We start from the raw sequence: 250,605 nt of genomic DNA on the forward strand, positions 1-250,605 counted from the left end.
GAGTACTTATTACGGCTGCGTAGAACCATCGGTGCAGTCTTTGCTAATTGCAGAGCCATTTGTGGGGCAAAAACTTCCCGTCTATCTATAACGTACGCTGTAATGATCATTATAATGATTTTACTGACATGTATCTAAACCTTACTTTGCGAGTCAGGTTGTTTCGTGCATGTTGCCTTCATGATTTGAAGTGTACATATGGACAGAGCTGTGACGATAGAACAACAACTACACAAGACATAGAAAACCACCCAGGTGGGCAGAGTTTCATCATCGGAGGAAGAGGTTGAGGCGGATATTGTTTGACTCGGGGAGCAAGAAACGAGACATTTTGGAGAAGCTACTGAGACAGCCAAACCTTGATGCTCTTTTGATCTTTCCTGAGTTATACTAATACATATAACAACTGTTTCTTGTTTTCACCCACCACATAATCATAGTAAAGTGAGTAGTTATTGTCTTTCAGTTTGATTATATTCTAACAGCGGATAATTGTCTTATTATAATGATGGTTATAAAACATCATTTAACCATTTCATTCCATGACGATTTGTATTGTTCAACCTTTGATCTGTTTATGTTTGATTACCTTTGTGACTCTGCAAGCACTTAATAATTTATTCATTTATTTGTGTCAGCAGTTACCGTTGTATTAAAGAGAGCAGTGAAGAACCTCCTGTGCCTTTGCCTGTTCATGATAATCTTTGTACGACGTGTTGATACTTTCTAGTGGAATCAATGCTACGTGTTAAGTGAATGCTACGCATTAACTGATGCCAGTACATGCACGCTATGTCAGATCTATGAAAGAAAGGACATAAACGAAGCAGATTTGAAAGATAAGTTATTTATTGACAAACACAAGCAGGCAATCATCAACCACCCTTGAGAACCCTTTAGAATCACCTTTTAGAAACCTTCAGCATCACCCTTTACAACCCCTTAGAAATACCCTTTAGAACCCTTTTGAATTACCCTTTACAACACTCCAGAATTATCCTTCAGAATTATTGTCCTTTAGAATCACCCTTTAGAATTATCCTTTGGAATTACCCTTTGGAATTGCCCTTCAGAATTATCCTTTAGCATTACCCTTTAGAATTTATTATCCTTCAGAATTACTCTTTAAATTTACCCTTTAGACTTATCCTTTGGAATTACCCTTTAGAATTATCCTTTAGAATTACCCTTCAGAAGTACCCTATAGATTTAATTATCCTTTATAACTACCCTTTAAAACTACCCTTTAGAACGACCCTTCAGAATTATCCTTTGGAATTCCCCTTTAGTACAACCCTTTAGAATTATCCTTTGGAATTACCCTTTAGAATTACCCTTTAGAATTATACTTTAGAATTATCCTTTGGAATTACCCTTTAGAATTACCCTATAGAAATAATTATCCTTTAGAATTACCCTTTGGAATCACCCTTTAGAATTACCCTTTAGAACCACCCTTTTGAATTATCTTTTAGAATTATCCTTCAGAATTACCCTTTGGAATTACACTTTAGAATTATCCTTTGGAATTACCCTATAGAATTACCCTTTAGAACCACCCTTTAGAATTTATTGTCCTTCAGAATTACTCTTTAAAATTACCCTTTAGAATTATCATTTCGGATTATCCTTCGAATTATCTTTTAGAATTATCCTTTGGAATTACCCTTTCGAATTACCCTTTAGAATTACCCTTTAGAATTTATTATCCTTCAGAATTACTCTTTAAAATTACCCTTTAGACTTATCCTTTGGAATTACCCTTTAGAATTATCCTCTAGAATTACCCTTCAGAAGTACCCTATAGATTTAATTATCCTTTATAACTACCCTTTATAACTACCCTTTAAAACTACCCTTTAGAATGACCCTTTAGAATTATCCTTTGGAATTCCCCTTTAGTACAACCCTTTAGAATTATCCTTTGGAATTACCCTTTAGAGTTACCCTTTCGAATTATCCTTTAGAATCATCCTTTGGAATTACCCTTTAGAATTACCCTATAGAAATAATTATCCTTTGGAATTACCCTTTGGAATCACCCTTTAGAATTACCCTTTAGAATTATCCTTCAGAATTACCCTTTGGAATTACCCTATAGAATTACCCTTTAGAACCACCCTTTAGAATTTATTGTCCTTCAGAATTACTCTTTATAATTACCCTTTAGAATTATCATTTAGGATTATCCTTCGAATTATCTTTTGGAATTATCCTTTGGAATTACCCTTTCAAATTACCCTTTAGAATTTCCCTTTAAAATCGCTCTTTAGAATTATCCTTTAGAATCGCTCTTTAGAATTATCCTTTAGAATCGCTCTTTAGAATTATCCTTTAGAATCGCTCTTTAGAATTATCCTTTAGAATTTCCCTTTGGAATTACCATTTAGAATTACCTTATAGAATTAATTACTCTTTAGAATTATCCTTTGGAATTACCCTTAAGAATTACCCTATAGAAATAATTATCCTTTGGAATTACCCTTTGGAATCACCCTTTGGAATTACTCTTTGGAATTACCCTTTCAAATCACCCTTTGGAATTATCCTTTAGAATTATCCTTTAGAATCATCCTTCAGAATTACTCTTTGGAATTACCCTTTTGAATCACCCTTTAGAATTATCCTTTAGAATTACCCTTTGGAATCACCCTATGGAATTATCCTTTAGAATTATCCTTTGGAATTACCCTTTAGAATTACCCCATAGAAATAACTATCCTTTAGAATTACCCTTTGGAATCACCCTTTAGAATTACCCTTTAGAACCACCCTTTTGAATTATCTTAGAATTATCCTTCAGAATTACCCTTTGGAATTACACTTTAGAATTATCCTTTGGAATTACCCTATAGAATTACCCTTGAGAACCACCCTTTAGAATTTATTGTCCTTCAGAATTACTCTTTAAAATTACCCTTTGGAATTATCATTTAGGATTATCCTTCGAATTATCTTTTAGAATTATCCTTTGGAATTACCCTTTAGAATTTCCCTTTAGAGTTATCCTTTGGAATCGCTCTTTATAATTATCCTTTAGAATCGCTCTTTAGAATTATCCTTTAGAATTTCCCTTTGGAATTACCATTTAGAATTACCTTATAGAATTAATTACTCTTTGGAATTATCCTTTGGAATTACCCTTAAGAATTACCCTGTAGAAATAATTACCCTTTGGAATCACCCTTTGGAATTACTCTTTGGAATTACTCTTTGGAATTACCCTTTCAAATCACCCTTTAGAATTACTCTTTGGAATTACCCTTTCGAATCACCCTTTAGAATTATCCTTTAGAATTATCCTTAAGAATTGCCCTATGGAATTATCCTTTAAAATAATCCTTGACAATTACCCTTCACAATTACGCCTTAGAATTACCCTTTGGAATTACTCTCTTGAATTACCTTCTGGAATTACCCATTGGAATTAACTTTAGAATTACCCTTTAGAATTACCCTTTGGAATTAACTTTCAAATTACCCTTTGAGAATCAATGACCCATTTGAATTGTCCTTCAGAATTACCCTTTAGAATAAGCCTGGTGTTGGCTTAACGGCTAAGGTGGCTGGCTTCAGAGCCAAGGATCTTGAGTTTGAAGCCGTTGAATTAATATCAGGTGGGGTTAATTCAGCCTGTCATCTTGAGGTTGGTGAAATGAGTACCAGTGTACTTGTAACAGAGGGCATTCATTGCATCAACGGCACAGCTGTGCTCCCAGAAAAAAAATGATGCACCAGCAGTCACAGGCTGCATATGGAACAACAACAACCCTTTAGAATTAAACACGGTGGGTTTGAAAGGTGGTTATTCTTCATTTTTTGCAGATGGATGGATACAAGGAAGGATATTGTCAAACATTGAAGCAACTTCACCAGGTCATGAACCTCTGGCCGAGTAGATTCAGAGTGGACGATCTAACCATGACACCATCTAAACAGGGTTATATTACCGATATATTGATATTATATCACAATATACGAACACATTTCCCCTCAAAGTGCTGGATACCAATTAACTGGGTGTTTCTATAATCCAATTAAATATAATCATTTTGTCTCAAAGTTTAAAAAAAAACACCTCATAAATAATATTAGGGAATTCCCAAATAATACTTGGGAATTCTTATTGGTGCACAAAGGTGGAGAATGACAAAAGGTCAGGAGGGGAAAAAAGGGAATTACGAAAAGTGGAATATCACTAAAAGTTTGGATTTCCTAAAAGTGGGGGATTAACAGTAATATTGCGTGATTTTTCATCCTAGGGATCTTGATTCAAGGTAGTTGTGGGTGTGAGTTGCTGTGTTGATTGTCCAAGTTGTTGGGGGGTTGTTCAGAGTTAAGATGTAGTTCTGATTGTTGATATATCCTCCATGTGATGAAGTTCTAATCCGTGACATTCTCTGCTGTTTTCCCTCTCCTTTAACCCCTTGAGTGTGATCAGGTTTGTGGTGTGGGCGGGGTTGTTGTCCTGCAAGGGTGGTGGTGGGTTGGGTTCAGTGGGATGATTTGGTCATTGGACTTCTGTGTGGATAATTTCCTGTATTCCTTGTTCATTCATCTCTGTGTGTATCGTGTAAGCTGAAGTTGTCCATTCTCCCTTTATCTCCTTTCCCATCAGATGGATTCTGTTCAAGTTAAAATGAAAATCTGAAGAAAAAAACAAACAAGAATCGTGGGTCTGATGTTTATCCGAGAGATTCCCCTTAAATTACAGGAACGTTAAACTTGTTTTGTACTTCCGGAGGTCAACGCACGTGGTTCTTCGACTGGAGAGAGAGAGTATCGGTGAGACCGGGAGGTGGAACCGAACGTGGTGCTTCCTCGAGCTGAGGGTCATGGACCGAGACACCTGGAGCTGCGCCCACGATCCGAGCTCGTCACACTCCGGGTCGGGTTCTGATGGAGGGAAAAGAGGGGGTTCAGGACGGACTGCTGGGATCTCCGGGTTCAGGATCCTGGACGTTCAGAACTTTCGTGCTGGACTTTATGGGACTTACCAGGGACCAGGTACGGGGTTCTCTCGTGCGGGGGATATCTATTTATTACGTACTCACGGAGGTTGATTTAAAATAATAACCACTTGACGGGAGATTAATTTACCTCAGAACATTTTCTCCACAGAAACTGCAAATTCTTAAACCAATTAAATATTTCACTTTGATTTGTCGACGATCCATGAATATAACATTTTAAATGTATATAATCCATTGGACACGAACACGTTATCGTGCACAGTGTATCTATGTACTACGTACAAACACTATTTTAATATCCCAATTAATCCCACCTTGTGGAGTCAGCACGACGAGTTCTCCTCTCCACAATCCTCGATCTCGAACATTCCCTCTTGTCCCTCTCGAGCTCCACCTTCTTCAATTCTGGTCTGAGCCTTCTGCGGGTGCAGGCAGTGGTGGAGGTGCAGCGGGTGTAGGCCGTGTAGGAGGTGCGGTGGGTGTAGGCCGTGTAGGAGGTGCGGTGGGTGCAGGTAGTGGTGGAGGTGCAGCAGGTGAAGGCCGTGTAGGAGGTGCAGCGGGTGTAGGCAGTGTAGGATGTGCAGCGGGTGTAGGAGGTGCGGTGGGTGCAGGTAGTGGTGGAGGTGCAGCAGGTGAAGGCCGTGTAGGAGGTGCAGCGGGTGTAGGAGGTGCGGTGGGTGCAGGTAGTGGTGGAGGTGCAGCAGGTGAAGACCGTGTAGGAGGTGCGGTGGGTGCAGGTAGTGGTGGAAGTGGAGGAGGTGCAGCGGGTGCAGGCAGTGGAGGAGGTGCAGCGGGTGCAGGTAGTGGTGGAGGTGCAGGCAGTGGAGGATGTGCAGCGGGTGCAGGCAGTGAAGGAGGTGCGGTGTGTGCAGGCAGTGGTGGATGTGCAGCAGGTGAAGGCCGTGTAGGAGGTGCGGCGGGTGTAGGCAGTGTAGGAGGTGCGGTGGGTGCAGGCAGTGGTGGAGGTGCAGCAGGTGATGGCCGTGTAGGAGGTGCGGCGGGTGTAGGCAGTGTAGGAGGTGCGGTGGGTGGAGGTGCAGCGGGTGCAGGCAGTGGAGGATGTGCAGGCAATGGAGGAGGTGCAGTGGTGGATGTCTCTTTTTTTTTTTTTTCTTCAACTTTGACACAAGAACAGTCAGGAGAATTAACAAATAGCTGAGAGTATCGATTGAGGAGGTGAGGAAGGGCTTTTACCATCAGAATTTTACCATACCAGAAGAAAAGATCCAGGTTGGAGTGAAGGAAGTAAATGAACAGCGAGGTAGTCTTAGAGTAGATAAGGCCTGGGTCCAGATGTAGCTGGGGGCTGAGAGGTGGCTGAACAGTTAAGCGAGATGTTAACAGATATTTTCAATAGCTCACTGGAATCAGGACAAGTACCGGAGGATTGGAGAGTAGCAAATGTAACACCATCATTTAAGAAAGGAAACTACAGACCTGTTAGTTTGACTTCAGTTGTGTGGAAGGTGTTGGAGACATTAATTAAGGACCAGATGAGGAACCATTTAAACAAACACAAACTAATTAAAGGGAGTCAGCATGGGTTTACCAAAGGTAGTTCTTGTTTTACAAATCTTTTAGAGTTCTATTAAGCAGTGTCTGATTGGGTGGATGAGGGAAAGGCAGTGGACATAGTATATCTGGACTTTAAGAAGGCATTTGATAAGGTACCACGTCGGAGGTTGTTAGCCAAAGTGAGGGCTTGTGGAGTGGCTGGTCAGGTAGATAATTGGATTGCAAACTGGCTTGGTGAAAGGAAGCAAAGAGTGGCTGTGAGTGGGAGGATGTAAGTAGCGGGGTACCTCAGGTATCAGTACTCGGACCATTACTGTTCAATATTTACATCAATTATTTGGATAATGGGGGTAAAGAGTAAGCTTTCCAAATTTGCAGATGACACAAAGCTTGGAGGTGAGGTGAACAGCAGAGGGGGTGGTGATCAGATACAGGAAGGTATTGATACTTGTATGGATTGGGCAAAAGATTGGCAGACAGAATTTAACCTGAGCAAGTGTAAGGTGTTGGGGATGGGCAAGAACAATGAAAATAGAGATTACAGGATGCAAGGGGTAATGTTGGAGCGTGTCACACAGGAGAAGGATCTGGGGGTGGTAATAGATACGGGAGGTAAGCAGGCAGCACAGTGCCAGGCAGCTACAGGTAAAGCAAACAGGGTTTTAGGTTGTATTTGGAGGGGGATCAATTATAAATTAAAAGAGGTGGTGTTAACATTGTACAGGAATTTAGTGAGGGCCACATGTAGAATATTGTGTGTAGTTTTGGTCACCACAGTTCCAGAAGGACAGAGATGCCATGGAGAGGGTTCAGCGTAGGGCTACTAGATTTATTCCGGGCCAAGCTCGACTCGGCTATGAGGAGAGGCTGAAGGAGACGGGGCTTTATACACTCGAAAAAAGACGGTTACGAGGAGATACAGTATGATAGAGATGTTTAAAGTAATTAAAGGTACAGATATAATCAGTGCAGATGAATTATTTAACAGAGTAGACAGTGATAGGACCAGGGGCCATAGCCTGAGAGTAGAGAGGAGGAGAGTTAAGACAGTAGCAAAGCAGGGGACTTTCACTCAGAGAGTAGTTAATGTATGGAATGGTCTCCCTGCAAAGGTCGTGGCAGCAGAAATATTAGATAAGTTTAAATTGGAAGTTATGGAGCCGGAGGGGTATGGGGATGTTGGTCGGATTTTTCAGTAGTTTTGAGCATTGATGGGTGATTGTGTGCATTTGTACGGAGTGCTGTTGGTGGGGGTCTTATCAAGGGGTGTTGTGTGGTTGATGTATGTTTATTTCATTAAGCTCATGCCCCCTTTCCTGAGGGGAAGAAGAAAAATAATAAAAAAAAAATACAAAAACTTAAGAATTAAAAAAAATAATAATAATTATATATTTTTTGCATTTTCTTCTTTGGATCTTATGTTGATAAATTAGTATGGTGTTTGTGCAGGCATGATGGGCTGAATGGCCTTCACCTGTGTTAGATGTCCTTGTATGTATTTCCTTGAACTGTATCAATATCAAAGGCTGATTTGACCAGCTCTCCGAACTAATACAATCGTGTTCACGATGGATAGTCACAAATAAAACTTCTTCTTCACCACCTCCTGCTATATCATTCCTATTTCTTTCCTTCAGAGAGATCATTGACTCTCTCTCTCTCAGAATCCGCATCTCCATTATTTGCAGGAATCACTCTTCTTCTTATTTTGTCAACACTCGAGCCGCCTCTCCCTCGAAGAGAACCCTTTTTATTACCATTTCTTAATCAGCGGAACCGTGGGTTAGTTTGACAATCCTTTCAAAGCAACAGCCTGAAACAGGTACATTTTTCCAGGATCAAAGGTATAATTTCTCAGACCTGCATCTAATTCATTTGAGGTGAGCTGAGAATGATGCAGTTATAGTGTGTCCAGCAGTGGGTTCGGGTATTGTATGATGCAATGTGGAGTCATCTGCAAAAGGAAGAGAGGGTTTTCCAGAGCATCAGAGAGGTCGTTTATGAAGATGAGGAACGAGACTCGGCCGAAGACAGTAGCTTGGGGAACTCCTGTCCCGGTGGGAGAGTGGAGGAGAGGGCTCCATTTCTAGCAACATGTTGACTGCGTGAGTGAAGGAAATAATAAATCACGGAATGGAAGGTGTCCTTGTATGTCACAGGCAGAGAGCTTGGCAAGCAAAGCACAATCCCAGACTCTGGTGAATCCCTCAGATATGTCCAGGAAGACTGCCCTGACCTCTTGCTTGAGATTTAGCACCTCCGACCATTGCAGAGTTGGTTGGGACATAATCCAAACTGATAATCAAAATAGGGTTATGGTTCTCTTGGACAGTGGAACTGTCCGTGGGATGTCGGGATCCTTGTCCAAGGAAAGAGAGTCAAGTTTCAATTCTCATTCACACTTTGTACCGACGTCAGATTAAGCTTTCTTTGGAATAACTCGTGTCCGTGGTTCTTGTCCTGATGCCCAACACTGCCCATCAGCTCAGTGGATATACAGTATGTGTTGATATTATCTGATGCCGATCGTTCTTAGTGAAACTATTCCAAAACATTCTCCAACAAACAGTTTTTATTTCCGTGAAATTGGATTTTTTTTTAAATAAAAAAATCCGAATCGGAAACGTGTTTTTGTTTCTGGTTTAGAAGTGTTAAAGTTGTGGTTATTTTGATTGATTGTCCATTCTAGATATTATTTGTCCTTTGTTTAAAGCAGATTTTTTTTTTTCTCTCTGCAGATTCTCTCATGGTGGTGAAGGTGGAACCAGAATCTCCAGATGATTCTCTCTCACAAGGTAAGGATCCAAAATAAAATTGTGCATTGAGTTTCGTTTCAGACGTATTTTCCCCTATATCTCCAAAATTGTTGTTACAACACATATTAACTTGAAAGCTCTCGTGCATGTGCAGGTTTTGCTCACAATATAAAACAACATGTTCTCTATTAGGTTGTGCATCAGTTATTGAAACTCTGTCTGGGAATAGACTCAATATGACACAGGGTAAACAGGTGATGGATCGCCATATACTGTTTCTCAACACGCTTGTTTCCATTTTATGCTCCTTATACATTATTACTCGAACTCCCTTATCTGCTCACTTGCTTCAGACATACACCAATGTGTTCCACACCGGTGTTTCACAACAACCAGTCCGGACATTCTTCAGTTCATGATGCTTCCTTGACAGTCTGTAAGAGCTTTAATTGTACTGTATTTCACTTTTAAAGGAAAAAAAAATAATCACACAGTTTTATATTAAATAAATTTAATGTGAGCGAGTCCCTATTTCACAAAATCCAACTCACCACCCAGCACTACAATTCACCTAAATTTACATCCCACTCTATTAGCTCTGCCTCCACTCCAGGTATTCCATTTAACCTGGATGTTTGCACGTACAGTGTAGTACAGTAGGTCCTGCATAAACCCTGAAAAAGAAGGTGCCTTTGAATCGTTTTTTTTTTAACTTTAACAAATAAGTATTCAGGTAAACATAACAGAGATAAGGAAGGTGATAAAGAAAGTAATGAAAGTGATATGAAGGTTCACAAACTAAACCGTTCTAGTCTACACCATGTGGGGACTCATGTGACACTACTTGCTGTTCTTCCTGCCAAACTTGTTCGAAACACGTCCAGTCAGTTTGCGTACATTTTGCTCAACGAGTTGGCATCAATTTTTTTTATTAGCATTTCATTTGTGCCAAAAAGTTTGAAATGTCGCAGCCCAAGAAAATTAAACGAAGCATTTCCCTTCAAATGAAATTGGACATTTTAAAACGTTTTGAGAATGGGCAAGGCCATGCTGCTATTGGCCGTGCTCTTTCCCTGGCTTCCTCGACCATGAGAATGATTTGCCAAGATGCAGAAAAAAAAAATCAAGAAGCGTCCGACTCCTTTTACTGCGACTGTGTTGTGCAAGCAAAACTGAAGTGTATTGGTGATTGAAATTGAGCATTTGTTTAACATCTGGATAGAAGAACTAAGTCAATGACGGTGCCAAGTGAGCCAGATGTTAATTCAAGAGAAAGCCAAATGTTTGTTTGAAGATTTAAGACATTAAGGGGTGAATGGTCACAATCTGAAACTTTAAATGCAAGTCGAGAATGGTTGGAAAAGTTTAAAAGGAGATCAAACTTGCACAACATTAAAGTGACTGGCGAGGCTGCGAGCATGGACAATGAAGCAGTGAAGCTTTTTCCTCATCAATTGGCCGCAGTAATTGAAGAAGGTGAATATTCTTCTCATCAAATTTTCAACGTTGACGAAACAGGATTATTTTGGAAACGAATGCCCGCAAGGACTCTCATTTCCAAAGAGGAAGAAAGCATGCCTGGATTCAAGCCAACGAAAGATACACTTACATTTACTTGAAGCGAATGCGGCGGGAAATTTCAAGTTGAAGCCACTCGTCGTGAATCGTTCAGAGACACTCAGGGCTCTTAAAGGCTCCAACAAGTCAGCTTTGCCAGTCATTTGGAGAGCAAATCAGAAAGCTTGGATGACCGTGACGCTTTTCGAGAACTGGTTCATGAATCATTTTGTTCTTGCTGTGGCTGAATGCTGCAGGAAAAATAATTCGCAAAACAAAACATTATTGATTCTTGATAATGCTCCTGGCCACCCTTCAAGTATAGATGAGATCCACAGCAACATCAGAGTTGTTTTCATGCCTCCAAACACAACCTCGTTGATCCAGCTGATGGATAAGGGCATTATTTCCACTTTCAAAGCTTATTACCTGAGACACACTTTTCCCCAAGGTAGTCAAGGAAATGGAAGGTGAAAATTCTCTCACCTTTGAATAGTTCTGGAAGAGGCCCAACATATTTAATGCAATCAAAACCATCGACGAATCTTGGAAGGAAGTTACGTCTGCAAACTTCAGCAGTGTGTGGAGGAAACTCTGGCCTGATTGTGTTGAAGAGGATGCGATTCAAAATGTTATTGAAAATGTTGTCAAAATTGGCAGACAGCTGGGATTCGAGGAACTTGAGAAGGAGGATATTGAGGGATTGCTCAAATCCCATGGAGAGGAATTCTCCAATGAAGACTTAATGTACCTACGAGAGTAAATAGCTGCTGAAGATGCATCTGGGACCGTCAAAAACGTGCCCTCTAAAGCTTTGTCGAACAAAAGGCTTTTGAAAATCTTCCAACACATCAATGCGGCGAGAGACATCATGCAAGAAGATGACCCAAATGTGGAAAGGAGCATTAATGTTGCAAGGGTCTTAAGTCAGGGAATGCAGTGCTACAGGGACCTTTTATGAAGAAGAAAAAAGGCTGCGAGGCAACTCTCCCGTGATCAATTCTTCAAGAAGACTTGTCAGCCGAAGGCTGAGAAGAGTCCTGATCAAGATCAGCAATCATAAGATCGACCGTACAACTCTGTTCCTTGCCAGGATTCAGATTCAGATTTTGATTGTTAATAATATTTGTTCCAGTTGTAATGTGATTTGTGAATGTTTTTTTTTTTTATTGTGAGGCCAACCCCCGAATAAATTGCACTTGTTCATTTTCATTTTACTGCACAGTACTCCACTGTATATACTTTTATAAATCATTACAACTGCTATTTATTCATTAATAAGCACAACTTTATCTTGAGAACTCTTATTTTGGCAAAAATGCTGGTTTTTGACGTCTTTCAGGAACCTATCTCCTATTTCTAACATTATTCTTATGGGAAAACTTGTTTTGCAACAAGCTGATTCGCAATACACTCGGTTTTTCAGGAACACATCCCGAGCGTAGTTTCTTTATCGTTCCTGTAACTCCAACTATCACTGGTACAATTTCAGCTTTCTTCAGTTTCTAAGTCCTCTTCACCTCATTTTTCAGATCCTGGTATTTGGTCATTTTCCTGATTTATGTGACATTTTACTCCAAAGTCATTGGGAATTGAAACTTCGATCAACAATGCTGACCTCTCCTTTGTTGTGTTTGACCACTATGTCTGGACACAATGCTTTGTTTGCAATGTCCATACTTGATGGGATCATCTTGTCATGTGTGAGCATTACTTGTTCATTTTCAAGGATTGGATTTGCTTTGTGTTTCCATGATTGTTTTGGGACTGGGATGTTGAAATATTGACAGATGTGCTCGTAGATTACTCTACAGACCCTGTCATGTCTTTCTGTGTACATCTGTTCTGACATGAGTTTTTTTTACATCCAAAAAGGAGGTGACTGGTAGTTTGTTATTTCTGCTCAAAACCTGAATTTAGCCGATTGGCTCAATCCTGCCATTTTCTTAAAGGCATCAGTATAATATGATTGGTGTTGGGCATTGATGATGACTCATTCTCCATCCCAACTAATTTGACCTCTTCTTAGCCATTCCAAAGAGCCTTCATTGTCGATCCCTATAGTCCGGGAGCCAACCTGTGTACGAGGCTGTTTTAGGGTTGGACCTTACAGCCTCTGCTATAAAATTTTACACCCCCAGGATGTTTAGATATATGTTTGCAGTTCATGAAAACCAATGTTGGCAATTCATAAGCTCTTGCGAAAAATTTTGGCGGCCGTTTTTGTTTGAGGAAGATTTGAAAAATTTGATAAAACAGCAATTGTCAATAAAATTTCTAAAAAAATTAAAAAATCACATTCATGAAAAATAAATGTGAACTAAATGTAAGAATTCAATCAGTGCATTGTAAAATGACAAAAAAAAATTGCCTTTGTGAAAGTAAACCTCGTAAAAGTACATAATTTTGTGAAAAATGCCTTAAAAATAACGTTTTTTGAAGATGGCCTTTAGAACTTTTCTTATCATAGGCAGATGCTGCATTAGAATACTAATTTCTCTTAATGTGATATGAACATGGTATCCATGGCTAATTAAAACAGCAAATTTGATTGAGTTCTATCAATTTTTAAAGAGAAAATTAACATTTTTGTCAACCAAAGTTACCCCTACCCCAAAATCCTCTTACTCTATTGAACACAGTTCGGTTAAGGTTTGCTGGATCCAGGTTGGGTACTTCACAGTTCACTCTTCCAAAGGAAAATTCAATGGTGTTTGGAGTGACATGGCCCTGGAGCAGACATACAACAATGAAGGGAAGACATCTCTGTTCAAACGCATATCTCAGGCACCAGCTGCTCGAGATAAATATGTGAAAACAGCACCATTTCTCACAGCTGTATCAGAGAACATAAAGTCTATGGCTAATCTAGGCCAACAGGAATCTACTCATCATGGAGAAACACAGAAGCAGGCAACAGAAGAACATATGCATGTTGAGGAGATCAAGAAAGTGATATGCCAGCAGATGATAAACCCATTCCAGTGTAACAACCAAGTGGTTCTGCTCAATAGAGCAACTAGTGAGAAGGCTGCTTCAAAAGACTTGGTCCATGCTCAAGCTAAGGGCATGGAAGCCATTATGAAAGCAGAAGAGGTGGTCTCTATTAAGATTGAACCACTGAAGCTGGTAACTTTCTCCTCACAGAAGAAATCAAAACCATCAAGGAAACAGAGTTTAATCAGGATCTATCAAGATGAGACTGCAACTACACGTGTGCTGTGTTTCTATCGAGATGCCGACCCAGTCACAAGACAGATTGCATTTTCCCATGAGTGGACAGACTATCCATCATCCCTGTTTGAGGTTGATCCACGCTTAGCACAGGGGGTTGTAATGCGCAAAGGCAACGAGTCTGATTTCGTGGCAGTGCTAATTGCTGAAGCTGAGCAGGATGTTGTTTTACAGCTGCCATCATTACCACAGAGTGACCTATACACAGTTTATCTGGTAGACACAATGGCATTTGTAAATAAATACCAAAAAATGGGTGCGAAAACATTTGGTGAACTTCCCCAGCTGTATCTTCGCAAGCAGGTGTATCCTGCAGTTGAAACCTGAAATGTGCAACTGTGTCAACATCATTGGTGATCAGTATGATTTTGATGATAGCCATACTTTGAAGGGTGATGAGCAGCAGAGGAGAAACCAGACAGACCAGGCAAGACAATTCTCACCATCCAAGAGTCTAGAAATTCCGGACTGGAATTTATTCATGAAGAATCCAAGAAATAAAGGAAATCTTCAGAACTTCATTGGCACTTCACTTTGTGAGAGTCCTGAAGCTATTCCGGATGGAGTGACCATCATTCTTGGTAGTATGATGGAAAACAAAGCTCACACTCTTTCCATCACATCAGCATCAAGTTCAGTTCTGGACTTACCTTGTGAAGAACATGAAGAGGCAGACACAAGGATTATTGCTCATCTTGCGTATTGTGTGGAATATCTTGATCACCATCGAGCTGTTGTGCATGCAACAGATACAGACATAATTATGCTGTGTATATATCACTTCTGCTGCTTGAACACATTGCAAGAACTCTGGATACAACGGCAGAATCAATACCTACCTATTCATGAGCTGGTAGAAGTGTTGAGCAAGAAGTACCAGAAAATCCTCTTGATGTCACAGCTACACTTCTGTGCACATATGTGTTGTGTGGATGTGACACAGTGAGCTACCCATTCAGAAGGGGAAAAGAAGAGGTCAGGTCAGGTATGGGAGCATGTGCCAGAACAGCGCGTCGCTGCGTCCACTTTCCGCCGGTACTCCAGGGGCCTCCGTCTGGCCATCCCCCAGGCAGATGCCAGGCCCATCCCCATCTCCTTGAGATGATGGTCAACCTGCTGCAACCATGAGGCACGTGGTCGGCCCACTGGCCTCCCACTCATGAGACTCCCTCGCTGAGAGAATCTGGTGAGTAGGATCAGCGTCAGGAAAACGAGCCACATGTCCATACAGCCGCAGCTGACGCTCACGGACTATGCAGGTAACAAATCTCATCCGAGTCTCTCTCAGCAACCGCTCGTTGGACACAAAATCCGACCAGCGATAGCCAAGGATTCTCCGAAGAGACCTGGTACCAAAGGAATTAAGTCTCCGTCTCAGATCCTTGGTCAAAGTCCAAGTCTCGCACCCATAGAGCAAGACTGGAAGTACCAAGGACCTGAAGACTCAGACTTTCGTCCTCCCGCACAGGTACCGGCAGCGCCACACCCCATGATCCAGTGAATCCATGACTCCCCAGGCCCGACCCAGACGTCTATTGACCTCCGGCTCACAACCTGCGGAGACATGAATATCACTGCCAAGGTAAGTGAATCTCTCCACGACCTCAACATCCTCACCACAAACAGACACAGACAGGACAGCAGCATCCAAGATGTCACCGAAAGCCTGGATCTTAGTTTTGACCCAAGAAATCCGTAATCCCAACGGCTCCGACTCCTCATTCAGCACCTCGAGGGCCCCCAAGAGGATGTCTAAAGTCTCCGCAAAGATGACTGCATCATCTGCAAAATCAAGGTCTGAGATCTTGACATTGCCAAACGATGCACCGCAACTTGATCTCTCCGACATCCTCCCTAGAATCCAGTCCATACAAGTGCTGAAAAGTGTGGGGGCAAGTACACATCCCTGACGAACTCCAGTAACAACTGGAAATAAGTCAGAGATGGTACCACCACACTTCACAGCACTCTCAGTACCAGAGTAGAGTTCAGACATCAGATCGATCAGTTTCGGTGGCACCCCACGAAGACCAAGAATCCTCCAGAGGACATCCCGATTCACTGAATCGAACGCTTTACAGAGATCAACATAGGCTGCAAGCAGCCCCTGCCGAAACTCTCGTCTGTGTTCGGTGAGGACACGAAGTGCAAGGATACGGTCAATCGTTGACCTCTTTGGTGTAAAGCCTGACTGCTCTGGACGCTGGTGCTCAAGCAGATGGTGGCAAACCCTATCAAGAATTATCCGAGCAAAGACCTTGCCCGGCACTGAGAGCAGCGTCACCCCTCGGTAGTTTTTGCAGTCTTGGCGATCACCCTTCCCTTTCCAGAGAGGGACAACAAGGCCCCTCTTCCAGTCAGTTGGGATGATGCCTGTGTTCCTGTGAAAAGAAGAGCAGCACAGGTTTCTCTGGGACTGATAGGAAACCTTCCCCACCTTGTTGATTTTGGAAGAGATAGTGAAATGGCAGCAACAGAATGTGTCATTGATGAGGCCAGAGTATACTGGACTGCTCTGCATGGCCAAAAAGGGTTCAGCTGTTTGGATACCCTCAGGCAGCATATGTTTGTCTCTTCAAAATTAGACCTTAGGTCACTGCCAGCAACAGAAGATGCGTTTTACTTCCTTGTTTTAAGAGCATTGTATCAATTGCTTCTGTATAGACGTGCACATCTCAGTGACCGAGCACTTCCCCCAGCCACAACATTTGGCAGAACCCTTATCAATGGAAAACTGGTCCCAATTCTCATGTCTAAGCCAGCCAAGCCAAACATAGACAAAACGGTGTCTTGCATGTGCAAATTATCCAAATGTCTGAAACGATGTTCATGCAAAAAGGCTGCTGTGCCTTGCTGAGTGACATGCATATGCCTTGGTCAGAGAGGTTCATGTGGTGGAGTTGTTTCAGAGAGTGACTCTTCCTCTGAAGAGGATGTTTCATGTCACAATATTGTGTTAATCCATTTCTAATTTTATCTTCCTTAAAACCATGGCATGTAAAAGTATGTTCTTGTTCCTGACCCCATTGATAGTCAAGCATTTCTGAGTTACATAAATCTTTTGTTGTTTGACATATAACCTTGTCAATTGAAGGTAGGTTAAATCTACACCAATTGTGATATAGGAAATGAACTCCTCTTTAATATGAGGGGTCATTTGTGTATATAGGTTTAGTGGTTATGATTTTAGGACAATATGAATTACCCCTACCCCCATCCTACATCTTCGCTTTTGCCAACATTTTGTTATCAGAGGGGGCTCGCAAAAGTGTTGACTGTGTTGTTGCGCAAGAGTTTCACCATTGCCAACATTGGTTTTCATATACTCAAAGGGTGTCTCTTTATGAAAATCAACACAAAAATTTTATAGCAGACCGGGCAATTTTTTTTTAATTTTGATCGGTTGGCTCCCGGACTACTATCCTGTCAAGCTCTTTTTAAAAAAAAACAATCTTCCTGCTCTTTTGTCATTCTCCCATTTGCTAGAGTATAATCTGCTGACATTTATTTTTGTAGTTTTCCTTTTTGATTTTGCAATCATTACCTCTGCCACCAAAGGTGGAAGGAGGTTATGTTTTCACCCCTTTCTGTCTGTTCGTCTGTCTCTTTGTATACAGGATATCTCAAAAAGTTGTGGACGGATTCAGATTAAATTTTGTGGACAGGTTGGGTGTGTGACAAGGACGAACTGATTAGATTTTGGTGAAGAACCGGAACCGGATCCGGATCTGATAATTTTTTAAGTGATTCTTCACCATTGAGAGATAGGGCTAAACTGAAATATAGCAAAATATCTCCAAAAGTTGTGGACGGATTCAGACGAAACTTGGTGGACAGGTTGGGTGTGTCGCAAGGACGAATCGATTCGATTTTGGTGAAGATTGAATCCGGATCTGGATACGAGAATTATTTAATTTTTTAAAGTGATTCTTCACCATTGAGAGATGTCGTCCTGTATAGCATGACATTTCAAAAATGTATTGGGCCCAATATGTTCTCGTGGATCAGGCATTATGTGGCGGAGGTATGCACTCGACCAAGTGCCCTTCTAGTTGCAACTAGGGTTTGTGTCAGCTCTAGGCATAGTTTGAACATAATATATATTGTGTGTGTGTGTGTGTGTGTGTGTGTGTGTGTGTGTGTGTGTGTGTGTGTGTGTGTGTGTCATCATAGAAAGAGGGGTTTGCATTTGCTGTACTTTATTTATCATCTATATTTATTTCTTCTGGTGAATTTATCGTGAACTGCTTTGTGTCCCCTTCGCCCCAGAGAAAGTCCCAACATTCGTCCCCCACGGTCCCCTCCTCTTGCCGGGTGTGCTTTTTTGTTGTCAATAAAAGTTATTGATTAATTGATAAATGAATACATGTCACCTTCCTTGTCCTGTTTGCCTTCGAGTAATTTGGACCACCGGGATTAGCCTCGTAATTAACGTCTTCAAAGGAGATTATAACCGTTTGGCCTCTGCGGGCAAGACCTGACGTTTACAGGAACCCGTGAGTGGCCTCCGTGAACGCCACAGTATATAATTGAAACGTGTCTTCGGATTTGAGGATCGGAGCTGGTGGATTAAATAAGTGGCAAAATGTGGAGTGAAACCTAAAAAAAATTAAAGAAATTAGCGATTATTACAACGAAGCGTATTTGATTTAAGCAAGGCTCCATCCTTTTCCATATTTACACAATAATATGTGAAATTGCCAAATCATTAAACTAACTTTTTCTACTGTTCGGGGAGTTACATTGAGTGAACAAAAGATTACGGAATGTGCCGAAAGTGTAACTTCATTGAGTTACACGTGGCAGCGACTGGGTTGGCAAAATAAATTAAATCAAAGATCAATTTAAAAGAACGATTAACATCACTAGGGGATTAGAATGAGTAGAGCAACAGGGCAAGTGAACTATGAGTTCAAGAGAGAAATTGAAAATATTGTCGTAATATTTTAATGAATTTACTCTTTGAAAAATCTCCATTCAATTTTTGAGGCATTGCTCTTCCTCCCCTTCCTCGCTCCCCTCCTAGCACTCACTTCCTTTCTCTCCTTTTTTCTCTCTCCCATCTTTTGCAAATCAGCTTATTCTGATTTGTTATATCAGAAAGAGCTTATTCGTCACACGGTCATGAATTATTTAACTACAATATGAGGCCGTTCAAAAATTATGTAACTTTTTTTCGTAATTTATGTAACGTAATGTAATGTTTGTTTACGTAACATAACATAACGCTTGATTACTGTGCGTTCTGACTGGCTTGATTAAACCTTACTATTATTTGACATACGATTACATTTTTCAGGGTCCCTCATCGGGATTAACACTCGACCCAAACAAAGCCAATAGAAATCTGACACAGCAAACCCGGACAGTGTATAATCAGCAGAGACCTCGAGGCCTAATGTGCTCGGCCCACCAGAAAACCAAGATGGTGGCCATATCATTTTGTGCCATGGTGGGTGGAGTCAAGTGACCAATGTGGGTGTGCTCCAGCAGCTGACTGACCAATGGGTGTACATTTCAAAAATCGACTCCCAAAAAGAACCGCAACAGCAGCAGCAACAGCAACACGATGCTCTTGTAGATACGTATTGTGACAACTGCTTGTAGGTCCTTAGTCACACAACAAATGCAAAGTTGTTTATGTTGAAGATGCTCAAAAAGATTAACTTAGACATGGAAGATTTGCTTACCATTTATAAAGGCGACATTAGATCACTTTTAGAGTATACTGTTCCAGCATGGAATGCTGGTCTCACAATCACAATTGGAACTGGTTCAGAAAATGGCTCTTCAAATCATTCTAGGACAATTATACAATGATTATGATCAGGCCCTTCAGTTTTGTTATATTCCAACCTTGAAACAATGTAGGTTTTAAATTTGTCTGAGATTCGTAGGCCAATTATGAAAATCTAATGAGTTTAGACATTGGCTTCCAGACCTCAGGCTGGATAAGTCACAATCCTCTTTCAGAAATTCATCTCAACTTTCACAAATCATGTGTAAAACCCAAAGGTATAAAAAATAGTGCCAAACCATACATTGTTAAGATTCTTTATGAATTTTGTACATTGAGTAATAACATGTATATCTTTTTAATAACATACTGCTGATTTTGATTATCTTATGATGTACAATGTGGCTGCTGTCCTCTTTTTGTTTCATGTTAACTTTGCATCACCTGACCCTGCCTTTTGGTCTTCAGGTAGCTCACACCTTTTAGCTCTATTTTTCTTTGAACCTTTCATTGCATGGCTCCTGGACTGAGTTTTCATTCTTCCCTTCTTTAATCCCACTCACTCTTTTTTTTTTTTGCCTTTTCACATGTTTACCTAATCTCTGTTTCAACCTTGTGATGTGCTATCCATCACATCTATTCTCTAACCCTTCCCTTGCTTTCTGCTACATTCACCCTCCTTCAGTGTCTATCCTGCCTTATGGTCACGTTACTTTGCAATGCAAATTGCTCCCATTCCTTGTCATTTAGCTTTCTCAGTATGTGTAGGTGACGGGTTGTTTCTCAGTATGCGTAGGTGATGGGTTGTTGAAGTGCACACTCATTTTTAATTGTTTATGTTCACATGTTTAATGTGGATGGTTTAGTCTTTTTGACTTGTAGTGACAGACAGTTAGAAAATTTGTCTGTTCATTTTTAGAATGCCTCTTTCTTTCTGCATGTTAATTGGAATACAATTTAAATATATTGCAATGTACTATTTTACAGCCATTACATTTCTGTTTTCCCTGTGTTTGGTTGAATATAACCATGACTACTACTAGTACTACTACTACTACTACACTTAAGCCTGGTGTTGGTTTAGTGGTTAGGGTGGTGGCTTGGGATCCTTGGGTCCTGAGTGGTCCTGAGTTCAAGCCCCGTTGGCCGCTGAATAAAAATACACCAGGAGGTTGACTCAGCCTGTCATCCTTCCGAGGTCGGCAAAATGATTACCAGTGTACTGGTAAGAGGGACACTGCATCAGCGGCATAGCCACGTCCCAACCAATGATGCAACCAGCAGCCACAGGCTGCACTCGATGGAGAGAGAGAGAGAGAGAGAGAGAGAGAGAGAGAGAGAGAGAGAGAGAGAGAGAGAGAGAGAGAGAGAGACTATTACACTTCAACTCTGCTTTTGGTGTTTCCCCTGTCCATTTTGCTTCCTTCCATTCTGCTCGAGTTCTTCCACAAGCCTCACCTCAATCATTTGTACAAAAACAAATCAAAAAACCCGATATCAGCAACTTGATTAACATTACGCAACTCGCAATTTGAAATACAGGATGAAGGAAAGACTGATAACATCCGGTCGAGCCTTTCATTCAAAAACTTCTTCTTAAATACGTGTCTGTGCCGGATGAGTCGTGACATGTTGCTTACAAAGAAAAGTATTTCTGCATTCATATTGTTACGGCTGTGGAAATTCGCAAACCACCATTCAGGGCCTGCAGGTGAGATATCTCTAAGTACATGTGTAGTTAGCCCAAACCCGTTGTATAGAGGGATTTTATGTGATTCATCCGGGCTGCGACGCTTTGAGTTAGCCATTTTTTCTGTTTTATCTTTATTTTGAACCAACCACGTCTCAACCGCCATCACACAACAACCACGCCACCACCACCATCTACGCTCCCACATCATCGCATCACCGCCATTCCCAAACGGTACCATAACCATCAAACCACCACTGAAAACCCTCCACCACCTTCACCTCTCTCCTTCTACGGCCATTCCCGCACCACCTGTGAACACTGAACGTCGGGCTGTCTCGGGCCCGTTTGGCGTTTGGTGCCGAGCGAACCGAGCCGCGAGTGCAAATAGCGGCCTTTCCGAGGGAAAATTCAGATCAAAAACGCTACACGCCCACTTTTCCTCCGTCCAATTAGCGAGCGCGGGGCGGCTTGGCCCCGCCTCCAGGCGCGTGTGTGTGAAGTCGATATATGCAAATTATAGGATCAGGGGAGGTTCACGCCCCCGTTTCCTCCGACCAATGGGCGAGCGTGGCTCCGCCCCCGAGGTCATTCTGATCCGAATATTTACATACTGGCTTCTCCTGCCCGCCTATAAAAAAGCGAGTGCAAGGCGAATTGTGAGTCAAGTCGGGTGAGGAGAGTGCGGAACTGAAGAGAGTGGCAAAGTCGAGTCAGTCGGGTGAAGAGAGTGGCAGAGTCGAGTCGGTCGAGTGAGGAGAGTGCGGAACTGAGGAGAGTGGCAAAGTCGGGTCAGTCGGGTGAGGAGAGTGCAGAACTGAGAAGGGTTGCAGGAAGAGGAAAAGGAGCTCGGGTCCGAGGCGAGAAGGACGGCGGTCGGTTACGGTGTGGGGAATCGCTCATCTCATCGCGGGACCCAAGCCAGCCAGCCATTCTCCTCCCCCAGGGCATCAACAATTCCCCTTTTCCCCCCGCGCTGAGATAGTGCAAAAGGGGGCCCCGTTCCCACCCCACTCCAACACGTTGACCTCGTGCCAACGTCGTGCCAACGAAACCCGCCAAGGAGCACGGAGTCGGGGCACAGCCGCGTGGCCACATTTGCGGCTCGCCCGCCAACGCGTCACAAGGACGCGGGTCGGACCCCCCAGTCTCGTGGACCTGGCCGCTCCTCCAAGTCACGTGCACATTTGGCCTACAGGCCTGTCTGTCTCCTTGTCTATGAGGGTGGCTTCTTTCCTTTGCTTTTGTGTAAATGTGTGTTGGCGCCGTCTGCAAAGTAAAGCTGTATAAGTGTTGCCGTGTGTGCGCGTAGTCGGTATTAACTCTGAGTCGTTGTTGCTTTTATTGTTTTGGTTGCTTTATGTGCATTTTGACTGTATGGCTGTATATACGTGCTTTCCGTGTGCCGGGAAATAAATGTGCATTGTGTGAACTTTTTTCCCGTTTAGCTTCGTCTTTTTTCCTCATTGAATCTCCATCCTGCTTCACATAAAGGGTTCGTAGTGGGTGCAAAACGCTCGGTAAATAATCTGAACCGTCGAGGTCGACTATAACACCGCTCGGTTATCCCGATGGTACGGAACGGGTCGCCCAAGCGGCTTGTGTCCGGAGTCGACCTGTGGCGAGGTACGATCGCCCGGTTTACCATCCGCGTGGGTACTGAGGTAGGTCGAGTTTGGCGAACAACCCTATCCTACGCGGGTGGCCGATTGGCACGATTGTGGTGAGGTTGAAAGGCCCACCCGTGACTGGCTCCGGGTGATAGTTCCCGGGGGGGGGGCACGACTGAATTGTCCGTCCGGTGGGCGACGTGCCGCAATCCGAGTTACGTGGTCGTCCGCACGCCGGCGGGCGCGAATTCGCAACAATATCATTTATTCTTTTTATATTTTTACATAATCGAGACTGGTGGGAGAGCTGCACAACAAATGGAGGAGGGTCAACAAACTGACGGCAAGGACTTGGCAGACATGACAGATAGTCTTTGCCTTGGAAGTTGTACACAAACCAAGAGATGTACTCTCTAGATTACAATGGGCAGTGTATGTCCACTATACTAATATCCATAATCTTAATGAGGTGGACACACATAACTTGTATTCAATCATGAAGATCCTGCTCTTGGCTAATATTGGATCTTTTGCAGGTGAAACGGATCCAGTGGAGGCTGGATGTCTTCCTTATAACGATCTTCAGCCTTCAAATGGCATTCAAGTGAAAGAAGAGCTGAATGAAGATTCTCTCTCTGCAGATGGTGAGTACATTGAGGCTTTTGTTGGCCAGAATGGTTATTTATGATGGTTTCCTGCATCTTATTCGAACACTTGCATATCTCAAGTGTCAGGAACAGTCAGATCATTTCTGTTTTAATCAAGATTGACCGCACTAGGCCCACCAGAAAACCAACATGGTGGCCATATCATTGAAAATCATATCATGAAAATCATATCATGAATGATTACATCATGAAATCATATCATGAAAACCAACATGGCAGCCTATTTTGTCTGGGTGCTATAGTGGGTGGAGTAAAGCGACAGATGTGGGTGTGGTCCGATCAATGGGTACATATTTCAAAAACCAACTCCCACCAAGAAACACCAACAACAGCAATGCATAGCTCTTGTAGACCTGCGACATGTCGCAGGTAAAAAGAGCCCAATTTATTCCCCCGAATAGTTAAGCGTCACCCTATAGTATCGGGGGAGGTTCATTGCTGTTGTAGGATTTGTTTCTGCAATTAGCAGCCCCAATTTTTAATGGTACCACGGAGCTTCTTAGACCCTGAGGAGTACTATAAAGCACCATATCGGAAAAAATATTTTTAGGTTGAGTTGAATACTTTTTGATGCAAGACATTTCAGCTTTTAATTTTTAATTAAGCTCTAAAATTTTCTGAAAACATGTTTTCACTTTGTCATTGTGGGGTATTTTGTGTAGATTGGTAGCAAAAAAACTCAAATTTAATCCATTTTAAATTCAGGCTGTAACGCAACAAAATGTGACAAAGTCTGAGGGTGTGAATACTTTCTGAAGGCCCCGTTTATATACACACACTTTCTTTTTTAAGATCCATACCATTGTGTTAATGCTGTTTTTATATCTCCCCCTGATCCAAATACTGACTTTTCTATGAACAATTTTCAGAGAAATCAAGGAGGATCATCGGGATGTTTCCCCGTACCAACAATATTCATACTTTCACTGAGAGATCTTTGCAGCAACACCAGAAGATTCACTGTGTGAAGTACAGGGATTACGAACAGAAATGTAGTCAAGAACAGGTACACCTGAATATCGACATTTGTGAAAAACACACAAGGGCACTGAAAGCACTTCATCGCTGAGTTTCTCCTCAGTCCCTCGGGTACACACAAATACCTATACCGTGACAAGTCCGTACATGTGTAGTTTGTGCATTCAAGCATTTGGGCAAAAGTCAGCCTACCAAGTACACTTGAGGATTTATACAAGAGAAACACCATTGATATGCAGTTTATTTAATACATTTTATCAGAAAACCTCCCTTTGGTAGATTCAGTGGTGTAATGGATAAAGCGTTTGCTCTGAGTCTGGTACGTCGGCGGTTCACTCCCGACCACGGCTCGGTCGTTCCAAAGATTTTACAAGTGATATGTGCTGTCTTCTTGCTTGTTACTTAGCATTTTGGATAATGCACAGACAAACAACCATTGCATGTGCTTGCTGGGACCATTGGTCTCCTCCAATGAAGTTCCTTGTTACTAGCCCATCCCCCACACAGTGGAAAATGGGGTTTTGCAATCACGTCTGTCTGTCGGTGTGTTTGTCAGGGCCGTAACGTTTTTACCATTTGAGCTTTTGTCATCAAATTTTCAACCAAGCTTTATTATGACAATATGGAGAAGTCAAATTAATAATTTTGCTGAAATAATTTTCATTATTAATTATTATTGATGTTATTCTTCAACCCTTTTTTGGCCTTTTTGCTCTTATTGTTTAACATTTTCTTTTTTTCCCAGAACCCACTTGTGTGAGTGACACCAAATTTTCAGGGTAGCAGCGCCCCTCCCCCCACGGAGAATATTTTGATGATAATTTTGACATCATGTGTCATGTGGTATGGCAGCCATCTTGGATTAAATGCAAATAATGAAAACATTATATATCTGAAACCGCTGATCGGAAAAATTTGAAACTTGGCACATCTCGTTCCACTCTCAATGGGAAATAACATTTTGTAAGGATGACGTCATTGGTAAGGTGGTAGACCAGCCAAAAATGTTTAATTCAAAATCTTCGTTTACCATTGACATTCAGTGTGTATGTCCAGGCTGTTACAGCTTTTGTCATCAAATCTTCAACAAACCTTTATTATGAGATAGTGGAGAACACAATGACTAAAATGTCCAATTTTTTTTTAACCTGTCACTTTCGTGAGGTTTAGTTTGAGTACAAAGCGGACAGGCTTTGCATTTTGAGATGCTTTCTCCTTTTTTTTTTTACCAGAATCACAAAAGGACCCCTACTGGTGAAAAGCTGCACAAGTGCACGATGTGCAATAAATCATTCACTCAGATGTCAACATGCTTGACACATATGCGTGCACACACTGGTGAGAAGCCATATAAGTGCAGTGTGTGCAATACAGCATTCTCTCACTTCTCGAGCTGCCAGTTACACATGAGGATCCACACCGGGGAGAAGCTGCATAAGTGCACTGTGTGCAACAAATCTTTTGTTCGGCATTCCAAATGCCGGACACACATGATGACTCATTCTGGAGAAAAGCCTTACAAATGCAAATTGTGCAATAAATCATTCACTGAAAACTCAAATGTAGAACGACATATGAGGATCCACACTGGAGAAAAGCCATATGAATGCAGTATTTGCAGGAAATCGTTTTCTCAGAGGTCATCCTGCCAGGTACACATGCGGACACACACTGGTGAGAAGCCATATAAGTGCAATGTGTGCAATAAAGCATTCAGGGATATCTCAGGCCGCCAGGTACACATGAGGACCCACACTAGGGAGATGCTGTTTAAATGTAGAGTGTGCAATAAATCATTTATTCAGAGGTCAACGTGCAAGATCCACATGCAGGTGCACACCGGTGAGAAGCCATACAAGTGCAATGTGTGCAGTAGACCATTCAGTGACAGCTCAAGTCTGCGGACACACTTTAGGACTCACACAGGCGAGAAACCGTATAAATGCAGTATGTGCACAAGATCATTCAGTCAAACTTCAGGCCGTCAGATACACATGCGGACACACACTGGTGAGCGGCCATACAAGTGCAATTTGTGCTATAGAACATTCATCGACACCTCAGGGCGCCATGTACACATGAGGACCCACACCAGGGAGAAGCTGTACAAATGCCATGTGTGCAATAAAACATTTGTTGACACCCTATCCCGTCATGTACACATGAGGACTCACACTGGGGAGAAGCCGTTTAAGTGCAGCATTTGCAATAAATCATTTACTCATAAGTCGTACTCTACACACTTGAGGACTCACTCTGGGGAGAAACCGTTTAAGTGCAGTCTCTGCACTCGATCATTCACTCAGAAGTCAAGCTGCAATATACACATGAGGACACATACTGGAGAAAGGCCTTACAAGTGCAGTGTGTGCGATAGAACATTAAGTAACAGCTCAAGCCTCAGGGCTCACATTAGGACTCACACTGGGGAGAAACCATTTAATTGCAGTTTGTGCAATAAATCATTCAGTCAGAATGCAGGTTGCAAGGCACACATGAGGACACATACGGGAGAAAAGCCTTTCAAGTGCACTATTTGCAAAAGATTATTTCGTCAAATTTCACACTGCAACACACACATGATGACCCATGCTGGTTATGATAACAGACAAACACTGCAAAAAAAGTATGCTGCTCCCCAAGAAGAGATATCAAACACTACCATGGAAACAAAGACTTGAGAGTTAGGACACAACTGAGAAAATAAACGGGACAAATGCTCTCTCCACCATAAAAAACAAAACAACCAAATACGTGATTGTTGTTCAGGCGATTTAGTTACATTTCATCATGGGAAATAGATGTGGTGCAAACCTGCAAACCTCTGATAGAGATAAATGCTGAAAAATTACATGTCCTTTTTTATTGTGACCTAATCAATATTGCATTGTGGTGAATGTTTTCGATTAGGGATCCAAGGTGGAACCCAGTAATGACATTGTGACTATGTGCATCTCCGGAAGCAATCACTGCATTTCACCATCGTCACTTTGACCATATGAGCAGACTAAACTGAGTCTCGGGAATGGCATTCAATGTCAAAATCAGCTCCTGTTCCAGCTCATTGAAGGTCCGTGGCTGACTAGAGAAGGTTCGAACGTGACGATCAATGATATCCCAGAGATGTTCAATTGGATTTAAGTCTGGAGAGAGGGCAGGCCAGGGTGTCATGACATTAACTTTGGCATTTACAAAAACATTCCTTGTGTGAATGGCTCTGTGAGCAGAACATTATCTTGCATAAAGATGAGTCCTGGACCCAAGTTGAAGGTTAGGCAACATAAGTTTCTGTAAGAGCTTGTTAATGTATCGATCTGCCATCATATTACCATCGATACAGATCAGGTTGATTCAAAAAGTTTCGGCAACACCAACCCACATCATGACACCTATACATCCAAAATTTGTGGCTTCCTGGACACAGACTGGGTTAAATTGCTCAATGTGTCTTCTGTAGACTAGTGCATGGCCATCATGTCTTTCAAGGAGACACTTGGGCTTGTCACCGAACATAACACTTGCCCATTTCCCCCATGTCAAGTCGGACATGCTGAGTTGATCAGTGCAAGCGTGCTTGGATGTGTCGCAGTGCAAGTCTTGGACACTGAACAGGACGTTGAGCACGGGTCTATGCATTACGGAGACATTTCAAAACGGTGCTGACATTTATCCTGCGAGGTCCATGGAGTGTGTTTGCAGTACCCTCGGCAGTTTAAAACCAATTTCTTCGAGGGGTTGTGCAAATGTATTGGCCCCGAGTCAGTATCCTGGAACTTCCACTTCTTGGCATATCTCTTGTTGTTGATACATTGGCTTGAAAATGTAGACTGAGGTCACAAAACAGTTATTCTCCTCACGTTAAAAAAGTTGCAACATGACCAATGGAAAACCTTGCTTGATGGTGTCCAATGATTGGAGTCCCCTCATTTCTAACATGTGGCATTGCACTGGATTGTGAAGGAATGTAATTAGTGGGTTTTTTTTGGATGATTCACACATTAGCATCTCATAAAGACTTTCGAATTTGCTCAGAATGCTTTGTGTCACCTCTAAAATAACCTAAGGGTGCATGAGTTGCACGTGCTTAACTTTTATTGCAGGAAGCAAGAACGTGATGTGAAAACTTGCAATCAGGTGTTCTACACATCCTGTGTGCCATGAAGGAACTTGTAATGAATGCTGGAACAATCCTTCAACAATTACGTTATCAATTCAGTTTTTTTTTTTTTGAGCAGAGAACAACTTGATGGGAAAACAAAACCCAAAACTAAACATGAGAATTCCCCCCCCCAAAAACGACAGAGAAATACCAAGAGTCAATGGGGGCTGAAAATAAACACCATATAAAAAATAGTAGGAAAATACAGAACACAAGAAACTACGTTGAAACCATCAAGAAAAGAAAAGAAAACCAGCTGTTTGAAAATAACCCCAAAAGATTATACTGAGAATGAGGAAAACAGAAGCAGAATTTGTCAATTATATAGCTCACTCTCAGAAAAAGAATGGAAGCATGAAACAAAAGCCACCATTGAAAACAAGGACAATGTGGTGACATACAACCTGACCATGCCATCAAGCATGAATATCAAAAATAATGCAAGGTGAAAGGCAGGGTACTCGTATACAAAAAGGAAAGCACAGCATTGCAAATCGAGGTGTCAGTACCCAGCGACGTTGGCCTCAATCACGCAGCAATTAGGAAAATGACCAAGTACCATGATCTGAAAAATGAAGTCGAAATAACTTGGAAGCTTAAGTGTGCCAACATTGTGCCATTGAGAGTTGGAGCAACGTGAGGATTAAAAGAGAACAAGAACATTGTTTATATTATTGTTACGAATCTCCGCCTGCCAGCGTGCGGACAGCCCCTTTTAGCCGAATCGCGGCCGTACGCCCACCGGACAAACAATTCAGTCGCGACTTTCCGGAACAACGCCAAAAACCAGTCATGGGTATGCTCCAAGCACACACCACTGCCTAGTCAATATTCTACCCGCGCGCGACAGGGTCAATCGCCGAATTGTCGATATACCTAATTATTCGCGTGGGCAGCCTACTGAGAGACCGTACCTCAGTGAGGTCTGCTTAGACACGAACCGCTTAAGCGGTTCGTTCCGTTCTGGCATAACCGAGCGGGGTATTATCGCGAGACCTCGCTGGACTCGATTCTTTTATCGGCTATCAAAAAGCCCGCTACCATTCCGAAATGCAATACGGCAGTTCAATGGGGAAAATGACACGACGAACAGGTTCACATTCAAATAAGCACATTTATTATTTTACACGTATACAACAAGCAATAAATGGGTGAAACACGCATGCAGTTATACAGCCAAACACAATGGAAAGGGAAGAGCTAATACCGTCTATTTATTATGTACATTCACTTATACAGTTCTACTTGCGGACATGGCGCCACAACATTCATTCGAAAGCAAAGAAAATAAAGAAAGGAAGGAAAAATGTGACCGGGTGGTGGATCCTCGAGCTCGAGTCCTCCTCGATCCGACCCAGAGAGGCGACTCGCACACGATCCTGAGTGACTCCGCCACAACCACCGACCCCCTCAAAGTGCCTTCGATCCAGAGAGGAGCCCAGAGCGATCCAGCGAGCGAGCCTCGAGCCTTAGTGTCTGCACACAGACACGCCTCAGACCTTCTCTTCAGCGCTCGCGTTTCCGCCTCTCCAGAGAATCTCCTACAACGGCGCCAAGAGCGACCACTGCCGCGACTCTCCTCAGCACAAGCTCACAACCCCCAGCAGCCGACGACCCGTCAGAGCGAGACCTTGCGTTCAGCGCGCCCCTTTTATTTCCACGGCACTTCGCCCCTTCCTTTCGCCCCCTCCCTTCCAGCACGCGCGCGAAGCTTCCAGAAGCAGGGCGTTTTCCTCGCCGAATCGGGGCCTTTCCTTTATGTCTTCATTGCTTTCGTATTTTCCGCACGTGTTTGTTGTTGGGGGGGAGGGGTGAGGCCATCGTCCGTTCTCCCCCGATGAATGCCAGGCTTCTCACAACCGTGCTGGTGTGGTTGGCATTATGGTGGCGGGGCTGGCGTTTTGTGGTGGTCTTGATGGTGGTGTGGCTGGCATTTGTGGTGGTCGTGAGGGTGGTGTGGTTGGACGGTGGGGGTTAAGGTGGTTGTTGTGAAGGCGGCTGTTCGTTGTCTGTGGGGATGTTGGCGGTTGATGAGAAGGTGGTTGTGGTGATCGTGGTTGTTGTGGTTGGTGGCGCTTTGTGGTGGTAGTAACGGCGGTTGGTCCAAAATAATGATAGTAAAAGAAAAACGGCTAACTCAAGATTCACAGCCCTGTTACACGAATAAAAATCCATTAGACAACGATGGGGAAATGTATCTGAACACAAACTTATCGGCATAACTGGTCTAAGGACCTATATGGTGCTCTGCGAATTTCTACAGCCGTAACATTATTGTTAATGTGCTTCTTTCGCAATTCATCTGTTTATAAACATCGAGAATAATTTATTTTATCCAAAATAAAATACGGTGAATTTGTACTCGGTGAACAAAATAATAAAATTCATTTTTTCTTTAATCGTCACTGTGTTTATTATTTGATACTATCTGAAACCCCGTCACAGACAGATTCCGTTCATTCAACCACCCTCACCAGCTCACACACACTCGAGGGACATGGACTGGACAGGGTGTGCTTGCCCCCGCCTACTCATCCCCCGCCCCTGCCCCATTCAATCTGCTTACACCCGCCCAAAAATGTAATTACCCCAACCCCTTCTCTTCACTCTCCACCCCCCGTCTTTTGATTCCCCGCCCCACTTGCTCCCGGGCCCTCACCCCCCTGTCCACCCCTCACACTCAACTCCACCTCATTCAACCCAGCCCCCGCCCCATTTCCCCCTGTCTCCCGCTTTCAATTTGCTTTCCTCCGCCCAAAAATTTGCTTACCTTGCTCCCCTCCTCTTCACTCCCTGCCCCCACCTCTTCACTCCTCGCCCCCATCTCAACGAAAAGTGTTTATTCTGCTTCAGAGTTGAAAGTTGACTATTGCCACTATGTGCGATGCACTCTTACAGGTACGAAGTTTCTTTCAGTCCAGGTCACAGTACCGAGAAAAACGTGACGCGACCGCTAGGAGGAGCACAAAATTGGTCCTTCAGTATTAATATATAGATAGAAGATAGAAGATACAGTAGACACCACTTTATAAATCCACGGTTATAAAATCCAGCCGCTGATTGTGACCAAAATGAATTGGAACGGAATTTTACATCGAGAAATCTGCCGTTTAATAAATCCACCTGCTTGGCACGTGCGTGGTCTCAACCTGAGCTTGATGTAGTATGCGCTGCCGCAGAGTGAAAAAAAAACAAAACAACAACAGCAACTGGTGACGGACTTCGAATCCTGCCACCGCTCGAAAACTGTGTTTTCTTATGCTTCTTCAGAATTGTGTTGAACAAATACATTTATCTTGAGAGTAATTCCAAGTAAGTAATGAGAGCACCTGTGGAATGGGCAGATTTATAAGTTATAGTTGAAATTTTTAAGAACAAGGTTAGGTCAGATATGGGAGCATGCGCCGGAGAAGTGCATGGCTGCGTCTATTTTCTGCCAGTACTCCAGGAGCCTCTGACTGGCCATACCCCAGCAGATGCCTGGCCCATCCCCATCTGCTTGAGATGCCGATCAACCTGCTGCAACCACGAGGCAAGTGGTCGGCCCATTGGCCTCCTCCACTCACAAGGCTCCCTCACTGAGAGAATCTGGTAAGCAGGATCAGTGTCAGAAAAATGAGCTACATATCCATACAGCCACAGATGACACTCAAGGACAATACAGGTAACAAATCTGATACGAGTCTCACTCAGCAACTGTTCGTTGGACACATAGTCTGACCAGTGACAGCCAAGGATTCACCAAAGAGATCAGGTACCAAAGAAGTTAAGTCTCTGTCTCAGATCTCTGATCAGAGTTGAATTGTCACGTCAGTAGAGCAAGACGAAGCACCAAGGACTTTAAGACTCGGACTTTCATCCTCCTGCAGAGGTACCGTACTGACAGCGCCACACCCCATGATCGAGTGAATCCATAACTCCCCAGGCCCGACCCAGACATCTATTGACCACTGGCTCACAACATGCAGAGTCATGAAAATCACTGCCCAGGTAAGTCAATCTCACCTTGATCTCAACATCCTCACCACAAACAGGCACAGACAAAATAACATCATCCAATATGTCATTAAAAGCGTGGATCTTAGTTTTGACCCAGTTAACCCATAATCCCAGAGGCACAGACTCCTCATTCAGTGCCTCGAGGGCCGCCATAAGAATATCTCCCTAAAGATGACTGAATCATCTGCAAAATCAAGGTCAGTGATCTTGACACTCCCAAACGATACACCGCAACTTTATCTCTCTGACATCCTCCACAGAATCCAGTCCATACAAGCCCTGAAAAGCATGGGGGCCAGTATATACCCCTGACAAACTCTAGTAACAATCAAAACTAATAAAAGGCATTGTTTGTGTGTCTCCTCCATAACTCCAAAACCATAAAACCTCGCAGCCTGAAAAACTTTGCATGCATACCAAGAAAACTCCAAGAAAGTGCAAGAGTGAAAATTGGGTGTTTGGGTTAATTAAAACACCCCTTTTGAAGATAATTAATGGCATTATTTAATTACATCCTTCATCAGACGATCCTCGGCCAACTAACTCTCTGGGTCTTCAGGCATTTCCCAGGAAACCTCACTGGGGTCTTAAGCCGCCATGTTTTTTTGGCCTGCTGAACTATGCCTTGACCTGGAACAGGCCGGAACGATTTCTTAATGATAATTTTTTTTCTTCAGTTTCCTCACTCATATCGAATGCCTGTTCATCATAGCTATACAATTCGGACATATTTGACATTTCAGGCGTCTCCGGGAGGTGTATGTTTAATATGACGGTTCTGTGATTGCCACTGACTTGCTGAAAATGTGAAATTTTATTTTCCACGGTTTCCCTTTTCTGTTCGTTCTTCCATTAAATGACCCATCACCTCGACATCGATATATATATATATATATATATATATATATATATATATATATATATATATATATATATATATATATAAAAACGTACATGTCACATCGACCGAGCTGTGCGATGGCGGGCGGTCTCTCGGGTGGTCGCCGGCTGAAAATGTGCGTTTTCATTTTGGGACGATATCGCTTGATGTAACTTTTTCTCTCAGCAACTGCTTGTTGGACACAATGGCCGACCAGCGATAGCCAAGGATTCTCTGAAGAGACCTGGTACCAAATGAATTAAGTCTCCGTCTCAGATCCTTGATCAGAGTCCAAGTCTCACATCCACAGAGCAAGACTGGAAGAAGCACCAAGGAAATGAAGACTCGGATTTTCGTCCTCCCGCACAGGTAGCGGCAGTGTCACACCCCATGATCCAGTGAATCCATGACTCCTCAGGCCCGACCCAGACGTCTGTTGACCTCTGGCTCACAGCCAGCAGAGACATGAATATCACTGCCAAGGTAAGTAAATCTCTCCTTGACCTCAACATCCTCACCACAAACAGGTACAGACAGGATAGCAGCATCCAATATGTCATTGAAAGCCTGTGTTGTGGAAAATAACTCAATTTCCACACGATCGATCGGTCAGCATACCAAAGGAGAATCTATAATTTTGTATATACGGAGAAAGAACATTCAATGATTCACTGAAACATTCGAATAACCTTCACTGAAACAAAAGCCTGAAGTAATCCCTCTTGTACACAATTTGACATCCAAAAAATGGGAGGGTGAGACATTTGGCAATTCAACTACGGGATGAGCTGATACGTACGAGGCAAAAGAACTCAGAACAGGGAAGGAGAAATTCAAAACACTCATGGCTAAAGTTTGCAGTGTTAACAACCAGGTCACTTTGTTTTTATGCAGCACGCAAGACCGTTTTTCATAGTAAGATATTCCTTTTATCAATATGTAGGTCAAAAGACTGTCAGAAAAAGGGAAACATTACTGACAGCCAATTCGACTACAGTACCAAAATTAAATTTATAAAGTATCAGCAACAATTCAACAAGTGAATATAATTGAGAATACATGAATATAATTATTTTTCTTCCACACCTGAATCTTAGCTTTGACCAAGGAAACCCGTAACCCCAGCGGCTCCAACTCCTCATTCAGAACCTCGAGGGCCTCCTAAAGATACACCGCAACTTGATGTGACATCCTCCCCATAATTCAGTCCATACAAGCACTGAAAAGAGTGGGGGCCAGTACATACCCCTGTCAAACTCCAGTAACAACTGGAAATAAGTCAGAGATGGTATCACCACATCTCAGAGCACTCTCAGTACCAGAGTATAATTCAGACATCAGATTGATCAGTTTTGGTGGCACCCCACGAATATCAAGAATCTTCCAGAAGGCATCTCAATTCACTGAATCAAACGCTTCACAGAGATCAACATAGACTGCAAGCAGCCCATGCCGAAACTCTCATCTGCGTTCGGTGAGGATCCAAAGAGCAAGGATACGGTCAATCGTTGATCTCTTTGGTGTAAAGCCTGACTGCTGTGGATGCTGGTGCTCAAGCAGACAGTGTCGAATCCTATCAAGAATTATCCGAGCAAAGACCTTGCCTGACACCGAGAGCAACGTCACCACTCGGTAGTTGTTGCAGTCTTGGCGATCACCCTTCCCTTTCCAGAGGGGGACAACAACGCCCCTCTTACAGTCAGTTGGGACGATGCCTGTGTTCCAGGCAGAGCAGAGAACTACATGCAACGACATGAGTACAGCATTTCCACCAGCCTTGAGAGGTTCAGCATGGATGCCACAGATCCCAGGAGCTTTACCCCATTTCAACAGGTTCACTGCAGTCTGTGTTTCCTCAAACGAAGATGGACCGCAGTTGATTGGAGGGTCAGCAATAGGGATAGTAACACCACTGACATCCATCTCGACAGCTGGTGGATCAGTCTGGTACAACCGCTCAAAGCAACAGGCCCAGCGTGCCTCCACTTCGGACTCCTCTGTCAAGAGCCCACCACCCTCTGCTCTAACTGCAATACACCGATGGGCTTGGATGAACGCAATGCGCAAATTCCCCTGGAAGCAAGAAAAGAATCACTTGACCACAGGTGATGCTCTACCCTCTCACAAATTCCTTGCACATAGGTTTCCTTGTCCACCCTTAGTACATGTATAGTTTTTTGCCTCAGCTCCTTGAACAGCTCAGCTCTGCCATTCAGCCTGGCTCTGCAACTGTGGTCAATGGTATCTAGTGTCCCTTGAGAGACAAAGTTCTTCTTCGCCCGATGGTGAGTTCCAAAACATCCACCGGCAACATCAAGGTGATGTACAGGTGATGCTCTATCAAATATATTCCGGTTTTTGTGATATATGGAATACTTTACCCGCAGCACCCCCTACAATTAGGGTATGCGCGAAAATTGGCGAAAATTGAAGGCCCCCTCGCGACCAGGTGAGTGCATCGATATGAATGAAACTTTGCAGGTTCATGGTACTCAATGAGTACTCCAACTTTGCCTCAGGACATATTGACCGATTTAGCTTAGGTCAGGGGTCAAAGGTCAATTAGTGCAAAAATCAATAATATGCGAGAGCTGGAGGTGCCTTCGTGCCAAATGCTTCTCCTCCTTGTTTTATGGTCGGATGGTCATGAAAGTTCACACAAATCGTCTGGAATACATTGTGCACAAACGATCGAGCCGGATTTTCGATTTAGATCTTTGTCACCCACAGCACCCCCTCGAACTTTGGGGATTTCCGATTTCAAACCGCATTTTTGGTACTTTTCATTCAAATGGATACAGAGTAGTTATCAGTAGATGGAACTGGAGGAGATTTGATATGCATAATCTTAAGGTGATTCCCTATCCGCGATATGACATCCATTTTGCTCTATATCTTATAGTTTCCATGCTCGGCGACCCATCACCGCCTACTGGCTTGTTTTACTTTTTTCTTCCCCTCAGGGGAGGGGGCATGGGCTTGGTTAAAACCACTCCACAATCCCCCTTGACAAGACCCTCTCCAACAGCACTCCATACACAATCATCCATAAATGCTCAAACTACCTAAAAGTCCTACCAACATCCCTATACCCCTCTGTCTGCATAACTTCCAGGTACCTATCTAATTTAAACTTATCTACTTTTTCTGCTGCCACTACCTTTCCAGGGAGGCCAAGCCATGTATTAACTACTCTCTGAGTGAAAGTCCCCTGGCTGACTACCGTCTTAACTCTCCTCTTCTTTACTCTCAGGCTATGACCCCTGGTCCTTTCACTGTCCACTCTGTTGAATAATTCATCTGCACTTATTTTATCTCTACTTTTCATTATATTATATTTAACATCTCTATCATATGTCCTTGTAACCGCCTCCTTTCTAGTGTATATAGCCCTGTCTCCTTCAGCCGCTCCACATATCTGAGTCTCGCTAGGCCTGGAATCAATCTCGTAGCCCAAAGCTGAACCCTCTCCATGGCATCTCTGTCCTTGTGGTGACCAGAACTACACACAATATTCTGGATGTGGCCCTCACTAAATTCCTGTACAATGTTAACACCACCTCTTTTGATTTATCAATGATCCCCCTCCGAATACAATCTAAAACCCTGTTTGCTTTAACTGTGCTGCCTGCTTACCTCCCATATCTAGTACCACCCCCAGATCCTTCTCCTGTGTGACACACTCCAAAATTACCCCTTGCATCCTGTAATCTCTATTTTCATTGTTCTTTCCCATCCCAAACACCTTATATTACACTTGCTCAGGTTAAATTACATCTGCCAATCTTTTGCCCAATCTCTGCAAGTATCAACACTTTCCTGAATCTGATTACCACCCCCTCTGCTGTCCACCTCACCTCCAAGCTTTGTGTATCGTGTAAGCTGAAGTTGTCCATTCTCCCTTTAACCTTCTCGCTATGAGACCGATTATAATATTCCTCAAGTTAACATGAAGATCTAAACCAAAAATCGTGGGTTTCATCTTCATTCGAGTGACTTCGGTCAATCACAGGAACGTTAAACTCGGTTTGAATTTCCGTGAAATCCAATCACGTGGTTCAGACACTCAAAGATATCCGGACGAAGTTCTTGTCCGAGAGAGTGTCTGTGAGACCGGTACGTGGAACCGAACGTGGTGCTTCCTCGAGCTGAGGGTCATGGACAGAGACCTGTCGAGCTGCGCCCTCGATTCGAGCTCCTCGGACACCAAGTCGGGAAGTGATGGAGGGAACAGAGGGAGTCCGGGAGCGGTTGCTGGGATCTCCGGGTTCAGGATCCTGGACGTTCACAACCTTCGTGTTGGAGAGGACGGGACGGACCAGGGACCAGGTACGGGGTTCTCTCGTGGAGGAGATATCTATTTATTACGTACTCATCGAGGTTGATTAATTTAAAATAATAACCACTTGACGGGAGATTAATTTACCTCAGAACATTTTCTCCACAGAATCTGCAGATTCTTAAACCAATTAAATATTTCACTTTGATTTGTCGACGATCCATGAATATAACATTTTAAATGTATATAATCCATTGGACACGAACACATTATCGTGCACAGTGTATCTATGTACTACGTACAAACACTATTTTAATATCCCAATTAATCCCACCATGTGGAGTCAGCACGACGAGTTCTCCTCTCCACAATCCTCGATCCCAAACATTCCATCTTGTCCATCCATCTCCACCTTCTTCTTCTTCTTCAATTCTGGTCTGACTTTTCTGTGATCTGTATCAACATCAAAGGCTGATCTGATCAGACACCCCAACTAATACAGACGTGTCCACGATAGATATTCACGGATAAAACAACTTCTTCACCGCATCCTGACATCTTGATTCCTATTCCTTATACGATCATGATCCCTATTCCTTCTCATCATTCTTATTAACCTCCGCCATCGAAGATCGGAGGTTACTGTTTTCACCCCTTTCTGTTTGTTTGTTACTTACGAAATCTAAAGATTTGCACCACGTGATTCAGGATGGGTGATGGCTAGCGCTGATTAGATTTTGGTCAAAATCTAAAGATTTCGTAAGTATATTGATGACTTCCGTTTCTGTTTGTTTGTTTGTTATCTTGCCAAAACGAAGTTTTTGCAAGATATGTGAGTCAGCTTGTATGTTTTGTTTTTTTTTTGTCTGTAATTACGGATAAAAAATTCTGCAGAGCACAGTTATCATTGGAAATTTTTGTAACTTCGCATATCAGAGGCCTATAGAGGTCCCTTTCAGTGCACAAAATTTTGAAGGTCAAGGTCAAAGGTCAAGGTCACTTTGTCACAAATCAGGGGAGTCGACGAAACCCTTATTTTTTGAGTAATTTTGATCGGATCGTCTTCAAACTTCATGGGAATATAGTTCATGGTCTGGCGCTCAGCTGATTAATTTTTGGTGGCGATTGGCCTTGACCTTCATGGTTAGCGCCTCAGGTCAAACATATTTGACCCCAAGGTCAAATTTTCAAGTTTTAGGAACCATATCGTGTCGTACCTCAAATTGAACACCTCGATGAGTGCTTTCTAGATATGTCAAGCTTGAGACATTATGACGTCATTTGCTGACGTTATGAGGCAAAAGCATATTTTCATGGTTACTCTGTAGAACGATTCTCATCGGAATCTCTCGTACTCAGATATTCCTCAAGGAGTCGCTCCTGGTGGATAGCAGCTCTGTTCACCTCAGTGTGACCTTAAAGAAGTCACACGTGGTCACCTTTTGGCAAGATACGGGTCACCCTGAGGGTGACATTGGTTTATTTGTTTGTTTGTAGGCACGATAACTCAAGAACAGAAGATGCTACCAATGTCAAATTACACCATGTGATTCAGGAGGGTGATGGCTAGTGCTGATTAGATTTTGGTCAAAATCGGTCAAAGGTCAAGGTCACAGTGAGGTCAAACATCCAAAAAATAACTCGAGAACGGAAGAAGCTACCAATGTCAAATTACACCACGTGATTCAGGAGGGTGATGGCTAGCGCTGATTAGATTTTGGTCAAAATCGGTCAAAGGTCAAGGTCACAGTGAGGTCAAACATCCAAAACATTCGATTTTTGATGGTTTGGTACGGAATCATCGTAGAAACTTCTGGTTTGCGTCGCTACCTTCTCTCGAGACAGCTTTTATTAGACAAGGTCAGAGGTCAAGTTGACGATTTCGTAAGTACCAGTCTATGACTGCTTGTTTGTTTGTTAGTTTGTTTGTTTGTTTGTTACTTACGAAATCTAAAGATTTCGTAAGTATATTGATGACTTCCGTTTCTGTTTGTTTATTTGTTAGTTTGTTAGTTTGTTTGTTTGTTTGTTTGTTTGTTTGTTTGTAGGCACGATAACTTGAGAACGGAAGAAGCTACCAATGTCAAATTACACCACGTGATTCAGGAGAGTGATGGCTGGTGCTGATTAGATTTTGGTCAAAATCGGTCAAAGGTCAAGGTCACAGTGAGGTCAAATATTCGATTTTTGATGGTTTGGTACAGAATCATTGTAGAAACTTCTGGTTTGCGTCGCTACCTTCTCTAGAGGCAGCTTTTATTAGACAAGGTCAGAGGTCAAGTTGACGATTTCGTAAGTACCAGTCTATGACTGCTTGTTTGTTTGTTTGTAGGCACGATAACTCGAGAACGGAAGAAGCTACCAATATAAAATTGCACCACGTGATTCAGCAGGGTGATGGCTAGCGCTGATTAGATTTTGGTCAAAATCGGTCAAAGGTCACAGTGAGTTCAAACATAATTCCGTAAATTCATGTGGAGAAGTGGAGTATTTTTGCTTCGCTCAACGTTACGAGTTCGTTTTAACTTCAATTTTAATTGTGTCTTCGTTTTTTGCGATCGCTTAGGACGCTTAAAACTCGGTTGTCGAAATTCTGGTAAAAATCGGATGTTTTGGAAACGTTTTAAGATTGTATAAAAAATATTTCACTCGACGCGTCACGGGTCGTCACGTGATGCAGTGTGCTCGAGCAGACGCGTCATTGACCCACGTAAAGGTTTTCCGTGTGCGCGCTGACGGTGTTTTCGATAAAGATGGTGTTTAAAAGTAATTTTTTTATCCCAATAAAGGTTATCGTCGCATGCCTGACTCGCTGAGCCATCGGATTATGTAAAGATTGTTGGTGGATGGCCGAATATTACGGTTTTGTGACTTTGATAAAATAATATTAAATAATTGCGTGGAGAAGTGGAGATTTTTTGCTTCGCTCGATGTTACGAGTTCGTTTCAACTTCGATTTTAATTTTGTCTTCGGTTTTTGCGATCGCTTAGGACGCTTAAAACTCGGTTGTTGAAATTCTGGTAAAAATTGGTTGTTTTGGAGACGTTTTAAGATTGTATAAAAAATATTTCACCCGACGCATCACGGGTCGTCACGTGATGCAGTGCGCTCGAGCAGACACGTCATTGACCCACGTAAAGGTTTTCCGTGTGCGCGCTGACGGTGTTTTCGATAAAGATGGTGTTTAAAAGTCATTTTTTATCCCAATAAAGGTTATTGTCGCATGCCTGACTCGCTGAGCCGTCGGATTATGTAAAGATTGTTGGTGGATGGCCGAATATTACGGTTTTGTGACTTTGATAAAATAATATAAAATAATTGCGTGGAGAAATGGAGCTTCGGTCGACGTTACGATTTTTGATGGTTTGGTACAGAATCATCGTAGAAACTTCTGGTTTGCATCGCTACCTTCTCCAGAGACAGCTTTTATTAGACAAGGTCAGAGGTCAAGTTGACGATTTCGTAAGTACCAGTCTATGACTGCTTGTTTGTTTGTTTGTTTGTTTGTGAACAGGATTACGGAAAAACTCCTTGACGGATTTCGACGAAACTTGGTGGGGGGGTTAGGTCTGGTCCAAGGATCATGCCATTGGATTTTGGACTTGATCCAAAATCCAATATGGCCGCGATGGCGGCCAATTTGAAAAAATATTTCAATTTTTTTTTTTTTTGCATTTCTACATGTTTTAAGTGATTTCCAACCCTCCCCCTCAAAAGAAATTGTTAGAGAAAAAAAATTTTGCACATTTTTTTTCAACAAAATTTCGATTTTTTTTTTTTTGCATTTCTACATGTTATAAGTGATTTCCAACAAAAAAACATGCCAAAATTATAATTGCAGCTGATTTTGGAACTTCTGGTGGATATACCCACGTAAAATCAATTTCTGTCTCAAGGAATCTAGTTATGACAAATGAATTGAGTCTGTAAAAGTTAAAAGTAAAAGGGAAAGTTGCAAACTATAACTCTGTAGGCACTGTTGACGTCAAATTGAATGAAGAGGATATCAGGTTCACTTGAGTGACCTAGCAGTATTGGCGGCAGAGGTTTTGCACTCTACCGAGTGCTCCCCCTCTAGTTCTTCCTGATATCATCATTTTTATTCATTTCCCTCAGAGAGATCGTCGATTCTCTTAGAATGTGCATCTGCATTCGTCCAAGTAAACTAAATTATTACTTTCTTGTCCAGGAGTTTTTATATTTTTTAAGGAGAGTTGGGGTGCCAAATTAATATTTGATATTTTACAGATTTTTGCTATTTTTTTTTTTCAGAGACAGCCACTACATGGTGAAGGCCACCACCAACACATCCCATTTCGAACATATAAAGCTCATTCTAACCACTCACTCACTGACCGATAGATATTAATTTTCGGGACCTTCTGGGTGACGTAGAAAGTTGAAATTTCACGTGCCAACGGACATCGAAGTCGACAAACAGGGAAAAAAATCACAGAACCGTCGGAAAGCATCCATAAATGAAAAAATAAATAAATGAAAAAATTAATGCAGGCGAGTGACCCGAGACAATGGGGAAGCACGATAATTTCATGGGCCGACGGACATCGGAGCCAATACACCAGAGAGAAAAATCACAGAATCATGGGAAAGCACCCATAAATGCAAAAAAATGAAAAAAATAAAATAAATGCAGGTGAGCAACCCGAGACAACGGATAAGTACGGTTCGTTATTGCTTACAATGTGCAAGCATACGCCGCTAGTACCATTAAAAACGACGTTGGTCATATACCCGATACATCAACGTCTACTGCAGCAGTGACGTGTCTGCTGCACTGTGCGCTTGTAGGTGCCGAACCGGTACAAGATATATGTGGACTTGGAACTACTGACCTGAGCTGTCTGGTAGTTGTCATTGATCCCTGGTTGAAATGCCTGGTGTTGGCTCAGTGGTTAGGGCAGCGGCTTGGGATCCAAGGGTCCTGAGTTCAAGCCCCGTCGGCCGCTGAATTAATACACCAGGGGGTTGACTCAGCCTGTCATCCTTCCGAGGTCGGTGAAATGAGTAACAGTTCCAGTGTGTGTACTGGTAGAGGGGCACTGCATCAGCGACACAGTCGGCTTCAAGAAATGACAGCTACCCTGGCAGCTAAGCTGCCATACGACCACCTGGTTGAACTCCCCATTTGCAAATTCGTTGAAAATATCTCCCAGAGTCTGGGTTCTGTAAAATACTGTGCGAGCATACCATAGCTTCAAAAACTTTCTGCCAGCCTTCCGGATGCATACGCAAATGAAGACCATTTTAAGACCTACGTCCATTGTACTTGGTCAGTAGCTCAATTAAAGGTACTGAGAAAGTTTGTTCTTGAGATCGATATTACGTGCGCACTGTCACTCGAGCTAGCTTACTTAACTGTGCAAGGTACGTACGTACATGTACATGTCTCAAAAATCGCATTCTCTGAGCGTGCGGTGCTGCGTGAGCAAGTGTACTTGCAGACGAGATTGATTTCATTTGAATGAGCGCTTGGCCGATAGGGACCGCAACATAATTATTGGTCTGGGTTTCAGAATTACTTGCTCATATACACCACAAGTGTTAGAATAATTACATTTTAACGTAATTTTTGAATGGCCCCGAACCAGTAAATTGATCTTCAATATCACTATTACAAAGACGTGTAATAAAACGCCACTGGCCACTGCAAGAAAAAAAAACCTCAAAACATCTGGAAAATATAATCCCCACCCAACCCTCCCTCCTCCCCCCAGGATTTAAACCCATCCTAAAAGATAACCCTTTCTATTACCACTTTGTAAATAGTTCTCTCAGCCTAATCAAGCGGTTTTTTTTTTATCATCGACCAACTCAGATTTTTCATACAAACCCTCACTGTAACCACCACCTCCTCCAAAGTGCTTCAATTATCCAACACACTTTAAATCCCCATCCCTTAGTAATATCTATATCCTCACTTCCTTCTCTCTTGCTTGCCATGACCTCTGTTTCCCCATATGTATCCTTCATCTCCACTTTTCAAACTTTCCTGCCACACAAACAATACATCCTGGAATTCCTCCTCTGTCTGCCATCACCACCCAATCATCCACAAACCCTATATTCCAAAGGGTTTCCCAAACCCTATATTTCTCTCTCGATCTCCATCTCTCTCTCGCAACACAAAAACGATAAATGCAAACTGAACCTTATCTCAAACACCTCTGAGCTCCCAATACGACTTCTGCCTGTTGTGTTAACCCTCGTGTCAATCACCTCAACTATCCTTAGCACTTTTTCAGGCACCTCCTTCTTCCTCAAACAACAGCACACCACCTACCTCGGAACCTTCGCATATGTTTTGTCCATATTGAAAAAACGTGCAATGATGGAGTTAAAAAAAACACAAAACATGTCAAGGCTCGTATAAGAGCTAACACACACAATGTATAACAAAGGAAGCAGGAGACAAGAGGGGTGTGAGAGGGAAGCACAAAACGGTGAGGAACAGAGACATTCGGAGATCTGTGGAAGGGAAACTGATGGGGTGGGGTACATGGGGTAAACAAGATGGACACTACAGGGACTTTCAGGAAGGAAAGCAGGGAATTTGAAGGAGGTGGGTTTGGGGTGGATTAACGGGGGTAGAAAAGATCGAGGATTTGGATGGGGGAATATAAGAGTTGGTGGTGAAGAGCTGTTTCAAAGACCTGGAGGGAAGAGTGGGATTGAAGAGAGTGTGGGAGTTTGTTCCAAAGGCGGGGAAAAAGAGGAATGAAAGAATGAAGGGAGGCAGTGATTCTTGATTTTGGTAGTTTCTCTAGAAGGGGGTTGCTGGTGGACCTTGAGCATCTTGCGGAAATATGGGCGGGGCAGATAGCAGACAGAGCAGGGCAGGCGAGGCCGGAGAGGAGACAGTAGAAGACAGAAAGACCACCGACCTGCCTGCAGTGAGAGAGTGAGAGACCCAAAGATTCATCCTCATCGCGGGAGATACCAATGATCTTAAATGCCTTGGTTTCCACAGCGTGAAGCTGAGAAAGGTGAGAGGTGGGAACACCGGCCCAGAGGGAAGAGCAGCACTCCATCAGGCTGTGGATAAAAGCTTTGTATGTGGTCAGGGGCTCGGGTGTGCCAAGGACGGACTGCACGACAGACATGCCCATTTGGCGGCTGGTTTTGGAGACCAGGTTGGAAATGTGGCTTTCCCAGGAAAGATCATGGCAGATCATGAGGCCTAAAAGTTTGAATGAAAGGACTTCTTCAAGAGGATTGTTGAGACAGTAGATGGGAGGGGGGGTGGATTCCAGACGGTCCTTTCGGAGAGACAGTGAGAGTGTGAGATTTATCAGGATTGAAAGACATGTTCCAAGTGTTGGACTCACTTGTGATTTTATCCAGATCTGTGGAGAATGAAGAAGCTGCTGCTTGCTGATCTGAGGAATGACAGATGGTGCTCTTGCTGATCTAATTGCTTGGCATAAGGTTGAGTCATCAGTAAAGAGACAAAGAGGATTTCTCAGAGAGTTGGAGAGATCATTGATGAAATCCAGAAAAAGAACAGGGCCCAGAATGCTGCCTTGAGGAACTCCAGCCTGGACAGGAAGATGGGATGAGACAACTCCATTAAGGGCCACACGTTGACTGCGATAGGAGAGGAAGTTTGCCAGCCACGAGTGTAGGGAGATTGCCTTGGATGCCATAGCATAAAACATAAGATAATGCTTCGGTTTAATTCCAAAATATACAGAATAAGTAGTCTCAGGATAAAAAAAAATGTTCAGTTCCATTGAGATAAATAAAATGAAATAATCTAACAATATAAAACACAGTGTGTATCTCGGAATCTGTATATTTGTGTATTTGTCTGTCCCCATTCATAAGGACGATTTAAGTAGGGTTTTAAAGGGCAATCTTTTAACACGACTGTGTGTTAACTACGGTCTACCTTTTTTAGAATAAAAAAAGTTGAAAAACAATTTCCATAAAAGAGTAATTACATCTCTTCCATTGGACGTGTAGATGGTGACTTGCAAACCGAGCCTCAACGGTGGTGTACATAAACATTAAAAATAAAAATAAATAAATAAATAAATAAATAAAAGGTGCAGGGAGGTGAAATTCGCTGCACGTGAAGTGAACCACGCAGAGTAAAACGAGTGTTCATTTACATCCGTAGGATGCCGAATAAATAAGCCTACTTTAATAAATATATTGAAAAAAAAATCTATTAATGAGCCGATGAGCATTCCTTGTCTGACTCAGGTGTTTCAAACATAAATATGTTGATAACCATATAAACGGTATTTTTGTAACAACAGCATGTTTGTAGAATTTCGTTCAACAAAGGTCAACATGTTAATGCTTGAAAAAACATTTTAAGGCTTTAGGCTTTACACTATTTTCTACCGATATAAAACATCGTGTTTACTTCTGTGTCTGTCGGTGACACTATATTTTACACAATAGCAGAAGTACTAAAAGTCTAAAAAATATTTATTTCAAACAGGGGGTGAAAGTGCTGCTGATATAAGAAAGTGATTAGTGCAAGAGAAGAAGCAAAGACAGAGAACCAGTCAGGATCAAAACCAAGTAGCTGCGAGACGAGCCTCACAGATAATATATAGGAGAGAATGCCGCAAGAACAAAAGCCAAGAAGATATGGACAGGTGGAGAAGAGATGTTAAACAAAGGAGAGTGGAAATAGTGGAGAACAAGATCCAAGAGGGGTCTTCAATTTTGTATCTATAAAAATGTCCCTGAATAAGCCATTTTGTTGAATAAAATTACTCCAACCCATCATTTTGACTGGGTTTTATACTGATTTTGATTTTTTAAAGTATATTTTGACAGCACTGAAAATAATAAAAACTAGAACGGGTACTCAGTAGAGCGCATACCTTCGCCAACGCTACATTTTGTCCCCCTCCCCCCCCCAGAAACCGTTGATTGTGAGGGTATTTAATCCCATACCACATCTACCATCTCAAATGTGTTATGATGGCTTAAAAACATTAAATTTCCTGCTGTTTGACACTGATTCACGTACATTGTATAATTTCTGTATGAACTCCCTGACCTTTTTGGGTGTCGGTGTCAAGTCAATCTGATGACAACTGGTCACATTATAAGAAATTATTTTCTGGCATTTTAGGGGCATTTAGCACACACGAGTTTCTGTTTTTCTAAATATGTTATTTATTGTGAACAAACAAACATTCATTTTCAGAAAGTATGACATCTGAAAGTACTAATTCAGCTGTGTGTACTATATGTAGAGCGTATGACATTAGCTAGTTGCACGATAGGGGGTTGAAGTACTATCGATAAATAGAACTATAAGTTGTGAAATACGCCTCTCCTGGTGCCAAAGTCCCATTGGTTTGCATGGAGAGAACTATGTTTTTGCCTGCTAATCCATTTTTATTACCTGCATCCTTACAACTGTAAAATATGCATATCTTTTATTTTTTAATATCTTCAAATTGCACCAGCAGCCGAAAGCATCATGGCACATAAGAATGACACATTTGAAGCACACATCAGGTGATCGTGTTTTTTTTAGAATAGTTGACATCAGCTGGTTGTGGTTGCGCAATCCAAAAGTAATACGTCAGCTGGCTCCTAATTTATAAAAAGGAACATTTTTTGTTTAGTGTGAGTAGGTGCTACTAAGGTATGCACATTTTGTAAGCTCAGTGACACCCCCCCCCAATACTTTAAACTCACCAATAAAGTCACTGTCAAATATTACACATCACAGGATCTTCTTCTTCTTCTTCTTTCGGCTGCTCCCTTTCGGGGTCGCCACAGCGGATCATCCGTATGATCCGCATAGTGATTTGGCACATGTTTTACGCCGGATGCCCTTCCTGACGCAACCCTGGTCGCCTCTTACAACACAGGGATATGGTACACCTATTTTAACCGGGGTATACACCGGCCCAGTATACTGGTACTCATTTCGCCGACCTCGGAAGGATGACAGGCTATTACACATCACAGGATAGGGAATTGAATTCTAAACATTTTGAATCTACTTACATGCAAATTGTATAAGAATTGACCACGTTATGATAATAAAGGTCGTTGACCCCCCCCTGACCTTTGACCCAAACGGCTAACAAAGGTAATGACGTCATTGTGTCATATCATATATCACAAGATTGGGCATTGAATTCACAACATTTTGGCATTGGTTGCATGCAAATTGGATAAAAATCGACCACACTATGGCAAAATGACGATTTTGACCTTTTCATGACCTCGACCTTGATCTTTGTACTCTTAATTTTGTAATCGGTATTAGAGTGTGGGGAACAGCACAGTCAACATTTTGGTGTTGGTTTCATGCAAATCGGATAAGAATTGACCGTGTTATGGCTAAAACCGCACATTTTGCAATGTCGTGACCCACCCTGACCTTTGACTCCCAACCGCTAATAAGGGTTATTACGTGATTGTGTCATGTCACATATCACAAGATGGGGCATTGAATTCTGAACATTTTGGCATTAGTTGCATGCAAATTGGATACAAATTGACCGCGCTATGGTAAAAAGACAATTTTGACCTTTTCATGACCTTGACCTTTGACCCGATCGCTCCCAAAATCTAATCAAATGGTCCTCGGATAATAACCAATCATCCCACCAAATTTGCTGCGATTCAGTTCAATACTTTTGGAGTTATGCGAATAACAAACAAACAAACACACATATTCACAAATGAATAAATAAATACACAGCGATCAAAACATAATCTTCGCAACAAAGTTTGCGAAGGTAACAAGTCTGAAGACGACAATGGTTCACGAGCGGTATTTGACAATGTAGATTGTTTCAGAAGTCAAGGATGAGACAATGTGAAAATGTTTGAACAAGTTATAAAAATGATCAACATGATGTGGTACGAGTGACAGGTTATTCGCTGCAAAATGTCGAAAACCCGGTTTCGTTCAACAACTTTAAAAATTTGACCTTTGCATAACCTTTAAAGGTCCCAAAACAATGTTGTGGACATTAAAATAAGCAAACAGGATACGTGCTATAGCTTAATGCAGTTAGTTCGTCGAAGAAGGTCGAAAACCCGGTCCGATTCCCACAACTTTGAAAATTTGACCTTTGTGAACTTTAATGTCAAAGGTCAAGGATTATGACCTTTGGTGCAAAACTTCCTCTGGAACATTCCAGGAATAATATAACGTCATATAGGCTATATGGCATTTCGCACTCCTCAGATTATTCATACTTTGATGAAATCAGCGTAAAAACAAACTTTAAGGGGGCGCCACGGGCAAGGTGTTCAAGATAGAGAAAAATGGTTTCAAGACTTTAGGTGGGGAATGACCTCAAGATTATGGATAAACAATATTGTCATCCTTGCTCTCAAAGTTTGGGCGGTCGTCTGATTTTTATGTCAAAATTCGAAATTTTCTAAGTTCATGACCTTGTGACCTTGACCTTGGGATGAAAATGAAAAATCGAGCTCCGTGGGGCTATGCAGGTGCCATTGGGCTAACCAAATACCGAAACCTCTGCCAGATTCGACAAACCCCTCGAAGAAGATGGATTTTTATGTCAAAATCGCAATTTTATAAGTTTGTGACCTTGTGACCTTGACCTTGGGAAGAAAATGAAAAATCGAGCTCCGTGGGGCTATGCAGGTGCCATTGGGCTAACCAAATACCGAAACCCCTGTCAGATTCGACAAAACCCCTAGGAGAACATGCAAATTGAAATCGGCTACCCCCTAAAAACACGTGTTTTTTGGGCGTGGCTCCGGCCATTATGGGCGGACCACGCCCATTTTCTGGAAAACACAACTTGATCATGATATAAACCTCCCACCAAAATTTCATCAGGATCTGATCAAAACTAACGGAGCTATGCTCGGGACAGTCAGACAGACAGACAGACAGACAGACAGACAGACAGACAGACAGACAGACACACAACAATAACGAATATAGTGGTCACTTATATTTTTCGTGAAAATATTTTCTCGTGAACCAATAATCATCTACTTAAATCAAACAGGGGACAGATGATACGAAAAATAAATAATTTTATTAGAGTAATCTATACTCACAAGTGCATGCCCGTAGGTACGTGGCCGAACGTGCAAACCAAAAAAAAAAAAAAAAACTTTCAAACCGCGTGCCGGAAACAACAACCACACAGGCCGTTCCTTCGCTCTCACGTGCCCGTACGTGCGTGCTCGTACGTGCGTGGCCGTACGTGCAAAAAAATATATATATATACTTTAAAACTGCTTGCCAGAAACAACCACACAGGCCGTTCCTTCGCTCTCGCGTGCCCGTACGTGCGTGGCCGTACGTGCAAACCAAAAAGAAACGATCAAACAACCACACAGGCGGTTCCTTCACTGTCGAAAACGACGACTGGATTGGGGCATTGTGTTTTAGAAAATCGAGAAAGTACAGAAATCGAGAAAGAAAGAATACAGTAAGTCGTCACTGTCTGGAAGTTCGCATATCGCAGTTACGATTATTCGCAATTTAGTTTTAATGGCCAATTATTCAATTCGCGCCAACGTATTTTGCTTTTCGCAATGTCATCGCAAGGAAAAACACGGAGAGAAGAGAAGAGAAGAGAAGAGAAGAGAAGAGAAGAGAAGAGAAGAGAAGAGAAGAGAAGAGAAGAGAAGAGAAGAGAAGAGAAAAAAAAAGTTCGTGCAAAAAACATATATATATATATATATATATATATATATATATATATATATATATATATATATATATATATATATATATATATATATATATATATATATATATATACTTTCAAACTGCGAGCCAGAAACGTCAACCACACAGGCCGTTCCTTCGCTCTCACATTCTCGCAACAACCACACTTCCACACACAGAGTTAATTAAAATCAAGTTTACCTCCCTGTCCTTGCTTGCCATGACATTCACTGCCATGTAACCGGCACAGCCCATGACGTCATCGTTGGCCAGCCGAGCACCAGCCTATGCAGCCACGTCTACGCAGCAACGTGTCATGTCATTGGTTGGTAAATAAATGGCCGCAGCAACGTGTCATGTCATTGGTTGGTAAATAAATGGCCATAACTTGAGAAGCACTTGTCCGATTAATAACAAACCTTGAAAAGGCACATCCACAGGGCCCCAGAAATATACCTGGCAAGTTTCAATTGGATCGGACCAGTGGTTGTCGAGAAACAGCGGTCACAGACACACACACACAGACACACACACACATTGCCTCTTATCTATCTCTCTATCTATAATTCCAGCAATGTGTGTGTGTGTGTGTGTCTGTGTGTGTCTGTGTGTGTGTGTGTGTGTGTGTGTGTGTTTGTGTGTGTGTGTCTCCTCCATAACTCCAAAACCATAAAACCTAGCAGCTTGAAACTTTGTATGCATACTATGAAAACTCCAAGGAAGAGCAAGAGTGAAAATTGGGTGTTTGGGTTAATTAAAACACCCCTTTTGAAGATAATTAATGGCCTTATTTAATTATGTCCTTTATCAGGTGCTCCTCGACCACCTTGCTGTCTGGGGTCTCAAGGCGTTTCCTGGGTAACCTCACTGCGGTCTGAAGTCGCCATGTTTTTTGACTTGCTCAACCACACTTTGATTTGGAAGAGACCGCAACGATTTATTTACGATAAAGTTTTTTGTCCCCACTTTCTTCACTCATAATATCGAATGCCTGTTCATCATAGGTACGAATCGCTGGGTATATTGCAATGCTTATAAACACTTGGAGAAACCAGCATTTGTGGCTTTATTTCATTTGCGCACATGAATAACCGAGAGAAGCTCCAGAGTTGAAAGTATCAGCAGTTCCGACTCCTTCAAAAAGTGTTGATTTGTCCAATTCGTACATTGCACGGGCATTTCCAGGTGCATAGTTGTATCGACGGCAATTAGTAATCACTTGCCAAGGCAAGCATTCCTTTGGAGTGCTTCAGTGCTTAAGCCACTTACCGAGCTGTACAGTACAGTTCGTGTCCTGATCGCGATGTACAGTCGACAGTTACTACAAGGTAGAGGTACGTTTACAGCACACATGGACGTGGTACATATTGGTAGATTTGGATCTGTACGGACTCTCCGTGGGTGTGTGGACATGACATGCCATGCCATGCCATGCCTGTTACGGGTGCCATGGTGGCAAAGTTTCATCCCCTCTCTTATGGAAGTTATTTCAGGGTTTTCCTTTGTCCTCGCGCCTGTTTTTAAAGCATTTGGTTATCGGATTTGCTTTACAAAGGTTAAATGGTTTCTCTTTGTGAGTTTCAAAGCAAAATTTATTTGACAACACCCGATTTCTGAGCCATTTGCCGAATGAAATTATCTTCTAAATTACCGAGCCAATTTTTTTTCCACCCATCACACAGCTGTTCATAAAGATTATTGTTTGTGAACATATCCCTGAAACGTCTACATAATTAATGTAACGTTGCTTTTTGGTGAAAGCCACGAGTGTTGTATACAACACTTCTTCTCAAGGTTTCTGTATTTTATACAATACGTACTGTAGTCCGTAATCGCACTGACTCCAACCTGCTGATTCCCGAAAAATTACCAACAGTGTGTGTGTGTGTGTGTGTGTGTGTGTGTGTGTGTGTGTGTGTGTATGTGTGTGTGTGTGTGTGTGTGTGTGTGTGTGTGTGTGTTGTTGATTGGTATCAACATATGCAGGTTTCAGAATGTGGAATGGAGTCCTCCCAGGGCAGGCTCAAAGTATCCACCTCTCGCCGATCACGCAAGCTGTTGACTCTCAGAAACTTGTCTTCTGATTGCGTTGTGGCTTTGGGTCTGCCAGACCTCTTCCTGTCAGAGTTTCCTCCAGTTTCCAAGTGCCTTTTGATGGTGTAGGAAACTGTACTCACTGACACCTTGGCTTTCTTTGCAATTCCTCAAAAGGAAAGACCTACACTTTTAAGGGTTATAATGGTCTGTCTGTCTTCCTTTGTTATTTGTCTTTTTCTTGCCATTATGATAGCAATATACTCCTTCCTGCAGTGCAATATTGTCCAAATAATGCTTCAGAGGGTGCAGCAACACAGTCTGTTCCAACACTGCTTTTATACAGACAGAGGGTTTGTAACTAATCAACAAAAGTTGGGACACCTGTAGAAATTGTTTGCTTCAACTTTCAAGGCTTAATTTACTTCCATTGCTGCAGAACACCTGCAGTTGCTAACCCATTACTTGTTCCCTGAAAAGGGCCTTTTTTAACAACTCTGAAATTTACATTATATTTCAGTTGTTGGTAACCTAAACTTTTTTTAACCTCTGGCAGTTTACCGCTTCGCTTTGTACCATTTGAGGTTATTCACTGAACTTGAACTGCTTAAATTTCAGTAAAAACTGGAAAAATGGGGGTGTTCTAAAACTTTTGACCAGTAGTGTATACACACACACACACACACACACACACACACACACACACACACACACACACACACACACACACACACACACACACACACACACACACACACACAGTTATCATATTTATTCTCCTCGTGAAGAATCTCTCCTGTGCTCAACCATCACCTTAATATCCCTAAGATCCCTGCAAGTCTTTTCCCTGCTCTTCGCCAACTTGTAAATAATATTGTTACGGTTGTGGAAATTCACAGAACACCATTCAAGCTTCCCAGAGATCAGTTATGTCGATAAGTGTGTGTTCAGATTAGATTTCCCCACCGATGTCTAAAGGGATTTATTTGTGTAACCGGGCTGTGTTTTTTGAGTCAGCCATTATTCTTTTGCTATCTTTATTTTGGAACAACCACTACTTCAACAACCACAACCGCATCTCAACAACCACGCCATCCCCACCACAGAGCAAACACAACATTGCCTCACCTTCATCTCCACAAACTCCTCCATCTTTTCGCCAGCCACGGCGAATCCCACGGACGAGCGGAATCTCCGCTGACAGACGCGGGAGCTGATGATTTCTACAATGTCCACTTTCCACGGCTGATTATTTCTACAACGTCCGCTTTCCACGGCTGATTATTTCTACAACGTCCGCTTTCTCCGCATTTCGCGACGAAAGTGGATCAAAATACCAAAAGGGGCGGAGCCAGCGGGGGGGTGAAAGGTCGAAGGTGGGGGATCAAACTCACCTCCCACAGACCCCATAAAAAGGCGTGCTGGAACGCACAGCGAGTGAGTTCTTCTTGCCTGGAGAGTTTGCCTGGAGTCGGTCTGGGTTCGCCAAGCAGTGAGTCGAGTTGAGTCGGTCTGGGTGCGCCGTGGAGTTCGTCTGAAGTCTGGGAGCGGAGTCGAGCTGCAGTCTCTTTTGGAGTCGCGGTGCAGTCGGGAGAACACCACAAGGTTCGAGTCCATTGGGGGGGCAGTTGGAGCACAGCAAAGCCTGGAGTGCAGCCAAGCCTGCAGGGCCATGCAGAACTGCGGGAAGGTGGAGAAAGCTGGAGAGAGGTTGCCAGCCAGCGAGTCACCACGAGGGTGGCAGGTAACCAGCACGGTCTCGAGGAGCTCTTGCGGTCTTCACAGTTCCACGAACATCAAGGCTTACAGGTCCAGTCTGCCCTTTCCTTTCCTGGGGTTTTTCTTTGCATGAAAGTTGTGGTGCCGTGTCCTTAAGTAGAATTGTTATAAGTGTACGTAATAAATAGACAAACGGCTGTAGGCTTTGTCACTCGAGTCCTGTCCCTTACCCCCATTGCATTAATTGCCTTGACTGCATACGTGTGTAAATAAATGTCCTTGTTTAAATGTTTACCTGTTCGTTGCATCCTTTCCTGTCATTGACTGCCATTATTACGTACGGAATATTAGCTGGCTGTTAATAGCCAATAAAGTAATCAGATCCGGTGGGGCTTGGCAATATACAACCGCTCGGCAAATCGCAAACGGCGCGAGCTGCGTACAACAGCTCGTATCCGTACAGGTCTCGTCGAGGTGTAAATCCCCGGCATTGCTGTCTACGCGCATACTTAGGTAAATCGACAATTCGGCGATCAGACCCTGTCGCGCGTGGACAGAATAGATGGCTGATTTACGGTGTGATTAAAAACACACTCGAAGCTGGATTTCGGCGTTGATCCGAAAGCTGCGACTCGGTTTGCCACGTCCAGTGGACACGCGGCTGCGATTAGTTAAAAGCGGTCGCTCGCACGCCGGAGTGGTGAGGAACCATAACAATATATTCACCTTCCGAGTCAATTCCTCACATTACCCTATCCATGCTTCCTGACTTGCATTTACCACTACTTTGTCTTTTTTTTCTTTTTCCTGCATCTTTCAAGGCCTTTTATTTCTTACTAATTGCTTCATGAACCTCTGAATTCTACCACTACTTTGTACCAACATCCGATATAGCTTTCTTTGGAAGAACTCAATTTACATGGTTCTTGTCCTGATAACCGACTGAGCTTGCCCAATCAAGGCCTTGGGTCACATGAACGTACATGTGTTGATGCAATATGGTGTCGATTGTTTTTTGTGAAACTTTTCAAAAAACATTTCTCAACAAACTGCGTTTTCTACCCTGATACTTAATTCTTTTTTTCTGAATTGGAGTCCTGTTTTTGTTTCTGGTTCAGAAGTGTTGAATTCATGGTTATTTTGATTGATTGTCTTTTGTCAGTGTTATTGTGTACTTTGTTTAAAGCAGATTTTGTTTCTCTGCAGATTCTATTGTGGTGGTGAAGGTGGAACCAGAATGTCCAGATGATTCTCTCTCACAAGGTAAGAATGCAAAATAAACTTGTGCATTGCCTTTAGTTTCAGATGTATTTTCACCTTTTTAGTCTCGCCCCGAAGGAGATGTAAGACTGTTGCAGAGAGAGTGTGCATGCGTGCGTGTGTGCCTGAGTGCGTGCATGTGTGCACGTGTGTCTGTCCACATCCACATGTTTTTGCTTTAAAAAAAATTTTTGCTTACAACTGCTTGTCTAATCAATGTGAAACTTTAAACATAGGAGGGACTCCACCCACATGGAGAAAATTTTGTTGCTAACTCTGTCACATGATATGGTAGCCATATTGGATGAAAGGAAAAATATTTGGACATCATTTTCTCTGGAACTGCTCAATGAAAATTATTGAACATTGGCATATGTCTTCATCTCCCCATGGGATACGTAGGGTGATAATGATGATATCATCGGTGAAGTGGTATTCCACCTATAATTGGTTGAATTGAAATCCTTATTCAAAAATCTGAAACTTCATATGTCTGATCTATGACCGGATGTGAGTGAAGAATTAAATTGATGATGTCATAGGTCACAAAGTCGTTCCTGCGGTAATTTTGCGAAGCATCATCTGATTTCCATCGGCTTTGTTACTCACGATGCCATCGCATGTGTCTTTTGTTGCCTCTTCCACAACTGAGTAAAATGTGCTTCACTCGTGATTAAAACTGTACCACCACTTGGCGAAAGTTGTCTGCTCAATTTACGTGTTCTTTTTGAAAGTTTTCCCCATCAACGTTTGTGTCCAATTTATTTATTTTACCTTAAATCATGTCCAGTAAACCAAAAGCGTGGACGAGAGGTCTAAAATATAAACTAAAAGCAAAATGTCCGCCCATAATTTGTGCAGACATGGGGCCGTTCCGAGATTACGTAACGCTAAGGTGCGTGGGAGGTTTCATCAACTCCTCAATACATTTATGATTTTGAGTTTTGATCCGAACAAAACTGCTCCCTATCCGGATGTAACGTCAGCACGGCATTTATCTTATTTTACCTCACGAGTGTTTGTGACGTTGTATTTTGTTATACAGGGTGGTGCAGAGTCGACTGACACATTTGGATATGCGATAATTTTTTCAACAGCAAGAGAGGGATGAAATGAAAGACATGAGGTTTATGTTCAAAGCTTGAAATTTTATTCTTTATTGTAGATAACATGAGGAAGGTGACCTCCACCAGTTGCAGTGCATTGTCTTAGACGCTCCACAAAATTATCAAAAACTCAGCGCAACAGATTTTGATCTTGATTGATGACGGCAATTTCAGCTTGAATTGCACATTTCAGCTCCTGTGTTACGTGTGGATGATTCCTGTACACACGTTCTTTGAGATATCCCCATAAGAAGAAGTCTGGGACTGTGAGGTCAGGGAAATGCACTGGCCAGCGGATGGCTCCAAAACGTGACATAACCTGATGGTAGAGATTGCGGACCACATCCATACTGCGTCTAGTAGTGTGTGCTGTGGCTCCATCTTGTTGCAAGTAGAGGTTGTTGGGATCAACACCAAGTGGTTAAAATGGCATCAAATCCTCTCTGCAGCCACACCCACTGAACCCAACCCCTTGGACAGGAGAGCGGTCTGAAATAAGTCATTCAGCTCTGCACCACCTTGTATTAAAGGTATGGTATTAATTTGTGATTGGAATGATGCTGTTTGGAATGAAAATATAGAGAGATTGAGTTTAAAGGCGTATGAGGAAATTATGTGAGGGTTTCCACCCATGACATTCGTGGATTTGGCATTTGCAGTTTCGCCATTGACATCGACATATTAACCACCTTACTTCTGTTGTGATCAGCGACAGTAAGTTTTCTGCCCAAGTCCTTCACGAACCGGTTGTCGACGCCTGACATCTGACTGAAGGTGTCACAGGAATGTGGAATTTATTGGTTCATGGTTTAGCATTTGCCATTTCCGCATTGTCTGTTTGCTTTTGGACTCCCACACGTGCATAGCACGGGTACCTTGCCAGTATGTATACATAATTAAAAGCCCAATCACATCTCTCACCCATAATTGGAGGAACATCCATCGCTCGACTGTGGTAAGTGTAACATGGTCCGTGGGTTTTGAGTTGATTACATTGCCATGTAACAGGGACCTATCAGAGGCAGGCCTATCAGAGGAGTAAGTCATTAGGAGGCAGGCAAAGATGGAGTCAATAGGAGGATGCTGGATAGGATTTGGGTTTTGGCTGTTACTCCTCTTCACTCATCCTCTCAAACCCTCTACCCTAGTTGAGAGTGGTGGGAGAGCTGCCCAACAACAAAGGGAGGAAGGCCAACAGACTGACAGACAAAGATGCTGCAGAACATCCATCCATATGTTGTGTGCCTTGGGCGTTGTACACAATCCCAAGAGATGTACTCTGTTTATTACATTTGTCAGTGTATGTCCACCTTGGTAATCACGATTTATCTCGACACAGCATCGATACATTAATTAGGCTACCTCAGTGGACGGAGGAGGTCATGTTTTCACCCATGTCTGTCTGTTTGTCTGTCTGTGCGCAGAATATCTCAAAACGTTATGGACAGATTTGGATGAAATTTGGTGGACAGGTTGGGTGTTTGATGTCAACAAATTGATTTAACTTTGGAGAAGATCCAGATTCTATAATTGTTTGAAATGATTCTTCACCATCGAGAGACAGGGCCAAAAACACTATATATGGCACGGTATTTCAAAAGGTTGTGGATTGATTTGGACAAAATTTGGTGGACATGTTTGGTATGTGAAAATAACAAATTAATTAGATTTTGGTGAAGAGGCTGAATCACAATCTGGATATCAGTGGGATACAAAGTATACAATGTTCAGTCTGGTGGACGTATGCTCTCTTGTGAGTGCCGCTCCATGAGTTCTCCACTGTTCCAATGTAACAACAATTGAATTTAAATGCCGAACACAACCTGTATTCAATGATCATGTTCCTGCTCAGGACACAAATTGGATTTTGTGCAGGTGAAATGGGTCGAGAAGAAGCAGGATACCTCTATGGCAATGCTCTTCGGACTTCAAACGGCATCCACGTGAAGGATGAGTTGAATGAAGATTCTTTCTCTGCAGATGGTGAGTACATTGAGGCTTTTGTTGTCAAGAATAGTTCTTTGTGATGCTTTCCTGCATCTCATTTCATTATTTAGATTTCTGAGGTCTGAAGAACAAGAAGACCGTTCTTGTTTTGGGAAAAAGCACGGTTTATTTTCAAAAACAGTTTAACTATCATAACAATCTGCTTTAATAAACCTTATAAAAGCTGATGAGCACTGTTTAGATTGTTGAGAGATCAATTTGCTTTTCAGTGTATTATTGGTGGTTCAGGAAGTAACTGGAGGGGGAGCACTCGGTAGAGTGCAAAACCTCCGCCGCCAATACTGCTGGGTCACTTAAGTGGACCTGATATCCTATTCATTGTAGGTCAAAACGGATCAGACAATATCTGCTGCTCTTCCTTCGCTCCAATCGGTTCTTCTGACCACGTCCTTGTCAAGGTGGACATCTCTCTGGCTGTTATCAGAGAATCACCTCACCGCCGTCGAGTCTGGCATTTCACTCAAGCCGACTGGCAGGGTCTCCGAGCAGCCATCAAACTTACAGACTGGTCTCCTATCACTACTTTCTCAAACATCAACTCATCCTGGGAATTCTTTCAAAGAAACTTGCTCTCCCTCATGCACAGATTTATCCCCTCTCGTGTTCGGTTGTCCTTCCCTTCCTCCCGCCCTTGGTTTACTGAAGCTTGTGGCGAGGCAGTTGTCCTGAAACAACTTGCCTTTGCCTCATGGAAAGCAAACCCAACTGAGGGCAATCTCAGTTCTTTCCACAAAGCTCGGAACAAGTGTGTATCTACCCTCAGGAGAACCAGAAAACAACATCTTTCTCATCTCAAGTCTGAACTCTCAAACCTCTCTCCCTCCTCAAAATCCCGGTGGCGTTTAATCAAATCTGTTTCTGGTGTATGTTCCCCCTCCATCCCCTCCCTTACCTCAAATGGCCACACTGCTGATACCACACGTGATAAAGCTGAATGTCTAAACTCGGTGTTTGCAGCTAAATCTTGTGTCCAAAACCCATCACTTTCTCTACCCACCTTACCCAGTCGCACCCAACTGTCCCTGGACTCTGTATCCTTTTCTCCTGACAAGGTGGAGAGCTTGCTTTCAAACCTCGAGTCAGATTCTGCAACCGGTCCAGACGGCATCAGCCCACGTGTCCTCAAAGCCTGCTCTTCTGCTCTTGCTCACCCTCTCTCTGTTCTATTCACCCTCTCATTTGCCCAAGGTCATCTGCCATCTGCTTTGAAATCTGCTAACATCACTGCCCTGCATAAAAAAGGTGCAAAAACAGATCCCTATAACTACAGACCAATCAGCCTTCTCCCAATCATCAGCAAGGTTATGGAATCCATCATCGCTTCAGACATGAAATCCTTCCTCTTCTCCAATGGCTTGATTTCCAATCATCAATTTGGTTTCAGACCAGGTCACTCTACCCTGGATATGCTGCTTCTGCTCTCCCATCAATGGATGGAGGTCCTCAATGCCAGACAGGAAATCCGAGCCATATCCCTGGACATATCATGTGCTTTTGACACAGTCTGGCACCCTGCCCTACTCACCAAACTCTCTTCCCATGGTATTCAAGGCCATCTCCACTCATGGCTCGCAGACTTCCTCTCCTGTCGCAGTCAACGTGTGGCCCTAAATGGAGTTCTTTCATCCCCTCTTCCTGTGCAGGCTGGAGTTCCTCAAGGTAGCGTTCTGGGCCCTGTTCTTTTTCTGGTTTTCATCAATGATCTCTCCGACTCTCTGGACAATCCTCTATTTCTCTTTGCCGACGACTCCACCCTCTGCCGTACCATCTGTCATCCCTCAGACCGGCAAGCAGCAGCTTCTTCGCTCACTGCAGATCTGGATAAAATCACAAACTGGTCCAACACGTGGAACATGCATTTCAATCCAGACAAATCTCACACTTTCACAATGTCTCTTCGAAAGGACCGTTTATAAAAAACCCCCCATCCACTTTCTCAACAATCCTCTGGAAGAAGTCCTTTCTTTCAAGCTTCTGGGTCACACTATCTGCCATGACCTTTCCTGGGAAAGTCACATTTCCAACCTCGCCTCAAAAGCCAGTCGCCGACTGGGAATCCTCCGTCGTGCAAAGTCCTTCTTCGGCCCTCTTGAGCTCCTGACCACTTACAAAGCTTTTGTCCGTAGCCTGATGGAGTACTGCTCTCCCCTCTGGGCTGGTGCTCCTGCCTCCCACCTTTCTCGGCTTCACGCTGTCGAAACCAGGGCATTTAAGATCATCGGCATCTCCCGCAATGAAGCTGAGTCTTTGGGCCTCTCACTCAATCACCGCAGGTTGGTCGGTGGTCTTTCTGTCTTCTACCGACTCCTCTCCAGCCTTGCCTCCCCTGCTCTCTCTGCGATTTGTCCCCACCACATTTCCACAGGGCGCTCAAGGTCCGCCAACAACCCCCTTCTGGTAAAACTACCAAAATCACGAATCGCTGCTCATCTTCACTCTTTTATTCCTCTTTTTTCCTGCCTTTGGAATAAACTTCCTCACTCTATTCTTTCCCATTCTTCCCTCCAGGCTTTCAAAACAGCTGTTCACCACCACCTCTTATCTTCCCTCATCCAAATCCCTGATCTTTTCTACCCCCGATAATCCACCCAAGCCCACTTCCTTCAATTCCCCTGCTTTCCTTCCTGAAAGTCCCTGAAATGTCCATCTTCTCTTCGCCATGTTCCCCGTCCCATCCCCATCCCTCTCCCTTCCACAGTTCACGTAATGTGTCTGTTCCCCACTGTTTTGTCCCTTCCACTCCTACCCCTCTTGTCTCATGCCCCCTTGCTGTGAGTTGTGTGTTAGCTCTCATACGAGCCTCGACAAGGTATATAAAATAAAATAAAAAGACTACTGAACCACTATTGAATAAACTAAACTCGATCGATGTGCATGTAGAAATGCCAAAAAAAAAATCGAAATTTTTTTGAAAAAGAAGTTGCAAAATTTTTTTTTTCCTCAAACAAATTTTTTTGGGGGTTAGAAATCACTTAAAACATGTAGAAATGCAAAAAAAAAAAAATTCAAATATTTTTCAAATAAAGTCGAAATTTTTTTGAAAAAAAGTTGCAAAATGTTTTTTTTTTTTCTCTAACAAATTTTTTTTTTTGGTTGGAAATCACTTAAAACATGTAGAAATGAAAAAACAAAAATTCAAATATTTTTTCAAAATGGCCGCCATAGCGGCCATATTGGACTTTGGCCCAAGTCCAAAATCTAATGGCATGATCCTTGGACCATACCTAATCCTCCCACCAAGTTTCGTCGAAATCTGTCCAGGACTTTTTCCGTAATACTGTTGGGCAATTCCACGCGAAGGGGGAAAATAGTCAGATTTTTAAAGTGAGGTATTTTCAGCTAAATGTTACTTTTTCTGACTTCATAAGTTGAATTAAAGGGAATGACAAAGTTTTCAAATCTCAGCTACCATTTGACAAAAAAATCATCATTCAAACATAATCCATAAAATTTGATTCAATTTTTACTTTGAGCTATAATCTTCAATTGACCTCCTTCTATACATTTTCAGACATAACCAGTTTTTGAATCATGTCAGTACTTCATTAGGCATGTTTCTCAAACATATTATAGAAAAGATTGCAGGATGTTGAAGGTTTTCAGAAAACAGCCCCTGAAATCAGCTGGTCTGAAGGTGATGTAACATGAGTCACAAAAATTAATAACATTTTCTACTAGACAAAAACCCCTGCTGTATTGGAAGTGCCAATTAGAATGCTCCTACTAGTCCCTGTGCTGAACTGAATGGCAGCAGCAACAGACCTCTAATTGTCTTCTGTGCTGTAATCTGGACATGTGAACATCGGTAACGCGAGTCACGTGTAGCGCGAGTCACGAATTTTGTAACACGAATCACGATAATCAGGTGAGTTTAGTTTCAAGAAATAGTAATAGATTGCGCGACGGAGGAATTTTTATATCCCAGAATCCTTTGCGTGAAGTCACGGCATGTTCAAGCTTGTTTGCAAGCGCGAATTTTTGAAGTGACAATTGTCTATCATCCATCATCAGTCAAGGTAAGGATGACCATATGCAGTTTACAATAGATAAATGTGATAATATAGAAGTATATTTTACAATTTATTCAGACATTCACCTCGCAATTTATCCATGATCATTAAGTTTCTCCACCAAGTGTCCAGCACGGAAGTGACGGGATTACGATAGATCATGCTTTACAATACCCTTGTATTTCTATCCTCGGGGTGAGCACATTCCTCTCAATGTGTGTTTATTTAACGGTAGCCATAGTCCAGTGAGTCCAGCACACAAATTCTAGATCCGCTTTTTTTGGTTACCGTCATTACAGATTTTGTTATAGCGCTTACTGCGGCTGAAAGGCAGCAGAAGAGGTGACAGAAACTTCGCACCGATGGAAAATACGATGATTATAGAAAACGGCAAAGGGAATACAATATGAATTACCGCAACATGAAGAAAACAAAAGAAATGAAACTGCCGACGAGTGAACAAACATAGTTGATGCGAATGAACCGTGAAAAGGTGAGGCAACGCGGGTGGTGAAGTGCAGAGCTCTGAAGAAGGCGCGAGCGACTTTGTCCCCTACCGCGCATTCTTCACCCTTCAACAGTGGTAGCGCTTTGGGGGAAAGCTATGCGCAAGGCAAAACGGGCATTGACTTCCTCACTGCCGAGGACCCCGAAGCGAAGAAAAGCCATGATCAGAAAGCTGTACACTTCAATCCAAGAAGATCAAGAGAATGATCCTGAACAACAAAAGCCGAAAGGGGGCCAAAACTCCATTCCAAGTGAAACCATTGAGGCGGTGAAAATATTTTACGCCAGGGATGATATTAGTCGGCATGCTCCAGGCAGAAAAGATGTTGTCACCGTGAGGGCAGATGATGGTACTAAAGTCCAGTACCAAACCAGGCACCTCACTTGCTCCGTAAACGAAGTTTACGCGCTGTTCCAGAAGGAATTCCCAGATACGGAAATTGGTAAAAGCAAGTTCGCTGAACTTCGTCCTCCGCATATTCTACTGAGCAGCAAATTACCACATAATGTTTGCTTGTGCCGGTATCATGAAAATTTCGTGACCGCTGTAAATGCTTTGCATAAGGTCCAGCCGTCTGTACCAATGTATTCACATGACCTCCCTCAAATGTTTATATGTAACCAAACGTGCCGCAAATGTTGATTTAACGAATGTGAAACCTGCTCTGATGCAAAAGGATTCCGAAAGGTGTGTGTTGTTGACGAAAACAGACAAGTTACATGGACAACTTGGAAAAATGACTGTGATGGAAAACTTGCCAAAGTCATTGAGGAGGGTACAACAAATGATTTGGTGGACCACATTTGTAATCTGATCCCAAAGTTCATGGAGCATTGCTTCGTCAAAAGGGAGCAGGCCTGTTCGTATAACAAGGAACGGGATGCTGCCTCTGCCAGTGAACATTCTGATACAGCTCTTGTTCAGGTGGATTTCTCGGAAAATTACACTTGTGTCTACCAGGATGAGATTCATAGTGCTCACTGGCAGCAGGCTCAGGTCAGTCTGTTCACAGCTGCATTATGGTTTGAAGGTACAATCCATCCGATTGTATTAGCGTTAGACAACCTTACACATTCGAAGGAAACCATTGTCGCATATATAGATCGTTTGTTAGACACAATTCCAGACAGTGTCACACATGTATCCATATGGTCCGATGGGCCTGCTTCCCAGTTCAAGAATAGGTATATTCTTGCTGCGTTGAAGCCTCTGCAGGAGAAACACAATAAAGAAATCATCTGGAATTTCTTTGCAACGTCTCACGGAAAGGGCCTGGTGGACGGAATCGGTGGAGCCTTCAAGCGTGTTGTATGGAATACGGTTAGGAATAGAAAGGCCATTGTTACCAATGCGTCAAGCTTCAGGGAAGCGGCAATGACAAGCAATGTGCTTGTAGCTGAAATAAAGGGCACGGAGATTGAAAGAAGAAATGAAGTCCTGGGAATCAGTCAGGTTTTTAAGGATGCCAGTCCTGTACCTGGCACAGGTGGTGCGCATTGTATGAAGTTGATGAATGACGAGATAGAACTCTGTACAATCACCTCAAACGCTAGGCCTGCAGATGCTAGGCCTGCAGTTGCGTTGCCTGCCTCAGATGCTGATGTGAACACTAAGATCTGCGTTGGGGATTGGGTTCTCGTGCAATCTGAGAAGACAAATTACCCAGGGGAGGTGAAACGTGTGGAACATGAAGAATGTCAGGTGAGCGTCATGGTGCCAGCTGGAAAAAATTGGAAGTGGCCTGTTCGGCCTGATGAGATTTTCTACACACATGACAATATTGTTCGAAGACTGGAGCCCCCATTCATTGTGAACCACCGCGACCATTTTGCCTTTGTAGATTTCTAGTTGGCACTCGAGACAGTTTCACTGCACAAAAGTGCATATTGTTTCTGTTATGAATGGCCCATTTGAAAGCTAAAATTCCTAGTTATGGCCTGTTTGAAAGTTAATTAATTCCTAGTTATTTAATGTTATCTCTGTTTTTAAGTTACATCAAATTCACTACCTGTAAATACTAGTCAGTAAGTTCAGCCTTTGTGAAGACAGCCGTGTGGATTATCAGTGTGGGATGGATTATTATCAGTGTGGGAAAATTTGTAACAGGAGTCACGGTAACACGAGTCACGATCATAACTTCATTTATTGCCCATATTTAGAAAGGAAAATCAATTATTTGTATCTTGTACGGAAGCCTGTTTAACTGTAACCCTTTGAACGCACAAACGATATTCTTTCGTTTTATCAGTTTAGGACAAATTTGGCATGTACATGAGGTGATTCTTTGGCTTTCCCTTTTCTGTACCACGAGTCACGCTATAAATAAATTCAAATAAAAACTATATTGGACAATTGAATAATTATTATTTGTTTTCTTTTCATACCTTACCCGCAAAGGTTATTACAAACTGAAGTACAACTTCTGACCGGTATCACTGCATTGTATACTCTGAGATATAGATTGTCAATTGAGCTAAAATGTAACGCGAGTCACGATGGAATTTCCCTGTTCACAAACAAACAAACAAACAAACAGACAGGGGTGAAAACAGTAACCTCCTTCCATCTTCGATGGCGGAGGTTAATTACCACACAGACATCTTTATGAAAGGCAGCCATGTGTATCTGAAGTTTGGTTTTGGGGAAGGTTGTGCCAATATAACAAAAACAGTACAATGGGTTCATGACCCACACGATGAGAGTGATTCTTGGGGTTGGATTCAAAAGTGGTGTGAAGAAGAAAATCAGAAAAAGGAAACCTACACACTTGCTTGATGTTTATGGATATGCTTGTCATCAGTTTCAGAATGCTTTAAAGAAATCTGTGACCGCAGATGCAGAGGGTTTAACATCTAATACTTATTCAGACTCTAAGTTGTCAGTGCATCAGAGATGTTTTGCAAACCATCCATTGCAATACTCAGGGATATCAACTGCATAGTTGTAGGTCAATGTTTCTTGAAGATTGCTGGAGGGAAGAATCAGATTGAAGAGAATGTGGTCGTTGGTTCCACAGGTGGGAAAGAAGAGGAACGAATGAGTGGAGGCGAGCAGTGATTCAAGATTTTGGGGGTGTCACAAGAAGGCTTACTGGTGGACTGTGTGCCTGACAGAAACCTGGAGGGGGAGGACAAAGCATGAAAGAACAGGGTGCAAGACCAGAAAGGAGGGGATATAAGACAGAAAGACTACTGACCTGTCTGCGGTGGTCAAATGATAGTGTTATGGATCTGGCAGCCATATTGCACACAGACAGACAGCAGTCCCTAAGTTTAGTTATTTCGATAAGTATGTGTTTACAGTTAGAATCCCTCCTTCTGACTAATGGAAATTTCGTGTGTACGCTATGAAATATTGTATAGTCAGGTTTATTACATGTTTTACAACAACTACTACTACATCCTCAGCTACAACTACAACAACGACAACAACAGCACGCCGTCCTGCACTCGACCCGGTCGCCATTACGTACATGTTTTTGGCTGAGGACATGGGTGGAGCCTTCGTCGCCTCAGGTTGAAGCTCCGCTCCGAGGAGGAGCAGAGAGTGTTTACTAAAGCCAATGAGCGGAGGGCGAGCACCACACGCGCACCCCAGCCAATCGGGAGGCCGCCACGAGTCGCCTGACAACCCACCGTCCAATCAGGAGGCGAGTGGTGGGGAGAAGAAGCTCCTCCCACCAAAAGAGGAGTGTGGTGGTCGGGATGAGCGTTCGGCAGACAGTGTGCTCGTAGCAGGAGGTTCTGCAGACGGTGTGCTCGTGGCAGGAGCGTTCTGCAGTGTGGTGCTCGTGGCTGGAGAATTCTGCAGTGTGGTGCTCGTGGCAGGAGCGTTCTGTAGATGGTGTGCTCGTGGCTGGAGCGTTCTGCAGACGGTGTGGTCGTGGCTGGAGCGATCTGAGACTGGTGATCGTGGTTGAGCGGCATCGTGTTGCGGGTTCGAGTCCCGCCGGGCCAGATCGTCGGGAACCGCACAAGGTGGGAAGGTCCAAGCCAGTCTCTTACCTCCAGCTTACCTTCCCTCCGAGCTGGGGGTATCAATGAAGGCCGCGGCCACCATTTCTTTGGGTGTGTGTCTGTGTGTGGGCCCATCTTTTAAGTAGAAACTGTTAAGTGCCTGTGTTCCTTGAACATTACATTTTCATAATCGTGAAAACTCTTCTTCTTGTGTGTTCCCCTGCCCCATTATAAATAAATACCCCTTTTATTAAATGTTCCAGGTCGTTTCTGTGTTTCTTTCATTGGCTTAGCACGGTGTGTATTGAGAAATAGCGAGGCAGTAAATTGTTCATTTGGACCAACAGGCCTTGGTAACCTCCGCTCGGGTTACACACGGTTCGGGCACGGTAACGGCTCATCCCGCTCGAGGGCTGTCGAGGGTGTGAAATCCCTGGTAGCTTCGCCGCCTGGGTAATTAGGTATATTGAAGTTTGGCAATTAACCCTACTCCACGCGGTCAAATTATTGGCGATTCATGGTCCTGTAAGGGTCCCATGCCTTTCGGACTTATCCGAGGGTCACGACCTAAATTCTGGTGTGTTCGGTGGAGCTGACTCTACTGCTCCCTCTAGCGGTCGTGCTCGCCACCGAAAGCCAGCCCCGCAACAATAGGACTGTAAGACTCAGCTTCCTCGCATGAGATTTCAATGATCATGAAGACCTTGTTTTCCATGGCATCAAGCTTAGCAAGGTGTGAGGCACAGGTGCCAGCCCAGAGAGAAGAGCAAACAGCACTCCATGAATCTGCGGAAGAAGGCCTTGTAGGTGGATAAGGGTTCAGGTGTGTCAAGGAAGGACTGAATGATGAGGATGCCCAGTCGGGAACTGGCTTTCGAGGCCAAATTAGAAATCTGGTTTGCCCAAGAAAAATCATAACTAATAGGAAGACCCAAGAGTTTGAGTGACTGAACTTCTTCAAGAGAATTATTAATAAAGTAAGTCAGCGGGTTTGCCAGACGGTCCTTTCGGAGAAAGTGTGAGAAGAGAATACGAGATACTTTTCTCCCTCTTTCCCCACTGACATGTCATTGTCTTATTCGAAAATATAAATCGATAACCAAGCGAAGTTTTATTTTCCTCATTCCTTTATTTTTAAGATCCATACCATTGTGTTGATGCCTTTTTTTTACATCGTTTTGGTACATTTACTCACTTTTTTTTGTGAACAATCTTCAGATAAATCAACGACGATGTTCAGGATGTTTTCCTGCACCAAGAATGTTCAAACCATCACCGAGAGATCTTTGCTGCAATACCAGAAGAGTCACTGTGCGATGTGCAAGGAGTACAAACAGAAATGTAGTCTTGACCAGATACACGTGAATATTGACACTTGTGAAAAGACAGACAAGGACACTGATTGCAATAAACTATTTATTTCCTCCTCATCCACTCAACTAAACACGGATACCCAAGCCATCACTAGTGACTCTGAATGCAATAAACTATTTATTTCCTCCTCAGCCACTCAGGTACACACGGATACCCAAGCCATGACTAGTCCATCTAAATGTAGAATGTGCATTAATGCATTTGAGCAGAAATCAGCACAACAGGTACATTTAAGTATCCCAACAGTAGAGGGAGAGATGGATACTTTGAGACCTGCGAGGTCTCCTTTCCATCCTCGAGAAACTGCATATGGGGATAACAACCAACCGGCGAAGCCATATCAGTGCTTTGTGTGCAATAAATCGTTCAGTACCATTGAAGACCACATGAGGGTCCATATTGGGAAGCCGTATAAGTGCACGTTGTGCAATAAATCATTCACAGAGAAGGCAACATGCAATAAACATTTGCGGACACACACCGGTGAGAAGCCATATGAATGCAACGTGTGCAGTAAATCATTTGCATCAAATCATACTCGCCAGACACACATGAGGATACACACGGGTGAAAAGCCGTATAAGTGCATTATTTGCAGTAAATCGTTCACTCAGAGGTCAACACACAGGGCACATTTCAGGATTCACACTGGAGAGAAACCGTACAATTGCAGTTTGTGCGATAAGTCATTCAGTCAGATTGCAGGTCGCCAAATACACATGCGGACACACAAAAGTGAGAACATATGAGTGCAATGTGGGCAATGCAACATTCGGTGACAGCTCAAGACGCCCGGCACACATTGGGACTCCATCCATCTATCCATTGGGACCATATTCTGTGCAGAGCATTGGTGCTGCCTAAGCAGTCTTCTTGGCTATTGAGCACAATACTGAATGGGTCACCACTCCAACACAGACATTAGGACTCATACTGGGGAAAGCCTGTTTAACTGCAGCTTGTGCAGTAAATCATTCAAGCATTACTCAAGTTGCCAGGTACACATTCGGAGACACACTGGTGAGAAGCCATATACGTACTATGTGTGAAATAGAACATTCAGAGGCATCTCACATCGCCGAATACACGAGGACACACACAGGAGAGAAACCATATAAATGCATTTTGTGCACGAGGTCATTCAGTCAGTACACCGGTCTCAAGATACACATGCGGAAACACACTGGTGACAAACCATACAGATGCAATGTGTGCAGTGGAACGTTCAGTGACAGCTCATCTCTCCGGAAACACACGAGGATACATACGGGTGAAAAGCCGTATAAGTGCATTATTTGCAGTAAATCGTTCTGTCAAACGTCAACACACAAGATACATTTGAGGACTCGCATTGGAGAGAAACCATACAATTGCAGTTTGTGCACTAAATCATTCGGGCAGAATTCAGGTCGCCGGATACACATGCGGACACACACAAGTGAGAAGCCATAGAAGTGCAATGTGTGCAATAGAACATTCAGTGACAGCTCGTCACCAGGTACACATGATGACCCACACTAATTTTTACAAAAAGACATGATAGCATCTGTAGAGTAATCCACTGGCACATCTGTAAACATTTCAAGATTCCGGATCCAGAACAATCATGTAAACACAGACCAAACCGATCCTTAAAAATGAACATATTGTTGTGGGCCGAGGGTCGGTGGAGAGAACGACCACTAGGTGGGGAAAGCTTGCGTTGTCTCCCACCAAACTCCCCGGAATTGTAGGCCATCACTCGGATAACTCCGCGAGCCGGCGGGTCGTTTAACCGACCTTGGTCACCAATATCTCAACTGCGTAGCGTAGGGTCTATTTATCTATAACCAATTTACCCAATTAACTTTGTGATTTCTACTACCAGGGAAACCACGCCCTTGGCATGTCTTGCTCGAACCGGGTCACTCTACTGATTGCGGTAGAGTTCCAACTACCGACTACCAACTCCGGTTCGGGTGCAGCCGAGCGGAAACTGCCAAAGCCGTGCCGGCTGGAATGAACGGATTATCAGGGATAAAACCCCGCCTAAACTCAGATCCGAACCATGCTGGACCAATTCAAGAAGGGACAGAAACGGACTGGGAATATTTCTACAAATGTTTATTTACAATAAAAAGACAAAGGTAAGACTTAATGCGAATATGCAAGAAGTAATATTTACAATGAGCAAAAACACTTATTCAGTTCCACTTACAAGACGGGCCCACACGCAGACACACACACACACACACACACACACACACACACACACACACACACACACACACACACACACACACACAAATGAAAAGAAATCCAGAGTCTTTATTGGACCCTTGCAGCCGTGGAGAGAGACAAGTTGGGGGTCAGAGTTCGGTGGTGTACCTGACCGTCGGAGGAAGGGCATGCTCTGTGATGCGGCACCTGATAAAGGTCGTTGGTCCGGTCCCCAGTCGCACGTAGGGACTCGTGGTTCATGGCGGAGCTCAGGTGGTGAACAATCGGGGTCCACGGAGGGAGGTCAGGGTCGCTCTGTCCTTCCTTAAAACTCCTCGTAGCAGCCACCGTGAAACTCCAGAACCCCGTACAGCGACCGTGAAACTCCAGAACCCCGTACAGCCACCGTGAAACAAAACTGACTGCTTACAGCCACAGTGAAAGCAAACTCGACCGGACCCTTTTTACAGAGTCTCGGATATTTTATTGGCCTCTCTCCACCGGGAAGGGCCCTTGGTGAAAACGCACCTCGCTGTCCGCCTCTGATTGGACAGGGTCCTCCGGCCCACCTTTCCAGGGCGGGGCCTCGGCCCCTGCCAGGAGACCCCAGTTACTCCTCCACGTGGCTTCGCTCTCGACGAGTAAGTGTCAGCGCCACGAAGTTCATCGTACAAGAGTTACAACGTTCGTGGGAGTCGAGAATTGGAACCGCGAGACCCCCTCTTGGCAAGTCAAGGTACGAGCAGCCAGTGGGTGGTGATGGGCTGAAGGGGTCATGCAGATGGGATGGTTTATTAGATGTAATAACCTAACTAAAAGAAATCGCAACACACGCCTTTGATTCTCCCACTAGACAAAAGGAAGGGGATCTGACATACATACTTAATGACATAACTGACTTTTCGGACATCTGTATGTTGAATGCAAATGGTTTCCAGATCCGCGACAATATTGTGCTCACGCATTACAAGATGATCCCATTAAGTGTGGACATTGCGCCCGGACATAGTGCTCAAAGATAAAAAAAAAGAAGAATAATCGGCATTGTTGATTGAGGTTTCAGTTCTCAATGACTGAAATAAATGTGACAGAAATCAGGAAAATAACCAAATACCAGGATCTGAAAAATGAGGTCAAGAGGACTTGGAGATTGAAGAAAGCTGAAATTGTGCCAGTGATGGTCAGAGCAACAGGAATGATAAAAAAAATTTCAACTTGATCGGATGCATGGTCTGGAATCTAGAATGATTTAATATTTTGAATCTGAGTTCAGGGATTTAATTTAAACTTGGTACAAGTATGTATAATGATGTAATAATGTGGGTAGAGGCATATCTGTTATAATAAGGGGGGAGAAGAGGGGAGGGCAGGGGTGGAGAAGAAAATAAATGTTGTCCATAATCCACAATTCCGTTCACACTAAATGGACTGTTTGATCACAAATTTTGCTTCGATGTTCGAGAACATGACGAATAGACGAGTTTCTGGCATGCAAGAGGGGTGCAGGTGCGAAATGCTTTGTGTCATCTAATGAAGATGCAATTACATCGTGTGTTTTTTAATCGCACCATTGACGGCTGAAATGGACTTTATGCCACGCGCTCATTCCAGGTACATAAGAATGATATGCAGGGTGTCCACATTGAAATTAAACAACTTTGAATCATTACACCTGTTTGTGTATAAATTTTATATGCGATGTGCAAAGTCTACGACACAAATCGTGCAGGACATTGTTCAGCTGAAAGAGCACATCACAGCAGCAGTGGCTTGCATAACCCCTGAGATGTTGGAAAATGTGTGGAGGGAAAAATAAGTACCGTTGTGATTTAGACACCCAGTTTATCATTCTCATGTCCACGGAATGATGTCCGATCGTCTGTTTGTGGTTTATGCTGATTGGCTGTTTGAGGCGAGGTGCAATGTGATTGGCTCCTGGCAAGATTGAATCATGTATCGTATAAGCTTATTAAAAGCTGATATTCAAAATCTGATTACATATTTGACGATCGAAATCTGGAGTGAAATCGAAAAAAAAATTTGGAAAGAGTTTTTTTTTTTTCTAACTTGATATTAAACAACTAGCAAATACAACCTGTCGCTTTGCTGACAGTGGTATGAAGGGGAGGGGTGTGGAGAAAGAAGGGGAGAGAGAGGGGAGGCAGAGAGGATGGAGGGTGGGGTGGGGAGAGGAGGGAGGGGAAGCGAGTAGTGGGTAAAGAAGGGGAGACTGGTGCCAAATGCCATTATAGTAATACAGTTTATGTACATAAACACACACGCATGAAGTAAATAAAAACAACAAACACAAAGATTTACCTTGAAACAGCGTTCTTTGAAAGAGGATTTTATTATAAGTAATTGGTAATCACCAATCCGTCATATTTAACATACACCTCCCGGAGATGCCCAAGATTTCACATATGTCTGAATTGGACAAATGAACACTTTTCTCAGAGTAGGAAGTGCTTGTAAGTTTGATTTTGGAGCTTAAATTTTGTAATTCGTTTTAATTTAAGAGATAGTCGTGGCGAACGCATATGCGGAAATTAAATAAAACAACGAATGCTGACGTCTCTGGGCGTTTATAAGCATTGCAATGTACCCAGCAATTCGTAGCTTTGATGAGCAGCTTGTTCCAAGTCAGGTTGAGGTTTAGCAGGTCAAAAAACATGGCAGCTTCAGCCAAATGTTGCTATTCACTGCGGGAGGGAGGGGTGCATGAGAGAGAGAAAGAAAGACAGAGACAGGTAGAGAGCGAGTCAGAGAGAGAGAGAGAGTCAGAGAGAGGGAGAGAGAGAGAGTCAGAAAGAGAGAGAGAGACACACACACACACACACACACACATACACAGTGACAGAGGTGTGGGAGGAGAGTGCTGCATTTTATAAGGGGGGAGCGAGGAGGGGACACAGTGAGAGAAAAGGGTGGGGGAGAGCAAGAAAAAACAAAACAAAAGAAAGACAGGTGAGGGGTGGAAGTGGGGTTAGCAAAGAGAGTGATATGTGACGCTTAATGATCGAACACAAAAAAAAATTGTCAGAACAGCTGTACACACAACAACACAACAGAGTTTGCAAAGTAATTCGGTGGCACATCTGCAAAAACTTTGATATTCCAGTTCCAGAAAATGTGTGAGAAAATGAACCAGAAGCAATCCTGAAAACATTGAAGTACCTACCGCTCACGTATGACCTGATCCCATCGGGTGTGGACATCGAAAACAAAGCATTGCGACCAGATATCATACTTCGGTGCAAAAAAGAGAAGAAGGAATTGCTAATTGAGGTGTTAATACCGATGATTTTGTACTAACGGTGTAGAAATCAACAAAATGACCGAATACTAAGACCTCAAGCACGAAGTGAAAAGATCCTGGAAGCTGAAGAATGCCAAAGTTGTCCCAGTGATGACGAAGAACTTCATGGGAATGATGAAGACGAACCTCACAGAGATATTAAATACCACCCCTAGGAATATCACTACAAACGAATTACAGTTGGAAGGTGTCCAGGGCTCAGTAATGATCCTGAAGATAGCCCTCGGCACAAAACTTTGAAAACAGAAAACTTCACAACTTGATCCGTGAATCGTGACCCCTTAACGAAATGATGGTAGATACTTTGAGCCCACCTTGCGAGGACTCCATTCCACATTCTGAAACCCCATATGGAGATACCAATCAACGACACACACACACACACACACACACACACACACACACACACACACACACACACACACACACACACACACACACACCCTTTTATTAGTATAAGATAGGCTCCATGGGATGCGAGGTAAAATGGCTCTAAAATTAATTTTTCACTCTTATAAAGGTAATTATTGTATGCGTGATTTTATTTTACACTACCTAAGGACACCAGTAGCGATCTTTTTGGATTTGGATTCTACTTTTCGTGTCAACTTCTGCTGCTCCCGACTCCCTTGAACGTCATTGTGTGTTGTGTGTTCTTGCTCTTCCACGAGCCTGGATGATGTGTAAAACAATAAAACATCCAATATTCTTTTATTCTGCTTATTTATCATTGTTGACGTCTCTCAAGTAGGAACTTCAAAAGCTTTCACTCCTTTGGCTCCAAACAGGAGAACACGAAATATTGTTTACCCTGATATCTTGCATTAATACTTTCAAAAGCTGCAAATTGACTCACTACCGTACTCTACGACTTATCCAACATTGCAGCCAAGAGAAGTGAGCATGAAAATCCGGAAACCCAAGAACTTGAACAATTATTAGATACAGCACCGAGGCAAAAGAGATGGTCAGAACAAGTCTTTGTATCTCATGAGCAGGTCCAGGACAAGCCTTGAATGGAAGTGGGAATGACGGCTGTTGGCAGTGCTGGATTAACCATCAGGCAGACAAGGCATGTGCCTTCGGGCCAGCCAAAAATTATTTTCACAATAAATATTTGTCTTTTTTTGTATTAAATATTTTGTTCTTGAATCAGTTCATCTTTTGTCTGGGGTCCATTTCCATGAGCCCGAGATCTAATTTAAATTTTTCAGGTCATTCTCTAAAATTTCAAAATGTGCTTCAGGGCCAGCCGAGGCTTAATCCGGCACTGGGTGTTGGTGGTGATGGGACTTAAAATGCCTATTTATGTTCCCGTCAATGGTGGAGGGTAGGGTAGGAAGAGGTGGGAGGAGAAGGGGTGAAGTGGGAGTCCAGAGGGATGGTGTAGGAGCAGGTGGGACGAGGTTAGAGTGGTGGGGGTCCAGAGGCAGGGCGAGTGGGATTCTGGAGGGAGGGGGTATGTGGGAGGATGCAGAGTGAGGGGTTGGAGTCCAGAGGGAGGCAGTGGTTGATGGGAGGAAGGAGTGGGAGTCCAGAGGGAGGGTGTAGATGGGATGAGAGAGGGGAAGGGATGGGAGGAGGGACCCGGCAAAACAGGGTACCTTTGCTCATCATAGATAAGTGTGAATCGCCTTATGTATACAGACATCTCCTTCACGCTCCTGATTTGAACATTGACAACATGCTGTGAATCTCAGGCTATGGAAGTATCTGAGACTCATACCACATAAATGGAAGAAATGTACCTCAATAACCCCAACATGGAGGCTGTTTACGTGCTTAACAAGATTCATTCTTGGCAAACTTCGCATGAGCCGCCTGTGTGCAAACAATGCAATACAAAATCTGGTGACATCACGAGAAGTTTCAGCACATTTGAATGTTAAGTTACGGCTGTGGAGTCGGGTGTTTCATATTGCAACTTTTTTGCGCTAGTCAAGTTGACTACCCGTCGTAGCTTTCCAATATGTATAAAAACCCCACTCGCCGATTTTTAGAATTTTCCTCCCAAAAATGGCCGCCGGCGGCCATTTTTATCCAAAATGGCGGCCTTTTTTCGCGTTTTGACACAAATCGACTCCTACACCTGCTAAAATACGTTAATGTTACTTGATATGTGTATGTTTGTAGATGATTATGATTGCTATGTCTGCTCGCAGTCGGGGACGAGACATTAGGCATCCAATATGGTGGAAAAATCTAAAATGGCGTCCAAGATGGCCGATTTTTGGCCACTGGAAAGTTGTTCCCTCCAATGTTGGTTCTAATATGTCTAATTATAGGTTTTTGGGTGTGCTGAATTCGTTTTTATGCTCTAAAATGCAGTATATCTGTCACAGAGACGTCTGCGGGGGTCATGCTCTCGCGTTAAGAAGTAGTTCTTGCAAGTCCGAAAAAGAATTTTGAATATTCTCGCCCTCATTGATATCAGAAAATAACAATTAAATATTCGAAGGTCAAACATGTATTTATTTAACATGTACAGTATATATACATGAATTACTAGTTTACTAATGCCATAATGAATGTTCTAATATGAATTCATGTATGCGTGCCTATCAGCCTCGATAATCAATAATATTGGCCATGGCATGGCATACATGGCTGTAGCGACATTTCAAATTAAAATTTCCATAGTTCAAAAACATCAATGTTCACACTTCACTTCATATAGTTATCTACATTTTCTGAAGAGTGGATTTCGTATATCCAGAATAGTTCTGCCTGTGCCACTCAACCACTTGAAGCAAAGCTTGCCTTTGCTGTTCATCCCTAGTTTTGTCTATAAAATCCGAAATCAACTTGATTCCACGCACTGCAAGGTCGTTAACTACGTGAACATTGTGCACATAGTTTGTGAATTTTTGCTAACCATCACTTTCTGGCCATGTGCTTGCAGGTCACACATCCATTCTACATCTAGTACATCATATCGTTCAAGAAGATTGAATAACCGCCACGAGTCGTCATCTATGAAAATGCTGAGACACAGGTCACTACTCTCATTCTCATCCACGGCCAGAAATTTTGGCTTTCCTGAGCTGAGTTGATCATGAGGTAGTCTAGGTGTCTGATACAACAGTTTTGCCATCGTTTCTCACTCATCTGTGGGCACGTTGGAATCAGCAAGAGGGAAAATTACCAATTGCGGTGTCAAATACCATAGGTGTCGATCATTCCTTCATATATACGCGAAAATGAAGATAACAGCCATGGAATTGCCATGTTTTTATCCATATTGGAAAGCTACGACGGGTAGCCAACTTGACTAGCATAAAAAAGTTGCAATATGAAACACCCTACTGTGGAGCCATAAGTCACACGTACGGTGATGACCACTGCCCAGCAAATGGGAAATCGTACAATTCCTGTCACAAATGTAACCATAACAGCTGAGATTGCACGGAAAGAAATGGGCAAAGCTGGGTCCCTCCCATACCTTCTCCTCCCTCCTCCCATCGCATCCTTTCCCCAACCCTTCCCCTCCCATCACATCCTTTCCCCACCTCTTCCCCTGCCTCCTCCTACCCCACTCCCCTCACTCCAGACTCCCACCACATTCCTTCTGCTCCCTCGAGACTCCCACCACACCCATTCCCCTCCCTCCTCTCACACCACCCCTCCCTCCCCACTTCCTCCTCTCCCACTAATTATTTTCCCTTTAACCTTTGAAACAAAAATGATAGCACATAATTAATCTGTTCTATACAACCAATTTACCCATGCGCTGGTGCTCAACTAAATTTGGCCCGTGCCTCTGTACCATTTTGTGGCTACGCAGTGCGTGCAGTCTCCCTCCTTCCAGGTCTCTGCCTCCTTTTATCTCTCGTGGGTATTTCCTCATTACTCGGTCACCAAATGTAATCCTCAGGAGTAAAACCCTTATCCTCTCCAGCAGGAGTTAAATTTGCATTCCATTCACACCATGCCCTAATTCTCACACACGCTGCCACACATTCCCTAAGACTTTCACCCGTATGGGAGAAACTACGGCACTAGCTCTGCCTTGCTGTACCCAAAATTCTAACTTGTGCCATCCTGCCATCTCTTTACACTAAGTAACATCCCATTTAAACTTTGTCACTCTCTAATCTACGTCCTCACTATTCGTTTCTCCATCCTGTCATGTCAATCAGAGCCTATACCCATCAAGGTGCCAGGCTTCTCCACTAGATCTCGTATGGCCTGAGTGATCCAGGGCAGCACCTTCTCACCGTAAAACGGACTCTATCGGTCTCCATGGACGATGTGAGGGAGGGTACATGGTCTCTTCTTGATTTGAAATACCACATCACAGACATGCGACAGGATAACTCCCAGGCCCTGCCAAGGGGATGTGAGTTTGGGGCATCTGCCCTTTTGCCTTTGGGAATTGAAGAACCAAATTTTGCCTCTGGCGCAAACTCAATCACCTGGCTCCAGTTGTCAGACTTGCGCTTCATCCACACACCCGCTTGCTGGAGTTGGTGGTGTACAAATGCATGGACCCGCTCAATACCTTTCTCCAGCTGTCATGCGTATCCCTCCATCGGCAGCCTGTCGGGATGCTCAGGGAGCTGATCGCAGAGTATGTCGATGGGAGATCTCAACTCCTGCCCATACCTAAGGAGCGTGGGGCTGCACATGGTGGCCCCATGCTGAAAGGTCCTACAGGACATCAGCAGAGACGAGAGAGGTTCGTCACAATGACCCAATTGTCTTGATAGGTGATAAACAATGCCAGGTGTTGCAACAAGGTTCTGTTGAACTTTTCCACCATCCCATCAAACTGGGGTATCAGGAGTGTCAAATTGTGTATAAGAATAATTGCTTTGGGCTTTTGTTTCAGTGAAGTCCATTCGAATGTTTCAGTGAATCATTCAATGTTTTGCGTGAATAAAGTGCGTCCTCCAGTCAGGATTTAAAACCAGCCGATATGATGTTGCTCTCAACCAATCAACGTTGAGGACATTACATTGTAACTTTATCAGTGAGAGTTTGCTGCTTCTTCATCTCATTATGGTTTTATCCTGAGGAGTGCAAATTGAAAAGCTTTGATAATATCTATTTTATTGAAATGCATATTTAAATTTTGTTGTACTAATCAAATGTTTGTTTACATGCATTTACCAATGTTGTTCAAACTTGGCACACAGACAATGAATGACTGCTTACATATTATGCACATAATTTATTTTTCGAGATCAGATCCAACATGGCAGACTGGTGGCCATTTTGTTACTTAAATGTGTCCCCAACCATTTCTCAGACATGTATGGTCCGATTTTATTCAAACTTGGCACAAGCACAGTACATGATGGCATGCACGTGCCCCTCACTTTATTTTGTGATCTGATCAAAGATGGCCGACTGGTAGACTGGCCGCCATTTTAATTGTACATAAATATGGGCTCGCCCTTTAACTCCATCCAGTAAAATTACTAAATCAACGGGGGTTTTGAGATTTTTTTGTCTTTTTAAAAACTTATTCTTCTGGTGCCCAATGCTTCCTGAATGTGTTGTTTCAGTTCATCAACAGATGTCATGTGATGTTCTGCAACCTTCGTTTTGATGTACCCCCACAGAGCATTGTCACAAATGGTCAGGTCAGGACTGCGCAGTGGCCACAAAAGTGTTGGTGAAGACATGCCAATCCAAGGGTTGGGAAAATTTGATGGAGGAAATTTTGTACCTTGTGCAGGTGTTCCATCTTGTCTTAGCAGCGAAAACCATGTCTTGGGACTTATGACTCACCCTATCGAGTAAGGTTGAATGCAATATGTAATAGCTCTTATAAAAGCCTGTCAAAAATGACAGGTTGGAGTTATTTTATGAAACCAAGTGGCTTTTACAGGTACACTATTATAGATTATAACAAGAGCGCAAGAGAGCACAATATACGCCCGAAAAAGTTTCTGTGACACATGCGCGCACGCACACACAATTATATATTCAAACACGTCAATTTATGAAGAACAAGAAGGTATATACAGAATTGTGCTACGACATGGAAAACAGCATCCTGGTTGCCATGGCAACCACTTTAGATGACGAACGTATGTCGCGACACACCGTCTCCACAGTCTGTACCTATGTACCAAATATGAAACGTGAAAGTTGAAAACTTTGGGAGTTAGAGTGCGGACAGGAACGGAGGAACAGACGACCGGTATCACATAATACGCCCCGATATATATATCGGGCATATAAAAAAAATGAAAACCCCTCTTGTGTCTCATTCTCCACCATTTCCACTTTCCTTTGTCAAACATCTCTTCTCAGCCTGTCAGTATCTTCTTGGCTTTTGTTCTCATGCCATTCTCTCTTGCATATCACCTGTGAGGCTCATCTCACAGTTACTTGGTTTTGATCCTGGTTGGTTATTTGTCTTTGCTTCTTCTCTCACACTAATCACTTTCTTATCTCAACAGCACATTCACCCATTGTCTGAAATAAATATTTTTTAGACTTTTAGTGTGTCTGCTATTGTTTAAAATATAGTGTGACCGACAGACACAGAGATAAACACTCTGTTTTATACATTTTTTTTTGTTTAAAAAAAAACATTCCATAAACGTGCTGTTACAAAAATACCGTCTATATGGTTATCAACATATTTGTGTTTAAACATCTTAATTTTTATACTATATGCATTTGCAATTGGCCAAATGGCACATTTACAGGTACTTGTGTGAAATGACAACAAAATATTCAAGGAGACTAGAAGAAAGCGTTATTTTAAAATGCGACAAGTAAAAATGTGATCCTATTTTCTATATCTTCTGGGACGTTTTGTTTCGACGCTACATGCTCATGAGCGTCTCATCAAGTAAGCATGCTGTTACAAAAATACCGTTTATATGGTTATCCACATATTTGTGTTTGAAACATCTTAGTAAACCAATGATTACTCATAACCTAAGTGATGGACTTTTTTCAATATATTTATTGAGGTAGGCCTATTTCATCAAGAAATTCGTTAGAAATATTTTGCCAGTTACAGACTATATTTATATGGTTAACAAGATATTTGTGCTTGAAAAAAAAACCATCTATAAAATGCTATTGTTACCATTGTACACACGGTGGCCCTAACTGTAATACCATATGTATTTGCAATAGGCCTATATGACACATTTACAGGTACTTGTGTGAAATGGCCACAAAATATTCAAGGAGACTGGAAGATATGATGTTTTGAAGCAAGAAGCGTTATTTTAAAACACTACATGTATAAATGTGACCCTATTTTCTTTATCTTCTGTGACTTTTTATTTCGAGGGTACAGCCTCATGAGCGTGCCAAAGTCTGAAGCCTCGGTTAAGCATCAGGTGTGCTTATATCTTCTTTATTTATTAGACATGCTACGGATGTCGAACACTAGTTTTACTCTGCATGCGTGGCACATCATGCGCAGCAAATTTCACCGCCCAACACCTTCTATGTATTGTTATTTAAAAATAAACGTTTCTGTACACCACCATTGAAGCTCGGTTTGCAAGTCACCATCTACAATTCCAAGAGGAGACACAATTACTCTTTTATGGAAAATGTTTTTCAAGTTTTTTTTATCCTTAAAAATAAACCGCAGTGAACACACAGTCATGCTAAAAGATTGGCCTTTAAAATCTGAGTCAAATTGTCCTGATGAAGTGGGACAGGAAAATACACAAATACACATTGTGTTTTATATTGCAAGAAGATAAACAAAGTGACTGTGAAAAGAAAATCAACAATGTAAAAAGTTTTTTATTTTGTTTGCACAGGTGAAGTTCACAGCATTTTGTTTTCCAAAAAGGAAATTTATTCTTGAAGACCAGAATTTATAAATGCATTGGTAAATAAGCATAATAATAATAATAATAATAATAAAAATGAGAAGTGAGCTTTATAACTGCGCGTTAAGAAGTGACGCTGTCATGTCTTTCTGTGGACACCAGTGTGTGGGTCCTCATGTGTACCTGACGACTTGAGCTGTCAATGAATGTTCTATTGCACACGTTGCATTTATATGGCTTCTCACCAGTGTGTGTCCGCATGTGTATCTGGCAACTTGAGTACTGACTGAATGACCTCGTGCAAAAAATGCATTTATACGGTTTCTCTCCTGTGTGAGTTCTCGTGTGTTTCCGGAGGGTTGAGCTGTCACTGAATGTTCCACTGCACACACTACATCTATATGGTTTGTCACCAGTGTGTTTCCGCATGTGTCTCTGGAGACCTGCGTACTGACTGAATGACCTCGTGCACAAAGTGCATTTGTATGGTTTCTCTCCTGTGTGTGTCCTCATGTGTACTCGGCGGTGCGAGAAGCCTCTGAATGTTCTATTGCACACAAAACACGTATATGGCTTCTCACCAGTATGTGTCCGAATGTGTACCTGGCAACTTGAGTGCTGCTTGAATGATTTACTGCAGAAGCTGCAGTTAAACGGTCTTTCCCCAGTATGAGTCCTAAGGTGTGCCCGACGACTTGAGCCGTCACCGAATGTTGCATTGCACACATTGCACTTGTATGGCTTCTCACTTGTGTGTGTCCGCATGTGTATTTGGCGACCTGAATTCTGACTGAATGATTTATTGCACAAACTGCAATTGTATGGTTTCTCTCCAGTGTGAGTCCTCAAATGTGCCCTGTGTGTTGACTTCTGAGTGAACGATTTACTGCAAATAATGCACTTATACGGCTTTTCACCCGTGTGTATCCTCATGTGTGTCCGACAATTATGACTTGATATAAATGATTTACTGCACACGGTGCACTCATATGGCTTCTCACCGGTGTGTGTCCGCAAGTGTTTCTTGCATGTTGACTTCTGTCTAAATGATTTATTGCACAACGTGCATTTATACAGCTTCACCCCAATGTGGGTGCTCATCTGGTCTTCAATGTTACTGACTGATTTATTGCAGCCAAAGCACTGATATGGCTTCTCACATTGGTTGTTATTGGACAGCGCACAGTGACTCTTCTGGTATTGCAGCAAAGATCTCTCGGTGATGGTATGAGCATTCTTGGTGCAGGAAAACATCCTGAACATCGTCGTTGATTTATCTGAAGATCGTTCACAAAAAAAAAGTCAGTAAATGTATCGAAAGGATGTAAAAATGTCATCAACACAATGGTATGGATCTTAAAAACTAAAGGAATAACGAAAATAAAACTTCACTTGGTTATCAATTTATATTTTCAAAGAAGACAATTACATGCCAGTGGGAAACAGGGAGAAAAGTATCTCATATTCTCTTCTCACACTTTCTCCAAAAGGACCGTCTGGCAAACCCGCCTACCAAATTTCTTAATAATTCTCTTCAAGAAGTTCAGTCACTCAAACTCTTGGGTCTTACAATTAGTTATGATTTTTCTTGGGCAAACCAGATTTCTAATTTGGCCTCCAAAGCCAGTTCCCAACTGGGCATCCTCCATCATTCAGTCCTTCCTTGGCACACCTGAACTCTTATCCACCTACAAGGCATTCTTCCGCAGATTCATAGAGTGTTGTTTGCTCTTCTCTCTGGGCTGGAACCTTTGCCTCACACCTTGGAATCTCCTGCGAGGAAGCTGAGTCTTACAGTCCTATCACTTGACCACCGCAGACAGGTCAGTGGTCTCTCTGTCTTATATCCCTTCCTTTCTGGTCTTGTACCCTGTTCTTTCATGCTTTGTCCTCCCCCCTCCCCCCCAGGTTTTTGTCAGGCACATGCAGTCCACCAGTAAGCCTTATTGTGACACCCCCAAAATCTTGAATCACTGCTTGCCTCCACTCATTCGTTCCAATCCTTTCCCACCTGTGGAACCAACTTTCACATTCTCTTCAATCTGATTTTTCCCTCCAGCAATATTCAAGAAACAAAATGATCTCCAAGTATGCAGTTGATATCCCTGAGTATTGAAATAGATTGTTTGCAAAACATCTCTGATGCAATGACAACTTAAATTCTGAATAAGTATCAGCTGTTAAACCCTGTACATGGCAGTCAAAGGGATCACATATTTCTCAAAAGCATTCTGAAACTGATGACAAGCATATCCATAAACATCAAGCAAGTGTGTCAGTTTCCTTTTTCTGATTTTCTTCTTCACACCACTTTTGAATCCAACCTCACATTTCAAATAATATCTGTACAAAAGTTGCAAGAATCACTTTCATTGTGTGGGCCATGAACCCATTGTATTTCTTTTGTTATGTTGGCACAGGTCAGGTCAGGAATGGGAGCATGCATCACAGCAGCATGTCGCTGCGTCCACTTTCCACCGGTATTACAGGGGCCTCGGTCTGGTCATCCCAATCTCCTTGAGAGGCTGATCGACCTGCTGCAAACATGAGGAACATGGTCGGCCCATTGGCCTCCTCCACTCACGAGGCTCCCTCGCTGAGAGAATCTGGTGAGCAGGATCAGCATCAGGAAAACAGCCACATGTCCATATAGCCACAGTTGATGTTCACGGACGACAAATCTCATTTGAGTCTCTCTCAGCAACTGCTCGTTGGACACAAAGTCCGACCAGCAATACCTAAGGATTATCGGAAGAGACCTGGTACCAAAGGAATTAAGTCTCCATCTCAGATCCCTGGTCAGAGTCCAAGTCTCACATCCATAGAGCAAGAATGGAAGCACCAAGGACCGGAAGACTTGGACTTTCGTCCTCCTGCACAGGTACCGGCAATGCCACACTCCGTGGTCCAGTGAATCCATGACTCCCCAGGCCCGACCCAGACGTCTGTTGACCTCTGGCTCACAGCCAGCAAAGACATGAATATCACTGCCAAGGCAAGTGAATCTCTCCGTGACCTCAACATCCTCGCCACAAACAAGTACAGACAGGATAGCAGCATCCAAGATCTCACTGAAAGCCTGGATCTTAGTTTTGACCCAAGAAACCTGTAATTCCAGTGGCTCCGACTCCTCGTTCAGCACCTCGAGGGCCACAAAAGGATATCTTGAGTCTCCGCAAAGATGATTGCATCATCTGTGATATCAAGGTCAGATATCTTGACATTCCCAAACAATGCACTGCATCTTGATCTCTCTGACATCCTTCTCAGAATCCAGTCCATACAAGTGCTGAAAAGTGTGGGGGGCAGAACATACCCCTGATGAACTCCAGCAACAACTGGAAATAAGTCAGAGATGGTATCACCGCATCTCACAGCACTCTCAGTACCAGAGTACAGTTCAGACATCAGTTTGATAAGTTTTGGTGGCACCCCACGAAGACCAAGAATCCTCCAGAGGGCTTCCTGATTCACTGAATCAAACGCTTCACAGAGATCAACATAGGCTGCGAGCACCCCCTGCCGAAACGCTCGCCTGCATTTGGTGAGGACCCGAAGAGCAAGGATACGGTCAAGCGGTGACGTCTTTGGAGTAAAGCCTGACTGCTCTGGACGCTGGTGCTCAAGCAGATGGTGGCGAACCCTATCAAGAATTATCCGAGTAAAGACCTTGCCCTGCACTGAGAGCAGCATCACCCCTCGGTAATTGTTGCAGTCTTGGCGATCACCCTTCCCTTTCCATAGAGGGACAACAAGGCCCACTTCCAGTCAGTTGGGATGATGCCTGTATTCAAGGCAGAGCACAAAACTGCATGCAATGAATTGAGTACAGCATTTCCACCAGCCTTGAGAAGTTCATCACAAATGCCACAGGTCCCAGGAGCTTAAGCCCATTTCAACCGGTTCACTGCAGCCTGTGTATCCACAAACGAAGGTGGACGACAGTTGATTGGAGGGTCAGCAATTGGGATTGTAACACCCCTCACATCCAACTCGACAGCTGGTGGATCAGCCTGGTGCAGCTGCTCAAAGTTACTGGCCCAGCGGGCCTTCACTTCGGACTCCTATCTCAAGAGCCCACCACCCTCTACTCAAACTGCAGTACACCGAGGGACAGACTTGGAGGAGCACAATGCGCGAATTCCCCTGTAAGCAGGTTGAGAACAACTTGACCACAGGTGATGCTATACACCATTACAGATTCCTTGCACATAGGCCTCCTTGTCCGCCCTTAGTGCCCGAACAGTTTTATGCCTCAGCTCCTTGAACAGCTCAGCTCTGCTATTCAGCCTGGCCCTGCAACTCTGGTCAATGGTATCCAGTGTCCCTTGAGAGACAAAATTCCTCTTCGACCTCGGGTGAGCTACAAGACATCTCCTGGCAAAATCAAGGATTATGGTCTTGAAGGCACTCCACAACTATTCAGGAACTCCCAAAGCACCCAGAACCCCATATCTCCACTCAGCCTGTTCGCAAACTCCTCAGCTACCTTCTAATCCTTGAGCTTGCCAGCATCCATCCCAGGCTGGGATGGTACCATTCTCCTGGATTTAAGCTACAACTTCAAAGTTGCTACAACAAGCCTGTGGTCAGTATTGAGGAACTGAGCACTCCGCTAGACCCTGCAGTTCTAGATCATCCTCCAGCGACCATCAACAAGCATTTAGTCAATCTCCTTTGCCACACTGTCAGAATTGGAATACCAAGTCCAGCGATGCGCTTGTGGGCACTGAAACCATGAACCGGCCAACCTAAGTCCATGACTTCTTGCAAAGTCAAGGAATTGAGTGCTATTCTGATTCACAGTTCCAGACCCATGGGGACCAACACATGTCTCATAAACATCCCTATCAGTTCCAGTCGATGCATTGAAATCCCCCAAGACAAGAAGAGTATCTCGCCTGGGGCACTGATCAACCACTGACTCGAGCGTGGCAAAGAATACCTCCTTCACGGTGAGGTCACTCGCCTGAGTTGGAGCATATATGGAGACCAGGGAAATGACACCCAAGGAGTGATGCATCCTTATTCTCATAATACGCTCATTGACTGGTGTTACCTCAATTATCATTGGAGTCAGCTTATTAGACACAGCTGCAGCAACTCCTTGGGCATGGTAACCATCAGAGCTATCAGACCAATAGTTGGTGCAACCACCCACCATGATCTCACCGCAATCCGGTCTCAGAGAGTGCTACAATACCAATGTCCAAATGCCTGAGCTCAGATGATATCAGAGACAGGTGATCATCCTCTCTTCGGGATAGGACATTCCTGGCAACCAACCGAAGGGAGCGCCTCAGGTTAACCCAAGGAGACCGCTGTCTGGCGGACAACACCTCAGCACCACCCCGACACACACTATCACAATCTGGCCCGGGAAGGTTACCCCGTGGTTTCCCTCCTGTCAAAGATTGGGGGTCCTGAAAGCTTTGCCCCTATCCCAGTATCCGGTGAGCTGCCCTTCAGAGGGCAGCTGCTCGGGAGGTACTCCCGCGGAATGGGTTTTCAGATTTTGTAATGATTTTAGAATATTTTGCGGAATGAAGGGTTTTACAGTGGCCGGAGTGCAAATCCTGCCACCAACCTCCTCATAAAAAGTAACCCAACTGCAGGAGGACGTCCGCAAACACAGTTGGGCACAAGATATGGATGGCCGTTGGTTCACAAGGAGCTTCTCTGCCCTTTGACAGGTTTTGTTCTTCATCCTGCGGGGTGTCCATATCATACACCCTCCTCACCAAAAACTTGGTGGGGGAGACGGTTTAGTCACCGACAACCCGACCATGCAACAGATTAGTACAAGTTTACATGGTAACTGCAGCAAGTCACTGATCTAATCTGACCTGACCTGACGCAGGCTTCCCCAAAACCTTGGCACAGTCTTCCCAAACACCAAACACCACACTCCAGATACACATGGCTGCCATTCAGAAAAAATGTCTGTGTGGTAATTGCTTCCTGAACCATCAATAATACACTGCATTGCAAATCGATCTCAGAACAATCCAAACAGTGCTCATCAATTTTTGTAAGGTTTATTGGTTCACGAGCGCCAGCCAGAGTGACCACTATATTCGTTGTCTGTGTGTGTGTCTGTCTGTCTGTGTGTCTGTCTGTCCAGAGCATAAGTCCGTGGACTTTGATCCGATCTTGATGAAACTTGGTTATGTGTTCGATATCAATGTCGAGTTGTGTTTTCCTGGATGAGGGCGTGCTACGCCCACTGTGGGCGGAGCCACGCGCAAAAAATAGCCCTTTTTAGGGGGTAGTCGGATTAAAAAAACTATCTTCTCCTCGGGAATTGACTGAATGGAATGGGTTCTTCGATATTTGAATAGCAAAATGAATTATCTAAAACTTGTCGTTGTCCGATTTTTCATTTTCGTCCCAAGGTCAAAAACTTAGAAAATTGCGAATTTTGACATAAAAATCAGACGACCGCCCAAACTTTGAGAGCTAGAATGACAATATTTTTTATGCATAATATTGAGGTCATTCCCCACTTAAAGTCTTGAAACCATTTTTCTCTATCTCGAACACCTTGCTCGTGGCGCCCCCTTCAAGTTTGTTTTTACGCTGATTTCATCAAAGTATGGATAATCCAAGGAGTGTGAAATGCCATAAAGCCGATATGATGTTATATTGTTCCTGGAATATTCCAGAGGAAGTTTTGCACCAAAGGTCATAATCCTTGACCTTTGACCTTTAAAGGCCACAAAGGTCAAATTGTCAAACTTGTGGGAATCGAACCGTGTTTTTGAACTTCTTCGACGAACTAACTCCAATAAGCTATAGCACGTATCCTTTTTCCTTATTTTAATGTCCACAACATTTTTTGTGACATTTAAAGGTTATGCAAAGGTCAAATTTCGAAAGTTGTTGAACGAAACCGAGTTTTCGACATTTTGCAGCTAATAACCTGTCACCCGTACCACATCATGTTGATCATTTTTATAACTTGGTCAAACATTATCACATTGTCTCATCCTTGACTTCTGAAACAATCTACATCGTCAAATACCGCTCGTGAATCATTGTCATCTTCAGAGTTGTAAAGCAAATTTTTGTGAAAGTTCAACTGTTTATGAACATAAGCCGTGCTTTTTCCTACAACAGGAATGGTTCTCTTGTTCCTGAGACTTCAGAGATCTAAATAGTGTAATAAGATGCAGGAAAGCATCACAAAGAACCATTATTGACAACACAAGCCTCAATGCACTCACCATCTGCAGAGGAAAAATCTTCATTCAGCTCTTCCTTCACGTGGATGCCATTTGAAGTCCGAAGAGCATTACCATGGAGGCATCCTGCTTCTTCTCCACCCGTTTCACCTGCACAAAATCCAATGTTTCCTATTACTCAGGTACTAATATAATTAAAATACCAGCATAACCCGCGCTCTGCGCGACATGTTGGGGTGGGTGTGTTTGAGAAAGGAACTGATGCAGAATATCAGTAGTAATTTTACTTTAATGCAGTAAGTGGAATACGATTTCACTGTTTCAGAACCATTTTATTTACTTTTTTTTTGTACCATGTACCTCATATGGTCTTTGTGATAATGTAAGCCGAATATCACGTTACTCGAGCGCAGAACAAAGTCGAAGATAGCGCGACACGAAACCACAAACTCGGAAATAATATATAAGACATCACGAAGGTCTATATTACTGAGGTATAAATATAATCCAAATCGCTATTACTAAGGTGGACATACACTGCCCAATATAATAATCGGAGTACAACGTCCAAGGTAATGTAATAGGCAAGGCAGACACATGGCCTGTCTGTAGCATCTTTGCCTGTCGGTCTGTTGGCCTTCCTCCCTTTGTTGTTGGGCAGCTCTCCCACCAGTCTCAACTGGGGAAGAGGGTTTGAGAGGATGAATGAAGAGGAGTAGCAGCCAAAATCCAAATCCTATCCAGGTTCCTCCTGATGACCCCATCTTTGCCTGCCTCCTTAGTGACACATGCAACAAAATGACTTACTCTTATCAGTCCCTGCTACATGGCAATCGATTCAACTCGAAACCCACGGACCATGTTACAATTACCACAGCCGAGCGATGGATCCCCCCCCCACACCTTCCATGTAACAGCATTGTACGGAAGTCACAAGGTCAACGCTGTCAGAGGTCTCAGATGACGTTATGAACGAAGACGAAGGGAACGTTCTGAGATGCAAAATCTAAGCCACTAATTCACTGCATGCTCACATGAATCAATTAAGAAATGAAATTCTTTATGAAACACGAAGAGTCAAATTGCCGACAAGATTGCGAGCCCAAATAGATAAATCAACCTTCAACTCAAACCACCCTGACAGAGGGACGCGACATGCCTGGCAGCCCCCGGTGATTGGTCGTTCCTCCAATTATGCGTGAGAGATGTTATTGGGCTTTTAATTATATATACCTACTCGCGAGGTACCCGTGCTAGGCACGGGAGGGAGCCTAACAGCAAACAGACAATGTGGAAATGGCAAATGCGAAACCATCTATTTATCTATACATTACGAAAACTCTCATCTTGTATGAATGTATGTATATGCTGTTCCTGAAATACAGCCAAAACGGTACACGATTGCGCAAAAATTTTCGGCCCACATTACTCACCATTCTCCTGCGGTACAGTATCAAGTTTCGTTCAAATTGGGCAATGAAAAAATTATTAAAAAATCAATTCCCAATTCAGTCAAGTACTTTTCGGGAGAATTTGATCGATGCAATCAACCTCAGCCGTATAGTTTGCTGGAGCTATCTGTTTTTATCTTGCCAAAACGAAGTTTTTGCAAGATATGTTAGTCAGCTTGTATGTTTTTTTTTTGTTGTTTTTTTTTTTGTTTTTTTTTTTTTGTTTGTTTGTTTGTTTGTTTTTGTCTGTAATCACATATAAAAAATTCTGCAGAGCACAGTTATCATTGTAAATTTTTGTAACTTCGCATATCAGAGGCCTATAGAGGTCCCTTTCAGTGCACAAAATTTTGAAGGTCAAGGTCAAAGGTCAAGGTCACTTTGTCGCAAATCAGGGGAGTCGACGAAACCCTTATTTTTTGAGTAATTTTGATCGGATAATCTTCAAACTTCATGGGAATATATTTCATGGTCTGGTGCTCAGCTGATTAATTTTTGGTGGCGATTGGCCTTGACCTTCATGGTTAGCGCCTGAGGTCAAACATATTTGACCCCAAGGTTAAATTTTCAAGTTTTAGGAACCATATCGTGTAGTACCTCAAATTGAACGCCTCGATGAGTGCTTTCTAGATATGTCAAGCTTGAGGCTTTATGACGTCATTTGGTGACGTTATGAGGCAAACGCATATTTCATGGTTACTCTGTAGAACGATTCTCATCGGAATCTCTCGTAGGCAGATATTCCTCAAGGAGTCACTCCTGGTGGATAGCAGCTCTGTTCACCTCAGTGTGACCTTAAAGAAGTCACACGTGGTCACCTTTTGGCAAGATACAAGTCACCCTGCGAGTGACATTGTTTTTATTTTTTTCTTGAAATGATTTATTTTAAAATCTCAAACATTTAGTGTCGACAAAGAACGATTTATTTTTAAACATAAAATAAACATTGCCATTTTGATCTAATACGTCTGTGTTCATTAATAAATAAAATTGTGCTTGGAAGATTACGCACAAGAATTTCTTCGACTTTCTTTTTTAGTTCATCTCTACCAAGATGACCTAATAAAGCCGGACCAAATGTCCGTCCGTCCGACCGTACGTCCGTCAACAATTTTTCTTTCCGATCTTAATGAAACTTAGTATGTGGGTAGAAGTCGATGAGTGTTGCACAACGATATAACTTTTGTCCGGGACGAGGTCACGTAAGTTATAAAAATCGCCATTTTCAAAACCTATCTAGTCTGCCATTCTACAAGATATTCGGCAACTGTTTATTGATTACGATCGTAAAAAATATTATCTTGTATCTAACCGGACAGATTTTTGAATTTCCTTCCCGTTTGATCATCACGTGATCTGGAAGATGGCCAAAAACGCCGATGCGATTCGCAAAGAAGGAAGGAAGGAGAAATGAAATATAAATATAAAACACATTTTTAGCCTTTTATATTTATACATTTTCCGCCGAGGGTGCAAAAGTTTCAAAACCCGAAATGTAAACGTCGGCATTTATTTTCAAAATATAATTTCGTGCGCGGGCGCCAAAATGCCGAGTCACCTTTAACCGAACTGCGCAGTTCGAGCTGCTCAGTAGAACTGCGCAGTAGTCTTCGGTCATAACTGAACATTGAGAACTTGTGGTATTATAGAGATGACCGTCACCCCCACACGGGGGTAATATTTCCGGTTTTATTTTCACATTGACGTGCAATATCAAGTTTCGTTCAAATCGGGCAACGAAAAAAAAATTATTTAAAAATCAATTCCCGATTCAGTCAAATACTCTTCAGGATTATTAATTTGATAAATGCAAACAACGTCAGCAGTATTAGTTCGCTGGAGCTATCTTTTTTCTTTTTTTTTTTGAAATGATTTTTTGTCAACCGCTGTCACAACGGGAACTCAACGGGTTCACGGGTCATCTCGTATCTATCTATAATTCCAGCAATCTCTGTGTGCTGTGTGTGTGTCTGTGACCGCTGTTTCTCGACAAGCACTGGTCCGATCTAATTGAAACTTGCCAGGTATATTGCTGGGGACCTGCGTATGTGCCTTTTCAAGGTTTGATATTAATCGGACAAGTGGTTCCCAAGTTATGGCCATTTATTTACCAAACCAATGACAGGACACGTTGCTGCGTAGGCGTGGCCGATGGGGAAGAGATCCTCAGCTGCGTTCCCCATTACGGGTTACAACATACGGACTTTCTGGATAGCGATGACTTACTGTATTCTAATAATTTCTCGATTTCTTATGCGCATTTATAGATAAACACAATGCTCCAATCCAGTCGTCATTTATGAGAGCGAAGGAACGGCCTGTGTGGTTGCTTGAAAGTTATTTTATTTTATTTTTTTTGCACGTACGGTCACGCACGTACGGGCACGCGAGAGCGAAGGAACGGCCTGTGTGGTTGTTTCTGGCACGCGGTTTGAAAGTTTTTTTTTTTTCACGTATGGCCACGCATATACGGCCACGCACATATGGGCACGCACTAGTATGACTAAAACTCTCATCTTGTATATATGTATGTATGTATGTATGCATGTATGTACCCAAAATACAGCCAAATCAGTACACAATAGTACAAAAAATTTTGGCCCACCTTACTCATCATTCTCCTGTGGTGTGCAGTAACAAGTTTCGTTCAAATCTGGCAACTAAACAATTATTAAAAAATCAATTCCCGATTCAGTCAAGTACTCTTCGGGAGAATTTGATCAATGCAAACAACCTCAGCGGTATAGTTCGTTAGAGCTGTCTTTTTATTTTTTTGAAATGATTTTTTATCAACCGCTGTGTCAACGGAAACCGAACGGGTTCACGGGTCGTCTCGTGAACCAATAAATTCCACATTCCTGTGACACCTTCAGTCAGACGTCAGGCATGGACAACCGGTTCATGAAGGACTTGGGCAGAAAACTTACTGTAGCTGATCCCAACAGAAGTAAGGTGGTTAATATTTCTATGATGTCAATGGTGAAACTGCAAAAGCCAAATTCGTAAATGTCACAGGTAGAAACCCTCACATAATTCCTCCATACATCTTTAAACTCAATCTCTATATTTTCAATCCAAACAGCATCACTCCAATCACAAATTAATACTATGCCATTAATATACAATGTCAAACACTCATGAGGTAAACAAAGATAAACGCCGTTCTTACGTCACAACCAGATAGTGAGCAGTTTCGTAGGGATCAAAACTCAAAATCACAATTGTATTGAGGAATTGATGAAACTTCCCACCCACCTGAGAACAACTGAGAACCTGAGTGAATGCATTTCCACCATACATGTAAGCAGATAAGGTCCCAAGGACGTGGGTTTATATGAGAACAATAGGAATTTGCATCATCTCGTATTGCCACCGGTTGCTGCGTGTTATTCTTCTTTCCCACCCAAATTCCTGTCATGAATCTCACTTATTAAAGAGAACTTGTGTGTGGTCATCAAGAACCAGGAACTCCATATGAATATGGAGAATTGGTGGATAACCCGTTAGTTGGGTAGTTTGAGGTCTGCACAATTAAAGTGCTCTGAAAGTGAATTGCTGACAAAGCTCCGCTCTGCTTTTACTGTTGGTAAATTCTATGTCGGATGCAGTCATGTGGTTTTAACCACAGAATCGTGCTAAAATTATCTGGGGATATGTGAAGTTTCTGCCCTACCCGCCCACCCGCGGAATGGCACGACCGTAAAAATATTATATATATATATATATATATATATATATATATATATATATATATATATATATATATATATATATATATATATATATATATATATATATATACATATATATCTTTCAAAGGTCTTCTGATTAAACATTTGCAGAGGCTTCACATATTAGGTGTAAGCTTAGCAGAGCAAGATCCACCTACTTCCCAATGGCATTGTACTGCAGCCAATACCAGAGAGAGAATCTCAAAATTCTCAATTTTACAGACCAGTCCACCTAGAAGAGGGAACATTCACGGACACTGATAGGTGGAGCCTATGCAAATGTTTCGCCAGAAGGGGCTTTTTAAAATCTAAATTGTTCCTAGCTACTCTCAGAACTGTTTCGGTACCACAATCAGGACAATGTATGGCAGGCATTTCCTGTTGGACAGGATTAATGCATCAATAGCAGGTGTCAAGTCAGGTCAGGTATGTGAGCATGCGCCGGAGCAGTGCATCGCTGGGTTCACTTTCCACCGGTACTCCAGGGTTCTCCGTCTGGCCATCCGGCAGGCTGATGCGTGGCCCATTCCCATCTCCTTGAGATGTCGATCAACCTGCCGCAACCACGAGGCAGGTGGTTGGCCAATTGGCCTCCTCCAATCACGAGACTTCCTCGTTCAGAGAATCTGGTGAGCAGGATCAGTGTCAGGAAAACAAGTTACATGTCCATACAGCCACAGCTGACGCTCACAGATAATGCAGGTAACAAATCTCATTTGAGTCTCTCGCAGCAACTGCTGGTGAGACACAAAGTCTGAACAGCGATAGCCAAGGATTCTCCGAAGAGACCTGGTGCCAAAGGAATTAAGTCTGTCTCAGCTCCCTGGTCAGAGTCCAAGTCCCACATCTGCAGAGCAAGACTGGAAGCACCAAGGACCTGAAGACTCGGACTTTCGTCCTCCTGCACCGGTACCAACAGTGCCACACCCCATGATCCAGTGAATCCATGACTCTCCAGGCCTGACCCAGACATCTGTTGACCTCTGACTCACAGCCAGCAGAGACATGAATATCACGACCAAGGTAAGTGAATCCCTCCGTGACCTCAACATCCTCACAACAAACAGGAACAGACAAGACAGCAGCATCCAATATGTCATCGAAAAGCCTGAAGCTTAGTCTTGACCATGGAAACCCGTAATCCCAGCATCTCCGACTCCTCATTCAGCACTTCGAGGGACCTCAAAAGGATATCCAGTCTCTGCAAAGATGACTCCATCATCTGGAAAATCAAGGTCAGAGATCTTGACATTCCCAAACGATGCACCACAGCTTGATCTCTCCGACATCCTCCCCAGAATCCAGTCCATACAAGCCCTGAAAAGTGTGCGGGCCAGTAATAACTGGAAATAAGTCGGAGATGGTATCACCACATCTCGCAGCACTCTCAGTACCAGAATACAGTTCAGACATCAGTTTGCTCAGTTTTGGTGGCACCCCACAAAGACCAAGAATCCTCCAGAGGGCATCCTGATTCACTGCATCGAACGCTTTACAGATATCAACATACTCCGAAAGAAGCCCGTGCTGAAACTCTCGTCTGCATATGGTAAGGACCCGAAAGGCAAGGATAAGGTCAATCGTTGACATCTTTTGTGTGAAGCCTGACGGCTCTGGGCACTGGTGCTCAAGCAGATGGTGGCGAACCCTGTCAAGAATTATTTGAGCAAAGACCTTGCCTGGCACTGAGAGCAGTGTCACCCCTCGGTTGTTGTTGCAGTCCTGGTGATCACCCTTCCCTTTCCAGAGCCTGTGTACCAGGCAGAGCACAGAACTGCATGCAACGACACGAGTACAGCATTTCCACCAGCCTTGAGAAGTTCAGCATGGATTCCACAGATCCCAGGAGCTTTACCCCATATCAACCGGTTCACCGCAACCTGTGTTTCCACAAACGAAGGTGGGTCACATTTGATTGGAGGGTCAGCAATATGGATAGCAACACCCTTAATAACCACCTCAACAGCTGGTGGATCAGCCTGGTATAGCCACTCAAAGCAACCGGCCCAGAGGGCCTTCACTTCGGACTCCTCCATCGAGAGCCCACCACCTTCCGCTCTAACTGCAGAACACCGAGGGACGGGCTTGGAGGCAATGCACGAATTCCCCTGTAAGCAGGACGAGAATCACATGACCACAGGTGATGCTCTACCCCCTCAAAGATTCCTTCCACAAAGGCCTCCTTGTCCCCCCTCAGTACATATACAGTTTTACGCCTCAGCTCCTTGAACAGCTCAGCTCTGTCATTAAGCCTGGACCTGTGACTCTTGCCAATGATATCCAGTGTCCCTTGAGAGACAAAATTCCTCTTCGCCCTACGGTGAGTTCCAAGACATCTAGCGGCAACATCAAGGATTGTGGTCTTGAAGGCACTCCACAACTCTTCAGGATTCCCCAAAGCACCCAGACCCCCCAAATCCCCACTCAGCCTGTTCACAAACTCCTCAGCTACCCTCTCATCCTTGAGCTTGCCAGCATCCAGCCGAGGCTGGGAAGGTGCCATTCTCCCGGATTTAAGCTGCAACTTCAGAGTTGCTACCGCAAGCCTGTGGTCGGTATTGAGGAACTGAGCACTCCGGTAAATCCTACAGTTCTGGATCATCCTCCAGCGACCATCAACGGGCACATAGTCAATCTCCTTTGCCACACCACCAGTGTTGGAATACCAAGTCCAGCGATGAGCCTGTGGGAAATGAAACCATCAACGAGCCAACCTAAGTCCATGACTTCTTGCAAAGTGAAGGAATTCTGGTTCACAGTTCCAGACACTTGGGGACCAACACATGTCTCATAACCTTCGCTATCAGTTCCTGCTGATGCATTGAAATCCCCCAAGACGAGAAGAGTTTCTTGACCGATCAACCACAGACTCGATCGTGGCATGAAATGCGTCCTTCACGGTGAGATCACTCACCTCAGTCAGAGCATATGCAGAGACCAGGGAAAACGACACCCAAGGAGTGACGAATTTCATAGTCTCATGCACTCGTTGACCGGTGTTACCTTAATTATCATTGTAGTCAGATTATTGGACACAGCTACAGCAACTCCTTGGGCATGGTAACCATCAGAGCGACCAGACTAATAGTAAGTGTAACTACCCGCCATGATCTTGCCACTATCCCGTCTCTGAACCTCAGAGAGTGCTGAAGTACCGCTGTTCAAACGCTTGAGCTCAGATGATAACAGACAGGTGACCATCCTCTCTTCAGGATAGGGCATTCCAGGCACCCACCTGAAGGGACTGCCTCAGGTTACCCAAGGAGACCGCGGTCTGGAGAACTCCTCAGTGCCACCCCGACACACACTACCGAAAATTTACTCAGGAAGGTTACCACATGGTTTTCCTCCTCTCATCAAAGATGGGGTTCCCGAAGGCTTTGCCCCGATCCCGTCATCCGGTGAACTGCCCTGCGGAGGGCAGCTGCACAGGAGATACTGCCGCAAGACGAGAAGAGTTAGGATGTGTGTGTATGATTGACCATGTACTTCAGCCTTTACGATAGTCTTGTTGGACTGTGCACCTTGGCCATGGAGTTAAAGTATAGTCACATGTTCTGTTTAAATGTTTGATTTTTTTTTTCTTTTTTACCTTTCTGTTTGATAAAACTGTGTGAAAAATGTTTGGAAAACAAGAGTGACCGCACTTTGGTCACAAGCTGTGACATAAATGCAATAAAGTGCCACACGCTACACTTTATTTAACATCGTTTTTATGATGCAAGACGTGAATGCAAAAACAGTGACTCTATCATAGTGGTAAACAAAATAGTCCTTGGTTAATATCTTTATGTAACACAACTGTTAACACCCAACCCCCCAGTTAACACTCCGTAATGTTTGGACATACACCCCTCTCCCATTGAGCATTACGTAATCTCTGAACGGCCCCGATGTGTCCACAAATTATGGGCGGACATTTTGCTTTTAGTTTATATTTTAGACCTCTCGTCCACGCTTTTAGTTTACTGGACATTATTTTACGAAGAAGAAATTATTGTACACAAAAGTTGATGGTGAAAACTTTCAAAAAGAACATGTAAATTGAGCAGAAGACTTTCGCCAAGTGGTGGTACAGTTTTAATCATGAGTGAAGCACATTTTACTCAGTTGTGGAAGAGGTAACAAAAGATGCATGCGGACCTCATCGTGAGTAACAAAGCCAATGGAAATCAGATGACGCTTCGCAAAATTACCACAGGAATGACTGTGACCGATGACATCATAAATTTAATTCTTCACTCACATCCAGTCATAAATCAGATATATGAAGTTTCAGCTTTTGGATAAATATTTCAATTAAATCAGTTATGGCTAGAATACCACTTCACCGATGACATAATCGTTATCACCCCACATACCCCATGAGACATATGCCAATGTTCAATTTTATTTTAATTGAGCAGTTCTGGAGAAAATGATGTCCAAATCTTTTTCTTTTTTTTTGTATACATTGTCGAGGCTCGTAAGAGAGCTAACACAATGCACAGCAAGGGGGGGGGGGCATGAGACAAGAGGGGTGGGAGTGGGAAGGACAAAACAGTGGGGAATATCGATACAAGGAGATCTGTGGAAGGGAGAGGGATGGGGTGGGGAACATGGGGAATACAAGATGGACATTACAGGGACTTTCAGGAAGAAAAGCAGGGAATTTGAAGGAGGTGGGTTTGGGGTGGATTAACGGGGGTAGAAAAGATCGAGGTTTTGGATGGGGGAAAACAGGAGGTGGTGGTGAACAGCTGTTTTGAAGGCCTGGAGGGAATAATGGGATTGAAAAGTGTGGGAGTTTATTCCAAAGGCGGGAAAAAGGAGAAATGGAAGAGTGAAGGTGAGCAGCGATTCGTGATTTTGGTAGTTTTACCAGAAGTGGGTAGTTGGCAGACCTTGTGCACCCTGCGGAAATATGGTGGGGCCAAATCGCAGACAGAGCAGAGGGGGAGGGGCGAGACCGGAGAGGAGACGGGAGAAGACAGAAAGACCACCGACCTGCCTGCGGTGAGAGAGTGAGAGGCCCAAAGACTCAGCCTCATTGCGGGGGATAACAATAATCTTAAATGCCTTGGTTTCCACAGCGTGAAGCCGAGAAAGGTGAGAGGCAGGAGCACCCGCCCAGAGGGGGGAGCAGTACTCCATCAGGCTGCAGATGAAAGCTTTGAAAGTGGTCAGCAGCTCAGGTGGGCCGAGGAAGGACTTTTCACGACGGAGGATTCCCAGTCAGCAACTGGCTTTGGGGGCTAGGTTGAAAATGTGGTTTTCCCAGGAAAGATGGCCTGTCATCCTTCCGAGGTTGGCAAAATGAGTGCCAGCATGCTGGTATACTGTGCCAGAGTGGTGACGCGTCCTTGCCCAATAGCCAAGGAGATTGCTTCGGCAGCACCAACACTCTGCACAGAGTATGGTCCCAATCTCCTCTCCTCCCAGGAAAGATCATGGCAGATAGTGAGACCCAGAAGCTTGAATGGGAGGACTTCTTCCAGGACTTTTTCCGTTCATCCAATATGGCTGCCATACCATATGACATTTGACATCAGAGTTAGCAACAAAATATTCTCCATGGGGAGTCCCTCCAATGTTTACAGTTTTGCATCAATCAGCCAAGCGGTTGTAGACAAAAACATTTTTAAAGCAAAAATAGTATATGGATATGGACAGACACGCACGCACGCACGCACTGCAATAGTCTCACATCTCCTTCGGGGCGAGACTAAAAAGGTGAAAATACATCTGAAACTAAAGGCAATGCACAAATTTATTTTGCATTCTTACCTTGTGAGAAAGAATCATCTGGACATTCTGGTTCCACCTTCACCACCACAATAGAATCTGCAGAGAAACAAAATCTTCTTTAAACAAAGTACACAATAACACTGACAAAAGACAATCAATCAAAATAACCATGACTTCAACACTTCTGAAGCAGAAACAAAAACAGGACTCCAATTCAGAAAAAAGGAATTAAATTTCAGGGTAGAAAACGCAGTTTGTTGAGAAATGTTATTTGAAAAGTTTCACAAAAAACAATCGACACCATATTGCATCAACACATGTGCGTCCATGTGACCCAAGGCCTTGATTGGGCAAGCTCAGTCGGTTATCAGGACAAGAACCATGTAAATTGAGTTCTTCCAAAGAAAGCTATATTGGATGCTGGTACAAAGTAGTGGTGGAATTCAGAGGTTCAGGAAGCAATTGGTAAGAAATAAAAGGCCTTGAAAGATGCAGGAAAAAGAAAAAAAAGATAAAGTAGTGGTAAATGCAAGTCAGGAAGCATGGATAGGGTAATGTGAGGAGTTAAGACTCTGATGGTGAAAATATTATTTACGAGCAAATACCACCCGTCGCTTCGCTGATGGTAATACTGAAGGGGGGAGGGAGAAAAAGTGGGACGAAGAGGAAGGGTAGGGTGGTGGAGGGAGGGGGAGCGAGGAGGGGTGGAGGAAGGGAAGACAGACGTGCATTGGAGCGTTAATTACGATTCATACCATCTCATCAAAATGATTCTACATAGAATAACAGTGGAGATTGAAACATGAGGTCTTGCAGTGAATGCATTAAATCATACAGCTCAATGAAGCTGGTTAATTTTGTTACGTTCCTAAAAATTTTTGTTCATTCATATCATTCTCCAAACAGATGAAAAAGATAAGTTTAATGCTTTGGAAATTTCATGATTTCTTGTGTATGTATGGAGGAGGGAACATAGCCTTGCTTGCTTAAAGTAAATAAGTATGTCAGCTTCGTTATCCATTCAATCATTGGGACCATACTCTGTGCAGATTATTGGTGCTGCCTAAGTATTCTCCTTGGCTATTGGACACAATCCTGGACAGGTCGCCTCTCCGACACAGGATAGCAGCAAGCTGGCACTCATTTTGCCGACCTCGGAAGGATGACAGGCAGAGTCAACCCCACCTGATATTAAGTCAACAGCCGAGTGAGATTTTAACTCAGGATCTTGGGATCCCTAAGCCCACCACCCTAACCATTAAGCCAACACCAGGCATGCTTAATTATGAGACTCGTTATTTCTTCAAATTATCAGATTTCACAACAGATTTGGACACTTATTTAATCCAGATGATATCCGATCCTCAAAACCAAAATAATATTTCGATGATATTGTTATGGATTTCAGAATCTGATCTGAAGAATGCAAGTAACCATTTCGGTCCTCAGTTATTTCTCTCAATGTATGTCCAGGATAGACCCATACCCATATCTGGTGGGATTCTAACTTTGATGCATTGAGAAGGTTAAAGAATAGATTCCCTTTCTTATGGAATGGCCTTTTTCTCTTTTCGGCAGACACATTCATGCATGTGAGATAGCCGTTGGCCCAACGGAGACTCATCCACCACCTTTCCACCAGGACACATTGGCTTGGAGGTGCAAGATTTATTTACACCTTGGACTGACAGCACATTTGATTAAGCACACCGTGGGCTTTTCCTGAGCAGTTATTCTGACGGTCAAATAAGGCTATGGATCATTTACCTCACCCACCTCTTTCAATCGACGTTTGGCAGCTCTGTGGATGGTTGTTGACGTTTTATGAGCGCTTCACGTTTTCGCTCGGTAATTCTGGAAAATGGCTGCTTTCTGCCGTTCGTCCAGTCGCCGTTACAGTCGCCGTTGCAATGATTACAAGATTGGCACTTGGAGACGTGCAACGATGCACCAATAGGCAAGGTGGATTTGGCTGAAGTCTGCTTGAGGTTCCGCCCAGACGGGCTGCCTATAAAAAAGACGAGAGGACTGTTTTTTGGGGGTCAGTTGGTGACAGCTGGGCGACAGCTATTTTCAGCTCCAGTCAGCTCCAGCCAGACGGTTGGTGAACTGGCGACAGTTGAGCTTGTGACAGTTGGTGACGGCCTTGCAGCTCTGATCATTGGTGACAGCTTCTCACAGTGCTTCAGCGCCTCACAGTGCCTGCGCCTTACAGCTCCTTACAGCTGTCCATTGATTGTGGCTCCTGGTGGCTCCTGATGGTGGGTGACACATGGACCGTTAATGCTGGTTCTGCTCGAGACCTGCTCTTGGCGTACCTGATTCTTGGTGTCCCTGGTTCCTGGGGGTGACGATGTGATGTCGATTGGTTTTCAAGCCTGTTTTTGAGTGGGTGCATGGCAAGGCAGGGCGCTGGCAACGGACCAAGGCACGCTCACACATTATGGGATGTTTTAATTGACGCACGACGACTTCTACTTGGTAAGCAAGACCAGATTCCTCTCCTCCCTGAATGATCTGCTGGGTACCCTTGTCTCATGTTTAATTGTTAAGTAAGGCATTATGATAAGCATCTGCTCTTTTTCTGTTTTTCTATCAATGCTTGTTTAATTCATTATTTGCTTGAGATTATTTTGATTGACTTGAATTTACCTATTTTCACTAAAAGGAAATAAAAAGTTCTTCTTTTTATTCATTTTTTACACATTAATAAATTCCTTGTTGACATTTCAACCTGTCCGTGCTTGGCCTTTCCTTCCATTGATCCAGAATTGTCCGAACCTAGATAGACTGGGAGATAATTACCAAACTAATTGATCTGTCATAGTCGGCACACACCAGCGGTTAAACGCTCGGCCGCCCTAATTAAGTTCTAATCAAGATAAGATTGGCGCTTTGCCGAGGGCGCGCTCCCCGTTCAGGAAACCACGTGACCTCTAGTTAAACGGCAAAATTAGACGGTGGACACTGGAACTCGTGTTTAACAGATTGGCGTTCGTGGTTCGAAAAAAAAACCCACCGTACCACAAAATTAATTGTGTGCAGTGGCCCCAGGTCCGGCTCTTCCGGGGAGATACGGGGATTAATCCCCTCATAATACACTCGGTACCCGTGGCCGTAACAATATATGATAATTAGTCCGTGAGAGTAGATCGTGTTAAATTGTATCATATAATGCATGAATTTGCTCCAAGCTCCGAACTTGAAAACTATTGTACTTACAAAAGTGATGTATAAAGCGCTTCATTGCTATGATGAACAGGCATTCCATATAAGTGAGGAAAGTGAGAAAAAAACCTTTATCGGAAAGAAATCGTAGGGGCCTGTTCCAAGTCAAGGCATGGTTGAGCAGGCCAAACAACATGGCGGCTTCAGACCCCAGCGAGGTCGAGAGAGCGAGGTGGCCAAGGATCACCTCATGAAGGATATAATTAAATAATGACGTTAATTATCTTCAAAAGGGGTGTTTTAATTAACCCAAACACCCAATTTTCATTCTTGCATTTCCTTGGAGTTATCTTTGTATGCATGCAAAGTTTCAGGCTGCTCGGTTTTATGGTTTTGGAGTTATGGAGGAGAAACATTGACACACACTGACACACACACACACACACACACACACACACACACACACACACACACACACACACACACACACACACACACACACACACACACACACACACACACACACACACACACACACATTTATTTGAATAGATGTGATATGTGTTGGTGGTGGCCTTCACCATGTTGTGGCCATTTTGGGGGAAAAAATTAAAAATCTATAAAATATCAACTAGTAATTTGGCACCCGAACTCTCCTTTTTCTAACAAGGACAAATGTGTCCAAGAGCAGCGTCATAAAGGTTTTGTCTTCACCAGAACAACAAGAACAACAACAACAACAACAACAACACGGAGCTCTCTTCAAGCCAGCGTCTGCAATGCGGCTAAAAATGCTGGAAAATAAAGTAATAATTTAGTTTACTTGGGCGAATGGAGATGCACATTCTGAGAGAATCGATGATCTCTCTGAGGGAAATGAATAAAAATGATGATAATTATCAGGAACAATAAGAATGATGAGAAGGAATCGGATTCATGATCGTATAAGGAATAGGAATCAAGATGTCAGGATGCGGTGAAGAAGTTGTTTTATTCGTGAATATCTATCGTGGACACGTCTGTATTAGTTGGGGTGTCTGATCAGATCAGTCTTTGATGTTGATACAGATCACAGAAAACTCGGTCTCGAATTGAAGAAGAAGAAGATGGAGAAAGACAAGAGGGAATGTTCGGGATCGAGGATTGTGGAGAGGAGAACTCGTCGTGCTGACTCCACATGGTGGGATCAATTGGGAACATTAAAATCGTGTTTGTACGTAGTACATAGATACACTGTGCACGATAATGTGTTCGTGTCCAATGGATTATATACATTTAAAATGTTATATTCATGGATCGTCGACAAATCAAAGTGAAATATTTAATTGATTTAAGAATCTGCAGTTTCTGTGGAGAAAATGTTCTGAGGTAAATTAATCTCCCCCCACGTGGTTATTATTTAACATCAACCTCCGTGAGTACGTAATAAATAGATATCTCCTGCACGAGAGAACCCCGTACCTGGTCCCTGGTCCGTCCCGTCCTCTCCAACACGAAGGTTGTGAACGTCCAGGATCCTGAACCCGGAGATCTCAGCAACCGCTCCCGGACTCCCTCTGTTCCCTCCATCACTTCCCGACTTGGTGTCCGAGGAGCTCGCATCGTGGGCGCAGCTCGACAGGTCTCTGTCCATGACCCTCAGCTCAAAAAAACACCACGTTCGGTTCCACGTCCAACTCTCACAGACACTCTCTCGGACACGAGGTTAATCAAGATATGTTTGAGTCTCCGAACCACGTGATTGGATTTCACGGAATTTCAAACCGAGTTTAACCTTCTTATGTTTGACCGGAAACACTCGAATTAACATGAAACCCACGATTCTTGGTTTAGATTTTCACGTGAACTTGAACGTAATCGGTCTGATGAGAAGGTTAAAGGGAGAATGGACAACTCCTGCTTAAAATATCCACATAGACACTGAACAAGGATGTCAAGAAATCTCAACATCAACACCCAACAGGCCCATCCCATTCAATCCAATGACCCAATCCATGAACACACTGCAGGACACCAACCCTGCCATCCACATACACTCCAGGTTAAGGGGGGAGAAAAAGAGTGTAGAAAGAGTGCACGCCACGGATTAGAAATCCCTCACAAGGAGGATATCAGCCATTAAATGTTAGTTTGTGTGTTAGGGTTGCGTTCTGACCTCATCCACCATGTTTGTTGCTGCTTCTTAAATAAACTTGGTTTGTGCTATCAGAAACCTCGTGGTGTTCCTGGTTGATCCACTTTCCTGTTGGTATGGTGGCAGCGTCATTTGAACCTGCGATTGGTAGGGTGGACTATTTCTGCTTTCTCTCTGAACTGATGAATAACTCAGCACTCCCAAGATGGCAGCAAATTGGGCTCCCAAACAGTGGAGTCCCACAAAGCATGAAACAGTCATATCGTTGAGAGCTGGTACCAAAATCTTCTGAACACTCTTTCCCTCAGTTCAAACTTTTCACATTCCTCATCGACAGTTTTACATGGGAAAACAAGACCCACCAGTCACTCCTCCTAGGCCTTGCAAATGATTGCAAACGATGGAGATGACGTTCATGCGGCTGTGCGAAGCACTGCACCACAGAAGGTGGCCCACTTGGACCTCCTGCTGGATCAAATAGCCGACTACTGTCCCATCATTTCCAGGAACTAACATGTGAAGACCTCTTCATCTATGGCCTCGATTTGGCAATATATTCGAACCCATTTCAGATTTCAATCATATGGGGCTCATTTAATAGATCTGGCTTCATCAAGCCTTCTTCTGACCGTCCAGAGGATGTTTTCCAAAACCAATGCTATCTCATATCATCTCTCATCCTTGACTTGTTTTTAAATCCCTCTTGTGTAAGCCTTGATGAAATACTGCGGAGTCGTCACACCGTATTGGGGGCACTTGAGCTTTGCCCGCTGTGCGATGGGAATGCCCGGCTTGGAATCTACTCTCAAAGAGTTGATGTGCCTTGTCTTGGACGATCAGCTCCAGACTAGAAGCATGGAAAAACCTTCTGACGATCTTTTCTGGATACTATTGAAGAATTACTTGGCCAATGGCGCAATGTCTTTCATTCTCTCCACAAATGTGATTTGAGGTTATTTTCCGCAAAGACTGCCTTGTGTCAAAGGTCTACTACCATCCTTGGGTGGATCTGATCCTCTGGGGCAGCTCAATTATGGTCTTCCACCACCTATTGAAGTAATGAAATTCTTACAGAATGGTGTTTATCAGACATGTCAAGTCCAAGAATTAAACTCCAAGTGTTATGGTCAATTATGTCTATATGTATTATTTCAACTAAACAATAAAAAAATGTTTATGACGTTATTTTCACTCTAATATAAATGACATGTTGTAAAAGTGGTTCTACCTTTGGTGTATCCCAAAATACACCATGACAGAAATATGACAGAATAACAGAAATATAGTATAACCAAAAATATTAAGATGAAAAATGTTTATGAATGAATAAATTATCTAAGCCCTATAGATGTGAATGACTTGGTGAGATTAAGTGATTTATCATAATAATAATAATAATAATATATATATATATATATATATATATATATATATATTCTTAAATAAAATGGCCGTGGATACCAAAGATACAGAAATGTTGATTTTATCTCCAGGTCATACAGAATTCACAGTTCCAAATGAAATGAAATTTTATAATGAAGGACGTAGAGTTTTTATGAAAATAGAACCTTGGGGATTTGATATGAATGATTTAGGGTATAATTGGTCATTTAAAATAAACCTAGAAGACCAGAAATAATTAAATCAGTCTCTTAAGGAAGAATATTATCCACTTGCTGCCGATAATGAGATTTGTGGAAGCACTTTTAGCAAACAACAAAGAAAAGAATCTTAAGGAAGAATATTATCCACTTGGTGCGATAATGAGATTTGTGGAAGCACTTTTAGCAAACAACAAAGAAAAGAATTTAATAAGGCTAAAATCAATAACATCTTTGCCCTAGTTTATAAGATGAAAACAAACAACAGGAATTTAGATAACTAGTACATGCCCGTACGTGCCTGGCCGTACATGCAAAAAAAAAACTTTCAAACCATGTGCCAGAAACAACAACCACACAGGCCGTTTCTTCACTCTCGCATGCCCGTACGTGCGTGGCCGTACGTGCAAAAAAACAAAAAAAAACTTTCAAACCGCGTGCCAGACATAAAAATTACCCCCGTGTGGGGGTGACGGTCATCTCTATAATGTTTTTTACTATCATAATCGATGAACCGTTGCCAGATATCTCCTAAAATGACAGACAAGATAGGTTTTGAAAATGGCAACTTTCACAACTTTCGTGACCTCGTGACCTTGACCCTGACCTCGAATCCAGGAAAAAAATATGTCATTGGGTATCACTCATCGACCTCTACCCACATACCAAATTTCATCAAGATCGGAAGTAAAAAAGTTTTCTTTGTACAGGGAGGTGTTTTTGACCATCTTTCAGGTTACGTGGCGGCTAAACGGGAGGGAAATTCAAAAATCTGTCCAGTTCGATACAAGATAATATTTTTTACTATCATAATCAATAAACAGTTGCCGAATATCTTGTAGAATGGCAGACTAGATAGGTTTTGAAAATGGCGATTTTTATAACTTACGTGACCTTGTGACCTTGACCCTGACCTTGAACCCGGACAAAAGTTTTATCGTTGTGCAACACTCATCGACCTCTACCCACATACTAAGTTTCATCAAGATCGGAAAGAAAAATTGTTGACGGATGGACGGACGGACGGACATTTGGTCCGGCTTTATTAGGTCATCTCGGTAGAGATGACCTAATAACTACACAGGCCGTTCCTTCGCTCTTGCGTGCCCGTACGTGTGTGGCCGTGCGTGCGTGGCCGTACGTGCAAAAAAAAAAACTTTCAAACCGCGTGCCAGAAACAACAACCACACAGGCCGTTCCTTCGCTCTCGCATGCCCGTACATGCATGTCCATACGTGCAAAAAAAAACTTTCAAACAACCACATAGTCCATTGCTTCGCTCTCGTAAACGACGACTGGATTGGGGCATTGTGTTTATCTATAAATGCGCATAAGAAATCGAGAAATTATTATAATACAGTAAGTCATCACTATCCGGAAGTCTGTACGCTGTAACCCGTAATGGGGAACGCGCTCTAACTTCGCCATAACTTGGGAACCACTTGTCCGATTAATTTCAAACCTTTTGAAAGGCAAACAAACAGAGATTGCTGGAATTATAGTCAGATAGAAGATAGATACTGTGGGTGCAAAACGCCAAGCAACGTGTCCTGTCATTGGTAACTAAGGCGCCCTTTCCCCATTGGCCACGCCTACGCAGCAACATGTCCTGTCATTGGTTTGGAAAATAAATGGCCATAACTTGGGAACCACTTGTCCGATTAATATCAAACCTTGAAAAGGCACATCCTCAGGTCCCCAGCAATATACCTGGCAAGTTTCAATTAGATCAGACCAGTGGTTGTCGAGAAACCGGTCACAGACAGACAGACACACACACACACACACACACAGATTGCTGGAATTATAGATAGATAGATAGAAGATAAGTCGGGGAATACAAACTGATTTAACCAAAGGAAGATGGGAAGGTATTACCTGTCATCATATTAATCTACCATATATTTCTGATCCATAAATAAAGAAGGCTTCAATAAAATTATCATTTCTGTGTTCAAGTGTACTTACAAGAAAAGGGTATTCGGTATTTTAATAAATATGTTCCACAACATAAGAATGGGGGGTTTTCAATAAAAGATTGGCTTTATACTGATGTTGATAAACCAACATGTTTGGATTCAACTAAAATGTTAAATAATTAAAAGGTTTTTAAGTTGTTAAAATATAAAGCTCTTTTAGAAATCCGGAAGAAATTTTATTGGTTTCCTGTCGTAAAAAAAAATATTTTGGACACAGGAATATCAAGAAATCCAGATGAATATATGTATGATATATGGGGTGAAAGTGGTTCAAGGGCAGTAAGGGATGAGGAAGGACTTGAGAAAAATGAAGCAAGGGAGAAGGAGGAAATGGAGAAGAGAGAGAAGGAGGAGAGAGAGAAGAGAGAGAAGGAGGCAAGGGAGAAGAGAGAGAGATGGAGGCAAGGGAGTAGAGAGAGAGAGAGAGGCAAGGGAGAAGAGAGAGAGGGAGGAGAGAGAGAAGAAAGAGAATGAATAAATATAAAAATATGGAAACTAGTGAGATTAGAAAAAGATTGGAGGTATTATAGAAAATAAATCAATCTCGATGCACTGAGGAGGAAAACAAAGAAATAAGAAGTCTATCAAAAATATATGGGTCAAGAATATTAGCATCAATTTCAGGAAGTAAATTTAAATGAGAAAGTGGAGATAAAGAAGAGAAAGAAGGAAAAGATTCTATTATTGATGATGCTGGTGTTATTGACTTTGGTTAAAATTTTCTTTTTTTTTTCTTAAATGAATGGATGAGAGAGTGAAGGCATTTCTAAGAATTCTTTATGTTTTAAAAATCAAGATTAAAATGTATATGTTGGAAACTAAAAAGGTTTTCGCACTCTGTTGGAATTTTTCTCAAAATAGAGTTATTGTCTCAAATGTAAAAACAAAACCAAAACTAAAAATATCTTGTATGTTAAAAGTTAAAATAATAGGGTTATACAAAAATGGATATGTTTGGTGCGTGGCTCTAAAAAGGATAAATTCATCTCCAAACAAAAACATGGGGGAGATATACAAAAGTGTTTATCAGGGGTGGGTTATTGGTGAGGGCACACTCCCCTTTCTTTTCCCTTTATTCTCTTCATGTAATTTAAAATTAAACAATAATTAGCCAAACAGATATAATTAATACTTAAATCATACCATATATTTCACATTAAAATATCTACAACAGATTTTATTATGTGTTTGTTTGAGTGAGAGAGTGAGGGGTCTTGAATTATCTGAGTGCTTCTTTCCTGTTGAAACACACACACGTATTAATATTATATGACACATGTGTGAATATCTAATGAGGTGCCAGAGTATGTTGTATCGTCAATAAATAAAGAATTCCTAACTCTCATATATTTGTTTCAGTCAGAGAGATGAATAATGAATTACTTGCGGTAGTCTATGGTGACTGTTTGGAACAAGAGGCAACATTTCTGCGCATTCTTCATGACTGACAATGTAAAAGCAGCAAACACAGAGTTCAAGAGAATAAACAGTATTTGACAAAACAGGCACTCATTTAACATCATTGTATTTTATTATGTACGAGATGACCCGTGAACCCGTTGTGTTCTTGTTGTCACAGCGATTGATAAAATCATTTCAAAAAAAAAAAGAAGATAGCTCCAGCGAACTATACCGCTGAGGTTGTTTGCATTGATCAAATAATCCGGAAGAGTACTTGACTGAATCGGGAATTGATTTCTTAATAATTTTTTTCTTTGCCCGATTTGAATGAAACTTGATATTGCACGTCAATGTGAAAAAAGAACGGAGAAAAGAAAGTCGAATAAATTATTGTGCGTAATCTTCAAAGCACAATTTTATTTATTAATGAACACGGAAGTATTAGATCAAAATGGCGGTTTATTTTATGCTTAAAAATAAATCGTTCTTTGTCTAAAACTAAATGTTTGAGATTTTGAAATAAATCATTTCAAGAAAAAAAAAAAGATAGCTCCAGCAAACTATACCACTGACGTTGTTTGCATTGATCAAATTCTCCCGAAGCGTACTTGACTGAATGGGGAATTGATTTTTAAATAATTTTTTCATTGCCCAATTTGAATGAAACTTGATACTGCACACCGCAGGAGAATGTTGAGTAAGTTGGCCCTAAAATTTTTGCGCTATCTTGTAACGTTTTGGCTGTATTTCAGGAACATATATACATACATACATACATACATACATATATACAAGGTGAAAGTTTTAGTAATATATAGATAATACCTTTCACGTAAATCTTCAAAAAACATTGAAAAATTGGGTAAATTCTGTGATATCCATCTTGGAGGTAGGTTATTAATACATACAGGGTGTTTCAAAAAGAGTGATGCAACTTTAAATGTTTATTTACAAAGAAACAGAAACCTCAGGAATGTGAACCAAACATTTCTTGAAAGCTTATGACATGGTATTTTCTGTCACTGATTGATATTGCAGTAAGTCACTGCTTGAGTTAGTGAGAGCCCAAGGTCTGAAATTGGCATTTACGCCAAGTCCTTTTAATTGACATTCTCGTTGTGTGCCCCTCCGCGGTTCAGGCAGGCATTGATCCTGACTCCAAAGTTCTGTCCAACTTTCCTGTAGGTCTCATGTGGCACTGCCAAGAGGTAGTCTAACACCTCCTGCTTCAGATCATCCAGTGTGGCAGGGCAGTTGGCATAGACAGAGCCCTTGGCAGCCCCCCAGAACCAGTAGTCTTGAGGGTTCAAATCTGGGCTATTGGGTGTCGTCATGAGTGGTACCCAGGGCAATGAGGCGGTTTCTGAAGAGATGCCATAGGAAAGTGATAGTGTCACCAGCTGTATGCGGGGGTGCACCATCCTGCATAAACCAGGTCATGCTGAGCTGGTTTGGAGTGACCTTTTGAGCTACATCATTATGGAACTTCTGGAGCATGGCCTGGTAGTGCTCACCGTTGATCGTCACCATCCTGCTGTTGTCATTCTCAAACCAGTAAGGACCTAGCGATCCCCATCTGGCATTGAAGGCGCAGAAGCATGTGACCTTGGGTACCACTCAGTGATCTCCTCAAGTGGTTCTGCGCCCCCCCCCCCCCCCCCAGAAAATGTTGTGGTTGTTGATGGCACCATTAAAATGGAAATAGGCTTCATCACTGAACCAGATCAGGTTGATCCAGTTTGGGTATCACTCCATCCTGTCATTGAGCCAATTGCACATATCAAGTCTCTTTCTCATGTCATTATGACTCAGTTTATGCATACTAGAGATAATGTGTGGGAAAAGCTTCAGTTCCTTAGTGAGGATACACCAGACTGATGTTGGTTTGATGCCTCTGGGAGCACCAGCAGTGGGACTTCTTGGGACTGTACATTGCAGAATCCCGCATGGTGTCGATGTTGGCTTGACTCCTGGTTATTGATGCTGGCCTACTACTGTTGCCCTTGCTCCGGTTGTGCATTGTACCCTTGCTCTCAAAATGTTTTACAATACGTTGAATGGCACAATTTGTGGGTGGTGTGTGTGTGTGTGTGTGTGTGTGTGTGTGTGTGTGTTTTTTGAGGAATTAATCATATACAAAGCCATCACGTGTTCTGAGGTTGTATTCCAGGCAGAACCTCCGGCGGTTGTCTACATCTGATTTAGTTTCATTCCACAGTCACCACTTTTGTCTTCTGCTTCACTGTCATTAGCATAGTTGAGCTACGGAGCTAGAAATCTCAGGGAACAAATACCACAATAACACCACCAAAGCCTGAAAAGGAAAACGGTATTGGTCAAAAAACAAAGAAATGGCAGGAAGTCAAAGTTGTGTCAATATTTTTGAAACACGCTGTATATTTAGGTCATTGTGAAATTCTTGATGAATGAACTGAATTTGTCAGGACCTCATTCAGAACTTTCCATTCCTCGTGGAGATCATCAGTATCACAATCCACCTCATCTATGAGTGAGCTGTAATAAAAAGGAAAATAAATAATCAGTTATATAATATAATTAATCATATACAATCAAAATGAAGAATTACTGCACCATTGTTCCAAGAAGGAAGCCAGACTTAACAACACACACACACACACACACACACACACACACACACACACACACACACACACACACACACACACACACACACACACACACACACACTTTTGAGGAATTAATTTGTTGAGGAATTAATCATATACAAAGCTTTCATGAACAGTTGAATCATGTGTGAAACTTACCAATGTTGTGATGGGTCATTATATTCTTCATCAGAGGAAAGATGGTCATGAAGCAAATTCTCGTTCATCTCCGTTGGGTCAAAATGTTTTCGAGTTAGAGAAACGAGGCTTTAGAAAGCAAAAGGTATTTTGAGGAAGTGAAACACAGTCTGACAGTATTTCAGGGAAATACTGGGTGTGGTTGAAAAACAGGACAAAGAAGAATGGGGTAAGTCTGTATGGGAAAATTTCCAAGTTTGATTCAGGCTCTCATTAGTCCGAAATGATGTGCTCAGCCAAGAGCTTTAAGAGAGCTATGTCATTTTTCATCTCTGCTCAACAAAGATACTTATTAAACCCATAAATAAGTTCAGGTAATACTCGATGGTAATGAGTGTTATAAGAAAATTAAGTTATTCCCGAAAATAAAACAAACAAAAAAATGGGGTAGGGGGGTCTTAACGGGCTGCCGCTGCATTATTTTAAATTGATGAATAAATTAAGTTATTTCTGAAAATAAAACAAATATTTATAGGATCTCCATTTGACGACTCAATTTGGTTGAAGAAATTATCATATGAAAGGAAGGCGAAGGCCCACCCCCCCCCACCCCCGGCAGAGGGGTATAGTGTCAAAAGGGAGGTGTTTGATGAAGTAATCTGTTCCAGTTTGAAAATGAGAAATATGAGTTAGCGTAAGCAAGCGAACATTGTGACTTTGAGAAATGGGACACATTACTGTGTCAAACCCTCCATTTTGACACTACTCATGTTAAGATATATTGTTACGGATTTGGAAACCTTGTGCACACAAACAGCCAGAGTCCCTAAGCTTAGTTATTTTGATAAGTATGTGTACAGTTAGAATCCATCCCCTTCTGTCTAATGGGAATTTCGTGTGTGCGCTAAGAGTTATTTTTTAGTTAGGTTTTTACAACAACAACTACTACTACATCCACTACAACAACGCCACCATCCCGCACTCGACCGGTCACCATTGCCCACGTGTTTTTGGCTGAAAGTGTGGGCGGAGCCTCCATCACCTCAGATCGAGGCTCCGTCCCAAGGAAGGGCAGGGACCGTTTCCTCCAGCCAATGAGTGAAGGGCGAGCATGACACGCACACCCCAGCCAATCGGGAGGTAACCACGAGTCATCCGAAAACCCCTCGTCCAATCAGGAGGCGAGTGGGAGGAGAAGAGACCCCTCCCACCTCAGAAGGGTAGAGTGGTTGTCTGGACCAGTGTTGGGCAGACAAGAGTGCGTTGTGCAGGATCGTGGCAATTGCGGTCTGCGGTCTTGGTGGTGAGTGCGGCTTGGTCTGGGTCGTGGGTTCGAGTCCCACCGTGGTGGTTTGCATTGGAGCGCTCGAGCTGGGATCCCCATTTCCGTCACAGACTCCGAGCTCCACAAGTGCGGGTCCGGTGAAACTGCACGAGGCGGGGAGGTACTCGAATAGGCCCCTGCCCTCAGCTCGCCTTCCCTCCGAGCTGAAAGGCTGAATAGACCCACGGGGTCCGGTTCCGTGTGTGTGTGTGTGTGTGTGTGTGTGTGTGTGTGTGTGTGTGTGTGTGTGTGTGTGTGTGTGTGTGTGTGTGTGTGTGTGTGTGTGTCTGTGGGCCCCGTCTTTAAGTAGGATTGTCAAGTGCTTTTGCTCATTGTACATTGCCTGCCTTTTACTCGTGATAACTCTGCTCTGTGTACCCCTCCCCGATTATTATTTGTAAAATAAACCCGCTAAATGTACCAGCTCGTTCTCTGTGCCGTCCTTCATTGGACTAGCAAGGTGCGTTTTGAGAATTAGTAAGGCCGTTCATGCCGTAGGTTGTTAATTTGGTCCGGCGTGGCTTTGGTAACTTCCGCTCGGTTACGCCGGTTCCGAGTCAGTGATAGCGACTCGATTCGGCCAAAGTCGGTCGAGGGTGTAGTTTTCTCCGGTAGTTGGACGACGTGGGTATTTAGGTATATTAAAATTAGGCAATTAACCCTACCCCACGCCGTCAAAATATTGGCGACCACGGTCCGCTAAGGGACCCGTGAACTTTCGGACTTATCCGAGAGTCGCGACCTAAATTCCAGGTGTTTGGTGGGAGACGACTCCACTGCTCCACCTAGTGGTCGTTTATCGCCACCAAACCCCGCTCCACAACAATATAAGGCAGCTCAATACATCCGTCTACCACGGCATGGCATTCTAATCTAACAAATAAGATTCATCAGATGTCTGTCTGTCTGTTCTCGTTTTTGGCAAAGACCGATGGGCCGACAACCACCAAATTTGGTACACAGACCAAGTCTGACCCAGGGGTTGGCCTAAATGTATTTTCATCCCCAACCTCAGCCTTTAAAGACCCCGAAGAACCATAAGAGCTTTTTAACATGCTTGAGAGATTAGAATACATGCTTGAGAGGTTTTTCACATGCTTGAGAGAAGACTTTCTACACGCTTGGGAGATAAGACGCTGAAGACCTATAAGACCCTTAAGACCATTGAATTCCCCAAACACAATTAAAACACTTTAAACCCCCGAATACCCTAAAGACGGTTAAGATTCCAAAGACTCTTGAAGATCCTTAAATATTTTGAAGACCCGTAAGGCCCCTTTGAGCCGGAAGACCTCGAAGACCCTTAAGACCCCAAAAATCCTTTCGATTTCAAAGACCCTTAATAACTGTAAGACCCTTTAAGACCTCAAAGACCCTTAACACCCCCAATGACTTGTAAGAACCTTAAGACATTAAAGACCCTTAAGATCTGAAAAACACTGAATACCCCTTTGTCCACTGGTGTTCTCTCAAGACCCCTTTACCCACTGGTGTTATCGCTCTCCTGCCTTCTACACAGTTACCCAATCCCCCCCACCCTCACCCTGTCGTTTCTCCTGCCCCCAATCAAGTCAGGTCAGGTATGAGAGCATGTGCCGGAGCAGTGTGTCACTGCCTCCACTTCCGCTAATATTCCAGGGGCCTCCGTCTTGCCATTCCCCAGGCAGATACCTGGCCCATCCCCATCTCCTTTAGATGCCGATTAACCTGCTGCAACCACGAGGCACGTGGTCGGCCCATTGGCCTCCTCCACCCACGAGGCTCCCTCGCTGAGAGAATCTGGTGATCAGGATCAGCGTCAGGAAAACGAGCCCCAATCCACCTGCCCCATTCTCAGCCCTGCCGGCTCTCCTTCTCCCACTTCACAGTACCCCCCCCCCCCTCACACCTACCCGGGAAACCCTGCTAGTTTTTAATAAACAAAACTGAAAGACAGTTGCTAAAATGGAAGGGACGACTTAGTCAAGTCTCATATCGTGGTCGAACCCCTGTTATAAATCACCTCTCGGCATCAACGCTTTGGCATATTTTTACGGCACGATAGCCCCCAGATTTTATTCTTCAAAAAGCTACAAACTATTTTTATTTACTTATTTTAGGGGGGAAAGCACTGGCTCCAGCCCGGTGTGCACTGGCTCCGGCCTGCCTGTTTCCAAAGGACAGGGGCTGATCGCTGTTACCAGCAAGGTGATGGCTTTTCGCCTCCTTTCACTGCGTAGGCTGCTTATACACAAACGTTTCTTGGAAACCCTTCCCTCACTACCTGCTTCGACAGGCAGGGAAACTCGGCTATGATCAATAACTTTTTCTGATTGACAACAAGAAAGTTTCTATAACATCAGTCCCCCTTAAAATGTTTTTAAACGAGCCAATTTTTTAAACCTTATTTTTGAAGGGGTCTGTGGTGACCGCAATTTTATGCAAAGTTTTATTGATGCCGGATACACCAAAGTTAAACATTTCAGAACTCCTTTTCCTTCTACTGCAAGTGGAAGCCAGCTGCTGAGATTGCTGTGGCCACTGGAGTTAGGTCCATTCGGGTCATAGGGAGGATCTTTTCTGTAATTCTCTGCTTTTTTAAACGGACCGGTCAAAAATGGACTTCACAGGTGGAAGCCACTCCTTCACCCCAACACCCTTTTCCAGTACTTTTATTTCACTTTCAAGGTTTCACCTCTTTTAACTCGATAGAAAAATCTTCTATTTTTTTTTTTTGTGGGTTAAAACCCTTGTTCCTGATGGACCTGCAGAACCACAAGGGCACTGGAGGAGAATGCTCTGGATTACTCCTTCCACTACGATCCAATAGCTTGTTATGGATAAGGCGCCCATTGCTAAGCGCTCTGGAGACTTACAGTGGCGGCTGGCGCACTACATTTTACCCTCTAATGTTTTGTCTCGTCATATATGTTCAAGTAACATGGAATTATGTCCTTTCTGCGGTGCTACTGAAAACATTTTTCACATTTTTATTGAGTGCCCAAGGTTGGTCCCCCTTTTTATAGTTTCATCGCATGTGCTCCGAGGGCTAGGCTTTGTTTTTACACATTGTGTTTTTATCTTTGGTTTTAGTATTTCCTACCGATGCAAAGTGAGTGCCTTTTTAGCCAACTATTTGTCTTCTGAAGCAAAACTCGCTATATACCTGTCAAGGAAACACAAAATGCAAAATGTTGGTAATTCTGTTGATGTTGTTCACCTTTTTGAAGCCTTGTCACAACAAGTCGACACCTTGAATTTCAATTCAGTGATTTTACACCATTTTTACAGAAGTTTTTTTACACCTTCTCTACAAAGAGTGGCAATAAGGCTGTGATTGCAGGCAATTCATTTGGTTGAGGCTGACGTGATGCATGATATGCAGCCCATGACAATGATTGTTCACACACTAAGTCCTTTTGCAGTCGTTCAGATGCATGTTGAATCCACCGTTCCTTTTGGGCATTGGCTTTCTCTATGTAATCAGCAAAACCTGACGTTGTGGTGTGTTCTATTGTGGGTACTTCTGTTGTGGGTTTCATGTAAACAGCAGGTACAATCGAATACGAATCCGGAAGAACCAGACTTTGTGATGAATTTGAAGTTGTGTTGGACAAGCTAACAGGTTGACTGCGTATAATCCCAGGATGGTCTTTTGTTGGCTGCTGAATGATGCTAATCCCTGTTCCATGAAAGTATCCCTCTGCTGCCGCTGAAGACGGATTATGGTCAAAATTGTCTAACACACTTACTGTGAACAAACCTTTTCTCAACTGGCTTGGACACACCACTCCATCGCTTCTATATTGTGCACACTGTGCGGCAGCAAGTTCGTTTTCAAATTGCATGACATGTTTGTATGACACACTTATCCCTAAGCTGGCCATTTGATCAACTAGTGTCTTGCTCCTAGTTTGAGTATGTAAGTTTAAACCAACATATAAAGGTACTGGTGGTTCACGGTCTGGAGAGTAACGCTGATGTTTTGTCTCAACATTTCCTTTCTTCTTGCAGTTGTGAACCAAGAGCTGTGTGAGTGTCAGGCATGCTTGGGAGTCATTTACTGAACCTGCTAAATTTGGGCCATTGATGAGCATGGACATTAACAATCTTGTACTTGACGTAATCTTCTGCTGACATCCAGGGTTGAATTCGCCACTGAATGTTATAATTTCTTTCAGGATTTCCTCCCTACATATCTTGGCAACTCTGGCAAACAACCTAGCTTCTTTGTCATAATCATGGAACAAGAAAGCGTCTTTGAGTAGTTGCTGAATGCCTGCTGGGAATGCCAGGATTATGTTTTTTTTCCATCAGATTGCTCACCTAGTCCTAGCTGGGAGAAGTGATTGAGGAGTTTTTCTTTTAACCGGGTTTTATTGATGGTGGTATCAATGCCAAAGTCCCCAAGTCTTTTCTCAAACACGTTGTGTATGTTTGACAGTTTGAATTGGTAAGTCCCCTCCTCGGCAGATTCCTCCATGTACGTTACAAGTTCAACAAATACTCTTGAATTGATCATTTTGGCTCGTTGATTCAACTCACGTTGGTCGGCCCTTGTTGGACTATTCTATCGCCTGTAACCACGATAGTCATTTCGGTACTTTGTCAGACATTCTATTTGGTACTTGAGTTCATTTGAGACCAGATCCCCACATAGTATTTTTGCAAGTACTTTGCCGTCTTGCATTTCGGTGGCCATTAACTTTAAATTGTACTCTGCACATTGAGTTGCATATTCATGCAGTTTTCTGGGGCCACTCTCATCACAGAATAAACAAGTGTCCTTGCTTGATCCCGTTGATTGTCGCTTTGATGCGCTGGTACCTGGAGCTTTTTCATCGTCTTGCTGTTTACGTTTTTTATTCAGCTCTCGTTCAAGTTTACTTTTATTAAACTTTTGGTGGCATGCCCAATGCCAAGAAGCGTTGTTTTCTGCAAAAACATTCTGGGGTGCCATGTTCGCCAAAATCAACATCGACCGGCAATGCACCTATCTCTTCGAACTCTCTGACATTGTCAAGAAAGTCCTTATAGACGTCGTCAGCATTGCGGTTCTGTCTGTTCTTTGGACATGAAAGAGGTGAAGTGTATCTACTGTTCTGGCAAATCTTAACAAAAAAACATTTTATAAGCATGCTGTTACAAAAATACCGTTTATATGGTTATCAACATATTTCTGTTTGAAATATCTTAATTGTTATACCATATGTATTTGCAATCGGCCTATCTGGCACATTTTCAGGAACTTGTGTAGAATGGCAACAAAATATTCAAGGAGACTGGAAGAAAGCGTTATTTTAAAATGCGACAAGTAAAAATGTGATCCTATTTTCTATATCTTCTGGGACGTTTTGTTTCCACGCTACATGCTCATGAGCGTCCCATCAAGTAAGCATGCTGTTACAAAAATTCCGTTTACATGGTTTTCCACATATTTGTGTTTGAAACATCTTCGTAGACCAATGATTACTCATAACCTAAGTGATGGACTTTTTTCAATATATTTATTGAGGTCGGCCTATTTCATCAAAAAATTCGTTAGAATTATTTTGCCAGTTACAGACTATATTTATATGGTTAACAAGATATTTGTGCTTGAAAAAAAAAACCATCTATAAAATGCTATTGTTATCATCGTACACACGGTGGCCCTAACTGTAATACCATATGTATTTGCAATAGGCCTATATGACACATTTACAGGTACTTGTGTGAAATGGCAACAAAATATTCAAGGAGACTGGAAGATATGATGTTTTGAAGCAAGAAGCGTTATTTCAAAACACTACATGTATAAATGTGACCCTATTTTCTTTATCTTCTGTGACTTTTTATTTTGACGGTACAGCCTTGTGTGCATGCCAAAGTCTGAAGCCTCGGTTAAGCATCAGGTGTGCTTATATCTTCTTTAATTCTTAGTCATTCTACAGACGTAAATGGACACTAGTTTTACTCTGCTTGCGTTGCACATCATGTGCAGCAAATTTCACCTCCCTACACGTTGTGTTTATTTTTACTTGAAAAAGAAACATTTCTGCACACTGCCATTGAAGCTCAATTTGCAAGTCACCATCTACAATTCCAAGAGGAGACACAATTACTCTTTTATGGAAAATGTTTTTCAAGTTTTTTTATCCTCAAAATAGACCGCAGTGAACACACAGTCACGTTAAACGATTGGTCTTTAAAACCCTACTCAAATTGTCCTGATGAAATGGGACAGGCAAATACACAAATACACATTGTGTTTTATATTGCAAGAAGATAAACAAAGCGACGGTTAAAAGAAAGTCAACACTGTAAAAAAGTTTATTTTGTTTGCACAGGTGAAGTTCACAGCATTTTGTTTTCCAAACAGGAAATTTATTCTTGAAAACCAAAATTTATAAATGCATTGGTAAATAAGCGTAGTAATAAAGAATTATAAAAAGAACTAGAAGCGAGCTTTATAACTGGGGGCAGTTATGCCTGGGTACCAAGCTGCCCTGCTTTGATACAACCATGCTCGTGAATGGACTTGTGACCGCTGATGTCAGCTTTATTAAATTGAATTCAGAATAGGTCGATGATAACATATTTAAAGTTTCACAATTATCTATCAGGTGTGTTTTTTTTAATCCAATGCGGCTGTGATACCATTTGACCAATGATGTTCAAATTTTCAAACAATGTTCCCCATGTCTAGTCAATCACATTGAAAACTAGAACAACACTCTTCAACGTCGCATCGTTGACAGATATGCGTCCACCCACATTATTACATCATTATACATACTTGTACCAAGTTTAAATTAAATCCCTGAACCCAGATTCAAAATATTAAATAATTCTACCTGCCAGAGCATGCATCCGATCAGGTTGAAATTTTCTTTATCATTCCTGTTGCTCCGACCATCATTGGCACAATTTCAGCTTTCTTCAATCTCCATGTCCTCTTGACCTCATTTTTCAGATCCTGGTATTTGGTTATTTTCCTGATTTCTGTCGTATTTATTTCAAAGTTATTGGGAACTGAAACCTCAATCAACAATGCCGATTTTTCCTTTTTGTCTTTGAGCACTATGTCCGGACGCAATGTCCACACTTGATGGGATCATCTTGTAATGCGTGAGCACAATATGTTCATTTTGAAGGATCGGATTTGGTCTGTGTTTACATGAATGTTCTGAATCCGGAATCTTGAAATGTTTACAGATGTGCCAGTGGATTACTCCACAGATGCTGTCATTAATTTCTGTAAAAATTAGTGTGGGTCATCATATGTACCTGGTGATGAGCTGTCACTGAATGTTCTATTGCACACATTGCACTTCTATGGCTTCTCACTTGTGTGTGTCCGCATGTGTATCCGGCGACCTGAATGCTGCCTGAATGATTTAGTGCACAAACTGCAATTGTATGGTTTCTCTCCAGTGTGAGTCCTCAAATGTATCTTGTGTGTTGATGTTTGAGAGAACGATTTACTGCAAATAATGCACTTATACGGCTTTTCGCCCGTGTGTATCCTCGTGTGTTTCCGAAGAGATGAGCTGTCACTGAACGTTCCACTGCACACATTGCATCTATATGGTTTGTCACCAGTGTGTTTCCGCATGTGTATCTGGAGACCGGTGTACTGACTGAATGACCTCGTGCACAAAATGCATTTATATGGTTTCTCTCCTGTGTGTGTCCTCATGTGTATTCGGCGATGTGAGATACCAATGAATGTTCTATTGCACACATAGCACGTATATGGCTTCTCACCAGTGTGTGTCCGAATGTGTACCTGGCAACTTGAGTAATGCTTGAATGATTTACTGCAGATGCTGCAGTTAAACAGACTTTCCCCAGTATGAGTCCTAATGTGTACTGGGCGACTTGAGCTGTCACCGAATGTTGCATTGTCCACATTGCACTTATATGGCTTCTCACTTTTGTGTGTCCGCATGTGTATTTGGCGACCTGCAATCTGACTGAATGATTTATTGCACAAACTGCAATTATATGGTTTCTCTCCAGTGTGAGTCCTGAAATGTGCCCTGTGTGTTGACCTCTGAGTGAACGATTTACTGCAAATAATGCACTTATACGGCTTTTCACCCGTGTGTATCCTTATGTGTGCCTGGCGAGTATGATTTGATGCAAATGATTTACTGCACACGTTGCACTCATATGGCTTCTCACCGGTGTGTGTCCGCAAATGTTTCTTGCATGTTGACTTCTGTGTAAATGATTTATTGCACAACGTGCACTTATACGGCTTCACCCCAATGTGGACCCTCATATGGTCTTCAATGGTACTGAACGATTTATTGCACACAAAGCACTGATATGGCTTCTCCTGTTGGTTGTTATCTTCCTCTGCAGTTTCCACAGGCTGGAAAGGAGACCTTGCAGGTCTCAAGGTATCCACCTCCCCCTCAACTGTTGGGATATTAAAGTGTACCTGTTGTGCTGATTTCTGCTCTCGGGTATCCGAGTCACTAGTGATGGCTTGGGTATCCGTGTTTAGTTGAGTGGATGAGGAGGAAATAAATAGTTTATTGCAATCAGTGTCCTTGTCTGTCTTTTCACAAGTGTCAATATTCACGTGTATCTGGTCAAGACTACATTTCTGTTTGTACTCCTTGCACATCGCACAGTGACTCTTCTGGTATTGCAGCAAAGATCTCTCGGTGATGGTTTGAACATTCTTGGTGCAGGAAAACATCCTGAACATCGTTGTTGATTTATCTGAAGATCGTTCACAAAAAAAAAGTCAGCAAATGTATTGAACGGATGTAAAAAAAGGCATCAACACAATGGTATGGATCTTAAAAATAAAGGAATGAGGAAAATAAAACTTCACTTGGTTATCAATTTATATTTTCGAATTAGACAATTACATGCCAGTGGGGAAAGGGGGAGAAAAGTATCTTACATTCTCTTCTCACACTTTCTCCGAAAGGACCGTCTGGCAAACCCGCCTAATAATTCTCTTGAAGTTGTCACTTTCTTAATAATTCTCTTGAAGTTGTCACTCAAACTCTTGGGTCATACGATTGGTAATGATTTTTCTTGGGCAAACCAGATTTCTAATTTGGCCTCCAAAGCCAGTTACCAACTGGGCATCTTCCTTCATTCAGTCCTTCCTTGGCACACCTGAACTTGTATCCACCTACAAGGCATTCTTCCACAGATTCATGGAGTGCTATTTGCTCTTCTCTCTGGGCTGGAACCTTTGCCTCACACCTTGGAATCTCCTGCGAGGAAGCTGAGTCTTACAGTCCTATCACTTGACCACCGCAGACAGGTCAGTGGTCTCTCTGTCTTGTATCCCTTCCTTTCTGGTCTTGTACCCTGTTCTTTCATGCTTTGTCCTCCCCCCTCCCCCCCCAGGTTTCTGTCAGGCACATGCAGTCCACCAGTAAGCCTTATCATGACACCCGCAAAATCTTGAATCACTGCTCACCTCCACTCATTCGTTCCTCTCCTTTCCCACCTGTGGAACCAACTTTCACATTCTCTTCAATCTGATTCTTCCCTCCAGCAATCTTCAAGAAACAAAATGATCTTCAAGTATGCAGTTGATATACCTGAGTATTGCAATAGATCGTTTGCAAAACATCTCTGATGCACTGACAACTTAGAGTCTGAATATCAAATGTTAAACCCTCTGCATCTGTGGTCACAGATTTCTCAAAAGCATTCTGAAACTATTGATAAGCATATACATAACCCTCAAGCAAGTGTGTATGTGTCCTTTTTCTGATTTTCTTCTTCACACCACTTTTGAATCCAACCTCACATTTCAAATAATATCTGAACAGTAGCAAGAATCACTCTCATCGTTTGGGTCATGAACCCATTGTGCTGTTTTTGTGATATTGGCACAGCCTTCCCCAAAACGAAACACCAAACTCCAGATACACATGGCTGCCATTCAGAAAGATGTCTGTGTGGTAATTGCTTCCCGAACCACCAATAATACACTGAAAAGCAAATTGACTCACAACAATCCAAACAGTGCTCATCAGCTTTTGTAAGCTTTATTAAAGCAGACTGTTATGCTAGTTAAACTGTTTATGAAAATAAACCGTGCTTTTTCCCAAAGCAGGAACGGGCTTCTTGTTCCTGAGACTTCATAAATCTAAATAATGGAATAAGATGCAGGAAAGCATCACAAAGAACCATTCTTGACAACACAAGCCTCAATGTACTCACCATATGCAGAGGAAGAATCTTCATTCAGCTCTTCCTTCACGTGGATGCCATTTGAAGTCCGAAGAGATTTGCCATGGTGGCATCCTGCTTCTTCTAAACCTGTTTCACCTGCATAAAATCCAATGTTTGGTTTTACGAAGGTACTAATATAATTATAATATATTACTGAGGTATAAATATATTCCAAATCACTATTACGAAGATGGATGTACACTGCCCAATATAATAAACGGAGGACATCTCTTGGGGTTGTGTACAACGTCCAAGGCACAAAACATATGGCCCATCTGCAGCATCTTTGCCTGTCAGTCTGTTGGCCTTCCTTCCTTTGTTGTTGGGCAGCTCTCCCACCACTCTCAACTCGGGTAGAGGGTTTAAGAGGATGAGTGTAGAGGAGTAGCAGTCAAAACCTGAATCCTATCCAGGTTCCTCCTGATGACTAAATATTTGCCTGCCTCCTCAGTGATACATGCAACAAAATGACTTACTCTGATAGATCCCATGGTAATCAAATCAATTCAAAACCCATGGACCATGTTACACCTACCACCGTCTAGCGATGGACCTCCCCTCACAACCCCCACCTTCCATGTAACAGCATTGTACGGAAACCATGAGGACAATGCTTTCAGAGGTCTCAGATGACGTTATGAATGAAGGAAAGAACACTCTGAGATTCAAAGTCTGAGCCAATAAGCCATCTGCATGTTCATATGAAACAAGTAAGAAATTAAATTCTTTATGAAACATGAAAGAGTCAAACTGCCGACAAAATTGTGAGCCCAAATAGATAAACTAACATTCTACTCAAACCACCATGAAGGAGGGACGCTACATGCCTGGCAGCCCCCGGTGATTGTTTGTTCCTTCAATTATGCGTGAGAGATATGATTGGGCTTTTAATTATATATACATACTCGTGAGGTACCTGCGCTTGGCACGGGAGGGAGCCCAATAGCAAACAGATAATGTGGAAATGGCAAATGCTAAACCATGAACCAATAAATTCCACATTCCTCTGACACCTTCAGTCAATTGTCAGGCATGGACAACTGGTTCGTGAAGGATTTGGGCAGAAAACTTACCGCAGCTGATCCCAACAGAAGTAAAGTGGTTAATATTTCTATGATGTTAATGGTGAAACTGCAAAAGTCAAATTCGTAAGTGTCACAGGTAGAAACCCTCACATAATTTCCTTATTTCCTCATTTTCCTCATACATACTCCTTTAAACACAATCTCTATATTTTCATTGCAAACAGCATTACTCCAATCATAAATGAATACTATACCTTTAATATAACAAAATACAATGTAACAAACACTCGTGAGGTAAACAAAGATAAATGCCGTTCTGACGTTACATTCGGATAGGGAGCAATTTCGTTCGGATCAAAACTCAAAATCATAATTGTATTGAGGAATTGATGAAACCTCCCACGCACCTTAGAACACAGGCTGGGACCCCAAAACGTTCAACAGAAAGCTTGGTCAGGCTGTCTCAACAACCCTCTCTCAATTTATCTTGTTACCCTGAGTGAATACATTTCCACCAAACATGTAAGCAGTTGAGGTCCCCAGGAGTAGTAGATTAATGGGGTTTCTGAGGCACCCATGCAAATGAATGGGGAAAACTATGAATTGATCCTCGAAAACCCCTAAACAGGAGGCTAATTCCTCCCATACAAATGTATAGGGAGAACTCTCTGACTCGAGACCCCATCAGGACAAAAAAAGAGAAGTATGATTTTCTCCCATACAAATGTATAGGGAGAACTCTCTGACCCGAGACCCATCAGGACAAAAAGAGAAGTACGATTTTCTGCCATACAAGCTCATGTTAAATTGAGACTGTATCAGGGCCCAAAAAAACCTCATACAAATTAATAGGGGAAGTTTTCTTGATCAAGGCTTATTTGGTCAAAAGAGGAGAATGATTTCTTACTCCACTCAAAGAGTGAGCCAACGAATATTTGATCATGTTCTATTTGAGGTAATAAATTAATTTTCCTATTACATTCATCACCATCAAGAGTATGTTCACAAATATTATTTTAGAACTTAGTTCTTGGTCTAAATATCTTTGTTGAGCAGAGATAAAATGATAAACTTCTCTTAATGCTCTTGTTTGATCACCTCCTGAGAACGATTATTTTTTGCAGAAGCCACGCCCGCTTTTCATAAGCCCCGCCCACTTCTCATGAGGTAGTTTCATAAGCCACACCCACTTTTCATAAACCCTGCCCACCTTTTCATGATGTGTTTTGCCTAAGCCCCGCCCACTTTTACTAAGCCCCGCCTACTCTTACATCATTTCCAGTTCATCTCTGACCCACAAAGAAATCACTAGAAAATTCTAGAATGTTATGGTTTTGAAAAATTTCCCAACGAAGGCTTGCCTGGGCTTGCCCAGGAAATTTTCAAAGAATCCTCCATTTTGAAAAAAAATATTTTCTCCATTCTAACAACATTACAACATCTGCCTCACAAGGCTTGCCTGGGGTTGCCCAGGGAAACCAGTCTTTCTGTATAAAAAACTGGTTGCCCAGGGAAACCTGTCTATCTGTATAAAAATACTGGTTGCCCAGGGAAACCTGTCTTTCTGTATCAAAGCTTCAACCCAGACTCCATTTTAAACATTTTTTTACTGACAATGGAGTGCTGTACTGAGCTTGGAGTTCCTTGGAGTTCCTTGGAGTTCTACTAATTGTATGGAACGAAACTTTCAAGTTGATGAACTGGATTCAAATCTCTTATCTGTTGAGGTAAGATTTTATTTTCCTATTTGTAGTTTGATTTAAGCATAGATTCATTTAATAATTAAATCACTTAATTAATACATTATTATTTTCTCTCACAGGAAATTGTATTTGAAACACAAAATGAAAATACTGCTTTTGCCACAACTTGGGACGAAATTGTTGGTTTGGTTGAAGACCTTGTGAGCGACCAAGACCCACAGAACGAGCTCGACCTTGAGTGGGATGATTTTGGAGTTCTACTACTTGTATGGAACTAAACCTTCAAGTTCATGAACTGGATTCAAATCTCTTATCTGTTTAGGTAAGATTTTATTTTCCTATTTTCAGAGTTTGATTTAAGCATAGACTCATTTAATAATTAAATAACTTAATTAATACATTATTATTTTCTCTCACTGGAAATTGTATCTGAAAATACCGATTTTGCCACAACTTGGGGCGAAATTGTCGGTTTGGTTGAACACCTTATTAGCGACCAAGACCCACAGAACGAGCTTGTCCTTGATGACCCAACCAAAGAGTTATACCTTGGAGACCAGCAATATACTGAAAAAGAGTTTTACAGCAATAGTACTCATTGCGAGTTATCAAGACAATACTCACTGAACAGGTTATACCTTGATGAGCCAGAATACAAGTTTTACCTTGAAGACACAAATTTTGAAAAAAAAAATCAGTAAATGAGTTCTGCCTTGATGGTTTAAATAACTACCTTGGAGACTCGGGAAAAGGGTTCTGCCAAGATGGTTCTAAATATGGAACCTACCTTGGAGACTCACAAATTTCAGACATTTTGAAAAATGGAGTTTTCCTTGATGATCCACAGTTATACTATGTGAGATCTATGACTGAAACCCATAAAAATTGGAATAATGGGGTTTTCCTTGATGATCAACAGTTATACTATGTGAGATCTATCACTGAAACCCACAATATTGTTGCGGATTCGCGCCCGCCGGCGTGCGATGGCCACGTAACTCGAATCGCGGCGCGTCGCCCACCGGACGGACAATCCAGTCGTGACCCTCTCGGACTAACGCCGGGAACCAGTCACGGGTGGACCTTTCGGTCTCACCGCGATCGAGCCAATCAGCCCCCGCGTGGGATAGGGTTGCTCGCCAAATTCGAACTACCTAAGTACCCACGCGGAGGGTAGACCGGGCGATCGCACCTCGCCGCAGGTCGACTTCGGACACGGGCCACTTAAGCGACCCGTTCCGACTATCAGAATAACCGAGCGGTGTTATCGTCGACCTCGACGGTTCGATTAATTATCGGGCGTATTCAGCCCACTACCAACCCTTTACGTGAAGCAAGATGGGGATTCAATGGAGGAAAAGACGAAGCGAAGCGGGAGAACAGTTCAACAATAAAGCACGTTTATTCTCGGCACACGGGAAGCACACAAATACAATTCCACCAAATGCACACAAAAAAAGAAAACACAATTCCATTTACACAAAAAGCAAACACAAAAGTGAAAACACAGTGCAGAGCTAATTCCGACTACCGAGCACACGGCAACACTTATACAATTCTACTTCACAGACGGCGCCGACAACACATACCCAAAACCAAGGAAAAGAAATACCCTCAAGAATGAGGTAGGCCTGGGGCCGAGACCAGGTCGGGCCTACCCGTCTGGTGATGAGACGCGGAGCGGCGATGGCCCCGCAACCCGCGGGCCTCGTGGACAGTGCCTGGCAGGGGGGTGGGAACGGGGCCCCCTTGGTCGCACTATCTCAGCGCGGGGGGAACAGGAGGGGGTTGCTGATGCTCGGGGTATAGAGGATCTTTATTATCTGCGACGAGCGTCTCCACCTCGGCCAGGTCGCGCTGCCGGCCTCCCTCGGGCGCGCAGCTCCTTGCACGACGCGAGCACCCTTCGTCCGACTCGCCGCCTCTCCACAGCTCGTCCCCTCCGTTCCGACTCTCCTTCGCCTCGTTCCGACCTTTACGACTCCCTTCTTCCTCGTTCCGACTTCTTACTACTCCTTTCTTCCTCGTTCCGACTTCTTACTCCCCTTTTACTGACGAACACCGTCCTTTTATCCCCCCGTAACTTCGCCTTTGACCCCCTCCCTTTGACCTTTCAACTCGCTCCCCATTGGCCCGACAAAAAGTGGGCGTGAAGGCTTTTTGATCCACAAATTTGCATATATCGATCGCCCTGGGGGCGGGGCCAATTCGCCCCTCGCTCACCGATTGGACGGCAAAAAGTGGGCGTGTGTCGTTTTGGATCCGTTTTTGAAGCAGAAAATCCGTGATTTTGTACACGCTGTTCAACGCGCGCCCTACACGAGTCCAGCATCGGTGCCCATGAGTGGCGCGAGATGACGGTGATGCGATGGTGGCGAGTTGCGACGGTAAAGGTCATGGCGGTTGTGGTGAAGCGGCGTTGTGGTTGGTGGTTGTTGTTGTGGTTGCGATGGTGGCGATTGGTCCAAAATAAAGATAGTAAAAGAAAAACGGCTATCCTGAAGAGTCGCAGCTCGCATAAATGACATGTATTCCCACTAGACAACGGGTTTGGGCCTAACTACACATGCACTTACCGAGATACCTCACCTAAGGGACCTGAATGGTGGTTTGCGAATCTGGTAACCACAACACTACCCCCTTCCCTTTTTACAGACTCGTCCCGAGTCGTCAAATTTTCGTGTGCCATCATGTGTAGTTTTCCCCTAGTACATTTTACCTACGGATCCCTGAGTGCGACATTCATGGTATTCGTGTCCCCAAAATAAATAACCTAAGGGCTGCGTAACTATCTAAACAAACTCACTCACACGGACGACTTAAATAAAATTGCCGGCGCTAGGACAAACATGCCGGGGGCGCACTCATATGTACAGTACATCTTACCTTAACTTACAAATTTTACACTAAACCATGGCCCAGGATCATTGAACTCTGCAAAAGAAAGCAGTTAGCAGGGAGCCAGGCTGCCCACATGCAGTCTCTGACTCAAACAATGCAGGTGACAGGGAACGTGGCTGGCTGCTCACACGCAGTCCAAGGCCTTCCCTTTTGAACTGAACTCAGTGAACCACAACGGTGCATGGGCCGCACAAACGTAGTCTCCGTGCCAGCTCAAGTGGCACACGCAATGAGCACAACGAATGGATGCATGAACGGTTTGAACTGAATGCAGTGAACGCAAACACGGTGCATGGGCTGCACAACGCAGTCTCCGTGCCAGCTCAAGTGGCACACGCAATGAGCACAACGAATGGATGCATGGATGGATGGACGCAAACATGGTGCACGGGCCGCCACTGCAGGCCCGTGTTGTAGCTGCCAACAGGGCAGTTCTCGCAGCTTGCAAACTGTTGCCTTGATCCTGGCGCACATGGAAATGAACAGGGGGGGGCAAAGCAAAATTGAACGGGGCTGGTGAACAGGGGCAGTGGGCATGGCATGGCAAAGGCAGCAGGCAAACGCAGCCCGCAGAAGAAGGCCGCTGCAGGCAAACACAGCCGGCAGATGAACTGGCCGGCACAGGCCTTGAAGAAAAACAGCCAGCAGATGAACTGGCCGGCACAGGCCCTGCAGCAAAACAACAGCTGCCGATGAAGTTGGCCGGCCTCCGCCTTGAAGCAAAACACGGCCAGCCGATGAAGTTGGCCAGCCTTTGCCGTCAGTGGAAGTTGGTGGAGGGAGTGCGGTGGTGCTGGCCACTTGGAAGGCGGGCTCGGACCTACCTACCCGTCTCCCTCCCAACCTATCGCCTTTGCCTGTCACTGTACATACCCACTCCCTTAATTTGTCAAACCCCAATTTAGCCCCAACTTATTTTTTGTTGTTTTTATTTTTACTTCCCCCACTATAAATCGTCCCCTAACCCCCTTTATCGTCCTTGTTCGGCTAACCTATCCTGTCACCTAGCCTACTCCCAACCCCTACGTTCCCTTCCCGGAGGGGAATAAGGGAGAGCTAGCGTCCTGTGTCGAGGCCCAACTCAAGCCTCAGAATGGCCTCCCCAGAGTTCGGCGATCTTAACACCAAGTGGGTCCAGCGGCCCACAACGACAGCGAGGGGATGGATGGTGCGGAGGGTACATCTCCTAATCTACCCTAACCATTTAACTGTTAAACTACCCCGGGGCTTTCAACAAGCGCCTCTCGCTTAAACTATTGGTTCTAACAACCCAGATTCCCGTCGCCTGTGTTGGTGTCCTCACAATTTCGGGCCTCGCCCCCCCAATTTTCTCTCCGTGCCCTCACACGGTCTCCTGGCTGGGACACGTGGCTCCCTTTGGCAGGCACGACCCTCTGCCGAATCTCCCGCTATGGCACCCCCGGGCACTACACTGCCTCCGAGCCTACCAGCTCCCTAACACCGGGGAGTGCCCCCCCTGGCACCTCCCCTGAAACGCACACGTGGCAGGCCGGCCTCCCGGGCCCCTTTCCGAGGGTCACCCGTGCCCACAACACTGCCCACGCGGCTAATGGCGCCCCGGGCCCCCGCACCAAGCAGGCGCACCCGTGCCCACTACTCTATCCCGGCCCCCCCATGGGCCCATGGCCTACCGCGGCCGACTAGCCTGGTGCCCGGGGTACCCACTCAGCGATACTCACCTTTCGCAGCCACGCTCCCAAGCCCGTCAACAGGGCTCCTGCACCCCTCCAAATGGGTCTCGAGCCTACATTCCCACCAACAGCAAAACGACCTCCATTTTTCAATTTGACTAACCCAGCTGACTCACTTTACTCTGACCCCGGGGTCCCTTGGGCGGGAGTCACTCCTCCCCCCAATCACTCATCGCACCATGCATTCCCCATTCACTCCATACACACAGACCCGCTGGCCTCACTCACTCACCAAGCACATGCTTCCACTTCACTCACCAACTCTTCAACACACACACCACTGAACTCTGCCATCCTTCTAACTACCTCCCCTAACTAACTCGTGCTCCCACGTCGTCCCTTAAACTACAGCACGTTCCTTTTAACCTACGTAGCTAAGCTACGTCCCCTCTACACATTCACCAGTCTGTCTCTGTCTCCAAATCAATCATTTTATTTCCCAACCTAAATCTGGCTACAATCCCTCTACCTAATCCATTCCACGGACTCCATGAGGACTTACCCCTGCCCCATGAAGTCGGTCTAGCTAAGCTAACCCTTCCCCCTAACTAGTTTCCATCCTGTGCCCAGGCCAAGGGGGTCTTCCACCCCTTTGCCCAGGAATCCTGTGCACCCGAAAGTGAGGCTTGCTTTTTTTTTTTTTTCATGCGCAGCACCTGCGCGGCAACTCGCGCACTTTGCACCTGCCCGTGACGTCATGCAGCTGCACGTGTTCCTCGTCCCTCCTTGGACGGTACCATCCGGCAGAGATACCCCTCCTGCCGGATTCCAACCCCACGTGCAGCCATGACGTCACCGTGCGCATAAAAAAAAAACACAAGCCCCACGTCTCGAGGGGTTCCCCACGCGAACACATGTGCTTTGCCCGTTGGAGCTTAACACACACGATCGCGTGGAGAACCCGTCCGGTCCAAATCCGTTATCCTGCCTAAACTTTGTCCGTCCGCGGGATCGGCAAATCCACCGCGTGCGTTTCCGGACCGGGACTTCACTCTCGCAAGCGAGCACGTGGCGGTCTCGTGCGTTGCACAGCACGAACCGCGTGCTCACTGCTGGGTGAACCCGGCACGGTCCTCGAAACAACTACAGCCGCTACTCGGCTTTCTTTCTTCTCATGTCGCTGTCTCCGTCTCCATTTCACACACGCACACCTGCGTGTCACGACGCACACAGTCCACACCATCACATTCACACGTGGAGACGCGGCTGCGTGCTCCCGCATGCCAACCGACATCTCCCTCACATACCGCTCTCTCACACACACGGTCTCCCTTGCACACAGCGACCTTGCACACGGCCGTTCACTCACGCGTGCCTCACTACTCTCACACCGTGCCTCATCCACACACGCGGGGGCACTCACCCGCGGTACCTCACTCATACACACGGCGACACTCACACACGCGGTCTCTTCCACACACGGTGCCTCACCCACACACGCGGGGGCACTAACCCGCGGTGCCTCACTCACACTCCGTGCCTCATCCACACACGGCGTGCTGGGAAGCACGTACTCCGGCACCATCGCCACCACACCACTCACACGTGGTGCCTCACTCATACTGGCCGTTTCACTCACACACACGGCCTCACTCACCTACGGTGCCCCATCCACACCCGGCGTGCTGGGAAGCACGCACTCTGGCACCATCGCCACCACACCACTCACACGTGGTGCCTCACTCATACTGGCCGTTTCACTCACACACACGGCCTCACTCACCACACGGTGCCCCATCCACACCCGGCGTGCTGGGAAGCACGCACTCTGGCACCATCGCCACCACACCACTCACACACGGGGTCGCTTCCACACACGGGGACGCACTCACACCTTGCACCACACACACACCGACAACCACACTGTGGATTTGTGTCCCCACAAGGGTCTCCCGGGGCCTCTATACCCCCCAAGCTCTCCGTGCACCCGTCCACAGCACTCGTCCCCTCAACCTCGCAAAGCACGACCGAACTCACCTGGTCGTGACTCGCCTCAGGGGCATACTCCCTCCCCTCGTTCCTGGAGGAGGCCATCCAGGTGCTCGCACCGGGTCCCAGCACGCTCCGCGAGCTCAACCCCATTGTCCTCCACTACCTCCGTGTGTGCGTGCGCGTCACTTACCCCGTCTTCATCGTGTAGTCTTCCCTCTATCGTTCCCATCTCCCGTGTCTCTGCCAACTCTTCACCCTTTACCTCCCTTGTCTCAACTATTATTTCTGTTGTCGTCACCTCGTGTCTCGTCTCACACGTTTTGGTCTCCCCATTTAATTTTTCCCTTTCGGTCATCGTCACGACCCCTCGCCCAACACGTTCCACGAATTATTTTTCACCCGCCTCCACCGCGGGCCTGTCAGCCGTTGCACCCCCACCCAGCTCGTTTGCTCCCACACGTGGAGTCGCCATTTTTATCTCCCCGGTCACGGCCTTCATGCCCGCCTGCAGGCTTCGGCCCATGTTCTGCGTCTCACCCCGTAGCTCTTTCATTTCTTTTTTCATTTGCTGTGTATTCGCATCCATCGTCGTTTTCACTTCATTTGTATTTGTATCCATCTTTTCGTTCATTTGTTTGTTCATGCCTTTCATTTCGTTTTTCATTTCATTTGTATTTGTATCCATCGTCGTTTTCACTTCATTCATTTGTTTGTTCATTGCCGCCAGCATGGCTGTAAGCTGGGCCATGTTGGATGCACTCAGCTGAGCCGTTTCGGCAAGGGTTGGGGAAGGGTCTTGGTGGAGAGGGGGAGGTGTCATACACCGCGGCCGCTGCCGCACCCACCTCGGGCCCTGGGTTCAGTTGGGCGAGTCCGTGTTCCTGCACAATCAACATTTCCTGCTCGGGGATTCCATCCTGGACCATGGATCCTACACATTCTACATCCATTTCTAATACCCCCGGCTCCCGCTCGCCTTGAGACGCCATCTTGCTTCTCGTGAAGGGTTAATTTGAATCGCTCGTAATTTGGAGGGAATCGGGGGTCGCTTCTCTCACCCCTGGACCGATTCCCGTGAATTTAGCCGGAGACAGGAGAGCCCGTTTTCCTGTTCTCCGATACCAGTGCCGCGAGGAGGGCGATGAATTTGTATCGCACGACCTGACACCAGTGTTGCGGTCTTCGCGCCCGCCGGCGTGCGATGGCCACGTAACTCGAATCGCGGCGCGTCGCCCACCGGACGGACAATCCAGTCGTGACCCTCTCGGACTAACGCCGGGAACCAGTCACGGGTGGACCTTTCGGTCTCACCGCGATCGAGCCAATCAGCCCCCGCGTGGGATAGGGTTGCTCGCCAAATTCGAACTACCTAAGTACCCACGCGGAGGGTAGACCGGGCGATCGCACCTCGCCGCAGGTCGACTTCGGACACGGGCCACTTAAGCGACCCGTTCCGACTATCAGAATAACCGAGCGGTGTTATCGTCGACCTCGACGGTTCGATTAATTATCGGGCGTATTCAGCCCACTACCAACCCCTTTACGTGAAGCAAGATGGGGATTCAATGGAGGAAAAGACGAGCGAGCGGGAGAACAGTTCAACAATAAAGCACGTTTATTCTCGGCACACGGGAAGCACACAAATACAATTCCACCAAATGCACACAAAAAAGAAAACACAATTCCATTTACACAAAAGCAAACACAAAAGTGAAAACACAGTGCAGAGCTAATTCCGACTACCGAGCACACGGCAACACTTATACAATTCTACTTCACAGACGGCGCCGACAACACATACCCAAAACCAAGGAAAAGAAATACCCTCAAGAATGAGGTAGGCCTGGGGCCGAGACCAGGTCGGGCCTACCCGTCTGGTGATGAGACGCGGAGCGGCGATGGCCCCGCAACCCGCGGGCCTCGTGGACAGTGCCTGGCAGGGGGGTGGGAACGGGGCCCCCTTGGTCGCACTATCTCAGCGCGGGGGGAACAGGAGGGGGTTGCTGATGCTCGGGGTATAGAGGATCTTTATTATCTGCGACGAGCGTCTCCACCTCGGCCAGGTCGCGCTGCCGGCCTCCCTCGGGCGCGCAGCTCCTTGCACGCCGCGAGCACCCTTCGTCCGACTCGCCGCCTCTCCACAGCTCGTCCCCTCCGTTCCGACTCTCCTTCGCCTCGTTCCGACCTTTACGACTCCCTTCTTCCTCGTTCCGACTTCTTACTACTCCTTTCTTCCTCGTTCCGACTTCTTACTCCCCCTTTTACTGACGAACACCGTCCTTTTATCCCCCCGTAACTTCGCCTTTGACCCCCTCCCTTTGACCTTTCAACTCGCTCCCCATTGGCCCGACAAAAAGTGGGCGTGAAGGCTTTTTGATCCACAAATTTGCATATATCGATCGCCCTGGGGGCGGGGCCAGTCGCCCCTCGCTCACCGATTGGACGGCAAAAAGTGGGCGTGTGTCGTTTTGGATCCGTTTTTGAAGCAGAAAATCCGTGATTTTGTACACGCTGTTCAACGCGCGCCCTACACGAGTCCAGCATCGGTGCCCATGAGTGGCGCGAGATGACGGTGATGCGATGGTGGCGAGTTGCGACGGTAAAGGTCATGGCGGTTGTGGTGAAGCGGCGTTGTGGTTGGTGGTTGTTGTTGTGGTTGTGATGGTGGCGATTGGTCCAAAATAAAGATAGTAAAAGAAAAACGGCTATCCTGAAGAGTCGCAGCTCGCATAAATGACATGTATTCCCACTAGACAACGGGTTTGGGCCTAACTACACATGCACTTACCGAGATACCTCACCTAAGGGACCTGAATGGTGGTTTGCGAATCTGGTAACCACAACAATATTTCTGGAAATTGTGGTTCTACCTTGGAGTCTTGGATAGATGGTTATATTTTTGGAGACTTGAAATGTGGGTTCTGGCTTGATAACTCACAATGTTATACATATCTTGGAAACTCAACAGGAATGTGGTTATACCTTGAAGACTTGGAAAGTTGGATTTATTTTGGAGACTTGAAATGTGGTTTCTACCACTCTTTGGGATCTAAACCTATCGATGTGATTCTTTGTTGGATGGTGCTTGATGAGAGCAATATCAAGAAAGTTCTTCCTTCCCCTTTCTACTTCATCAAACCTGAAAGCCTTAAAAGACACAATTGGAAGAAGAGAAAAAAAACATAAAAAATATATTTTGTTGAAATACGTATTTAAAAAAAGACATTGTGTTGGGTGAGGGTTGGGATTTTGAATGTGAGGGTTGGGGTTGAGATTTTGAATGTGAGGATTGGGGTGGGGGTTTAGATTTTGAATGTGGGGGGGGCTACATACACACACACACACAAACACCAACAAACAAAAGTTAAGCCTTGACTACTCAGTTGAGGATTCTGTGTTTTGGGTTCACAGATCTAAGAACATATATACATATATATATATATATATATATATATATATATATATATATATATATATATATATATATATATATATAGTCATGCGCCACTTAACGACGGGGTTACGTTCTGAGAAACGCGTCGTTAAGCGACGTCGTCGTTGTGCGAACATCATTTTTTTTTTTTCATTTTCGTTTTCGAACATCGTTTTCGAACATCTTACTTACACAAACATAGGCACCTAAGCTATATGGTGTAGCCTATTGCTCCTTGGATACAAACCTATACAGCATGTTGCTGTACTGAATACTGTTGGCAATTGTAACACACATCCAAGAGACAGAAGGCACGTTAGATTTACCTTTGTGCTGTTCATGACGGCCATCGGTGTTGTTAGCAGCAGCTTACAACCTCCTCTCACATCGATTATAGAAAGGTGAATAAATAGCGTTTGGATTTTATAAATATGTAATCATTGCATCGATGTTATAATTTACAAATGAATAAACGAGCTCCTGTCAATTGTGATATCAATTTTCGGAACAGTGCGATTGTTTTAACAACATAAAAAAACTTCACTAAAAATAAATTCGTTTTAATTGACGAACAACGATTTATTCGTGGAATTCTTCAATTCAAAGTGAATTTACTTGCTCGAAGGTAAACGTGGAAACATTGGTTCAGTTTGAAAGCCGATTTCCTTGAATCCCGATTTAGCACGACCCTGATTTTTTCGCGATGACATTTTATGGACCTCAACGATCGCATTATAACAGGGCCACACTGTCGTTTATTATCATTCTGAGGTATTATGTTCTGTAGAGTGTACATAATTGTATGTGCTATTTTTATACGAGGCTCCATCACTCGGCGATAGGAATTTTTCAGCTACATATTTTTTCATTTTTTTTTTTTTTCAGAGCTGGCATATCCGTCGTATATGCGATCCGTCGTTGCCCGGAACGTCGTTAAGCGGCGCATGACTGTATATATTGTTGCGAATTCGCGCCCACCGGCGTGCGAGCGGCCACGTAACTCGAATTGCGGCACGTCACCAACCGGACGGACAATTCCGTCGTGACCCTCTCGGACTAACGCCGGGAACTAGTCACGGGTGGGCCTTTCGGCCTCACCACGATCGTGCCAATCGGCCCCCCGCGTGGGATAGGGTTGCTCGCCAAATTCGACCTACCTAAGTACCCACACGGAGGGTAGACCGGGCGATCGCACCTCGCCGCAGGTCGACTTCGGACACGGGCCACTTTAAGCGACCCGTTCCGTACTATCGGGATAACCGAGCGGTGTTATCGTCAACCTCGACGGTTCCAATTACTTATTGGGCATATTTAGCCCACGACCAACCCTTTACGTGAAGTAAGATGGAGATTCAATTAAAGAAAAGACGAAGCAAAACGGGAAAAACAGTTCAACATAATTCACATTTATTCCGCGGCAAACGGAAAGCACACATATACAATTACAACAATTATGCACCAAAAGCAAATGTAAAAGAAACACAACAATTATGCACCAAAAGCAATTGCATCAAAAGAAACACAATGCAGATCTACTACCGACTACGCGAGCACACGGCAACACTTACACAGTTTTACTTTACAGACGGCGCCGACAACACATATACTCAAAAGAAAAAGAAAAAGGGGCCACCCTCTACGACAAGGGGGCAGACGTGGTCTGTGGGCACGAGACCGCGTGGAGCCTACCCCTCTTGTGATGAGCCACAAAATGGCGGTGGCGCCCCGACTCCGCGCTCCTCCACGGGCCTCGCTGGCACTGCCTGGAATGGGATGGGAACGGGGCCCCCTTTTCGCACTATCTCAGCGCGGGGGGGGGGGGGGAAACAGGAGGGGTTGTTGATGCTCTGGGGAAAGAGGATAGCTGGCTTGCTTGGGTCCCGCGACAAGCGACTCCACTGCGCCCTCGACCGCGTTCCCGGCTTCTCCTCTCTGCAGCTCCCCGACAGACTCCGAACCCTGACAGACCGACTCTCCTCCAGACCCGTCTTGACTGCTGCTGCCACACTTCGCCGCCGCCACAACTCGCCCGAGCCCGAAACAGAAACTCTCTCTCTCTCTCTCTCTGTGTGCCGCTGCCGCTGCCGCTGCCGCTGCCACACCTCTCCAACTCGCCCGAGCCCGAAACAGAAAAACCTCCAACTCGAGCCCGAAACAGAAACTCTTCTCTCCCTCGATTCGCCCCGCGCTCGGCGCTTTATAGTCAGCAGGAGAAACCATATGCAGATTTTCGGATCAGGATTAGCTCGGGGGCGGAGCCACGCTCGCCCATTGGACGGAGGAAAAGTGGGCATGAATCATTCCTGATCCTCGAATTTGCATATATCGATTCTACTCCGACGCGCCTGGAGGCGGGGCCAAATCACCCTGCGCTCGCTGATAGGACGGAACAGAAGTGGGCGTGAATCATTCCTGATCCGACTTCCCCGGAAAGGCCGCTTTTTGCACCCGCTGCTCGGCGCGCGCCCTGTACGAGTCCAGGATCGGTGCCCACAAGCGGTGCGGGAATGGCGGCAGAAGGAGGAGAGGTGAAGGTGGTGGAGGGTTTATTGTGGTGGTCCCTGGCCACGGTGACACTTGGAATGGCGGTGATGCGATGGTTGCGAGAGCGAGTTGTGACGGTAAAGGTCATGGCTGTTGGCGTTGTTGTTGTTGTGAAGCGGCGTTGCGGTTGGTGGTTGTTGTGTGATGGCGGTTGAGACGTGGTTGGTTCAAAATAAAGATAGAACAGAAAAACGGCTATCTTAAAGGGTCGCAGCCCGAATGAATGACATTTATTCCCTCTAAACAACGGGTTTGGGCTAACTACACATGTACTTACAGAGATACCTCACCTACGGGACCTGAATGGTGGTTTGCGAATTTCCTCAACCACAACAATATATATATATATATATATATATATATATATATATATATATATATATATATATATATATATATATATATATATATATATATATGGAGAGATAAACATTTTTTTCAAGGTCTTCTGATTAAACATTTCCAGAGGCTTCACATATTAGGTGTGAGCTTTTCAGAGCTATAGCCGCCGACTTCCCAATGGCATTGCACTGCAGCCAATACCAGGAAGAGAATTTAACTCTCAATTTTATAGACCAATCCACCCTGAAGAGGGAACATCCACAGACACTAAGAGGTGGAGCCTCTGCAAATATTTAGCCAGAAGAGTCTTTTTTAAATCCAAATTGTTCTTGGCTACTCCCAGAATAGTTTTGGCACCACAGGCAGGATAATGTGTGGCAGGCATTTCCTGTTGGTCAGGATGCATGCAGCAATAGCTGGTGGGGCTTAATGGTTAGGGTGGTGGGCTTGCGATCCGAAGATCATGAGTTCAAATCCCACTTGGCTGTTGAATTAACACCAGGCGGGGTTGACTCTGCCTGTCATCCTTCCGAGGTCGGCAAAATGAGTGGCAGCTTGCTGGTATCCTGTGTCAGAGTGTTGACCCGTCCAGGGTTGTGCCCAATAGGCAAGGAGACTGCTTAGGCAGCACCAACGCTCTGCACAGAGTATGGTCCCATTGGATGGATGGATAGCTGGTGTGAAAGGTCACGTATGGGAGCATGCGCTGGAGCAGCGTGTCGCTGCGTCCATTTTCCACCGATACTCCAGGGGCCTCCATTTGGCCATGCCCCAGGCTCATGCCTGGCCCATCACCATCTCCTTGAGAGGTCAATCAACCTGCTGCAACCACAAGGCACGTGGTCGGCCCATTGGCCTCCTCCACTCGTGAGGCTCCCTTGCTGAGGGAATCTGGTGAGCAGGATCAGCATCAGGAAAATGAGACACATGTCCATACAGCCACAGCTGACGCTCACAGACTATGCAGGTAACAAATCTCATTTGAGTCTCTCAGCAACCGCTCATTGGACATAAAGTCTGACCAGCGATAGCGAAGGATTCTCTGAAGAGACCTGGTACCAAAGAAATTAAGTCTCCGTCTCAGATCCCTGGTCAGAGTCGAAGTCTCTCATGCGTAGAGCAAGACTGGAAGCACCAAAGACCTGAAGACTCAGACTTTCGTCCTCCTGCACAGGAACCGACAGCGCCACACCCCATCATCCAGTGAATCCATGACTCCTCAAGCACGACCAATAAGTCTATTAAGCTCTGGCTCACAGCCAGCAGAGACATGAATATGTCTGCCAAAGTAAGTGAATCTTTCCGTGACCTCAACATCCTCACCACAAACAGGTACAGACAAAATAGCAGTATCCAGGATGTCATTGAAAGCCTAGATCTTCATTCGACCCAGGAAACCCATAATCCCAGCTGCTCTGACATAAGCAATTCCCCAAAGCACCCAGGCCCCCCAAATCCGCACTTGGCCTGTTTGCAAACTCCTCAACTACCGTCATCCTTGAGCTTGCCAACATCCAGCCTAGGCTGGGATGGTACCATTCTCCCGGATTTAAGCTGCAACTTCAGAGTTGCTACCGCAAGCCTGCGGTCAGTATTGAGGAACTGAGCACTATGGTAGACCCCACAGTTCGCATCATTCTCCAGCGACTATCAATTAGCACACAGTCAATCTTCTTTGCCACACCACCAGCGTTGGAATCCCAAGTTCAGCGATGAGCCTGTGGGCACTGGAACCATGAATGAGCCACCCAAAGTCCATGACTTCTGGCAAAGTCAAGAAACTTGGTGCTATTCTGGTTCACAGTTCCAAATACATGGGGACCAACACATGTCTCATAACCATCCCTCTCAGTTCCAGTCGATGTATTGAAATCCCCCAAGACGAGAAGAGTATCTCACCCGGGGCACTGATCAACCAAAGATTCGAGCGTGGCATAGAAGGCGTCCTTCATGGTGAGATCACTCGCCTCAGTCGGAGCATATACAGAGACCAGGGAAACGACACCCAAGAAGTGACGAATCCTTAGTCTCATAATACGCTCATTGACCGGTGTTACCTCAATTATCATTGTAGTCAGATTATTGGAGACAGGTACAGCAACTCCTTGGGCATGGTAACCGTCAGAGCGACCAGACCAAGAGTAAGTGTTAGCACCCGCCATGATCTCGCCACGATCTGGTCTCCGAACCTTAGAGAGTGCTGCAAGACTGATGTTCAAATGTTTAAGCTCAGATGATAACAGACAGGTGATCATCCTCTCTTAATGATAGGACATTCCAGGCACCAACCTGAAGGGACCGCCTCAGGTTAACCCAAGGAGACCACTGTCCGGTGGACGACACCTCAGCACCACCCTGACTCACACTACCACAATCTGACCCGGGAAGGTTACCTCATGGTTTTCCTCCTATCATCAAAGAGTAGGGATCCCAAAAGCTTTGCCCCAATCCCGTTATCTGGTGAGCTGCCCTGTGGAGGGCAGCTGCATAAGAGGTACTCCCAGGGAGTGGGTTTTGTATTAACATGGTGTGTAGTGTGTCACTTGCTTCCTCGTCCCGAATATAGTCATGGGACCTGATCTCGGCTTAATGTTCTGTCGGGTTTGACCAGTTCACTCCAGGAAGCGTCTGCTAATTGCTCGGGTCATGGAGACCCACTCCTGTTGAGGAGTGGTCGAGCTGTATTACCATGCATTCAGGCCATACTAGGTTAGGATAGGAGGAGGAGATTGGGACCATACTCTGTGCAGAGCGTTGGTGCTGCTTAAGCAGTCTCGTTGGCTATTGGGCACAATCCTGGATGGGTTGCCACTCCGACACAGGATAGCAGCATGCTGGCACTCATTTTGCTGACCTCGGAAGGATGACAAGCTGAGTTAACCCCACCTGGTATTAATTCAACGGATGAATGGGATTTGAACTCAGGACCCGAGGATCCAAAGCCCACCACCCTAACCATTAAGCCAACACGAGGCATAACCAGGTTAGCCGACACCAGGTTAGGATGTGTGTGTTTGATTGGCCATGTACTTCAGCGTTTGGGGCTGAGGTGCATGTGTATGCTCATGGGATAGTCTTGTTGGACTGTGCACCTTGGCCATGGGGTTAAAGTACACATCCAAAGTTCTGTTCAAATGTTTGGGGTTTTTTTGACCTTTTTGATGTTAAAAAGGTATCCTTCATAAGGAAGGGTGTGATGGGTATCTACTCCTTTTGAGGAGTAAACCATGCATGCTGACCCTTTGGGATTAGGAAGTGTGTGTTTGACCATGTACGACAGCCTCCAGGCTGAGGTTCATGTGTATGCTCATGGGACCATTGTGTTGGAATGTGTACATTGGCCATGAGGCCAAGGTGTGCGTCCCAAGCTGTTTCAATGTTTCAATTTTTTAATACCTTTTTTCTCTAAAATACAATAAAATTGCACCCATGTCTGAAGGAAGTGGTTCAGTTTGGCATTTTTAATATGAAATAAGCAAAGCCTCGAAACGAATGAAACCCATGAGAACTTCCCTTTGGAATTCCCTTTAGAATTACTTGTGGGCCCATTGGTCCATTGGATGAGATTTTCATTGGTCTTCAAGGCGTTATTGAATACCTGCCTGCTGTGCTGCTTGAGCATTGGTTTGCCTTTCACCAAGCCCAGATGTGCTTGGGCCAGGGTGGAGATTATACATGCGTTCGTATTCTTGCCAAATGATACTACTATTATTATTGTTGTAAATATTATTAGTTTTAACTAATATATGGTTTGTTACAGTATTATCATTATTTTTGTTATTTATTTTGCAATTAGAATGCAATGCTCCAGAAGGACCTATTAAGCTACCCTATACATCTTAACATGGCATGCATTTAAAACATGGGAATTCTTCGAGGTTATTTGCAGTTAATTAGCCTAATCAACTCAAGAGATCATGACAATCATGATGGTGCATCACATTTCAGATCAGAATGCTCCAGTAGAACTCTACACAAAGCATGCCTAACACACACACACACACACACACACACACACACACACACACACACACACACACACACACACACACACACACACACACACACCTCATCTATTTATGGTGGAGTCCTAAAGGGTCTACAGGATTAGTGGTCTTTTGGGTCCTCTGGGTCTGAAGGGTCTTTTGGGTCCTCGGGAACTTTTTGGTAAACGGGGAATTTTAGGTCATCTGGGTCCTCAGGGTCTTGAGGAGTCTTTGGGGTCTTTAAGTGTCTTCAAAGTTCGAAAGGGTCTCGGTGTACTAAAGGGTTTCAGAGTCCATTTTTCGTAGAAACACCGTGTTCAAAAGGTTCTTCTTCTTCATTTTTGACGGATGGACGGATGGAAATAGTCAAACATTGAAGCGGCTTCACTGCTTAAAAAAGGCAAGGCTGTAAGGAATGCGGATATATTCTGATCGAGGAGTGGTCCAATTGTATGACTGACCGTGCATTCTGACTCTTCGGGGTTAGGATGTGTGTGTGTGTGTGTTTGACCATGTACTTCTTCCTTTGGGCTGAGGTGCATGTGCATACTCATGGGACAGTCTTGTTGGATTGTAGACTTTGACCATGAGGTTAAAGTACAGTCCCAAGTTCTGCTTAAATGTTTGAGTTTTTTTCTTTTTTCACCTTTTTGTTTGATAAAACTGTTTGGTGAACAAGAATGACCACACTTTGGTCACAACCTGTGACATAAATGCAATAAAGTGCCACACGCTACACTTTATTTTACGTCGTTTTTAGGATGCAAGATGTGAATGCAAAAACAGTGACTCTGTCAGAGAGGTAAACAAAATAGTCATTCCTTAATAGCTTTATGTAACACAACAGCTGACACCCAACCCCCCAGTAACACTCCGTAATGCTAGGACATACACCCCTCTCCCATTGAGCGTTACATAATCTCGGAACGGCCCCATGTCTACACAAATTATGGGCGGACATTTTGCTTTCAGTTTATATTTTAGACCTCTCATCCACGCTGTTAGTTTACTGGACATTATTTTAGGTAAAAGAAATAAATTAGACACAAAAGTTGATGGGGAAAACTTTCAAAAAGAACATGTAAATTGAGCAGACAACTTTCGCCAAGTGGTGGTACAGTTTTAATCAAGAGTGAAGCACATTTTACTCAGTTGTGGGAGAGGTAATAAAAGACGCATGTGACGGCTTCGTAAGTAACAAAACCGATGGAAATCAGATGATGCTTCACAAAATTACCACAGGAACGACTTTGTGACCTATGACATCATCAATTTAATTCTTCACTCACATCCTGTCATCGATCAGACATATGAAGTTTCAAATTTTTGGATGAAGATTTCAATTCAAGCAATTATAGCTGGAATACCACTTCACCGATGACATAATTGTCAACACCTTACATACCCCATGGTGAGATGAAGACATATGCCAATGTTCAATAATTTTCATTGAGCAGTTCCGGAGAAAATGATGTCCAAATCTTTATCCTTTCATCCAATATGGCTGCCAAACCATGTGACATCAGTTAACAACAAAATATTTTCCATGGGGAGTCCCTCCTATGTTTAAAGTTTTGCATTGATCAGCCATGCAGTTGTAGACAAAAACATTTTAAAAGTGAAAATAGTATATAGATGTGGAGACACACACACACACACACACACACACACACACACACACACACACACACACACACACACACACACACACACACACACACACACACACACACACACACACACACACACACACCTCCTTCGGGGTGAGACGAAAAAGGTGAAAATACATCTGAAACTAAAGGCAATGCACAAATTTATTTTGCATTCTTACCTTGTGAGAGAGAATCATCTGGACATTCTGGTTCCACCTTCACCACCACAATAGAATCTGCAGAGAAACAAAATCTGCTTTAAACAAAGTACACAATAACACTGACAAAAGACAATCAATCAAAATAACCATGACTTCAGCACTTCTGAACCAGAAAGAAAAACAGGACTCCAATTCAGAAAAAAAAAGAATTAAGTATCAGGGTAGAAAACGCAGTTCATTGAGAAATGTTTTTGGAAAAGTTTTACAAAAAACAATCGACACCATATTGCATCAACACATGTACGTTCATGTGACCCAAGGCCTTGATTTGGCAAGCTCAGTCAGTTAAGGCCCGGTCACACCTTGACGTTTTAGCCAGCGATGGCAACGTATTAAAATGTATCTAAAACGCTGGCTTACGTTGAACTTTTGATGTTTTTTTTTAAAGATTCAGACGTATTCATAGCGACTTGGTCTTATGTATAACGCATTGGTAACGGACACAGAACGTTTCGTTGTGTTATAGATAACTTATACCAACGAATGCTGAACCTGTTGTCGGCCTACACAACCGATGCCCAACGATAGTCTAACTTAGGCATAGCGCGTTGCACGCATCGCCGACGATGTCGTGACGTAGCCTATTAAAAGGCTGACGCACAACGATTCGAATCATAACTGCCGTAGAAATGGAAGTGTCAACATCGCGGTCACACCTTGGCGATCTTGCCAGCGTATGCCGACCTAAGAAAAATGTGTCTAAAACGTTGGGGCACGTCAAATACGGGATGAGTAAGTTTGGTGTACGTGAGTACAACGCTAAAGTACGCTATCATACGTCGTAGTAAGTAGAGTACGTCAAGAAATTTTAAACATGTTCAAAATTTTACGACGTACTCGGCGTATGACACACGTTCCGCATGCGATGGGGATAAGTTTTACACACGATATGTGGATGCTTACACACGTCCACAAAGGCTACTTATAAGCTACTCATAAGTCGAAACACGTCGCGGTAATGTCTTTTTTACGCGAAACTTATTTCTAACTTATGTTTGACGTGCTTTGAACCAATTCTTTACGTAGTCCCAACACACATCGACGTATGTAGACGTATTCCAATGACGTCTTCCGGTCGACAAAAAAAAAAAAAATTAACGTGTTTCTAGCTTACAACTGCCATATAAAGACGTGTTCCCAGCGGTTTTGGGAATTGGTATATAAAAATACTGCTCATAAAAGGAAACCCAACAGTGTTTTCGAGTCCTTTTTGAGTCGATGTCCATGTCAGCAGTAACAGTATTAGTATTAGTATTAGTATTAGTAGTAGTTTGTTCATGTTGGCAGTAGTAGGTGAGTGTGAGGGGGAGGGTGTGGGTTATGATGGATCGTCCTTGCGTTTAACGATTTAAATGATAAACTCAACGATTTAAATGGCTGCATCTCCACTATTGAAAGTAGACGCTTGCGCTCAACAATTGGATTTTTTTTACACTCAACGACTTTTAAACAGTACCACTCAGCTAGTTTCATTGTTTACAATGAACGATTTAAATTGCTGTCACTCGCCTTTGTTTTTTGACGCTGGCGCTCGGAAATTTTAATCGTTTCTATTGAACGTGCTAAATCGCTCAAACTCCACTATTGAAAGTAGACGCTTGTGCTCAATAATTGGATTTTTTTTACACTCAACGACTTTTAAACGGTACCACTCACCTATTTTAATTGTTTACAATGAACGATTTAAATTGCTGTCACTCACCTTTGTTTTTTGACGCTGGGGTTTGGAAATTTGAAGCGTTTCTTCTGAACGTGTTAAAACGCTCAAACTCGACTATTTTAAATAGACTCGACTGCCGATGGACAATTGGAATCATAGCCAAGCTCGACATCGAAGTCTGAACATCCTCGTCATGCCGAAGAAAAGTTTGAAGAATGCTGCAAATAAGTGTCCTGGCCGTGGCCGTGGACGCTGACGCAAGGACGATCCATTATACCGACGTCTTTCAGCCTATGAGTAACTTAAAAGTAACGTCTGTCGATGTGTGGCAACGATCGCGGAACGTGCCAACAACACGTTAATCATAGGTTAGAAATAAGTTTCGGGTACGCTAAACATTACCTCGGCGTGTGTCAACTTATGATTAACTTACAAGTAGCATGTGTTGACGTCTGTCAACGATCGCAGACCGTGCATACAACCTGTGGCCAGCGTAGCGGAACGTGTGAGTCATACGCCGGCATACGTCGTGAAATTTCAAGCATGAAAAAATTTGAGGACAACCAAAAAGTACAACGTTTAAAGCCAACGTACAACGACGTATGGCAGTGTTTTTCAGCGTGCTCTCAATTTTATCAAAACTTACCCATAACGTATTCAACGTGTGCCAGCGTTTTAGAAAAAAAAAATCAAAAATCGGCATACGTTGGCTAAAACGTCAAGGTGTGACCGGGCCTTTATCAGGACAAGAACCATGTTATGTACAACATGAGTTCTTCCAAAGAAAGCGATATCGGATGTTGGTACAAAGTAGTGGTGGAATTCAGAGGTTCAGGAAGCAATTAGTAAGAAATAAAAGGCCTTGAAAGATGCAGGAAAAAGAAAAAAAAAGACAAAGTAGTGGTAAATGCAAGTCAGGAAGCATGGATAGGGTAATGTGAAGAGTTAAGACTCGGAAGGTGAATATAGTATTTACCAGCAAATACTGTTGTGGGCCGGGGTTCGGTGGCGATAAATGACCACGAGGTGGAGCAGTAGAGTCGTCTCCCACCGAACACCTAGAATTTACCTCGTAACCCTTGGATAACTCCAAAGATCGCGGGTCCCTTAGCGGACCGTGGACGCCAATATTTTGACCGCGTGGCGTAGGGTTAATTGTCTCGATCTTCAATATACCTAAATAACCATGCAGTCCAGCTACCATCGAAACCACACCCTCGACGGGCTCCGTCGAACCGGGTCGCTCTAGCGACCTCGGTCCAGTGTAACCGAGCGGAATTACCAGAGTCCGTTGGACCCAATGACAACTTACCGGCCCAAACGGCCTCACTAATTCTCAATATGCACCATGCTGGGTCAATGGGCGAAAGCACAGAAAAACGAGCTGGAACATTTAACACGGGGGGGTTATTTATAAACAATAATCGGGGAGGGGAGCACACAAAGAACAGAGTTATCCGAATAAAAGAAATGCAAACAATGTACAGTTAGCGAAAAGCACTTAACAGTTCTACTTAAAGACTGGCGCCACACACACACACACACACACACCCAAAGAAATGGTGGCGCAGCCTTTATTTGGCCCTTCAGCTCGAGAGGGAAAGCGAGCTGAGGGCAGGGGCCTATTCTTGCACCTGTAAGCCTTGTGCGGTCTGGTCGAGCTTGTCCGGTGGCGGGACTCGAACCCACCGCCAACAACGCAGCACCAAGCACCAGGGACCAGGAACAACGCAACGGACGCCAGCCAGCACGGGAACAGACCAGACGAGACGAGCACCCGCGGGTAGACAAGAACGCCAGCAGGCAAGACGAGGCTTCTTCTCCTTCTCCTTCTTTTTCCCCTCTTCACGACGGCTCGCCACCTCCTCTTATCCTTCCCCTCCCCCGTGGGTCGAGGGAACCGCTCTGAGGGACCCGCCTCCGGATTGGACGAGGCGTCTCGGGGGGTGTGTCGAGGCGTTTCCGAGGCCCCCCCCCCCCGAAGAGTCTCCGTAGTAGCTTTCGGCACGCTGGCCTCCCATTGGCTGGGGCACGCGTGCGATGCTCGCCCTTCGCTCATTGGCTGGAGGAAACGTTCCATGCCCTTCCTTGGGGTGGAGCCTCGATCTGAGGCGATGGAGGCTCCGCCCACGCCTTCAGCCAAAAACAAGTGGGCAATGGCGACCGGGTTGAGTGAGGGATGATGCCGTTGTTGTTGTTGTTGTTGTAGTAGATGTATAAAACCTGATTATAAAATAACTCACAGCGCACACACGAAATTCCCATTAGACATAGGGGATGGATTCTAACTATAAACACATACTTATCAAAATAACTGAACTGCGGGGGCTGCTGTCTGTGTGCAAATGGCTTCCAGATTCGTAACAATACCACCCGTCACTTCGCTGATGGTAATATTGAAGGGGGGAGGGAGAAAAAGAGGGAGAGAGGGGTGGGGGAGAAAGAGCAGGGAGAGTGAAGAGGTGGAGAGGAAAGGAGAGAGGAGAGGGGAGAGAGGAGGGTGGGGGAGGGAGAGAAAGGAGAGTGGGGGAGGGGAAAGAGGAGGGTGGGGGCAGGGGGAGAGAGGAGGGTTGGGGGAGGGGGAGAGAGGAGGGTAGGGGAAGGGAAGACAGAGTGAGGTGAGAGGAAAGGAAGGCAGACGTGCGGGAGAACATCAATTACGATTCATACCTCCCATCAAAATGAGTCTGTATGGTATAACAGTGAAGATTGAAACAAAATAATGTCTGAAATCTATTTTTTACCGCTCATACTATAAACGCAGTGCGGAGACAAATTCCCGTCCGATGCAAGCTGGCCGGAGACAAACACCGCTCGGACATGTCCGGAGACAAACACCGTCCAGACATGTCCAAAGGCAGAGACACACAGAGAGAGAGAGAGAGAGAGAGAGAGAGAGAGAGAGAGAGAGAGAGAGAGAGAGAGAGAGAGAGAGAGAGAGAGAGAGAGAGAGAGAGAGAGAGAGAGAGTGTGAGAGAGAGTGAGAGGAGATGCAGGAGGGTACTGCATTGTATTGGTTGGGGGTAGAGCAATGATGGTCGAGGGAGAGAGAGAGAGAGAGAGAGAGAGAGAGAGAGAGAGAGAGAGAGAGAGAGAGAGAGAGAGAGAGAGAGAGAGAGAGAGAGAGAGAGAGAGAGAGAGAGAGAGAGAGAGAGAGAGAGAGAGAGAGAGAGAGAGAGAGAGAGAGAGAGAGAGAGAGAGAGAGAGAGAGAGAGAGAGAGAGAGAGAGAGAAAGAGAAAAGATGGGGTAGGGGAGTTAGCAGCGATAATATTGTTGTGGGCTGGGTGTCAGCGGCGAGCACGAGCGCTAGGTGAAGTAGTAGAGTCGGCTCCACCGAACACCCGGAATTTAGATTGTGCTCCTGGGATAACAAAAGGCACGGATCCCTTACAGGACTGTGAATCGCCAATAATTTGGCCGCGTGGAATAGGGTTAATTGCCAACTTCAATATACCTAAGTATCCACGCGGCAAAGCTACAGGGGAATTCACACCCTCGGCAGGCCTCGAGCGGAACGAGCCGTTACCGTGCTCGAACCGTGCGTAACCCGAGCGGATGGTTACCCAGACCCGTTGGACCAAATGCACAATTTGCCGTTCCCCAATTTCCCAACACGCACCGTGCTAAGCCAATGAAAGAAGCACAGAAACGAGCTGATACATTCAACAATAGGGGATTTATTTTTCAATGGGGGGAAGGGAACACACAGAGAGCAGAGTTATCATGACTAAGCAAGGCAAATAATGCACAACAAAAAGCACTTAACAATTCTACTTAGGCAAGACAGGCCCGCACACAGACACGCATGCCCAAAAAAGAAAATGGACCCGCCGGGTCTTTATTCAAGATTTCCAGCTCGAGGAAAGGTGAGCTGGAGACCAGAGCTAGCTTGGATCTTCCCGCCTCGTGCGGCCCTTGACGATCCGGCTCGGCGGGACTTGATACTGCAACTAGATGCCGCTGCAAGCACCAGGTACGGAGGGCAGCGTCGGGCTCCAGCACACTCCTCCGGCACGCGACGAGACCAGAGCCAGTGACAAGACGAGACGAGACCAGCGCCAGCGACAAGATGAGACCAGAAGCCAGCGACAAGACGAGACCAGCTCCAGCGACAAGACGAGACCAGAAGCCAGCGACAAGACGAGACCAGAAGCCAGCGACAAGACGAGACCAGAAGCCAGCGACAAGACGAGACCAGAAGCCAGCGACAAGACGAGACCAGAAGCCAGCGACAAGACGAGACCAGAAGCGAGATAACTGCGCCGTCCGGTCTATTTTCTTCTCTCTCTGGCGTCGGGGGCGGGGGGAACGTGTCTCACCTCTCCGCACCCCTCATTCGCCGGGGGAAATCGGTGGTCTCTCCATGATTGGTCAGGTGGCGTCTCGATCCCCTGCCCCCCAAAGAGGCTCTGCTTCTCTTAGAGCTCGCTCTGCGCCCATTGGCTGAAAGGCGGCAAACGCGCTCGCACCCTTCCGATTGGCCGAAGCATGGAGTCAGAACCTCGGTGACCGAGGGAACTCCGCCCACATGCGTGTTCGACATGCCATTGTGTGTGGAATGGTCCATAGTGTTGTTGTTGTAAAAGCAAAGATGGGCGTTGTTGTCATTGTTGTTGGTGATGTAAAAATGCTATCTATAAAATAACTTCACAGCGCATGTACAATTAATCACCCATTAAACATATAATAGGACGGGACTCTACCTAGAAACATACTTACGATATAACTGATCTGTAGGACCTGGCTGTTGTGTGCAGTAAACTTTCAAATTCGTAACAGTTATGCTTTATGAACGAACACACACACACACACACACACACACACACACACACACACACACACACACACACACACACACACACACACACACACACACACACACACCGTTTCTTGCCTGATTTGCTTTGATTCCCTGCAGAGCACTTCGCGAAACCTCTGAAAATATAGACAAAGATTTGGCAGATGCTTTGGATAAGCAGTCTCTCTGGGGGACAGGCTATGAGGTCTTGCAGTGAATGCATAAAATCATACAGCTCAATGAAGCTGGTTAATTTTGTAACATTCGTAAATTTTTTTGTTCACTCATAATTCTCCAAACAGTAGAAAATGATAAGTTTAATGCTTTGGAAATTTCACTATTTCTTGTGTTTGTATGGAAGAGGGAACATAGCCTTGCTTGCTTAAAGTAAATAGGTATATCGGCTGAGTTTTGAGACTCGTTATTTCTTTAAATTATCAGATTTCACAACAGATTTTCACACTTGTTTAATCCGGACGATATCCGATCCTCAAAACCGAAATAATATTTTGATGATACACTTTAATTAATCCGTGAGAGTTGATCGTGTTAAATTGTATCATATAATGCATGAAAATCGCTCTGACTCTGAGGTCCTAATTTGAAAACCATAGTACTTACAAAAGCGATGTACACAATGATTCATAGCTATGATGAACAGGCATTCTATATTGAGGAAGGAGAGTGAAAAAATAACTTTATCGTGAATAAATCACTGCGGCCTGTTCTAAGTTAAGCCATGGTTGAGCAGGCCAAACAACATGGCGGCTTCAGACCTCACCGATGTCGGAGAGAGCGAGGTGGCCAAGGATCACCTCATGAAGGATATAATTAAATAATGCCGTTAATTATCTTCAAAAGGGGTTTTTAATTAACCCAAACACCCAATTTTCACTCTTGCACTTCCTTGGAGTTTTCTTCGTATGCATGCAAAGTTTCAGGCTGCTCGGTTTTATGGTTTTGGAGTTATGGAGGAGACACACTGACAAACAGAAAAAGACACACAGACAAGCCAGTAGGCTGACATGGGTAGTCGACTACCCAATAGAACCTGACGCGATGGGCCCGTTCCATGGGGAACCTCAGGATTAAGCACAAGAAAATTCATGATTCCAGCTTCAAAGGTTAACGCTGCAGATTGTTTTTTCGTTAAAATACCCCCACATTTAGAGGTTTTTTCGGCCGTTGCTAGGCAACGGAGGGGTCCATAGCAACGGTTCTTTCTCACACATAACTCGGACATACCATGAACCTACCATACCAGTTTCATGTATATCTGACTCATAGTCTCTGAGATATAACGAACTTCATTTTTTTATTGTTTTTGACCAGGGTTCATTCAAAGTCTATCTTCTCCAACAGTTTTTATTGGATCCAGCTGGAAATTTTTGACAAAGAGGTTGATTATAGTGCACATAAAAGCCTGGAAGCCGATTTTTTATTTTCGAAAAAATAATTTTTTTATGATTTTTCAAAAATTTCAAAGTCCCATTGCTCGGCAATGGGTAGTTGCTTAGCAACGAAACTCAAACGCACATACTCCCATCCCATATGGCACCTGTTCGCCAAGTTTCATCGAAATCAGTTTGCTGGTTTGTGCTGTGGAGCCTTGCGTTGCAGAGACACACACACGCACAAACTTAATCTCAAAAAAAAAATTTTTGACATTTTTTTTTTTCGACTTCATCGACTACCCAACACACACACACACACACACACACACACACACACACACACACACACACACACACACACACACACACACACACACACACACACACACACACACACACACACACACACACACACACACACTTATTTGAATAAATGTGATGTGTGTTGGCGGTGGCCTTCACCATGTCGTGGCCATTTTTGAAAGAAAAAAAATCAAAAATCTGTAAAATATCAAATCGTAATTTGGCACCTGAACTCTCCTTTTTCTAAAAATCTTGGAAAAGAAAGTAATAATTTAGTTTACTTGGGCGAATGGAAATGCACATTCTGAGAGAATTGAATAAAAATGATGATAATTATCAGGAATAATAAGAATGATGAGAAGGAATCAGATTCATGATCGTATAAGGAATAGGAATCAAGATGTCAGGATGCGGTGAAGAAGTTGTTTTATTCGTGAATATCTATCGTGGACACGTCTGTATTAGTTGGGGTATCTGATCAGATCAGCCTTTGATGTTGATACAGATCACAGAAAACTCGGTCTGGAATTGAAGAAGAAGAAGAGGAAGGAGATGGAGATGAACAAGAGGGAATGTTCGGGATCGAGGATTGTGGAGAGGAGAACTCGTCGTGCTGACTCCACATGGTGGGATTAATTGGGATATTAAAATAGTGTTTGTACGTAGTACATAGATACACTGTGCACGATAATGTGTTCGTGTCCAATGGATTATATACATTTAAAATGTTATATTCATGGATCGTCGACAAATCAAAGTGAAATATTTAATTGATTTAAGAATCTGCAGTTTCTGTGGAGAAAATGTTCTGAGGTAAATTAATCTCCCCCCACGTGGTACTTATTTAAAAATCAACCTCCGTGAGTACGTCATAAATAGATATCTCCTGCACGAGAGAACCCCGTACCTGGTCCCTGGTCCGTTCCGTCCTCTCCAACACGAAGGTTGTGAACGTCCAGGATCCTGAACCCGGAGATCCCAGCAACCGCTCCCGGACTCCCTCTGTTCCCTCCATCACTTCCCGACTTGGTGTCCGAGGAGCTCGAATCGAGGGCGCAGCTCGACAGGTCTCTGTCCATGACCCTCAGCTCGAGGAAGCACCACGTTCTGTTCCACGTCCAACTCTCACAGACACTCTCTCGGACACGAGGTTAATCAAGATATGTTTGAGTCTCCGAACCACGTGATTGGATTTCACGGAAATTCAAACCGAGTTTAACCTTCTTGTGATTGAACGGAAATACTCGAATTAACATGAAACCCACGATTCTTGTTTTTTCAGGTTAACTTGAGGAACGTAATCGGTCTGATGATGAGAAGGTTAAAGGGAGAATGGACAACTCTTGCTTACAATATCCACACAGACACTGAACAAGGATGTCAAGAAATCTCAACATGGACACACAACAGGCCCATCCCATTCAATCCAATGACCCAATCCATGAACACACTTCAGGATACCAACCCTGCCATCCACATACACTCCAGGTGAAGGGGGGGGGGGGAAGAGTGCAGAATGTCACGGATAAGAACTCCCTCACATGGAGGATATCAGCCATTACATGTTAGTTTGTGTGTTTTCTGCTTAATGTCGGTATGGGCATGGTTTCGCTCGCTTCCTCGTGTCCCGGCCTCTTCTCGCCATGTTTGTTGCGGCTTATTTTAAAACTTGGTTTGTGCTATCAGAAACCTCGTGGTGTTCCTGGTTGATCCACTTTCCTGTTGGTATGGTGGTAGCGTCATCTGAACCTTGTGATTGGTGGGGTGGACTATTTATGCTTTCTCTCTGAACTGATGAACAACTCAGCATTCCCAAGATGGCGGCAAATTGGGGATCACAAACAGTGGAGTCCCACAAAGCATGAAACGGTCACATCTTTGAGAGCTTGTACCAAAATCTTCTGTACACTCTTTCCCTCAGTTCAAACTTTTCGCATTTCCTCATCGACAGTCTCACATGGGAAAAGGAGACCCACCAGTCACTCCTTCTGAGCCTTGCATATGACGGAGATGACATTCCTGCAGCTGTGCGAAGCACTGCACCACAGAAGGTGGCCCACTTGGACCTCCTGCTGGGTCAAATAACCGACTATTGTCCCATCATCTCCATGAACTAACTTATGAAGACCTCTCCATCGCTGGCCTCTATTTGGCAATATATTCGAATCCATTTCGAATTTCAATCATCTGGGGCTGCTTTAATAGATCTGGATTAATCAAGCCTTCTTCTGATGATCGCCCAGAGGATGTTTTCTAAAACCAATGCCATCTCATATTATCTCTCATCTCTGACTTGTTTTTAAATCGCTCTTGTGCAAGCCTCGATTAAATACTGCGGAGTCGTCACACCGTATTGCGGCACTTGAGCTTATGCCCGCTGTGCGATGGGAATGCCCGGCTTGGAATCTACTCTCAAAGAGTTGATGTGCCTTGTCTTGTGCGATCAGCTCCAGACTGGAAGCATGAAAAAACTTTCTGACGATCTTTTCTGGATACTCTTGAAGCATTACTTGTCCCACGGCGCAATGTCTTTCAGTCACTCCACAAATGTGATTTGAGGTTATCTTCCGCAAAGACTGCCTTGTGTCAAAGGTCCACCACCATCCTTGGGTGGATCTGATCCTCTGGCAGCTCAATGCCAGTCCTCATCGGGTGGCTGTTGTTCTTCAGTGTGCCTGCCCTACCAATGTGAATGGGTTACATTCCTTCATTGGTGCCTACTCTTGCATATCCACCTCGAGGCATCAAAGCGAGTGCACCGCTTACCAGGAGGGTGCCACGGTAGAAAGATTTAAGCACACGAATGTCCGCTGTTTGTTATTTTACCAATGAAACCAACATATGACAGGAGGTAGAAGGATATTTAATCAGTAACTTATTAATCCCTCCTGTCTACCTTTCAAACACTAACACTGATTGAAAGCAACCCATAATGACTTTCCTAAGAATCTCTAAAAAAAAATAAAAAATAGAATAGAAATGTCACAGGTATCAATGCAGCTATGAATCAACTCATGACTTTTGAGGTGGTAACAAGCTTGTAAAATAAACCTCATCAGGTTACAAATGGATGAAGAGTCAGCTATGAACACGTTCAAAAGGAAATTGGCCAGTTGGTGCACACAGGATGAATCCGACAGGCCAGTCACGGTGTAGAAGTCATCAGAGGGTGAAGCCTTGCATCATCGAAGTACGTATGCAGATGAACCTGAGCCCAAAGATCAAATTATGTGAGACGTTGAAATTGGGATTGCACGCTGTTTAGGACAATGCGTACAGGCAGCAGGTAAGGAGAGAGGGAAGGAATTGCCGTGTTGCCGTCATGATGCAGCCAGTGAGGAGATGCCTGCTTTGAAGTCGTTTTTGAGACACCAGCAGGGCAGCAGATTTGATGAGTGGACTGATCAGTAGTTTAGAGCAACCATTATGCAGCGGGATGAATTAGTTATTTTAAATCAGGGCTTTGGAGTTGCTGAACCAGTCCCGGTTCACATACAGAAGGCTCCAGATTCCCTCTTTACCAGATGATCTGGTTTTTAAAAAATGAATTCTGCCACAATAAATATCGTACACAGCTGTTCCTTCTCTCGGTTGCCTTTCTCCTGTCTGAAGCAAACTGTGGGCTCGTTTTATATCTTTTGCCACCTGTCAGCTTTGAACCACAATGGTTTATTGCTGGCAATGTCAGGATGGCAGTCTGGTGCCTCTCATCTCAAGAGCTGTGATTCAAAGCTGAGCCACGGCAGCCTTTGGTGCACTTCTTATCTTGTTTTGTTGTCATTCCAGAGGCTCGGATTAAAGCCTTCTCATGTGGTGTTGCTAATTCGACCTTGGCAAGGTTCATCATGACATTCCAAAAGTAAATAATAATATAACAACTTGGACATAATACAGTAATACAACTTTCTTGAAAGTACATTAAAATTCCTTCACTGAAAACATTTTCACCAAAGTACAGTGGAATGAACAATTAACTTTCACCCACAGCCCAATTAACTGAACTTTTTCCGTGCAGTAAACCCACCTTCACCACATTACAATTATACTCATCTGTAACACTACAAATTTCTTGGGAGGGTACTTCACGGGGTTGCCACCCTACTCCATTTGAGGATACGTGTGCAGACCAAGAATCACAAGACGCCATTGCATGGACCGATGAGACAGAATCTGTCTTCCTTAGGGCCCAGACGTCAATGCAGTCCACACGGACTGTCACCCTCCCACGGCCTTCTGATCAGTTATAGATCATGACTGATGAATCAGGAAAGCGTGCAGGCATAGGGGCAATCCTGTACATCTCATGCAATGGCAACCCTGCATTGGCTGGCTTTTACATCGCAAAGCTCAGAAAACATCAAATTACATGGCTCTCATGCAAAATTGAAGCTCTGGGTAGAGCAACCGCAGCCAAGCACTTTTATCATACAGTCTATTCTTCGGGCCTGTGTCCTTATGGACAACAAACCATGCCTTTGAAAAGTTATGCTGTCGTGAGTTATTGTCCAGTTTGAGGGTGACGACGTCCTCTCCACCGTCAGTAGGAAGCACCACATGTCAGTGCACCACCTATCCGGCTTCGCCAATGTCCTGTCAGATTTTGCAAGCCGCAAAACGTCCCCGTGCGATGCACCTCATTGTTAGATTTTATTTCGGGACTCGAGGATGCTACTGTCCACGTGGTCACCGTCCATGACGTCCTTACTGGCAGTGCCTGCTTACCCTTCACCAACCAATTTAGGCAAACAAGCGCTGTTAAAGTCATAGCAAATGGAATGCAGTGGTCTTTTCCGGGTCAATGCTCATCTATGGTCAGACATGTATGTATCCCTTGAAGAATCTCACCAGCATCATGGATGTGAAAAGGTATTTGACCATCGCATGAGTTGCATGCGATGGGCTCTTGTTTGTGCATCACGATGGACCACTCATGAACGTATCAATATGTGCCGGCCAGCGATTGCTGGGCTGTGACCTGCGCTTCACATTACTTTTAGACACTCCAGCAAATATCAACTGAAGCAAATGTTCCAGCGACATTTCTGGTTTTTTTTGTTTTTTGTTTTTGTATACAATGTTGGGGCACGTATAAGAGCTAACACAGAGAATGTACAACAAAGGGAGCAGGATACAAGTGGGGCGGGAGGGGGAAGCACAAAACAACGGGGAACAGAGACATTAGGAGATCTGTGGAAGGGAGAAGGATGGGGCCTTTCAGTGCAGTGGTTGAGAAGGATACTCCAGGGATTGTACCACTTGAGAAGGAGTTTCAAGTTGAGGAATGTATGATGGGAAATTAACCATTGGATGATGATTGTTGGATTTGAGAAAAGAAAGAAATGGATGAGGAAGATGAGCTTTCTAAAAATTTCTGTCTGAAATGAACACTTGCCAAGATGCAAATCAGGTGAAAATTTGGCAGAACCCTTGTCTCTTTTTCTGGCTGATGGATATGCCCATAATGGAATGGCACAACACCCTGACTGCCAGCGGTTCCCACGCAGAGAGTGACTTGGCACCATTTTGTGAGTTTCCTGCACGGTGGTTTTCGAGGATCGCCAGACTCCTAAAAGATCATCTCTGGACACATAGCTAAGTGCTGGAACAAAGGGAGGACTTTCTTTTATATTATCTGTTCCCTTGTCTGTTTTTGTGACTGAGTGGAGATGTCTCAAGTTAGGTTTTAGTTCACCTCACTTTTCATTACCTCACACTTTGATTTATTTCCATTATTGCAAGTTGATTTCTGTTCATTAAACCCTCATTTGTTGAATTTACTGTTTGTCTACTCGTTGTAGGTTCGAGGATAAACTCGTGTGCTTCTGTCATGGTACATGCTCTGCCGCTGTTTTCCGTCCCACGCGTGCCATAATCTCCAAGGATCTCGGCACTTCGCTTCCAAGTAAGACCGTTCGGCTATCCGTCCAGGTCGGTGTTAACCACCGTTGATACGACTATATTAACGGGGGACACTCTTCCATACGTAAAGCTGAAGTTAAGCAATTTGTTGGGGAAAATCACATTGATGTTTTACTTTTGCAAAAACAATATGTAGTTCTTCTTGTTTGCGTGAATAGCAAAGAATAATGAAAGGAAAATGGTTTTTTAGGAGTTTGGAAAACCCTCGGGCTGGAGTAGCTGTTCATTTACAACCTTCCTTCTGTACTCCTAGTATTGTTACCTCTGCCATCGAAGGTGAAGGAGGTTATGTTTTCACCAATCTGTCTGTTTGTTACTTACAAAATCAAAGATTTTTCAAGTATATTGGTCAGTCGATTTTGTTATTCTGTCTGTCTGTCTGTCTGTTTGTCTGTCTGTCTGTTTGTCTGTCTGTCTGTCTGTTTGTCTGTCTGTCTGTCTGTTTGTCTGTCTGTCTGTCTGTTTGTCTTTATTGTCTACAGGTCACAATTTTAAACTGATCTTCATGAAACTTCACCACATGGTAGACTTTGTCAAAAAGAAGAGGCCGATTGGTTTTCCGGTCAAAAGGTCAAAATAGGCCAAAGGTCAACATCTTAGTTGAGATTTCTAAAATCCTCAATTTTCATCCGATTGACTTAAAATTTGAAGAGGATTTATATTTCAGGTCATTGAATTTAACCAGTGAATTATTTTTGATGTCAATATCGACCAAAAGGTCAACATAGGCCAAAGGTCAACAACTAAGGTGGTGTTTCTAAAATCCTCAATTTTCATTCAATTGATTTGAAATTTTAAGAGGATTTATAGTTCCAGTCATGGAATTCAACTCGCCAATTATGTTTTAAGGTCAACATTCACCAAAAGGTCAACATAGGTCAAAGGTCAACACCTTAGGTGAGATTTCTAAAATCCTCAATTTTCATCCCAGTGACTTGAAATTTGAAGAGGATTTGCATATCAGGTCACTGAATTCAACCACCAATTATTTTTGAGGTCAGCATCGGCCGAATTTCTACAAATTTCAGTTTTCGTTCGATTGACTTGAAATTTGAAGAGGAGTTGCAAATTTGGTCATTGAATTCAACCACCAATTATTTTTGAGGACAAATTTGTTTTATGGATTTTGCAAGTATCGTGCTCTGCACGACGTCTTCTTCTTGTCCGTTTGTCTGTCTGTTTATTGCCTACAGGTCACAATTTCAAACCGATCTTCACAAAACTTCACCACATGGTAGAGTTTGTCATAAGGAAGAAGCCTATTGTTTTTGAGGTCAAAAGGTCATCATCAGCCAAACGTCAACAACTTAGGTAGGATTTCTAAAATCCTCAATTTTCATCTGATTCACTTTAAATTTGAAGAGGATTTATACTTCAGGTCACTAAATTCAAATAGCCAATTATTTTTGAGGTCAACTTTGACTAAAAGGTTAACATAGGCCAAAGTTTAACAACTTAGGTGAGGTTTCTAAAATCCTCAATTTTCATCTGATTGACTTGAAATTTGAAGAGGATTTATATTTCTTCTTCTTCTTTCAGCTGCTCCCTTTAGGGGTCACCACAGCGGATCATCCGTATGATCCGCATAGTGATTTGGCACATGTTTTACGCCGGATGCCCTTCCTGACACAACCCTGGTCGCCTCTTACAACACAGGGATATGGTACACCTATTTTAACCGGGGTATACACCGGCCCAGTACACTGGTACTCATTTCGCCGACCTCGGAAGGATGACAGGCTGAGTCAACCCCCTGGTGTATTAATTCAGTGGCCCAACGGGGCTTGAACTCAGGACCTCTTGGATTCCAAGCCGCTGCCCTAACCACTGCGCCAACACCAGGCTCAAGAGGATTTATATTTGAGGACTATTAATTACCTCAATTACTTCTTAACTCCTTGTTATGGGCGACTAATTTGTGACTCTACGCTGTTTTTCTCCACTCCTTAACTCTGGACTGTATGTCAGGTAGGATCAGGTTTGTGGTGTTGGTAGCCTGCAGCGTGTCATGGATTGGTTCATTGGGTTGAGTCAGTGCTTATATATAAAGTCTGGCCATCTTTTGTTGTCTCCATGGAGCACTGTGATTGGCTGATATCAGTCACATAGTTTCAAGGCACCATGTTAACCCCCTTTTGAACAGGTCTGAATGTGCTCAAGGAAGGCTGTCTCACCCATTGCTCAGACAAAGGAATGAAACTCTTCATCACTGGAGAGCGTTACTTTAGAGAGGTCAAAGGCCAGTTGAAAGGGAAGAAGTTATTCGTGAAACGAGTTGAGCAAGCTGATGACCTCACTCGCGATGTTCTCTTCCATCCTGCCATGATATGAAGGAACAAGGACAAATGTGTCCAAGAGCAGCGTCCTAAAGGTTTCGTCGGCTAAAAAAAAATACAACAAAAAAAAAACAATCACAACTGCCGATATTTCGTCACGTGCCTTGATTAAGCCAATAGCGAGACCTGTCATAATGTATTTACGACATATAGTGTATTTACGAAATAAATAGTGTATTTACGAAATTACAATACGATAAATGGAATAATCTTTAAATAGTAAGGTGAACTTTTCGAAACTTTAAAGCAAATGTCCGAATATATTTAAAAGTTCATGATAGACACTCTCAAAAGGCACCGTCAATGCGAGGATGTTTACATGTGCTTAGTATTTAAGGAGATCCAGATCTTGTATATACAAGAGCCGAGTCCTAGAGGTTAAGGTTTTGTCTTCACAATTAGAAGAAGAACAAGAAGAACAAGAAGAAGAGGAAGAGGAAGAACAACGCCGAGCTCTCTATGAGCAGCGCTCTGATCTGCTAAAAACTGATCAGAAAGTTCAACACCGTTGGGCTACACATGTTTGTGTGGAAGCAACAAAGCCATGAGAAAGCGGACAATGCAGGACTCAAAATCTGGAAGCAAATTCATCAGTAAGAGTGTGGATGCATGTCGTCGTAAAAAACACAAAACAAAAACTGAAATGATCTGTTTCTATTGCTGAGTTTAACTGTGTTCATGTCGAGCGTAAGGATTCCGGACCACCATCCTATAACCATGGTCAGTGCTCGAATGCTAGATATCCATCCATAGCATCATTAGCCATGTCTGCCCGGTCATCACATGACACCGTTCATCCAATCGACGATGCCCCACAAACGTGTACTTCTCATTGACGATGTCGGTTTGTAAATTACGGTTTTCATTCTCCGTGTTTTGTAACAAGTGTTGTATTTTTTTTCGTTCTTTCATAAGCTTTATTGGTTTACGAGTCAGTAAGTGACCACTATATTCGTTATGGGTGTGTGTCTGTCTGTCTGTCTGTATGTCTGTCTGTCTGTCTGTCCCGAGCATAGCTCCGTGGGTTTTGATCCGATCTTGATAAAAATTTGGGTGGGAGGTTTATATCATGATCTCGTTGTGTTTTCCTGAGAATGGGCGTGCTGCGCCCATTATGGGCGGAGCCACGCCCAAAAAATATGTGTTTTTAGGGGGTAGCTGGTTTCAAGTTACATCTTCTCCGAGGAGGTTTGTCGAATCTGGCAGGGATTTCGGTATTTGGTTAGCCCAATGGCACCTGCATAGCCCCATGGAGCTCGATTTTTCATTTTCATCCCAAGGTCGAAGTCACAAGGTCACGAACTTAGAAAATGCCAAAAAAATCAATAAATTGGACATCGAGCTCCAAGGGTTTTCAACTGTTTCAAATGAAAGTTGGTATGCAAGTAGTGCTCTTCGAGTACCACAACTTTTATCATTTACGTTTTTTCCTGATTCCCGCCAATTTGCCCGTGGCGTCCCCTCGAAGGTGAAAAAATAAAAAAAGGCGAACCGTGTACATTGCTCGTGAACCATCGCCGTCTACAGACTTGTTTAAATTGCGGTGTCATGATTTGTTCCGATAAAATTCTGTCATTTTCTTGACGCTATCTCGTACAAATCCCAAAATCATAACTGGAGCCGAAAGGCAGCAGCAGGCGTGCACCGAATTTAATTGGTGAATACGGGAAAAGTACTGAAAATATCATCTTTGGATGGAGTTCAAAGGGTAGAAAACGTCTCTATTCACGATATCACCAAGTTTCATACTCGTACATTGCACGGAGCTTCACCGATAAACATATTCGTGCGGGTATGCACATCGTGGGCTCCCATGTCTGTCTGTCTGTCTGTCTCTCTCTGTCTCTGTCTCTGTCTCTGTCTCTGTCTCTGTCTCTCTCTCTCTCTCTCTGTCTCTGTCTCTGTCTCTGTCTCTGTCTCTGTCTCTCTCTCTCTCTCTCTCTCTCTCTCTCGCTCGTTGGGGACAAACATGGAACCTTTTAGTTCAGTTGGCCAGACTCACTTTATACACCGCACGAGGTTGAGGGGGGATGGGCCTGTTGAGTGTCGATGTTCAGATTTCTTTACATTGTTGTTCACAGCCATCTCTGTGTGTATCGTGTAAGTTGAAGTTGTCCATTCTCCCTTTAACCTTCTCGCTATCAGACCGATTATAATATTCCTCAAGTTAACATGAAAATCTAAACCAAGAATCGCGGGTTTCATGTTAATTCGAGTGACTCCGTTTCATTCACAGGAACGTTAAACTCGGTTTGAATTTCAGTGAAATCCAATCACGTGGTTCAGACACTCAAAGATATCTGGACTAAGTTCTTGTCCGAGAGAGTGTCTGTGAGACCGGGACGTGGAACCGAACGTGGTGCTTCCTCGAGCTGAGGGTCATGGACAGAGACCTGTCGAGCTGCGCCCTCGATTCGAGCTCCTCGGACACCAAGTCGGGAAGTGATGGAGGGAACAGAGGGAGTCCGGGAGCGGTTGCTGAGATCTCCGGGTTCAGGATCCTGGACGTTCACAACCTTCGTATTGGAGAGGACGGGACGGACCAGGGACCAGGTACAGGGTTCTCTCGTGCAGGAGATATCTATTTATTACGTACTCACGGAGGTTGATGTTAAATAATAACCACGTGGGGGGAGATTAATTTACCTCAGAACATTTTCTCCACAGAATCTGCAGATTCTTAAACCAATTAAATATTTCACTTTGATTTGTCGACGATCCATGAATATAACATTTTAAATGTATATAATCCATTGGACACGAACACATTATCGTGCACAGTGTATCTATGTACTACGTACAAACACTATTTTAATATCCCAACTCATCCCACCATGTGAAGTCAGCACGACGAGTTCTCCTCTCCACAATCCTCGATCCCGAACATTCCCTCTTGTCCATCTCCATCTTCTTCTTCTTCAATTCTATCCCAGCAGGCACACAACGTTGTTGCAACTTGAAAACAACTGTAATTCATAATCATTTATTATCACGTATCACGCAGAGCATGATTGCGGCAAAAATATGCAAGCAGTATTAACAATAATAATATCTTTATTTCTACCAAAAAAGCACACTCAAATACAAACGTCCAATAAATAAAAGTAGATACCATTGGAATTGAGAAACGTATACTAAAAATTTGGAATAAAAAGAAATACCACATGGGTAAAAGTCGTAAATACCTTTTTGACAAATTCACTTTGTGCAAAGCGCAGTTAACAATTCAAATTCAGAAAGTTCTGCTCCAGAGAGGAACTGTGGAGCTTCTCTCTCAAATATAATTGACTGCACAAAGGCACCTTTAAGAACAACAACATCATCATGCAGTGTTAGTATCACTGCTGATAATTCTATGCTTGCATACATGAAATGGGCATTAGGAGCATAAAAGGTATTGACCCATAACTTACATTTATATAAAATGTAATTAAAAGTTTTAGCTACTGATGGCATACTACCCATTGTTACAAGATTCATAATTAAGCAACCTCAGGTAAGAATTATGAGAAGACGAAGAACCACATATAAATTTTGCTATATGACATAATAGTTGACATTGAATTGGTAGAAATTCAGCAATGACTGGTAAAAGAGTACAATATGGGTCCTACTTGGGAAGTCAAACACCTTTCTGATAGAATTTCTCCATGATATATATAATTTAGAAATATTTTTACTTGTTATGTCCCACAGCGGGCATCAATAGAAGGAGGTGCAAAAAGACTTAAACAGATGATACTTGACATGATATGAACAATGCATAAAATTATATATGTGTGTGTATTCTTTAAACTAACTGATATACACACATAAAACTTTATGTGTGTATTCATACAAAGAAAATATATAAATCTCACATCATTAAGTATGAAAACACAATTTTGAATGCCTCACATAAATAATTCCAAAGCACGAAAAATTAATTTGTTGGGTGTTTTCAATCTTAATTTCACAAGAAAATAAAATAACTTCATGATGCATAAAAGTACATGTAAATATTTTCACAATGTAAACTTAGGCTGGGTTTCTAACATACAACATTACAATTAACTATGCTGCAAATTCTTAATAATCAAGGAAGTGGACGGCTGGCACAGTGTGTTGCTTTTACTCGTTATTATTACACTAGTGCGTGCCTGTACGTGCAAAAAAAATAAAAATAATAACAATTTTCAAACAACCACACAGGCCGTTCATTCACTCTCGTAAACGACGACTGGATTGGGGCATTGTGTTTATCTATAAATGCGCATGAGAAATCGAGAAATTATGAGAATACAGTAAGTCATCACTATACCGGGCGTAGTGGCGTGCGCCTGTAATCGGGCTACTCAGAGGCTTGGGTTGGAGGATCGCTTGAGGACGGGCGCTCTGTGCTGGGCCGCGCTATGGGAGGGTGTAGGGCAGCCCGGAATCATGGCGAAACCCAATCCTTGTCCCTGTGTCATAAGAGGTGACCAGGGTTGCGTCAGGAAGGGCATCCGGTGTAAAACCTGTGCCAAATCAGTATGCGGATCATAACGGAAGGTCCGCTGTGGCGACCCCTAATGGGAGCAGCTGAAAGAAGAACAACAACAGTAAGTCATCACTATTCGGAAGTCCGTACGTTGTAACCCGTAATGGGAAACGTGGCTGTGGATCTCTTCCCCATCGGCCATGCCTACGCAGTTGGTTTGGTAAATAAATGGCCATAACTTGGGAAGCACTTGTCCGATTAATATCAAACCTTGAAAAGGCACACACTCAGGTCCCCAGCAATATAGCTAATAAGTTTCAATTAGATCGGACCAGTGGTCACAGACACTCAGACACAGAGATTGCTGGAATTATAGATGGATGAGGGCTTGTTCCTGCCCGCACCTCCACGCCGATCAGGGGCATATTTCAAATGTTGTGATATGGCAGTGTCCACAGCCGCCTCCGTTGCTGTTGGCTGACTGGCCATGGTACTGTCTGAAAAATAATAAGAATTTCCACTTCATATATATTGGGCTTTATGATCATCAAACAAGACTTGCAATGTGAATTACGCTCAAGTCATGCACGTTATAAACTGTCATTTAGCAGAATTCATTACCTCTGACAACTTTATAAAAATTCAGGTTCCAGAAAGGTCTCTTCCCATTCTTTCCACACAAATTGTATGTGGATATCACAGCATTGGACATCACCCTTATTTTAGAAAATAAAAACAATTTAGTACACCAGTGTTCGAAGCAGCTTGTAGCAAATTTTAAGTTCCACTGCCCTTAAAAAGCCTCAATTAATCTTGTTATTTCTAATATAAAGTTATTTTCATGTCTTTTGATAACCATTTTACCAAAGGAAAACAATTGTGCACCAACAAACTTGAACAACTCCCCAAGTGACAAACTACCGCAATGAAGGCTTCATTGTTATGAGCGGCAGTTTGTCGGCGGCCAAAGGGTTAATTTTTTTTAATGACAAAACCACATTTTTCGGCGAACAATAACTGACAATTGTTTTCCTTTTGCCTTTGGTTAGGCCTAACTCGTTAAAAGAGGACATAAAAAATAATATGTTTTTAAAAATAATATTAATTGAGGCTTTTTTAAGGGCAGTGGAACTTTAAATTTGTTACATTGCGGTACAATGCGGTAATTTGTCGGACCCGAACGGCCGAAGCATTATCCACACCAGAAAAATATTTTAAAAGGTTCTGAACCAATTAAACTTGTCCAAAGTAATTTTTGCAGAGTTCCCTTTTTGCCACAGACGTGTTTTTTTTCACCAGGCACGTGGAAAATGACTTCATTATTTACCGTCGATTTGGACACACGATCAGGGCCATATCAGCGACAGCTAAACGTGATAAACGATTGATGAAATCGGGTGCCAGAGGATTCGATCGTCAGATGCACGTTCGAGTCCAACGCTCAAACCAGTCGAGTTCCCCGAAGGGCTCAGGCCCGGGAGAGTTTTGATTGAATGTAACTATATAGATTCCAGCACACCAGTAACAGTAACACATCATGGATTCTGTGATCTTAAAAACATCCAAAAACAAAAGCTAAGACGCATAAAATCGATTTATAATATTATACTTACCAAAAATGATCACGGCGGAAGATAATTTTAACTAACAAAGCTAAAGTCTTCTGCAGATTTAAAGCGGATTGTGTGCCACACTCAGAAACAGCTTAAAGTTCACAAGTTTAACCAAACCTTGCAAATGGCGGCTCATGATGCGGAAATAGGAATTAGCCAATCAGATCTCTTCTCCAGTGAAAGGCAGACACAACCACACACGTCACGAGGTGGCAAAGCGCTCACCCTAGAAACACATGAGGCAGAAAAACTAGCAGTTTTAGATCATCGAGCTGCGCGCTGCGGCTGTACCGCGTCGTGATATGGTTGTACAACCAAGCGGTCTATTCCCGATGTCGTGAATCTTTCATACTGACGTCGTGTGTCTGCTGGGAGACTGAGTTTTCTGTGATCTGTATCAATATCAAAGGCTGATCTGATCAGACACCCCAACTAATACAGACGTGTCCACGATGGATATTCACGAATAAAATCAATCCTGACATTCCTATTCCCAGGGACTCGAGAACAGTTTCTGAGCAAGGAGGGCAGAATTTCGAATGCAAAATAATAATAACTAGAACTGCCACTTTATAACTGCTGGCATTGATGACCGGGTACCCAGACGTCCGCCTTTGATACAACATGAGACTTGTATGATAGTTGCAAAGTTTCCCTTTGATAGGATAAGTGGTTGCAGAGAAAACATTCTTCAATAGTGAGACAAATACAGCCTTGTTTCGACACATCGCGGTTACTGATGAGTTACGAACTGGGTAGCACAAAGTGTTCAATCTATTTATTCCGTATGCAGTTAGCCCTTTTTCCTGGGGACATTGTCGGTATCAATTGAATTGATATTCCTGTACCCTCAAATGCATTCAGGTGCAGCCAAATGAGCCTTCTGGGAAAAAAAAAAATTTCTCAAAGTTCTGAGATTCAAATAATTAAATAATTCTGGCTGCCAAACCGTGTGGCCGATCGGGTTGAAATTTTAAACCCATGTTTCGCATGTCAGCTCGATGATAATTTTCAAATTTCGCATATATTGATGCAGCGGTTCAAGAGTAAATATTACTTAATATTTTTCCTTCAATTTCATATCTATAGAGCAAGACTGGAAGCACCAAGGACCTGGAGACTCAGAGTTTCATCCTCCTGCACAGGTACCGACAGCGCCACGCCCCATGACCAAGTGAATCCATGACTCCTCAGGCCTGACCCAGACGTCTATTGACCTCTGGCTCACAGCCAGCGGAGACGTGAATATTGTTGTGGTGCCAGGTTCCGGGGCGGGGAACGACCGCTAGATGGAGCAGTTGGGCCGTCTACCCCCCGAACACCTGGAATTGAAGGTCGTCACTCCGGATAACTCCAAAGTCGACGGGTCGCTTAATGGACCGTGGACGCCAATATTTTGACCGCGCGGTTAGGGTCTTTTTGTCTGATTCCAATTTACCTAATTAACCGTGCGGTTGAGCTACCGTGGAAGCCACACCCTTGGCCGGCTTTGTCCGAAACCGAGTCGCTGTTACCAACTCGGATCTGGCCTAACCGAGTGGGAATTACCAAAGCCGCACCAGTCCAAATAACAATCTACAGCACAATCGGCCTCACTATAACTCAAACCCGAACCATGCTCGGCCAATGAGAGAAAGCACAGAAAACTAGCTGGTACATTTAACACGGGGTTTATAATTCATAATAATCAGGAAGGGAGACACAGAGCAGTATTAATCTGACTAAATTGAAATGTACAATAAGCAAGGCACTAATGCAATTCTACTTATAAGACTGGCCACAGACAGACACACACACCCAAAAATAAATGGAGCCAACTGGCCTTTATTCGGACCCTCCAGCCGCGGAGGATAGGCAAGCTGGGGGTTAGAGTTTGATCGGGTACCTGGCCGCCTCGTGCAGTCTGGCTGACCCGCACTTGTGAGCTCGGAGTCCGTTAAAGGGAGCGGGGTCCCCAGCTCGAGGACTCCACACGAACCACAATCCAACAAACCACCACCCTGGGACTCGAACCCACAGCCAGAATCCAGCGAGCAACCAGGTTCCTATGGAAGATCAGCCACCAACAAACGACGACGACGACCAGGGAACGAAGACCGGAACCAAGATGACCAAGGCACCACCGAAAATGGACCCCCACTCGTCATTTTATAGAATCGTCCCGAGTCGCCAATTTTCGTGTGCCATGCAGGTGTAGGTTTTTCCCCGAGTACATTTTACTTACGGATCCCTGAGTGCGACATTTGTATACATGTCCCAAAAATAAATAACCTAGCGCGCTGGGTAACTAAACTAACAGACTCAGTCAGACAACTTAAATAATATTGCCGGCGCTAACACAAACAAACAGGTGGGTTTTAAAAATTATGTTCATTTCCTACTATTTACACTAACCATGGCCCAGGACCTGTGATCTGTGGGAAAAAGGCACAGCAAAGTCAATCATTTTGTGTGGTTGAGTGCACAGCAGCTTGAAGGTCAGGCGTCTTCAAGGCCGACTCAAAGGTCCCTTTTTGTTGGTCACTGAACCCCCCTTTTTATTTTTTAGTCTTCAGCTGCTGGAGGCAACCCACCCTAACACGGCAGGCCATGCGCCGTCTGACAGGCCATTTGAAGTGGCCTTTATGCAAGAACCAGGTCGCCGGGCTGCACATACAGTCCCTGGCACAGTGAATGGAGATAGACTGGAATGGATGCAAAACACAAGATGATGGTGCACGGGCTGCGCGATCACAGTCCCGTGGTGAGGCTGCCTGCAGGGCAGTCTTTACAAACACTTGCTGGGATGGTCCTGGCGCACATGGATGGTTGGTGACATGGGGGTCATGCAAAACAAGGGCAAGGCAGGCATGGGGGTCAAGGCAAAGGCAGGCAAGGCAAAGTATGGCGAGGCAAATGCGGACCAGCAGATGCAGCTCAAACACAGGAGGTCGGCATGTGAAGCTGGCCGGCCTCAGTCTGGTCCCGTGAGGTTGTAGAGGGAGTGTGGTGGTGCCAGCCGATCCAGAAACGGGCTCGGACCTACCCTACTGTCTCCCCCCAACCTATCGCCTCTGCCTTTGTCCACACCCACTCCCTTAGTTTGCAACAACAAAATTTAGACTTCCTCCCCCCTTCCTTTTTTCCTTTTTCTTTTTTTTTCTTTTATAATTCCAAGTGTCCCTAACCCTCCTACTGTCGTTGGAACATCCGATGTTCATCCTCCGATGTAGCGGACATCCTTGTGCCCGTGCAAAGGAGCACTAGTTTAGGGGAAGGGTTTAGTGTTAGCTAGACCGGCCTCATGGGGCAGGAACAGTTCCTCATGGGGCCCTCCCGTGGAACAAGTAGTGGGAACCTAAATTAGAATTTGGGAATGGATTGGGAGACATGGACAGACATGAACGCGTAGTGGGGACGTAGCTTAGCAGTAGAGTTAAATGGTACGTGCAGTAGAATAAGGGATGACGAGGGGCACGAGATAGTTATGGGGACGTAGTTAGGAGAATGTTGATGTGAGGAATAAAAGAGAAACGAAAGAAACATGATGAGTGAATGTGGGACAGCGGGCCCAAGTGTGAATGGATTGAATGTGGAATGCATGGTGCGAATGAATGATTGGGGGGAGGAGTGAATCCCACTCAAGGGAACCCAGGGTCAGTGTAATGTTAGTTCGTGGGTTAGTTAAATTTACCAAAAGGAGGTCGCTTTGTTGTTGGTGTTGGAAGAAGGCACGATACCTCTTGGAAGGGTGCAGGAGTCCATTGACCAGCTCGGAGCATGGCTGTGGAAACGTGAGTACTCAGTAGAGGGCACCTCGGGCACGGAGAAGCCGGTCGAGGGTGTGGCTTCCCCGGTAGCTAGACCACGCGGTGAATAAGGTAAATTGGAATCAGACAAAAAGACCCTAACCGCGCGGTCAAAATATTGGCGTCCATGGTCCATTAAGCGACCCGTCGACTTCGGAGTTATCCGGAGTGACGACCTTCAATTTTGGGTGTTCGGGGGGGATACGGCCCAACTGCTCCATCTCGTGGTCATTCCCCGCCCCCGAACCCGGCACCACAACAATATCACTGCTAAGGAAAGTGAATCTCTCCATGACCTCAACATCCTCGAGTCCAGCTGCTAAGACAAAAAATATGGCAGTATATTTCACTTTGTGGAGAAATTATGAAACTTTGCACACAGATTGGGGACTCCAGTAGGAACATTTTTCGATTAGAACCCAACTCTGAAATGCCCCCTGGTGGCCGCCATCTTGAGTTTCAATATGGCCGCTTAAGACATGGCCGCCTAAACTGAATCGGATAGGAATGCAATTTCATTGGCTAACCCCCAATTTTCAGCCTCGAGGAATCCAGTGAAATCAAAGACAATGCATATCTGGTGTCCGCCATCTTGGATTCCAAGATGGCCGCCATGTTCGACATATTTTCTTATAACCCTTAATCCAAATTACATAGGACTGCAACTTCAGCGGCCAACGTCATTTTTCAGAGCACTATCCGTCACAGGCTCATAGGGATGTGCATTGGAGATTTGCTTTGTAGCATTTGCAGTTTCCTTTACAAATTTTCTTGCACTTGCAGCTCAGGAGCTCATAGCACGCCTGAGATGCCTTGGGTAGTATGGTCCATATCACTGTCCATATCTCGCCATCCTTCTCCCAACCCCAATCAGCTGGAGGGGGAACAACTGGATTGGAGACAAATGACTGACTCCAGATGTGACCTGCTTGAAATGTAGCTCTCCTTGTGTGTTCCAAGAGAGCCGATGCTGTTGGAGGTATATTCTCAATCTCCCTTGACCTCTTAGTGAACAGGTAGCGCCGTGCAGCATCCACACCCTGAAGTTCACATGTACGGTCATACAGCAACACAACAAATCGTTACAGGATGTCCATGACAGTACTCGGCACCTCATCTGGCTGTGAACACAATGTCCCAAATGCTTCTTTAGCATCTGGATATGCCTGCCATGCCTGCCATGCCTGCCATGCAGACTTCTTTCCACGGTTTGTGAAGAAGGACACCGTATCGCAGCCAGTAAACGCATGGAAAAATGTCAGAGCCTTGGACTTCTCTGGTCCTATGTTAGCGACGATTTGGTGTACTGCGATGTGCCTGTAATTCTTAACAGTTCCAAAGGCAACCCAAAGTTCCTTGAAGCCATTGTTCAATAAGTGAGCAATTGCAATCACCACTACATCAGTGTCCACAGTGCGGATCATCACTTTTGTATGTCCATGCTGAACCATGTCAATGACATGAACAAAGATCCTCGAGTCTGCTTTCTCGTGTGAGCAAGGGGCAAGAGCTGCATTGATGGCATCTTTGGAAGAGCACACAACTTTGTCATCCACAGTGCTGTAGATGAGCTTGTCACCTGCCATTTGGTAGTTCTGGGCAAGAAACAGGAATATCTCATGTTTGTTGTCGCTGTTTCGGAGAAAGCTTGGCCAGTTACTTGGAATTCGTGTTGAGGAAGTCACTCGGCGTCTTTCTAGTGCGGTTATAATATAATATAATTAATATGCTGCCGCTCAACGATTTAAATCATAACCGCACTCGAAATCGAAGTGTCAACATCACAGTCATACCGAAGAATAAATTTTTTTTTTAAAAACCAGGGAGTCTGGAACACTGACGCTAACCATTACCTCGACGTGTTTCGACTTATGAGTAACGTACAAGTAACGTGTGTCGACGTGTGTCAATGATCGCGTAACTTGCCTACAACTTATGGCCAGCCTATGCGGAACGTGTGTCATACGCCGAGTACGTCGATAAATTTTCAACATGCTGAAAATTTCTCAGTGTACGACGACATCTGCCAGCGTACTACGACGTATGCCAGCGTACTACGACGTATGCTAGTGTACTCTTAACGTATATAAAAGTTACCCATAACGTATTCGACGTGTGCCAGCTTGGTTCGGCAAATTTTTCATACGTCGGCATACGCTGGCTAAAATGTCAAGGTGTGACAGCGGCTTCACACTTCGATGTCGAGTGCGGTTATGATTTGAATCGTCGAGCCGCTGCCTATGAATAGCCTACTCCACGTGATCGTCGGCGATATGCTGCCGCGCTATGCATAAGTTAGACTATCGTTGGGCATAGGTTCTGAACGCCGACAACACGCTCAGCATTCGTTGGTATAAGTTATCTATATGTGATAGAAACGTTCTGTGTACGTTACTAATACGTTATGCATACGTCCAACACGTTATTATGCGCCCAAAACTTAAAAAAAAACATCAATAGTTCAGCGTACGCCAGCATTTTACATACATTTTAAGACCTTGCCATACGCTGGCTAAAACGTTAAGGTGTGACAGCCCCTTAAGATGTCATTGAAAGCTTGGATTTTGGTTTTGACCCAGGAAACCCGAAATCCCAGTGGCTCCGACTCCCCATTCAGCATGTCGGGGCCCACAAAAGGATATCCAGAATCTCTGCAAAGATGACTGTATCATCTACGAAATCAAGGTCAGAGATCTTGACATTCCCAAACGATGCACCGCAGCTTGATCTCTCCGACATCCTCCCCAGAATACAGTCCTTACAAATGCTGAAAAGTGTAGGGGTTAGTACACTCCCCTTACAAACTTCAGTAACAACTGGAAATAAGTCAGATGGTATCAACACATCTCACAGCCCTCTCAGTACCAGAGTATCGTTCAGACATCAGATTGATCAGTTTTGGCGGCACCCAACAAAGACCAAGAATCCTCCAGAGAACATCCCGATTCACTGAATTGAACACTTTGCAGAGATCAACATAGGCTGCAAGCAGCCCCTGCTGAAACACTCATCTGCGTGCAGTGAGGCCCCAAATTGCAAGGATACGATCAATCGTTGACCTCTTTGGTGTAAAGCCTGACTGCTCTAGGTGCTGGTGCTCAAGCAGATGGTGGCAAACCCTTTCAATAAGTATTCGAGCAAAGACCTTGCTCGACACTGAGAGCAGCATTGCCCCTCAATAGTTGTTGCAGTCCTGACGATCACCCTTCCCTTTCCAGAGAAGGACAACAAGGCACCTCTTCCAGTCAGTTGGGATGATGCCTGTGTTCCAGGCAGAGCACAGAACTGCATGTAATGACACAAGTACAGCATTTCCACCAACTTTAAGAAGTTCAGCATGGATGCCACAGGTCCCAGGAGCTTTACGCCATTTTAACCGGTTCACTGCAGCTGGCCCATTTCCACAAACAAAGGTGGATCACAGTTGATTGGAGGGTCAGCAATAGGGATCGTAACAGTCATGACATCCAACTCAACAGCTGGTGGGTCAGCCTGGTACAGCCGCTCAAAGTAACCGAACCAGCGGGCATTCACTTCGGAGTCCTCTGTCAAGAGCCCACCACCCTCTGCTCTAACTGCAGTACACTGAGGGACAGGCTTGGAGGAACACAATGCACGAATTCTCCTGTTAGCATGATGAGAATCACCTGACCACAAGTGATGCTCTACCCTCTTACTGATTTCTTGCACATCGGCCTTCTTGTGCGCCCTCAGCACATGTGCAGTTTTACACCTCAACTCCCTGAAGAACTCAGTGCTGCAATTAAGCCCGGCCCTATAACTCTGGTCAATGGTATCTCGTGTCCCTTAAGAGACAAAATTCCTCTTCGCCCCACGGTGAGTTCCAAGACGTCCACTGGCAACATCAAGGATGGTGGATTTAAAGGCACTCCACAAATGTTCAGGATTTCCCAAAGCACCCAGACCCCCCAAATCTCAACTCAGCCTGTTTGCAAACTCTTCAGCTACCATCTCATCCATGAGCTTGTCAACATCCAGCCAATGCTGGGATGGTGCCATTCTCCCAGATTTGAGCTGCAGCTTCAGAGTTGCTACAACAAGCCTGTGCTTGGTATTGAGGAACTCAGCACTCCTGTTGACCTTGCAGTTCTGGATCATCCTCCAGTGACTGTCAATGAGCGCATGGTCAATCTCCTTTGCCACACAACCAGCGTTGGAATACCCTAATTCCACGACCTCTTGCAAAGTCAAGGACCTTAGTGATATTCTGGTTTACAGTTCCAGACCCATGGGGACCAACACATGTCTCGTAATAATCCCTATCAGTGCCAGTCGATCAATTTAAATACCCCAAGACGAGAAGAGTATCTCTCCTGGGGCACTGATCAACCACAGACTCAAGCGTGGCATAGAATGCGTTCTTCAGGGTGAGATCAGTCGCCTCAGTTGGAGCATATACAGAGACCAGGGAAACACCCAAGGAGTGTCGAATCATTTGTCTCAAAATATGCTCGTTGACTGGTGATACCTCAATTATAATTGGCGTCAGCTTATTGGACACAGCTGCATCAACTCCTTGGGCATGGTCACCATCAGAGCGACTAGACCAATAGTCAGTTTAACCACCCACCATGATCTCGCCACTATCCAGTTTTCAAACCTGAGAGAGTGCTGCAATACCGATGTTCAAACGCCTGAGCTCAGATGATAACAGAGACGGGTGATCATTCTCTCTTTGGGATAGGACATTCCAGGCACCCACTTCAAGGGACTGCCTCAGGTTAACCTCAGGAGACTGCCGTCTGGTGGACGATGCCTCAGCACCACTCTGCCACACACACCACCACAATCTGACCCACGAAGTTTACTTTGTGCTTTTCTTCCTATCATCAAGGAATGGGGGTCCCGAAGGCTTTGCCCCAATCCCGTCATCCGCTGAGCTGCCCTGCGAAGGGCAGCAGCACAGGAGGTACTCCTACGGAGTGGGTTTTCAGTTTTCCTTGCATTTGTGGGTTTTGTGTAATGAAGTGTTTTACGGTGGCTGGAGTGCAAATCCTACCAACAACATCCTCAAAAAATATGTAACTCAACTGCAGGATGACGTCTGCAGACACAGTTGGACACTTTACATGGTACCTGTAGTAAGTCACAGATCAAATCTTGCCTACTTGACAATAAACTGACGTGAAACTTCACAATTATGATATTGTAGTGATGGGGAATAGACATTTTAAATTTCAATCTAATCCAACGCAGGGTCTGGTAGCCAGAATAGTTTAATTTTTTGAATAAGGGTCACACCCAATCCTATCCAGGTTCCTCCTGATGACTTCATCTTTGTTTTTTACTTGCTTGGGTTCCTTTTGATGACTCCAATGCAGGACGATACCTATTTGGTCTTCCATTTGATTTGAATTGAATTAATTTTAATCCCATTCTAAATTCAGGTGAATAATAATTAAAAAACGTCACGGGTCAGGGTCAGGTGTCCAATCAAAGTGGGACATCTTGGTACACGGTCATCACTGCCAGCAGTTAAAAACGTGTCAGTTCTAGTTATGTCAATTATTAATGACTAGCCGAAACCCCGTCACAGACGGATTCCGAAGGTTGACAATTGCCACTATGTGCGATGCACTCTTACAGGTACGAAGTTTCTTTCAGTCCAGGTCACAGTACCGAGAAAAACGTGACGCGACCGCTAGGAGGAGCACAAAATTTGTCCTTCAGTATTAATATATAGATAGAAGATACAATGTTTCTTGTTACATTTTTTGTGTCAAATTCACCTTCTGAGGGAGTCAGCATGTGCAGAAGAGGGTTTTACATTGCATACGCTATTTTCGAGGAGTGGAATTACACCGCCCCACGGTGACGGTCAGTCGACGACAGACGTAATGACGTCAGCGAATGACCGTTGATGTCATGACGTCCTTACGCCTCTCAGCGGTGACGTCACACGTCGCCATGTCAACGAATGTAAAACAAAAAGTGTTTATTCTGCTTCAGAGTTGAAGTTTGACTATTGCCACTATGTGCGATGCACTCTTACAGGTACGAAGTTTCTTTCAGTCCAGGTCACAGTACCGAGAAAAACGTGATGCGACCGCTAGGAGGAGCACAAAATTGGTCCTTCAGTATTAATATATAGATAGATGTAACACATCAGGACACAAATGCCACACAAAACACTACACAAAATTCCACAAATACCACACAAAATAAGTAAATGTGAGGGTCTGCAATCTCTGATTGCTCTTTCTTATTAAAAAATGTTTTTATTACTTGTTTCTTTAATTTTTTTTGGAAATATGCAGTGCCAATAGAAAGTCTACACCCCCTTCAAAATGTTCACCTTTTGTTGCTTTTACGTCTGGAATTAAATAGCATGAAATCAGACTTTTTTTCAAAATTTCAGGAAATTAAAAATACAAAACTAGAATATCATGGTTGGAGAAGTGTCCACACTCCTTATAATAGCAATTGTAAATAGGAACTGTGCCATAGGTCTGGAACTGTGAACCAGAATAGCACTAAGTTCCTTGACTTTGCATGAGGTCATGGACTTGGGTTGGCTCGTTCATGGTTCCAGCTCCCATAGGTCAATGGAGGATGATTCAGAACTGCAGGGTCTACCGGAGTGCTCAGTTCCTCAATACCAATCACAGGCTTGTTGTAGCAACTCTGAAGTTGCAGTTTAGATCAGGGACAATGGTACCCTCCCAGCCGAGGCTAGATGTTGGCAAGCTCAAGGATGAGAATGTGGCTGAGGAGTTTGCGAACAGGCTGAGTGGGGAGTTGTGGGGTCTGTGTGCCTTGGGGAATCCTGAATAGTTGTAGAGTGCCTTCAAGACCACCCTCCTTGATGTTGCCGGTAGATGTCTTGGAACTCACTGAAGGGCGAAGAATAATTTTGTCTCAAGGGACACTGGATACCATTGACCAAAGTCACAGGGCCAGGCTTATTGGCTGAGCTGAGCTGTTCAGGGCGCTAAGGTGTAAAACTGTACGTGCGCTAAGGGTGGACAAGGAGGCCTATGTGCGAGGAATCTGTGAGGGGGAAGAGCATCACCTGTGGTCAAGAAATTCTTGGCCTGCTTACAGGGGAATTCGTGCATTGCGTTCCCCCAAGCCCGTCCCTCGGTGTACTGCAGTTAGAACAGAGGGTGGTGGACTCTTGACAGAGGAGTCCGAAATGAAGGCTCGCTGGGCCGGTTACTTTAAGCGGCTTTACCAGGCTGATCCACCAGCTGTCACTTTGGATGTCAGTGGTGTTACTATCCCTATTGCTGACCCTCCAGTCAACTGTAATCCACCTTCGTTTGTGGAATCACAGGCTGCGGTGAACCAGTTGAAATGGGGTAAACCTTCGGAGATCTGTGGCATCCATGTTGAACTTCTCAAGGCTGGTGGAAATGCTGCAGTCGTGTCATTGCATGCAGTTCTGTACTCTGTCTGGAACATAGGCATCATCCCAACTGACTAGAAGAGGGGCCTTGTTGTCCCTCTCTGGAAAGGGAAGGGTGATCTCCAAGACTGCAGTAACTACCGAGAGGTGATGCTGCTCTCAGTGCCGGGCAAGGTTTTGCTCGGATAATTCTTGACAGGGGTTGCCACTAACTGCTTGAGCACCAGTGCCCAGAGCAGTCAGGCTTTACACCAAAGAGGTCAACGATTGACTGTATCCTTGCTCTTCGGGTCATCATCGAACGCAGATGAGAATTTCAGCAGGGGCTGCTTGCAGCCTATGTTGATCTCTGCAAAGCATTTGATTCAGTGAATTGGGATGCCCTCTAGAGGATTCTTGGTCTTCGTTGGGTGTCACCAAAACTGATGAATCTGATGTCTGAACTATACTCTGGTACTGAGAATATTGTGAGATGTGGTGATACCATGTCTGACTTCTTTGCAGTTGTTACTTGAGTTCGTCAGGGGTGTGTCCTGGCCCCCACACTTTTCAGTGCTAGTATGGACTGGATTCTGGGGAGGATTTCAGATAGATGAAGCTGCGGTACATTGTTTTTGGAATGTCAATATCTTTGATCTTGATTTCACAGATGATGCAGTCATCTTTGCGGAGACTCTGGATATCATTTTGGAGGCCCTCGCAGTGCTGAATGAGGTGTCGGAGCCATTGTGATTACAGGTTTCCTGGGTAAAAACTAAGATCCAGGCTTTCAGTGACATCTTGGATGCTGTTATTATTATATGTCTGTACCTGTTTGTGGTGAGGATGTTGAGGCCACGGAGAGATTCACTTACCTTGGCAGTGATATTCATGTCTTTGCTGGCTGTAGGCCAGAGGTCAATAGACGTCTGCGTCGGGCCTGGGGAGTCATGGATTCACTGGATCATGGTTTGTAGTGCTGCTGCGATCTGTGCAGGAGGACAAAAATCTGAGTCTTTAGGTTCTTGGTGCTTCCAGTCTTGCTCTATGGATGTGAGACTTGGAACTCTGACCAGGGATCTGAGATGGAGACTTAATTCCTTTGGTATCAGGTCTCATTGGAGAATCCTTGACTATCGCTGGTTGGACTTTCTGTCCAATGAGTGGTTGCTGAGAGAGACTCAAATGAGATTTGTTATCTGCATAGTCTGTGAGCTTCAGCTGCAACTGTATGGAGAGCTGACTCATTTTTCTGATGCTGATCCTGCTCACCAGATTCTCTCAGCAAGGGAGCCTCATGAGTGGAAGTGGCCAATGGGCCAACTACGTGCCTCGTGGTTGCAGCAGTTTTATCAGCATTTCAAGGAGATGGGGATGGGCCAGGAATCTGTCTGGGGGATGACTAGACGGAGGCCCCTGGAGTCCTGGCAGAAAGTGGATGCAGCGACATGCTACTCTGGCGCAGGCTCCCATACCTGACCTGACCTGACTCAACCATGAGCACCAAGGAGCTTTCAAAAGACTCTTGGATAATGTTGTGGAAAGTCACAGATCAGAGGATGGGTATGAAAATATTTTGAAGGCCTTGAATATCCCTTGGAGCTTGGTCAAGACAATCATTAGGAAATGGAAGGCATGTGGTACGACCAAAACCCTGCCTAGATCAGCCATCCCTCAAAAATGGATGACCAAGCAAGGAGAAGACTGATCACAGAGACCACCACGAGGCCAATGACAACTTTGAAAGAGCTTCAGGCCTTTATGGCAAAGACTGGTTGGTCACTGTGTGCATGTGACAACAATATTCCAAGCACTCCACAAGTCTGGCCTCCTCACGCATCTTGATCTTGAACAGTTTTGTACAGAAGAATGGGCAAATCAGGTTTCTAAATTGCCCAATCAAGGTGTGTAAATTTGATAGAGACTTATCCCAACAGTCTCATAGCTGTAATTTCTGTCAAAGGTGCTTCCACAAAGTATTAATTCTGGTGGTGAGAGGTGGGGTGGGGGGAGGGGGTCAATACTTATCCAACCAAGATATTCTAGTTTTGTGTTGTTAATTCATTTTCTGGAATTTGTCGAATTTGTTTTTCACTTGGAAGTTGTGGGTTACGATGTGTAAATATAGGTGGAAAAGTCTGATTCAATGCAATTCAATTCCAGGCTACAAGGCAACAAAAGGTGAAAAATTTGAAAGGGGGTGTTAGGCTTTCTCGACACTTTCTTGATGTTGTAGTCCTGATTGCAGTTTTGTGTATCTGGTGGAATCCTTTGAAGCTATTAAAATTACAATAGCAAAGGATGCTGTACCAAGTATTGTTACGAATCTGGCAGCCATGAGCACACAACAGCCAGAGTCCCCGTAGCTCAGTTATTTCGTTAAGTATATGTGTATAGTTAGAATCCATCCCCTGTGTCTAATGGGAATTAAATGTTTGTGCGCTGCGGAGTTATTTTGATAGTCAGGGTTTTCTTTTACATTTTCAACTACAACAACAACAACACCTTCGGCTCGCTCCATCCTGATGCCATAACGCTCGCGGTGGGTGGAGTTCAATGAAGGAGTTGATGTCTCGACCAATCAGAGAGATGCGAGCGAGCTTGCCGTCGTTCAGCCAACCAACGCAGGTCAATATTACTCATCTTCCTGTTTGAGGGGCGGTCTGCCGTGACGCCCGCCACGCCCCCCCCCCCCGGTCCAATCAGCGGACTTGGCGCCCCTTTTGGCCAATCCCAGGGGCAACGAGTGGATCGCGTGCCAAAACCGTCCAGCAAGGGGGGGGAGCGGGTTACGAGAGGGAGTCCCCTACCCCCTGGACGGGGAGTGAATAATTGATCGGCGCAATCCGACTGGAAGCAGTTGGAGTTGGGGTTTGCCTGCCGGATCGTCTCAGATCGTCTCGCCTTGCCTGCTGGCGCTTGCTGCCTTGTCCGCCCTCATGCTGGTTGGCGTCTGTCCTTCACCCTCTGACCCTGGTGCTTGGAGTGGGATTGTTGTTGCGGGTTCGAGTCCCGCCGAGCCAGAACATCGAAGGCCGCACGAGGCAGATAGGTCCAAGCTAGTTGTGGTTTCCAGCTCACCTTTCTTCGAGCTGGAGGCCTTCAATAAAGACCCGACGGGGTCCATTTCTAGGTATTTGTGATGGTGTGTCTGTGTCCGTGGGCCCCGTCTGATAAGTAGAAACTGTTAAGTGCCTGTGTTCCTTGTACGTTATTTGCCTTGCTATATTCGGATAACTCTGCCCTTACGTGCTCCCCTCGTTTCCCAATTATTGTTGTAAATAAATTCCCCTTTTGTTGAATGTACCAGCTTGTCCTTGTCCTTTCTACCATTGTTTTGCCACAGTGCGTATTGGGGATTAGGAAGGTCATTGTTGCCGTAATCATGCAATCGGCCCGGCAGGATTCTGGTACTCTCCGCTCGGGTTATGACTCGGATCCGGCTCGGTAACGGCCCGGATCGTGCAGATCCTGCCGAGGGTGAATTTCCCCAGTAGTATGGACGATGTGGGTATTTAGGTATATTGAAATTGGCAATTGACCCTATCCCATGTGGTCGACCTATTGGCGATCTTCGGTCCGATAAGGGACCCATGACCTTTCGGATTTATCTGAAAGGTACGACCTAAATTCCGGGTGTTCGTTGGAGCCGACTCTACTGCTCCCCCTAGCGGTCGTGCTCGCCACCGATACCCGGCCCCACAACAGTATAACTCTGTTGGATAGTGATGTAGGACTCGAGTCCACTTTAGGGGGACTCGGACTCAAACTCGTCTCTTCAGGACTCGGACTTGGACTCTAAATGCCAAGAACTCGGTCTCGGCCTGATTCCAGCTCGAGTTGGTAAAATTTAGTGTCCAGTAAAACTTTTAGGGGACAGTAGAATTAATAAATGCACAGTAAAACTTTAAGTGTGCAGTAGCAAGAACCTGCACATCCAGCAACACACGCCTAATTGGTTTCCCATGAAAATGCATGTACCGTGCAACTTTGAAGAATGTGATTATAAAGGATTTATGGACAAATTTAAACAATCCTGCACAGAGGAAAATGCAAATAACTCCGAATGATCCAGATTTTCAGAGATATTAAACATGATTGTTGTACGTTTGTGTAAGTGTGCACGATCCAAAACACATTCTGTTCTTTCAAAGAGCACTTTTCATGATCTGTTGAATCACTTTAAACCTAAACACTAAATGGTTTAACTTTAAACGCTACCAATGCTTTAGTTTTAAGTGCTACACAAAAATAAGGAACATTTTCCGTCTCGTAATAAGAATGAGGTTTTGGAGTGTAAAAAGAAACTGTGAACGAGTCATCTATCTATGTACTGCCTTAAGCAATCTTTCTTCAAGTAAACTATGTTGAAAAAATAATGTTTAAACATAGCAACATACTTAACATTGTTGCACTTGTAAACATGAAAAAAGATGATTATTTGGATAGTCATATCAGCAAGTTAGGTGTTAATTTATGTGTTTTGAAAAACCAATTAAAAATTAGCAATTATATCCCACTTCTGATTGGCTAAGATGATGCCTTCCATATCTCTGTTATTATTTGAGATTGAACCTCAAAATTTGGTATGCTTAACTGCAAATACTACCCTGAGGATATGTTAAAATCTGAGCACCATAGCATCTCTGGAATCAAACTACAGCGGTTTCCGAGCTGTTAGGATTACGATTAGGGTTTATCATGTTTGATTTTTTTTTTGTTGTTTCGAAAAAAAAAATCATCACAGTGTGAAGGGGATAGCTGTGATTACAGAAACTGGTTGGAATATCAAATCTAACCAAACCTGAAGAAATTAGGGCAAAAATAAGGGTCAGGATTATGAATTTGTTGTTTTAAAAAAAACAAACAAATCATACCATGGTGTGCAGGGGATTGCTGTGATGACAGAAACTGGTAGGATGTCAAATCTGACAAAAAAGAAGAATGAATTAGGGTGAAAATAAGAAGCAGAAAAGGTAGGTTCAGGCAAACACAATTTCAGACTAAAATAAGCTAATGAATCATCTAAATCAGGTCAGAATCAGTTTTCTCAACAAAAAGTAACCTTAAAATGTTTGTTGCAATATTAGTTTATATTTTAAAAACATATTTTTCAAACTTGGATCTGGAAAACGAGTTAGATTTGCAGTGTTTACTGCATTTTTTTGCCACATTTATGTCAAACTTTAACATCTTTATTGGAACTCACATGTGAGATCATTTTTATTTCCTCATTTTTTTTAAATACATCGAATGTTCACATATATAATATATATATTTGCAATGCGTGTGTAATTTGTGTGGTTTATTAAAGCGGTGTGTAGTAATGGAGCACTCGTTTCTAAGTTGTTTTTAAGTCCTTTGCAGTTATTTGTTATTTTATGGTACTAATGGTTCATGCATAAGTGTGACATTTGTCATATTTCCCAAAATGTTACTTTTGTTGACTATAAATCACTTTAAAAGATGTGTACTCTTTAGATGAAATGCAAAGTAATTTCGTCTTTAATCATGTATTAAACATGAATATTTAATGTTGAATTTGACGTGGGTTTAATTACTATATGTTTAATTTCTATATTAACTGTTTTAAAGACAAGGCCTCACAAGGCCTTGATGAGTCAATAACGTTCTTAAATATGTTAACATATCAGTTTTTCCTTTAGTTATATTATTAAAAGGGAAACTACAGAGTACAGACCAACGTCAATGTGTAAGACTTAAGATGTGATTGGCGATGTGATAAAAATTTGGAATTATATGTTTTAGCATTTGCTTTGGGCTTGTGTTTCATGTTGTGAATGATTGGGGAAAAATTTCCCGATGTTAAAATTAAGTTTTAATGTCACCACAGTGTCAAGGTGACATTGCTGAGAAGAACAATTGGTCACATTAAGTTATATGATGTAAAATATATGAAATGCAGTCACTGGGACGTTTGGACCAACATTTGCACAGCACAATTATCTTTATCTGCACGACTGCATGGTAGGGGGGCTCAGAGGTTGTTACTTTTAAAAGCTCAATTTCCATTATGTTTTACTGCGTTCATTACTGTTAGCCTGTTACAAATATATGAGACAAGGATGGCTGTCATTCATCTGTTAGTTGTTGCACTAATTCGCTGTGTGAGGAGTCTCGGTGCAATGTGATTGGCTCCTGGTAATATTGAATCCATCCATCAATCCATCGGGACTATACTCTGTGCAGAGCGTTGGTGCTGCTTAAGGAGTCTCTTTGGCTATTGGGCACAATCCTGGATGGGTTGCCACTCCGACACAGGCTACCAGTAAGCAGGCACTCATTTTGCCGACCTCGGAAGGATGACATGCAGAGTCAACCCCATGTGGTATTAATTCAATAGCCTAGCAGGATTTGAACTCGGGATCCCAGGATCCCAAGCCCACCATCCTAACCATTATGCCAACACCAGGCATAACATTGAATAATGTATTGTATCGGCTTATTAAAAGCTGATCTTCAAAATCTTATTTCATATTTGATGATTGGAACTCATTGCCTAAATAATTATGTCGAAATCTGGAGTGGAATCAGAAAAAATGGTTCAGATCGACTTTCTTCTCACCCGACATGATATAATCAAATAATAGGGTCCGCAGAAATGAGGTAAAATTACTCCAAAATTAAGTTTTTTTTCACTCTTTCAAAGGTATAGTAATTATTGTATGTTTCATTTTATTTTAGACCACCCAGAAACACCAATGGATAATATTTTTGGATTCAGATTCGACTTTCATTATATGTACATTTTTAACTTGTGCATATACTTGCGGATTCGCGATTCTCGGACCCCGCATATTCGCGGTTTATAAAATGCAACCTACTTTGACATTCACGGCCCTGTGCTTCGCGTATTCACGGTTTCTTTTTTTCTCCCGTCTTCGCAGTTTTTTGCAGGCATAATTGCGTTTTATTTGTTGTTTTTTTCTTCGTGTTTCCGCGGCTTTTTGCGCGCATATTCATGGGCGTATTCACAGTTTTTAATGAGATTTTTGATTTTCCCTCATGAATCATAAACCGCTGGCAACCTATCCCTTTCCAGGAACGTACCCCTCCCCCCCCCACCTCCCCTGTGAATAGCAGGTTCTGACAGTATACAACATAAGTAGGGTAAGAATACTGATTCTGGCTCACTTTTCCCCATGTAAATGAATGGGGGATTTTCAGCGATTTATATTTTTTTTCCCTAAAAATAAATCCCCTTTTTATCCCAAGGTATATTTATTTGTCTCCCCTTTTAACTTGGAGGTTGAACCTCATTGAATTGAACACCTGGGGGTTGAACAGCTCACTCATTGAACCTATAAAGATTTGTTCATTCTCAAATTCCTGCAATAGTTTAATTTTCTTTGCACAATAATCCCCATCTAAAATATTGACAAACAAAACATTTGAATCTTTATATTTTTTAAGATACCCCTTTTGTGCCATTACGAAATGATAAACTTCTCTTAATGCTCTTGTTTGACCACCTCCTGAGCCACAGGTTATTTTTTGTTAAGCCCCGCCCACTTTTCTTTAAGCCCCGCCCACTTTTGCTAAGCTCCGCCCACTTTTCATAAGGTATTTTTTCTAAGCCACGCCCACTTTTCCTAAGCTCCGCCCACTTTTGCTAAGCTCCGCCCACTTTTCATAAGGTATTTTTTCTAAGCCACGCCCACTTTTCCTAAGCCCCGCCCACTTTTGCTAAGCTCCGCCCACTTTTCATGATGTATTTTTTCTAAGCCCCGCCCACTTTTCCTAAGCCCCGCCCACTTTTGCTAAGCTCCGCCCACTTTTCATAAGGTATTTTTTCTAAGCCACGCCCACTTTTCCTAAGCTCCGCCTACTTTTGCTAAGCCCCGCCCACTCTTACATCATTTCCAGTTCATCTCTGACTCACAAAGAAATCACTAGAAAATTACAGGATGTTATGGTTTTGAAAAATTTCCCAATGAAGGCTTGCCTAGGCTTGCCCAGGGAATTTCCAAAGGAAACCACACCCACCAGTCTTTCTCTATAAAAGCTTCAAACCCAGGCTCCATTTTAAACATTTGTTCTTGCTGACAATGGTGTTCTGTGTGCTTGTCTCAAACTCTCTGTCTTCTATGGAACTAAACCTTCAAGTTGATGAACTGGATTCAAACCTCTTATCTATTGAGGTAAGATTTTTTATTTTCCTATTTTCAAACTTTGATTGAAGCATACTCATTTAATAATTAAATAACTTAATTAATACATTATTATTTTCTCTCACAGGAAATTGTATCTGAAAATACTGCTTTTGCTACAACTTGGGGGAAATTGTTGGCTTGGTTGAAGACCTTGAGTGGGATGACTTTGGTGTTCCTTGGAACTCTCTGTCTTCTATGGAACTAAACCTTCAAGTTGATGAACTGGATTCAAACCTCTTATCTATTGAGGTAAGATTTTTTATTTTCCTATTTTCAAACTTTGATTGAAGCATACTCATTTAATAATTAAATAACTTAATTAATACATTATTATTTTCTCTCACAGGAAATTGTGTCTGAAATACGAAATGAAAATACTGCTTTTGCTACAACTTGGGGGAAATTGTTGGCTTGGTTGAAGACCTTATGAGCGACCAAGACCCACAGAACGAGTTCGTCCTTGATGACCCAACCAAAGAGTTATACCTTGGAGACCAGCAAAATCCTGAAAAAGAGTTTTACAGCAATAGTACTCATTGTGAGTTATCAAGACAATACCCACTGAACAAGTTATACCTTGATGAGCCAGAATACAAGTTTTACCTTGGAGACTCACAAATTTTGAAAAAATCAGTAAATGAGTTCTGCCTTGATGGTTTAAATAACTACCTTGGAGACTCAGGAAAAGGGTTCTGCCAAGATGGTTCTAAATATGGGGCCTACCTTGGAGACTCACAAATTTTGAAAAAATCAGTAAATGAGTTCTGCCTTGATGGTTTAAATAACTACCTTGGAGACTCAGGAAAAGGGTTCTGCCAAGATGGTTCTAAATATGGGGCCTACCTTGGAGACTCACAAATTTTGAAAAAATCAGTAAATGAGTTATCCTTAAGAGACTTTGTAAGTTGGTTTTACTTTGAATACTTGAAATGTGGGTTCTGGATTGATAACTCACAATGTGATACATATCTTGGAAACTCAACGGGAATGTGGTTATACCTTGAAGACTTGGAAAGTTGGGTTTATGTTGGACACTTGAAACTTTTTTGGGGGCTTTTATTTATTTATTTATTTATTTATTATTATTATTATTATTTTGTTTATTTATATTTTGGAGACTTTTGGAGTTGCTATCACTCTTTGGGATCTAAACCTATCGATGTAGTTCTTTGTCGGATGGTGCTTGATGGGAGCAAGATCAAGAAAGTTCTGGGAAGAAAGTGCAGGCTTACTCCCCCTTTCTACGTCATCAAACCTGAAAGCCTTAAAAGACAGAATTGGAAGAAGAAAAAAAAAAAAACATAAAAATATATATATAGGTGGAAATCTCATTTTGAAAAAGACATTGTGTTGGGCGAGGATTGAGTTGGGGTTGAGATTTTGAATGTGAGGGTTGGGGTTGAGATTTTGAATGTGAGGGTTGGGACACACACACATACACACCAACAAACAAAGTTAAGCCTTGACTATTCAGTTGAGGATTCTGTGTTTGGGGTTCACAGATCTAAGAACGTCCCCCTTGACACACATTATATACTGTTATACACCTCGGACTTGGCCCTCGAGTGTCCACAACGGTGTATAGTAGGAGGGAGTGAAGCGCCAACCTATTGCTCCCATTGCACACACACACAAACAAAAGTTAAGCCTTGACTATTCAGTTGAGGATTCTGTGTTTGGGGTTCACAGATCTAAGAACGTCCCCCTTGACACACATTATATACTGTTATACACCTCGGACTTGACCCTCGAGTGTCCACAAAGGTGTATTATCTGCTTAGTTTTGTCTTTTGTAATTCCTGTGAATAAAATGAACCTAAAATCTCTTCCCCTTCCAAATCATATATTTTATAAGTCCAAGGAACTGTATCTATTACATCAACAATTTTAAAAAGTTCTTTCGTCCATCGTTCAGTAAAACCCTTTTCAAAATGAGATTTCCACCTATATATTCTTACGATATCATCAACTTTGAACTTAGGTTTTCTGACATTAATCTCTTTTTCATATTTTAATTTTGTAAATGTTTCTGATGGCTTCATATTCGTTGACGTGTGAATCGTGTCATTATACTTATCCACAATATCCTGAATAAAAGATGACCATTGTTGTGAACCGAGTTGTGTGAATTTTTTATATAGTCTCTCTTTTAAGGTACGATTAAAACGTTCAACAACAACTGCCTTCCCTTCATTAAAGGTACTGTATAATGTAATACTGTTATTTTTTAGAAAATTTATAAATGTCTTGTTATAAAACTCTCTACCCTCATCAGTCCACAATTTCTTAGGTTTTCTCTTACTTTTATTAAATATCTGTTGAAAAGCTAACATAAGAGTATTACCTGTTTTGTTTTTTAAAGGGACAACCCACGCATATCTACTCCTCAAATCAATAACGGTTAAAGCATACTTGTACCCCTTATCATTATTGAGTTCAATCAAATCAGCAGACCAGATATAATCAACTTCCTTGGAATAAACTTTCCTTCTCTGAAACTTTGTGAATATTGGTTTATGTAATTCATCAGCTAATTGCTCTTCAGTCTTAATAGCATCATTAGAGCCTATAAGTTTTTGAATTTCCAAGTCCAAGTTTCAATTTAGCACTAATCATCTTCTTCACGATGAACCTATCAACTTTTTCTCTCAAGGTTGGATTTTGTATCAGAGACAAATTATATAACATTTCTCTATCGGCTTCATGCTTTTCTTCCAACGTTGTGGTATTCCCATAATCAATATCATGTCTCATGCACACTTCATCAACTCTATTGATTGGTTTACTCCAGGATTTAGGATTGTCTGCCTCATCTAATCTTTTATCCAAGTTTGTGCCTGGACCACAGAAAGAATACCCTGGAAGATGTAATTCCCCTGGTATTCCAGTAGTTGTAAATTTACTTCCTGATAAAAACTTTTGTATATCTCCTCCGAGTTTGTGTTTGGAGATAAATTGATTTTTTTGAACCACACACCGAACATATACCTTTTTGTATAACCCTGTTATTTTTACTTTTAATATATGAAATATTTTTAGTATTAGTTTTCTTTTTACATTTGAGACAATAACTCATTTATTTATGAGAAAAATTTCTGCAGAGTGCAAAAACCTTTTTAGTTTCCAACATGCACATTTGAATCTTAATTTTTAAAACATAAAGAATCCTTAGAAATGCCTTCACTCTCTCCTCCATTTATTTAAGAAAAAACTTGAATTAAAATGAATAGCTTGACGATGCTAATAGTTTTGTTGAAAGTATTGCAAATAGACTTGTTAATTCTTTGTATTCCTTCCTGGTGGGTTGAGTTATTTTCTGTAATACCTCTATTCTTTTTGAATCTCACTGGTTTCCATACTATAATATTTATTTATTCTCTCTCTTTCCTCCCTCTCTCACCTTTCTCTTCTTGCTCTCTCTCTTCTCTCTTTCCTCCTTCTCTCTCTCCTCCTCCTCCTTTTCCTCCTCTTCCCTCTCTTCTTCAACTCCTTCCTCATCCCTTACTATACTTGAATCGTTTACACCCCATAGAATATTATACATATATTCATCAGGATTTCTTGTTATTCCTGTATCCAAAATAATTTTTTTACAACAGGATACCAATAAAATTTCTTTTGAATTTCTAAAAGAGCCTTACCTTTTCTTAACCTTATAATTTTTTCATTATTTAACATTCTAATTAAATCTAAAGTTGTCGGTTTATCAACATCAGCATAATGCCAATCTTTTATTGAAAATACCTCATTCTTATGTTGTAGAACATATTTATTAAAATACCGAATACCCTTTTCTTGAAGGTATGCTTGAACACAGAAATGATAATTTTCTTGAAGCCTTCTTGCTGTCATTTATGTATTAGAAATATATGTTAGAATAATATTATGGCACGAAACACCTCCCCATCTTCCCATAGTTAAATCATTTTGTATTTCCTTACTTATTATATATAATCCTGTTTTTTCTGTTTTCATGAGATAAACAAGGGCAAAACCATTATTATATTTACCCTTATTAAATTCTTTTATTTGTTGTTTACTAATCGTGGCTCCACAAAACTCATTCTCGATACCAAGTGGATAATATTCTTCCTTACGAGACTGATTTAATTGTTCCAGGTCTTCGAGGTTAATTTTAAATGACCAATTATACCCTAAATCATTCATATCATACCCCCATTGTTCTATTCTCATACAAACGATACGCCCTTCTTTATAAAAATTTATTTTAATTCGAACTGTGAATTCTGTATGACCTGGAGATAATATCAACACTTCTGTATCTTTAGAATACACAGCCGTTTTATTTAAGTATATATATTGTGATAAATCGCTTAATCTCACCAAGTCATTCGCGTCAGTCGGGCTTGGATAATTTTTAATTTATAAACATTTTTCATGTTAATATTTTTGTTTATATTATATTTATGTCGTTCAGCCTGTGCCTTTGTGTAATAATTTGATAAATCAATATCCAGTTCTTGAGATACACCAAAGATAGAACCATCTTTACCAACATAAGTCATTTATATTAGATTAAAAATAATATCATAAAATTTTTTATTTTTGTTGAGTTGAAATAACACATATAGACATAATTGACCACAACACTTGGAATTTAATTCTTGGACTTGAAATGTTTGATAAACACCATTCTGTAAGAATTTTATGACTTCAACAGGTGGTGGAAGACCAAAACTATCAAAATAATATTTGTCTTGACTATTAAAAATACAAACCCAATGAGAACCGTTCCCATCATTATCTTCTAAGTTCATAATAATATTCTTTGTATGTTTCGACACATTTGTTAATTCATCTCTCATACAAATAACCACATTATGAATTTTTAATTTCTTACAATATTTGGTAAGTTGTAAATTTGATGTTGTATTCTTTCCAAATTCTTTCAACCACTCATCAATGCTCATTTATTTATTAGAAAGATATAATCCATTACCTCTTTTCGTTAATTTTACACCTGCTTGTGCTATAGAAGAAAGCATATCTCCAACTAACAATCTCGCTTTATCAGGCAGACCTTCAAGTTTTTCAGCAAAATCTACAATTACACCACTTCCACTAATTTGTTTCTCCAACTCTTTGTTATGTCTTTCCAATTCTTTTTGAGCCTGGAGTTGAGCCTTCCTTTCGTTGGCAGTTTTGACCGCTGTTGAAATACCACCCGTCAATGCTCCAACCGCACTTAAACCAGCAAATAAAGGAATTAGAAATGGGAGAAATCCTCCACTCGTCTCTCTTATTGAATATTTTTTCAACATTGGTTTTGTCATTTTAATTTTAAGTGAGCCAGTGTCATTCAAGATTTTAACCTGTTCTCTTGTGAGCAAAACATCAATTCTTACTGCTCCTTTTCTCTGAATTGTATTAACATTAATCGTACAAGGCTTTTGATTTTGAACACAAGATGATAGTTTATGAAGATTGATTTGATTAACATATACCCCAGTTGGTACTTTGCCACTCATTTATTTAACAAAAAAATTATGTGAGACTAATCATCACACCATTATCTGTATTAATCTGCAATTCTGTTTCTTCCAAAAGCAAACAATATGTATCAACTTCTTCACTCTCTCCTCTTTCAATGTATAGGGAAGTATCCACTCGATTAGACTTTATAGTTTCTTTTTGAGCGCTCAGGTCAAACGTATAGATTGTATACAAACTTTTAAATGCTGTCATATCCAAAATAGGTTCTTTATTTCCATTACTTTCACACACCTTTTGGTAAGACTTGTATGCTTCAGCAAAATCATTTTTTCCCAATTAATTTCCAATCTATCTCGTGGATAAAATGTTCCATCTAGAGAAACGCGAAGTTGTTTCACCTTAGCATTATCACTCAATGCATTATTCTTATCAGTCGCAGTATCACCATCTGGCTTTTTAAAAATCATCCACAGATATCGTGGCTTTCCTTCCAGAACACCCAAATTCCACGTGTAAGTAGTTTGATTGAGTTTAACGTGTTGACATCTTCTTTTGAGGTATGATACACTGAGTGGTTTTTTTGAGTTAAGTCTTCGATTCAACATCTCTTCTGTTTTAAGATTAGGAGTATATTCACTGATATACCAACTCATCTCCTCAATTACAAATTTATTCTGATCACCAAAAGCATTACCAACACCAAAAAGCAATCTATTTTCATTATCATTCCTTTGTAGTTGAAATCTAATTTTAAGACCATACAGAACTTTATCATAATCACAAAATCCAAATATACCTTTAAGAGGAACTGCCACAGTAAAACTATTTTCTGCTTTTGTATCATCATTATACATTCCTTTCCTTTGAATATATCCAGGGTCTGTGTTTGTTCCCGTTGACATATCAGGAATAAAACCTTCGACAGACCCCTTTCCCATTCTATCACTGAATGTATAGAGTGTAAATTTCATCATTTCAGATACAGCAGAGACATAATCAACCGCTTCAACTTCTTGTGTTCCAATATACAATCGCACACTATCAAACATTTTCCAGAAGAAATCATTTACAAGTGTAGCGTTTGTGTTATTCCCAGCCTTAGTGAATTTAAATTTACACAACAAGAAACTTTCGGAGAGATTCAAATAGGTTTGTTGATTATTTATTTCAAAACTTTTTGTACCATTTGTATTCCAGTCTGTTCCAGTTATTGCATTTACCTTGAAGTAATCTTCTTTTTTAGTGGAGTTTGAGATAATAATAGTATCATCCAAATCATAGATACTATCAATTGCTTCCATACTTGTATTTATTTAGGAAAAAGATGTTAAAACTTTTGAAACCCTGATCCAAGTATTTGAATTATTTTCTGTCGTTCTTGGGGGGACAACTGAGTTTTACCTTTCTTAATTTCTTTTATTGCTTGTAATTTATGAGATTCTTTCTGAGCATCTTTTATACTCTTTACAGCACCTGCTACATTTCCCACAGCAGAAGCAGTTGAACCAATTAGGTCTTTATGTTTAAGAATAGTTGAACCAATACCCATGAGAGTATCAATTATCCCATCTCCTCTAAATTGATGTCCGACACCCCTTTGTCTCTTAGGTTTATAGTATCCTCTACCAAGATACATACCTTCACCCTTGTAGTACGGGGAAAGGAACATCCCATCCCCTGTAATTATTTTATATTTTCCCAACTCGTGCTTCCTCACAATAACCATCGTATTTATTTATTGAAAAACTTCACGTAGGTGAATTCTGATGGATATAACTTCTCCATTAAAAGAAATCACACGATTATCTTGGTCGGTTATCCTAAAATTTACTCTGTGTATGGTTTTTCCTGACACAGGTAGATAAACCAAATTTTTAGGCTCCATATTGAATTTATAACCAATTGGGGTTGAGTATGCGCTGAATGAAAATATTGTATTTGTTTTTAATCCATCATTATAAGCACCATCAATCAAATCACAGTGAATTAACACCGAATTTATTCCTGAGGATATTTGAATGACATTATCACTGTAAAACGTCCCATTAGTTTCAATCTTTTTTGAGGAGAAACCTAATAACTCTCTAAATGAATTATCAATTGTGAAATCAACCTTGTAGTTATTTTTAACTTTAATCGTTGATTTTGAAGTATGTTTTTGAATGTTTATAACAATATTTTTTGGTTCATCACCCTGTTCTTTCATAAGACGAGCAATTTCGGAAGATATTTGAGAAATCTCGTATGCTCCGGGTGAGACTGTTATCGTTTTGTATCCACTTCCCGGATTATAACTAAACTTGTCATTTTTCTCGGTTATATTAAATAAGGTATTATAAGTCTCCATGGACAATAAAGATGCCTCATATTCTTTTGTTGTGTCAAGTTGTAGTGGGTATGGGAATGAAGATGTGTGGTCGCTTGTTGTGAAATTAAAACTCAGGATTGTGCTTCTCATCTTATTTAATATGAGATAAAATGTCTTTATATTGAGATTTATTAATTATTTTCATGTTCATCAACTGGTCTAAAATGGCTGATGCTTCATTAAAACAATTGTTATTTCCAGCCTTCTTACTGCCGAACAACAATAACAGTCTATTAACTAATTGCGATGGGTCATTTGGAAGAAAACTAATACCTGAACCAAGGATACTTAAAGCCTGAATAATGTGTTTCTCCTTCTCATTCTTCCTACTTTTACCAGAAAGAATAACCTTATAATTTAGAGTGTTCAGCAAATCAATATATACTCTATCATCATTATTTTCCATATCCAATGGTTTATCAATATACTTTGATTCATCCCTCACAGTTGAACCTTGTCTTCCATCTTTTGTGAGAAGAAACATTAATCTCGGAGTTAGTTTAACAGGGGTTGAGCAGAACTTAAGAACCTTAATTCATCATTAAATATCAATACCTTTTCTTTAACAAGATGAAATATTGCTGGTTGTTCTGTTGGAATGAGTCCTGCTTTGGTTTTTGAATCCGCTGAATATTCATTGTTTTGAACAGCATTCACAATATAATCAGGGGGTTGATTAATCTCTTCCAGTTGTTGAAATAAACCTTCATCATCATATTCTAATTCTCCTAAATGCTCTAATTCTTCCTCCGTCATTTGACTGAAATCTTTTAACATTTGAAGCTTTCTAGGAGTATATTCTACTGTGGGAACTGTGGAAACATCTTTCATTTTTTCTTGGGAAGTTTTTAAAAGTGGTTTAAAAAATTTCTCTTGTTTTTTTCAAATGCTTCTTCGCCCGTTAGTTTCTGTCTGCGTTTCTTCTTTATGTCTTCCTGTTGTTTTACAACTTTTGAAACCAACTCTTGATGTTCCTTAAATCTTCTTGCTCTTTCTTTTGTATCCATTTATTTATTGTAAAATATCATTTAATGAATTGTAAAGATCAACAGGGAAATTTTCCTTTTCTTCATCATTCAAGTAGATGTGTTCAAATAAATCCTTTTCTTTAAATATTTCATCAAATTCTTTATTAACATTAATGCGAGTTGTAATTTCTTCTTCACTAATCCTTGCATCTCTGCTTTTCATACGTTTGTGTTGAGTTTCTTCATCAACATCAAAACCGAATGATAAAATCTTCACTCCGCTCAGATATTTAATAATTTGTCTCGTTCCTTCTGGATTAGTTTCTAATATCCCAACACCACCAGATTTTAGTTTCTTTAACTCACTCTTACAATGTGAATATTTTGTTGTACCAAGAGAAACCTCCTCAAATATTTGTCCTTCATTCCTCAATCGCATATGTTCCTCCACTGAAATATAGTGATAATCTTCACCTTTTACTTCTCCAGGTCTTATTGCTCTAGTTGTTGTTGATACAATGCGTATCACGGGGTGTTTTTTAAGTAAATTTACAATATTCTCATTTGTACTACACAAGAACCTTGATTTATGAAAGTTTTTTCCAGAAGCAGATTTACCCACAAGATTTATAATAATAGTTGTCATTTATATATGTAATTGTTTATAAAACAAAAAATATATCCCTTAATATCTCATCTTGTTTCACAACAATATATTTATATTTTTCAGTCGTGTGCTTCATATAATCCTCAAATTTCTTTTTACTACATAATGTAGAACAATTATCTCTCCAAAAATTATTGATATCTATTGAATTTAACTTGAATAAAATAAAAGTATTAGCATTGTTTCTGATGGAACGACGAGGAAGTTGAAAGTACGATTGACTAAGATAAATACAATTACAAGAAGAATGTCTCCCTCTTGTGTAGTAGCTGTCCATTACCGTTTGGTTTCTCTCATTAACACAATCATCAAAGATAACGAGGTTCTTTTTGATTTATCCAAATCTTGGGGAGACGGTATATCATCCGTATTATCACTAAGAATACAAGTTATAAGATTTGATTTCTTTTTACATCTCTGTGTATCACAAAATAGTTGAATTATATCTTCAATGTTATAATCATTTAGGTTTTTTTGACGTTTAAATAAACCTATTATATCTTCTTTTTGAAGACCAGCATTAAAACCTTGTGAGAGTAGTTGATACTCTGGTTGAAAACTTCGACTTTGTGAAAATTATTAAATTATCATAATCTAAAAAGTTGGGAGTGAGGAGCATTTTTAAAAGTAAGCAGGTTTTTCCACATCCACTTGAACCAACTATGAGACATCTTAATGAATTTGGGAGATTTTTATGGTTGTTAAATTTTATCTTATTTTCCCAAATAGGTAAAAAATCATTCATTTATATATTTGAAAAACAGGTTATTTAATTTATTATTGGCTTTTTTAGAAACTCTATATTTTATCCTAAGTTCAGGTTTAATTTCAAGATAATCCATTATTTTATTTATACAATATCTTGTGTTGATATTTCCCTGAAAATTACATCCATGAATAATATACAACAATAATCCTTTGAACATTTCTCTTATACGTTCAGTTTCTTCCCTTGTAAGGAAAGGTGTGTTATCATCCTCATACTTTACATTCATTTCTCTAATCAATCTTGTAAAGTAATTCATTTTTGGTGTAAATCTAAAAGAATTATTTTCCTTTTTATATTTTTTATTATCATTAATTAGAAGATAATCACAGAATATACATTGTTTATAGGCTTTTGACTCTGTGTTTAATCCCTGTCTTTCACACGCAGGACAATTCTCAAATTTGTCATATGGAGAATCAGGAAAGTCTAGCATATTTATAAAGTAAAACTTTACTTAAACTGAAATTCATCTATACTTTTAGTTGTATATTACCATCGATATCGATATACTTTTTTCATTATCAGATTCAACGACAACATTTTTTATATTAAAGGTAATTTTAAAATTATCGTTAACTACTATTGAACGAAATGTCATTTCACCTGATATATTAACATCCTTTATTTCATCAAGATTTACATCTTTAGGGTTGTTGAAAAAAATACAAATTTCTCCTTGCATATTACAGATGGTCTTATCTTTTCTTTCTAAAGCTTCATCCATAAGGTTTTTGTTCTTTGATACTTTTTCTTGTTTCATTGCTTTTTCTAGTTTTGAATATATTACTAGAAGGAGAGGAGAAACTTTTGTTAGAGATACTTTAATTGATGTTCTACCAGGTATACTAAAAGCCCTTCCACTGAAGGAAATTGAAGAACTCATATTATTTACCATAATAGTTTTTATCCAATAGTTGTTATATTTATCTTTGTTCAATTTTACATCCTTGACATATTTCTCAGTATCTTTAACAGATGAAGAGATTGATTGAAACTTGTCTTTTGTGTCTTGAAACATTGTATTTATTAAGTGAAAAAGTTGGAGGATAAAATGTTTTTAAGCACAGATTCACCTATAAATTAAACGAAATTTTCATCAAGAAAATTTTAGTTTAAGCAAAGTTTTATTCTATAAATATGGTGAATACAACGTACTGCGATGTTTGTAATCACGAATATAAACATTATAGAAAACACCTCCGAACCAACAAACACACATTTAATCTATTTCATCAAATATCTCCTCTTGAGTTGGAAAGAAAACATTGTGATATCTGTTCAAAGGATGTTTTGAAGAGTAGTTATAATCAACATCTTCAATCACAAAAACACAAGAAAAATGAGTTTAAAGTAAAGGGAGACTATTATATTAAAAACACTGATGAGGCATTTAAAGGGCATATAAAAATAAGGATTTTTCAATTTGGAGAACCCAGTCCATCATCAATAGCTGAATCAATTGAAATAGTGAAACCCGATGTTGAAAAATTTATTAAAAAGACATTAAAAGAAATAAAAACTTTAAAGTTTTATATGGGAGTGAAAATGAATATGAAAAGACAAGATGAAGAACAAACTCCTTATATGAGAACAGATCTTCATTTTATAACATCATTTCAAGATTTTTTGAATAGTGGGGTTTATGAAGAACTATCAAGACAAGAGGAGGATGTTGATAATACAGTGGTAGGAAGTGGATTCAATATTAAAAAAATCATCTTTTTAGATATACACATTCTAAAATCAAACCCTCTTAAAGCTTCTTCTTATATTGAATTACCAAAAGAAATAAAACTAAAGAAGGCAGTTGTTAATATTAAGAACAATGATAATAAATGTTTTCTCTGGTCTGTTCTTGCTCACTTACATCCACCAAAATGTAATTCAGAAAGAGTAAAACAATATATGAAATATGAGAATACCTTGGACATTAAAGATTTTAAATTCCCAATGCCATTAACAGATATTCCTAAATTTGAGAAAAAGAATAATCTTTCTATTAATGTATATGGATTAACGGATACAAACAAAGTTCAAATATTAAAAATTTCAAACAACTATAAAAATGAAGAAACACACATTGACCTTTTATATTTTAGTGTTGGAAAGAATTCACATTACACATACATCAATAATTTATCAAGATTAATCTCTTCTCAGGTATTCAGAACAGCAAACAAAATATATCCTTGTAAGCGATGTCTTAATTCATTTCATACAAAAGAACGATTAGAACAACATTCAAAATATTGTAGTAATCATAAATCAGCTGTAATTACAATGCCTAAACCTGGTGAAAAGATTTATTTTGAAGATTATAATAAATCTATCATGCACCCATTTGTGATATACGCTGATTTTGAATGTATCCTTAAAAAGATAAATACTGCTTCTCCTAATCCAAAAGAACCATATACAAATAAATATCAAAAACATATTCCTTGTGGTTTTTGTTATTATATCAAATCATCTGTTGGAGAAAAGTATAACAAACTTGAACATTATCGTGGAAAAAATGCTTCACAAGAGTTTGTAAAACGATTAGAAAAGGATTGTATAAGACTCACTAAATTAATGAAAGAAACAAATGAACCGATGAAATTAACCAAAGAAGAAAAATTAGAATGTAGAATGAACAATATCTGTCATATTTGTGAGGGGGAAATTAAGGAGTTTAAAGTTAGAGACCATTGTCATCTTACTGGTAAATATAGAGGTCCCGCTCATTCCTGTTGTAATCTTAATTATAAATTACCTTCTTTTATTCCAGTCTTTCTTCACAACAGCGCCAACTATGATACACATCTATTTATAAATGAACTTTCAAAAACACCAGGGAATATTTCTGCTATAACAAACACAAGTCAAAAGTATATTTCATTTTCAAAAATGATATTCACAAAACCTATAACTCGTATTAGGTTTTTAGATTCTTACAAGTTTATGGGAACACCACTAGCCTACCTCGCATCAAATCTAAGCTCCACAGACTCTTTTCCAAATCTTAATTCATTCTTTCCAAAAGAGGAAATTCTCACTAAAGAGGAAATTCAGATTAAAGATGAAATTCTGATTAAAGAAGGAATTCTTACGAGAGAGGAAATTCAAACAAGGAATGAAATTCAAAGTAAAGAGAAAATTCTTACAAGTAAGGGAATTTATCCTTATGATTATATGGATTCATTTATGAGATTTAAAGAAACACAACTTCCTTCAAAAGAAAGTTTCTATAATAACCTTTATGAAGAAGAGATAAGTGATAAGGAATATAAACACGCACAAGAAATATGGAAAATATTTAAGATAAAGAACCTTGGAGAATATCACGATTTATATCTAAAAACAGATGTTTTATTGTTAGCTGATGTGTTTGAAGCTTTTAGATCACTCTGTCATAATAAAAATTGTTATGGATTAGATCCTGCCCACTATTTCACAGCTCCTGGTTTAGCTTGGAGTGCAATGTTGAAAATGACAAAACAAGATATAGATTTAATCAGTGATGTGGATATGCTTTTGATGATTGAGAAGTCCAAGAGAGGTGGAATATCACAAGTATGTTCAAAAAGATATGCTAAAGCAAATAATAAATATCTCCCAAATTATGATAGTGAAAAAGATAGTAATTATTTGATGTATTTTGATGCTAATAATTTGTATGGATGGGCAATGTCTCAATCTCTACCTTATGGTAAATTAGAGTGGGTGGAAGAAAAGAATTATGAAAAGGCTTTGATGAATATTGTTATTTCTTCTCAAGAGGAATTGAATGACGAAGAAGAAGGTTATTATTTTGAAGTTGATTTGAGGTACCCGAGTGATCTTCATAATAAGCATAAAGATCTTCCTTTTGCATGTGAGAAAGAAACTCCAAAGAAAGAATGGTTAAGTGATTATCATAAAAGTTTTAATATTAAAGGTAAATCAACAGAAAAGTTATTAACAACATTCTATGATAAAGAGGGATATGTTTTGCATCAGAGAAGCTTAAAACAGTTTTTGAGAGAAGGATTGAGAGTAGCTAAAATTCATAGAGTTTTAAAATTTAAACAAAGTCCTTGGGTGAAAAAGTATATTCAATTCAATACAGATATGAGAGCAAATACAAAAGTAAAATTTGAAGGGGACTTTTATAAATTAATGAATAATGCTGTATTTGGAAAGACTATGGAAAATGTTAGAAACAGGCAAAACATTAGATTCGCAACATCTTGGAAAGAAGCTTCGAGATTGATAAATAAACCAAGTTTTGAGAGAGAAGAGGTTTTTTCAGAGAACTTTTCTGCAATTCATATGAAAAAGGAAAGTATTGTAATGGATAAACCAATTTATATTGGAACAGCAGTTCTTGATTTATCAAAGATATTGATGTATGATTATTTGTATAATGACTTAAAGAAAGAGTATGGTGAAAATGTTTCATTGTTGTATATGGATACTGATAGTTTTATCCTAGATATAAAAACTGATGATGTTTATGAAGATATGAAGAAAAATATTGGAGTATATGATACAAGTAATTTCAGCAAGAAGAGTGAGTTATTTTCCAAAAAGAATGAAAAGGTTATTGGTAAGTTTAAGGATGAGTTGGGTGGAAAAGTAATGAGTGAGTTTATTGGATTGAGAGCAAAGGCATATGCTTATAAGTATGGTGAACAGATTGATAAGAGGTTAAAGGGAATAAAGAAATATGTAATAAAGAAATCAATAACTTTTAGAAATTATTATAATTGTTTGATGAATAAGAAAGAAGAATATAGGAAAATGAATACAATAAGAAGTTATAAACATAACATATATAGTGAAGAAGTAAATAAAAAGGCATTAGGAGCCTTTGATGATAAGAGATTTATTTTAGATAATGGAATAGATTGTGTTCCATATGGATATTGTATGATAGAGTGTATAAAATAGATTATGTTTTAACGATGGGAAGATGGGTTAGGGTTTTTTAAGGGCTACCTTGTGCGTTTTTTCACAATATATAAATGGATAAACCAAGTATTAATCAAACTAAAGAGTGGAGAAAATCTCAGTCTTGGTATATAAATGGAAAACATAATGAATGTGAAAAATATCAAATAAGTCTTATTGAAAAAATAACTAAAACAAAGGTAAATAAAACAAATAAGCGAATTAATTTAAAAACTAGTAAGTTAGAGGATGTAAAGAAAAAATGAATATCCTTGAATGGACTGAAAACTTTGATGGTTATCAATTGAACAATGAAAAAACAATTTACTATAATCTCAAAATGATATGTGGCTCAGGAGGTGGTCAGATGAGAGCATTAAGAGAAGTTTATCATTTCGTAATGGCACAAATGGGGTATCTTAAAAAATATAAAGATTCAAATGTTTTGTTTGTCAATATTTTAGATGGGGATTATTGTGCAAAGAAAATTAAACTATTGAAGGAATTTGAGAATGAACAAATCTTTATAGGTTCAATGAGTGAGCTGTTCAACCCCCAGGTGTTCAATTCAATGAGGTTCAACCTCCAAGTTAAAAGGGGAGACAAATAAATATACCTTGGGATAAAAAGGGGATTTATTTTTAGGGAAAAAAAATATAAATCGCTGAAAATCCCCCATTCATTTACATGGGGAAAAGTGAGCCAGAATCAGTATTCTTACCCTACTAACATAGATTAGCAGTTTGTTTATTAACAGTGCGTTAAGATACAACCTCAGCCAACAGGATGACTTTGCAGAGGTATGCACACTCTCCTTCCTCTAAGCCATTTCGCCAGGTTCGAATCTCGGCCCAGCTAAAAAATGTCATCCTTGTGTTTTGCAGATTGGGTGAATCATCAATGTGTGTGTAGTTTCTCCGATGGATGTTAAACTGGGCGTCCTGTCTTCCGACATTAGTTGATGGACGTTAAAGATGCCCACGTTGTCCTTCATGAAGAGTGGGCAAGCTATCGCTGGCACTGGCCAAATTACAAATTCCTTCCTGAACTACTGCTGGGAAGGCAATGGCAAACTATCAAGTATAACCCTTGCTCAGGAAGCTGCTTCATGCCACAGATGCTCAGTAGAAGAAGTAATGGTACATCAAATATCAAATTAAAGTAACAACTGAACAGGGAAAGCAAAAAAAAATTGAATGGAAATGAAAGCTGTTTAAAAAGGAGAGAGCATGGACATATGAAGGCAATAGGGAGAGAGGGGAAGGGTAGAGGGGAGTGAGGGAGGTAGGGGAGGGAGAGGTAGAGAAGGGAAAGAGATGGGGATAGGGGAGTAAGGGAAGGAGGAAGGCAAATAGGTAGGATTGGAGTGGGGGGGGGCGAGGAAAATGTTTTCTTCTGTATCCATCATGTCCACCCCATTTCTCCCGACTCCATTGTTTGTCCAATTCTCCTATTTTTCCCTTCAACTTCGCTGTTGCCCCACCCTCTCACTGCGGTTCCTTTTGTCCTGTTGTGTCATGATCCATTTTGTGTTCCCGCTCTTCCACAAGCCTTGACTCTGCATAAAAAAGTCATAGGTTGGCAACCATTGTACAGGTTTCGTGGGCCGAATGGTCTCTTTCTGTGTTGAAGTACCCTAATCAATAAAATCTTGATGCAAATAACAAGTTACATTGATGGTCAGTTTTGATATTTAATTGTTTTCATTTACATGCGACATAAACACAAATAAATTCGTTTTTTTCCACTTTTCAATTCATGTTCAGGGCAGGACTCGGACTCAGTCTTGTACTCGGACTCAGACTCGGACCAGGTGGACTTGACTACAACATTGCTGTCAGATGGTACCTGAGTCATTGCATTGAGAGAGGCAGCTTGGAAAGATACCGAAGATTATTTTTCTTCTTCTTATTATTATTATTCAAAAAGAAGATTTGCCGGTTTTGAACGATCTCGGTTTTTTGCTATTTTTTGTTTCTGCCATGGTCTGGAGTACTGAAAAGTGATCCCTGCCTAGACAATCAGCTGAACAGACCAGGTAGGCTCTCATATGTAGCCTAAATGACTTTTTAGAGAAGATACTCCAACTTTAGTTTTCTTTATAGCGGGTGAGACCGGCATCTCTCGTCAGATGTTATCAGACCCTTGCTGCCCCGCTTTGACATCTCTGCCAAGTCCTCCTGATATTTAGCAGGGAAGAAAAGATGTCCGAGACGTTCGGATTCAGAGTCAATTCTCCTTTTTCAAACTGTCACTGTCCAACCCATTATCCCACATACCTCAGTAATGCAGATGATTCTTGTCCTGATAACTGACTAAGCCAGCCTGACAGAAGCCTTGTGTCAAGTGAACGTACATGTGTTGATACAATATGGTATTGATTGTTTTTTGTGAAACTTTTCCAAAAACATTTCTCAATGAACTGCATTTTCTACCCTGAAATGTAATTTTTCTTTTTCTGAATTGTAAAAAAAAAATTCTTTCTGGTTCAGAAATGTAGAAAACGTTAATTTTGATTGATTGTCCTTTGTTAATGCTATTTTGTACTTTGTTTAAAGCAGATTTTGTTTCTCTGCAGAACATATTGTGGTTGTGAAGGTTGAACCAGAATTTCCAGATGATTCTTTCTCACAAGGTAAGGATCAAAATGACTTAGGTCATCCAATCATGTTCTTCTTTGTACTTCGAATTTGTTAGATCTTAACAGTCACATGCATCTGGCTGCAGGGGTCCAATATTTTGTCAGAGACATTTTTTTCTGTCTTCAGCTTACCCAATGGACAACCGTTGAACCATTTCTGTCACATTCAGTGCGCTGAGGTTGGCGAGCATTTCAATTTCATCTGATCTCTTGTTCTGCTTACTGTGAGCAACTGCTATCTAAATAAAGCGAGTAGCTGTGCATCTGGGTTTCAGGATAGTTCCCTATAAAACTGAATGCACACCGCTGCATGGTAAGTTTATTAAACGTAACCACACCGCACTAAAGTGAGTGCTCGGCGTCTTAAGAATTATTTTGGAAACTAAAAAAAACTCACGTTGATGAAAAACTAATAACGATAGTTTAAATAAACAACTTGATAATATGCATCATGTTGACGTTGAAATCAGAATTGGAATAATTTGATTTAAAAAATAAAAGTTAATTCCCGTGTAAAACATTGGAGTGAACGACCATGCGGCTATATAACATTCCCCTTTGATGGTACTATTTTGGAAGAAGATTACCATTTGCTTTGCTGATGGATTTAAACAAAAGACTTCCCCTATGAACCAAATGCCGATGAGTGAAATATAACCACACTGTACTGAAGTGTGTGTAGCCTGCATGACCTCTTGGGAGTTATTTTTGCTCACGTAATCACATACCCATGTCAAACATTGGAGTGCACGACCATGGTATCACGAATGTGATGAGGTCAGCTGCTTTTCCATTTTTATATCTGCTAAATAATATTCCCCTTTTAAAGATAGCACTATTTCGGAAGAAGATTACCCATCACTTTGCTGATGGATTGAAACAAAAGATGGCATGTTGTACCCCACAAACATTTTGTGAGTGAAATGAAACATTTTCAAAATTTCATATTATTCTCATTCATATTTCAACATCACCGTAATGCATATTGTTAAGTTGCTTAAACTTTCTTTATATAAGAAGATGATATGTAATCTCGCTTACCATCAGGAGCGTAGTATGACACGACACACATTTACATTGAGAGACTTGAGGTTTTCCCCCCACCAAGCAGCAACACAAATGAACACTAAAATATACCCACATGCCATTGGGACATTGACTGCTCTACGTATATGGCTGATATGTATTCACTTGGGGTGACGAGACAGACAGAGATGAGAATTTTTTATCACAGATGAGAGAAAACCTGTCCCATGTGGCAATGCTCGTCATGAGGTGGGCCTGGTTCAGCCTCACAGTGCCTTGTAAGTCTCCCAAGATGCTCGCAGCACACCATCGAACCACGAAAGATCAGGGAACCATGGCATGGCAGGCAGGAACCAACAGGTGATGGAGAGGGCATTGACAATTGCAAAGGCAGTGAGAGTGCCAAGACCACAGCGCATTCAATCTCCACTTACTAAACTGCTTCCTTAAGGCCCTGTCACACCTTGACGTTTTAGCCAGCGTATGCCGACGTGTGAAAAATTTGGCGAATATGCTGGCACACGTTGAATATGTTATGGGTAAGTTTTGTATACGTTAAGAGCACGCTGAAGCACGCTGGCATACGTCGTAGTACGCCAAGCTCGTCGACAAATTTTAAGCATGCTCAAAAATTTTCGATGTATGACTCACACGTTCCGCATACGTTGGCCATAAGTTGTAGGCACATTATGTGATCGTTGACACACGTCGACACACGTTACTTGTAAGTTACTCATAAGTCGAAACGCGTCGAGGTAATGTTTAGCGTACCCGAAACTTATTTCTAACCTATGAGTAACGTGCTTTGAACCTATGTGTAATGTATCTCCAACGCATATTGACGTATGTAGACGTATTTGACGTCTAACGGACGACCACAGAAATTACTGAACGTGTTTCTAACTTGCAGCTACCGTATAATGACGTATTGGCAGCGTTTCGGGGAATTGGTATATAAAAATGGGCTTCACAGGAGGAACCCGTCAGTGTTCCAGACTCCATGGTTTTTTTTTCTTTTCTTCAGCATGACGGTGATGTTGACACTTCGATTTCTAGTGCGGTTTTGATTTAAATCGTTGAGCGGCAGCCTATTAATAGGCTACGCCACGTGATCGTCGGCGATACGCTGCCACGCGCTTTGCATAAGTTAGACTATCGTTGGGCATAAGTTGTGAACGCCGACAACACGCGAAGCATTCGTTGGTATAAGTTATCTATAAGTTATCGAAACGTTCTGTGTACGTCCAACTCGTTATGAATACGCCCAAAACTGAAAAAAAAACATCAATAGTTCAGCGTACGCCAGCCTTTTACATACATTTTGATACGTTGCCATACGCTGGCTAAAACGTCAAGGTGTGACAGGGCCCTTACCAGTGCTCTTTCCTTTGTTTTATGATTTCTGGTGGTGACAGGGAAGGCCACTGCAGTGCATACAGATTGTGCGACACGGACAACATGTGAGGCTTTCCCATCTGCGCAGATTGTCAGGTGTCACCGGGGACTTTCTGATCATGCATTATCCAGTCATTGGGCGTCTCCCAACACTGTCGCGTCCCCAGCAGGTCGCCGCCTTTCACATGGGCGTAGTGGTGTTTTTTTGGGGGGGGGAGGCTGGAGATGAGGGGTGGCTTGTTCAAGTGAAATTTTCACAAATACAGATGCATGGGTAACATTTCAGAATGGCTAATACGCAGAACATATAACGAAGGGAGCAAGAGACGAGGGGGCATGAGAGGGAAGCACAACAACAGTAGGGAACAGGGACATCAGGAGATCTGTGGAAGAGAGAGAGAGATAGGGATGAGGCAGGGTACACAGGGTAAACAAGATGGACACTACAGAGACTTTCAGGAGGGAAAATTGAATTTTAAGAAGGTGGGTTTTGGGTGGAATAACGGGGGTAGAAAAAATAATGGTTTTGGATGGGGGAAGATGTGAGTTGGTGGTGAACAGCTGTTTTGAAGACCTGGAGGGAAGAGTGGGATTGAAGAGAGTGCTGCAGTTTATTCCAGAGGTGAGAAAAAAGATGAATGAAAGAGTAATGGTGAGTAGCAATTGTTGACATTGGCGGTTTAATCAGAAGGGGGTTGCTGGTGGACCTTGAGCACCCTGCGGAAACATTCGGGGGACAGAGCACAGACAGAGCAGGAGGTGCAAGGTTGGAGAGTCGTCAGTAAAAGACAGAAAGACCACCAATCTGCCTGTGGTGAGAGAGTGAAAGACCCAAAGACTCAGCTTCATCGTGGAAGATACCAATGATCCTAAAAGCCTTGGTTTCCAGAGTGTGAAGCCAAGCTAGGTATGTGACAAGAGCATCAGTCTAGAGGGGAGAGCAGTACTCAATTAAGCCTCAGATGAAAGCTTTTTATGTCGTTAATAGCTCAGGTGTGCCAATGAATGACTTTGTACAATGGAGGATGCCAGTCAGCAACTAACTTTGGAGGCCAGCTTGGAAATATGGCTTCCCCAGGAAAAAAATCATGGCAGATAGTGACACCCAAAAGCTTGAGAGACAGAACTTCATCAAGAGCATTGTTGAGAATGTCGATGTGGGGGGGGGGGGTTCTAGACAGTCCTTTTGGAGACCCAGTGAGAGTGTGAGATTTGTCAGCATTGAAGGATATGTTCCAAGCGCTTAACCAGCTTTTGATGTTATCCAGGTCTGCAAAGAGTGAAGAGGCTGCTGCCTGTCGATTGAGGGATGAGAGATGGTATGGTAGAGGTTGAAGTCATCAGCAAAAAGACAAAGATGATTTTCCAGAGAGTCTGAGAGCTCATAAATGCAAATTAGAAAAAGCACAAAGGCCAAGAACACTGCCTTGTGCAACTCCAGCCTGGACAGGAAGAGGAGAGGAAAGAATTCCATTAAGTCATGCGTTGACTGCGACAGAAGAGGAAGTCCACGAGCCATGAGTGGAGATTGCCTTGGATACCATAAGAAGAGAGTTTGGTGAGCAGTGCAGGATGCCAGACCATATTGAAAGCTCGCGATATGTCAAGGGAGATGACTGATCTCATGTTTGGCATTGAGGACCTCCATCCATTGTTGGGAAAGCAGAAGCAGCATGTCCAGGGTAAAGTGACCTGTTCTGAATCCAAATTGATGATCGGAAATCAAGCCATTGGAGAAGAGGAAGGATTTCATGTCAGAAGCGATGATGGATTCCATAACCTTGCTGATGATTGGGAGCATAGTGGGGCAGATAATAGCAATTTTTGAGAGGAATCGTGCAAATGATGATACAAGCATCAAATTTGGCACATTTGTTCTCCAGGGGATTCTAATCAAATCTGCCTGATTGGCCATTTGAAAATACAAATTTTGAAAAATTTGAAAACAAAAAAAAAACTTCAAAAAAGTCAATATCACGAATCAATGTTGGATGCTGGCTGAGATTGGTGAATGTTTCAGAAACATCATCAAAGACGCTCCAAGTCTGCCATGCAGTTTTCTTCCCTTTACCGCGGAAGGCAGACACGACGTCACATCCAGTGAACGCATGGAAGTATGGGATCCCTCTAGCTTTCTCAGGCCCTATTGCAGAAACTACCTCATGGACTGGAATCCATCACGCCTTGGCTCCTTAGCCAAAGGCAATCCACATGTTCTTAAGACCTAGTTCCTGTAAGGATGGCAGTACAGATATTGCTATAACTAGTACGTCCGTGTCATTAGCCTTAATGATAATAGACTTGCAACCATCCATCGTTGCATCCCTGGCGTGGAGAAATATTCGAGTGTCAGCTTCTTCATGCCAACATGGAGACACAGCATCCAGTGATTTCCTTGTGTTGCTAATGGCATCTTCTCCTTTTGTGACAATGACTGTGCTTGTCGTCTGTGCTTCACACATCTTTTCCGCAAGGAAGTGAAACAGCTCAGTCTTGTTGTTGTCATCTCGAATAAAGCTTGTCCAGTTACTTGGGGTCTTACTGGTTCCTGTCACTCTTCTTCTGATTCCTTACCCCCTTTTCGACCTTGCCTCGGATTTCAGACTTGACTTCTTGTACACATCAAACACTACGTCCACCCTCTCGTACCTGGCACCATAGGATTCCACCTTTGGGATGATGTATTATTTAAGTCATCAATTATCTTTGAAGTGCGTGGAGGTAGGGCATTGATAAGTGCTGAGCCATCAATGATGACTGCATCTCCCCTTGGTTCTCTGTCTGGGATGTTCACTTGCGCTTCAAGAATTTCAGCCAGCTGTGACTTCAAATTTTTTTTGAAGTTTTTTTTTTTTTTCAAATTTTTCAAAATTTGGATTTTAAAATGGCCAATTGGGCAGATTTGATCAGAAAGCTCTGCAGAACAGAAATGCCAAATTTGATGCTTGTATCATAATTTGCACGATTTTTCTACTATCTACTGCACTACAGGTTGATTGGTCTGTAGTTGCAGGGATCTGTTTTTACACGTTTTCTTTTTTAATGTAAAACAGTAATGTTTGCCAATTTCCAAGTGGATGGCAGATGACCTTGAGAAAATGAAAGAGTGAATAGAATAGAATAGAGAGAGAGGGTGTGTAAGAGCACCAGAGCAGGTTTTTCAGACAAGTGGGCTGAAGCCATCTGCTCCAAATTGCAGAATCAGAGTCGAGGTTTGACAGCAAACTCTCCACCTTATCGAGAGAAAAGGATACAGAGTCTAGGAGCAGCTGGGTGTGACTAGGTAAGGTGGGTATAGACAGTGATGGGTTTGGGATACAAAATTTAGAAGCAAACACAGAGTTGAGGCATTCTGCCTTTTCCGGGGCAGTGTCAGCTCTGCAGCCTTTTGAGGTAAGGTAGGGTGTGGAGGGGGAACATATACCAGAAGCAGACAACCAGAAATGCCACTAGGATTTTGAGGAGGGAGACATGTTTAAGAATTCAGTTATGAGATGAGAAAGATGTTGTTTCTTGGCAGGTGGATAGACTCTTTCTGAAGGTGGACAGACACACTTGTTCTGAGCTTTGCGGAAGGAACTGAGATTGCCTTCAGTTGGATTTGCATTTCATGAGGCGAAGGCAGGTTGTTTCAGGGCAACTGCCTCGCCACAAGCTTCATTGTACCTTGGGCGGGAGGAATGGTATAACAACTGAAGACAAGATGGGATAAATCTGTGCATGAATGAGAGCAAATTTCTTTGAAAAAATTCCCAGGATGAGTTGATGTTGGAGAAAGGAGAAATGGGACACCAGTCTAGAAGTTTGATGGCTGCTTGAATCCCTGTTAGTCGGCCTGAGTGAAATGCCAGACTCGACGGTGCTGAGGTGGCTCTCTGAGGACGGCCAGAGATGTCCACTTTAACAAGCATATGGTCAGATGAACCGATTGTAGCGGAAGAAGAACAGCAGATATTTTCAGGGAAATTAGTCATAATCAAATCCAGAAGAGATGATGTTCCGTTGACTGAGATCCATGTCCAGAGGTTGACAGATTGTTTCATTCCCAATGAGTTGCAGAAGTCCTTTGCTGAAGTGCCATGACAGATGGGAGAGGTACCCACACCCAAACATCTGGCATTATGACAATTGAAATCACCACATAGGAGGAAGAGAGAGTTGGGATGAGTGGATGGAAATTGGTCCATGTTGTTTGTGACTGAGATGCAAATGGAGTCATCACTGTTTGGTGGATGGCACAACACCCATATAAACAAGAGGTGTGAGCGGAGGGGGAGCCGTAGCCAGAGGTACTCCTGGGGGTGTGGTGGAGTGAGGGCATTGCATGGAGTGTGAGGAATACAGTTTTTTTTTATAAAGAGCAACTTGCCGTCAGGATGAGGCTCAGGTCTATCATTCCAGAGGTGAGAGTAGCCAGGGAGGGTTACTATGGAGTCAGAGACATCTTGAAGGAGGAAAGTTTCTGCTAAGCATATTCCAGTGTCTTTTGAAAGTATTCACACCCCTCAACTTTTGTCACAAGGCATTTAGGATCATTGGTATCTCCCACGGTGCGGCTGAGTCTTTGGGACTCTCACTCTCTTACTGCAGGCAGGTCGGTGGTCTTTCTGTCTTCAACTGTCTCCTCTCTGCCCCCCCCGGCTCTGTCTGTGATATGTTCCACCCATATTTCCGTAGGGCCCTCAAGGTCCGCCAACAACTCCTTTCTGGTAAAACTACTAAAATCAAGAATCACTGTTCACCTTCACACTTACATTCCTCTTTTTTCCCACCTTTGGAACAAACTCCCACACCCTCTTCAGTCCCACTCTTGCCTCCAGGTCTTCAAAACAGCTGTTCACCATCATCTCATATCTTCCCCCATCCAAAACCACGATCTCTTCCACTCCTGCTATTCCGCACTCCTTCAAATTCCCTGCTTTCCTTCCTGAAAGTCCCTGTCGTGTCCCTTTTGTTTACCCCATGTACCCCGCCCCCTCCCTCTCCCTTCCACAGATCTCCTCATGTCTCTGTTCCCCACTGTTTTGTCCTCCCCTCTCCTGCCCCTCTTGTCTCCTGCTCTCCTTGTTGTCCATTCTGTGTGTTAGCTCTCATATGAGCCTCGACATTTGTACAAAAAAAAAGGTGTGTGGTTTTGAAATGGTTTGAGCCCAGAATGGACAAAGGAACGAACGTGTACTGAAGCTAACTAGCATTCACAACGCATATCTGTCCACATGAATACAGTATGTATGCACTTAAAAGCTAAACAGAATACGAAGATATATCTCGCTAAACCCTATGTGTTGGTGCTTCGTTTTTTTTCCCCCAGGGGTTCAGAACCGTCCCAGTATTTCTAATTAAAAGCGCAATCATGGCTCTCTCCCATAATTGGAGGAACGACCAATGAGCTATCACCTAATCAATCATCCCAACTGCAAAGAGAGATTCAACATAATTTAGTTACCATTGGGCTCTTATAATTGTAGAAGTCTGCATAAAGCCATCAAGAACACAAACCCAAATGTAAGCTTTCTGGTGTGTCACACCCCACCCATATTCCTCCACAGCTGCTGGCATTAACACGTAGCATTTGCATGAGAACTTGAGAATGCTTAATCACCCCCCTACCCCCCAAATCAGCCATCGTGCTGGTTTCATGCTTATTGGAGTATCGTCAGTTACTGCTGAGATAGAAACATGCATCACTGTGGCTGCTCGGCATGTCGCCTCTCTGTCATGATGGTTTGAGTAGAAGATTGATTTGACCCAGTGCTTCATAAAGAATTACATTTCTTAATTGATAAAGATGAGCATATTTCAGTGGGTGCAGATTTATTATATATTGGCTCAGATTTTTGAGCCGAGAGCGTTCCCTTCTTCTTCGTTTGTAACTTCTGACACCTCTGACAGTCCTGTCCTTGTGGTTCCCATGCAATACTAAAGCCCAAGCCCATTCCTACATGTTATTGATATATTAAACAATTCAATAAAAGACAGAATACTGCATTGGAGTTGTCAAGAAGAACCCGAAGAACCCGTCAGAATATTGCGAATAGTCAAAGATGGAGTCGTCAGAAGGAACCTGGATAGGATTTGGATTTTGGCTGCTACTCAAACCCTCTACCCTAATTGAGACTGGTGGGAGAGCTGCACACCAAAGGGAGGAAGAACAACAGACTGACATTGAAAGACATGGCAGACAGGCCATATGTTGTGTGCCTTGGACGTTTTACACAACCCCAAGAGATGTACTCTTCATTGTATTTGGCCAGTGTATGTCCACCTTATAATCGTGCATTATCTCAATGCAGCATCAATACTTTAATTCTATACTGTTCCAATGCAACAATTATCAGATTTAAATGCTGAACACGACATTTATTCAATGATCAAGTTCCTCCTCTGGGCTAACATTGGATCTTGTGCAGGTGAAATTGGTTTAGAAGAAGCAGGATGCCTCTATGGCAATGCTCTTCGGACTTCAAATGGCATCCAAGTGAAGGAAGAGCTGAATGAAGATTCTCTCTCTGCAGATGGTGAGTTCAATTAGGCTTGTGTTGTGCACGTTTCTAAAGTCCCAAGGACAGGAAAGCCATTCCTGTTTTGGAAAAAGCATGGTTTATTTTCAAAAACAGTTTTTTTAACCATCACAAAAATTGGCTTTAATAAACATTCTAAAAGTTGATGAGAGCAATTTTGATTATTGTGAGCTCGATTTGCTTTGCAGTGTATTATTGGTGGTTCTGGAAGCAATTACCACACAGATATCTTTCTGAATGGCAGCCATTTGTATCTGGAGTGTTGTGTTTGGTTTCTGGAATGGCTGTGTAAATATGACACGACCAATAAGGCGCTGTCACACCTTTACGTTTTAGCCAGCAATGGCAACGTATAAAAATGTATGTAAAACGTTGGCGTACGCTGAAGTTTTGAGGTTTTTTTTTAAGTTTTGGTCGTATTCATAACGTGTTGGTCGTACGCATAACATATTAGTAACGGGCACAGAACGTTTCGTTGTGTTATAGATAACTTATACCAACGAATGCTTAGGCTGTTGTCGGCGTTCACAACCTATGCCCAACGATAGTTTAACTTCGGCATAGCGCGCTGCACGTATCGCCGACGAACTCGTGGCATAGCCTGTTAAAAGGCTGCCGCACGCCGATTTAAATCATAACCACCTGAAAATTGGAAGTGTCAACATCGCAGTCACACCTTGACGATTTAGCCAGTGTGTGCCGACCTATGAAAAATGTGTGTAAAACGCTGGTACACGTCGAATACGGTATGGGTAAGTTGTGTATACGTTAGGAGCATGCTGAAAAACGAGGAAGTACGCTGTCATATTCCGTGGTACGTCTAGTACGTCGTGAAATTTAAAGCATGCTGAAAATTTTACGACGTACTCGACGTCTGGCTCACAAGTTCCGCATACGCTGACATAAGTTCTCTGCACGCTCCGTGATAGTTGACACACGTCAGACACACGTTACTTGTAAGTTACTCATAAGTCGAAACACGTCGAGGTAATGTTTAGCATACCCGAAACTTAATTTTTAACCTATGAGTAGCGTGCTTTGAACCTATGAGTAGCATGCTTTGAACCTATGTGTAACGTATCTCAAATGCACATTGTCGTATGTAGACAAATTTGATTGACGTCTTCCGGACGACCACAGAACTTACTGAACGTGTTTCTCACTTACATCTACCGTATAATGGCGTATTGGCAGCGTTTCAGGGAATTGGTATATGCAAATGGGCTTCACAAGAGGAACCCGTCAGTGTTCCAGACTCCATGTTGAGTAGATGTCAATGTTAGTAGTATCAGTAGTAGTAGTAGTAGTAGTAGTAGGTGAACGTGTCAGTAGTAGTAGTAGTAGTAGTCGTAGTATTGGTAGTAGTAGTATGTCCATGTCAGTAGTAGTAGGTGAGCGTGATGGGGAGGGTGTGGGTGATGATGGATCCTCATTGCATTCATGAATAGGAGACTACTTTGCACCATTGTTCGATGTTCTTTTCGGCTAATTTTTTTTTTTCTCATTCCCACGATGAACTATTTTTTTTGTTTCAGTTTTAAAAGCATTCAAAACGACTTGGACAAATGCAAAATGTACTAGTAATGAACACAGAACGCTTCGATAACTTATACACAAGTTATACCAACGATTGATTTGCGTGTTATAGGCGTCCACAACCGATGACCAATGATAGTCTAACGTATGCATAGCATGGCAGTGTATCGTCGATGATTACGTGAGGCTTTCTCTTCATAGGCTGCAACTTCACTTTTAATAAATGCCTGTCACTCGCCTATTGTTTTTGGACGCTGGTACTCGGCAATTGAAATCGTTTTCATTGAACGAGTTAAATCGCTTCCACTGGACTATTGAAATGATTTAATAATAATGCTTGGTTATCCTTGGACCCACTCTGGCTAGCAGCTCGTCGAACATCGCTGGGGGCATTCGCAGGAAGTTGATGAAGGATGCATGGTCTTCGTTCCGGAGTTCCACCATGAGCTGGTCATATATGCCGTAATGGCGTCGCCTCCCGATCCATGGTCTCACCCAGTTCCTTCTCCTCCGTTCACGTCTTCTTCTCCCGGCTCTATTGGCACGCAACTGGTGCAGTGTCAACTCGATGAGGTCATGTTGATGTTCGAGGACAGGTAGGTATTGTCATGTCAGCGTTGCCGTATCCTCCATCTCTCGGAATGACATGGACATGTACCTACCACGAAGTCTAAAAAAAAAGACGGGTTCCTCCTGCGAAGCCCCTTTTTATATACCAATTCCCCTAATCGCTGCCAATACGCCATTATACGGTATCTGTAAGTTAGAAACGCGTTCATTAAGTTCTGTTGTCGTCCTGAAGACGTCAAATATATCTATGTCTTTTTCAAGTAACGTGTTGCAAAGTGTGAACAACGTTCATGTAGCGTGCTTTCAAAACGTTACTCATAGGTTAGAAATAAGTTTTGGGTACGCTAAACATTACCTCAACGTGTTTTGACTTATGAGTAACTTACAAGTAACGTGTGTCGACATGTGTCAACGATCGCATAACGTGCCTACAACTTATGGCCAGCGTAGCGGAACATGTGAGTCATACGCTCGCATACAGTACATCGTAAAATTTCAAGGACAACCCAAAAGTACAACGTTTAAAGCCAGCGTACTACGACTTATGGCGGTGTTTTTCAGCGTGGTCTTAACGTATACAAAACATACCCATAATGTATTCGACGTGTGCCAGCGTTTTAGACAAATTTTTCATAAATCGGCATACACTGGCTAAATCGTCAAGGTGTGACAGCGGCTGTACATTGGGTCCATGACCCACATAATGAGAGAGATTCGTGCACCTGTTATACACATATTATTTGAAATGGCAGTTTGGATTCAAAAGTTTATTGTGTGATGAAGAAATCAGGAAAAGAAAACTTCAATCCTTGCTGTTTGTAGAGACACTTGTCAGCAGGCTTAGAATGTTGTCGAGATACGTATCTGTGACCCCTCTGACAACCATGTAGAGGGTTTCTTCCTGATACTTTTTCAGATTCAAAGTTATCAGTGCATCAGAGATGTTCTGAAAACCATCTGGTGCAATACTCAGGGATATCAAGTCTGAAGTTGCAAATCACCTTGTTTCTTGAAGATTGCTGTCAGTCCGTGATGCACACTGAGACTGTCCATGTTGGTGCATACACACATACACGGTCTTTGATGCACGATCTTTTACCTGAGTCGAATGGGGACATGTGCAAGGATATTGTAGAATGTATATGGACACTCCACCCCTCCCCATCAACAAACATTATACAACCATTTTTCCTTTTTCAGGGGGTTGTACGAATGTTGGCATTCCTCCTTCCAACTCTATCCATTGCGTCAGTTTTGTTTAAACCCAATCATTCCATATCTCTCTTAACATTTTCAATCCATGTCTTTTGAGGACCTCCTCTCTGCTTTCTTCCTTCTGCCTTTAGAGTTAGAGCTTCATCTTCTGACCTTCATTACAAATTATTATGCCAACCAGGTTTCTCTTTCTAAGTTCTTTTTCACTCGTATTGATTTTTAATCCCTTCCTTATTGCTAAGTTCGGAATTCTTTCTATCAGATACAATCCATTCATTCATCAAATCATTATTATATCGTCTTTTCTTCCTGATATTTTTGAGTGGAGGTGAGCAGTGATCCTGAATTTTTTGATAGGACCATAAAACTTAGCTTCAATGTAGGAGATTCCAATGATCTGTGAGGCCTTAGTTTTCATGGCATCAAGCTGAGAAATATGTGAGGCAGTGGAGTCAGCTCAGAATGGAGAGCAGTACTCCATCAAGCTGTGGATTGGTCAAGATATTTATTGGCCTTACAGGTGCAAAGGAATTCAGATGTGCCAAGGACTTTGCATGATGAAGGATGCTCAGTCAGCGACTGGTGGAGGAGGCCAAATTAGAAATATGGTTTGCCCAAGAAATATCTTGACCAATGGTGAGACTCAAGAGTTTGAGTGACTGAACTTATTCAAGAGGATTGTTAAGAAAGTAGATGGGAGGATTTACCTGGCGGATCTTTCGGAGAGAATGTAAAGAGAGAGAGAGAGAGAGAGAGAGAGAGAGAGAGAGAGAGAGAGAGAGAGAGAGAGAGAGAGAGAGAGAGAGAGAGAGAGAGAGAGAGAGAGAGAGATATATATATATATATATATATATATATATATATATATATATATATATATATATATATATATATATATATATATATATATATATATATATATATATATATATATATATATACAGATACTTTTCTACCCCTTTTCCCACTGACATGTTATATTGTCTAATTCAAAAATCGAAATTGATAACTGGTGAAGTATTATTTTCCTCATTCCTCTCTTTTTAAGATCTATACCATTGTGTTGATGCCGATTTTATGTCTGTTTGATACACTTACTGACTTTTTTTGTGAACAATCTTCAGAGAAATCAACGACGATGTTCAGGATGTTTTCTTGGACCAAGAATGTTCATACCATCACTGAGAGATCTTTGCAGCAAGACCAGAAGAGTCACTGTGCGATGTCCAAGGAGTACGAACAGAAATGTCGTCTTGACCAGGTAAAACTGAATATTGACACTTGTGAAAAGACAGACAAGGACACTGAATGCAATGAACTATTTAGTTGCTCCTCAGACCCTCAGGAATACACGAATACCCCTTCCGTAACTTGCATTAATTCACTTGGGCAGAACTCAACCCAACAGGTATATGTAAGTATCCAAAAAGGGGAGGTGGAGGTGGATACTTTAAGGACTGGGAGGACTCCGTTTGACCATGTAAAACACACAAGTGGAAGGCACAACCAACTTGAGGAGCAGTGTAAGTGCAGTGTGTGCAATAAATATTTCAGTAACATCAAAGACCACTGGCTACACATGCGGACACACACCGATGAGAATCCATATGAGTGCAACATGTGCAGTAAATCACTTACATCAAATCAGACTTGCCAAATACACATGGACAAAAAGCCATACAAGTGCATTATTTGCAGTAAATCATTCACACTGAATTCAACACGCAAGAAACACATGAGGACTCACACTGGAGAGAAACCATACAATTGTAGTTTGTGCAATAAATCATTCAGTCAGAACACAGGTCGCCAGATACACATGATGACACACACTGGAGAGAAGCCATACAAGTGTAATGTCTGCAATGGAACATTCTATGACAGCTCAGGTCGCCGGGCGCATATGAGGACTCATACTGGGGAGAAACCGTTTAAGTGCAGCTTCTGTGGTAAATCATTCAAGCAGTACGCCAGCCGCATGGTACACATGCGAACACATACTGGTGAGAAGCCATACAAATGCAATATTTGCAGTAAATCATTCACACAGAATTCAACACACAAGCAACACATGAGGACTCACACTGGGGAGAAACCATACAATTGCAGTGTGTGCAATAAATCATTCAGTCAGAACGCAGGTCGCCAGATACACATGGTGACACACACTGGAGAGAAGGCCAAGAAGAAGTCAAATTAGTTGGGATGGAGAACGAGTCATCATGAATGTCCAAGACCAAGGACATTACAATAATGCTTCAAAGAAAATGGCGGGATTGAGTCAATCAGATAAATGCAGGCTTTGTGGGGAAGAAACAGAGAGTATCAGCCACCTCTTTTCGCAATGTAAAAAAAACTCGTGTCGAAACAGCTGTACACAGAAAGACAAGACAGAGTCTGCAGAGTAATCCACTGGCACATCTGTAAATATTAAAACATCCCTGTCCCAGAACAATCATATCATAGAAACAAACCAAATTTGATCCTTGAAAATGAACATATAGTGCTCACGTATGACATGATGATCCCGTCAAGTGTGGACATTGCAAACAAAGCATTGCATCTGGACGTAGTGCTCAAACACAAAAAGGAAAAATAGGCATTGTTGATCGAGGTCTCAGTTCCCAATGACTTTGGACTAAATGCCACAGAAAGCAGGAAAATGACCAAATACCTGGATCTGAAAAATGAGGTCAAGAGTACTGTATGTGGAGATTGAAGAAAGCTGAAATTGTACCAGTGATAGTTGGAGCGACAGGAATGATGAAGAAAACCCTTATTGACTGTTTAAAACTCATTCCGGGGAATATCACGACAAACGAGCTAAAAGTGGAGGCTGTCAGAGGTTCAGTGAAGATTTTGAAAAGAGCCCTTGGAACGAAGTTATGAGAACAAAGTTTCATAATTTGGTTCATGAATAATGATCCTTTTCCGAAAAAGGAGGTGGAGATTTTGATTTCTGGGAGAACTTGCTTCCACCTTCTGAAACCCGCAAATGGAGATAACAACCAATGAGAGAAATGGTATAAATGCAATGTGTGCAATGGAACATTGAGTGATCACTCAGCCCACCAGGTACACACGAGGTCTCACTACAGAGAAGCCGTTTAAGTGCACTTTTTGTAATAAATCATTTCCTCAGAATTCAAAGGGCAAGGTACACATGAGGACTCACACAGTGGAAAAGAACCCTAAAAAACAGCCATTGGAACAGGACTATGAGAACGAGGATTCACAATTTGATTCATGAATCATGATCGTTTACTGAAAAAGGAGGTGGAGATTTTGCCTCCCACCTCCTGAAACCTGCAAATGGAGATAACAACCAACAGGAGACAAGCCCTCCCAGTGTTCTGTGTGAACAAAGGTATTTTTCCTTCACTTATATTTATATTTATATCAAAAAAATACAGATGGCAGAGTGCTCTCCTGTGAATGGAAGGAGAGCTGGAGGCCATCCGAGGAAAACATGGGATGTGTTGCTGAGACGATCTTAGAGTTAAAGGCCAAACAAAATGGCTAACAAGGGATTGTGCAGCCTGGAAAGAAGCTATTAGGTGAACCAGGGCTTCCACATGTCAGCACGGAAACGGCTGTAAAACGGTGATGATGATGATGATGATGATGATGATGATGATGATGATCCTTCAGGTGCAGTAAGGCCTTTATTTCTTCATCACATTTATTGTAACATCAAAAAAATGCATATAGTTCAGTGTCAATTCTCAAAAACTCTTAGAACAAAGATATGATCAAACCGAAGACCAAACACTGCATTTTAGTCATCAGAAGGAACCTGAATAGTATTCGGGTTTCTTCTCCTCTCCAGTCAAACCCCTCCAGGCACAGCCAAGTTAGCCCAGGAGCATTAAGTGAAGAACACCTAGAAACATGGAAAAAAATGCAGAAAGCTGATTTTTTTTTCAGGGATGGTTCTCTGACATCTCCTGAGTAAAAGTGCATAAAATCCCGAAAAATCCCGTTTGTGCTAAACGCGTGGGAACGTGAAATCCAAGATGGCCGCCGTTTTGCTAATTCCGTCAACCGGAAATCAACTAATATCACATATGGTCATGTAATACATGATTTTAGGGGTTTTAAGGTATGAGGAATTCATTAGTGATGTCCTTTTTTAAATTCTAAAGTCATTATAACCCTCTAAATCGAAATTTTGGTAAATTTATTACAAAAAAAAGGCATCGGCAATGATCTGTCAGTCATCTTCAACATAGATTAGTCCATCATGACACCAATAGTACTGTAATATATTCTTTTCAATGTTTCTGATGCATTATATAATTACACATTATACTATATTTCCATTAGAACCCACACCAACTGTTCTCATGGTAACTCACAAGCATGAGAATTACATGAGAACTCATGAAAATCTTATGTGAAATGACATTTCAAAATGAGAATTTGATGAGGTCACATGTGAAATGAAAATAGTGTTGGAATTATCATGACTTCTCCCATTATAATCTTATTCAAACACAGTTATACTATTTTAAAAGGAAAATGGAAGGATGCACATACAAGCATATGTACATTGATGATAACTTTGCCAGAGAATTTGAAAAAGTTAAAAATGAAATTGATAGTGCTTTCTTATCGTATCAAATGATTCCATTTAACTTTATTCATTGTTACTGTTGTTACCATCAAGTGGACATGCATTAGTGCAGTTCTGCCCAATGCATGTCGAGCACATGGCTGAACAGTCTAGACCAACTTTGTGGCATGAACACTGTTTCCCGCAACCGGTTTTACACCCACATGACACCATGCGTAATACAGAATCAGATGCAGGTGGTCTGTGTAGATTGGGATGAGCATGTCATCATTGCATTCCCAACCCCAGTCAATTGCCTGTAAGGAGTTGCCCAACCATTCCTGCACAGCATAGTAGGCCCGATAAACATGATATCTCATAGCTGCAGATGTGGGAGGTAAGCTCTCAAGTTGAAATGATGCAGAAGATGAGGATTTCTTCTTTCAAGTCTTTTTCATCATTTGCAGGTATGATAAAAATTGGCAGTGTCATGGGACACACACGTCTCGTTCGCATTATATAACTTTAAGACAAACATTTCCCCAGCCCTGGCAATTTGTTCATGAGTAGCGTCATTTGCCTTGAAAATATCAAGGAATTTGCAGTCCTTATTCTGTAACACATTTAAGGCTGTCTTTTTACCCACTTTGTACATTGCAGAAACAGTATCACACCCTGTGATACCATGGGAGACAAGCAGATGGTCCCTAACACTCACATGCAAAGCCTCTCTGATACAGTCTGTGCTATAAATGGCATTATTTGCATATTGCATGTACAAGTTTGGACAAGATCTGTCGATCAGCATAACCAATAAGTCTATCTTTTCCCACCAGAATAACTGGACGATCACATCCCTCGGCAAGCTCGATAGCTGAGTTACAAATGAGGAAATCTGCATCTGCTTGGCTTTGTCGGCATGTTATACCATTACGGGTTAAAGAAGCCATCAGAGCAGAGATAAATCTAGCTTTGTTATTGTGGTTGCCAAGAAAAGAAGGCTGGCTACAAGCCACCGACATTTCAAGTTCAAACACAATATCCGGAGATACATTTTTGCCAGTTATGCGACGGCATTGCTCGGCAAACTTAGTGGACATAGAGCGTTCACCATAGCCATCGAAACACACAATAGCTTCATTTCCATGGTTGTTGACTACATATGAAACATATTCATTGATAACATCGTTATATGTACAGTCCTTGGGCCACAGTACACTATGTAACAGATGTCCTCCATCAACAACACGGAGAGCATTTTGAAACTCTCCGGCACACATAGGGTTAACATAGGATTTCAGGGCATCTGCGAGTACACTTTTGGCAGTCTTGCGCATCACAGCACTCTCAAAAAGGGATGGCGGGTGCTTGGTGAACTCGTATGTGAGGTGAACTTTCATTTCTTCACGTTTACGTATGACACATGTGACACGAAGGAAGAGGGAAATGGGATCAATCTGCACATGGCACCCACGGACTTCAGCACTATTGGTGGCAGCACCGATGGATATCACTTTATCGTTCCTCTTGAGCTTGGCATCTGCATAGTTCTTGCCAGTGAGTTCATTAGCAGCCAACTCCCCCAGTGCAATCGCACGATCTGCATTGGCTGTTGCGGGAGCAACAATGCCTGTGGAAATGCAGACTAACCTGTCCTTGTATTCACCCTTGTAGATGAATGGTGAATGCTGGGCAAGGTAATCTTTAAACTTCGTCAAGTGAAGACCATCACGGGCTGTTGAGGTAGGGCGTAGGTCCTTGTGCTGATCGGTTGTGTTGGAGTGCACACCACTGAAGACCTCCAGAGACTCACAAATTTGAACAGTTTGTGGAATTATGTGCACCATTTTTGATTCGGTGCTCAGTGTGACACCACGACCATGGGCTTGACCTCCTCGAGACTTAAGCATCCTCATCAGTACTTGTTCGATTGTTTGGTCTGTGAAATTCCCAGACCAGAAGCGGTTACTTCTCTGGACGGTCCAGTATCCCTCTGATGTGTACTTGGCAAATTCTTTCTTGCCCATTTTCGTCTTCAACTGGATGACTTTGCATACGCAGTATGCCCACCAGCATGGAGAACAGGTATCATTTTGGTGATACAATATAAATGCAGCTCCCAATCTCCACTGACGTCTGCACGGATGAAAAGCAGTAGGATTCCAACCATTTTAGGTATTCAATCCATAACTTCCCTGTCCTGCTGCTCAAAGCTTCGTCCTGCTGGAGATCGTCCATTATCTGCGAGAACTGTGTGACGGCATGTTCTTCGGAAAGAACTTCTGGGAGACACGTGTGTTTGAGCAGCATGTCGTGTAGGGATTTTACCTTTTTCAGGTTTACTCCACTCAAACAGTTTGGGGTTTCAAGCAAGTGAGCAACAAGGGAAGCTGCTGATAGCATGTGGGCACGCAATGCTCGAGCATATGCATGGCCTGTGAGCATATGATTTACTGAGTTATGTGCATAAACAGTTTCCCACTGGTTTCTCAGTCCACTGTCACTCATAATATGACCCACAGACCCTAAATAGGACATGACTAAATGGAACCCACCGAGCCTAACGAAAATGTTTGTGAGGTCAGGAGATGACGTGACTATATCAGCAGCCTTTATATACAGGGGCTGGTCAAAGGTCACTGCAACTGCACCCAGCTTGTACTTCACTGAGCAGTTTTGTACAAAGGAAAGGGCAGAGTACAGTGTATCTGGCTGAGTGGGTTCATGATTAACAAACGGGAGGATGTCAATTCTACTAACTTCAAACTTTCCCTGGCAAACAGTTTGATTAAAGCCACTCCATGATGGACAATAAGCTATATCATCAGTCACAAAATAGCTTGCCAGCCACATGTCATCCAGCTTAATTGCTGCCTTTAGACCAGGGGGATTAGGGTTTGGGGGTAATAGTGGTCCAATCAATACCCGCTTCAGACCAGGAACTGCTGGTTTTCTGTACCGTTTAAGGGCTATTTCTCCAAACTTTCCAACATTGATAGAGCTCCTGGTACTGGTTGAGCGGGGTACCTCAGGCTCAACGTAGTCGCCAGCTGGAGTTTTGCATGCAATACTGCCCAATGCATGCCAAGTATTGTGCCCAGTCAAAGTACGGATATCAATGTCAGCATTATCAAGAGCAAAGTTAAGAAGCGATCCCTCCCAGTCATACTCCTTCTCTGTTGTCGGAAGTAATGCATCATAAAGTCGCAACACCTCTCGATAGTCATCCGCAAAAGATATGTTACTTAGCATTTCGACAAGCTCATGAGACTCAAGATTAGTGTTGATGTACACAGCTATCGCCAACAGAATAAGCGATACAAACGATCTTGGGCGAGCAGCAGCTGTTATACCATGTGATAAGCTAAGTACACGACGTTCACATTTATTGCCTTTTATCAGGTGTGATAAAAGTGGAGATACCATATTATCACTACTCTTTAAATCTGAAAACTTGGGATAATGAGACGTATCATATCGCATTGACCGCATCTGATCCTCTATTAGAGTTCCTGCCAGGTCTACTGTGTTCTCAGCTGTTAATCCCGTTGCTTTGTAGCTATCTCTAAGTATTCTACTTGCTTCATCTAAAAACGTGTAAATGGTCTCTTTTCCATGTTCACTGGTTATTATGAGGCTATCACCATAATGTTCCTGGAGTTTCGTTTTCAGATGTTTAGCTGTGTAACACTCTCAATTGGCAGAGAACTTTTGCATGAGTTTTTCGAGATCAATGATCGAGTACTGATGGATATCACTAGAATCTATGTCTTCACAAAGTTTTTCGAAAGCTCGCTGTTTTAAATCATCCACAGAACCAGAGGGGCATCCCTTCAGCTTCTTTTCAAAAGCGCGGGTTTTGTGGAATTGAACTTGGTAGTGATGATGATATTTAGCCTCAGCTGCTACAAGATCCCCAACGTTCTGGACTCTGATGTGAACTTCTTTACCCCAAGTATCATCTCGTTCTAGTGCTTTGGCTATGATGGATGAGAGGAGTTCTGTTGTTTCAGCCTTGTGGATATATTAACATCGATTTATAGCTAGCTTATTATGCTGATCAGTGTCCATGTACTTTCCACAATATATGCAGTGTGTTTTGATATTAAAAGTGGGAACGTGGGAACGGCAAATAACTTTACTTTCTCTATCTCCATCATTATCATCACCTCCCATAGCCATGTTCTTGCGTTTTGTAACGTTAGAAGGTCTAGTGTAATTAGTTTTACAAGATATATGGGCTGGGATCGGAGGATGCTCTTGCAGAAGTTTTTTGTCAACCCCATCCTGGAGTTCCGCACTGATTTTTAGGATGTTGTCGAGTCCTTTTGTGGTAATTACGCTAGCTTCTGAGGTGATGACCTTGTCACAGAGTCGACATATATCCTGGGCTGCCATCACACTTTATTCATCTGAAGCATAAAGAGAAGTATATGATGGCAGGATAAAGACATTGTTTGAACCAAAATAAGGAGGCTCAATTGATACCACAAATTTTTAAAGTAATAAAATATGCCCATCGGTGTCAACACAGTAATGCTGGAAACATACAAATCAACAAAAAACAGTTTAGTCACATCCAATAAATATGATAATTGACATCCATTATATTCATTTGTCCGGTTAACATTGGTTGGTGTCATATGTATCCCATGCATGTATAATGCATTTGTACAAAATTTATTTTGTTCAACCGCTCACATGTCATGACCTTTCTTTATTTAAAAAAGGGCCATGATATCAATTTTGATGGTATAAATGATGGTTTATATGGAAAAATAACATCGGGAATGAATTCCTCATACCTTAAAACCCCCTAAGATCATGTATTACATGACCATATGTGATATTAGCTGATTTCCGGCTGACGGAATTAGCGAAACGCTGGCCAACTTGGATTTCGCGTTCCCACGCGTTTAGCACAAACGGGATTTTTCGGGATTTTATGCACTTTTACTCAGGAGATATCAGAGAACTATCCCTGAAAAAATCAGCTTTCTGCATTTTTTTTTTCCATCCCTATACTAATGCTCCTGGGCTAAATGCGCTTTTCAGAAAACTTTCTGCAATAACTCACTTCTCTTTCGACACATAGATAAATAAAAAAGTAAAAGAGACAAAAGAAAAGAAAAAGCAAGAATTGGAATGAATAAAGAGAAATATGATAAAGTAGAAAGAAGTGTGAAAGGTTGGGAAGAGGTTGGGAAGAACCTGGATAGATAGATTTCAGAAGGTACTTCCCAGGCTCAAACACAGCAACAGGAACAAGCTACTAAAGAACAACAAAAACTTCACGACTTGCTTCTTGAAACATGATCCCATCCCGAAGTGAAGGCGGATATCTTGAGCCCTTGAAGGACTCTGTTCCACCTTTGAAACCAGCAAATGGGGGGATAACGAATGAGAGAAACCGTGTCGTATGTGCATTACATCATTTCGTCACAATTCATCTTGCACGGCAAACAAAATAAAATGGTTCAGTGCATTGGTTGAATCTAATTTGTAAAAGTTTTCATCTCAACAAATCTCTACACATTCATGTTATTTTTATTAATTATTTTTATTTTTATTATTATGCTTGTTTACAAATTTGCTGATAAATTTCCTGTCCAAGAATAAATTTGCTGTTTGGGAAATAAAATGCTGTGAACTTGACCAAAGCAAACAAAATAAAAAAAACTTTTCACAATGTTTATTTTCTTTATTACCTCCACCTCTGAACGTGAAGGAGGTTATGTTTTCACCCCTTTCTCTCTGTTTATCTGTGTACAGAATATCTCAAAAAGTTGTAGACAGGTTCGGTGTGCAACAAGGACGAACTGATTGGATTTTGGTGAAGATCTGAATCCAGATACAAAAAGTATTTAATTTCTACAATGATTCTTCACCATTGAGAGATCGGGCCAAAAAGGATACATAGCACGATATCTCAAAAAGTTGTGGACGGATTCAGATGAAACTTGTTGGACAGGGTGGGTGTGTGACCACGACGAATTGATTTGATTTTGGTGAAGATCTGGATCCGGATCCGACTACTAAAAATTTTAAGTGATTCTTCACCATTCAGAGATCGGACTCAAAAACGATATATAGCATGGCATTTCAAAAATGTATTGGGCCAGATATGTTTTCGTGGATCAGCCATTACAGGGTAGAGGTATACGCTCTACCGAGTGCCCTTCTAGTTACCTTCGCATTCTGCGAAAGGTTATGTTTTGGTCGGTGTGTATTTACTTATTTGTTTATTTATTTATTTATTTGTAATCTTGTGATTCGTATAACTTAAAAAGTATTAAACCGAATTGCATGAAATTTGGTGGGATGATTGGTTATTAGCCAGGAAGCATTCGATTAGATTTTGGGATCGTTCGGGTCAAAGGTCAAGGTCACGAAAAGGTCAAAATCGTCTTTTTACGATAACACAGTCAATTTTTATTCAATTTGCATGCAACTAACGCCAAAATGTTCAGAATTCAACGCCTCATCTTGTGATATGCAATAGGACACAATGACGCCCATACTCTTGTTACCGGTTAGGGGTCAAAGGTCAGGGGGGTCACGACGTTGAAAAATATGCGGTTTTTGTCATAACGCGGTCAATTCTTGTCCGCTTTACATGAACCCAGCACTAAAATGTTCAGAATTTAATGCCCAATCTTGTGACACAATGACGTCATAACACATGTCACCGGTTGGGGTAAAATGTCGGGGGGGGGGGTCACGCCCTTGAAAAATATGCGGTTTTCTGCATAACTCAGTCAATTCTTATTCGATTTGCATGAAACCAGCATCAAACGAGATTACCTTCTCTTGTTGAAACGTATTTAATTCACCGAGCTTGCGAGTGAAGACTCGCCAAAACGACGTGAGTTGATTGTTGTTTAGTCCGTAGCCCCCGAAAGTCAGGGGGGGTCATGACATTATAGATATGTGGTTTGTGTCATAAGACCATTCATATGAAACCAGTTCCCCACACTCATACCAAGAACAAAAAAAGTAGTGGCGGCGAAGGTATGCGCTCTATGAGTGCCCGTTCTAGTTTTTAACTGTTTTATATGTAACATAAATATTGTACAGTAAGTCCTCGCTTTTCGCAAGGGTTGCGTTCCTGGAAAACCTTATGATAAGCGAAACTGTGTTAAACAAAACATATTTTCCCATAGAAACCAATGTGTTAAAGGGGGGATGTGTTTTTGGCTCGGAATATTTTGGACATAAACACAAATAAACAAAACACACTCCTCGAGTCGTGGAGACTTACCCCGAGGCTGGAGGAACGGAGTTGATTGCGGTGGACAAGTCACACTTGCGGAGTGGCAGAATCGTCCCCTTCTTCACTTGACACTGTGCTGTCACTTTCTTCACCAGCAGGAACGGTCTCTTGGCAGCCGGTTGAAGGAGCATCCTGGATGGTGGATGGAGTTGGTGCTGCATCTTTTGGCTTGAAAAATGCATGGAGAGTGGGCTGGATGGCTTTCTTTTTCTTTGCTGCATAACGTTCCTTGTAGCAACAAAGGGCATCATAAACAACACAGCTAAAATCAGTGCTCCTTTCAAGATTTGGATCTTGCTCGATAACAAATTCTGTGGCACTTTCAAACGAGCTGAGGATTTGGCTGAGGTTTTTCATGGTGAGATGCTCGGATGAAGGTGTCACAGCATCTTCTTCTTCCTCAAGAGCCCACTGCTGTTCCAACTCCATAAGATCTTCATTGCTTAAGGGTTCTGCATGAGACTCCAGTAAGTCATCCACGTCCTCTTCGTCAACCTCTTCAAACCAACCTCCTGCGCCAGGTCTACAATTTGACTTGTAATCAACGTAACATCAGCAAACCCCGTGAAATTGTGGACACACTCGGGCCACACTTTCTTTCACACAGCGTTCATTGTGGAGGCACTCGCCTCCGCCCATGAATCCTCAATGTTTTCCAAAGCCATTTTTATGTTGTATGTTCGCCAAAACTCCTTGATTGATAGCTTGTCCTTATCAGTTTTTTTGATAAGCTGCAGCATGGTATGCTTAACATAATAGGCTTTAAAAGCAGCAATAACTTCCTGATCCATAGGCTGTAAAAGTGAGGTAGTATTTGGTGGTAAAAATACTACCTGCACGTTTTCACACCAGTCTTCCATTTGCTGAGGATGGGCAGGAGCATTGTCTACAAGCAGCAAATATTTGTTGTCAATGTTGTTCTCCTTGGAGTACTTCTCAACATGATTGGAGAAGTAATTGATCACGTAATCGTGGGTCAATGCCCTAACAAACTACGCACTTTTTCTTGTATCGCAGCAAGAGATAAAGGCATGCGACGTTGAGTTTGATCTTCTATCCACACACATAATAAACGCTCCATGTTGTGCATGGCACCATCTCTCATTCTCGTTAGTGTCGTTGCACTCGAACTGGTCGCAATCTGTGATATTTTCTTTATCTTTGCCGAACTTTGAACGATCGAATGTACAGTCGATGCAGCGATTGCTGCGCGCGGCCGATTTCCGTTGTCCCTTCACCTCGTTCATGTCTTTTAATTATATCCAATTTCACCTTCAATGTGACAGCCTTTCGTTGTCGCTTGAAACGAGGTGTGCTCGGCAAAAGACTTGCGGGTCGCTTGGGATTCATACTGGAAGGTATGCAGGCGAGCGTGAAGAGAATACGTACAGTACAGCATACAGTACATGCGCAGTAAAGTGAAAGTGTGTTTATGCGCATCCTGTGTGATTGTTGTTTTTTGCAGGCAGTTTGAAACTTTTTTTTGCGTTTTTCCTTGCAATGACATTACGATAGGCATAAAATGTTTGCGATAATTGAAAAATTGGTCATTAAAACTAAATTACGAAAAATCGAAACTACGATATGCGAACTTCCGGTTAGCGAGGACTTACTGTATATGTAATATAAATTTATATGCTTTCTGAAATAGGACATTAATTATAATTTGAACCAAAACTTCCTAATGTTCTAAACTCATGGAGATTGCCGGCAAGGATTGGTGATAAGATAGAATGGCATTTGTTGGGATGGCAAGGTATAGCACAGGAATAATCATGAGAATCCCCAATAAATGTGGACCACAACAATTGAAAACTTTTTTTCCTGTTCCTGAAAATTCATAAACTGTTGAACATTTTGTTTTGATATTGCAGAGATCTATTCCAGGTTAGTTCAGGTATGGGAGCATATGCTGGAGCAGCGCATCATGCGTTCACTTTCTGCACTGCATTCACTGTATGGGACTACATCTGGCCATCCATCCCCCATGCAGATGCCTGGCCGAGCCCCAAATCCGTGAGATGCCGATCAACCTGCTGCAAAGACGAAGTACGTGGTCGGTCCGTTGGCTTCCTCCACTCACAAGGCTCCCTCGCTGAGAGAATCTGGTGAGCAGGATCAGCGTCAGGAAAACGAGCCACATGTCCATACAGCTGACACTCTTAGACTATACAGGTAACAAATCTTATCTCAGTCTCCCTCAGCAACCACTCATTGGACACAAAGTCTGACTCGTGATCCCCAAGGATTCTTCGAAGAGAACTGGTACCAAAGGAGTTAAGTCTACATCTCAGATCCTTGATCAGAGTCCAAGTCTCACATCCATAGAGCAAGCCTGGAAGGACCAAGAGCTTGAAGACTGAGACTTTCGTCCTCCTACTTAGGAAGCAACAGCACCACACCCCAAAATCTAGTGAATCCATGACTCCCCAGGCCTGACCCAGATGTCTCTCTACATCTGGCTCACAATATGCTGAGACATGAATATCCTGCCAAGGTAAGTGAATCTCTCCGTGACCTCAATGTCCTCACGGCAAACAGGTACAGACAAGATAGCAGCATCCAATGTCATTCAAAGTCTGAGTCTAATTTTGACCCAGGAAACCCGCAATCCCAGTGACTCCGACTCCTCATTCAGTGCCTCGAGGGCCCCCATAAGGATATCAAGCATCTCCCCAAAGATGAGTGCATCATCTGCGAAATCAAGGACAGAGAACTTGACATTCCCAAACGATGCACAGCAGCTTGATCTGTCTGACATCCTGCCCAGAATCCAGTCCATACAAGCACTGAAAAGTGTGGGGGCTAGTATCCAACCCTGGCAAACTCCAGTAATAACTGGAAATAAGCCAGAGATGGAACTACCACACCTCACAGCACTCTCAGAATCAGAGTATAGTTCAGAAATCAGATTGATCCGTTTTGGTGGCACCCCACGAATATGGATAATCCTCCGGACGGCATTCTGATTCAAACGCTTTGCGTAGATCAACATAGTAGTGAGTAACCCCTGCTAAAACTCTTGTCTGCGGTCGGTGAGGACCGGAAGAGCAAGTATACAGTCAATCGTTGACTTCTGGTGTAAATCCCGACTGCTCTGGGTGCTGGTGCTCAAGCAGATAGTGGCGAACCCTATCAAAAATTATTCGACCAAAGACCTTGCCCAGCATTGAGAGGAGCGTTATCCCTCGGTAGTTGTTGCAGTCCTAGCAATCACACTTCCCTTTCCAGAGAGGGACAACAACGCCCCTCTTCCAGTCAGTTGGGATGATGCCTGTGCTCCAAGCAGAGTACAGAACTGCATGCAACGACATGAGTACAGCATTTCTTCCAGCCTTGAGAAGTTCAGATCCCAGGAGCTTTACCCCCTTTCAACTGGTTCACTGCAGCCTGTGTTTCCACAAACGAAGGCGGTTCACATTTGATTGGAGGGTCAGCAATAGGGATTGTAACACCCCTGACATTCAACTCTACAGCTGGTGCATCAGCCTGGTACAGCCACTCAAAATAACCAGCCCAGCGAGCCTTCACTTCATACTTCTCTGTCAAGAGCTCAGCACCCTCCGCTCTAACTACAATACACCAAGGGACGGGCTCGGATGAACACAATGCACAAATTCCTCCGTAAGCAGGATGAGATTCACCACAGGCGATGCTTTATCCCTTTGCCAATCCCCCACACATTGGCCTCCTTGTCCAACCTCAGTTCAAGTACAGTTTTACGCCTTAGCTCCCTGAACAGTTCAGCTCTGCCATTAAGCCTGGCTCTGTGACTGTGGTTGATGTTATCCAGTGTCTCTTGGGAGACAAAGATCTTCTTCATCTGACGGTGGGTTTCAAGGCATCCACCCGCAACATCAAGAATGGTATTCTTGATGGCACTTCTCAACTCTTCAGGATTCCCCAAAACACCCAGACATCCCATATCCCCACTCAACCTGTTCACAAACTCCTCAGCTTCACGCTCATCCTTGCACTTGTCAAAACCCAGCCTAGGCTGCAATAGTACCATTCTCCTGGATTTGAGCTGCAACTTCAGAGTTGTTACACCAGGCCTGTGGTCAGTATTACGGAAATCAGCACTCCAGTAGACCCTGCAGTTCTGGAGCATCCTCCAGCGACCATCAACGAGCACATGGTCAATCTCCTTTGCCACATTACCAGCGTTGGAATACCAAAGTTCAGCGATGAGGCTGTGGGCATTGAAAAAAAACTAGACAGCCACCACAAGTCCACGACTTCTTGCAAAGTCAAGGAACTTAGTGCTATTCTGGTTAACAGTTCCAGACCCATGGGAATGAACACGGCTCATAACCTCCCTATCAGCTCCAGTCGATCCATTGAAATCCCCCAAGACTCATAGAGTATCTTGCCTGGGGAACTGATCAACCACAGATTTGAGCACGGCACAGAACCCCTCCTTCATAGTGAGACCACTCGCCTCAATCAGATCGTATACACTGACCAGGGAAATGCCACCCAGGGAGTGACGAATCCTCGGTCTCATAATAGGCTCGATGACTGGCGTTACCTCAATTATCATGGGAGTCAGCTTTTTGGACACAGCTACAGCGACTCCTTCAACACGGTAAATATCAGAGCGACCAGACCAGTCATGGGTTTAACCATTATCCAGTCTCCGGACTCACCACTATCCGTTCTCCGAACCTCCGAGAGTGTTGTAATACCTATGCTCAAATGCTGAAGCTCAGATGATAGCACAGACACGTGATCATCTTCTCTTCGGGACATGACATTCCAGGCACCCTCCCAAAGGGACTGCCTCAGGTTAACCCAAGGAGACCACTGCCTGGTGGATGACATCTCAGTACCACTCCGAGACACACCACCACAATCTGACCCAGGAAGTTTACCCCATACTTTTCCTCCTATCATCAAATAATGGGGGTCCCGAAGGCTTTGCCCCAATCCCATCATCCGGTGAGCTGCCCTGGAAAGGGCAGCAACACAGGAGGAACTCCCATGGAATGGGTTTTCAGTTTTATTTGCGTTTTTTGTGTTTTGCAGAATGAGGTGTTTTCCAGTGGCCGGAATGCAAATCCTGCCATCATCCTCCTTTATAAAGGTAACCCAACTGCAGGAGGACATCATGCGTAAAAGGCAGCATGGCATTTATCGATTTACCGATGGTATCGCCCGATGGAAGGGACGATCGGGCAAGCCGTAAACCGCCATAATGGCGGTGCAATAAAAATAAAATAAAAACCCTCGCTCCAGTGCACAGCCCGGCCAGGATGTGACAAGCATCCTGGTTTGGGCAAAGGAAGCACGAGTTAGTGGGATGGGTTAGCTGAGTTAGACCGGCCTCATTGGGGCATGAGCTGTCCTCCATGTGGCCCATGGACTAGTTAGTGGGAATTTAGTTTAGATTTAGAAATTGGAAATTGATTTTGGGAGACATGGACAGACATGGAATGCGCAGTGGGGACGGAGCTGAGCCACGTCGAGTAAAAGGAACGTGCATGAGGAGAAGGGATGACGAGGGAGCACGAGTTAGTGAGGGGAATTTAGTGACGAGAATGGCAGTGTTGAGTGATTGAGAAATGAAAAATATGTGATGAACGAGTGTGGGTCAACGGGCCCAAGTGTGTGAATGGAGCGAATGTGGAATGTATGGTGCGAATGAATGAGTGGGGGGAGGAGTGTATCCCGCCCACGTGACCCCGGGGTCCTCTCCCCTCCCTTCTCTCCATCCTCTGCCTCCCTTCCCCCTTTGTCTCCCTCCCCTGTCTCCTCTCTCTCTCCTCCCCCCTTAACATCTCCGTCAGGGAGCGACGGGTGGGGCTTGCCAGTAACAATAGTAACTAGAACTGCCACTTTATAACTGCTGGCAGTGATGACCGGGTACCCAGTCCGTCCGCCTTTTGATACAACATGGGACTTTCTGCAGATGACAGTCACAAAGTTTCGCTTTGATCGGGAAAGTGGTTCCAGAGAAAACATTATTTAAGAGTGATACAAACACAGGCCTGCTTCGAGACGGCGTGGAACAGACGAGTTACGAACCGGGCAGCACAAAGCATTCAATTTCGTTATTACTGGCTTCCAGATTCAAATAAATAAATAATTCTGGCTCCCAAACCGTGTGACCGATCAGGTTGAAATTTTAAACTTTTGTTTAGCATATCACCTGAATTATAAATGTCAAGTTTTGCATATATAGAGGCAGCGGTTCCAGAGTAAACATTAATTAATATTTATCCTTCAATCCAAGATGGCGGCCAAACCATGTGACTTGTGATGTCATAATTTGCACCACGTGTGCAAACACGATGATGGATGATAACTGCAAATTTTCGCTTCTCCAAGTTAAGCAGTTCCAGAGAAAACATTATTTAATATTTTTCTTAAAACCAACATGGCTGCCAAACCCTGGGCCCGATCCCTTTGAAATTTCAAACGCTCATTCCGCATGAGCGTTCCACCATAAACTTAATGTTTCACATTTATTGATGCAGTATTTCCAGAGTAAACATTAATTAATATTTTCCTTCAATCCAATATGGCTGCCAAATGTTGCGTCGTACCTCAAAAGGGGATGAGAACTTTTTATTCGCCATGGAGAGGCGGTCATAGTGGTCGAGTTTCGCCTGGATCTGTTCAGCCGTTTCAGAGAAAAAGACGTTTGAAGATATTGTTTTTCAATCCAAGATGGCTGACGAACCATGTGACCTATGACATCAGAAATTTATATTCTGCTTTCAACTCGGTAATGGAACACATTTGTGAAGTTTCGTGTAAATCGGTAAAGGTGCGTTTTTCTATCCAAGATGGCCACCAAACCATGTGATGTGTGACCTCATAATTTTTACCACGCGTGCCCACACGATGGTAGATGGTAATTGCAAACTTTTGATTCGTTAGGTTAAGCGGTTCCAGAGAAAACATTATTTAATATTTTTCTTAAATCCAAGATGGCGGCCAAACCGTGTGACTTATCAATTCCAAATTAACAAACTTATATCGCCTACGTTTCCCGAATATACGTCTGAAATCTACCCTTCATCCGACCAGCGCTTCTGGAGAAGATGTTTGAAGGTTTTTGGGTTTTTTCAAGATGGCCGCCAAACCATGTGACCAATCAAGAACAAATTAACAAACTTGAGAAAGGACCTCACGGGGAATATATGTGTGAAGTTTCGTCTTCATCTGTCTTGCCCTTCTGGAGAAGAAGATTTTTAAAATTTATTCATTTTCAATCCAAGATGGCTGCCGAACCTTGTGACCTATGATATCATAAATTTAAATTCTGCTTTCCATCATAGACCCAAACAAGTGTGTGAAGTTTCGTGAAAATCGGATAAGGTCTATTTTTCTATCCAAGATGGCCGCCAAACCATGTGACTTCTGAGGTAAAAATTTTTTTACCATGTATGCAGACTTGAGGGAGGAAGGCACTTGCAAATTTTCGCTTCGATGGCTTATGAAATACCAGAGAAAACATTATTTAATATTTTTCTTAAATCCAACATGGCGGCCAAACCATGTGACCTATCACTTCGAAATTAACAAACTTGCATCGCATGCATGTCACGAATATAGATCTGAAATCTCGCCTTCATTGGACCAGCGCTTCTGGAGAAGATGTTTGATGGTTTTAGGGTTTTTTCAAGATGGCCGCCAAACCATGTGACCTACCAACAAGAAATTAACAAACTTGAAAAAGGACCTCAGGGCGAATATACCTGTAAAGTTTCGCCTCAATCTGCACAGCCGTTCTGGAGAAGAAGATTTTTTTTAAAAAAAATTTCAAAACAAGATGGCGGCCGAATTACGTCACCGATGACGTCAAAATATTTTTTTCTACGATGAATTTTTGTGTAGATGACGCTCAAGAAATTTCAAATTTTTGCCATGTGGCGTTCTACTTGACGAATTTTTACTGGGATACCTCTTCACTGATGACGTCACGAAAAATCACACGTATTCCCGAGAGGGAGCTTGTTAAAATGTATCAAGCGAAATTTTTTTACCCGAGAAGGTTTCCGAGATACAGAGGTCCAAAGTTGATCTGTTTTTTCAAGATGGCGCCCGTACCACGTGACCTATGACGTCATAATTATCAATTATGTATGCTATCAAAAAAGATACATATTTGGTGAAAATTTTGTGTCGATTGGTCTTACCATTTCTGAGAAAATGGCATTTAAAGCGAAAAAAATTGGAAATTTTGCAAATTTACGGCGGAAGAAAAATAATAATAAACAGAAGAAAAACAATAGGTTATCCAGTCCATTTGACTGGATACCCTAATTATCGATTCCCCAACACACGACATGAAAAAGTTCCCACGTGGTCACGACGCTCGGCCTCCGCGTCCGGAACGTGTCGCCTTCAATTCCCGCCCGAAATCCGCGCCCTGTTCACCCACACGTTCCTATCCGAGGCCTGGTCTGTTCGGGCCGATCCATTCCAGCGAGATCGATTGTTCGGACGCGGGACGTGGAGAGAAACGTTCATCCTCGTGATCAACAAGATCCACAACATCGCGAATCCCGTCCAAATGGAGCGAGAGAGAAAACACGAGAAAACAACTCGAGTATTTTCTTGCCGGAAGCCATCACCACGTGAAACTCCTTTGTTTTTGCTCCGGCAGGTAATTAAGTTTCGTTATGAAATAATCCTCCATTATTCGCACAAACCAACGATTTGTGAAATACACAGAGGAAGGGTCGACGTGCTTCGGACAGAAAATACATCTGACTTGCCCGTCGTGTGTAACGTTTCATCGTGACGTCATTCCACACCTGGTACGTCAGCCGTCCATAATTCTTGAAGAGAAGACAGGAGGAAATTCGTCGAGTGCAAAATGGTTTGAAACAGTTATTTAAATCATCATTGTGCATTTAATAACAACACACCAATAACCATTTTCTTCGTTTTGTTCATTTCGTGTCTCCTCCACATGGAGAACCAACGAACAACACGTTAGTAGTGACGTCACGGTGAACCGTCCATTCCCGATTGTTTTCCCACATTTTCTTTTTATCATTTATTCAGTTGATCAAGACTTGGATCCGTAAAAAAATGACTTCCCAAGTAAAATGATGAATTTGAAGTTCGTTGGGAGGTAAAACGCTGGATTGTGCCTGTGACGTCACGGAACTCGAACATGAGGCTCGAACCCGCGAATCATTTCTGAGGAGCTCGTGAGGAGCTCGTTCCAATGAAGCGATGTAACCACTCGGCCATGCCAGCGCCGATTATACACTCAACGATATTTATATATGTACTTTGTAATGAACCACAATAACCACAACCAGCGTGGTTTATAAAACCTGTTTATTCACTGGACACTGATGGAGAACACACAATATTCATGATTTTGATTACAGAGTTTAATCAAATGAGGATCACTGACGTCACACGAGCTCCACCAAACGTTGTGAAGTTTATATCCACGTTTTGATCCACGTTTTCCATTCTCAAGAACGAAACTTTGTAAAATCCCACGGAAATGGGGGACGAAACTCGTGTGTGATGATGATGATGATGATGATGATGATGATGATCGGGATAATGATGTTGATGATCGGGATGATGACGATGGTGATAATGTTCAGGATGATGATTATGATGATGATGGTGATAATGTTCAGGATGATGATGATGATGATGATGGTGATAATGTTCAGGATGATGATGATGATGATGGTGATGATTCTCCTCCACAATCACGAAGAACGCACGAGGAATTGAGATCACTTTGATGAGTGCGGATTGTTCACGCGAGACCTTCTTTCTGGGGACTTTCGTTGAATGGAAAAATGTTTTCATTACAAGTGAGAAACTACATTTTCTCAAAATGAAAAAAAACATGTCAGGATGGAATCTCCAAAAAAACCAACTCAACATGGTCAGAAGGAATGACAAGATTTATATGGTATAAATGACACCACAACACAACACCACAATCCTTTTACGAACTGACATCACGACATCTTGTGACATGTTTGCTGTTGGTCACAATGGTAACAATTACATGAAGTTCGCCCAAACATGTTTTTTTCATTTTTATAAAATATTTTTTCTCACTTGTTTAACTCTGACAATCTAAAAAATAAAATTTGTCATCCGTTTCTTTGTCTGTCTGTCCATGTATGTTCAGGTTTGTTGCAAAGACCGCTGGTCCGACAACCACCACATTTGGCACACAGACCAAGTCAGAAACAGGGTTTGCCCTGAGGGTGTTTTATCCATCACCTCAGTCTTTAAAGACCCCGAAGACCCTTTAATACCTCCAATACCCTGAAAACACCAAAACGCTTTTCACACTCCAAAGACCTGCAAGACCCTTGAAGACCCTTAAATACCCTCAATACACTGAAGACCCCTTAGACTCCTTGTAAGACCCTTTAGACCCCAAAGGCCCTGAAGTTCCTTCAGACACTTTCGACTCCTCAGACCCCAAAGACCCATAAAACCCCTTAAACCCATCAGACAGATTCGACGGCTCAGATCATTGATCGTTTCGGGTATTAGACCACTTGGACTTTTTTCGACCCTTTTTACGTGCTTGAGAGTTTAGACCCTTCCGACCACTTCCACGCTAACTACAATTGGAACATACCCTTTCAACCAGTGATCTTTACTATTTTGGAGAAGAGGGCCACTTTTGCCGATAAGACATCAGTGTGAGAGCTGCCACACCACCTGCAGGACTCCAAAATGGCTGCTGAAAGGCCCAGCATCCACGCAATCTTTTTGCTTGTTTTTTGTTGTAATTAATGGGCTGCAAGCGTCATTGTTTGCATGCTGCCATCCACTGATGTAGTGATGTTACTTTTACACTTCACATTGGAACACTCATTTGAACCCCTTGAGTCAATACGACAGCATTGTGGTGGATTATGATGGGGGTGTTTTCACATTTGTTTGTCGGGGGCGCAATTTAGGCCACCAGTGGCTGCCAGTGGGGCCGCACAATGAAGGGCTTTAGAACATCGAGAACTTTTTAAGCGCACACCACACAAACATCGATAGTCCTCTTACAAAATACAGACGAACTGGACATGTTTCAGCAAGTACAGCACTGCACAAACTTGACCCACCCAGAGGGTGGGTACTCTGCTATGGATACTAATAAAAGGCGATGTGTGTGTGTGTGTGAGTGTGTGAGTGTGTGTGTGTGTGTGTGTGTGTGTGTGTGTGTGTGTGTGTGTGTGTGTGTGTGTGTGTGTGTGTGTGTGTGTGTGTGTCCGTCCTCCATCACTCCAAACTCATGAAACCTCGCAGCCGAAAACTTTGCATGCAAATTCACAGAACTCCAAGGAAGTGCAAGAGTGAAAATTGGGTGTTTGGGTTAATTAAAAACACCTCTTTTGAAGAAAATTAACAGCCTTATTTAGTAATATCCTTTATCAGGCACATTCTCGGTCACCGCTCTCTGAGGTCTTAAGGCGAATCCTGGACAACCTCGCTGGGGTCTGAAGCTGCCATGTTTTTTGGCCTGCTCAACCATGCCTTGACCTGGAACAGGCTGCAAGGATTTTTTAATGATAAAGATTTTTTTTTCATTTTCCCTACTCATATTATCAAATGCCTGTTCGTCATAGCTACGAATCGCTTGGGTACATTGCAATGCTGAAAAACGCCCGAGACGCTAGCTTTCGTTGTTTTATTTCATTTCCACATATGTGTTTGCCACGACTATCTCTTAAACTAAGCCAAATTACAAAATGCAAGCTCCAGATTTGAACTCAGCAGCAGTTCCAACTCCTCACAAAATTTTTCATTTGTCCAATTCAGACATTGCATGGGCATTTCAGGGTGCATAGTTTTATCGACGGCAATCGCTTGCCAAACCAGGCATTCGATTGGAGTGCTTGCTTTGGTGCTTCAGCCACTCACCAAGCACCCTGCAGTTGATAGTGGTACAGTTCGTGTCCTGATCGGGATGAACAGTTGACAGTTACTACAAGGTAGAGGTACATTTACAGTGCACACTGACGTGGTATATATGGGTAGATTTGGATCTGTACGGACTCTCCGTGGTTGTGTGGGTATGGCATGCCTGCTCCAAGCGACATGGTGGAAAAGTTTGATCCCGTATATTTTGGAGGTTTTATCAGGTTTTCCTTTGATCTCGCGACTGTTTCTAAAGCATTTGGTGATCGGGTGTTCTTCACAAAGGTTAAATGGTTTCTCTTTGTGAATTTCAAAGCAAAATGTATTTGATGACACCAACTTTCTGAGCTGTTTGCCGTATTAACGTGTTTCATAAATTATCGACCCCAATTTTTTTTCTTCCCGTCACTCGCAACTGTTTATAACGTTTAATGTTTGTGAACATCTCCCTGAAACGTCGAGATAAATGCAACGTTGTTTTTCGGTGGGAGCACTCAAGGTTTCTGGGTTGCATACAGTACATACTGTAGTCGGTAGTAATCACACTGACTCCAATCTGACGATTCCCAAAAAATTGTTGACTGGTATCTACATTTTCAGCTTTCAGAATGTGGAAAGGAGTTCTTAAAGGGCGGGCTTAAAGTATCCACTTTCATTTCAGTAATTCATGGACCAAGGTGTGAAGTTTTTTTTGTTCTCAAAGTTTTGTCCCAGTGGCTCTCTTCAGGATGGTTACCGAGGCCCGGACAGCTTCAACCTATAGTTCTTTTGTAGTCATATTTCCAGGGATGGTTTTTAATATCTCTGTGAGGTTCTTCATTATCATTCCTGCAGCTCCATCACTGGTACAACTTTGGCATTCTTCAGCTTCCAGGATCTTTTCATTTCATTCTTTCGGTTTTGGTATTTGTTCATTTTATTGATTTCTGCATCGTTTCATCCCAAAATCACTGGTATTAACACCTCAATGAGCAATGCCTTCTTCTCTTTTTTGTACCCAAGTATGATATCTGGTCGCAATGCTTTGTTTACAATGTACACACATGATTGGATCATGAGGTCAAATGTGAACGGTATTTCCATGTTTTCAGTGATTGCTTTTGGTTCATTTTCCCACGAATTATCTGCAACTGGAATATCAAAGTTTTTGCAGATGTGCTCACGGAAAACTTCACAAACTCTGTTGTGTCGTGTGTCCAGCTGTTCTGACACGAGTGTTTGTTTTTTTTCGTGTTCGGTCATAAAGCACAACATCATTCTCTTTGTTCACCCCACATCCATCCCTCACCTTTCTCTCTTTTGCTTCCTACTCCCCCCCCCCCCCCCACCCAACTATCTCTCTCTCTCTCTCTCTCTCTCTCTCTCTCTCTCTCTCTCTCTCTCTCTCTCTCTCTCTCTCTCTCTCTCTCTCTCTCTCTCTCTCTCTCTCTCTCTCTCTCTCTCTCTCTCTCTCTCTCTCTCTCTATCTCTCTATCTCTCTATGTCTCTCTCTCTCTCTCTCTCTCTCTCTCTCTCTCTCTCTCTCTCTCTCTCTCTCTCTCTCTATATCTCTCTATCTCTATCTCTATCTCTATCTCTATCTCTATCTCTATCTCTATCTCTATCTCTATCTCTCTCTCTCTCTCTCTCTCTCTCTCTACCTCTCTCTACCTCTCTCTCTCTCTCTCTCTCTCTCTCTCTCTCTCTCTCCCCCCTCTCTCTCTCTCCCCCTCTCTCTCTCTCTCTCTCTCAACGCCTCCTTACATCCCTCCCTCCCACAGTGTATAGCAATGTTTGGTGAGGTGTAGCACTCCCCCTCCCTCCTTACTCGTTCTTCCCCCTTTTCTCGCTTCCCCTCCCTCCTCCCTCAGTGTTTTGCAACGTTTGGTGAGGTGCAGCACTCTCCACCTCCCCCTGCCTTCCTTAATCATTATTCCCCCTTTCCGAGCTTCCCTCCCTCCTCCCTCTGTCCTCTCCCTTCCCTTCCACCCGTCCTCTCTGCTCCCGTCCATACTCTCGATCTCCCTCCCTCCGTCTCCTGCCTTCCCTCCATCCATCCTCTCTGCCCCCTCCCTTTCATCCTCTCTGCCTCCCTCCCTTCCATCCTCTCTGCCCCTCCCTTCCATGCTTTTCCCTCCCTCTCTTCTCTCCATCCTCCCCCTCCCTTCCCCCTCTCTCCCCCCTCCCCTCCCCCTCTCTCCCTCCTCCCCCTTTACATCTCCGTCAGGGAGCGACGGGTGGGGCTTGCCAGTAACAATAGTAATTATCGATTCCCCAACACACGACATGAAAAAGTTCCCACGTGGTCACGACGCGAGGCCTCCGCGTCCGGAACGTGTCGCCTTCAATTCCCGCCCGAAATCCGCGCCCTGTTCACCCACACGTTCCTATCCGAGGCCTGGTCTGTTCGGGCCGATCCATTCCAGCGAGATCGATTGTTCGGACGCGGGACGTGGAGAGAAACGTTCATCCTCGTGATCAACAAGATCCACAACATCACGAATCCCGTCCAAATGGAGCGAGAGAGAAAACACGAGAAAACAACTCGAGTATTTTCTTGCCGGAAGCCATCACCACGTGAAACTCCTTTGTTTTTGCTCCGGCAGGTAATTATGTTTCGTTATGAAATAATCCTCCATTATTCGCACAAACCAACGATTTGTTAAATACACAGAGGAAGGGTCGACGTGCTTCGGACAGAAAATACATCTGACTTGCCCGTCGTGTGTAACGTTTCATCGTGACGTCATTCCACACCTGGTACGTCAGCCGTCCACAATTCTTGAAGAGAAGACAGGAGGAAATTCGTCGAGTGCAAAATGGTTTGAAACAGTTATTTAAATTATCATTGTACATTTAATAACAACACACCAATGACCATTTTCTTCCTTTTGTTCATTTCGTGTCTCCTCCACATGGAGAACCAACAAACAACACGTTAGTAGTGACGTCACGGTGAGCCGTCCATTCCCGATTGTTTTCCCACATTTTCTTTTTTATCAATGATTCAGTTGATCAAGACGAAGATCCGTAAAAAAATGACTTCCCAAGTAAAATGATGAATGTGAAGTTCGTTGGGAGGTAAAACGCTGGGTTGTGCCTGTGACGTCACGGGACTCGAGCATGAGGCTCGAACCCGCGAATCATTTCTGAGGAGCTCGTGAGGAGCTCGTTCCAATGAAGCGATGTAACCACTCGGCCATGCCAGCGCCGATTATACACTCAACGATAGTTATATATGTACTTTGTAATGAACCACAATAACCACAACCAGCGTGGTTTATAAAACCTGTTTATTCACTGGACACTGATGGAGAACACAGAATATTCATGATTTTGATTACAGAGTTTAATCAAATGAGGATCATGACGTCACACGAGCTCCACCAAACGTTGTGAAGTTTATATCCACGTTTTGATCCATGTTTTCCATTCTCAAGAACTAAACTTTGTAAAATCCCACGGAAATGGGGGACGAAACTCGTGTGTGATGATGATGATGATGATGATGATGATGATGATGATCGGAATGATGATGATCGGGATGATGATGTTGACGATCGAGATGATGATGGTGATGATGATGGTGATAATGTTCAGGATGATGATTATTATGATGATGATGGTGATGGTGATAATGTTCAGGATGATGATTATTATGATGATGATGGTGATAATGTTCAGGATGATGATGATGATGATGATGGTGATAATGTTCAGAATGATTATGATGATGATGGTGATGATCCTCCTCCACAATCACGAAGAACGCACGAGGAATTGAGATCACTTTGATGAGTGCGGATTGTTCACGTGAGACCTTCTTTCTGGGGACTTTGGTTGAATGGAAAAATGTTTTCATAACAAGTGAGAAACTACATTTTATAAAAATGAAAAAAAATATGTCAGGATGGAATCTCCAAAAAAACCAACTCAACAAGGTCAGAAGGAATGACAAGATTTATATGGTATGAATGACACCACAACACAACACCACAATCCTTTTACGAACTGACATCACGACATCTTGTGACATGTTTGCTGTTGGTCACAATGGTAACAATTACATGAAGTTCGTCCAAACATGTTTTTTTCATTTTTATAAAATATTTTTTCTCACTTGTTTAACTCTGACGATCTAAAAAATAAAATTTGTCATCCGTTTCTTTGTCTGTCTGTCCATGCATGTTCAGGTTTGTTGCAAAGACCGCTGGTCCAACAACCACCACATTTGGCACACAGACCAAGTCCGATACAGAGTTTGCCCTGAGGGTTTTTTATCCATCACCTCAGTCTTTAAAGACCCCGAAGACCCTTTAATACCTCCAATACCCTGAAGATACCAAAACGCTTTTAAGACTCCAAAGACATGCAAGACTCTTGAAGACCCTTAAATACCCTCAATACACTGAAGACCCCTTAGACTCCTTGTAAGACCCTTTAGACCCCAAAGGCCCTGAAGTCCCTTCAGACCCTTTCGACTCCTCAGACCCCAAAGGCCCATAAAACCCCTTTAACCCTTCAGACAGATTAGACGGCTCAGATCATTGATCGTTTAGGGTATGAGACCACTTTGACTTTTTTGACCCTTTTTATGTGCTTGAGAGTTTAGACCCTTCCGACCACTTCGACGCTAACTACAATTGGAACATACCCTTTCGACCAGTGATCTTTACTATTTTGGAGAAGAGGGCCACTTTTGCCGATAAGACATCAGTGTGAGAGCTGCCACACCACCTGCAGGACTCCAAAATGCCCGCATTTGGCCCGGCATCCACGCAATCTTTTGCTTGTTTTTTGTTGTAATTAATGGGCTGCAAGCGTCATTGTTTGCATGCTGCCATCCACTGATGTAGTGATGTTACTTTTACACTTCACATTGGAACACTCATTTGAACCCCTTGAGTCAACATGACAGCATTGTGGTGGATTATGATAGGGGTGTTTCACATTTCTTTGTCAGGGGGAACAACTTTGGCCACCAGTGGCCGCCAGTGGGGCCGCACAATGAAGGGCTTTAGAACATCGAGAACTTTTAGCGCACACCACACAAACATCGATAGTCCTCTTACAAAATACAGACGATACTGTACATGTTTCAGCAAGTACAGCACTGCACAAACTTTACTCACCCAGAGGGTGGGTACTCTGCTATCGATACTAATAAAAGGCGATGTGTGTGTGTGTGTGTGTGTGTGTGTGTGTGTGTGTGTGTGTGTGTGTGTGTGTGTGTGTGTGTGTGTGTGTGTGTGTGTGTGTGTGTGTCCGTCCTCCATCACTCCAAACTCATGAAACCTCGCAGCCTAAAACTTTGCATGCATATTCACGGAACTCCAAGGAAGTGCAAGACTAAAAATTGGGTGTTTGAGTTAATGAAAAACACCTCTTTTGAAGAAAATTAACAGTCTTATTTAGTTATATCCTTTATCAGGCGCATTCTCGGTCACCGCTCTCTGAGGTCTTAATGCGAATCCTGAGCGACCTCGCTGGGGTCTGAAGCTGCCAAGTTTTTTGGCCTGCTCAACCATGCTTTGACCTGGAACAGGCTGCAAGGATTTTTTAATGACAAAGATTTTTTTTTCATTTTCCTTACTCATATTATCAAATGCCTGTTCATCATCGCTACGAATCACTTGGGTACATTGCAATGCTTATAAATGCACGAGATGCTAGCTTTCGTTGTTTTATTTCATTTCCACATATGCGTTTGCCACGAGTATGTCTTAAACTAAGCCAAATTACAAAATGCAAGCTCCAGATTTGAACTCAGCAGCAGTTCCAACTCCTCACAAAATTTTTCATTTGTCCAATTCGGACATTGCATGGGCATTTCAGGGTGCATAGTCTTATCGACGGCAATCGCTTGCCAAACCAGGCATTCCATTGGAGTGCTTGCTTTGGTGCTTCAGCCACTCACCAAGCGCCCTACAGTTGATAGTGGTACAGTTCGTGTCCCGATCAGGATGAACAGTTGACAGTTACAAGGTAGAGGTACATTTACAGTGCACACCGACGTGGTATATATGGGTAGATTTGGATCTGTACGGACTCTCCGTGGTTGTGTGGGTATGGCATGCCTGCTACGAGCGACATGGTGGAAAAGTTTGATCCCGTATATTTTGGAGGTTTTATCAGGTTTTCCTTTGATCTCGCGACTGTTTCTAAAGCATTTGGTGATCGGGTGTTCTTCACAAAGGTTAAATGGTTTCTCTTTGTGAGTTTCAAAGCAAAATATATTTAATGACACCAACTTTCTGAGCCGTTTGCCGTATTAACGTGTTTCATAAATTATCGACCCAAATTTTTTTTCTTCCCATCACTCGCAACTGTTTATAACGTTTAATGTTTGTGAACATCTCCCTGAAATGTCGAGATAAATGCAACGTTGTTTTTTGGTGGGAGCACTCAACGTTTCTGGGTTGCATACAGTACATACTGTAGTCAGTTGTAATCACACTGACTCCAATCTGCCAATTCCCAAAAAATTGTTGACTGGTATCTACATTTTCAGCTTTCAGAATGTGGAAAGGAGTTCTTAAAGGGCGGGCTTAAAGTATCCACTTTCATTTCAGTAATTCATGGACCAAGGTGTGAAGTTTTTTGTTCTAAAAGTTTTGTCCCAGTGGCTCTCTTCAGGATGGTTACCGAGGCCCGGACAGCTTCAACCTATAGTTCTTTTGTCGTCATATTTCCAGGGATGGTTTCTAATATCTCTGTGAGGTTCTTCATTATCATTCCTGAAGCTCCATCACTGGTACAACTTTGGCATTCTTCAGCTTCCAGGATCTTTTCATTTCATTCTTTCGGTTTTGGTATTTGTTCATTTTATTGATTTCTGCATCGTTTCATCCCAAAATCACTGGTATTAACACCTCAATGAGCAATGCCTTCTTCTCTTTTTTGTACCCAAGTATGGTATCTGGTCGCAATGCTTTGTTTACAATGTACACACTCGATTGGATCATGAGGTCAAACGTGAACGGTGCTTCCATGTTTTCAGTGATTGCTTTTGGTTCATTTTCCCACGAATTCTCTGCAACTAGAATGTCAAAGTTTTTGCAGATGTGCCAGCGGAAAACTTCACAAACTCTGTTGTGTCGTGTGTCCAGCTGTTCTGACACGAGTTTTTTATTTTTTTTTTCGTGTTCGGTCATAAAGCACAACATCATTCTCTTTGTTCACCCCACATCCATCCCTCACCTTTCTCTCTTTTGCTTCCGACTCACCCCCCCCCCCAACTATCTCTCTCTCTCTCTCTCTCTCTCTCTCTCTCTCTCTCTCTCTCTCTCTCTCTCTCTCTCTCTCTCTCTCTCTCTCTCTCTCTCTCTCTCTCTCTCTCTCTCTCTCTCTCTCTCTCTCTCTCTCTCTCTCTCTCTCTCTCTCTCTCTCTCTCTCTCTCTCTCTCTCTCTCTCTCTCTCTCTCTCTCTCTCTCTCTCTCTCTCTCTCTCTCTCTCTCTCTCTCTCTCTCTCTCTCTCTCTCTATCTCTCTCTATCTCTCTCTATCTCTCTCTCTCTCTCTCTCTCTCTCTCTCTCTCTCTCTCTCTCTCTCTCTCTCTCTCTCTCTTGCCGCCCCCTCACATCACTCCCTCCCTCAGTGTATAGCAACGTTTGGTGAGGAGTCGCACTCTCCACCTCCCCCCTGCCTTCCAGACTCATTATTCCCCCTTTCCTAGCTTCCCCTCCCTCCTCCCTCTATCCTCTCCCTTCCCTTCCACCCGTCCTCTCTGCTCCCATCCATGCTCTTGATGTCCCTCCCTCCGTCTCCTGCCTTCCTTCCCTTCCATCCTCTGCTCCTCTCCCTTCCATCCTCTCTGCACCTCTCCCTCCCTTCTCTCCATCCTCTTCCTCCCTTCCCCCTTGTCTCCCTCACGTCTCCTCTCTCCCCCCTCCCCCCTCCCTTCCCCCTCTCTCCCCCCTCCCCTCCCCCTCTCTCCCTCCTCCCCCTTTACATCTCCGTCAGGGAGCGACGGGTGGGGCTTGCCAGTAACAATAGTAGTAATTATCGATTCCCCAACACACGACATGAAAAAGTTCCCACGTGGTCACGACGCGAGGCCTCCGCGTCCGGAACGTGTCGCCTTCAATTCCCGCCCGAAATCCGCGCCCTGTTCACCCACACGTTCCTATCCGAGGCCTGGTCTGTTCGGGCCGATCCATTCCAGCGAGATCGATTGTTCGGACGCGGGACGTGGAGAGAAACGTTCATCCTCGTGATCAACAAGATCCACAACATCACGAATCCCGTCCAAATGGAGCGAGAGAGAAAACACGAGAAAACAACTCGAGTATTTTCTTGCCGGAAGCCATCACCACGTGAAACTCCTTTGTTTTTGCTCCGGCAGGTAATTATGTTTCGTTATGAAATAATCCTCCATTATTCGCACAAACCAACGATTTGTTAAATACACAGAGGAAGGGTCGACGTGCTTCGGACAGAAAATACATCTGACTTGCCCATCGTGTGTCACGTTTCATCGTGACGTCATTCCACACCTGGTACGTCAGCCGTCCACAATTCTTGAAGAGAAGACAGGAGGAAATTCGTCGAGTGCAAAATGGTTTGAAACAGTTATTTAAATTATCATTGTACATTTAATAACAACACACCAATGACCATTTTCTTCCTTTTGTTCATTTCGTGTCTCCTCCACATGGAGAACCAACAAACAACACGTTAGTAGTGACGTCACGGTGAGCCGTCCATTCCCGATTGTTTTCCCACATTTTCTTTTTTATCAATGATTCAGTTGATCAAGACGAAGATCCGCAAAAAAATGACTTCCCAAGTAAAATGATGAATATGAAGTTCGTTGGGAGGTAAAACGCTGGGTTGTGCCTGTGACGTCACGGAACTCGAACATGAGGCTCGAACCCGCGAATCATTTCTGAGGAGCTCGTGAGGAGCTCGTTCCAATGAAGCGATGTAACCACTCGGCCATGCCAGCGCCGATTATACACTCAACGATAGTTTTAGATGTATTTTGTAATGAACCACAATAACCACAACCAGCGTGGTTTATCAAACCTGTTTATTCACT

At 42.9% G+C, this 250,605-nt stretch overlaps 5 protein-coding genes and 1 long non-coding RNA gene across 15 annotated transcripts; 5 read left to right on the forward strand and 1 right to left on the reverse strand.

Moving 5' to 3' along the window:
- Nucleotides 1-4,511: 4,511 nt before the first annotated feature.
- On the forward strand, nucleotides 4,512-27,510 carry LOC147010020 (uncharacterized). 3 transcript variants are annotated; one of them, XM_085861031.1, is made up of 5 exons: nucleotides 4,512-5,007; nucleotides 9,227-9,283; nucleotides 23,609-23,716; nucleotides 24,610-24,746; nucleotides 25,951-27,510. In XM_085861031.1, exons 1-5 carry the CDS (start codon nucleotides 4,836-4,838, stop codon nucleotides 27,397-27,399), a joined length of 1,923 nt encoding a protein of 640 aa, XP_085717157.1. In that variant the 5' UTR covers nucleotides 4,512-4,835; the 3' UTR covers nucleotides 27,400-27,510. The 3 variants fall into 3 exon arrangements, with proteins under 3 accessions (XP_085717157.1, XP_085717156.1, XP_085717158.1); XM_085861030.1 differs by lacking the exon at nucleotides 4,512-5,007 and adding an exon at nucleotides 5,113-5,416; XM_085861032.1 differs by lacking the exon at nucleotides 4,512-5,007 and adding an exon at nucleotides 5,113-5,381.
- A 10,211-nt stretch (nucleotides 27,511-37,721) lies between these two features.
- LOC147010021 (uncharacterized) lies at nucleotides 37,722-122,936 on the forward strand. The gene is made up of 4 exons (XM_085861102.1): nucleotides 37,722-38,085; nucleotides 55,666-55,722; nucleotides 58,701-58,808; nucleotides 122,755-122,936. The coding sequence occupies exons 1-4, from the start codon at nucleotides 37,914-37,916 to the stop codon at nucleotides 122,901-122,903; spliced, it is 486 nt and encodes a 161-aa protein (XP_085717228.1). The 5' UTR covers nucleotides 37,722-37,913; the 3' UTR covers nucleotides 122,904-122,936.
- Nucleotides 61,181-66,734, forward strand: LOC147010022 (uncharacterized). Its single transcript, XM_085861093.1, has one exon. The coding sequence runs from the start codon at nucleotides 64,176-64,178 to the stop codon at nucleotides 65,196-65,198; it is 1,023 nt and encodes a 340-aa protein (XP_085717219.1). The 5' UTR covers nucleotides 61,181-64,175; the 3' UTR covers nucleotides 65,199-66,734.
- LOC147010023 (uncharacterized) lies at nucleotides 81,837-155,392 on the reverse strand. Of its 3 annotated transcripts, XM_085861083.1 has the most exons (6): nucleotides 146,012-146,068; nucleotides 124,591-124,698; nucleotides 104,681-110,171; nucleotides 100,091-100,147; nucleotides 89,185-89,292; nucleotides 81,837-83,235 (listed from the first exon to the last, which is right to left on the reverse strand). In XM_085861083.1, exons 3-6 carry the CDS (start codon nucleotides 104,850-104,852, stop codon nucleotides 82,082-82,084), a joined length of 1,491 nt encoding a protein of 496 aa, XP_085717209.1. In that variant the 5' UTR covers nucleotides 104,853-110,171; nucleotides 124,591-124,698; nucleotides 146,012-146,068; the 3' UTR covers nucleotides 81,837-82,081. The 3 variants fall into 3 exon arrangements, 2 of the variants coding, with proteins under 2 accessions (XP_085717209.1, XP_085717211.1); XR_015052674.1 differs by lacking the exons at nucleotides 81,837-83,235; nucleotides 89,185-89,292; nucleotides 100,091-100,147; nucleotides 104,681-110,171 and adding exons at nucleotides 122,948-123,120; nucleotides 123,839-123,920; nucleotides 155,117-155,392; XM_085861085.1 differs by lacking the exons at nucleotides 81,837-83,235; nucleotides 89,185-89,292; nucleotides 100,091-100,147; nucleotides 104,681-110,171; nucleotides 124,591-124,698 and adding exons at nucleotides 140,282-145,684; nucleotides 155,117-155,392.
- Nucleotides 127,588-230,481, forward strand: LOC147010024 (uncharacterized). 6 transcript variants are annotated; one of them, XM_085861078.1, is made up of 6 exons: nucleotides 127,588-127,652; nucleotides 154,715-154,835; nucleotides 160,008-160,111; nucleotides 205,565-205,621; nucleotides 214,459-214,566; nucleotides 219,015-228,134. In XM_085861078.1, the coding sequence occupies exons 2-6, from the start codon at nucleotides 154,762-154,764 to the stop codon at nucleotides 220,088-220,090; spliced, it is 1,419 nt and encodes a 472-aa protein (XP_085717204.1). In that variant the 5' UTR covers nucleotides 127,588-127,652; nucleotides 154,715-154,761; the 3' UTR covers nucleotides 220,091-228,134. The 6 variants fall into 6 exon arrangements, with proteins under 6 accessions (XP_085717204.1, XP_085717208.1, XP_085717207.1 ...); XM_085861082.1 differs by lacking the exons at nucleotides 127,588-127,652; nucleotides 154,715-154,835 and adding exons at nucleotides 155,497-155,697; nucleotides 229,817-230,481 and having other exon boundaries at nucleotides 219,015-219,151; XM_085861081.1 differs by lacking the exons at nucleotides 127,588-127,652; nucleotides 154,715-154,835 and adding exons at nucleotides 155,497-155,697; nucleotides 229,814-230,480 and having other exon boundaries at nucleotides 219,015-219,151.
- Nucleotides 186,786-189,672, forward strand: LOC147010025 (uncharacterized). The gene is made up of 3 exons (XR_015052723.1): nucleotides 186,786-187,834; nucleotides 187,932-188,095; nucleotides 188,193-189,672. It is a non-coding gene; the product is annotated as an uncharacterized LOC147010025 (long non-coding RNA).
- Nucleotides 230,482-250,605: the final 20,124 nt, after the last annotated feature.

Source organism: Eptatretus burgeri, chromosome 17, assembly GCF_056783735.1.
Source record: "Eptatretus burgeri isolate ZD-2024b chromosome 17, Ebu_testis_v1, whole genome shotgun sequence".
NCBI lineage: Eukaryota > Metazoa > Chordata > Myxini > Myxiniformes > Myxinidae > Eptatretus > Eptatretus burgeri.

Coding starts and splice junctions, on each gene's coding strand:
- LOC147010020 (XM_085861030.1), top strand. CDS start 5,194: ATGTATATAATCCATTGGACACGAACACGTTATCGTGCACAGTGTATC. Junction 5,417..9,226: donor GGGTGCAGGCAGTGGTGGAG/GTGCAGCGGGTG, acceptor TTCTCTCTGCAG/ATTCTCTCATGGTGGTGAAG. Junction 23,717..24,609: donor AGATTCTCTCTCTGCAGATG/GTGAGTACATTG, acceptor AACAATTTTCAG/AGAAATCAAGGAGGATCATC.
- LOC147010021 (XM_085861102.1), top strand. CDS start 37,914: ATGGACAGAGACCTGTCGAGCTGCGCCCTCGATTCGAGCTCCTCGGAC. Junction 38,086..55,665: donor CGGGACGGACCAGGGACCAG/GTACGGGGTTCT, acceptor GTTTCTCTGCAG/ATTCTATTGTGGTGGTGAAG. Junction 58,809..122,754: donor AGATTCTTTCTCTGCAGATG/GTGAGTACATTG, acceptor CTTCCTCTGCAG/TTTCCACAGGCTGGAAAGGA.
- LOC147010022 (XM_085861093.1), top strand. CDS start 64,176: ATGGAGCATTGCTTCGTCAAAAGGGAGCAGGCCTGTTCGTATAACAAG.
- LOC147010023 (XM_085861083.1), bottom strand. CDS start 104,852: ATGGACAGAGACCTGTCGAGCTGCGCCCACGATGCGAGCTCCTCGGAC. Junction 100,148..104,680: donor CGGGACGGACCAGGGACCAG/GTACGGGGTTCT, acceptor GTTTCTCTGCAG/ATTCTATTGTGGTGGTGAAG. Junction 89,293..100,090: donor AGATGATTCTTTCTCACAAG/GTAAGAATGCAA, acceptor GATTTTGTGCAG/GTGAAACGGGTGGAGAAGAA.
- LOC147010024 (XM_085861077.1), top strand. CDS start 155,519: ATGATGAGAAGGTTAAAGGGAGAATGGACAACTCTTGCTTACAATATC. Junction 155,698..160,007: donor GCCATCCACATACACTCCAG/GTGAAGGGGGGG, acceptor TACTCGTTGTAG/GTTCGAGGATAAACTCGTGT. Junction 160,112..205,564: donor TCTCGGCACTTCGCTTCCAA/GTAAGACCGTTC, acceptor GTTTCTCTGCAG/AACATATTGTGGTTGTGAAG.